The sequence below is a fragment of the Danio rerio genome, chromosome 1 (genome assembly GCF_049306965.1).
Source record: "Danio rerio strain Tuebingen ecotype United States chromosome 1, GRCz12tu, whole genome shotgun sequence".
NCBI classification, from domain to species: Eukaryota; Metazoa; Chordata; class Actinopteri; order Cypriniformes; family Danionidae; genus Danio; species Danio rerio.
The window spans coordinates 61,593,661-61,878,288 of NC_133176.1; the positions used below are offsets into that span (position 1 = coordinate 61,593,661).

The 284,628-nt window shown below is 37.2% G+C and overlaps 22 protein-coding genes, 1 long non-coding RNA gene and 2 other non-coding genes across 64 annotated transcripts in view; 19 read left to right on the forward strand and 6 right to left on the reverse strand.

Moving 5' to 3' along the window:
* The window catches only part of si:dkey-222h21.4, a 7,165-nt gene extending 6,212 nt beyond the window's left edge, over positions 1-953 (forward strand). The window contains exon 7 of the transcript XR_012383188.1: positions 1-953. This exon is cut by the window's left edge and continues 710 nt beyond it. This is a non-coding gene — a transcript (si:dkey-222h21.4).
* A 4,577-nt stretch (positions 954-5,530) lies between these two features.
* On the forward strand, positions 5,531-10,979 carry si:dkey-222h21.3. Its single transcript, XM_001335188.10, has 6 exons — positions 5,531-5,587; positions 6,857-8,665; positions 8,748-8,921; positions 9,007-9,180; positions 9,424-9,470; positions 9,564-10,979. Exons 2-6 carry the CDS (start codon positions 6,912-6,914, stop codon positions 10,091-10,093), a joined length of 2,679 nt encoding a protein of 892 aa, XP_001335224.8. The 5' UTR covers positions 5,531-5,587; positions 6,857-6,911; the 3' UTR covers positions 10,094-10,979.
* Positions 10,980-15,109: 4,130 nt separating this feature from the next.
* Positions 15,110-29,753, forward strand: ggt1l2.1 (gamma-glutamyltransferase 1 like 2.1). The gene is made up of 15 exons (XM_073908291.1): positions 15,110-15,145; positions 15,799-15,906; positions 18,004-18,039; positions 18,148-18,336; positions 18,874-19,004; positions 20,743-20,832; positions 21,393-21,582; positions 22,362-22,522; positions 22,814-22,978; positions 25,847-25,995; positions 26,402-26,589; positions 27,468-27,574; positions 27,662-27,777; positions 27,947-28,054; positions 28,166-29,753. The coding sequence occupies exons 2-15, from the start codon at positions 15,821-15,823 to the stop codon at positions 28,388-28,390; spliced, it is 1,941 nt and encodes a 646-aa protein (XP_073764392.1). The 5' UTR covers positions 15,110-15,145; positions 15,799-15,820; the 3' UTR covers positions 28,391-29,753.
* A 2,420-nt stretch (positions 29,754-32,173) lies between these two features.
* Positions 32,174-42,618, forward strand: si:dkey-222h21.2. 3 transcript variants are annotated; one of them, XR_012383086.1, is made up of 12 exons: positions 32,181-32,246; positions 33,931-34,054; positions 36,310-36,432; positions 36,542-36,664; positions 36,811-36,933; positions 37,078-37,200; positions 37,305-39,122; positions 39,202-39,375; positions 39,453-39,626; positions 40,180-40,226; positions 40,322-41,961; positions 42,110-42,618. It is a non-coding gene; the product is annotated as a si:dkey-222h21.2 (transcript). The 3 variants fall into 3 exon arrangements; XR_012383084.1 differs by having other exon boundaries at positions 40,322-42,618; XR_012383088.1 differs by lacking the exon at positions 36,542-36,664 and having other exon boundaries at positions 32,174-32,246; positions 40,322-42,618.
* Positions 42,619-42,723: 105 nt separating this feature from the next.
* Positions 42,724-51,892, forward strand: si:dkey-222h21.1. 2 transcript variants are annotated; one of them, XM_073908140.1, is made up of 9 exons: positions 42,724-43,090; positions 43,826-43,910; positions 44,575-44,753; positions 45,194-45,307; positions 46,105-47,925; positions 48,004-48,177; positions 48,270-48,443; positions 49,097-49,143; positions 49,227-51,892. In XM_073908140.1, exons 3-9 carry the CDS (start codon positions 44,647-44,649, stop codon positions 49,769-49,771), a joined length of 2,982 nt encoding a protein of 993 aa, XP_073764241.1. In that variant the 5' UTR covers positions 42,724-43,090; positions 43,826-43,910; positions 44,575-44,646; the 3' UTR covers positions 49,772-51,892. The 2 variants fall into 2 exon arrangements, with proteins under 2 accessions (XP_073764241.1, XP_009294058.3); XM_009295783.5 differs by having other exon boundaries at positions 44,643-44,753.
* Positions 51,893-53,163: 1,271 nt separating this feature from the next.
* Positions 53,164-53,910, forward strand: LOC137495365 (NLR family CARD domain-containing protein 3-like). Its single transcript, XM_068220969.1, has 2 exons — positions 53,164-53,193; positions 53,293-53,910. Exons 1-2 carry the CDS (start codon positions 53,164-53,166, stop codon positions 53,899-53,901), a joined length of 639 nt encoding a protein of 212 aa, XP_068077070.1. The 3' UTR covers positions 53,902-53,910.
* On the forward strand, positions 53,733-72,058 carry LOC103909498 (glutathione hydrolase 1 proenzyme-like). Of its 2 annotated transcripts, XM_073908338.1 has the most exons (16): positions 53,733-53,897; positions 53,977-54,150; positions 54,242-54,415; positions 58,306-58,354; positions 58,717-58,845; positions 60,907-61,037; positions 61,922-62,011; positions 63,034-63,223; positions 63,395-63,555; positions 63,642-63,791; positions 65,490-65,626; positions 66,840-67,030; positions 68,622-68,737; positions 68,811-68,932; positions 70,959-71,066; positions 71,168-72,058. In XM_073908338.1, exons 4-16 carry the CDS (start codon positions 58,323-58,325, stop codon positions 71,309-71,311), a joined length of 1,701 nt encoding a protein of 566 aa, XP_073764439.1. In that variant the 5' UTR covers positions 53,733-53,897; positions 53,977-54,150; positions 54,242-54,415; positions 58,306-58,322; the 3' UTR covers positions 71,312-72,058. The 2 variants fall into 2 exon arrangements, with proteins under 2 accessions (XP_073764439.1, XP_021333880.3); XM_021478205.3 differs by lacking the exons at positions 53,733-53,897; positions 53,977-54,150; positions 54,242-54,415 and adding an exon at positions 54,795-54,897.
* A 1,616-nt stretch (positions 72,059-73,674) lies between these two features.
* si:ch73-236c18.2 lies at positions 73,675-82,380 on the forward strand. The gene is made up of 7 exons (XM_068222171.2): positions 73,675-73,795; positions 75,796-75,985; positions 76,557-78,398; positions 78,484-78,657; positions 78,738-78,911; positions 79,528-79,574; positions 79,659-82,380. The coding sequence occupies exons 2-7, from the start codon at positions 75,843-75,845 to the stop codon at positions 80,186-80,188; spliced, it is 2,910 nt and encodes a 969-aa protein (XP_068078272.1). The 5' UTR covers positions 73,675-73,795; positions 75,796-75,842; the 3' UTR covers positions 80,189-82,380.
* A 927-nt stretch (positions 82,381-83,307) lies between these two features.
* si:ch73-59p9.2 lies at positions 83,308-99,329 on the forward strand. The gene is made up of 14 exons (XM_073908323.1): positions 83,308-83,391; positions 83,732-83,838; positions 86,121-86,276; positions 88,169-88,299; positions 90,675-90,764; positions 91,409-91,598; positions 93,704-93,864; positions 93,960-94,124; positions 94,446-94,594; positions 96,253-96,431; positions 98,001-98,101; positions 98,193-98,317; positions 98,503-98,610; positions 98,714-99,329. The coding sequence occupies exons 2-14, from the start codon at positions 83,765-83,767 to the stop codon at positions 98,858-98,860; spliced, it is 1,776 nt and encodes a 591-aa protein (XP_073764424.1). The 5' UTR covers positions 83,308-83,391; positions 83,732-83,764; the 3' UTR covers positions 98,861-99,329.
* A 3,903-nt stretch (positions 99,330-103,232) lies between these two features.
* Positions 103,233-117,042, forward strand: si:ch73-236c18.3. The gene is made up of 15 exons (XM_073908306.1): positions 103,233-103,325; positions 103,728-103,835; positions 105,407-105,496; positions 107,492-107,641; positions 108,573-108,703; positions 111,228-111,317; positions 111,844-112,033; positions 112,508-112,668; positions 112,767-112,931; positions 113,875-114,023; positions 114,839-115,029; positions 115,609-115,703; positions 115,823-115,947; positions 116,145-116,252; positions 116,358-117,042. The coding sequence occupies exons 2-15, from the start codon at positions 103,762-103,764 to the stop codon at positions 116,499-116,501; spliced, it is 1,863 nt and encodes a 620-aa protein (XP_073764407.1). The 5' UTR covers positions 103,233-103,325; positions 103,728-103,761; the 3' UTR covers positions 116,502-117,042.
* Positions 117,043-124,249: 7,207 nt separating this feature from the next.
* On the forward strand, positions 124,250-135,217 carry zgc:194906. Of its 9 annotated transcripts, none has more exons than XM_073947734.1 (9): positions 124,250-124,395; positions 125,655-125,831; positions 126,038-126,151; positions 126,293-126,406; positions 127,842-129,716; positions 129,830-130,003; positions 132,801-132,974; positions 133,156-133,202; positions 133,332-135,217. In XM_073947734.1, the coding sequence occupies exons 2-9, from the start codon at positions 125,680-125,682 to the stop codon at positions 133,859-133,861; spliced, it is 3,180 nt and encodes a 1,059-aa protein (XP_073803835.1). In that variant the 5' UTR covers positions 124,250-124,395; positions 125,655-125,679; the 3' UTR covers positions 133,862-135,217. The 9 variants fall into 9 exon arrangements, with proteins under 9 accessions (XP_073803835.1, XP_073804002.1, XP_073803948.1 ...); XM_073947901.1 differs by having other exon boundaries at positions 124,260-124,395; positions 126,296-126,406; XM_073947847.1 differs by having other exon boundaries at positions 124,260-124,395; positions 126,041-126,151.
* A 1,094-nt stretch (positions 135,218-136,311) lies between these two features.
* Positions 136,312-145,332, forward strand: LOC141375289 (protein NLRC3-like). The gene is made up of 6 exons (XM_073908041.1): positions 136,312-136,429; positions 139,388-141,179; positions 141,259-141,432; positions 141,511-141,684; positions 141,782-141,828; positions 142,239-145,332. The coding sequence occupies exons 2-6, from the start codon at positions 139,432-139,434 to the stop codon at positions 142,775-142,777; spliced, it is 2,682 nt and encodes an 893-aa protein (XP_073764142.1). The 5' UTR covers positions 136,312-136,429; positions 139,388-139,431; the 3' UTR covers positions 142,778-145,332.
* On the forward strand, positions 144,861-149,832 carry LOC100334101 (protein NLRC3). 6 transcript variants are annotated; one of them, XM_073908168.1, is made up of 8 exons: positions 145,416-145,545; positions 145,658-145,726; positions 146,035-146,344; positions 146,533-148,434; positions 148,513-148,686; positions 148,764-148,916; positions 149,034-149,080; positions 149,174-149,832. In XM_073908168.1, exons 3-8 carry the CDS (start codon positions 146,196-146,198, stop codon positions 149,719-149,721), a joined length of 2,973 nt encoding a protein of 990 aa, XP_073764269.1. In that variant the 5' UTR covers positions 145,416-145,545; positions 145,658-145,726; positions 146,035-146,195; the 3' UTR covers positions 149,722-149,832. The 6 variants fall into 6 exon arrangements, with proteins under 6 accessions (XP_073764275.1, XP_073764248.1, XP_073764259.1 ...); XM_073908191.1 differs by having other exon boundaries at positions 146,536-148,434; XM_073908174.1 differs by lacking the exons at positions 145,416-145,545; positions 145,658-145,726 and adding an exon at positions 144,861-144,952 and having other exon boundaries at positions 146,172-146,344; positions 146,536-148,434.
* Positions 149,833-152,702: 2,870 nt separating this feature from the next.
* si:ch73-236c18.7 lies at positions 152,703-159,168 on the forward strand. Of its 2 annotated transcripts, none has more exons than XM_073908088.1 (8): positions 152,703-152,738; positions 153,205-153,466; positions 154,916-155,032; positions 155,168-157,036; positions 157,160-157,333; positions 157,503-157,676; positions 157,952-157,998; positions 158,107-159,168. In XM_073908088.1, exons 2-8 carry the CDS (start codon positions 153,330-153,332, stop codon positions 158,628-158,630), a joined length of 3,042 nt encoding a protein of 1,013 aa, XP_073764189.1. In that variant the 5' UTR covers positions 152,703-152,738; positions 153,205-153,329; the 3' UTR covers positions 158,631-159,168. The 2 variants fall into 2 exon arrangements, with proteins under 2 accessions (XP_073764189.1, XP_073764179.1); XM_073908078.1 differs by having other exon boundaries at positions 153,297-153,466.
* Positions 159,169-159,996: 828 nt separating this feature from the next.
* Positions 159,997-172,670, reverse strand: LOC137495366 (polymeric immunoglobulin receptor-like). Of its 3 annotated transcripts, none has more exons than XM_073908269.1 (11): positions 172,405-172,670; positions 171,886-172,200; positions 170,698-171,030; positions 168,269-168,574; positions 167,154-167,459; positions 166,777-167,076; positions 165,361-165,669; positions 163,285-163,320; positions 163,081-163,176; positions 162,834-162,889; positions 159,997-160,815 (listed from the first exon to the last, which is right to left on the reverse strand). In XM_073908269.1, exons 1-11 carry the CDS (start codon positions 172,448-172,450, stop codon positions 160,621-160,623), a joined length of 2,298 nt encoding a protein of 765 aa, XP_073764370.1. In that variant the 5' UTR covers positions 172,451-172,670; the 3' UTR covers positions 159,997-160,620. The 3 variants fall into 3 exon arrangements, with proteins under 3 accessions (XP_073764370.1, XP_068077072.2, XP_073764375.1); XM_073908274.1 differs by having other exon boundaries at positions 160,425-160,815; positions 162,834-162,880; XM_068220971.2 differs by lacking the exon at positions 163,081-163,176 and having other exon boundaries at positions 160,035-160,815; positions 163,267-163,320.
* Positions 172,671-174,420: 1,750 nt separating this feature from the next.
* Positions 174,421-188,561, reverse strand: si:ch211-233g6.2. Of its 3 annotated transcripts, none has more exons than XR_012383278.1 (15): positions 188,360-188,561; positions 186,415-186,509; positions 185,602-185,762; positions 184,863-184,978; positions 183,758-183,829; positions 183,456-183,487; positions 182,741-182,881; positions 182,319-182,419; positions 182,026-182,134; positions 180,573-180,664; positions 180,298-180,410; positions 178,341-178,477; positions 177,509-178,265; positions 176,349-177,407; positions 174,421-175,065 (listed from the first exon to the last, which is right to left on the reverse strand). XR_012383278.1 is itself a non-coding variant. In XM_009295834.5 (15 exons), exons 1-15 carry the CDS (start codon positions 188,445-188,447, stop codon positions 174,904-174,906), a joined length of 1,617 nt encoding a protein of 538 aa, XP_009294109.1. In that variant the 5' UTR covers positions 188,448-188,561; the 3' UTR covers positions 174,421-174,903. The 3 variants fall into 3 exon arrangements, 2 of the variants coding, with proteins under 2 accessions (XP_009294109.1, XP_068076982.1); XM_009295834.5 differs by having other exon boundaries at positions 176,349-176,453; positions 178,173-178,265; XM_068220881.2 differs by lacking the exon at positions 183,758-183,829 and having other exon boundaries at positions 176,349-176,453; positions 178,173-178,265.
* A 3,098-nt stretch (positions 188,562-191,659) lies between these two features.
* On the forward strand, positions 191,660-209,917 carry LOC793232 (deoxynucleoside triphosphate triphosphohydrolase SAMHD1). 2 transcript variants are annotated; one of them, XM_009295841.3, is made up of 16 exons: positions 191,660-191,792; positions 194,826-194,932; positions 196,736-196,830; positions 197,221-197,381; positions 198,166-198,281; positions 199,208-199,279; positions 199,613-199,644; positions 200,461-200,601; positions 200,923-201,023; positions 201,251-201,359; positions 204,099-204,190; positions 204,351-204,463; positions 206,056-206,192; positions 206,936-207,028; positions 207,679-207,783; positions 209,313-209,917. In XM_009295841.3, exons 2-16 carry the CDS (start codon positions 194,845-194,847, stop codon positions 209,439-209,441), a joined length of 1,584 nt encoding a protein of 527 aa, XP_009294116.1. In that variant the 5' UTR covers positions 191,660-191,792; positions 194,826-194,844; the 3' UTR covers positions 209,442-209,917. The 2 variants fall into 2 exon arrangements, with proteins under 2 accessions (XP_009294116.1, XP_068076983.1); XM_068220882.2 differs by lacking the exon at positions 199,208-199,279 and having other exon boundaries at positions 191,708-191,792.
* An 8,312-nt stretch (positions 209,918-218,229) lies between these two features.
* zgc:172091 lies at positions 218,230-220,282 on the forward strand. The gene is given in 2 exon segments (NM_001114587.1): positions 218,230-218,413; positions 219,236-220,282. Coding segments are annotated over 2 exon segments (804 nt in total). The 5' UTR covers positions 218,230-218,322; the 3' UTR covers positions 219,949-220,282.
* A 1,454-nt stretch (positions 220,283-221,736) lies between these two features.
* On the forward strand, positions 221,737-223,138 carry LOC137495367 (GTPase IMAP family member 9). The gene has a single exon (XM_073909120.1). The coding sequence runs from the start codon at positions 222,623-222,625 to the stop codon at positions 223,136-223,138; it is 516 nt and encodes a 171-aa protein (XP_073765221.1). The 5' UTR covers positions 221,737-222,622.
* Positions 223,139-224,195: 1,057 nt separating this feature from the next.
* Positions 224,196-227,586, forward strand: LOC137495369 (uncharacterized). Its single transcript, XM_073908785.1, has 2 exons — positions 224,196-224,324; positions 225,508-227,586. The coding sequence occupies exons 1-2, from the start codon at positions 224,306-224,308 to the stop codon at positions 226,788-226,790; spliced, it is 1,302 nt and encodes a 433-aa protein (XP_073764886.1). The 5' UTR covers positions 224,196-224,305; the 3' UTR covers positions 226,791-227,586.
* Positions 227,587-228,151: 565 nt separating this feature from the next.
* Positions 228,152-247,660, reverse strand: slc27a1b (solute carrier family 27 member 1b). 2 transcript variants are annotated; one of them, XM_005160200.6, is made up of 13 exons: positions 247,436-247,660; positions 245,450-245,623; positions 244,751-245,145; positions 243,132-243,293; positions 237,594-237,663; positions 237,187-237,278; positions 234,757-234,866; positions 234,231-234,440; positions 233,681-233,807; positions 231,328-231,465; positions 230,641-230,805; positions 230,137-230,283; positions 228,152-228,726 (listed from the first exon to the last, which is right to left on the reverse strand). In XM_005160200.6, the coding sequence occupies exons 2-13, from the start codon at positions 245,620-245,622 to the stop codon at positions 228,569-228,571; spliced, it is 1,947 nt and encodes a 648-aa protein (XP_005160257.1). In that variant the 5' UTR covers position 245,623; positions 247,436-247,660; the 3' UTR covers positions 228,152-228,568. The 2 variants fall into 2 exon arrangements, with proteins under 2 accessions (XP_005160257.1, NP_001070716.1); NM_001077248.1 differs by having other exon boundaries at positions 228,244-228,726; positions 247,440-247,637.
* Positions 247,661-249,233: 1,573 nt separating this feature from the next.
* On the reverse strand, positions 249,234-263,963 carry adgre5b.3 (adhesion G protein-coupled receptor E5b, duplicate 3). 8 transcript variants are annotated; one of them, XR_012383350.1, is made up of 18 exons: positions 263,725-263,963; positions 262,627-262,692; positions 260,320-260,439; positions 260,043-260,168; positions 259,113-259,232; positions 258,794-258,925; positions 258,632-258,687; positions 258,246-258,335; positions 256,670-256,823; positions 256,419-256,535; positions 256,132-256,334; positions 255,431-255,618; positions 255,160-255,354; positions 254,382-254,599; positions 251,709-251,867; positions 251,466-251,637; positions 250,037-250,135; positions 249,234-249,954 (listed from the first exon to the last, which is right to left on the reverse strand). XR_012383350.1 is itself a non-coding variant. In XM_017357117.4 (18 exons), the coding sequence occupies exons 3-18, from the start codon at positions 260,411-260,413 to the stop codon at positions 249,910-249,912; spliced, it is 2,151 nt and encodes a 716-aa protein (XP_017212606.1). In that variant the 5' UTR covers positions 260,414-260,439; positions 262,627-262,692; positions 263,725-263,963; the 3' UTR covers positions 249,234-249,909. The 8 variants fall into 8 exon arrangements, 4 of the variants coding, with proteins under 4 accessions (XP_017212606.1, XP_005160275.1, XP_068076980.1 ...); XR_012383347.1 differs by having other exon boundaries at positions 263,681-263,963; XM_017357117.4 differs by having other exon boundaries at positions 255,448-255,618.
* Positions 261,083-270,622, forward strand: LOC110439689 (uncharacterized). 2 transcript variants are annotated; one of them, XR_012383523.1, is made up of 4 exons: positions 261,083-261,438; positions 263,460-263,578; positions 269,862-269,998; positions 270,154-270,622. It is a non-coding gene; the product is annotated as an uncharacterized lncRNA (long non-coding RNA). The 2 variants fall into 2 exon arrangements; XR_012383524.1 differs by lacking the exon at positions 261,083-261,438 and adding an exon at positions 262,818-262,965.
* Positions 265,845-278,416, reverse strand: adgre5b.2 (adhesion G protein-coupled receptor E5b, duplicate 2). Of its 8 annotated transcripts, none has more exons than XM_073908745.1 (18): positions 276,507-276,628; positions 276,325-276,417; positions 275,961-276,047; positions 275,785-275,841; positions 275,070-275,252; positions 274,413-274,493; positions 273,523-273,578; positions 273,202-273,291; positions 272,963-273,116; positions 271,785-271,901; positions 271,486-271,709; positions 270,160-270,330; positions 269,881-270,075; positions 269,171-269,388; positions 268,736-268,894; positions 268,492-268,663; positions 266,108-266,203; positions 265,845-266,021 (listed from the first exon to the last, which is right to left on the reverse strand). In XM_073908745.1, exons 5-18 carry the CDS (start codon positions 275,125-275,127, stop codon positions 265,977-265,979), a joined length of 1,836 nt encoding a protein of 611 aa, XP_073764846.1. In that variant the 5' UTR covers positions 275,128-275,252; positions 275,785-275,841; positions 275,961-276,047; positions 276,325-276,417; positions 276,507-276,628; the 3' UTR covers positions 265,845-265,976. The 8 variants fall into 8 exon arrangements, with proteins under 8 accessions (XP_073764846.1, XP_073764823.1, XP_073764841.1 ...); XM_073908722.1 differs by having other exon boundaries at positions 275,785-275,845; positions 276,507-276,611; XM_073908740.1 differs by lacking the exons at positions 275,961-276,047; positions 276,507-276,628 and adding an exon at positions 278,183-278,416 and having other exon boundaries at positions 275,785-275,845.
* Positions 278,417-278,750: 334 nt separating this feature from the next.
* LOC572225 (zinc finger protein 501) overlaps positions 278,751-284,628 on the reverse strand; it is an 8,408-nt gene continuing 2,530 nt past the window's right edge. Inside the window, exons 3-4 of the mRNA NM_001386651.1 lie at positions 284,021-284,357; positions 278,751-281,278 (exon numbers count right to left, since the gene is read on the reverse strand). Of these exons, the coding sequence (NP_001373580.1) occupies positions 280,275-281,278; positions 284,021-284,357 (1,341 nt within the window). The 3' untranslated portion in view covers positions 278,751-280,274. The remainder of the gene's footprint in view (positions 281,279-284,020; positions 284,358-284,628) is intronic.

Consider the following 284,628-nt stretch of genomic DNA (forward strand, 5'->3'; position numbering starts at 1 on the left):
TGCAACCCAGCACTGGGAAACACCCATACACTCTTGCATGCACACACATACACTACGACCAACTTTGTTTACTCAATTCCCCTATAGGGTAGTGTATGTGTGTGGACTCTTGGGGGAAACTGGAGCACTCGGAAGAAACCTACGCCAATATGGGGAGAACATACAAACTCCACACAGAAACACCAACCAACTCAGCCGGGACTCGAACCAGCGACCTTCTTGCTGTAAGGCCACAGTGCTAACCACTGCGCCACTGTGTCGCCCCTATGATTTTTTCCTGATTCCATTCCACTATGTTATCAGCTACCATATAAGATATAATTTTTAAACTTTATTTTTATTATTAAAGTTACAAGAAGAAAACAAGGATTTTAACACATATACAGAGGTTGAAAAATGAAGAGTTCACAAAGATATGTTTAAAGGGGTTTAATTGTGAGGTTTATTTATTCATTTTCTTGAAGTCCCTTTATTAATCCAGGGTCACCACAGCGGAATGAACCGCCAACTTATCCAGCACGTTTTTACGCAGCGGATGCTTTTCCAGCAGCAACCCATCTCTGGGAAATTAATTGTGAGGTTGAAAAAGAAAAAGGAATTTGACCAAAATTATATATGTATTTTTAAAGATATAACCAACTATCTAAAAGCATGCCCTCAGTCGAAGAATCACCCTAGCACAAAATGCAAGGGATGCTTTGTAAAATGCATGATGATGTCTTATAAAATTAAGAAGTCTTTTTGAGTAAAAAAAATATATACATATATCTATGAAATAATTTTACTGTGTAATTTTTGTTCTCATTTTAATTAAGTTATACATGTGTTTGCTGTGCAAAAACAATTATAGTGAACATCTGCATAGGCAAGGCAAGTTTATTTTCTATAGCACATTTCATACACAGTGGCAATTCAAAGTGCTTTACATGAACAGGAATAAAAGAGACAAGTGTAAGAAAATAAAAACAAACAATAAAAATGATTAAAAACAGATTTAATGTGTTAAACAGGTTATAAAAGAAGCACAGTGCTCATTCAGTAAAGGCTCAGCTAAACAGATGTGTGTTCAGTCTTGATTTGAATGTGCCTAATGTTGGAGCACATCTGATCATTTCTGGAAGATGATTCCAGCAGCGGGGGTGCTGTTAGTAGCTGAAAGCTGATTCACTCTTGGAGTTTCTAGTTTAAATGATCCAAAAGATTTGAGTGATCTGTAATGTATTAAGGTCCTATGCCATTTAGTGATTTATGGACAAGTAGTAATACTTTAAACTAAAGAATATATAATATATAAAAGATTCCCCCCATGGTTGGGGTATGCACAGAACTTTCTTTGCTAAAATACCACCAGCCTAACACCTTTTCATACATACTTGACAACCTGTAACTGGGAGCCAGTGTAAGACCTGAGGACAGGTGTGATGTGCTCTGATTTCCTGGTTCTGGTCAGAATCCTGGCCGCAGCATTCTGGATGAGCTGCAACTGTCTGACTGTTTCTTGGGAGGGTCAGTGAGGAGTCCATTACAGTAATCCACCCTGCTGCTGATAAAAGCATCAACTAGTTTCTCAAGTCTTCACTGGAAACAAAGCATCTGATTCTTGCAATGTTTTTGAGATGATAGTATGCTGATTTACTGACTGCTTTGACATGACTACTGAAACTGACTCCAGAGTCACACCAAGATTCTTGATCTTATTTTTTGTTGTTTGACCTTTCTCCACCTTGAGAAGCTCATCTCTGTTCCCAAACGCAATGACTGCAGTTTTCTCTTTGTTTAAATGAAGATAATTTTGGCACATCCAACTGTTCATTTCATCAATGCACTGTCAAAGGGTGTCAATGGGGCTGTAGTCATTAGCCAGTAAGGCTAGGTAGATCTGAGTGTCATCAGCATAGCTGTGGTAGGAGATTTGGTCATTATTTGGCTCAGAGGGAGCATGTAAAGGTTGAACAGGAGAAGTGCCAGAATCGAGCCTTGTGGAACTCCACATGTCATGGGTGTCCACCTCGACCTATGGTCACCTATACTGACATAGTAACCTACTTCAAGGTAAGATCTGAGCCATATGAGGACCGTGCCAGACAGCCCAACCCAGTTTTCCAGCCAATTCACAAGTATGCTGTGATCGACAGTGTCAAATGCAGCACTGAGATCCAGCAGTACCACCTGTTAGTTTGCCTGAATCTGTATTTAGGCGTATATCATTGATTATCTTTATAAGAGCGCTCTCTGTACTGTGATGTGCTCTGAAACCAGACTTATAATTGTCTAAACACCCCTTGAAGTTTAAGAACTTGTCAACCTGGTTGAAAACAAATTTTTTAATGATTTTGCCAATGAAAGGGAGATTTGAGATTGGCCTGTAATTGCTCAATAGGGTGTTATCCAGTTTGCTCTTCTTCAAGAGGGGTTTAACAACTGCAGTTTTAAATGAGTTTGGAAAATTCCCTAAGAGAAGTAAAGCATTTACCACTTTAGAAGATCCATTTCTAAACAGGTAAACACAGTAGAGGATAGAGCTTGTTTGTTTTTCACATATCCGGTTTAAAAACAAACACAACACACCTTACAGGTAAGTCAAAGCGAAAGGTTGGAACGACACCATTCTGTGGCTTATAAGAATACGTGGGGTTTATTTATAACCTGATTTCGAGAGGATCGCACACTTATGATTTACCACATAGAGTCCCACATTATCTAATCATATATTATCATATTGTTACTATATACAACCACAGTCTTCAGTCCACATTTATCTTCGTCTGGAAGAATTCCCCCTTCCTCGCTTTTTTTTTCTCATTGATTGGGCGGCACAGCAAGCCAGTGGTTAGTACTGTTGCCCCACAGCAAGAACACTGCAGGCTCTGGTCCTCGCCGGGCCGGTGGGTGTTTCTGTGCAGAGTTTGTTTGTTCTCTCCGTGTCCGCATGGGTTTTCCCTGGATTCTCCAGTTTCCTCCCACCGTCCAAAGATATGCATCATGCGTAACAGATTATGCAAAGCAGGCACTTTATCTAGCTCCCTGCATCAGTATCTTTCCTTCTCAAAGTAGTTCACCTTTACTTCTTCAGCTGGAGAGTTTTTGAGATCTACCTGGGCTCAATCTCTCCTCTTTTATGATAAATCATTAGCTGAGTGTGAAATCTTGAATGGACCTTTTCACAAGACCATTATAAAAGCATCTTCAATTTTCGAAAGTTTTTAATATTTATATATATATTTGTTTAAATGTATGTACATTCATGGTGGGAGAAATAAGTATTCGACATGACGTGTTTTTTTTTTCCTGGGAATAATATTTGTAAAGGAGCTGTTGACATGGAATTGAAGATAGTTTTGGTAAAAACCCAAACAATATAAAGACAAAAATAAAACCTGAAAATGAGTTCTGTACAATAGGAATGGAACGACACAAGGAGAAAGTGCTAAACTACTGAAATGCATTTAATACTTTGTCTAAAAGTGTTTTTTGGTGCTGCACCTTAAAGACGCCTCTCATATGAAGAATGAAGCCTCATGCATTGCTCAGGTGCGAGTTGCTTCTGTGGGTCTCGTCTATCAAATCTGAGCCTTATTCTGTATTCTCTATTGGATTCAGGTTAGGTGATTGGCTGGGCCATTCTGCAGCTTGATTCTCTTTCTCTGAAAGCACTTGAGAGTCTCCTTAGTTCATTGTCTTGCTGGTGTCATCTTCATCCTCCTGCTAATGTAGATGTTGGACTGAAGCAGCTGATGTTCATTTACACAGAGGAAGGGCAGAGGCTTGCTGAAGTACTACTGAGAGATTTCAGCTGCTGTCTGGGCTTTCACTGCCAAACCACACCTCCCTTTTTTCACGTGTTCAATACTTTTCTCTTTGTCATTGCATTTTGTTACACAGAACTTAATTTGTAAACTCATTAGATTTGTTTTCTTTGCATATTTGGCTTTCTTTGGTTGTTACCAACATCTGGTGAAAATTCCATGTCAAAGACACCTTTAGAAATATTTTTCCTGAGAAAAAAGTGACGGGTTCAATTCTTATTCCTCCACTTTATATGTATTTATGTATGTATCATCTTTGCATCAAACAACAAAATTCCTGCTTGTGCGATACAATTGTGGTGCAGCGCCTATGGGGCAGGACAGTAAATTTGACATTATTCTCTCTTCTGGCTGCTGTTGTAAGTCTGACACTAGGTTTGATAACACCATTGACACATTTTTCTTTTGATATTTCATTGAATAGGATTGTTTATTTGTTGTATTCTCACGTTCACTGTACTCTGTGAGAAACCAGGAAATGTGAAAAGGGTCGATTTATGATTATCTCCCATCATCTCTGTCTTTACCACTCAGTATTATGCTTGCATTTTGGTGTAACATTCCCTCTGAGTGTTACCACGTGACCCTGTTTGTTTGTTTCTGTTTATAAAAGTATTGATGATCATTCATGAGTAAAAAAAGCTTCTTTTAAAATAACTTAAAGAAAGTTGGAAATTCTAGCAAGATGGGTCATCATCTCAATATTATGGTTTGTTTCATTTTTAAAAAGAAAAAAAGGAGAGAAAGAGTACTACTGAGAAAAAAGCCTGGTAAGCACTGTCGCCTCACAGCAAGAAGGTGGCTGGTTCGAGTCCCAGCTGGGTCAGTTGGCGTTTTTTGTGTGGAGTTTGCATGTTCTCCCGGTGTTGGCGTGGGTTTCCTTATGGTGCTCCGGTTTCCCCCACAGTCCAAACACGTGCGCTATAGGGGGGTTTCCACAAAAAACTCCCTCTGAGAAAGTGAAGGAAATGCAAAAAGTGTCTCCACTCTCCCCAACACTGAATGAGTTCTTGCATTGAATATGTAATTTTAAGCATTATTTCTCCATGTTAAGTTAAATAGGCTTGCAAATATGATAGAGTATACTGTTATGCCGTTAAACAACATTAAAGAAGAACATAAAATTTGGACTATGTCTCTCGGTTGGCCTGGGAACGCCTCGGGATCCCCCCGGAGATAGGGAAGTCTGGGGTTCTCTCCTAAAACTGCTGCCCCCGCGACCCGGCCCCGGAAAAGCGGCAGAAGATGAATGAATGAATGAATGAATGTATGAATGAAATTTGGCCAAATAATGTTTTATAGACTCACTGTACATAAATGGTTTACTGATATATATTCTGACTGATTACACAGAAAAAAATAAAATCACAAGTGAATTTGAGTTGATGAATATTAAAGAAGTAAAACAGAGTAACATGAATAGATATTGACCCTGGTAGGATGTTAAAACAACATTGCAGAAAAACAACATATAGATCAAGAAGTGTACATTTTGAGTGAATAGTCAGGAAAGATGTATGAAATCATTTCTTCTGCATTTCCTTTTCCTCCCAGTGATTTTTTTTTTAACTAGAGACCTGATAGTGAGCCCTGCAGTGCTGTTGAACCTGTGATGATACTCAGTGCCTTTAGAGGGAGCAGGTTAGATTCTCATGTCCGGTTTAAAAAGAAAGAAGACACACCTCAAACAGGACAGTGTAAGCAAGATAATGAAACGATGCCATTCTGTTTGTACTTCAAACCTTAATGGAGCAGTAAACCTGTCAGACACACATTCTGTGGTAAGTGCAAACAGTTTATTCTTTATTTAATCACGTCATGTACAAATGAGCTGATTTTTAAAATGCATTTATTTATTCCTCTGATTCTTTTCTTTTGATTCTAAATGCGAGTCATTTATTTAGTTAATCCTTAGAGTAAACCAAATAAACTGAGGGAAGTGTTGATGTACACTCTTTATTTTCAATATGCTTTAAATTAAAAGTGAAGTCAAGCTATGAGCAGCTGAATAAAAATAAATGGTAAAATATTCAAAACTGTCAAAATAATCTTTGCTACTGCTGTTGATAATGCTAAATGTGTAGATTTATGTAATAATCTTCTACAACAACACATATTCATTTATTTAGTCTCCGAGTCAAGTTATGATTTAAAACCTCAGTCATGAAACCTTCATGTTTTAATACCAGACATATCATTATTGAAGTATTATTCAGTGACACGTTTATGATGGCCGGTTGTCTTTCAACTTTTATTTTGAGCTTCAAGTTGCTTTAAACACTGATTTTAATCTTTGCCAGATGTGATTATCCAGCCTGATCTCAAGTATTTTACGTTTTGCCAGTTTAGTGGCTAATTCGTATGAATTCGTACGATTTCAGTCATACGAAATGATACGATTTTAAAAAGGAGGCGTGGCACCAAACCCCAACCATCATTGGGGGATGAGCAAATCGTACTAAATTGTACGAATTAGATCGTACGAATTTATACAAATTAGCCACTAAATGAAAAAGTTACGAACTGCCATGAGATTGTGTTGGATTATCGTCTCTCTGGGGTCCTATGGAGGTGATAGTGTGGGGTGGAAAAGGATGGGATTTGACTGATATTGAAGAGTGGGAGCCTATGACCTTGTGTAGTCAGTGTATAGGGCAGATCGGTACTGATATTTACCATAAACATCAGTGTTTGTATCTGAACTATGAACTGTTTTCCCAATACTTCTGTTTTGATTGTTGGTCGCTAATAAATAATACTGGCTAAAAGACTGAATCTCTTTCTTGATCAAACTCAGATTTGTCTGTAATGAATCAAAGGGTTAATAAGCATAGGCAAATGACCCTTATTCAATGCCTGATCTTTTACTCATTAATAGTACAGCTTTACTCTGAATGCATACACTAGCCTTCATTACATATGCCAAACTGTGGGTCATAATCCAAATCAGCTGATTTGTTACATCCCTAACTATGACCAATATTTATGTCATCATGTCAAATTGGCTTGAATGTAGATATTTGAGAAAATGTGTTGTCTGTTTATTCTAGTTTTGAACCAGCAACTTTCGACTTCAGGTAGAAGAGAACAATTGGAGTCAAAGCAATGGATAATATGTTACAGAGAATTAAAAATCAGCACAAAACCAGCCTGAAAAATAAGTATGAGAGATTATTTGAAGGAATCGAAGTAAAAGAGACTGGAACCCACCTGAACCGGATCTACACCCAGCTGTACATCCTAGAGGGAGAGAGTGAAGGAGTGAATGAAGAACATGAGGTTTTACAGATGGAGAAAACAGCCAGAACAAAACACTCCCAACACACTCCAATCTACTGCAATGACATCTTTAAAGAGGAGAAAGAGCAAATCAAGACTGTTCTTACTAAAGGCATCGCTGGAATCGGAAAAACCGTCTCTGTGCAGAAGTTCATTCTGGACTGGGCCGAGGGAAAAGCCAATCAGGATGTAGATTTCATGTTTGTGCTTCCATTTCGAGAGCTGAACTTGATCAGAGATCATCAGTACAGTCTTCACAGACTTCTGCTGGACTTTCATCCTGAACTTGAAGATCTGGAGCCCAAGATTTATGAGGAGTGTAAAGTTGTGTTCATCTTTGATGGTCTGGATGAAAGCAGAATCACACTGATGTTTTCAGACGCTCAGAAAGTTTGTGATGTGACTGAGACTTCATCAGTGGCTGTGTTGATGTCAAAGCTGATGAAAGGAGAGCTGCTTCCCTCTGCTCTCATCTGGATCACCTCCAGACCAGCAGCAGCCAATCAGATCCCCTCCAAATACATCAAGCGTCTGACAGAAATTCAGGGATTCACTGAGCCTCAGAAGGAGGAATATTTCAGGAAGAGAATCAGTGAGCAGCATCAAGCCAGCAGAATCATCTCACACATCAGAAGAGCAAGAAGCCTCCACATCATGTGCCACATACCCGTCTTCTGCTGGATCTCATCCACTGTGCTTCAGAAGCTCCTGGAAGAAGATCTGAGTGCAGAAATCCCTCAAACTCTGACTGAAATGTACATCCACTTCCTGCTGATTCAGATCAACATGAGGAATCAGAAGTATGAAGAGAGAGATCCAGAGAATCTCCTGCAGTCCAACAGAGAAGTGATTGTCAAACTTGCTGAAGTGGCTTTCAGACAGCTGATGAAGGGCAATGTGATGTTCTATGAGGAGGACCTGATTGAGAGCGGCATAGACGTCTCTGACGCCTCAGTGTATTCTGGGATTTGCACTGAGATCTTAAAGGAGGAATCTGTGATTCAGCAGAGGAAAGTCTACAGCTTCATCCATCTGAGCTTCCAGGAGTTCCTCGCTGCTTTCCATGTATTTTACCACCACATAACCTGCTCCACAGAGGCAAGTTTAGATTCACTGCATGATTTGCAGAAAAGAATTATAAATAAATCCACTGAGAGTGAGAATGGGCGTCTGGATCTGTTCCTGCGGTTCCTGCTGGGCGTCTCACTGGAGTCCAATCAGAGACTCTTCCAGGATCTACTGACACACACAGAGAAGAGATCAGAGAGCATCAGGAGAAGCACACAGTACATTAAAGAGAAGATCAGAGATGGACATGGACTCTCCACTGAAAGATCCATCAATCTGTTCCTCTGTCTGCTGGAAGTGAAAGATCAGACTCTGTCCAGAGAGATTCAGGAGTTTGTGAAATCAGACAAACAGTCAGAGAAGAAACTCTCTCCTGCTCACTGCTCAACAATCGCCTACATGCTTCAGATGTCAGAGGAGGTGCTGGATGAGCTGAAGCTCCAGAAATACAACACATCAGATGAGGGCAGAAGAAGACTGATACCAGCCGTCAGCAACTGCACAAGAGCTCTGTGAGGGTTTATTTGTGCTACTCTGTTGTTTCTTGCATATATTTACCTTGTATTAAATTCCCTTGTGCTTCTCTTCTTTCAGTCTTGCTGGCTGTAATCTCTCTGCTCAGGATTGTGAAATTGTGTCGTCAGTTCTTCAATCCTCAAACTGTGTCCTGAGAGAGCTGGACCTGAGTAACAATGACCTGCAGGATTCAGGAGTGAAGCTGCTCTCTGATGGACTGAAGAGTCCAAACTGTCAGCTGGAGATACTGAGGTGAGACTTTCATGTTTAGTAATTATTATTTAAAGTTATGGATTCTATACTATATTATAATTTGCACTCTGGTCTGTGTCTGCAGGTTGTCTGGCTGTATGGTGACAGAGGAAGGCTGTGGTTTTCTATCTTCAGCTCTGAGTTCAAACCCCTCACACCTGAGAGAGCTGAATCTGAGCTACAATCACCCAGGACAATCAGGAGTCCAGCTGCTCCAACACACACTGGAGGATCCACACTACACACTGCAGAAACTCAAGTATGTGGAATATTTATGACTCATTTGTCTGTACATAATGGGTCACATAAGAAGGGTGTTTTTGCATATATAAATTGTAGCGCAAGACTAGTTGCCAACGGAAGCTAGATAGGGTCAAGGATACTAGTTAGATAGTAGTTAAATAGTACTAGATAGATACTAGTTGGATACTAGTTCTACTTTATCTAAAATTTCAGCGTAATATTTATTTATTCATTTACTTATGTTTTTGTCTCTGTATAGTTTGGACCATGGAGGACATTTTAGGATCACACCAGGCCTAAGAAAATGCAAGTTCTCTCTCTCTCTCTCACACACACACTCACACACCTATGTATATTAAATGATGCTATAGATGATGTGATCTGTGCTCTTGTCTTCAGATGCCTGTGTTCTCACTCTGGATCCAAACACAGCACACACTCATCTTGTTCTGTCTGAAAAGAACAGACAGGCCAGAAATGTAACAGATCCTCAGCCGTATCCTGATCATCCAGACAGATTTAAGAACAATGAGCAGGTTCTGTGTAGAGAGACTCTGACTGGACGCTGTTACTGGGAGGTGAAATGGAGCGGCTCTGGTCATATTGGGGTGGCTTATAAAGCAATCGACAGGAAAAGTGGGCTTGACTCTTGGTTTGGACTCAATGAAAACTCTTGGAGTCTGTACAGCTGTGATACGATTTACACAGTCTGGCACAATAATAAGAGCGCTGATATTATTGCTCCTTCAGCTTGTACTAATAGAGTAGGAGTGTATGTGGATGTGCCATCTGGCTCTCTGTCTTTTTACAGTGTCACTGACACACACACACTCACACTCATACACACATTCAACACCACATTCACTGAAGAGCTCTATACAGGATTTGGGATTTATCCTGAAGCTTCAGTGTCTCTGTGTCAGATTTAACAAACACTTCAAAGCAATTCAGAGACATACAACATATAAAAAAAGGTCAATATTTCACCTGTTATTAACATTCTGATATGCACGCAAGGTCCAAAAACACCTTCATTGTCTTATAACATGCTTTTATTGTTATCTAATTATACAGATGACTCTCAGTTGATTTGTTCAGCGATTCATTTCTTTCAAACCTCTTTTTCCCATGATGCTAATCTGTGGTGATTGGTTCATTGACTCAGTCTGTTGTGATTGGTCGACTGCGTTCAGCGCAAGTCAGATATGAAATGCCCACCACAGTTTATCAGCAGGCATATGTGTGAGGCCAATGCAGGAAATCATTAAAGCAATGCTGTTAAACACCAGCATATTGCTCTATTCTTAACATAACCCCAAGTAATGACAATAACATTCATTCAATATTGATCTATACTGCTGCAAATGTTGAACTATTTTGAAAATTGCGCAGCTGAGGTGTGTTCTTGGCAAGGATCAAACCGTTGAAATGAAAGTTAAATCGGTGATTTCTGTGTCTGGTGTTTAAGAACAGTTGATGAAGGACAAAGACAAACGGCAAAGGATCTCGAGCACAGAACCGGGTTTAAACTAGCGGCTACACACTTTGTATGTTTCATGTGGTTTTAGATGTGATATGTGAATAGCCCCTTAAAGAGTTAACTAGAGAGATATAATAACAAAGAGGCAACTGTTAAATTCACATTTACAGGTTGTGATCCAGACGATGAAACGGGTCAATGTAAACTGTGTACTGACAGTGCCATACATTGGTAGTTTTTGGTGCTGATTCTTTTTTTTATAAAAAAGCTTGCTTTATACTGTTGAAGTCATCAATAAAATGACAGGAACACAGCAAAAGGTTGGTTATAATGCAATCCAGGCTTCTGAAAACCTTTATATACATTTCTTGAGAGCACCAAATACGTCCCAGGAGCTAAGTTTTTTTTATTTTTATTTTTTACAGTTTTTTATTTATTTAATTTTTTTTTTTTGCAGTTTTTAAAATTGTTTTATTTTCATACACACGCTACTGTGTATAAATCCAACCAATAGTGTTTTAAAAAGCACCGATTGACAGACTTACCTAAACTCAACCAACAGCTTTATAAAGCAATCCAGAAAAATAAAAGCCCTTGCCTGATTTTTACCACGTTTTTTTAGATTTTACCACAGTCTCACCATGTTATTTACTTGTTTATTTGACCTCCTTTCTGGAACCGTTTTTTGCCAGACTCAAACCTCATTTTTGTGGTCAACTCCTCTCTGCATCTCAAGTCCACCGACAAACACATCGAGCTAACTGGACAAACTGGTAACAGCGGGAAAGCCATCCACACCGAGGTAAGCAGTCAGCTGGTAAATGCGAAAAGGAATGGCATCATACCACCCCATAGCGTTCGTTTTTAAAACAAAATTCAGCCATACGTATTTCGGGCTACATAATTCTCGATCTCCAAAAACGTATATAGGGTTACGTTTTGAGAATGAGCCTATGCTGCTATAAAGAGATATTGTTGTGAAAATGAACTTTATTTAATTTTTATTTTCCTCACAGCCTCATCTTTAGGTATCTCAGTAATCACTCATTTTCACGTCATGATCAGTTCTATCCCCCAGCAATCTGCTATAGTATTTGAGAGTAAGAGGCTTTGAGTTTTCCCAAGTCTGCGCATGTAACTCTTGTTCAGGTGTCACAATGAAATGGCTAAAGAGACAAGATCTTGATAAATCATTCAAATGACTTGGTCTAATCTTTAATTAAGAACTTGAGTACTTGTATACACGTTGTACTATCAGGTTTAACCCTCAGCAGGATGTTTTCACACGGCATGGAAGCATAACAAGGGCTCTTTAAATGAAGTTTCACAAACTAATTTCTAGAGGAGCACGTGGTATGATTGACTGCAGCCGGCCACTCATCTACACTCATTGGCTAGCCAATCAGATTGATCCAAACTCACTATAAGTAACCTAACTAAGATCTACTCCCTTATCTTAGATTCCGAAGAAACCCGCCATCCACCCCTTCTCCTCCTTTCCTCTTTTGCCGAGGGGAGCTCTCGAGAACACCTGACCTCGTACTCCCCTCACATGCTTTATGGATGTGGCGGGAGCCCTGGGCTCAACTATCTCCGAGCTCAGGGCTCTCTCCCGGGACAGCATGCCAAACCTGCTAACTTGCTAACAAGTTGTCAAACAGTATCTAAGTGTGAACTCTTGAATAGGCATCATTTAAATATAATGTGCTTGCATGTGAATTGCTGATGTTAGATTTTCAGGGCAGGGCTGACATTTAATGCATCAGCAAGTTTTCCAAACAATGAAAGGCAACTTGAACAAGAGCAAATAAATGATGACTCTGGTTTCTGTCTTAACTCATGTTTGCAATGTTATTTTAATAACCTGTTTAGTGGTTAATTTGCTCTTGTATTTGAGTGTATTTCGAGTGTTTCAGGCTTGTTTGTGTCTATTTCAAAAGCCAGAATAAAAGAAGATAAGTGAAAACCTGTTACCTGTGTTTGCCCAATCTTGTGTCTACAAAGCAACTAAATCAACAATGCCTGTATGGACATTTCAGAGCAGGAACAAAAAGCAAAAGAGAGGATTTGCATTACAGGATATAGCGTGTATTGTTATAGGATGCACTGTGTATGTTTTGCTAAAGAGATTTGTCTGTAATTTAGTTTTAAACTGAGAGAATGTGTCCCAGCTTCAAAAATAGTGGGAAATGCTAAATTTGTTGCACATTTCCGGTCTGTCGCATTCATATGAATATAATTCTATGGATGAAGAAGTGCAGTGTGACTGCGGCTTTAATCTAAACGTCTGTTTAGTTCAAATGTTTATTACTTACATTATCTCTCAGCCATTGTGTGAATGTTCAATGCAGTCTCAGATGACAGTCTTGATTAAACACGATACTCAACAGTCTACTGATGTTTGCTGCCTCATTACAAACATACGCATTATAAATTGATGAAACATTGATCAATTAACAAGAGATATAAATGATAAAGTTTAAACATAACTTACTACTCTTAGGGGTGGCACTGGATAAATATATAATACATATGTCCTGCGTTTCATTTTCTGCCAGCAACGCTCAGAAAACAATTGGGTTTGGCTGGCTTTGTCTCCGTCTGTTTCCTAGAGTCCCACATATAGCGGCAGCTACACTGCAAAAAATGCTTTTCTTACTTAGATTTTTTTCTCTTGTTTGTAGTCCAAATATCTAAAAATTCCTAAATCAAGAAGAGTTTTCTAGACAAGCAAAACATATTGTCTTGTTTTGAGAAATAATATGCCAATATTAAGTGAGTTTTTCCTTAAAACAAGCAAAATAATCTGCCAATGGGGTAAGCAAAATAATCTTACGTCAAAAGAAAAAACAAGATTATTTTGCTCATGTATTCTGGCTGACGGAAAACGTGACCTAAAGTACATGCAAATGTTGAAGACATGCTGGCGAATAGCCCCATAACAACAGTCTTGTGTTCTGATTGGCCTGTTTTTCACTGCCCAAGTAGCAAATAATTCTGGCCCAGATTTGGCATGAAGCTGGCAAATCAGGCATTCATCCGGCATTGGCATACAGCATGTGGGCCAAACATAAGGTAGTATTTGGTCCAGTTGTTCAAAACTGATATGTGGGCCACCAAAGTTTTCCCTATCTTGACCCACATTTAAAATGCTTTTAAATTATTTTTTGAGTAAAGAACAAAATTTTAGGTCACTTTGGGAAAAAAACACACCCATAAAGCACCATGCTCCCTGGGTTTATCAATTTCATTGCAGTTGGGACACAACAAAATATCTGGCCCAATTATGGGTTATTATCTTGGCTGAGTCTTGGCCCAGATATGGTCCATGTTTGGCCATTGTCTGGAAGCCAGGCTTGGTCCAGTCATGTACCATAATTCACTGCAACAAGTGGGCAAAGCAAAAGCTGATTGTGTGGGCCAGAGCTGGGCCAGAAATATTTTGCTATGTACGTGGCGTTTTTACTCATGGAATTTACATGGGAATGAGGTAACAATGGTGTTTGAGGCCATTTAATGATTTTGTAATATTCAACAAGGCACATTTTAAACTTATTTAGTATTGCAATTATTTTATAAAGCAAAATCTGGTCACCCTATATTTTGATAGTCCATTTAGTTACATTGCATCTACATGCCGCCTAATTCTCATTACATTATAAGTAGACTGTTAGGGTTGGGGTTTGGGTTAGTGTAAGTTGACATGTACTTGCGACGTTTCTTATAGTCAGTTAAATGTCTGTTGAAGGAGCAGAATCAGCAGATATTAAGCAGACAGTCTACTAATACTCAAATGGACCATCAAAATACATTTTTACCCAAAATCTCCATCTATATTTAATATACCTTCTTTAGACCCCTAAATGACCAGCATATCCCCTGAGATACAAATATTTAGATACAGATTATAAAAAAAAGTTCAAAATTATTTATTAATTTGCATAAACGTAATACGTTAACACTTTACAACTTAAAAAAGACACGTTAACTCATTGTAAATATGTTAAATACATCAACTTGTACCTGGATTTGAGTAGTTTCGATTTCAGTGCAGCCTGTTGACTAAACAGAATACATCAACAATGTCACCAAGTTTAAGCATTCACAACAAATAACTTCAAATCGATACCAAGAAATAAGACTCAGTTTCTCAGCCTTACTGGACAGCCTCTAAAAATATACATGGCAGCAAACTTATCTGCGTAAGCCATTTTCACTTTTCAGATAAACATGGTATAGTATGGTTCAGACTGCCTAGCATCCTATGCCTTTACAGGCTGTTTGGATTAAAACTGTGTTGTTTGCATAGAAAACAATGTGACAGAATAAAATCAAACAGTACAGACTGGCTTGGGCAGTTTGTCTTTGACAGATCACTATATATTACAAACACAGACAGCCTCTAGTGGCTAATATAGGACATAAGAAGTTGGTGTCATTTTTTCTTGATTTAAAGTAGGTGGATAGTTCCAGAAAGGAGCACTTGGACTATAAAACACCAGTAAGTATGAGGCTAATTCAGATTTTTTCACTTTCCTATTGACAGGTGTATTTCTTCTTTAAATAATTAAAAGTTGTTTGTGGCGCTGTTACCATTTAGCACAGTTTAATGAGCTGGGTCAATTCAAGGCAGGGTTAAATGCTCAACTGTAATTAATGTAATATCTAATGATCTAACTTATTCATGTATATTTAAAATTTTTACTTTAGCTAATCTACTATATTTAGATATTGTTTGAGTTGTTTGATTACAAGATTTATTGGATATAAAAAAGCATTGGTAAGTTTGAGGCTGTTTTTTTCTTATTGAGAAGTGCAACTTTTCTTTAAATAATGCATCAATTAAAATTTGTTTATGGCACTGTTACTATTTAGCACAATATGTTGAGTGAGCAGGGTAATTTCTAGGCAGTGTTTAATGCCCCAAAGATGCTTAATGCATTATTAATGATCTAACAAATCTGTAATTTTCAACAAATCTTTATGTCTTTTTTGTAGCCATTTGCATCAGCAAGTTTCTGTTAGAAAAGTGTTTCATTCTGCTGTTCCTGTTTTATTTTATTTTACAATCAGAAATGGAGCAATAAAACACTTTTATTTGCTAAAAACTGGATGTTTTGTGTTGATGATACATTGTTGCTCTGTTTCTGACAGATTCTATAAATCCAGTCCAGTCATGTCTATAAACATGAGTAGCAGATTTGGAAATCAGGACGTCTTGCCTCGAGAGATTTTATCTGGTTCCTTGAGTTTCGTTTTACGGTATATATCTGTCTGTTTGTCTGTCTGTCTGTCTGTCTGTCTGTCTGTCTGTCTGACTATCTATCTATCTATCTATCTATCTATCTATCTATCTATCTATCTATCTATCTATCTATCTATCTATCTATCTATCTATCTATCTGACTGTATGATTTGTCTGTCTATCCAGTAAAAAAAAATCAATTGATGCATAAATACATTTATAGACTTTCAGTTGTTAAATGTTAAACAGATAAATATAGTGCGGGTCAACCTTTTTCTGAACCACTGTGACCTAAAACCTAAAGAAGCTTGTTTGTTTTGTTTTTAAATTAATTTAGTGCGAATCGATTCACATCTGCTAGAATAGTTTTTAAGTACATACAAATTCAAGGAACAGGAACATCACACACACAAAAAAAAAACAATCATCACAGGAGGGTGAGATTAACAAAGGGAGGGGCCAGGAGAGGCAGCAGGGTGGAGAAGATGAAGGCTTAGGCTAAGGGTGCACTGAGGGGTTTATTGGAAAAGTTAGGTGTATTGTTGAGTCGGCAGGGCTTGAGGTCTGAAGGGAACCAGCGGGACTGGAGGTCTGAGGGGAAATTGCAGGGCTGGAGGTCTGAATGGAAATGGCAAAGCTGGAGGTCTGAGGGGAACTAGCAGGACTGTAGGTCTGGAGGGAAATAGCAGGCCTGTAGGTCTGAGGGGAACCAACAAGGCTGTAGGTCTGAGGGGAAATGGAAGGGCTGTAGGTCTGAGGGTAGCTGGCAGGGCAAGAGGTCTGAAAGAAAGCAGCAGGGATGGAGGTCTGATGGGAAATTGCAGGGCTGGAGCTCTGAAGAGAAATGGCAGGGCTGAAGGTCTGAGGGAAACCAGCAGGGCTTGTAGGTCTGAGTGGAACCGACAGGGCAGTAGGTCTGAAGGGAACCGGCAGGGCAGTAGGTCTGAGGACAAATGGCAAAGCTGCAGGTCTGAGGGGAACCAGCAGGGCTGTATGTCTGAGGGAAAATAGCAGGGCTGTAGGTCTAAGGGGAAATGGCAGGGCTGGAGGTCTGAGGGGAAATGGCAGGGCTGGAGGTATAAGGGGAACCGGCGGCGCTTCAGGTCTGAGGGGACCCGGCAGGGCTGTATGTCTGAGGGAAAATAGCAGGGCTGGAGGTCTTAGGGGAAATGGCAGGGCTGGAGGTCTGAGGGGAAATGGCAGGGCTGGAGGTATTAGGGGAACCAGCGGCGCTTCAGGTCTGAGGGGACCCGGCAGGGCTGTATGTCTGAGGGAAAATGGCAGGGCTGGAGGTCTTAGGGGAAATGGCAGGGCTGGAGGTCTTAGGGGAAATGGCAGGGCTGGAGGTCTGAGGGGAAATGTCAGGGCTGTAGGTCTGAGGGAAAATGGCAGGGCTGGAGGTCTTAGGGGAAATGGCAGGGCTGGAGGTCTGAGGGGAAATGGCAGGGCTGGAGGTATAAGGGGAACCGGCGGCACTTCAGGTCTGAGGGGACCCGGCAGGGCTGTATGTCTGAGGGAAAATGGCAGGGCTGGAGGTCTTAGGGGAAATGGCAGGGCTGGAGGTCTGAGGGGAAATGTCAGGGCTGTAGGTCTGAGGGAAAATGGCAGGGCTGGAGGTCTGAGGGAAAATGGCAGGGCTGGAGGTCTGAGGGTAAATGTCAGGGCTGTAGGTCTGAGGGAAAATGGCAGGGCTGTAAGTCTGAGGGTGTGGGTGTAAGTCTGAGGGTGTGGGTGTGAGAAGAAATGTGTTTGACAATCCTCACATGACTTTTGGCACAAAATGATGAGCCACAATCCTTTTTCACATGCAAAGACTGAAGCCCTCACCTATCACCAGTTCACCTGTTTATTATGGACTGCTTCAAAAGTTTGCTTTTTGGAGTGTATAGCAAGCATCAGAATATTTTTAACGTGTTTAACAACAGTCAGTTTACAGTGTTCAACAACAGTCGGTGCTGTACATACACATCCAAGGAACAAAAACACAATCATGGGGATGATGAAAGGACCCAACAAAGAACTGAATGTTCTGAATGTTATCTTCCATCATTCTCAAGTTAATTTGTTTTAACATACATTGTTTAACATTTTTGTTGTTTCCTTTGTTGTTGTAGTGCCTTTAATGAGCTATATTCAAGCAGGCCAAAAAGGTAATGTGCACAAACACACCTAGAGCTTCATAGAACGTTAAAAATAATTTACCAAAAATATCAAAGAACATTAGAACAAATTGTCCAACTCTGGTGTCTTTCTTTCAGGTATATATCGATCGCTTTTGTGATTGCAATGGTTTTATTTCTGACACTGACTCAGAGATCTACTGTGACACACACTCGACGCTCTTTACCCTCTGTGAAACTCAATACACCCATTATGACACCCATTGTAAACTGCAATGAAAAAGCAGCAGTGGCAGCAGATGCAGAAATTTGCTCAAAAATTGGAAGGTAGGATTTTAAAGAGCCTCTACATTCATGTTTCCACATGTATCCTATGGTCTTCATTATGTGAGCAGTGATAATTCTGCAACCTTTGACTATGCATTTTGAGGTTAATTATTTTCAAAGATTTTAGAACTATTAGGTTCCTAGTGATGTGTAATAAGCCACCAGGAAGGTATTAGGAGAAATAAGCCTTGGGTAACTGGCCGTATGACTAATTTTCGTAATTTAGTTCTTATAACCAAAGGTGGGTAGTAATATAGCCATTATACACTCCTGGAGAACATACAGTTTGAACATGTTTGAACTATACTGGTTAAAAAAACACACCTTGAAAAATACATTCTTTATTAGAAACCCAGTTATTTACTGCATACTTTATTCTTGCAAGCAGGAAAAATGTATTTGCATAAGCTAAGTATAATTAGTTATGCAGTACTGAAGATGTTTATTAGGCTGCTGCCAGTTTAGCTTTACTCATACTCAGACTGCATCATAAAGGCTGTATCCAGATACTAATGGATCACTCTTCTGTCTTTGCAGGGACATTCTGGGACGCAATGGTTCAGCAGTGGATGCTGCTATCGCTGCTCTGCTGTGTGTGAGTGTGATTAACCCACAGAGTATGGGCATCGGTGGAGGAAGCGTGTTCACCATATACAATGCAATAAACGGTAGTTTTCAGTTGACTCTTTGTTTTAAAGAAAAGACATTAATACTGCACAAAACTAAGAAGCTGTTTCTCTAAAGCACCCATAAAAAAGGGACAGAGATGCGTTGATACAGCCTTCCACCAGCTAATTTTGGTAACTATAGGCTGCGCTTCCCCACTCAACTGATTTTAAATCTGCCCCGAAAACATGTTCAACTTGGACAAGGAGATTTAAGTTCAGGCGTTAATGAGCAACTAATTCAGATGCAAGCAACACCTTGACCAAGTGAATGTGAACATCATCCAGCATTTCTCTGTATGATTTCTAATCATGAATTGTGTTTCTGGGTTAAGGATAGGACTGAAATAGTAGCATGTACACCATTGCAACCAGTAGTGATGGAAGAAATTAAGCTTTTCAAAGATTCAAATCAATTAATCTAATTGCTCAAAAAATATTCACCACATGAAAGAGACACCTGCTGGTCAAAATTATGTTGTTGCAACAAAAACATTCATTAAAATTGGGTTTTACAAACACATTGGAAACAATTAAATGCATAACCTGTTAAATACACTCAGCATATTATCTATTGTCATTAAATGTTAAGAGTTCAAGGCTTATATTTTGAAAATAACTTGATATAAACATGTTTCCAGTGCATGTTGGGCTCTGGGAGGGCTACCCCTTGTCACCAATTCTGTTCATATTTTTTATGAATAGAATTTTAAAGTGCAGCCTTGGGCTGGAGGGGGTCCGCTTAGGGAAGTTTGACATGGCTGGGATGAGAAGCAGCACCTCCAAGTCTGAGGCGGAAAAAGGTGGTTCGGAGGCGGATCGGTACATCTGCAGCAGTAATGTGGTTAATGTAACGGTCCGTTGTGGTAAAGAAGGAGCTGAGCCGAAAGGGAAAGCTCTCGATTTATCGGTTAATCTACGTTCCTACTCTCACCTGTGGTCATGAGAAAGGACAAGATCTTGGATACAAGTGGTTGAATTGAGTTTCCTTCGAAGGGTGGCAGGGCGCACCCTTATTGATAGGATGAGGAGCTCTGACACCCGGGAGGAGCTCAGAGTAGAGCCTCTGCTCCTCCTCATCGAAAGTCAGCTGAGCTGGCTCGGACATCTGTTTCGAATACCTCCTGGACGCCTATCTAGGGAAATATTCCAGGCATGTTCCACCTGGAGTAGGCCTCAGGGAGGACCCAGGACACGCTGGAGGGACTAAGTTTCTCGGCTGGCTTGGGAACACCTCATTAACCCCCAAAGGAGCTGGAGGAAGTGTTTGGGGAGAGGGGAGTCAGGAGTTCTCTCCTAAGACTGCTGCCCCCATGACCCGTCCCCGGATAAGCAGACGAAAATGAGATGAGAGATGAGAACTACTATTTTTCTTTTCATTTATATAATTTTAACATGAAATCATAACAATGTCTACAAATCAGTTAAACTGATCTGAGGTCATGTTAAAAGTTGTACACCATGTCACCACTGGGAGATGATCTGAGTAAACAAATATTTGTAAAGATTTTAGTTTTATGAAACAGTTCTACAAAAGCAGACATCCCAGTTACCAACCTATTGATGTTACAGGTAGGTTATGCCTTGGCTAGATTAGACTTTGCAGCTTTGACAGAAATACTGATCCAGGACATAAAAAGGTGCTGATCCAGTAACCACAACAACCTAGTTGATCTGTGGACTATGACCAGCATCTCATTGTGGTTAATGAAAACTTAAAGTTTGATGTCTTCACCCACAGGAACCGTGGAGATAATTAATGCTCGAGAGACTGCCCCAATGAGTGCTACAGCAAACATGTTTGACAAGGAGCCCCAAAAAGAGAATCCAGGTATCATCCACCATACATAATTATACCTTTACAACACAGATTTAATAAGCACATTACCTGTTAATGATAATTAGGCCCACACAGAATCTATGTGTGCAGAAATGCGCCTTTTTTGTCCATCTAGTTTACTGTAAATATATGTATTTATTTTTATATTAATTGCGGTAATATTATGGACTAACATGCATATGTTTATGAATGATTAAAAATACAGTTTGTAAAGTATTTGTTTCTGTCTTTTAGTAGACATATGAGTTTATGATTTGGTTACCAAACGAATTGATCTAATTGGAATTGGGTTGTAAACCTTAATTAAATAAAAGTTTAAAAGTTATTTTTTTGTTTCACTTTTTAGGTTTTTAGTTATTATACTTTCAAAATTCATTCTGGATAAATCCACAGTTTTAAAAAAAAAAAATCTGCGCAGAAATAACAAAAAAATGTTTGGAGGTTCTGTATGGTTCTAATGATAATCCAAAATAAACAACAAACTGAATATTTCTTCCAGTGTAGGATCATAAATGACTTGATTTTCTCCTTGTTTTTGTCCTGATTGTCAGGATTATTAATAGCTGTACCAGGAGAACTGCGTGGTTATAAAATGGCTCATGATAGGTATGGGAAACTCCCATGGAAAGATCTGTTTGAGCCCAGTATAAAGCTGGCATCGGAGGGATTTAACATTAGCAAAGGCCTGGCCTATGCCATCAATATGGAAGAAAGGAAAATTCGGAAAAATATAGCATTGCGGTGAGAATATTTATGTACCACATAAACCAAGCCAAGCTCGTCCCGAGGACGTTTCTGGAGACCGCAATTTACGAAGCCGGAGGTACATATGGCATTTAAGCGAACGCTATGGGGCGGTGTGATACCGCTCCTCTTCTTCGCGCTCTCCCGCTGACAGCTCACCTCCGTGTGAAAGGCTTTCCTGCCGCAACCAGTTTGTCCGGTTAGCTCGTCATATAAGTCAGCGAAGGGGAGACCGGGAAAGGAGCTGACCACGACGACCAGAAATCAGCTAAGACAAAAACAGAGTACAAAAAATAAAGTGAACAAATTCATAACAGGGTGAGAATGTGATCAAATTGAAAATGTGGTCAAATCAGACAAGGGCTTTTCTTTTTCTAGATGGCTTATGTAAATCGTTGCTTGGGTTTAGGGAAGCAAGCGGGCTGGCGTGCAGGTCAATCGGTAAAACCGGTTGGTTTTAGAGAAGAAGGAGGAGGAGGGTGGGTCAGCCGATTGGCCGGTCACCCAGTCAATCATTCAGTCATTTAGTCAGTTGGACCAATGGTCACTCGACAGCGGCCTCCGGCGGCTTTACGTTTGGGCACGAGTTGCGTGGATTCACGAAAACAAAAACTGCACGATTACTTACCTCCCGGGATGTATTTTGTGGTCTCCATAACGTCTGCGGGACTAAGTTTTTGCCACAAATCAACATAATTCCTAATACTGTCATAATGCAAATTGTATCTGTAATAATTATAACATCATCTTAATTGTGCTCTTGTCTTTCTCTTCAGTGAAGTGTTTTGCGACTCAGACAATAAGCCCTTGAAGGAAAGCAATTTTACCAGATTTCCCAAGCTAGCTAAAACCTACCGGACAATAGCAGAAGAAGGACCAGATGCATTTTACGATGGGTCCCTGACTCAGAGTATACTGGATGAAATCACAGTTGCTGGTTATTTCATACCTTAAACTTTTTCCCATATTTGAGTTTCTACTGAACTCATTTGTTTCAGCCAGGGGTCACCAATCCCAGTTCATTAGGGCCGGTGTGCCCTGCAGGGTTTAGCTCCAACTTGCCTCAACACACCTGCCAGGATGTTTCAAGTGTACCTAGTAAGACTTTGATTAGCTTGTTCAGGTGTGTTGGATTAGGGTTAGAGCTAAAATCAGCAGGACATCGGCCCTCCGGGAACAAGTTTGGTGACCATTGGTTTAAGCTAACAACTTGTTTCTGACAACACAGGAGGAAACATCACACGTGAAGACCTTAAGCGTTATAAGCCAGATCTGCAAAAGTATGCATTGAACTTTACAGTGGGGAAATACATATTTTTTGCTCCTACTGCTCCATTCGGTGGACCTGTGCTCGCTCTGATCATGAAAATACTCCTGGGCAACGGTACAGCAGGTAGTAGCAAATCACATTTACTTCATTGCATTTTGTAAAAGTTACTTTGCTTTAGAAACAACATCTAATTTAGATAAGTTGCTAGTTAGGTTTGAAACCAGTTACATGATGTCTTGTTAGAGAGTTCAACAATGTTTGAAATATGGTAGTAACCTGTTTATTGTCACAACAACTGAGCAATTTTCACAAATTTTTCAAGAGTTCACACTTAGCTGATGATTGATTATAAAGCTTGTTTGCAAGCTGCAAACGATTGATTATAAAGCACACTGTCCCGAGAGAGAGCCTTGAGTTTCTTGAGCCCAGGGCTCTCTCCTGTTTGCAGGGTTAGAGGGGAGTTTGAGCTCAGGTAGCTCTTAAGAACTTAAGAAATAAATTGCTATATAGAGATAAACTGCTGGTTAAGAGCTCATCTATAGTGCTAATTTAGATTGACTTATTCATTTATGATGCATGTTCTTGATTATGACTAATGTTTTATGGAATTAGATTGGCTGGATCCTTTGCAGTCAAATTACTCCATGCTGTTGGAATGTTATAGATCAGAGGACAGACGAGAGGTCTAAGACAGTAATGGCCACTGTGTTCATGTCTTAAAATGGATTAAATCATTCTAGTCACATGAGTCTCTGGGCCTACTTACACTATGCTATCCGAACTGTGCCCAGGCCCGTTTCCCGGATCGTTTGAGAAGTGTGAGTGCGCTGAATCGGGCTCAGGCAAGGTTCACTTGGCCGGCCCTGGCCTGGTTGGAAGAGGTGGGCCTGAGTGCGGTTCACTTGGGCTTTGGCGCAGTACATTTGTAGTGTGAGTGCAAAACGCGCCAAAGCCCGAAACTGAAAGCGAGACGTGACTTTTAAGTGACTGTTTCATATGGATGTATTAATCATTCTTGCTGTTCAGTGAACGCAAACTGCCGTCGTTTATTAAAGATGCAACCCCCTCACTGCACGACAGCTGCACACCTTCAGCAGACCTCCTCGTTCCTGCAGCACGAGGGCTTTATGATTGCTTATGAGCGCCAAAAGTGGTGAATCTGTTCGGCGAAATATTTGACTGCGTGTCACTGCATATAACGACTGAAGCGATATAACTAGAGAAATCTCCACTGTGCTGCTGAGTGAGAGCGCTTCTCACTGAACAGCGCAGCAGCGATGACAGAAGCATGCCGAGGCCCGATTGTGGTGTGAGTGCCGGCCGTCGGGGGAGACGGGAGAGGGGACAATCGTGCTTTGGCCTGGTTCGAGGCAACTGTACCTAGTGTGAGTACGGCCTTAGCTTTTGTTTAGTCTTTGTTGGGGAGTCGTTATTTTCACAAGGTTTCCCTTAAAGCATGCTATGTATAGCGAGTGAAATGGTAAGGGGTGAGATTTCAGATTCCTTGTGATAGCTTGGAGTGTGGATACTGGCCTTTGAGACTTCAAACGGAGTTTGTGGACTGTGATCTTCTTGGAGATTTGGGTTAAAGACATGGCGGATGCATTGAGTGAGGGTGTTTGATAGAAGTGTGAACTTACACTGCCCTCACGGTTTGGTAAGCCTGGAGTGATGGGATTGGGGTCTGCGATGTCAGAGGAAGTATAGCCCAAAGGGTTTTGAGTAGAATCCCTTCACTACCCACTAACAGTTTGTGTTCCTAGAAAGGATACAATGGTGACTGTCAGCGCTGGCTTGAGAGAGCAAATTTCTCCCTCTTAGCAGCCTCTAAAGTTTGTATTTAGGGACTTGAATCGGAATTCAATCTGTTGTTTGGCTAGCTGTGCTTGAAGCCCAGGAGAAAAATCTGCAAAGGCTTCTTTAAGATTATCTCTCTCCTCCTGTAAAATTGGTGCCGTCATCTGATGTATATTCAAAGAGGGTTCTATGACTGGCAGTGAATGGGCCTGTACAGACTGACTTTGTTGACTTATTCTGTTGTTGTGAAACGTTGCAGACAATTTTCTACATAAAAGGACATGTCTCACATCATTCTTAATGTTAACTGTTGTCCAAGACTTGCCTTGAAGAGCATACATACACTGCACAACAGGTGGGACAAGCAGTTCCAAAAGGAAGAACTTGCCACACAATCACTCTGGGTGGTTCTTTTACCTTGAGATTTCAGCTGTGATAATGCAGCATTTGGCGAGGCAGTGGCGCAGTAGGTAGTGCTGTTGCCTTACAGCAAGAAGGTTGCTGGGTCGCTGGTTCGAGCCACTGCTTAGTTGGCATTTCTGTGTGGAGTTTGCATGTTCTCCCTGCGTTTGTGTGGATTTCCTCCGGGTGCTCCGGTTTCCCCCACAGTCCAAACACATGCGGTACAGGTGAATTGTGTAGGCTAAATTGTCAGTAGTATATGAGTGTGTGTGTGGATATTTCCCAGAGAAGGGCATCTGCTGCGTAAAAACTTGCTGGATAAGTTGGCGGTTCATTCCGCTGTGGCGACCCCGGATTAATAAAGGGACTAAGCCGACAAGAAAATGAATGAATGAATAATGCAGCATCGGTTTGTCTTCTGGGAGCAACCGGATCTGTTGGAACATTCCTTATATATTGCCATTGACTGAAAGGAGTAGGTAGTAACAATCATTTGTAACTTAATTTTGTATTTTAAATGTAAAATGTGAGTAACTTTCTTCACAGTTTCATTTTAAATGGGTATTAAACAAATTACAGTTAAATCTGAAAAGTATTTTAAACCAACAAAGCGATTACTTTTAAAGGGACCATAGAATGCACTGATTGGGTATGTTTAAATTGTCTGATATCAACATAATAGGGATGTGTCTTAGGTAAGTGCTAAACATTTAACTAAAATCCAACATTGCATGAATAATAAAACATTAAGTTATTAGTTAATTTAGTTAATGATGAAACATCTGATTTCAGATTCTTCAGGTTTCAACCTCTCAAACAAAAGTGTGTCCACACCAGAGAATATGACTTTGACCTATCATCGCATCATAGAGGCTTTCCGCTTTGCTAATGCTCAGAAGGCAAAACTGGCAGACCCACTTCACGAAAAAAACGTCACTGAGGTCAGTTTAACCATACTGATGGATTTCTTTGTGGTGGGGAGTTATTATGAGATTTAAAGACATTTAGTGTGACTCACAGTGTTTTCACAGTGTATTTAGGAAATGGCCTGGCAAATGGTACAGTCCTCTGCCAATCATGTTCCTTGTTTTTCTCTGATTATGTGATATTATTATTATTATTATTATTATTATTATTATTATTATTATTATTATTATTATTAATATTATTTACTTATAATGCTTCCTAACACACAATTAACCAAGGGTGAAAGGTGCCACATAAGTCTGAAAGATTGACCAGATCTCTCAGAGCCATATCTGATGTGATTTACTCTAATGCTCCTGTTCTGATTTTCTCTGTTTCAATGTTCCTATATTTACATATTTTGCTATTTTTATTTCACAGTTTGTTAAATACATGACCTCAGACAGCTTTGCGGACAACATCAGGAGTAAGATTAAAGATGACATCAAACAAACCAGCTATAATGAGCAGGGCATTAAAATTGTACCTGACGACCACGGTACATCTCATCTATCTGTCATCGCTAAAGATGGCAGTGCAGTGGCGGTGACCAGCAGCATTAATAACTTGTAAGTTATCTAAAACACCCAGTTTAAGCTATTTAGTTAGACCAACAAAGCTCGCTAGAGAGTGTTTAGCATCCCGCTCAGTTTCAAGACAAATCTGAACATGTGAAATACTGTAGGTAACTGTCTTTAGAAATTTTTGTTATTCAATTCAGCTTTATTTGTACAGCACTTTCACAACGTAGATTGTGTCAAAGCAGCTTCACATAAAAGATCATCGTAAATTGAAACAGTGTAGAGCAAATCCATCCAACCATATCTTGTTGCCGAATTAGTTGTGTAGATGGCAGATGAATCAAAACAAGACATGATTGTTGGCTTTGCTCCAGAGGATCTTTGCACACTGAAGTCTGAAATTTTGGTTTGCATTTTTTTTCATGTATTTAAATCAAAAAGAAATCGTCACACATGCAAACCTTGCACACGATGCGTATTACTTAATCGGTTGTAAAAGAAACCACAAAACAACACAAAATAAAGTCTTAGAGTAGTGAAGATTATTTTATTTTGTTGGAAAGAGATCTACCTCCTTATCAAAGAGCTGCGGGATAGACCTGACACATTCAACATTTACTTCAGGGTGTTCATACTTTGCTAGTGATACTGAAAGACATATTAAAAAGAACACCCCTAATTACCGTGAACCAATTGGTCCTGAACAGAGACTGATAGTTTATCTGAGGTATGGAGACAAAGTCAGACACACAAACAGACACGCCTTTTGGATTTTACCTTTTGCTTGATTGGCTTTAGAAGTTATTCCAGTAAACAGGTAAAATTTTCAAGTAGAGTTTATGATGACACCATGGTGGTGGGTTTTTCATGATGCATTGTTCCTTGACTCTTTTTAATTGTGCATGTGTGCATGTGTGTTCTCCCAGTTTCGGTTCAGGTGTGATGTCATGCTTAAGAGGTATTATATTTAATGATCAGATGTCGGATTACACTAGTCCTGAAATGAAAAATGGACCTAATGCAATCAAACCAGGTGAAGAAAAAATACATTTGAGGAGTTTAAATGATTGCAATATTAAAACTGCCGGTATAAATGAATATTTTGGCATATTTTTACCAGGTAAAAGGCCACTTTCATCAATGTGTCCCACAATAATACTGGACAAAGACAGCAGAAAAGTGAGAATGGTAGCTGGAGGTGCAGGAGGGACCAACATCACCACATCTGTTGCTCAGGTGAGACAAATATATCAACAGATTACAACTATTTAAGCATTACTCAACTTTACACCACATGCCTACATCACCACATAATGGAAATCAAATCAGTATAGTCATATTTGATTCATTATATTTGTGTGATTTTTAAAATATATTTATCTTTTATCTATTTCTGTCTTTACAGGTTATCCTGGACCACCTGTACTTTGACTATAACCTGCAGAAGGCTGTTGCAGAACCCAGAGTTCAGGTCCCACCCAATGTGACAAATGTGGAGGAGGGATTTGATTCGGTAGGATCTCCACACTTCATGACAACATTTTATTATGCAAATTAGATTCACTATATCAAAAAAGTGATGATGATGTTACTAAATTTGTCTATGTTGTATTTATGAACGCAGACAGTAATGGGTTGGCTGTCGAGGAAGTATCATAATATTTCTCAGTATACTTCATTAACAATGGTCCAGGTGGTTGAAAAGGAAGGGAGCCAAGTCTGTGCTGTATCTGACACCAGGGATGCTGTATACTACAGGCCGAGCAGTGCTTCTGTGAAAGGGCTGTCCAGTGACAGCTACATAATCATTTGTTTGGGTGTTTTGTGGATGCTATTAAACGGGGCTTAAAATTAACATTTACCATGCACAAATGCGCCATGGCAAGGTGGTAAGATACAACATGATTTTTGTATTATTACTAATTCTGACATTATATAAATCACATATTACCTAATACACTGAAAAAAAATATTCAAAGATGATTCCTTGAATTTACTCAATTTTTTTACGTTAAGTTCTAAACAATTTATTTGTGTTGAATTTAAACAAACAAATTAAGTTGAACATTATTAAACTAAATTTGTTTGTTTAAATTCAACACAAATAAATTGTTTGCAGCAGTTCTGCATGCAACACTTTTTTCAGTGTACTTTAATTTGAACTAATAATGATTTTGAATCATTTTAATTGATATTTCTTGATCATGAATGATTATCCAAATGCTATCAGCGTAATTAATACTAATAGTGGTAAATAGTATAATTAACATTTTATTTTAAATTGATAAGTTACATTAAGGATTAATAATGAAAGGTCAGGGTTCGGATAGTCACCCTGCATTCAGATGATGATGGTGATGGTGATTATGATCATGATGCACTAGTCACGCTAGAGGAAGATGTTTGTTTACCCATAAACACTGAGATACAGACACCTTGTCTGACCAAGAAGTGAAACTGAAGACAGTCAGGAGATATAAAACAAACACTCTCCAACAGTGCATGTAAAACCTGTATGTTTATGCCAGTTCAACCATTCACTTCACTTTACAAAACACACAAGACCAAAGTGCACCTTCACCAGGTCAGTAGAAACAAGGTGAAAGAAGGAAGTGTAAATATTTCAACTCTTTGTTTAATCTATCTCTCGTTTTATGGTAAGATATTTGTGATGTACCACCTGGACTTTTAACATCTGCTTATTAAATGTCTTTATTCTCTTTTACTCAATTGCAATTTATTATGTTGATCTTTGTTAGCTTATATATTGAAAGCAAACTAAAAGACTTCTGTAACATACTGCATTCAGTTTTCATAATTTTATTCTTCTTTAAATGTATGCTATGATGAGTGCAGCGTAGTGACTTCATAATATGCCCCATTATACATCAGTCCCACTGAGGAGCTCCAGAAGGAGAACAGAAGTGAATCCTCATCTTGCTTGGATAAAAGCATGCTAAATAATTAGAGGGAATGTAAATGAGAAGTGAAGGATGAAAGAGAATCAGGATATTTGCATTGCTGTTTTGTTTTATTTTTATTTTTAATTAATTGGATATTTTGATATCATTGTTTTAATATTACCCTGTGCAGGGACTGCAGGTGGAAATTAGCAATCCTGCTACAACCTGGCACAATGCATCTTTCCTCCTTGAGGTTAATGCAATTTTTTGTGTATTGTCCTTGTTAAATAAATAAGTTCCTTCATTCATTCATTCATTCATTCATTCATATATTCATTAATTTGTTCATTTTTGTGTAGCAATCATTTAAAGCAGTGTTTCTCAACCACATTTTTGGAGAAGCACCAGCACTGCATGCGTTGGATGTCTCCTTTGCCTGTCACACTCATTACAGGTCTTTCTGTTTCTACTAATGATGATGATCTCAATCAGGTGTGTTTAGTTAAGGAGACACGGAAAATGTGCAGAGCTGGTGCTCTTCCAGGAACGTGGTTGAGAAACACTAAAGGGTCTTAACTAAATTTGTATGTTGTTTTCATATTTTATGATTAAAGTCTTCATTTTTTCCTCAAATTTGAGCTAAGTAACCTCAGAGGCTTCCACACTACAGACTAATGCACTCTATTCATATGATCCTTTCTCAATACTCAAGGACAATAAGTTATGAAACAAAGCATTAAAACAACAGACACATTATATATGTACAACATATGCAAGCACATTTGCAGTGAGATTGTGAGTGTGAGACTCGACCAATAGGAATTTAATACAATCAGGAGAGAAAAACAAATAAATTTGTTTTAACCTTTTAGGGAACTAAATCTAGTTACAACATCAGTCCAGTGTCTAACCCAGTAAAATGGGACGTATGGTGACGTCTTAGTAGATTGGGTGAATGCATGCCATATCGAACACTATTACAGTGTTTTGTTGACCATTGTTGACCATGTTCCCATTACTAAATCAATAAAAATTGCCTAATCTTTTTGTTAAAAGGATAATTTTGTTTTTTACAATACAAAGCCAAAGTAAATAATGCAACATCACCTCATTAAGATTCTGTACACACTTTATACACTGAGCGATGCATAAATATCACTGAGCATTTTGTTTAGCAAAATCACTCACATTTGTCAACGTTAAATACAATAACAATAAAACGATGACGATAATAATAATAATATTATTAATAATAATAATAATAATAATAATAATAATAATAAATTAAAGATAATCTGTTTTCATGGCACACAAAATAAAAATAAAAATTTAATGTTGAGGCAAATGATCTGTATTTATTTAATTTGTAGTTATTTTTAAAACAAGAAATGTTATATTTAAAAAATCTTATAAATTGATCAGAAGGTACCACCATTTAATCTGACAAATGTACACAATTATAGAAGTTTAGTAGAGCTACAATGGAAGCAATGACATATTTAAAAACAGCTAGCAATAAAAAAAATTATTAGTTTTAAATAAGTTTTACACAGTAGAACCACACAGTTCCACAGTTATAGTGTATTAAGAGTATAATGATGTAGCTTCTCTGCATACCAAGGTTATTTTAGTTTTGGATTTTTAAAATGAGTTTATATTTTGATACTGTTTTAAATTTACTTTACATTTTAGTTGAGTTGTTGTTTGGTTCATTGATAATTTAGTTTGTTTAAGGTCAGTTTTTATTTGGTGATGACATTGCTATTTAGTTTTACTTTTAGTTTTAGTAATTCTAGTTTATCAGAGTAAACGGAGGACATCCAGTGTCAGCCAAAACACAGTGTAATAATTGCAAAGTTTATATTAACACCAGTGCAAACCTCATATTAATAATAAATAAATGAACAAACATTCAATTAAAAACCACACAAATACAACCAAATATTAAAATAATTCAACTTAAAAAAATATATTAGTTTTATAGCTTTTAAATGAAGAAATGAGTATTAAAACTCAGCAAAAGTGCTAAAACTGAACAGACAATTAAATGAGGGATTTGTGTATAATAATGCTAAATTATCAAAAGTCATATATGAAATAGTCACTTATTAGGTTGATTAAAAATTGCTTTCAGTTTATTTAAACAACAATTCCATTTATTTACTTATTTAGACTTTTACTTTATTTTTTTATTAATAATTCTCCCCTGTGTTTCCCAGTGTTGGGTTGCGGCTAGAAGGCCATCCGCTTTGTAAAACATTTTTAGGAAAAGTTGGCGGTTCATTCCGCTCTAGCCACCCCTGATAAATTAGGGACTAAGCCGGAAAAGAAAAAAAAAAAGAAAAAAACTGAATGATTTGTTATTTTTAATATTTATAATTTATTAACAACAAATACAGAATTGTACAGAATTATACAAATATATATGCCAGAGTGCACATAAAAACATTCAGTAATTAAAAATCTTATATCCCTTTAGAATATTACAAGTCTTTTTTGCTTTTTTATTAACAACATTTTCCAAACTTGTAGTAGTCTATAGTCTCATTGCAGGAAGTGAACAAAATTTGGCTCTGATCCAGTCCATTTTTTTATGTATAACAGTCTTTCCCATAATAAAAAGGTTGTACTGGAAAGATGTGTTTTGTACATGTATAGACATAATAAAAACAAATTTCAAGTGAATGAATTTTGAATGTTATGTCTATGTACGTGACGGTGATGACTCTGTGCGCCGCTAGAGGGAGTATAAATAGGCTCGAGTCCAAAAGCGAAACTGAAAGAAGGCGGAAGCGTTAAAAGGTAAGCTATTGTCTTGATTAAATCACGGATTTATTTTCAACAGCCTTATAATTTGTGGCAAGTTCATACCACACATTCATGTAGCCTACCCAGTAGTAGTGAAGTTTGCTGAAACTTGGGGTTTTGGTTCCTCATTTGTTTCCTCATATTTTCTCAACCGCAGCGCTGACAGAAAAAAAGCAGAAATACAGTGTTGAAACCAAAAACACCGTCATGTTTAGCGTTATACTTCAGTTAATATGCTCTGGTGTTTGTTTAAACATACTTCTCTACAGGTGTGTTTTATGAATGAGGTTTTATTGTAGGCGTACAGCAACAATGTGAACACAAGCACAGACTGGAGTGAAGTGATGGAACAGATTCGCCATGTTTGTTTATCTGCGCCATTATTAAAATAACGGTTTTAACCTGTAGCGGAGCACTCGACACAGTACAGAGGAGCTGACCAAAACATGAAGCAGATGTGATTTAAACAGCAGTGAAAGTTTTAGTTTCTGTAACCTCTGCATTGGCTCAGTGATTGAAGTGTCTTTTTCCCTTTGAGTGTAGTAAACCGGACTGCAGACACAATACTGTACGCAATAGTTATATCCTAAATGTACTAAATAATTGTTTCCTAAATCTATAATAGTCGTCATATTATGAAGGGTGAATATAGGCTAACACACATTTCTACAGTTATAGTAAGAGGATACATTGATGTAGCTTCTCTGTATACCAAGGTTATTATAGTTTTCCATTTTTAAAAATAGTGTATATTTTGATACTGTTTTTAAATTTACTGTACATTTCAGTTCAGTTGTTGTTTGGTTCATTAATAATTTAGTTTGTTTAAGTTTAGTTTTTATTTTGTGAAGACATTTTTCTATTTAGTTTTTATACATTTAGTTTCACTTTTAGTTTAAGTAGTTTATCAGAGTGAAGGGAAGACGTCCAGTGTCAGCCAGAACACAGTGTAATGTATGCAAAGTTTATACTAACGCTCGTGCAAACCTCATAGTAATAAATAAATGAACAAACATTCAATAAATCACAAAATACAAACTAATTTTGAAATGATGAATTCAGACTAGTTAACCTAATTAACCTAGTGAAGCCTTTAAATGTCACTTTAAGCTGTATAGAAGTGTCTTGAAGAATATCTAGTCTAATATTATTTACTGTCATCATGACAAAGAGAAAATAAATCAGTTATTAGAGATGAGTTATTAACACTATTATGATTCGAAATGTGTTGAAGAAATCTGCTCTCCGTTAAACAAAAATTGTGGAAAAAATAAACGGGGGGGCGAATAATGCTGACTTCAACTAATATATATATATATATAATTATATATATATATATATATATATATATATATATATATATATATATATATATATATATATATATATATATATATATATATATATAATTATTATTATTATTTTATTTCAGTTATTTTTTCAGCGACTGTTTTTTTTTTTTTTTGTTTGAGTTTATTGTATGGTTGCATTTATTGCATTTCTTTTATTTCAGTTAACTCAAATGTTTTTGACCAAAAATTGTAATCTTATTTCTAGTTGCAGTTTACTGAAACAATTTTGATATGTGGTTTAATGAAAGTATTTTTATAAGCGCAGCTTCTCATTCATTATAGAATATTGTATTACACAAGTGTTATTTCCTGCTTTCACACAACAGGTCTGAAATCAATCGCTCAGCACACTGATGACTGAGAGTTGGAGGACACAGACTCTAATATGAGTGCTCCGTCAAGTCATGATCATCCTTCCACCTGTGATGAAAACATGACCTCTGACCCCAGGTAAGACAACAGACCCTTTCACATTTGTAAATCAGAGACACAGTTTCACTTGCCTTGAAATTGTCCTTCATTGACTGAATCAATTTAATGAAATTATACAAGCCTGATTGGAATCAACAATTAAAATTTTTTGTTCATAAATAAAAACAAAAATGGCTAATCAGAATTCATTCATTCATTTTCTGTTCGGCTTAGTTCCTTTATTAATCAGAGGTTGCCACAGCGGAATGAACCGCCAACTTATCCAGTACATGTTTTACACAGAGGATACCCATCCAGCTGCAACCCAGTACTGGAAAACAACCATACACAGTCATTCACTCACACTCATACACTACAGCCAATTTAGCTTATTCAATTCCCCTATACCGCATGTGTTTGGACTGGGGAAAACCGGAGCACCCGGAGGAAACCCATGCGAACGCAGGGAGAACATGCTAACTCCACACAGAAACGCCAACTGACCCAGCTGAGGCTCGAACCAGCGACGTTCTTGCTGTGAGGTGACAGCACTACCCACTGAATCCACTGCCTAAGCATTTAAAGCAGCATTTCATAGTCGTCTTAAAAAAACCGGCCAATATTTCAAGTTGTCAGGAATTAACAAGAACATCAGAGGATGCACAGATATGGACATTAAAACCTGACATAATAATACACTACAGAACACAGGATGTAAATACAAGGACTAATCAAAGCCAGGTGATAGATTATGCAGAGTTCAGACTGCATGATTTTAGCTCTGATTTTCACTCGCCAACAGGTTTTGAGAAATTGGCAACGAATGCCTGAAATCACAGGCAAATCACTGCTCGTTCACGTGAGTAACGATCACAGTGTGAACTATCAAAGATACAATCTGAGAGAATCACAGACGAGTCGCCGACACCTGTGAGATATTTGGCATGCTAAATATCTGGACATATTGGAGCAACATCCACTAGTGTGGGTATCTGCAGGCCAGCGGGAGGTTGGGGGAGAAGTTAAGGGCTTCTTTTCAGTCTATTTGGACCCAAGAAATGGAGGAAAAACTAGTGTAAATTTGTCGGGTGTAAATTTGTTTGTTTGACGTATCATCTGAGCAAGAAAAAAAAGAAAAAATGAAGAGAAATTGCTAATTCTCCTCGAAACCCAGGTGAGCAAAATATGTACGCGTTCCACCCGACTAAAGGCTTTGCATTATGTAGTTAATAGCAAAAGATAGCTGCTTTGCTGCGTTGTTTCCATGTCATTTTCTCCATGTGTATAATTGTGAGATGCAGTTTGCAGGCCAAGACAAAGTTGTCTGCTATTATTCCTATTGTAAAGTCATGAAGAGTGAAACCCCTTGTCGCCAATCCATCTTGCAGTGTGAACACGGCAGCGATGCCATGCTCCAGATAGTCCTGCAGTGTGAAAACATCTGCTCAATTCATCTTTATTTGTATTGCACTTTTACAATGTAGATTGTGTCAAAGCAGCTTCACATAGAATATTGGAGTCAATTGAAACAGTGTCAGTTCAGTTTTCAGAGTTTAAGTTCACTTCAGTTTAGATTAGTTCAGTGTGTTTTAAAATTCACCGCTGAGTGACCAAACACTGGAGTGCAATCCATTGATGCGCAGCTCTACTAAGTTTCGAATAATGCAAGCCAGTGGTGACCGCGGCGAGGAAAAAACATCACCAATGGGTAAAAGTAAAGGGAAAAAAACCTTGAGAGAAACCAGGCTGAGTTGGGCACAACCATTTCTCATACTGCATGGCCAAACATCTTGTGGAGAGCTGCAGTCTAGGCGCCGGAGGCTGGGGAACACTGGACCTTAGCGAAGACTCGTCTGTCCCTGGGGTCTCACAAGAATCAGAAGCATGCCCTCTACTCCTTCATGACTGCCACAGCAGCTGCTACGGCCTGATCTGGGAATGTGAAACCTTGGGATCATCTCTTCACAGATCTTGGATCGCTTCAGTGGCACTGCATAGTCTCTGGGGGCCTCGGGATGAGTATCCCTAGGTAGAAATAGAGAATAGAGAGAATAATAAGCGTAGCTGCTGTTCATAGGGTATATAAACGAAATGCAAACACTGTGATACCATTACTTTTAAAATCATGCAGTCTGAACTCAGCATTACAGAAACTGTATCTGGGCTTGAATCTACAAGGCCCTTCAGGGCTGTAGTTCTGACTTTCGGGGTTTTCTTTTTGGAATGAGACATTGATGTGATTGTAATGAGTGTAACATTTGGTGAATATTTGCAATGTTTGTTTGTTTTATCAGTGTAACTCTGAGAAAGACACCAAGATCAGAGTCTTCTGGACCCAGTGGGGTGTCTGTGAAGAGTGACTGGTCCATGGAGCGACCTCCTGCATTGAGCAATCAACCAGTGACCTCTGACCCTCGGTTAGTACAGTTGGTACACTTAAATTTCTACAGTTGTTAACATTGGTAAATATTTGAGGACCCAAATGCATTAGACGTGTCTAAAATATTTATTTATCTGTTTTGTCAGTGTAAATCAGAGAAAGACACCAAGGTGGGAGTCTCCAGAACCCAGTGGTGTGTCTATGAAGAGTGACTGGTCCATAGAGCGACCTCCTGCATTCAGCAATCCACCAGTGACCTCTGACCCTCGGTTAGCACTGTTGTTTACTTGCATTTTTACAGTCGTTAACATTTGCATGTGGAGATGGATGTAAATTTCGAACAATTGCTAAATATTTGAGAACCCAAATGCATTAGATGTGTCTAAAATGTTTGTTTATTTATTTGTTTTGTCAGTGTAAATCAGAGAAAGACACCAAGGTTGGAGTCTCCAGAACCCAGTGGTGTGTCTGTGAAGAGTGACTGGTCTAAAGAGCGACCTCCTGCATTCAGTGATGAACCAGTGACCTCTGACCCTCGGTTAGTACAGTTAGTACACTTACATTTCTACAGTTGTTAACATTTGCATGTAGAGATGGATGTGTAATTGAGAACAATTGCTAAATATTTGAGAACCCAAATGCATTAGATGAGTCTAAAATGTTTATTTATTTGTTTTGTCAGTGTAAATCAGAGAAAGACACCAAGGTTGGAGTCTCCAGAACTCAGTGGTGTGTCTGTGAAGAGTGACTGGTCCATTGAGCGACCTCCTGCATTCAGTAATGAACCTGTGACCTCTGACCCTCGGTTAGTACAGTTGTTTACTTGCATATGTACTGCAGGTCATGGTGTCAATATCTCATGATATGCAAATTTCTGAATCTGTTTGGTTTTGTTGACACTTCTATCAGGAGGTGTGATATACATGAGCGATGTGTGAACATTACACAGAGCAACAGTGGATCACAAACACTGAAGACAAGAGACCTACAGAGAGTCAAAGACCAGCTCAAAACCAGCATGAAGAACAAGTATGAGCTGTTATCTGAAGGAATTAAAGTAAAAGAGAATCAAACCCACCTGAAGCGGATCTACACCCAGCTGTACATCATAGAAGGAGAGAGAGAAGGAGTGAATGAAGAACATGAGGTTTTACAGATGGAGAAAACAGCCAGAACAAAACACTCCCAACACACTCCAATCTACTGCAATGACATCTTTAAAGAGGAGAAAGAGCAAATCAAGACTGTTCTTACTAAAGGCATCGCTGGAATCGGAAAAACCGTCTCTGTGCAGAAGTTCATTCTGGACTGGGCCGAGGGAAAAGCCAATCAGGATGTAGATTTCATGTTTGTGCTTCCATTTCGAGAGCTGAACTTGATCAGAGATCATCAGTACAGTCTTCACACACTTCTGCTGGACTTTCATCCTGAACTTGAAGATCTGGAGCCCAAGATTTATGAGGAGTGTAAAGTTGTGTTCATCTTTGATGGTCTGGATGAAAGCAGAATCACACTGATGTTTTCAGACGCTCAGAAAGTTTGTGATGTGACTGAGACTTCATCAGTGGCTGTGTTGATGTCAAAGCTGATGAAAGGAGAGCTGCTTCCCTCTGCTCTCATCTGGATCACCTCCAGACCAGCAGCAGCCAATCAGATCCCCTCCAAATACATCAAGCGTCTGACAGAAATTCAGGGATTCACTGAGCCTCAGAAGGAGGAATATTTCAGGAAGAGAATCAGTGAGCAGCATCAAGCCAGCAGAATCATCTCACACATCAGAAGAGCAAGAAGCCTCCACATCATGTGCCACATACCCGTCTTCTGCTGGATCTCATCCACTGTGCTTCAGAAGCTCCTGGAAGAAGATCTGAGTGCAGAAATCCCTCAAACTCTGACTGAAATGTACATCCACTTCCTGCTGATTCAGATCAACATGAGGAATCAGAAGTATGAAGAGAGAGATCCAGAGAAACTCCTGCAGTCCAACAGAGAAGTGATTGTCAAACTTGCTGAAGTGGCTTTCAGACAGCTGATGAAGGGCAATGTGATGTTCTATGAGGAGGACCTGATTGAGAGCGGCATCGACATCTGTGAGGCCTCAGTGTATTCTGGGATTTGCACTGAGATCTTTAAGGAGGAATCTGTGATTCAGCAGAGGAAAGTCTACAGCTTCATCCATCTGAGTGTTCAGGAGTTTCTGGCTGCTTTCTATGTTTTTTACATTCATGTAAGCAGCACTACAGAAGCATCTTTTGATTCACTAGAAAATCTCCATAAAAGAATCATTAATAAAGCCATTGAGAGTGAGAATGGTCATCTGGATCTGTTCCTGCGGTTCCTGCTGGGCGTCTCACTGGAGTCCAATCAGAGACTCTTCCAGGATCTACTGACACACACAGAGAAGAGCTCAGAGAGCATCAGGAGAAGCACACAGTACATTAAAGAGAAGATCAGAGATGGACATGGACTCTCCACTGAAAGATCCATCAATCTGTTCCTCTGTCTGCTGGAAGTGAAAGATCAGACTCTGTCCAGGGAGATTCAGGAGTTTGTGAAATCAGACAAACAGTCAGAGAAGAAACTCTCTCCTGCTCACTGCTCAACAATCGCCTACATGCTTCAGATGTCAGAGGAGGTGCTGGATGAGCTGGAGCTCCAGAAATACAACACATCAGATGAGGGCAGAAGAAGACTGATACCAGCCGTCAGCAACTGCACAAGAGCTCTGTGAGTGATTAATCCAGTGCTAGTGTTAAAATTAGTTTTGGGAGAAATTTATTTACTGTGTGTTCTCCTCTTCTTTCAGTCTTGCTGGCTGTAATCTCTCTGCTCAGGATTGTGAAATTGTGTCGTCAGTTCTTCAATCCTCAAACTGTGTCCTGAGAGAGCTGGACCTGAGTAACAATGACCTGCAGGATTCAGGAGTGAAGCTGCTCTCTGATGGACTGAAGAGTCCAAACTGTCAGCTGGAGATACTGAGGTATTAAGAATATATAAAAGAGAGAATTATGTCAATATCTGTAGATGATCCATCTGTTTGTGCATTGGTATCTGCAGGTTGTCTGGCTGTATGGTGACAGAGGAAGGCTGTGGTTTTCTATCTTCAGCTCTGAGTTCAAACCCCTCACACCTGAGAGAGCTGGATCTGAGCTACAATCACCCAGGACAATCAGGAGTCCAGCTGCTCCAACACACACTGGAGGATCCACACTACACACTGCAGAAACTCAAGTATGTGGGGGAGATTTGAATTTCCTTAAATGATTGAGGCCACAGAAGATATGATGAAAACATCTATAGTGAAATTAATTTATAGTCTCATTACTTTTTATAAGGCTTTATCTGTTTATCCCCAAACTATTGCAAACTATAAAATAGAAGAACTGTTCATTTATACCAGGGGTGTCAAACTCAATTCCTGGAGGGCCGAAGCCCTGCACAGTTTAGTTCCAACCCTGCTCCAACACACTTACCTGTAGCTTTCAAACAAGCCTGAAGGACTCAATTAGTTTGATCAGGTGTGTTTAATTAGGGTTGAAACTAAACTGTGCAGAGCTGCGGCCCTTTTGGAACTGAGTCTGACACCTGTGATTTATACCTATTACTAATTTCATGAAAAAATGACAAAACTCTATATTTATATAACTCATATTGCTTGAATATGGCACCTTAAGCAAACCTGCCCATGGGCCTCAGGATGTTTGCTCGTATATTGCCCTTAAATAAATCCACAACTGCTCGTGTCAGATAATTTTAGTTCTTTTTGCTTAATTTGTGTTTTTAGTTTGGACCATGGAGGACATTTGAGGATCAAGCAAGGATTTTTGAAATGTAAGTCATCCATTTACACACACACACACACACACACACACTCTCTCTCTCTCCTGTGCATATTTAACAATGGCATTGGTGATTTCTGTGTTCAGATGCCTGCTTTCTCACACTGGATCCAAACACAGCACACAATCAACTTCAAGTGTCTGAGGGAAACAGAAAGGCAGTGCATATGAAAGATCCTCAGCCGTACCCTAATCATCCAGACAGATTTGAGCTACAGGAGCAGGTTCTGTGTAAAGAGACTCTGACTGGACGCTGTTACTGGGAGTCTAAATGGAGTGGATCTGGTTATGTAGCAGTGGCCTATAAAGCGATCGACAGGAAAGGAGGGCTTGAATCTTGGTTTGGACTCAACGAAAGGTCCTGGAGTATTTACTGCTCCAATATAAATTACACTGCCTGGCACAATAACGAGGGCACTGATATTATTGCTCCTTCCTCTCGCAATAATAGAGTAGGAGTGTATGTGGACGTGCCGTCCGGTTCTATGTCCTTCTACAGTGTCTCTGACACAAACACACTCACACACTTACACACATTCAACACCACATTCACCGAAGACATCTATGCAGGATTCAGGATATATCCTAAATCTTCAGTGTCTCTGTGTCAGATTTAACAAACACTTCAGAAGAAACTCAGGGACCAATGTACATTTCCTCTATTCCAGAAGAATCAGATTGAAAAGGTCATCATATAAAAGTATTTATATTTTAATAAATATGCTATTTTTACTATATTTTGAAGGTTAAAAGGGAAGAAACAGAATGTTCTCTAGAGTTACATTATAATGTTTGATGACGTCAGATTGTAATCTAAATGAGCAGAGTAAGATTTAAAGCTGTTGTAGAGAAGTAGCTGTGATTTTGAGATTTAAAGTTAATTGAGGTAAAGTTTGCGTTTATATTCACACATTCAATATAATTAGTATGGAGGCAGCTAGCTCTTTGCAACTCTCACATGGTCGCCCACTGAAGCTAAGCAGGGCTGCGCCCGGTCAGTACCTGGATGGGAGACCACATGGGAAAGCTAGGCTGCTGCTGGAAGTAGTGTTAGTGAGGCCAGCAGGGGGCGCTCAACCTGCATTCTGTATGGGTCCTAATGCCCCAGTATAGTGATGGGGACTCTATACTGGTCAGTGAGTGCTGTCTTTCGGATAAGAAGTTAAACTGAGGTCCTGACTCTCTGTGCTCATTTAAAAAGTCCCAGGATGTCCTTCGAAAAAGAGTAGGGGTTTAATTTAAGGTGACAAATTTGCCCACTGGCCTCTGTCCATTATGGCCTCCCATATCTCAAGAGCGGTGGTATGTGTGCGCGCAACGTATCTGAAGACCGGTTGGGGCGTGTGCGTGCGATGTATCTGAACAGTGGTGGGGTTGAGTCACGCCTGACGTACCTGAAGAGCTGGGAGGGATGCGGTGGAGACTATTTAAGGACCGGACGGAGATTATCATTCGTTTGCGCGCCAGTGGGAGTCTCTATGCATTTGCGGGAGACTCCCGGAACGTCAGGGAGACTTGGGATGTCTGTTTGAGTGTCCAGAAAAGCGCTATATAAATGTAAGGAATTATTATTAATTACAAAAAAGAAGTATTATTTACAAATTCTAAATAGTGAAACCATGTTAGCAACCAATCACTACCCTGCTGAGAAATCCAGCTTAAACCAGTCTATGCTGGTTTTAGCTGGTCGACCAGCCTGGTTTTAGAGGGGTTTTGGCCACTTTCAGGCTGGTTTTCAGCCATTTCCAGCCTGGTTTTAGCTGGCCAGGCTGGGAGCCCAGCTAAAAATAGCTATATCCAGCTTAAACCAGGATGATCAAGCTGGTTTTAGATCGTTTTAGCTGGTCACTTTCCAGCCTGACCAGCTAAAACCAGGCTGGAAACCAGCCTGGAAGTGGCCAAAACCTTTCTAAAACCAGGCTGGTTGACCAGCTAAAACCAGCCAACTATCCAAGGCTGGTTTAAGCTGGATTTTTAGCAGGGTATTAAAGTACAACAACGACGCTAATGATGCTTTGACGTCATACTTGCATGCTAATTCAGACCCATTATTTAAAGTAGTGTGGTAAACAGTGTGGGGACTGTTAATTAACTGAATGTAGTAACTGAATATAAAGCCAGCTTTACCTCAATGTAAAGTTACACTGCACAAGTGACAACTGCCAGAAATGTATTAACAATGATAATTTCATTAAGACGGTCACTTGTGGAAGAAGTCAGCTAAATATAATCTGCTTGCATGTGTATTTCACTGGGCTGTTACACTGAGTGTCATTTAAAGGGACAGTTCACCCAAAAAAATGACTTTCATTTACTCATGCTTTACTTGCTCACTTGCACTTGTCTTGTTTTTGCTGTTGACCACAAAATATGATATTTTGAAGAAGCCTGTATCCTTTCTTCCTTTATATTTGTTTTTTCTACAATCAAAGTCAATAGTTACAGAGTTCTAACAGCTAAATAACTTATTTTGTGTTAAACTCGCAAAGATTTGAAACCACTTGAGGGAGCTATATCCATTTAACTCGTGTTTACAATGTTATTTTAATACCTTTTTAAAAATATGAAAATATATACAAATGTTTTTATATGTATTATATGTCGTAGCACATGGTGAAGCTGTTGCAAACTTTTATTTTTATATCAAAACCAAGAATAAAACAGATAAATGAAAACCTGCTGCCCGTGATTAAACATATGACACACACGCAGAACAAGAGAGAGACTTCACACGCTATTTGCTCTCAATGTCTTGTCTTTTTCGGTTCACCCACCTGTATGTTATTATCGCCAATAGAGGACGCCTACAGGCTGCAGTCAAACAGAAAGTGGAAAGAATCCGGAAGCGTTAAACAGGTAAACAATGGGCTTTATATAATACTGTTTTATTTTAAAAAGCTGCATCATTATGTGGCAGATTCTTATCATATCGTTAATGTAACCAGTCAAGAAGTTAGCTGCTAAAACTGTTAGCTGAAATGTGGGGTTTGGACTTCCTTATTTCTCGACTGTACACTAATGAAGTAAACTAGTTCAAGTAAAGTATAGTGTTTTGCCTTATGCTTGAGTTAATACGTTTGTTCTTAATTTAAAAACCCGTATATAGAAGTGCCATGTGTTTTACGTACGCGGTTTTATTGTATGTACAGAAACAAACCAAGAAAGAAAAATATGAAGACGAACTCCGATTACAGCCGATTAAACAATGAGTGCTCGCCATGTTTGTTTATATGCGCCATTAATAAATTACTGACGCGTAACACTTTGCAGAAGATCCTATACCGAAAACACGAAACAGCTGTCTTAAACTGATGTTCAGTTCATTCGAAAGCTTACAGTTTTACATCTGTATTTGCATATAATCAGTTTCAGTTTTAAGTTTATGTAAATGTACTGCCGCTGTAAAACTCGACATGCACAATCTATAGTTAGTGTAAGGGCAATAAAGGTGATTTATACTACATATATTAAATATGATTATACTTCATAGCTTATATGCATAGTTAATGTTAGACTTTCACTTTCATATATGACTCTATATAACTATAACTCACTTTCACTTCGATGTATATGTATTGCTGTATTCTGTAGTTGAAGCATTAATTTTGACTGCAGCGGCTGGATACGTTTGTGAACATCCTTCAGTCAGTGATGAAAACCTGAGTTTTGACCCCAGGTAACACACTGGACACCTTTATCTTTTACATTTACACACTGCACAAAATCATTTTCAATTCTTTTGTCATATTAAAAAAATATTAAATCAAGAAGCATTTTCCAGATGAGCAAAACATATAGTTTGTTTTCAGCAATATGTCAAAATGTTAAAACTAGCAAACGTATCTGCCTGTGGGGTAAAGCAGAATAATCAAATGTCAAAAAAAAAAAAAAAAAAAAAAAAACGACAGGGAGATTATTTGCATATTTTAAGAAAAAACTTACCTAATTTTGGTATATTATTTCTGAAAACAACACAATATGGTATGCTTGTCTAAAACTTTTAGATGTTTGGACTAGAACCAAGACAAAAAAATCTAAGTAAGAAAATCATTTTTCAGTGCATTTTAACCCACAGGAACTTAAAGGGCACGTCTGTCATGAGTCTGTCACACAGTGAGCCGAACAATCAGTTCCCTGAATTTTTTTCTGTTCCTATTTGGCATTTAAATTAATTAAACTATACCATAAAATTCTGTTTGCATCATGTTATATATTTATAAATTTATACTTTGAATTTTTCCTTTAGTAGTTCAAACATTTAAAGTGATAAAGTGCAGTGTTACATGATTTTTTTTTCCCTTCAGTTTCTTACATTTTTTTTCTCTCTTTCACATCCTGAGGTTTCAGTTCCTTTTGTAGACTAACCCCTAACGTACATCTTAAACTGCCTTTTGTTTGGCATTATCAGCAAGATGAAGAGACCGGAGTCTCCAGAATCCAGCAGTGTGTCTATGAAGAGCGGCAGATCCATGGAGCAACCCATGAGATTCAGTGATGATCCAATGATCTCTGACCCGCGGTACAACCATTTATTATTTTTGTTTTAGGGATCATTATATAAACTATACAAATATGCAGTGTGTACACTGTACAGAAGTGCAGATTGATAAGGGGGGCTAAAATCCAACATCTCTGATAACCAATATGTTTCTCATGGTTTCTCAAAATTTTGTAATCATTGTCATTCAGTACATTTCTATAGACAACAGTATTAACATGATTAACAATAGACCACACTGCAGTACTATACAATATATTCTTAGATATAGACATTATATTGTTATTGCTTCTATCACGTTATCATACATTTACTCAACCAAGTCAAAATTCACTCATCTCATCACTCATCTTTTTTTTTTAAATGAAAGCATTTATAAAAGAAGATGAGAGATTTTAATTCCCTTCTTCTGTGGACTAACCATTGAAGTGTGTATTGTGTTTTGCTTTTGTTTTTTGCAGGATAAACAGACAGAGATTGGAGTCTTCAGAATTCAGCAGTGTGTCTGTGATGAGTGGCAGGTCCATGGAGCAACCCATGAGATTCAGTGATGCACCCGTGACCTCTGACCCTCGGTTAGTACAACCAATTACCTTCTGATTAACTGTACAGTCTCTCTATGATGAGTAGTAATTTTATAAACTGATACAAAGCTATAAACTTTACATTATACTAATAAACTACAATACAAGTTAACATAAACAGAATTCAGACATGTGGAGTAAAAGGGGCAAAGACTGCACCTGGATTAGATAAAGATGCCTCCTTTGACCTGCTGTTGGATGGCTTGCTTCAAGTCAGCGAATACCAGGGGCCAGTTGCACCAGTAGTGCGTAATGTTGCCAGGCATTGCCTCCTGTGATGTAAAAGGACACTAATTTCTAACTTATGCATTACTAGTAGTTTTGTATTGCACGACCGAACTTGGTTTTCACCTGCATTTCTTCAGAGAGGAGGAGAATGCATTTAGCAATTGGTTTTATCCAATGCGACTTACACCTGTGAACACATGCCCTGAGTAGTTTTACTAAAGTGGAAGAGTGCTGTTTTTTCACCCCCGAGGCAATTTATTATGGCCCTCCAAATAATGTGACCAAGACATCAGAAATAAATTTGAAAAAAATCTCTATAGTTATGAAGTGACATTCATGTCTGTTCAATACAGCACAAGCTGCAGTTGAAGGCTGCACAGAGTGAGCAAGTGGCGCAGGCACTCGAATAAGCATGGATCATTTCTGTTGCTAAAAAAATTATTGAGATCAGTGGAGGGAGGTTTTAACTATACACCATCAACTAGCCTTGGTTACTCATGAAACATACCAATTGTCATTTTGGCGCTCTTGTCTTTTTCATTTCACTTTACAACATTCAGTAAATGTCAAAATCAGAGACACATGATCCAGGAGAACACAGAAACAGTCTTACAGAGACAAACATTAGAGACTGGAGACCTGCAGAGAGTCAAAGACCAGCACAAAACCAGCATGAAGAGGAAGTATGAGAGATTATTTGAGGGAATCACTCTTCAAGAGACTGGAACCCACCTGAGCCAGATCTACACCCAGCTGTACATCCTAGAGGGAGAGAGTGAAGGAGTGAATGAAGAACATGAGGTTTTACAGATGGAGAAAACAGCCAGAACAAAACACTCCCAACACACTCCAATCTACTGCAATGACATCTTTAAAGAGGAGAAAGAGCAAATCAAGACTGTTCTTACTAAAGGCATCGCTGGAATCGGAAAAACCGTCTCTGTGCAGAAGTTCATTCTGGACTGGGCCGAGGGAAAAGCCAATCAGGATGTAGATTTCATGTTTGTGCTTCCATTTCGAGAGCTGAACTTGATCAGAGATCATCAGTACAGTCTTCACACACTTCTGCTGGACTTTCATCCTGAACTTGAAGATCTGGAGCCCAAGATTTATGAGGAGTGTAAAGTTGTGTTCATCTTTGATGGTCTGGATGAAAGCAGAATCACACTGATGTTTTCAGACGCTCAGAAAGTTTGTGATGTGACTGAGACTTCATCAGTGGCTGTGTTGATGTCAAAGCTGATGAAAGGAGAGCTGCTTCCCTCTGCTCTCATCTGGATCACCTCCAGACCAGCAGCAGCCAATCAGATCCCCTCCAAATACATCAAGCGTCTGACAGAAATTCAGGGATTCACTGAGCCTCAGAAGGAGGAATATTTCAGGAAGAGAATCAGTGAGCAGCATCAAGCCAGCAGAATCATCTCACACATCAGAAGAGCAAGAAGCCTCCACATCATGTGCCACATACCCGTCTTCTGCTGGATCTCATCCACTGTGCTTCAGAAGCTCCTGGAAGAAGATCTGAGTGCAGAAATCCCTCAAACTCTGACTGAAATGTACATCCACTTCCTGCTGATTCAGATCAACATGAGGAATCAGAAGTATGAAGAGAGAGATCCAGAGAAACTCCTGCAGTCCAACAGAGAAGTGATTGTCAAACTTGCTGAAGTGGCTTTCAGACAGCTGATGAAGGGCAATGTGATGTTCTATGAGGAGGACCTGATTGAGAGCGGCGTAGACGTCTCTGACGCCTCAGTGTATTCTGGGATTTGCACTGAGATCTTTAAGGAGGAATCTGTGATTCAGCAGAGGAAAGTCTACAGCTTCATCCATCTGAGTGTTCAGGAGTTTCTGGCTGCTTTATATGTGTTTTACTACCACATAAGCAACACTGCAGAAGCATCTTTGGATTCTCTGCATAATTTACAGATAAGAGCAGTAGATAAAGCCATTGAGAGTGAGAATGGTCATCTGGATCTGTTTCTGCGGTTCCTGCTGGGCGTCTCACTGGAGTCCAATCAGAGACTCTTCCAGGATCTACTGACACACACAGAGAAGAGCTCAGAGAGCATCAGGAGAAGCACACAGTACATTAAAGAGAAGATCAGAGATGGACATGGACTCTCCACTGAAAGATCCATCAATCTGTTCCTCTGTCTGCTGGAAGTGAAAGATCAGACTCTGTCCAGAGAGATTCAGGAGTTTGTGAAATCAGACAAACAGTCAGAGAAGAAACTCTCTCCTGCTCACTGCTCAACAATCGCCTACATGCTTCAGATGTCAGAGGAGGTGCTGGATGAGCTGGAGCTCCACAAATACAACACATCAGATGAGGGCAGAAGAAGACTGATACCAGCCGTCAGCAACTGCACAAGAGCTCTGTGAGTGTTTATGTTACTGCTTTGTTTCTTGCATATATTTACCTTGTATTAAATTCCCTTGTGCTTCTCTTCTTTCAGTCTTGCTGGCTGTAATCTCTCTGCTCAGGATTGTGAAATTGTGTCGTCAGTTCTTCAATCCTCAAACTGTGTCCTGAGAGAGCTGGACCTGAGTAACAATGACCTGCAGGATTCAGGAGTGAAGCTGCTCTCTGATGGACTGAAGAGTCCAAACTGTCAGCTGGAGATACTGAGGTATGAGTTTCATATTCTGGCATGATCATTTAAAGCTTCAGGTTCAATACTTTCTTTAAAATTGACCCCTGTGTGTGTGTGTGTGTGTGCAGGTTGTCTGGCTGTATGGTGACAGAGGAAGGCTGTGGTTTTCTATCTTCAGCTCTGAGTTCAAACCCCTCACACCTGAGAGAGCTGGATCTGAGCTACAATCACCCAGGACAATCAGGAGTTCAGCTGCTCCAACACACACTGGAGGATCCACACTACACACTGCAGAAACTCAAGTATGTGGGGTAGTTGGGGTATTTATGGTAGTGTGGGGTAGTTTCATGTATTTAACTACTGTTAAGATACATAAAGCACTATTTATTATGTTAGTATATTTGCTACATTGCATTCATTTGGTTTTGTTTGTGCTTAGTTTTTATCTTTTATTTTTATTTGACAGTGTTATTTACTTAACATATTATACCCAAACTGTAACATAATATACCAAACCAAACTGAAACTATGTTTTGAAAACAGAAAAAAACTCTGAGTCTGATTTTTTTGAACCCATGTTATGAATACATTAACTTTTTGTGAGTGGAACGACATCAATGCTTGACAAAGACACAAATACCATCTTATCTTCTATGCTTTTCACACTTTACAATTTTAAATCACCTAAAGGTTCAGATATTTAGCATGCCAAAGTGTTTCTAAGGCCTCACTGGCATGTGATTTCTCTCTGATCTCATTTTTGATAATTCACACTATTCATCGCACTTGTTGGCGATTTCAGAAACCCTGTTGGCAAATGAAAATTAGTGCTAAATTTGTTCATTACACAAAGATAATTTAACTGCTTCCTATCAGAAATCTGCATTTGCCTCCTGTTTTCACTGTTTGAATGCTTCACGTTTAGCAGATGTGGTTCATATCTGTGTCTTTCTAGTTTGGATCACGGAGGACATTTAAGAATCAGACGAGGACTAAGAAAATGTAGGTGTTTTCTCCTTTAGACACACACAGATCTAAAATAATCCTTCGTGTAAAGTTGATCTTATCGTTATTCTTGTGTTCAGATGCTGTTTTTCTCACTCTGGATCCAAACACAGCACACACTCAACTCATCCTGTCTGAGGGAAACAGAAAGGCAGAATTTGTAAAAGAGCATCAGCCGTATCCTGATCATCCAGACAGATTTGAGCACCATGAGCAGGTTCTGTGTAAAGAGACTCTGACTGGACGCTGTTACTGGGAGGCTGAATGGAGCAGTTGGTCTTATATTGCAGTCACCTATAGAGGAATTAACAGGAAAGGAGGGAGTGACTCTTGGTTTGGGTACAATGATAAATCCTGGAGCATGTACTGCACTGATGACAGATTCACAGTCTGGCATAATAATAGGAAAACTGACATCCCCGCTCTATCCAAGTCAAAAAGATTAGGAGTGTATGTGGACGTTCCATCCGGCTCTCTGTCTTTCTACAGTGTCTCTGACACACACACACTCACACTCATACACACACTCAACACCACATTCACTGAACCCCTCTATGCTGGATTCAGAGTGTTTGAAACGACACTGACTCTGTGTCAGATTAAACAACAACACAAAACACAGTGATACAATGAAAGAGCATCACAAAATAACATGCTGAAAGACACCTGCCGTGAAGCTAAAGGAAAATTTGCCTAATACTAATTTCTCAGTTTGCATTTTTATATATTTTTTAAGATTTTTAAATCATCCTGAAATGACTTTGATTTGTTTTGAGTGTTAGTAGCGAAGTGTTAGCCTTTATGTTATCTATAAGCTAGTGTGCTTTGAAGCCGTGTCAAATATCACATGTAGAAAATATTAGCATTAAGATCTTGCATTTTCTCACTTAGTCAGACGTAGCCTCACACTGCAGTTTCTCATCAAATCTTCTGACCAAGCAAATGTTCTCCAGTATCTGAAACATCCAGCCCCCTTCAAGACACTAAAATGAACCTGGGGGAAACCCAAACGGACATGGGGAGAACATGCAAACACCGCACAGAAATACCAGATGACCCAGCGAGGACATTGGTATTCTTGCTGTGAGGCAACAGTGCTAGTCAGTGGGCCACCATGCCGCCAATTCTCTATAAAGGTGGATAAAGCTGCGGTCACACTAGAGTTTGATAACGCGAAATTCTGTCGTGCGGCGATGCAAAAAGGGGCGGGAATAAGCAAGATTATTTGGCATTAAATAAGCAAGCAATTGCTCCTTGTTTTAAATTTCTATCCAGAGAGGTCATGTTTTGATCCTCGATTGGTCTCATGCAGTCAAGAGATGCGATTTGGCAAGTCAGAGTTCACCAAGCTTGAACTTTGCACTGCAGCAACCTGCGAAACTTAACGCATGACCTTGTGTTTCCGATCTGACGCATTCCCGTGCGTATGAATGGAAGTCTATGGGAGGAAAAGCCAAGTGTGACCGCAGCTTAAAGGGGAGGAGGCGGTTTTCTTAAAGATGAAGAACGATGTAGAAAAGAAATGAGGATATGTAAAGTGACTTGGGATCCTTTAATTGGAGGATCATGATTAGCTAATGTGGGCCAGCTGGGTCAGTCATGAGCATGTGCTCCTCTCGAAATGAGTTTAAAATTAAACTTCACTTACTAGAGTTTGTGTGTGTGAAATTCTGTTGTGCGGCGTTGCGAAAATGGGCGGGATTAAACAAGCTTATTAGACATTAAAATAGCGAGCGATTGGTCCATATTTTAATTTTCTGTACAGAGAGGTCATGTTTTGATCTTCAATTGGTCTCACACAGTCTAGTGATGCAAAAAATTTAATAAAATACGAAAAAAAAAGTCAAGTGATGAGATTTCGCAGGTCAGAGTTCACCAAGCTTAACCTTTGCACCGCAGCAAACTTGACGCATGACCCTGCGTTTCCGGTCTGACGCATTTGCGTGCGTATGAATGGAAGTCTATGGGAGGAAAAGCCCAGTGTAACCACAGCTTAAAGGGGAGGAGGGGGGTTTCTTAAATAAGAAGAACGTTGTAGAAAAGAAATGATGTATAGTGACTTGGGATCCTTAAATTGGAGGATTATGATTAGCTAATGTGGGCCAGCTGGGTCAGTCATGAGCACGTGCTCTACTCGAAATGAGTTTAAAATTAAACTTCACTTACTAGAGTTTGTGTGTGCGAAATTCTGTTGTGCGGCGTTGCGAAAATGGGCGGGATTAAACAAGCTTATTAGACATTAAAATAGTGAGCGATTGGTCCATATTTTAATTTTCTGTACAGAGAGGTCATGTTTTGATCCGCGATTGGTCTCACGCAGTCAAGTGATGCAAAAAAAATTTGAGTGTGTATGAATGGAAGTCTATGGGAGAAAAATCCCAATGTGACCGCAGCTCCATTCACATGGGGACTGGATGGTTTGCGGATACATTTGTATGTATAAAAATATGCATCAATCAACAGTATTGATCTGAACTCTACTTTTTAAGCATTAATTTTCTACACGCTGACTCTGATGAAGCAGTGCTTTAAATAATGAACATTCACAATGATGTGTGCCAGGATCAAGCTTTAGGCTAAACTCTAACTACATTAAACCATTCTCAACAGAATAAAACACATGCTCAAATTATATTTCAATACTGTTTTTAGTAGTCTTCTAGCTATTTCTCTTGACATCTGTGTGTATTTACAAGTTTGTGCATGGTTTTGTAAGAAAAATAAAACTTTTTACATTTTTATATTGCACACCAGTGTGCTGTCAGCTTTCATTGGAGTTTCAATGTTGATTCAACATAGTTTTAATATTAAATATCCATCTCAAAATTGCATCAATCTCACCATGATATCTGTGTGTTGATCATCTTTCTGATCCACAAGTTTCTGATTTCTTGCAGAGTTGAATTCTTTGCGCCACTAAAGGAAGTATTGAGTTTGTCCTTATTTGACCCCATGTTGGTTTAAAACAACCCAGTATGTTTTAAGTGTTATACTTAAATGAATCAATGCAAAACAATATACTAGCTGTACTTTTAAAACTCAGAAGAGAAGCTGATTTAAAAAAAAGAAATGTATACATACTAATGGAATTGAGAGATCTGTGTAACAATGTGATTTTAATCATTACTGTAAGTAAATGGTCACTTTACATGGTTGGAAAATTGCTTTCGGTGTATTTGGTCAGCTGTTCAGTTTATTTTACAGTTATTGTTTTTTCATGCTGTGTGTTTACTCATTTTCATTGCGTCTCTGTAAGTGTGATGATGCTGTGCGCCGCTAGAGGGAGTCCTTTTTAAAACGTCGACGGAGTTAAAAACGAAAGTGAAAGAAACATTTTGTGGTAAGTTCGTTTTATGTGCTTCATGGTACTATCTAATCTAGCTGTAAAACCCGTTAGCTAAAATCAGAGCTCGGTGCCAGGCTAGCCTAGCACTCTACAATTTTAACATTTCATATTTTTAAACAATTAAAAATAAAAGATCTAAAGCTTCATATTAGAAACATCCTAAATAGGTTAGATTTGTACACCCTCTGCTGAAAAATCCAGCCTATATGGTTGGCTGGTTTAAGCTGGTTGACCAGCCTGGTTTTAGAGGGGTTTTGGCCACCTCTAGACTGGTTTCCAGCCATTTCCAGCCCGGTCTTAGCTGGTCAGGCTGGAAAAAAGCATCTACAACCAGCTTGACCATCCTGGTTTAAGCTGAACATAGCTAGTTTTGGCTGGGCTCCCAGCCCGACTAGGCTGGTTTTAGCTGGTCATATCCCAACCAGACCAGCTAAGACCAGGCTAGGAATGGCTGGTAACCAGCCTCGGAGTCTAAAACCAGGCTGGTAGACCAGCTAAAACCAGCCAGCCATCCTAGGCTGGTTGAAGCTGGATTTTTCAGCAAGGCCATTTCAGAAGTTTTACTGCTAATGCATGCATGTTAGCACACCACCACCAAAAGCAATGCATGCCTGCTTACAAGTTAGTTAACTACACTGAGAAATGTGAGGAAGCATCAAACCTTTTTAAACATGAGCAATCCTGCAGAAAATGCTTGTAAGGTATGTTTTGATGCTGGCATGCAGGTCTTGCTGGTTTCTATACTGGTCTTGCAAGATTTTATGCTGGTTTTAATGCTGATCATGCTCGTTTTAATGCAGGTCTTTAAGGAGGAATCTGTGATTCATCAGAGGAAAGTCTACAGCTTCATCCATCTGAGCGTTCAGGAGTTTCTTGCTGCTTTTTATTTGTTTCACCTTTATGTGATGCAGAATGTGGACACATCTCGTTTTTTAGATGTAATTTATCTGCATAGGGAAGCAGTAGATAAAGCCATTGAGAGTGAGAATGGGCGTCTGGATCTGTTCCTGCGGTTCCTGCTGGGCGTCTCACTGGAGTCCAATCAGAGACTCTTCCAGGATCTACTGACACACACAGAGAAGAGCTCAGAGAGCATCAGGAGAAGCACACAGTACATTAAAGAGAAGATCAGAGATGGACATGGACTCTCCACTGAAAGATCCATCAATCTGTTCCTCTGTCTGCTGGAAGTGAAAGATCAGACTCTGTCCAGAGAGATTCAGGAGTTTGTGAAATCAGACAAACAGTCAGAGAAGAAACTCTCTCCTGCTCACTGCTCAACAATCGCCTACATGCTTCAGATGTCAGAGGAGGTGCTGGATGAGCTGGAGCTCCAGAAATACAACACATCAGATGAGGGCAGAAGAAGACTGATACCAGCCGTCAGCAACTGCACAAGAGCTCTGTGAGTGTTTGACCAAGTGTTAGTGTTCAAATTAGTTTTGGGAGAAATTTATTTACTGTGTGTTTTCCTCTTCTTCCAGTCTTGCTGGCTGTAATCTCTCTGCTCAGGATTGTGAAATTGTGTTGTCAGTTCTTCAATCCTTAAACTTTGTCCTAAGAGAGCTGGACCTGAGTAACAATGACCTGCAGGATTCAGGAGTGAAGCTGCTCTCTGATGGACTGAAGAGTCCAAGCTGTCAGCTGGAGATACTGAGGTATAAAGAACATATAAAGGATAATGTACAGTCAGCTGGTTATAATGTTGATGTCTGTAGATACTTTATGTATGTTTGTCTGTCTCTGCAGGTTGTCTGGCTGTATGGTGACAGAGGAAGGCTGTGGTTTTCTATCTTCAGCTCTGAGTTCAAACCCCTCACACCTGAGAGAGCTGGATCTGAGCTACAATCACCCAGGACAATCAGGAGTCCAGCTGCTCCAACACACACTGGAGGATCCACACTACACACTGCAGAAACTCAAGTATGTTCACAAGTAAAGCCTTGAATGTGACTTTAAATAATGAGTGTCACCTATGATTGTTTAAATATCTTTCTTTCATCATATACTGTGTCCAAAATATGTTTTATGTGACAGAATACTGCAGCATCCTGTTATTTGTGTCAAATTATTCAATGTCACAAAAATTGGTGGGTCATTTCCCCAGCCGAGGCTTGAACCAGTTGTTGCTGTGAGGTGAACGTGCTACCCACTGCGCCACCACAACGCCCAAATTTATATCATGTTTTATATAAAAATGCAATACAATTTGAATTAAAGCCAAATAGATCTACAAAATCAAAGCTCTTCACAACAGCAGGCATGAGCAGGAAGCAGTATAACAGGAAGTGGCATTTTCAGCAGTGCTGTGGTTGTCGTGTACTGATGAACCGTCTTTTTGCAAGTCAATTATAATTTAGACAGCGATCTGATTTAGCAGCTCTCTTTCACCTCCTCCTGCCACGGTAATATATTTTATATTTTAATTAATTAATTAATTAATTTCATTATTTATGATTTTTTTTAAATAGATAGAGTCAGATTTGTTAATACATTTATATCAATATTTTTATTTCATTAGGTTCAGTTTTAAAAAAGTCAACAATATACATACGGCTCATAAACCATCTACATCAGGGAGCCCAAACTCAGTCCTGGAGGGTCGGTGTCCTGCATAGCTTAACTCCAACTTCCTTCAGCACTCCTGCCTGGACGTTTCGAGTATACCAAGATAGAGCTTGATTAGCTGGTTCAGGTGTGTTTAATTGGGGTTGGAACTAAAATATGCAGGACACCGGCCCTCCAGGACCGAGTTTGGACACCCCTGCTCTAGATGTATACTGTTAACTTTATTTTCCACTTTATTTAATGTCCTTCTGTCTTATTGTGTTGATTTGTGTGATGTGATATTGATTAACATGACTCTGATTCTCATCAAACCCGAGTGGTATAAAACTATAGAGATAGGCAAATGAAAATCAGAGTTTGCTTATTGTTTCTATATACTGTTACACAAATTGATGAGGTAGACGACCTGAAATATTAACTCTCGTTCCTTGTGGTTTTGAATGTGTGTGCTTTTATTTTGTGTGGAATATAAAGTGAACATTTTGGGAAATTGTTTATTTATTAATGCTCATATTTTCCCTAACATCTAGCGCATTCATTTCACCAATTGGAGAAATCCACACCAGTTTGTGTATGACGTTAAATGTTCATTTTTAATTTGGTTTGAACTGTCCACCAGTCCCATCCATCATATCCAAAACAGCTCTCTCTCTATAAGAAATGGGTTTATCACCTGTTGGACATGTACCCTGCTGGAAAATCCAGCTTAAACCAGTCTAGGATGGCTGGCTGGTTTTAGCTGGTCGACCAGCCTGGTTTTAGATGGGTTTTGGCCTGGTTTCCAGCCATTTCCAGCCTGGTTTTAGTTGGACAGGCTGGGAGATGACCAGCCAAAACCAGCTTGAACAGCCTAGCCAAGCTGGGAGTCCAGCCAAAACCAGCTATGTCCAGCTTAAACCAGGCTGGTCAAGCTGGATTTGGCTGGTCATTTTCCAGCCTGACCAGCTAAGACCAAGCTAGAAATGGGCTGGAAACCAGCCTGAAACTGGCCAAAACCTCTCTAAAACCAGCCTGGTCAACCAGCTAAAACCAGCCAACCAGCCTAGGCTGGTTTAAGCTGGATTTTTCAGGAGGAAACAGTACAAACAAAGATAAACACTGACCGGAAACCTGTTTGCATCAGAAAATGTGATTGATTCAATATGATCACTGTCTTTCTACATTTCCTTCTTGCTTAACAATAGACTATAGGCCAAAGAGCAACAGAGCAAACCTCAAGAACAAACAGGCACGCGTGCACAGAAACCTCATCCTTAAAACTCAGACCACAGTAACCATGGCAACCAAACAAAGTCATACTTTATATAATAAACAATCAGTAAGCCAGTGACAAATAACCAATTACCAGGTAACAAAACACACACACACACACACACACACACACACACACACACACACACACACACACACACACACACACACACACACACACACACACACACACACACACACACAATATCAATAAATGCAGCACACTGAGATAAAAAAAATAATAATTATTTGTACGAATCACAGAGTCACTATAATAATCCACCAATTCCCAGAATCAGAGAGCTTTATAGGCAGGTATGTTCGAGGAATTTGTTTTACGTGACAGAGCTTCTACAGTGCAACAGAACTACAGAGACAGGACAATAAACAGATAATAAATATATAAAAAAGCAGCAAGTAGTGAATGCAAACATACAAATTGACAAGTGCACTGCAAAAAATGCTTTTCTTGCTTAGATTTTTTGTCTTGTTTCTACTCTAAATATCTAAAATTTCTTATATCAAGAAGCATTTTTTAGAAAAGCAAAATATATTGCCTTGTTTTGAGAAATAATATGCCAATATTAAGTCAGTTTTTCCTTAAAACAAGCAAAATAATCTGCTAATGGGGTGAGCAAATTAATCTTGTTTTTTCTTTTGACGTAATATTATTTTGCTTACCCCATTGGCAGATTATTTCTCAAAACAAGGCAATATGTTTTGCTTGTTTAGAAAATTCTTCTTGATTTAGGAATTTTTAGATATTTGGACGAGAAACAGGACAAAAAATCTAAGTAAGAAAATTTACTTTTTTGCAGTGTGTATGTAGAGCTATATTAAAACCTAGAGCTGTATTCTGTATTCTGTAGAGCTTTATTCTAAAGCCTTCCTCAGTTTGTCAGACAGCAAAAGGAAAATAGATTACAGAGATGGAGACTTTACTGCTGTTTACACTCTTTGTGTGTGGTAAATAATGGTTTCTGTGATTTTACTGTTGGTGTAAGCATAATAATCTTATTTTAAACTGAATGCAGGTTTATTATGTGTTATTCTGTTTGTTTTAAGCAAAAACTCACTTAATTTTGATTTATTATTTCTGATAATATTGCAATATTTTTTGCTTTTTCTAACAAATTCTTCTTGATGTAAGAATTATTTAAATATTTCGACTACAAACAAGACAAAAACTAGTAAGAAAAGCTTTTTTTTTTCTTAGCTTGAAGAGGCTTATATACTGCACATTTCAGGGTTTGTGATGTCACTAATCCCAGGAAGCATTCACTCATCTAAAGCTACAAAGGTGAAATCCTAATCTATAACCCCTGAGTGACATGTGGTCTGATATATATAGTCCCCAAACATGTGTATGTAACATAACTATTTAATATAGATATTTTCTGCCACACTAATAGGTGCTTAAGAATATATTCGTCTCTATGCAGCGAGCTTTAAATACACTGAAAGTCAGCGATTTGGTATTACAGCTTATACCTTAGCATTTAGCATGTAGCATTTGTTGTGCGATCATTTGAAGTCTTAGGCTGCTTCCGAAACTGTATACTTCCATACTATATAGTACACTAAAATCAGTGTGTGAGCCGAGTAGTATGTCCGAATTCATACATTGGAAAACCAGTATGCGAGAAGTACCCAGATGACTTACTACTTCCGGTGAGATTCTGGAGTGCGCATCTCATGCATGCTGCGCTATCCCATGATGCCCCGCGAGCGAATTCATGAATGGGAGTGAAGCAACGTAACTGACGCAAGTAGGTCATGTGACCATGACAAAATGGCGGATGTAGTACGTCCAAATTCCATTCATACTGTAGAGATTGCACTTTTCTAACGGCCGAGTAGTACGCTTAAATTCAAATGCAGTACCTACTAAGTAGTAAGCGGTTTCGCACGCAGCCTTAGTGTATGCCTGTGAATGTGTGCATGACAGTGTGTGTGTATAATTTCTTTCTCTTTTTTTCTCTTCAAACTTGTAGACAACGACTATTCAATAATGGCTCGTTGTCTCAAAAGCAATTCAGCAAGGTGATGATAGACACACACACACACACACTTTTTTCTATATCTCAGTGGGGACTAATAGACATCATGATGTTTCTACTGTACATTATTATCTCCCTCTATACCCTAAACTCACCTACCCCTTACCACAAAAAATGTTTACTTTTCCTAAATACTTAATTCTGTCTGATTTATAAGCATGTTCGCCAATGAGAACCTTGAATTTGATTCCCACGGTGTGGCACAAGTCCCCATGAGTCTGTGTGCATTCATGTATAAGTCCCCACTGGGATATAAAAACAAGTACACACATGTCCAATAGTTAAATCTCAGACTAATCAATGCTTTTGTACTTCTCAAATCTGACTGCAGTGCTCTTCTTTCAGATGTATGGTTGCTTCCCTTGTGATCATTGTGATAGTGATACTCATTGTTGTGCGCATTGTGTTATCCAATACCTGCTATAATAATGCAGCAGTGGCGGCTGATGCCAGGAAGTGCTCTGAGATCGGAAGGTATGATTTAAAGAGCCATTAAAAAAATGTCTGCATTATTAATATTTAAAGCCAATACAGTAGTACACTTTGCAATTTTAATAATACTTTTACATTTAGGTATTGTAAAGAGCATGCATTATATTTAAAAATTTACTATCAGAGACTGTGCAAACATAATCCCCATGTCACACTGTAACATCTCAATCAAACACGAGATTTATCTGTGAATCTGATGTCATGGATGCATGTTTAGTAACTTCATGCTGAAATGATCCCCCACAACAAATATAAACAATCTGTAGCCTTAGTTTAGCTCATAACATGTTTTGAGGATTAGAAAAAGACAATATTTGGACATTTCCCCCATGTCTTTTAGTTGCTGTGCTGAGTGTATGATCAACTTTGGCGCTATTATTGATTATTGGTTTGACGCTGATAATAGTTGAAGTCAATCTGCAGAGAAGCATCTCAAATCTTTAATCAGAAGGAAAATTTGATCACAAAGACCATAAATCGGCTGTTGTTGAACATGTCAAACCAACAATCAAAGACCAGAGACTAGTTTAATATTATATGCATCTTCGGGATTTCCAAAAATGTGTCTCAGACAACCCAATGATGGCCAAAATTGCACAGTGTGAGTTGGGCTTTAAAGAATTAGTTTACCCAAACCTAAAAAAAAAGATGTTATTAATTATTCACCATTGTGTAGTTTTAATACCAAAACTTTAGTCTGTCTTCGAAACACAAATTTCAATCTTTTAGATGTAATCAGAGAGCTCCCTCATCCTCCATAGACAGCAAGGATCCCACTCAGGGCGTGCTCGCAGTATGTATGGTTGCCTTGAACCGGGCCGAAGCATTCTTGTCTCCGTCTTTCCTGACGGCCCGCACTCACATTGCATTCACACCCTTACGTCATCGATGATACGCTGTTCACTAGAGAAGTGCTCTCGCTCAGCACAGTGGACATTTCTTTAGTTATATCTTTTAGTGGTTTGCGATGTGGTGACATGCAGTCAAATATTTCGCTGAACAGATCAGCCACTTTTGACGCTCATAAACAATCACAAAGTCCTCATGCTGCAGGTATAAGGAGGTCTGCTGAAGGTACAGCTGTGGTGCATTGACGGGTTTGTGTCTTTAATTGAACAGTAAGAAGGATTAATAAACACAGTCACTTAAAAGTCACGTTTCGTCTTCAGTTGTGGGTTCTGATCCCAAGTTATCCGCACTCTGGCACACCTCTTCCGACAAGGCCCGGGCCGGCCAACTGAACCGTGCCTGAACCCAATTCAGAGCACTTAGACTTCTCAAATGATCCGGGAAACAGGCCTGGGCACGGTTTGGACAGCATAGTGTGAACATGCCTTAAAGTCCAAAATAAGAAACAGAAACAGTCAAAACAGTCCATGTGACTTCAACTGAAGCTCCAAGAACTCATTTGTGCACCAAATAAAAAACTTCTTATGCCACAGGTCTGGGTGCACGTTTACTATGAGTAATATGACAGATTTGCCATTATAGTCAGCAGTGAAACATGCCAGTGTTATATTGCCTGTAATAGAAATGTACCCTGACCTGACATGGATGACATAGATTACAGGTGTCAAACTCAATTCTTGGAGGGCCACAGCTCTGCACAGTTTAGCTTTAACCCTCTTTAAACACACCTGATCAAACTACAGTAATTGAGTCCTTCAGGCTTCATTGAACCTCCAGGTAAGTGTGTTGAATGATGGTTTTAACTAAACTGTGCAGAGCTGCGGCTCTCCAGGAACTGAGTTTGACACCTCTGACATAGATAAACACATGCTCGCATGATTCCAGTTGAATCATTGCAGTCACATGGAATATTTTGACACTGCTTTAGGTCTTTTCTGTAATTTGAGCATCTCTGGACTCTTACTGTCTTGGGAGGATGAGATCTAAAATATCTTAATTTGTTTCAAAGATGAACTAAAGTCTTTGGATTGGAACGATACAATGGTGAATGATTATTAGCAGAACTTTCCTTTTTGGGTGAACTAACCATTTAAGATACACCATTGTTTTGATTCTCTCTGTCTGTCTTTGCAGGGATATCCTGCAGCGCAATGGTTCAGCAGTGGATGCTGCTATCGCTGCTCTGCTGTGTGTGAGTCTGGTTAATGCTCAGAGTATGGGCATCGGTGGAGGACTGGTGTTCACCATATACAATGCTTCATCAGGTACAGTATGTGGATTAACCAGACTCACACAACAGTCTGCCACAATGGCAATAATCTGACAATGGGGTAAGCAATAGAATGTTCAAAGCGAAAACAAAATTATTTTGCTTTACCCCATTGGCAGATAATTTTGCTTGTTTTAAGGTAAAACTCACTTCATTTTGACTCATTATTTCTGAAAACAACACAATATTTAGAGCTTGTCTTGAAAATGCTTATCGATTTAAGAATTTTTAGATATTTGGACTAGAAACAAGACAAAAACTCTGAGTAAGAAACACATTTTTGGCAGTAAAGGCATTTGTTTTTATACCCTCTCTTTGTGTTGGTGTAGAATATTTGCTTTAGGTTCATGCACTCTTATTTAGTAATCTCCACCTAGATGTTTTTCTGATTAATAACTGCCACCTAGTTTTTCTGATGCGTTTGTTGCCTGAACAAGTTTGTTTGCAGTTGAAGTACATAGATGTGCAGGCACATTTTATTAAAAATGTTTTCTATATTCAACACTTTCTATATCGCGTTTAACACTATAGATTGTCAAAGCAGCATAAGATAGATAGAACAAAGGAGTGGAACTTCTAGTAAACTAATAGTGCTTCAGTTCATTCAGTCATTAATTTTATTTGGCTTAGTCCCTTTATTAATCTGGGGTCGCCACAGCGGAATGAATGGCCAACTTATTCAGCATATGTTTTATGCAACAGATGCACTTCCAGCTGCAACCCAACACTGTAATACTCTTCAGTTCAGTTGTCACAGTTAAAGTTCAGTGTTGTTCAGTGTAATGCAAATGTTTATATGAATAAGCCAGAAAAGGTTTATAAAAAAATTGAACCTGGAGCATGTTGTGGACTATTAAATGTTCATGTTTTGACCCTCAGGAAAAGTGGAGACCATTAACTCTAGAGAAACTGCTCCGATGAGCGCTTCAGAGAACATGTTTGGTACAAACCCAGAGAAAGCAAAACCAGGTAAACCACAGTAAATCTGCCAATCCAGTTTCCAGAATGGCTTTACAAGAGAGATCCAGTAAACACAGTTCAGAGAGAAGTTCATTTGCGAATAAGATTTATCTAATGATTAACGATTGATGACCAACTAAACTTCTCTGACCACATTTCTAGAACTGCTCGATCGTGCAGATTTGCACTCTATAACATCAGAAAGATCCGACCCTTCTTATCTGAACATGCAGCTCAACTCCTTGTTCAAGCTCTTGTTCTCTCCAAACTGGATTACGGCAACTCTCTACTAGCTGGGCTTCCAGCTAACTCTATCAAGCCTCTTCAACTGCTCCAGAATGCAGCAGCACGAGTGGTCTTTAATGAACCTAAACGAGCACATGTCACTCCACTGCTAGTCCGTTTGCACTGGCTGCCAGTTGCTGCTCGCATCAAATTCAAAACTCTGATGTTTGCCTACAAAGTGACTTCTGGCCTAGCACCTTCTTATCTGCACTCACTTCTGCAGATCTATGTGCCCTCCAGAAACTTGCGTTCTGTGAATGAACGTCGCCTCGTGGTTCCATCCCAAAGAGGGAAAAAATCACTTTCGCGAACGCTCACGCTCAATCTGCCCAGTTGGTGGAATGAACTCCCTAACTGCATCAGAACAGCAGAGTCACTCGCTATTTTCAAGAAACGACTAAAAACTCAACTATTTAGTCTCCACTTCACTTCCTAAGCTGCAATTGCCTCTTTGAATATCACACTAATTGTACACAAAAAAAAAAAAAAAAAAAAAAAAAAAAAAAAAAAAAAAACTACTAACACTTCCCTTCTTAGACTTTACAGACCTGAAACTTGCCTTTAGTACTTATTCATTGTTGCTCTTGGTTGTGTAAATTGCTTCCTTGTCCTCATTTGTAAGTCGCTTTGGATAAAAGCGTCTGCTAAATGACTAAATGTAAATGTAAATGTAAATGTAATGATGCCTGGATGTTTTGGTTCTTGAAGGAGCTGTTCACTCCTCTTTGTTTTGTCCTGATTGGCAGGGTTGTTCATAGCTGTACCAGGAGAACTGCGTGGCTATGCATTGGCACACAAAAGACACGGGAAACTACCATGGAAAGATCTGTTTCAGCCCAGCATTAAGCTGGCATCAGAGGGATTTAAGATTGGCAAGGCCCTGGCCAATGCCATCAATGAAACAAGAGCCACAATTCAGAGAAATGCAACTCTGTGGTAAGTAAAAACCATTAGCAACATTTATTAAAGTAATTATCACTGTGTAATACACAATACAACATTTACAATACAACAAGTACAATTATTGAAGTATCCAAGAGCCAGATTCACTCCCTTCTCTTTAATTATAACATCATCTTGCTTCTGCTCATTCTCTTTGTTTTCCAGTGAAGTGTTTTGCGACTCAAACAACATCGTCTTGAAGGAAAATGATACTATCAGATTTCCCAAACTAGCTGAAACCTACAGGAAGATATCAGAAGAAGGTCCAGATGCATTTTACAATGGGTCCCTGACTCAGAGCATAGTGGATGATATCAAAGCTGCAGGTTGCTTTATTATTCAATTTTAATATATTAAATCTGACCTGATATGATCAAAGTATGCAATTCTGTCCAAATCTTTGCTTCTGCAGGAGGAATCATCACTCGTGAGGACCTGAAGGCTTATGGGCCAGTGTTGACAGAGCATGCGTTGAACTTTACAGTGGGGAAATACATATTTCATGCTCCTGGTGCTCCTTTTGGTGGACCTGTGCTGGCTCTGATCCTTAAAGTAATGAAGGGTGAGTGAATATGTGTTTATGCCACATTCACACATTTCAGATATTTACAGCAGCATATATAAACAAATATAGTATACAATAGGGAGTCACGTTGGCACAGTGGGTAGCACGATTGCCTTAAAGCAAGAAGGTCACTGGTTCGAGCCTTAGCTGGGCCAATTGGTGTTTCTGCTTGGAGTTTTCATGTTCTCCCCGTGTTGGCGTGGGTTTCCTCCGGGTGCTCCGGTTTCCTCCACAGTCCAAACACATGCACTATAAGGCTATAAGGGGAATAGGGTAAACTAAATTGTGTGTAGTGTATGATGAGTGTGTATAGTTATTTCCCAGTACTTGGTTGCAGCTGGAAGGGTATTTGATGTGTAAAACATATGCTGTATAAGTTGGTGGTTCGTTCCATTGTGGCGACCTCAGATAAATAAAGGGACTAAGCTGAAAATAAAATGAATGAATGAATAGTATACAATAGTCATGCATATATTTCAACACAGGCTCATTCTGAAAACGTAGCCCTGTATACTGTACATTTCTGGAGGTCGTAAATTATGTAGCCAGAGCCACATGTGGCAGCCTTTCGTCTTTAAAACGAATGCTACGGCACGGTATGACGCCGTTCCTTTTCCAACTTACCAGCTGACCCCTTACCTTCATATGGATGGCTTTCCCGCTGTTAACAGTTTGTCCGGTAGCTCGATATGTATGTTGGCAAACTTGAGACGCAGAGCGGAGTTGACTGTGACAACCGGGTTCTAATCCTGTAAAAAACAGTTTCAGAAAGAAACATAAACAAGTAAATAACAGGGTAAGAATGTGATAAAATCTGAAAACGTGGTAGAAATCACTGGGCTTTTCTTTTTCTGGATTACTATTTAAAACACTGAAGTTGGGTTTAGGTAAGGGTGAGGGTAAGGGATTGGTCAGTTGGTCAGTCAGTAAATCAGTCACCATTATAATCAGTCAACAGCAGCCTCTGGTGGATTTTAGTGAGAACAGCAGCCATGAATGGCACTCACAAGAGAAATTTGAGATTTGAAAAAAGCATACACAGCGGCCTTTGGTGGACTCGCAAAAACAAAAACTGCAAAAAAAAAAAAAAAAAAAAAGTAGCTCCTGGGATATATTTGGTGCTCTCCAGAAATGTATATAGAGGTACATTTTCAGAATGAGCCTGGGTTGATATATTTCTAAAATGTTAGTGTATATATATACATACAGTAGACACAGATGCATTTTGTAAATCTGAACTTTTATATTAGATGTGAATAATCGTGATCGTTTGACAGCTCTAACTTTATAAAAACCTAACAAACACACTTAAGTCTTTCATTTTTCTTAAAATAAGTGAGGTTTCACTAACTAATTTTGAGAGGAGCACGTGATATGACTGATTGCAGCTGGCCAATCAGATTAATCCAAACTTACTATAAGTATAGCCTGGCTAAAATTACTCACTTACCTTCGAAACCCCCCATCCACCCCAGATCCCCCTTTCCTCCTTTACCAGGGGGAGCTCTCAAGAACTACCTGATCTCGTACTCTCATAACATGTTCTATTGACCAGGCGAAAGCCCTATAGGCTCAATTATCTCCAAACTCAGGGTTCACTCGGGACAGCATGCCAAACCTGCTATTATTACCAAGCAGTATCTAAGTGTGAACTGTTGAAATTGAAATTTAAAATGATTAAACATTTGTTTTCAGGTTACAACATCTCCTGGAAAAGTATGGCCACAACAGGAAATAAGACTTTGACTTATCATCGCCTAATAGAGGCTTTCCGCTTCGCTGATGTCCAGAAGAGCAAACTTGGAGACCCGCTCTTTGAAAACATCACTGAGGTGAATTTAACTATACTTATCCACTTCATGGCTCTTTATCACAGCTACCAGGACATTATTAGAGCTTTGACCCTAAAAATCATTACATTTTGGAATCCTTGGATCACTTTTTCCCCAAACTTGATCAAGAATGTACCACAGATTTTCAAGAAACATTTTTAAAAATCTAATATATGTTTCTTTATTTAACCAGATAAAAACCCATTGAGATCAAGATCTCGTTTACAAGGGTGGCCTGGCCAAGACGTCTGCAACACACCACTTATGAAAAAATAATAATAATAACAAATAGAAAATATAAAAAATACAGTTTAGTTGAACAGCTATACCACATGACAATATAATAAAAAGACATACTTTGAGAAATGGACTCTTCGCTTTATCCTTTTTAACAAACAACAAAAGACGTAATTGGGATGAGCTCAGACATTTTTAGTTCAGACTGAAGAGTATTCCAGGATGAGGGAGCGGCATGATTATAGGCTCGCTTCTTTTTGACTTATGAAGAAAGGAACCTAGGTTTTAAGGCACCAGTCCCAGAAGAGCTTTGCATGATAGCTAAATTTATATCCAAAGACTAGTGCGCAAAACTGCATAAATATTGCATAACACATTTGCGAATAAAGCAGTATTTCCAATCAATGAGAAACAGAAGAGAGCAAAATCATAACTTCTTGATAAACCTGCACACATATGAGCCAGAGAAGTGGAGTCTGCTGCACTGTTGGGATTCTCCACTGTGATGTTTGTTCTCCTCTAATAAATTAGTTGCACCCCAGAAGACCAAGACCAAACGCATTGAATACGGTGGCTTTTGGAGGTGTGAGTTGAGCAGACAGATGCTCAAGACAGTTCTGGAGGGAATAATAATAGAATAATAATGATACTGAAGCGCTATGATGACGAACTGACGGAGGGCTGAAGCCTTTTACAATCAGCACAACAACATTTCACATCTGCAACAATGGAAAGCTGGAAACATGGAGAGCTGCAGCCCAACATTAAAGACGCAAACACCCTCACACACACATTTACTGTATATCTGCAGACCAACATTAATGACGCAAACACCCTCACACACATTTATTTCTGTCAAAATTTTGTCTTCTTCGTTGACTTTCATAACATTCCCTTTCAATGCAAAGAGACTTAACTTTTCTCAAAGCCTTTCGCTGCACTTCTATTTACATATTTTGCTTGTTTTATTTCTCAGCATGTCAAAAACATGGTCTCAGACAGCTTTGCGGACCACATCAGGAGTAAGATTAAAGATGACCTCAAACAGACCAGCTATGATGAGCAGGAGGACATTAATACTGTACCTGAAGACCACGGCACATCTCACGTCTCTGTCCTGGCTAAAGACGGCAGTGCGGTGGCGGTGACCAGCAGCATTAATAACTAGTACGTTTTCCGAAACACCCAGTTTGCATTGGATTTAGCTGTAAATCACAGATTTAGGCTCACAGTTGATTATTTTTAGCTGTCCTTTCAGTCATGAGACAACCGTGCATGTTGTCTATGGTGAATCAGATAGAATTTAAATGATTATATGTGTGTTTAGTAGAGGAATGTTAACGGCACACTCCACCTTTTAAAAATAGACTAATTTCATACACTTAATCCATTCAGCCAAACTGGTGGAGCATTTTTAGCTTAGCTTAGCATAGTCTATTGAATCAGATTAGACCATTAGCATCTCATTCAAAATTTTCAAAAAATGAGTTTAGATAAATTTGTCATTTAAAGCTCGACTCTTTTGTATTTACATTGTTTATTAAGACTGATGGGAAATGTAAAGGTGCTATATTCTAGGCCAGGGGTCACCAATCTCATTCCTGGAGGTCCGGTGCCCTGCAGGGTTTAACTCCAACTTTCCTCAACACACCTGCATGGGTGTTTCAAGTATACCTAGTAAGACCTTGAGTAGCTCATTCAGGTGTGTTTGATTAGGGTTAGAGCTTAAATCTGCAGGACACCAGACCTCCTGGAACAAGTTTGGTGACCCCTGTTCTAAGCTTTTAAATTTTGATTATCACGCCAGAATCAGAGTATAGTTCCTGCTATATAGAAAATAGCAACTTTTATTTTTTCTGTTAGTCTTAATACATGAAGTAACTATATATAGTTTACCTTTAAATAGGAAAATGAGCTAAACGTTTTTTGAGTGTGATGCTAATGGTCTAATCCAATTCAATGATCTATGCTAAGCTAAGCTAAAAGTGACTAGACCCTACTAGACACATAGATCAGCTTAATGTAATAAAAATGGTAAAACTCATCTGTTTACTATAGAAGAGCTGCAACATTGGTCTATTTCCAATAAATAGAATGGAGTACTTTAAGGCCTAGTTTTACAGACTTCTCAAGACAAACCAAAGGCAGTGATGTATTTTAGGATCAGTCAGTGCTAGTTATCTTTAGTTTCAATAGGTCTGAATTACGTTTTAGTCTGGGTCTAGTAAGTAAAGCCAATGGTGTATAATTACAACATGTTGAAAGTGGTCCGGCAGATTTGGCAGAGTCATTAACTCTCGGGCGAATATCAACATGTCCAAATACCTCATGCATATTTGTACGGCGGGGCGAAGCATTGGCGAAGTAGGTAGTGCTTTCACCACACAGCAAGAAGGTCGCTGGTTCAAACCTTGGCTCAGTTAGTGTTTCTGTGTGGAGTTTGCATGTTCTCCTCCGTGTGGGTTTTGGTTGCTTTGGTTTCCCCCACAGTCCAAAGACATGCGGTACAGGGGAATTGGGTGGGCTAAATTGTCCGTAGTGTATGTGGATGTTTCCCAGAGATGGGTTGCGGCTGGATGGGCATCCACTGCGTAAAAACGTGCTGGATAAGTTGGCGATTCATTCTACTGTGGCGACCCCAGATTAATAAAGGGACTAAGCCGACAAGAAAATGAATGAATGAATGAATGAATGAATATTTGTACGGTGATGTTACTGCATGAAGGCCATTTTAATGTTAATGTTCGTGTTCCCCCAGTTTCGGTTCTGGTGTGATGTCACGCTCCACAGGCATTATATTTAATGATCAGATGTGGGATTTCATTGAACCTGAGCTGATGAGTGGACCCAACAAAAACAACAAAATTAAACCAGGTACTGAGACTATTTCAGGAGATTCAAGTACAGTCTCCTATATGAATGCATATGTTGACATGTTTTTGACCAGGTAAAAGGCCACTGTCATCAATGTGTCCCACAATAATATTTGAGAAAGACGACCGCAAAAACAAAGTGAAAATGGTGGTCGGAGGTGCAGGAGGGACCAATATCACCACATCTGTGGCTCAGGTGATACAAATACATCAACAGATTACAATAAGATATGAAATAAACAATGTCTTATTAGACACAAATTGGAAATCAAAATTGATACATCATAAAAATATAATTATATATAATATGATATTTATTTCATTATTCTGAACTTAAAAAGTATTTATTTATTAATGGACTATACTGTTGAAGTCAGAATTATTCACCCTCTTGTTCAATTTTAGTTCTTTTATATTTTTCCCTAAATCAAATTCTGTTTAATGGAGTTAATTTGCTGAATTAGCCAAGTTATGGTAATTATAACAGTGCTGTATTATGAACCACTGTTATACAATGACTTGCCTAATTACCCTAACTGTACCCTAATTACCCTAGTGAAGCCTTCAAATGTCACTTTAAGCTGTATAGAAGTGTCTTGAAGAATATCTAGTCTAATATTATGTATGTGCTGTCATCATGGCACCCTTATGCAACAAAAATATATCTCTCAATACAATATATGATTTTATTCAGTTGAAGTCAGAATTATTTGCCCCTGTTTATTTTTTCCCCAATATCTGTGTAACGGATAGCAGATTGTTTCAACACATACCTAATCATAATAGTGTTAATAACTCATCTCTAATAACTGATTTATTTTCTCTTTGTCATGATGACAGTAAATAATATTAGACTAGATATTCTTCAAGACACTTCTATACAGCTTAAAGTGACATTTAAAGGCTTTACTAGGGTAATTAGGGTACAGTTAGGGTAATTAGGCAAGTCATTGTATAACAGTGGTTCATAATACAGCACTGTTATAATTAGGGTATACTAGGCAGGTTAGGGTAATTAGGCAAGTTATTGTATAATGATGGTTTGTTCTGTAGATAGTCGGAAAATATATGTCGCTCAAAGGGGCCAACAATATTGTCCTTAAAATGCGTTTTACAAAATTAAAAAACTGCTTTTATTCTAGCCGAAATAAAACAAATAAGACTTTCTCCAGAAGAACAAATATTATCAGACATACTGTGAACATTTCCTTGCTCTGTTAAACATCATTTGCAAAATATTTAAAAAATAAAATAAATAAAAGGGGGCTAATAATTTTGACTTCAACTGTATAAATGTGAGTGTAAATATATATGTTAAATTATATTAGGTAATATACCTCAATGTACAAGATAATAAACAGATTTAAATATGTAAAAAAATATATTGATTTATATTATTATAACATTATGTATATATAATTATTATATTATATATTGTATACATGGTAAATATAAAATAATTCAATGTACAATGTCTGTCATATATTTTAAAATATAATAGATTGAATAAGACGTCAATATAGCTCACATTAACTGAATGAGGCAATCTGGTTTTCTAAGAGGGATGTGCCATATATGCCACATAATGATTAATTATATTGCATATATGGCACATATGTTTAATCGAGTTAATTAATTAGGCAAGTTAGGGTAATTAGGCAAGTCATTGTATAACATTGGTTTGTTCTGGAGACAATCCAACACTAATATTGCTGAAGGGGTGAATAATATTGACCTTAAAATGGCTTTAAAACAATTAATAACTGCTTTTATTCTAGCCCAAATAAAACAAATAAGACTTTCTCCAGAAGAACAAATATTAGAGGAAATACTGCTGAATCTGTTCAACATCATTTGGAAAACATTTGGGGAAAAAAAAAACGTAATAATAAATCACAGGACATACAGAGAATGGAAATTGCGTCACTCTCAGACCCTGTCTGCGTAAGAGATAATATTAACACAAAAAAATAAAGTTTTAAAAAGAAAATGCAATAAATACAATTACACATATAATATAATCTAAAAATAGAAGTCAAAATAAATCTTGTAAGCTATGCAATTACAATTAAGGGCTCAGGGCAATGAGTGTAAAGCAGAGTTGCTCACATGCAAAACAGTATAGAGTGCAAAAAGTACAGTATAATGCAAAACAGTGCCAAACACATATAAACATGATTGTGCCATCGTACGTAAAGCTGCTTCTGTTTCTCTTATTCCAGGTGATCTTAAACCACCTGTTCTTTGGCTTTGACCTGCAGAAGTCTGTTAATACATCCAGAGTTCAGATCACGCTGAATGTGACGAACGTGGAGAAAGATTTTGATAAGGTAAAACATCCACTCTTCATATTGTTTTCATGCAAATTAAATGCACAACATCAGAACAGGGAAGATTATATTAATTTTCTGTGTGTGTTTCATGAATGCAGGCAGTAATTGAAGGCTTGAAGCAGAAGAATCATCATATTCTTCATGATACTGCATTATCTGTGGTTCAGGCCATTGGACGAAAAGGGAAGAAAGTCTGTGCTCAATCTGACCCGAGAAATGACGGTTATGCTGCAGGATACTGAACGTGCTTCTGTGTTTAGCGCTAGTTTTATTTAATATACAGTTGAAGTCAGAATTATTCGCCCTCCTGTAAATTTCTGTCAAATATTTTCCAGATGATGTTGAACAGATTCTGGAATTTCTCAAAGTATTTCCTCTAATATTTGTTCTTCTGGAGAAAGTCTTATTTGTTTTATTTCGGCTAGAATAAAAGCAGTTTTTTATTTTTTTTAACGCCATTTTAAGCTCAATATTATTATTCCCTTTAGCATTATTAGTATTGGATTGTCTTAAGAACAAACCACTGTTATACAATGACTTGCCTAATTACCCTAACTTTACCCTAATTACCCTAGTGAAGCCTTTACATGTCACTTTAAGCTGTATAGAAGTGTCTTGAAGAATATCTAGTCTAATATTATTTACTGTCATCATGACAAAGAGAAAATAAATCAGTTATTAGAGATGAGTTACTAAAACTGATTAGAAATGTGTTGAACAAAATCTGCTCTTAGTTAACTATTTTAAAATATAAAACTAGTTTAAAATATAAATTGATAAAAATTAAACAGGAGGTTGAATAATTCTGACTTCGTCTGTATATATAAAATGCTCTATAAAAGGATGAGCACGCATCGGGAAATTGAAGATGCATCAAAATCCACATTTAAAAATATATTTTTCCTTGTGATTTTCTGCTATAAAGCGCTGTACACTGAAGAAAAATTATTCAAATATGATTCCTTGGATTTACTAAAGGTTTTTAATTAAGTGCTTGTAAACTATTTATTTGGGCTGAATTTAAGTAAACGAATAAAGTTGAGCATTGCTAAAATGGGTTTATATGGGTTTAAGTTAAACCCATATAAATTGCATCAGTTTTACAGAACTAACGGCACAACTTTCCAGTGTAGTTTAATAATTAAAAATATATATTTTAATAATTAAAAAAAAAAAAAACATTTGACATAAAAATGCCTTTTTTGTAATCTTACTGCTACTGTATTGAATAATATTAATATTAGTAATTGGAATATAAATGACAATTATTTAGTGAATAGTTTATAGTTCAATAGTAATATGGTGATTTTTTTTTTTTTTTTTTTTTTTTGTGTGTTTTGGTCAAGGTACATTGCAGGCATTAATTTAATTTAAGTTAGGTAAGTTATTTTCTTTTTTCCCTTATTCAACAACAAACTAACTTAAAACAGAAACAAATGTACAAACAAACAAACAAACAAACAAACAAACAAATAAATGAATGAATAAATAAATGAATAAATAAATAAATAAATAAATAAATAAATAAATAAATAAATAAATAAATAAATAAATAAATAAATAAATACAAATAATTAAACTAAATAAATGAATCAAATAAAAATAAATCTATTTGGGGGTGGGGAAGGGGATGTTTTGGGTAAAGTTGTTTTGGATTTGTTTTATTTTAAATAAATAACTATTTCCTAATACTATTATTATTATTATTATTATTATTATTATAACAGTTTCATGGCTGGTAAAAACATATATATATATATATATATAAATATATATATATATATATATATATATATACAGTATATTTTCAATGTTAAAATCACTGGCCATTAGCAGATCCCTGTACATATAATTTCTGTTATGAATTAATGATATTGCAAAACTCGCTCCAGCTTTTTTATTCAGCTTATCTATTTTTAAAATCTATGTAAATTAAAAATGACGCATCATTATACGCTGAGGACAATATTCTGATAGTCGCATTGTAAAAATAAAAATAATAAAATAAAGTGTCCTATTAGCCTATTCAATGTGTGTGGTTTTGTCAAATTTAACACTGGTGAAAACGCAGAATTTGTAAGGTCTCTGTCCTGTGGTGAACATTTCAGCAACCAAGAACATAAATAATAGTATTTTCAGTGCATGCATTTTCTCCATTCTTTTATTTTTATTTTAACAGTTTAACTAGTGTATAAAAACCCAAGATTATTTTAAATAAAGAGTTCATTATTATTAGTTTTATTACTGTATAAAAACCTGAGAGTAAATGCAGTTCATCCTCTAAACCTTGACGGTGCTCATACATATATATCTGATACATGATTTATATATTACTTTAATGTGAACTAATAATTAGTTTAAAGCCTATAAATAACCAAGAACTAGCAAAAACTAATACAGTCACGAGTTATCTGATAGATTCATATTGATCATGAAAGATTATTTAATTGCATTTAGTTGTTATTGGAAGCTATTCAACTCAAAGCTTGAACCAAAGTTTAAAGTGAATTGATCTTGTTTTAAACTGATGGAAGTAAACTGGATGATGAAGATTAATGATGATGATGATGATGATGATGATGATGATGATGATGATGATGATGATGAACACTAGAGGGAGCAATTTGCCTAAACTAAACACTGCGACAAAGAAGTTAAACCGAAGAGAAGACAGTGGCGAGATCTAAAACAAAAACACAGTTTGTGTAAGTCCAGCATGCTCTGTGGTAAGTTCAGAAGCTTTCCTTTACGTTTTTAAAATAAGTTCTTTGCATCTTTCGGTTTCCTTTAAGAGGATTTCAAACCCGTTGAGTTTGATGAGCGCTGTTGGATGAAACCCAATGGAAACATCGTTTGAAGGTGTTTTGAGTTGAATATACTGTAGGCTAGGCCATGTAGCAACTTTTAACCGATCGTTAATAGACCTAAATCTACTGAAGCCTTCAATATTCAGTGTGTGATTATGGAGTCCACTGACTTTTCTTGAGCTTTCAGTTTGGAAAGAACTTTAAGTTTATGTGTTGCAGATGTATTATAACACGTTGTAGTTTCAGATTACGGTTATTATCACGACTGATTGGCAAACTCTCGGTGGTTGTTATTTGATGCTCGTGCACTTTTCTCTTTGTTGCTTGTTTTTTGCACGTTTACTTTTTTACCCCCTGATGTTTGCATGCATTAAAATATAAACATGCACCAGTAAACCTGTTTTTTATGTCACTGTATCTACATATTGCTGTTTTTCTGGTGATTTGGCGTGCTTTTGTTATGCTCATTGGTTTGAGATTCGCCTCTTGCTATAAAAGTGGCGCAGTAAAGTGAAAAGGGCGGCTGCGGTAAAAGCGACAGGTAAAAAAGGGGAAGGAGGAAATAGGACACTTCCTGAATTTCGCCCTTTCGTCGCGTGCAAACTAGTGATTAGAAGTTCGACTTTTTAAAAAAATGTCTCTTTTGACTTTAGAAAAGACGACCCTTACGGCTCACAATTTGTTTTATTCGGTTTTGAAATATTATATGATGGACTGTCCCGCCGCTATATCTCCGGCTGATTCGGATCTTCTTGTTCGTTTATAGAATCGATTCCTTCTGACTCGTTCGCGAATGCATCACTATGCAAATGTAAACAATGGATATTTGTGTGCTTTGTCGTAGAGTAATTGCAACTAAAATAACACTTTTTTACATTAATCACCAGTTCGCAATTGTCACTGTGTCTTTTTATTATTATTAAACACATACATTATTAATAATAAATAGTTTTGTTTACAAATTTTATCAGTTATTATCAGTTAATATCAGTTATTATACAAAAAATGTAAAGTTTTTAAAAAAAAAAAACTGTAATAATAGAATCAGGCGAAAGTGAAAGTGAAAGTGACAAAGTTTGGTGTCCCATACTCTGGATCTGTAGTCTGTGTTTAACTCAAACCAAACACACATGAACAGTAGTAAACACACACACATACGTTAACGTCAGGTTCTAAATGTAGCCATTTTTTAAAGCTCACACTATTGTGTTTTTCTATCTTATTTTTATTTTATTTTTTGCATTTGGTCAACAATTAACATTTTATAATTGTAGTATTTTCCTATTCTAATTGTTTTTCTGATAATATTATAACCCTTCTGTTTCTCTTCATTTATATGTGTGAGAAAATTTGAATTCTTGCAATTTTGGTTCCCAGATATGTGAAAATCAATGGAAAAATTGAGTAGACGATTAAATATATCTGTAGTACAGGGCTGTTGAATGCTTGAGTGAGAAACCAGTCCTACACACAGGAGCAATCAGAGGACAAAATATGACAAATGTCTGAAGCACAACATCTGAACAGTGGATTTAGCTGCTGTGGAGACCAGAAAAGCACAAAAACACACTCCTGTCCATTAAACTGTTGGACAATAATGCACATCCAAGGTGTAAAAATTCATCAGGCTGCCATTAATTATTCCTTACATAATTTTAAAACATCTGTTTAGGAAATAACTACTTGCTGATGAAATTTGGCCTAGCATATATAATAAATTCAATTTAATAATTTTGTATTGCATTAAACTATAATTCCAAATAATTGTCCACCATGTCCACAAGTCAAAGAAATTCTGCTGAATTTAACTGAGCAGGAAGAGTTTGACTAGTAGTGTAAGATTTATTTTCCTTATCAGTCTGAGAAATAAATGTTTGTTGTGGTTTTAACTGCAGATCTGCTGTTATTGTCTTTTAAAGGGAATTAATGCTAAAGGATCTGAATAAGGAAAGGAAACAGCTCTAAAATGCATCACTGTGGGAATGAAGAGGTGGACAGAGAGGAGAAAGAAAAGCATGGAGCAGAACACAGCTGTGTGTCTATGAAGAGCGATCAGTCCATGCGCAATCCCATTGCTTTCACTGATAAAGCAGTGACCTTTGACCTCAGGTACAGTAGTGGTCATGCATGCATCTGACGAAATTGTTTTATTAAAAGTACTGTACATTGCATTCAAGCTACCTCCACAACACTAAATAGAATTTGGGACATTTGTGTGTGTGTGAATTCCTCATATTTAGAGAGGTCTGGCTGCAGAATTGGTGCAGATGCAATCTGAGCTGCATGCAATGCTTTTTAAGAGGCTCACCTAACCTCAACCCTCACAGCGATGCCACTAGCTCCATTGAGTGCATTGTGTCTGACATTGCATCACTGAGATATGCAGTCTCAGCTTGCATCATAAAAGCTGCATCCAGATACTATTGACCATATTGGGCATTTTCCACCAATATCTTGTTGAAGATTAGGGAAATGTAACTATATAGTTAAATGAAATGTAACATGTCTTGCACAGGGCTGGAGCTGGATGGGTTTAATGATTGCATTAAACTTTGCAACACATTATTTGTTTTTGTGATTAAATAAGTCAATGTATTAAACCAGCTATCCGAAAATATACTGATCACTGTGTTGCCCATAACACATGTTAATGCATGTGTGTTTTGTACATTGTGAACAGATCTGTGGCGTCCTCTTCATCCCACTTTGAGACACACACTGTTCAGGAAAAAACAGACAAAGGCCTGCAGACACAAATATTTGAGACTGAAGAACTGCAGAGAGTCAAAGACCAGCACAAAACTAGCATGAGGAAGAAGTATGAGCTGTTATCTGAGGGAATTAAAGTAAAAGAGACTGGAACCCAACTGAACCGGATCTACACCCAGCTGTACATCATAGAGGGAGAGAGTGAAGGAGTGAATGAAGAACATGAGGTTTTACAGATGGAGAAAACAGCCAGAACAAAACACTCCCAACACACTCCAATCTACTGCAATGACATCTTTAAAGAGGAGAAAGAGCAAATCAAGACTGTTCTTACTAAAGGCATCGCTGGAATCGGAAAAACCGTCTCTGTGCAGAAGTTCATTCTGGACTGGGCCGAGGGAAAAGCCAATCAGGATGTAGATTTCATGTTTGTGCTTCCATTTCGAGAGCTGAACTTGATCAGAGATCATCAGTACAGTCTTCACACACTTCTGCTGGACTTTCATCCTGAACTTGAAGATCTGGAGCCCAAGATTTATGAGGAGTGTAAAGTTGTGTTCATCTTTGATGGTCTGGATGAAAGCAGAATCACACTGATGTTTTCAGACGCTCAGAAAGTTTGTGATGTGACTGAGACTTCATCAGTGGCTGTGTTGATGTCAAAGCTGATGAAAGGAGAGCTGCTTCCCTCTGCTCTCATCTGGATCACCTCCAGACCAGCAGCAGCCAATCAGATCCCCTCCAAATACATCAAGCGTCTGACAGAAATTCAGGGATTCACTGAGCCTCAGAAGGAGGAATATTTCAGGAAGAGAATCAGTGAGCAGCATCAAGCCAGCAGAATCATCTCACACATCAGAAGAGCAAGAAGCCTCCACATCATGTGCCACATACCCGTCTTCTGCTGGATCTCATCCACTGTGCTTCAGAAGCTCCTGGAAGAAGATCTGAGTGCAGAAATCCCTCAAACTCTGACTGAAATGTACATCCACTTCCTGCTGATTCAGATCAACATGAGGAATCAGAAGTATGAAGAGAGAGATCCAGAGAAACTCCTGCAGTCCAACAGAGAAGTGATTGTCAAACTTGCTGAAGTGGCTTTCAGACAGCTGATGAAGGGCAATGTGATGTTCTATGAGGAGGACCTGATTGAGAGCGGCGTAGACGTCTCTGATGCCTCAGTGTATTCTGGGATTTGCACTGAGATCTTTAAGGAGGAATCTGTGATTCAGCAGAGGAAAGTCTACAGCTTCATCCATCTGAGTGTTCAGGAGTTCCTCGCTGCTTTCTATGTGTTTTACTACCATGTGAACACAACTATGATGGGTCTGAAGACATTTGCTTCATTGCAAAAATTGCTTAAAGGTGCAGTAGATGATGCCATTGAGAGTAAGAATGGGCGTCTGGATCTGTTCCTGCGGTTCCTGCTGGGCGTCTCACTGGAGTCCAATCAGAGACTCTTCCAGGATCTACTGACACACACAGAGAAGAGCTCAGAGAGCATCAGGAGAAGCACACAGTACATTAAAGAGAAGATCAGAGATGGACATGGACTCTCCACTGAAAGATCCATCAATCTGTTCCTCTGTCTGCTGGAAGTGAAAGATCAGACTCTGTCCAGAGAGATTCAGGAGTTTGTGAAATCAGACAAACAGTCAGAGAAGAAACTCTCTCCTGCTCACTGCTCAACAATCGCCTACATGCTTCAGATGTCAGAGGAGGTGCTGGATGAGCTGGAGCTCCAGAAATACAACACATCAGATGAGGGCAGGAGAAGACTGATACCAGCCGTCAGCAACTGCACAAGAGCCCTGTGAGTGATTAATCCAGTGTTACTTCTTTAGTTTCTTGTGCACATTTAGTTTGTTTTCAATTCTCTTGTTCTCCTCTTCTTTCAGTCTTGCTGGCTGTAATCTCTCTGCTCAGGATTGTGAAATTGTGTCGTCAGTTCTTCAATCCTCAAACTGTGTCCTGAGAGAGCTGGACCTGAGTAACAATGACCTGCAGGATTCAGGAGTGAAGCTGCTCTCTGATGGACTGAAGAGTCCAAACTGTCGGCTGGAGATACTGAGGTGAGACTTTCCTGTCGAGTCATGATTATTTAAAGATACAGATTCTATATTATGATTTGCACTTTGGTCTTTGTCTGCAGGTTGTCTGGCTGTATGGTGACAGAGGAAGGCTGTGGTTTTCTGTCTTCAGCTCTGAGTTCAAACCCCTCACACCTGAGAGAGCTGGATCTGAGCTACAATCACCCAGGACAATCAGGAGTCCAGCTGCTCCAACACACACTGGAGGACCCACACTACACACTGCAGAAACTCAAGTATGTGCTGCAGTAATGACTCATGTGTGTCAGTGTGTGGCTGGACTTTTCTAAGAGGGATTTTATATCATATCCAAATAACTCTACCGCACAAGACAAGACTGATGCCAGGCAGGGTCAGGTCTATTCAGTACCTGGATAGGAGACCACTTGGGAAATCTACTGTAGGTTGCTGTCAGAATGTGGCGTTGGTTAATTCAATTTTTTTATGTTTGAAATTAATTTGCCAAGCATTTTAATGCTATAATTAGCATGTTCTCCCCGTGTTGGCGTGGGTTTCCTTCAGGTGCTCTGGTTTCCCCCACAGTCCAAACAAATGCGCTATAGGGGAATTGATGAACTAAGTTGGCCATAGAGTATGAGTGGCTGAGTGAATGAGTGTGTATGGGTGTTTCCCAGTACAGGGTTGCAGCTGGAAGGGCATCCACTGCGTAAAAGATATGCTGAGTAGGTTGTTGGTTTATTCCGTTGTGGTGATCACTGATAAATAAAGAGACTTAGCCAAAGGAAAATGCATTAATGTAACTTATTAAATGTTTACTGTATATTTGTGTTAATTTTTAATTGATTGGTAATTAATTGAGTGTGTTTTTTGTTTGTTTTTGTCCTTGTATAGTTTGGACCATGGAGGACATTTTAGGATCAAACCTGGACTAAAAAAATGCAAGTTCTCTCTCTCACACACACACATGTGCATATTTACTTATACTGATTTACTTATCCCATCATCTGTGTTCTTGTGTTCAGATGCCTGTTTCCTCACACTGGATCCAAACACAGCACATGTTCAAATCCAACTATCTGAGGGAAACAGAGAGGCCAGAAATGTGAAAGATCCTCAGCCGTATCCTGATCATCCAGACAGATTTGATCAACAGGAGCAGGTTCTGTGTAGAGAGACTCTGACTGGACGCTGTTACTGGGAGGTGAAATGGAGCGGCTCTGGTCATATTGGGGTGGCTTATAAAGCGATCGACAGGAAAAGTGGGCTTGACTCTTGGTTTGGACTCAATGAAAACTCCTGGAGTCTGTACTGCTGTGATACGAATTACACAGTCTGGTACAACAACGAGAGCGCTGATATTATTGCTCCTTCAGCTCGTACCAATAGAGTAGGAGTGTATCTGGACGTTTCATCCGGCTCTCTGTCCTTCTACACCGTCTCTGACGCAAACACACTCACACTCATACACACATTCAACACCACATTCACTGAACCCCTCTACACAGGATTTGGGCTTTATCCTGAGTCTTCAGTGTCTCTGTGTCAGATTTAACAAACACTTCAGAGGACAAAAGTTTCCAGCACATTTCCATCTTGAACACTTCCAGGTCATTGTTTTAAATGTTATTTATATTTCAAGGAAATCTTGACACTATTTTGAACACTAAAAGAGCAAGAAACAGATTTACAAGCTAGAGTCATGTTACATTTGATGATGATGCAATATAAATCAGCAGAGTGAGATGTGCACTTGCAGTAAAGAAAACTAGCTGTAATTTTAAGATTTAAGTCACTACTGGAAGAAATTAAATGAATAAACATCTACCAAGCATTTTTTGTTTTTAAAAGATGTCTAATAGATGTCTAAACATAGTTGTCTTTGCTAACACGAGGCTAAATTTGGGCTGTCAGTGAAAATCGAATAGGTGACTAAGAATAGGCCACTACTAGACTAGTCATCAAATAAACAGAAATGAATGACGACACGTATCTAATTCAATTGACCTGACACAAATCATTGCTTAGCAACCGTAGCTACGCACAGGAACTCGGTCAAGCTTTTGAGTGCATAAGGATTGTGCAAATCTGATACCCCGTATCCTAAAAGTTTGGCCAGCGTGGTGGAATGTTTTCCCTTTCATTAATTCATTTTCTTGTTGGCTTAGTCCCTTTATTAATCTGGGGTCGCCACAGCGGAATGAACCGCCAACTTATCCAGCAAGTTTTTACGCAGCAGATGCCCTTCCAGCCGCAACCCATCTCTGGGTTCAAACATCAAACATTCACACACTCATTCACTCATACACTACAGACAATTTAGCCTACCCAAATCACCTGTACCATATATCTTTGGACTGTGGGGGAAACCTGAGCACCTGGAGGAAACCCACGCGAACGCAGGGAGAACATGCAAACTCCACACAGAAACGCCAACTGAGCCGAGGTTCGAACCTGCGACCCAGCAGGTGCTACCCACTGCGCCCCCCTGTTTTCCCTTTTTAAAACCTAAAACCCAACTGGAGAAGAGCCAGCATGGATTAAGCTATGTGAGCTATTATAACTGTGAGTTAAGTTGGTTTTGTTTCAGATATATACACATTCAGTGATAGACGGCAAAACACCTCTTACCCTAAACAGATCTAAATGGTGTTTCCTACAAAAATGCAATTTTTTTTGTTTCACAGCGGTCTTTTACTTTTTTCCCGCTCGATATTATGCGCACTGCTCTGTTTAAGCCCTCGCCATAGTAGTCATATTAATAGCAGTCATATTTCCATCTGTTTCAAGCTACGAATATTTTAATGGCATATAAACAGAACAAAACCGAGAGGTGATCACAATCTAAGCACTTGCGATCAATATACTTCACCCGCAGCTGTTTATCAGTCATTTATATCCCTCATGTCCATGTCAGAGCTACAGTTCACTGATGTTTTCGTCTGTCTTTTGGAAATTTAGTCATTGGTGACGATGTTATAGCAGGTTAATTTTTGCTGGTAGGGTAAATCTGTTTGTTCACTTCTGCTATTTATACTTTGATTTGCATTACATATGATTTATTTTATCCGCTTAACTGCAAATTAGAATGGAAACTGGATAAAGAGCACACAAACATACTGACAGATATAGGTGCTGTATGTTGTTATGGGTCAGTGATGCTAATATTCAGCACAAATCAGTCAGTCTTCCCTTTCTGGCTGCTCTTTATGAATGAATGGTGTGGAAGCACTGTCCTCGAGTGGTTCCTCGTCGGTTAGTAAGGCTATATTTCATTGCATAACATTTATCCAACTACTTATTGACGACTAGTCTATCTTTTGACTATTATTAGTTGTCTATTAGATTTTCACTGACAGCCCAAGTTTAGCTTTGTTTTCGCCAAGCTGTCTACGTTTAGACATCTATTAAACACAAAGTTGTTTGCTGGGTACAAGCTGCTCATATTCACCAGCTAAATATAAAGGACTTGCATGTGAATATTCAGATGTTAGACTTTCTGGGCTGGCATTTAATGCATCAACAAGTTTTCCTATCAGAGCAATGAAAGGAAACTGTACAGGTGCAAATAAATGATGTGCCTGGTCAGATCTTCTGTCTTAGCTCATGTTTATAATGCTATTTTTTATTTGAAGTGTATAGTTCATTGTTAATTAACTCTTGAATCTCTTATATTTTAATGATATACTTTGGCTCAATGAGAGCACATGGTGCGGAATAAAACACTCATGGTGAGAGAAATGAAAACCTGCTGTCCATGTTTGTCCAATGCAATAGTGTCCGGCTGCAGACTTGCACTCTCACACACATGCAAATCATCTGCAAGTGACATCACTGTGTGGTTAGAGGCAGGGGTTAAGTGTACATATACGCATATACCTGATAGTCCATGTCTGACAGTGCACATGGACTCTTCTCAACCAATGACAAACAGTCGTCTCAATTTTAAATCTTATTTGTTTTCACAGGAACTGGATCAGCTAGATTACATTAGAGAAAAAAAGCAAAAGTAAGAGAATTAGCATATCCAGCCGCACAAACACAAACTCTACCATCCACACTAGAAATTGGATAGTCTCAAATGTGTGGGGCAATAAAAGTGTGGGGCTTATTTGGGTTCAATATATTTTATCTTAATTTAGTGAAATAAATACTGCACTCACTCTTGCATTATTAGCAGTTTTTTAGTCACCTCTAATTGTTACTTTAGCTAATCTACAAGATTTTTCATTTATGCATGCAGTGATTTAGACTTAAATATACAACACAAATCAGAAAACTATTAAATAGATAGCTGACTATCTGGCTTTGCTATGATTTGGAGGACGTGAGGACACCCTTTGCTTTGTACACAGGCCAAAATAACAACAACAATATGACAGCTGTCATGTAAACCCAAGACTACCTGAAGGAGATGGTCTAATAGCAGACCATACATATGTCCAATGTAAAACCCCCTGCTGGTTATTATACAAACAATGAGTAGATTGTTTGATTTAATTTAAAAGATTTTCCTTACTTTTATTCCTAGTTGTTTTCTTGGAAGGCTAAACATTAAACTATTTGTAATATTTCCATTGCATGACCTTTTAAAAATAGTTTTAGCAGATCAGACAGTACTAACAGGCTTGGGCAGTTTGTCTTAATCTGATAACTTATCTCTTACAAACACAGATGCACCTCTGGAGAATCACAGACGTCTAAAATCCTCTAGGTTTCAGCTGTGGTTACGAGATCTCTTGGACTATAAAAACACTGGTAAGTTTGAGACAATTACTATTTAGCACAATGAGCTGAGTTCAACACAGAGATTAATGTCACACAGATGCTGTATTTAATCAAAACAAACATCACAATTTTCAGGTAATCTTGATGTCTTGTTTTTGTAGTCTTCTTTATTTCCACATTAATAATATGACATGTTTTTTTTTTGTTAGAAGTGTGTTTCATTCTGATAATTCTACATAGTTCTCCTTTACAATAACAATTAGAGCAGCGAGTACACCATTATGTGTAGACAGGATGTTTTTTCTTTGTGTGTAAGAAATGACAGCCAATATGTTGTTGGTTTAAACATTGAAGTTTTTGTTTTTGACAGATTAACAAGCCCAGTTCAGTTTTGTATGTAAACATGAAAAGCAGATTTGGATATCAGGAAATTAAGCCTTATGGGACTTTACCGGGTCGCTTGGATGGTTTTAGAAGGTATCTATCTGTCTGTCTGTCAGTCTGTCTGTTTGTCTGTCCGTCTATCTGTCTATCTGTCTATCTATATATCTCCATCTACCTGTCTGTGTCTGTCTGTCTGTCTGTCTGTCTGTCTGTCTGTCTGTCTGTCCGTCCATCTGTCTATCTATATATCTCCATCTACCTGTCTGTCTGTCTGTCTGTCTGTTCGCTCACCTGTATATATATATATATATATATATATATATATATATATATATATATATATATATATATATATATATATATATATACCTATCTACCTGTCTGTCTATCTATCTATCTGTCTGTCTGTCCGTCCGACTGTCTATCTATATATCTACATCTACCTGTCTGTCTGTCCGTCTATCTATCTACCTACCTATCTGTCCGTCTGTCTGTCAGTCTATCTGTCTATCTATATATCTACATCTTTCTGTCTGTCCGTCTGTCTGTCTATCTATATATCTACCTATCTACCTGTCAGTTTGTCTGTCTATTTGTCTATCTATCTATCTATCTGTCTGTCTATCTATCTATCTGTCTGTCTGTGTATCCATCTATCTATCAACTGTATATCTGTCTATCTGTCTATTTCACAATGATGCTTCGAATATTAAACAAATAAATCTTGTGCTGGTATACTATTTCTGACCTAAAACAAAAAGTAGCTTTTTTGAAATAAATCATTTGTGAATTCATCTGAAACTGCAGTCAACTCTTGAATCTTTATTTCTGAATCTTCATCCAGCTGTGTGTCTCTCACAAAATAAATGAACACAAGCTGTCACTGGAGAAGCAGCCTTTCAAATGGCACTGTACAGTTTTTAACAAAAGGACAGTTCATCCAAAAATTATCATTTACTCACTATTTACTCCTTCAAGTGGTTATGAACCTATGTGGATGAAAGCTTTCTTCAAAATATCTTCTTTATTGTTCGACAGAAGGAAGGAACCCACATAGGTTCATAACCACTTGAAGGAGAGTAAATAGTGAGTACATTTGTATTTTTGGGTGAACTGTCTCTTTTAAGGGTTCATACAATATTAGAAAAGTGTAAACCTAAAAATTACAGCTATATCTTTTGCAAAGACATGACCCCCGTAACAGTTTTTGTACCTTAATTTTATTTTAACTAGGAGTATATAACGTCAAATGATTAAGGTCAAAGAAAAAAGTTTTAACATAATAATAATAATAATAGTATTAACAAATGGGACGACGCAGTGGTGCAGTAGGTAGTGCTGTGGCCTCACAGCAAGAAGGTCACTGGTTTGAGCCTCGGCTGGGTCAGTTGGCATTTCTGTGTGGAGTTTGCATGTTCTCCCTGAGTTAGCGTGGGTTTCGTTACGTGCACTTAAGGGGAATTGATTAACTAAATTGGCCGTAGTGTTTGAGTGTCGGTGTATGTGTGTGAATGTGAGTGTGTATGGGTGTTTTCCAGTACTGGGTTGCACCTATAAAGGCATCCGCTGTGTAAAACATCCTGAAATAGTTGGCAATTCATTTGGCTGTGGTGACCCCTGATAAATAGAGACTAAGCTGAAGGAAAATGAACTGGTCATCAGAAATTGTAAAACACCAACAACAAAAATACTTTGAGAACAGTAAAGTGAATATTTTTAGTAAAAAAAAAAAAAAAAAAAAAAAATATATATATATATATATATATATATATATATATATATATATATATATATATATATATATATATTCATTTTCTTGTCGGCTTAGTAGCTTTATTAATCCAGAGTTGCCACAGCGGAATGAACCGCCAACTTATCCAGCAAGTTTTTATGCAGTGGATGCCCTTCCAGCCGCAACCCATCTCTGGGAATATATATATATATATATATATATATATATATATATATATATATATATATATATATATATATATATATATATATATATATATAAAAACATTATATATAAATATATCTGTACAAAATGTTTCACATATTTAGAACATTTTGATATAATCTTGTCAGAACATTGGCCAAAGTTCACATTCCACTGTACAAGGGAAGAGTGTTCCTCTGAATGGGATCTTTCATAATTATGAAGACAAAAATGGCATCAAAAAACTTTTATAAATATTAACTTCTTTTGCTAAAATCTTAAGAACATCATTAAATACCACATAACTTAATACAATAATATATTAATATAATAATAATGTTGAATTAAAGTTAGCAGAAGAACATTTGGTTATAACTTCAAGAGGACCTTGACAGAAAGTTGACAGAAAACATCTCAAACTCTGCTGTTCTTCTTTCAGGTACATGGTCATTGCTTTTTTAATTGCAGTAGTTTTGTTTTTGACGCTGACTCAGAGATCTGCTGTGACACACATTCCACGTCCTGCACCCATTGGTTATTGCTATTGTAAAGCAGCAGTGGTAACAGATGCAGAAACTTGCTCAGTGATCGGAAGGTATGATTATAAAGAGCCGCCACATTAATGTTTTCAAATGTGCTGCATTGGATTCATCATGTGAGCAGTGATAATTCTGCAACCATCGACTATGCATTTACAGGGGCTTCATTTTCAATGTGATCAGTACTCAAGTACTTGATGCTAAATTTCCTTAGTTCTTATAATCAGAAGTGGGTAGTAACATAGACGTGTGAACTGTGGGTGCTAAGATTGCTGCAGGACCTCCTAGTTTTGCTAGTTCAATTAAGATCAAATCAAATCAGGCCTTTATTTTAAATTGAATTTGTTTGTTAATTAATGCATTAATTAATTAAGGATACATTCACAGTCAGGGCTTGACATTAACTTTTTTGATCACCAGCCTCTGTGGCTAGTAGATTTCCAACATTACTAGCCACTTGCCATTTTCACTAGCCACACTTTTGTTGTTTGGAAAATATATTTTATATAAATAAATGTGACTTTGACATGCTAAAATGACTTGATTTAGATGTTGTGTTGTCCACATGCCTCCTCATTCATTTCACTGTTTGTGTGTGTTGTGTATGAGTTTGCTCCCTGTGCATGATCAAATGGGTTGTGTCGCATTGCAATTGATTTTTATTTCACATGACTTTTTAGGGCTCAGAATAAAGGTTTTACCAAATTCATCTCTGACCACACCAAAAAGAAATAATTATTTTTTAGACACATATTTAAATGTGTCAAAACAAACAAATATATAGCTGTATACATGCACTTTTTATTCAATAAAACTTTTTTTTTTTTAATTAACATTTAAAAAGATCTATTGTCATGCATCTAAAATATGCACAGTAATCTGTCCTGGTTAAAGGGCACAGATCACAAATGGGGGGTTAATCTCATATTAAAAAAATGTTATTGTAATTAAACTACATTAAAAAAAAACTAACTGTAAGCAAAAGAAAGCAGGTAAAACATACCACGAGTGATAATGAAAGGATGATCACGTGCCTGAGAATAATTAAAACGAAAGCAGTGACTGCTGCTGCTTACAAATATATATATATATATATATATATATATATATATATATATATATATATATATATATATATATATATATATATATATATATATATATCTTAAGCTCTGGAAAGCAGCAGGTCTGTGGGTACACGAGCATCGTTTTTTTGACTAGTCTTTTTCAAAGAGAACCGATCGCAAGAGAATGGAAAAAAAGTGCAAGTAAACGGGAGCGTGCACGCTTTTTAACAGTCGCGCGCATCACATCACCTGTGCGCGCGAGTGATCATCCTGTCATACGGTATTCACCTGCTTTGTCTCGTGCGAACACAGTTATTTTTGTCTTAGAATGTTCTCGATTCTAAGATCACATTTGCACGCATAGTGGGCCATCCTTATTGTCGAACCCTGCTTTAAGAAAACTACAACGTAAAAATTATTTCCAACCTGCCAAAGTGGCTAGTGGGAGAGGCTGTCCAACCAGCCAAAGCTGAAATCTACCCGCATTTGGCAGGTGTTATTGTAAAGCCCTGTTCACAGGTACTGAATTATTAGCTAAAATGAATTTGTTAATTATTACATTAATATTAATACATGTACTCGCAAGTTATTAAGATTGCTTTATTCATTATTCACACGTCAGCCATTATTCACTTATGTTGTAGGTAAAGTAGGTTCATGAATAGCACATGCCATAAATCATAATTAGTCCATGATAAATTAAGGATTAGTTTACATATTAGTAGGTCATTATTCATTTACTTTTGTTGTAAAGTGTTACCTGCAAATGTGCATCAGCTTTTTGTTGTTCTTCTAACCTCTGCTTATTACTAACCTATTATTAATATTTATTATTAACTGGAAAAGCCTCTATTGTTGTCAATCACTCTCTGTCCTTGCAGGGATATCCTGAAGCGCGGGGGTTCAGCAGTGGATGCTGCCATTGCAGCTCTGCTGTGTGTGAGTGTGATTAACCCTCAGAGTATGGGCATCGGTGGAGGACTGGTGTTTACCATATACAATGCTTCGAATGGTAGGAAGACTTTAAAAAACCTAACCAGAACTCCACTACAGTGGCATTAAGTCTTGATTTAGTGAAATGAACACCCTATTAATGATTATCTTTATAAAGCACATTTTGCACCGACGAAATTGTCCTGTGTAATATATAACAATTATCCGGTCTGTTGCGATTGGTCAACTGCATTCAGCACGAAAATGGAAAGAAATGTCCACCATGGCTTATCAACATTAGCCCCTTTCACACAGTCATACCGGTAAATATCCAGAAAATTTCCGGAACTACTTTACCGGTATATTAAAAAAAGCGCTGTTCACACAGGCGAGGACGTTACGGAATTTTTCCGGAAAAGAGCATTCACACATCCATTCCAAAATACCGGTAAATTCTGACATCATTAACCAGAAATGTCCTCTAAACGGCTGCGCTTGTGTTTGTAAACATTTGACTACATTACAAACTCTTCGGATGGATCAGTTGAGTACAACTCTAATGAAAACATAGGGAAACACTTTGATATGTGTGTGTGCTGGCTCTATGGGCGCTCACGGGCACACGCAAAGCTTGAAGGTAAACAAACAACGGATTATCATAAACATTTTATCGATAATTATTTACACAGCATTAATAAGGAACATAGAAACATTATCTGACTAACATCTAGCAGCTAAAGGTGTCTGGAAAAAATATTCAAAGGCTTTTATTCTCATAAACCGCGCGGACGTAAATGCGTCTGACTGTTGTGATTGGCTAAAGCAGACGTCTCACGTCAGCCCGTTCTAGACGTGGACGCGCTTATTACGGCAATCTTCCTTCTGCATTCACACAGCGCAGCATTCCGGCAAATTACCGGTAATGTTACAATTTCTCTTTCCGGAAAATAGCCAGAACGAATTTACCGGTATTTTCAAAAAGGGCCTGTTCACACATACAACCTTTCCGGAAAATTGCCGGTAATTTTCCGGAAAGGTCTGTATGTGTGAAAGGGGCTATTGTTACAGTAGCAGGAATATCTAAAGCAATGCAGTTAACACCTGCATATGCCCTATTCTCAACCACAACCCCAAGTAATAACGATGACACACATATTAATTAACATAATAATGGCGGAGTTGAACTATTTAGAAAATTGACCACGCCATTTATGTGTAATCATGAAAACAACGATGCAACAGACTTTAGGATTATCAACTGCAGCGAGATGACACAAACATGAAGCTTAATATGTGTGCTTCTTTTGAGCACAAATTCATTCATTCATTTTCATCCGCTTTTCCGGGGCTGGGTCAGGGGGGGCAGCAATCTTAGGACAGAACCCCAAACTTCCCTCTCCCCAGACACTTCTTCCAGCTCCTCTGGGGGATATCCCGAGGCATTGCCAGGCCAGCCGAGAGACATAGTCTCTCCAGTGTGTCCTGGGTCCTCCCTAAGGCCTCCTCCCGGTGGGACATGCCTGGAACACCTCTCTAGGTAGTCGTCCAGGAGGCATCCGAAACGGATGCCTGAGCCACCTCAGCTGACTTCTCTCAATGTGGAGGAGCAGCGGCTCTACTCTGAGCTCCACCCAGATGACAGAGCTCCTCACGCTATCCATAAGAGTGCGCCCTGCCACCCTGAGGAGTAAACTCATTTCGGTCTCTTGTATCCAGGATCTTGTCGTTTAGGTCATGACCCAAATCTCATGAGCATAGGTGAGAGTAGGAACGTAGATTGACCGGTAAATTGAGAGCTTTGCCTTTCGGCTCAGCTCCTTCTTCACCACAACAGACCAATACATTGAACGCATTACTGCTGCCACTGCACCAATGACCTCACTCGTGAGTCATGAACAAAACCCCAAGAAACTTAAACTCCTCAAGTATGGACATGGCAAACCACCGTTTTCTAGTGGAGCACCATCGACTCGGACTTGTCACACTCAGCAGCAAACCGCCCCAGAGCATGCTGAAGATCCATGTTTGATGAAGCCAACATAACAATATCATCTGCGAATAAGAGAGAAGAAGTCCTGTGGTCCCCGAAAAGGACCCCCTCCAGTCCAATGCTGCACCTTGAAATTCTTATCACAAAAAATACATTAATCTTCATCATGATGTGGGCCAGAAAATTAATCCAGATTGGCCGGATGTAGCTGGTATAGATTTTATGATTTTACACAGATAACCTCACAATGAAGAGAAACATTGCATATTCAAAACATTTCAGTAATGACGTATCAAAGTCCCATTTACTGAAGTCACATGAGCTTGCCGATTTGATAAGTGCTCTGAACCACTAAATCAAAAAAATAGTCAAAGTATTTAAAGCCTCATGAAGCAGTGCATGAGCTATAACCAGCTCCTCACGGTCTTAAATGAAATTGTAAAGTTTATTGTGTTCATCCACAGGAAAGGTGGAGACAATCAATGCTCGAGAGACTGCCCCAATGAGTGCTACAGCAAACATGTTTGACAATGATCCTCAAAAAAAGTATCCAGGTACAAACGATCATAAATAATTACACATTTAAAACAGATTTAATAACCACATAAATCCACACAGAAGATGTTGATGATAATTAGGTCCACACAGAATCTGTGCATGCAGAAATATGCCAATATTTTGTCCATTTAATTTTCTGAAAATACATGTATTTGTTTTTTTTGTTTTTTTTATTAATTGGAGTTATATTCTGGATTTTGGATGTTTTATGATTTATTTATAATACAGTTTGTAAAGTATTTTTTCTGTATTTTAGTAGACTTTTATTATATGTTTATTACTTGTTTACAAAACAAATAGATCTAACTGGATTTTCATTGTATTGTAAACCTTAAAGGAAAAAATCTATAATTTTTTCTATTGCATGCTTTAATTTTTAGTTATGATATTCCCAAATTCATTCTGGATAAATCCACAGATCTTTGAAAATTATGCGCAGAAATAACAAAAAACATATATATATATATATATATATATATATATATATATATATATATATATATATATATATATATATATATATATATATATGAAGAGAGAGAGAGAGAGAGAGAGAGAGAGATAAATATATATGAATATTTCTTCCAGTGTAGGATCATTAATGACTTAATCTTCTCCTTGTTTTTATCCTGATTATCAGGATTATTAATAGCTGTACCAGGAGAACTGCGTGGTTATGAAATGGCACACAAAAGGTATGGGAAACTGCCATGGAAAGATCTGTTTGTGCCCAGTATAAAGCTGGCATCGGAGGGATTTAAGATTGGCAAAGCCCTGGCCAATGCCATCAATGATGAAAAAGAGAAAATTCTGAAAAATGCAGCATTGCGGTGAGAATATTAATGTACCTCACAAACATATGAGTATGGCAGAATAGAAACTAAATATATTTTGGACACAGATTAACATAACAAATGCCCAAAGGTCTTCGGTTCTGATCATACCCGTAACACTAAGTGCCCTATCATACAATCAGCGCAAAATGTTTCCACAACGTGTTGCTCTTTTCAGACCAAATGCAACCTTAATTTTCTCTGCCATGTTGTTTAAATAGCAAATCCATTTGCACCACCTTGTGGACTCATAAGTGCTCTGGTCTAGAAAGGAGGTGTGGTAAGGCTCATTGTTGGTGAGTTACTATTTTAAGGAACTAAAATAGACTGCACAACAGACTAGCTGAAAGCAGATCTAGGGCTCTATTTGACGATCCATGTGCAAAGTCCAAAGTGCAGGGCGCAAAAGCATTATGGTCATGTCAGAATCCACTTTTGCTATTTTAAGGACAGAAAAATCTGCTTTGCGCCATGGCGCATGGTCTAAAAAGGCTGAGCTTATTCTCTTAATGAGTTATAGGTGTGTTTTGAGAATAAACCAATCAGAGTCTCATCTCCCATTCCCTTTAAGAGTCAGTTGCGTCTCGCCATTGTGCATTTGCTATTTACATGATGACTTTGTAAGTGCTCTCAAGAAAAGTTAAACAGAGCATCTGCAGTGTGAGAATGAGAATTGAGCCTCCTTATTCTTTACTTTCACTTTCACTCTCGTGGATAGGAAAACATTGTAAGCACAGACATCAATTAGCCTATAAATAAGTAATTTTGTTTGTTAAGCACAAAGATTTATTTCAAAACTATTTCTAAATTCAGTTCTAATCTCCAGCAAATGAATAAATGAACAATAATAATGAAGTGTGCTCAAAAACCTGAGTTATATCCTAAAACACATGCTGTGCCCCATATGGTCTAAAACCTGACAGGTGGACAAATCTAAGCTTGTTTATAATAAAACAAATATAAATATGGATATAATAAATAATACTGCTAATAATAATAATAACATTATACAAAAGCAAATTGTCATGAATAAACTGAAAAAGCCTCCCGAGATGAAGAAGGCATGGAGGCAGAGGTGTTTATATTTATGTAGAAAATAATCATAATTGAAAAATTTTTATCCTTTAATTCTTTTTATTTGTGAAGATATTTGCATATTGCTGGACATCCTGTGTGTAATAAGCAATGTATAAGCGAGACACACAACTAGCGCGCTCTACGCTGGGCTCATTTTATTGTTTATTTATTTCTTTGCTGGAGATTAGAACGGAATTTAGAAATAGTTTTTACATAAATTAATTATGTAGGCTAATGGATGTCTGTGTGTACAACATGTTTCCTTATCCACGAGAAAGTGAAAGGCCGATTGGAAGAGGCTCATTCACGTGCTGCAGATGCTCTGTTTAACTGTTTTCGCTCTAGTGTAGTGTTCAGTTTTTCCACTTATGAAGTCTTCATGTAAATAGAAAATACACTTATGGCGCGACGCAACTGACTCTTAAAGGGAATGGGAGATGAGACTCTGATTGGTTTATTCTCAAAACACATCCAGAGCTCATTAAGAGAATAAGCTCTCAACTCTGTTAGACCATGCGACATGTCGCAAAGCGGATTTTTCCATCCTTAAAATAGCAAAAGTGGATTCTGACACGCCCTTAATGCTTTTGCGCCCTGCGCTTTGGACTTTGTGATTAGATGGTTAAAATAAAGTCCTGTGTGTCTGCATTACAGTTTTTCTTAATTGCTAAAGAGTATTTACCAATAATTAAAATTACTTTTTCCAAACAAAATAATCTAGTTTTTCCCTTTGACACATGATTATGTTATGTTTACCCGGCTGGTAGATTATCTTGCTTGTTTTAAAGAAAAACTCATTTAATTTTGAATCATTATTTCTGAAAACAAGACTATATTTTTTTGCTTTTCTATAAAATGCTTTTTGATTTAAGAGTTTTTAGATATTTGTACTAGAAATGAGACAAAAACCCTAAAAAAAAAGAGCATGTTTGCAGTGTGTGATTGCAGATTGGAAAAATGCATATTTAAAAACCTGTAATGATAACATCCTCTTGATTTTACTCTTGTCTTTCTCGTCTTTTCAGTGAAGTGTTTTGTGACTCACACAATACCACCTTGAAGGAAAATGATACTATAAGTTTTCCCCAACTTGCTGCCACCTACTGGAAGATAGCAAAAAATGGAGCAAATGCATTTTACAATGGGTCCCTGGCTCAGACTCTAGTGAATGACATCAATGCTGCAGGTTATTTTTTTGCATACATCATATTACATAGTTGAGATTCTGCTGGTCTTTTGTCTTTGGCAAATTTGTCTGACAGTTTGTTTCTCCAAACACAGGGGGAAATATCACACTTCAAGACCTAAAGGATTATAAACCAGAGTTGATAGAGTCTGCATTGAACTTTACAGTGGGGAAATACACATTCTATGCTCCTACTGCTCCATTCGGTGGACCTGTGCTCGCTCTGATAATGAAAATACTCCTGGGCAAGGGTACAAAAGGTAGAAGCAAATTACATTTAGTTTGTTTTTTAAGTTCACATTTTTATACACTTTTAGAGTGTGTTATTGAGCAAAGACAGCAACAATACATTTCAACTGCATACCAGAGTGATTATCAGAGACAGAAAAATAAAAATGTTTATGGAAGTGTAAGAGAAGGTGATTTGACATTTATTAAGAAACAAATATTTACCTTAGCAAAGAAATAGGTGTGATCTTAAACGCAAAAAAAATGTTCTGTAAATGTGTGTGTGTGTGTGCGCATATGTAATATACTGCAGAACTACGGTTCAATTCAGGTACTTAAACATTTGATTTCAGGTTCTTCAGGTTTTGGCTTCTCAAAGAAAAGTGTGTCCACACCAGAGAATATGACTTTGACCTATCATCGCATCATAGAGGCTTTCTGCTTATCTACTGCCTTGAAGAATAATCTGTCTGACCCACGTTATGATAAAAGTGTCACTGAGGTGTGTTCAACTAGTTATGAATTCCTTGGGCCATTATAATAAATTCCTGGACCTGTATTCACAAAACATTTGATCCCACTACTAAGTACTTCTCTTATATAAAAAGCTTTTTTTTAATTATTCACAATGCCACTGAGACAAACTTTTAATATGAATAGAAAGATATCTTATATGTAGCCTATATGACATATATTGCATTGGTTAAGTGCACTAAAAGTGAAAAAACGTGAAAAGTGACAATTTTAAAGTGAAACTTTGGCTAAAGTATAATTGTGCTCGACACAAGAGGCAGACAAAGATATATTTACCGTCGTATTTTGTGGGTGTTCATAAATATTAAATACTTTACTTTTCCTTCAACATGATTTCTGCAGGATGTAATGAAGACCACAACTCCCATGATTCCACGCTCGGTCATGTCCTCATCCAAATACACCTTTGTTTGTTTTGAATATGTGCCCTCTAGTGGCCAAAAATTCAGGCTGTGCCTTTAAGGTTGTGTAGAGGCTGTCTGGACAACCACTGAATAAAATGTACTCCCTGAAGTTTAATAAGCACCACCCAACAAATCCCGCAACTAGCAAAAATCGTGTTATCTTACCAAAATAAATTATATTATATTATATTATATTATATTATATTATATTATATTATATTATATTATAAATATACTATTTAAAATATAAGGATATACAGTAGTCAACATTTGAAGTGGATTTTTTTATTGTCTTGATTGTAATAAATTTGTTGTTGAATAAATTTAGGTAAAAAAAATTAAAAATAATAAAATAAATAAATAAATAAATCAATCAATCAATTAAATAATCCACTTCAAATGTTTATCACTGTTTAATATTCATTCTTTTATTTTCCTTTAGCTGAGTCCCATTATTCAACAGGGGTCACCACCTTGGTATGAACCACCAACAAGCAACCCAGTACTGGGAAACACCCATAAACTCTCACATTCACGCACATAAACTACGGCCAATTTAGTTCATCAGTTCACCTGTACCACATGTCTTTGGACTGTGGAGCACCCGGAGGAAACCCACGCCAACACAGGGAGAACATGCAAACTCCACACAGAAATGCCAATTGTCAACCAGTGACCATCTTGCTGTGAGGCGACAAGGCTAATCACAGAGCCACAGTGTTTAATATATACAGCTATACTGTATTTTTCCACTACTGGTACATCAGACATTCCTAAAGCCAAATCACATCTCAAGTATAGAATTTCTCCACTTTATTAACTTTTGGCGCTTTTGACCTAACAAGAAGGTGACATGGTGGCGCAGTAGGTAGTGCTGTCGCCTTACAGAAAGAAGGTTGTTAATTCGAGCCTCGGCTGGGTCAGTTGGCCCTGTGTGGAGTTTGAATGTTCTCCTTGTGTACGAGTGGGTTCCCTCCGAGTGCTCCGGTATCCCCCACAAGTCCAAACACATGTGGTATAACACATATGCTGGATAAAACATACGCTGGATAAGTTGGCGGTTCATTCCGCTGTGGCGACCCCAGACTAAGGGACTAAGCCGTAAAGAAAATGAATGAATGAATGATTTAACAGAAAGATTAAACATAATCTCAGCAGTCTTTGATGTTCTCAAAGCCTGTCACTGTTCCTGTTTACACTATTTCCTAATTTGGTTTTACAGTTAATCAAAAACATGACTTCAGACAGCTTTGCGGACGACGCCAGGAGGAAGATTAAAGATAACATTGCAACCGCCTGCAACAAGCTGCTGGATGACAATGATGACAATGGCACATCTCACGTGTCTGTCCTTGATAAAGACGGCTATGCAGTGGCGGTGACCAGCAGCATCAATAACTAGTACGTTATTAGAAACACCCAGTTTAATATATTTACATCCAAACACTACATACTTAAGACAGGCTTCACTGTACATGATGGATAAGAGACCGCTGAAAAAGTGTGTGTTTGCGTATGGAAATGTATTATCCTCCCTCCCTGTTAAATTTCTCCTATCTAGTGTATATATCTATGGATATTTGCAAGTGTCGTAACTAATTGCAGGGCATTTCTTCAGTTGTGTTGTCAAACTGATGAAGATCATTTTTTAATTTGCTGGTGTTTTTGTAATTGCATGTGCTTTCTTAAATTGCAGCGCGATAAGCTCTCTCGGTCAACATAATCTATACAGTATGTGTGTATATATATATATATATATATATGTATGTGTGTATATATACAGTATATATATATATATATATATATATATATATATATATATATATATATATATATTAGGGGTGTCAAATTTAATTACTAACGTCATATATCTCCTATGCACGACGTCGCAGTACAATATTATGGCAAAGGAGGCGAAAGCGAGTAAATAAACACCCCTAATACTTAAAAGGTAGGTAATTATGCACAGTTTAACTGCTTGTGAGTTTGCTGGAAAATCTTTCGATGACGCTGAAGAAGGCACAGCACACGAGCCGCTATTTTACTACTATGGAGAAATGCTGTATAACTCCATCTTTATCTCTCTCTCTCTCTCTCTCTTTCTCTCTCTCTCTCTCTCACACTTTGGACATTTGATCTGATGGTTTGTTTGCGAGGTAACTTTTCCTCTCCTCTTGGCCGTTAAAGCGATACCTGTGGATCCAGACACGAGCGTGCCTGAGGTGCGAGTTTTCTCCACTGTGTCTATTATGGATTACCTGTGATAACGTATTATGCACATATAGACTGTAACCACAGCTGGTCTTCCTGCGTCACTCTTCGGTGAACAGCGCTTTCGTTTCTAAAGCCAATTGCAGCCCTTTCTGTTGAGCTGGTGAAGACAATGACCAATCATTGGGGTGTACGACCTAGCTTGACAGTGCTCAAAAAGCAAGCGGGATCATATTTACATTAGTTTGTTTGCTGTAAATGCTCATGCTGTTTTCTGTGCACGTGTTGCAGTTTTGTTTGATACATTCAGAAAGAGTCATTTCTTTGAGCAGGTCAAATGAAAGGTACATATCATATATCATATATCCTACTGCTGTATTAAAGAACAAAATTGTATTACAAATAATATATAAATATATTTATATATTTTAATTTAAAAATCTTGTTTTGTGAAGAAAAAATCTAATTATGTATTGAAAGCATCGTCAATGCACCGAGATATCGAATTGAACTGAATCAATGGCATGATAATCATAACCGAACCGAACCAGTGTAGGTTCACACCTCTAATATATATATATATATATTTGTTTGTGTGTGTTTAAGTTGATGTTAAAATGAAGCATTGTTTTTTTTGTGGTTGTTTTTTATTTTATTTTGTGTTCTCTCTTTCTCTTTCTCTCTCTCTCTCTCTCTCTCACTCTCTCTCTCTCTCTCTCTCTCTCTCTCTCTCTCTCTCTCTCGCTCATGTTCTCACAGTTTCGGTTCTGGTGTGATGTCAGGCTGTTCAGGCATCATATTTAATGACCAGATGTCAGATTTCATTCAGATGAAGAGTGAACGCAACAAAATTGAAGGAGGTAAAGGAAAAATAATCATTTGAGTAGTTTGAGTTCCAATATTAAGTAAAAGCACCTACATAAATGTAAATGTTAATGTTTTTATGACCAGGTAAGAGACCACTGTCATCAATGTGTCCCACAATAATACTGGGCAAATCCAAAGGAAAAGGGGGGAAAGTGAGAATGGTGGTTGGAGCTGAAGGAGGGACGAACATCACCACATCTGTTGTTCAGGTGATTTAAAACACACATCTGGAGATTTCAACAATTTAACATTTGATCAGTTTTACACAATCAATACATTGACATTTAATTTATTCATCTGAACCCGAGAAAGCATCTATTTTTATGTGCTTAAATAAAGAGTTTTGTGTGTGATTTTTAATGTATTTGTTCTTTATCTGTTTCTCTCATCTCAGGTGATCCTGAACTACCTGTACTTTGGCTATTATCTGAAGACAGCTGTTGATCAACCCAGATTTCACATCACACCAAATGGGACATATGTGGATGATAACTTTGATGAGGTAGTGCTTCTGCACTTCACTACAAGTCTGTGATGCAAATTAGATACACAATGTTAGAAAAACAAATGATTATACCATTTTCCTCTTTGTTTTATGAATGCAGAGAGTGATTAAAGGCTTGGAGGAGAAGAATCATACTATTATACGTAACGATACTGAAGATTCAGTGGTTCAGGCGATTGGACGAGAATGCACCAAAATCTGTGCTGCATCTGACTTCAGGAAATATGGCAAACCTGCTGGATACTGACCGCTGCTTCTGCGTTCATGCTGCAGTTTTCAATTATGTTTATATGTGAAGTAGCTGTAGAGTGACAGCTTTAGTTTGTTTTCAATGACATGTACTTTTTATGAAATGACCAAGAACCAAAATGCAAAAAACATTTCAAAATACGGAAGTGAGAAAACATACAGTTCCATGGCATGTAAAAATATCACATGGTCAATTTTTACAGGTCAGAATACTGGCCATTGGCGGGTGCAGTAAAATGTTTGTTTTAGACCCAGCTAAATAAAAACAAGAGCAGGTAATACACCATGTGTTATATTACAAAATTCCTTTTAAATGTTTCTAATTTCACAGTAATATTTCAGCTGTTTTTATTTAGCTTATCTAAAAATCTGCTTAGAAATTGCAGAAATTTATAAGCTCAAAACAAGAGTTTAATAGATATATTGGTGGAAAAAAAATCAATAAAGTTTCCTTTTAGTCTATTCAATAAGTGTTTTTTTTTTTTTTTTCTATTTAAACACTTTATACTAAAAAACACTGATATGCACATATGAGTTACTGAGAACCAACGAAAAAAATGTGGCAAAATGTGGGATAAACACAATCAAAGTGCTGTATAAAAACAAAATTAGTATATCATATAAGACGGATAAAACAAAGCACAGTTTAATAATACATCAGATAGTAGTTCAACCTCTCAGAAAACTAATTAGAAGATGCATATGGGGTGCTGTTGAACATGCAATGACTCTCTGCATGACTAAAGGAGTTTTAGTTTATTAGTTGAAAGAAAATGGATTTGGTAAAGCATGTGAGACTGTTGATCTGTTTGGTTTAAAGTAAAATTACTGATGGTTATTAAAATTTGTGAAGACTAGAAGATTGATAGTAAATGACAGTCAGTTTCTCACAAACAGCAGTGTGCGTGTTGTCAGTGCTCGTCAGGTCTGCATGTGTGCATCATGCTTCTGTCAGTCTATGTGGCTCCTGTCGCTGTTCATCTAGAACTCCACATCTATAATCCTCTTAGTCTATGCTGACATCATCTTCAGCAGCTCAAACACTCTAATGGCTAATGGACAGACGGCTGCTTCTCACTCAGGGCTGCTGGAGATGCTAATGAAATTGAGAGATGGGCACTAGTGGGCGGGGCTTTCCCCCTCTGATGACACGTACAAGAGAGAATGTCAATCACAGTGTTTCTGCATCAAGTCTAATTAGAACAAACACAACTCATTACTGTTGACCACTAGAGGTGCTGGAGATACACACACACACACACACACACACACACACACACACACACACACACACACACACACACACACACACACACACACACACACACACACACACACACACCCACTATCGGGGTTAAACCCCACATAAAAACCAGTTTTGCATAACAGGTGCCTTTAAAAATGTGCATGTTTACTCACTCTGGAGCCAGAAAGTGATGTCACTATGAGGGGTGTGGTCAGGGGCGGACTGGCCATCTGGCAAACCGGGCACTTTCCAGGTGAGCCAACGTACTTTTTGGGCCGGGCTGATCATCGTCTTATAATCTGATTGGCCCATAAAAGGCTTAGCAGCCTATCGTTTTTTCTGCTTTATTAATTGACGCTCCTGTGGTGACTATTTGAAAGTAGATGCTTTTTTTTCCCAGACAGACAGACTGGGTCGGCCCATGTGACACTCTGCAGTCCATTGGTTCTTTTCTTTATTGACATTGAGCTGGCCCAATCACAAACTCCTATTTTGGGCTCTGTATGAGCGTGCGATGTCTGTGTGTATTTGTCAAAATAGTCGAGAGTCAGAGAGAAGAAACGCAAGGGAGGCGCAGAGAAATTGCAGGAAATACACCGCCGCTTCATTTAGCGATTCTGAAAAGTTCTCTGTTCATTCTAGCACACGGCTAAAAACGCAAATCACGTGACCACACACTCACTGCCAAGACCTTCAGCCAGTAGATCAGCGGGTGAGCATAAACCCCAGGTGAGAGTATAGTGCATGTCAGACAGTTCATCTGCTGGATCTGATCTCACTATAGTTGTTAAACGTGATATTCAACTTGTTGTCTCTATCTAACAACTCATGTCTTTTGAATCACTTGTTCTCAGTTAACCGTTTTGGCTGAGTGCAAAGATAAGCTGATATATTCATTTATGTAACCACATACACTGATTCTGCACATTGACTTGCTTACCTTTATCATTTAAATTTAATGTACGTTATACTGTTATAATGGCCATTATTAAAACTGATATTCTGCAAAAGAGACAGGGTAAAGTTCATTATTTTCAATGGAAATGAAAGGAGGCAGTTATATTTAAGCCCTGTTTTGTTATAAATATGCAAAGTGAAGATGACGCTCATATAAATATGCAGCTACACGAGGCTGTTTGGTGTCTGTTAATCATAATATCAAAATGAAACAAATTTGACTTATATTATGTTTTAATTGTTTAGATAGTGAAACAGCAAGCAGGATGAGGTGAAAGAGGTTATAAAGTACACTGTTCTCTTTGAAGATTTACCCATGCATTAGCAGGCAGTTTTTGTGATGTTTATTATTGAATATAGGCTGAGAGAATAGTGTATTGAATAAGCTAAATTGGCTGTAGTGTACGAGTGTGTTTGAATGAGTGTGTATGGGTGATTTCCAATATTGGGTTGTGGCTGGAAAGGCATCTGCTGCATAAAACATGCTGGAATAGTTGGCAGTTCATTCCACTGCGGCAACCCCTGATAAATAAGGGACTTATGCGAAGAAAAATAAATGAATAAATAGTGTATTTTTTAGAACTCAACAAATATCTTTATGGACAGTAAACAGAAATTAAATTGAGATTAAAGTTTGTATTTAATTATTTATTTCATATATATATGGCTTTTGTGTTTTATAGAATATGAGTTGATAAAAATATTGGAAATGCATAGATAGATAGCATTTTGATTGAATTTAGTGGACCGCTCTGGCCCAAAATGCCAGGGCCGATTTTTTGCCCCAGTCCAGCCCTGGGTGTGGTTGAGTGCTCGTTAAAATTTCTGACAGTCCACATGGACGACATCCATCGACCAATGACAGACGGACACTACTACACTTTTCATTCTCACGTGTCTTCATAGGAACTGGATCAACTGGAGCTGCATAATCTCTGGATGACTCAGGATGCTTATAATATTTGTCAACAAGAGATGTTTTATACGGCTTTAATAGTCCTGCTGCACAAACACAAACTACCATCCACACTGTGAATTGAATAGATTCAATTATATGGGGCATTTAAGTGTGCACTGTAAAAAATATATATATCCTTCAATTAACAATTTTACTTATTTTGTGATTGATGTTTTTATTTTTCCTTATTTATTTCTGCTTTTGAGTTGCATTATGGGATCTTGATCTTGCTTTCAGCAACTTTTAACATTCAATAGTGTAAAAAAAGTGACTTTTGTAAAAATGTTTAATAGTGTGCAGTGCTGTATTGTCTGTGTTGGTGTTGTATATTACACTACAGAAAGCCTTGTAATTATCAGCAGCACATTTCCTGTTATTTTACAGGCTCTATATATTATTTCTTATCCATTACATTTCAAATTACTGAAAGGTCAATAAAAGTCACTTTGTTGTAGTTGAATTATCAACATCAAAAGTGGAGAGAGCAGAGATCAACATCCCATAATGCAATTTACAGCCCCAAATAAACTTGTGAATAAAAAAAACATGAAAACTGTTCATTAACAGATTTTTTTATTTATTTATTTTTTTTATTTTTATTTTTTTGGTGGATCACTAGTATATTTAATCTTAATTCAATGAGATGAATTACTCTTTTTTTTTTTTTTTTTACTTTCATGTTGCTGAACAGAACATACCAACTTTTATCTAAATTTTGAATCAAGGCATGCAGCAGATTTACTGTACGTATGTAGCAGAAGATTATTAGGAAGACAGATGACAAAAATGCTTTGCTATTGTTCAGATTGCCTACCATGAGAATACCATGTGTTTTCACACATTATTTTTAGATGAAAGCGTGTGGTTGGCATAAATACACAGCAACAATGTGACTGCTGTCATGTGACCCCAAGACTACCTGAAGGAGATCCTTTAATCCTAGACTACAGATATACTGTATGTCCAGAGTAAAAGCCCCTCACATGTAAACACTGAACAGATTGTTTTATGTTATTTTAATAATAATTTTAATATCCTTTACTTTGGTTCCTGTTTAAAGTTTATTGGAAGGTTAATTCTGAAAACTATTTGTAAAATTTCCATTGAATGACCTTACAAAACTGTAGAACCAGATCAGTCAGTACCAACAGGTTTGTGCGGTTTCTCATTCTGACGATTTTACAAAAACAGATTTGCCTGAGGAGGATCACAGACATCTGAGTCATTGTCTTGTTTATTCCCTATCTAGGTGGATTGTTCTAGTTGTTTGATTACCAGATCTCTAGGACTATAAAAACACTGGTAAGATTGATGCTGAATCAGCTAATTATTTATTATTTGCTTTTCTTTAAACAATGCAACACTTAAAAGTTGTTAATTAAACAGTATCTAATTAGCACAATAAGCCAACTGAGTAAGATCAGTTCAAGGCAGAGATTAATGTCACACCGAAACTTAGTATGAACTAACAAATTTGAATTATCAGTTAATCTTAATGTCTTGTTTTTTTAGCCATCTGCACTACCAAGTTAATAATATGTTTGTTTCTTTTTTGTTAGAAGATGTGGCATTATATGTTATTTCAATTTGTTCTCTTTTACAATCACAAATGGAGCAGCGATTTCACTGCTGTGTTTATGTGTTGTATATGTTGGCACCCAATCATTTCTTTAAACATTGACCATTGCCATTTGTTTCTGACAGATTCTAAAAGCCCAGTCCAGTTTTGTCTGCAAACATGAGTTGCAGATTTGACTATGAGGAAATTAGGCCTTATGTGATTTTATCGGGTCCCTTGGATTGCTTTAGATGGTATCTATCTATCTATCTATCTATCTATCTATCTATCTATCTATCTATCTATCTATCTATCTATCTATCTATCTATCTATCTATCTATCTATCTATCTATCTATCTATCTATCTATCTATCTATCTATCTATCTATCTATCTATCTATCTATCTATCTATCTATCTATCTATCTATCTATCTATCTATCTATCTATCTATCTATCTATCTATCTATCTATCTATCTAGCCTAATTACTCTAACCTGCCCAGTTACCCTAATTACCCTAGTGAAGCCTTTAAATGTCACTTTAAGCTGTATAGAAGTGTCTTGAAGAATATCTACTCTAATATTATTTACTGTCATCATGACAAAGAGAAAATAAATCAGTTATTAGAGATGAGTTATTAACACTATTATGATTAGAAATGTGCTAAAGAAATCTGCTCTCCGTTAAACAGAAACTGGGGAAAAAATAAACAAGCGGTCTGATAGCTCAGAGGGGCTAATAATTCTGACTTCAACTTTGTGTGTGTCTCGGAAATAAATATGCACAAGCTGTCACTAGGGTATACAGCCTTTCAAAAGGTACACATTTGGAATTTAGTACCCTAAGGGGTACATTGTTATCCAAAAAGTACAAGTGTATCTTTTAAAAGGATATGTGACAACTTTTGTACATTTACTTCTGAATGTACAACTTCAAATGATCAAATGAAAAAAGTAATTAGTTAATTGCCGCATAACTGTAGAAACATATTTAAAATGTATATATTTTTGAGCGAGAGAGAGAGAGAGAGAGAGAGAGAAAGAGAAGCTTGACACAACAATCAAAAGCTCAATATGCACATACACTTTTAGCAGTTAATCCAACACAATCTCACGGCAATTCGTAACTTTTTCATTTAGTGGCTAATTCGTATGTATTCGTACGATCTAATTTGTACAATTTAGTACGATTTGCTCATCCCCAAATGACAGTTGGGGTTAGGGGTGGGGTCAGGTGCCACGCCTCCTTTTTAAAATCATACCATTTCTTACGACTGAACTCGTACGAATTCGTACAAATTAGCCACTAAACTGGCAAAACATAAAAATACTTACATTTTCTCATGAGATCAGGCTGGTTAATCATACTTTATATAGTCATACTTACAATGTATCTGTTTTTTACTTTATTTGGATGGTTCATTTTATGTTACATTGCATCTATGCCAACTAATTTTTATTAGATTTTAAGTAGACTGTAAGGTTAGAGTTGGGGTTAGTGTAAGTTTACATGTACATGCCAAGTATCTTTTAGTCAGTTAAATATATGTTGGAGCAGAATCAGCAGATATTAAGCAGACAGTCTACTAATACTCTGATACTAGAACATCAAAATAAAATTTTACCTATGTTGTTGTGTTTGTTAGTTTTTGCTAATATTTTGAGAACATCATTAAAGACCACATACTTTTGAACAAGCATTATATTCAAGTTAACTGAAAACCTTGACAGAATGTTAGTGGTCTGAGAGCTAGTTAAAGAAATACAGAACCAGGTTTACAGAATTCTGGAGACAGTGTTGATGTTTTATAATTGTTTTACAGGATCCTTACACTGGTGGTCAGTGGCTGTTCCAAGTTATGTTCTTCCACCAGATGTTTAATTTCTAAAATATTTAAAACCAAGAAAAGCAGGTAATGAAGAATGTACACAAACAGACATAGAGGCTCATAAAAAATACTTTTTAACCCCTGCTGAATTTGAGAAAGTAATACATGCATTTATATCTTCATGTTCAGACTGCAACTCATTTTATATTGGTCATACATATAAATCGCCTACAAGTGGTCTGAAATGCAGCAGCTAGATTTCTTACTGTCACTTGTAAATTTGAGCACATTACCCCATCTTACTCTCTGCACTGGTTGCCGATATGTATTAGAATAGTTTCTAATTTTACTCTTTGTTTTTAAGATTTTGAATGATCTGGTAACTTCTTATCTATCCGAACAAGTGACTGTTAACATTTCTGCTTGATGTTTAAGGTCATTAAGTCAGAAATTGTTAAAAATTCCCAGATCAAAATGAAAGACAAAGGGAAACCAGGCCTTTTTCATTGTGGGCCCCAAATTGTGAAACATAGTACCTCTCTCTATTAGAATAATTTCTACTGAATCTGTGTTCAAGGTGTAGGGATTGTATACCGTTTTAACCCAAAGAATAAGCAGTCTGTCTTGGTGAAGAAGAGCCGGAGTCAGATATTCAAATAAATAAATCAAGTTTACTAAAGATAGTTTGCAGTTTCATCGGCAGAAGCCAGCTTCAACACTTACAACGAGATCCCAGACCGCTCTGACTTACAATCACAAGTCAATAACAATTATACTCTCAAATAACGTCCTTAACTGCGTCATACAAATAGATGATCTAACCTGATTGGTTAAAACACAGATAGACTAGGAAAGTTTCCACGAGGGTGCATACGTATATTCTGAACAATATCTTAAGGAAATAAACATCAGATATCCACTAGACTGTTTAGAGCTGAAAATAGACTTGTAAAACGAATCCATAAACAAATAGAACACACACACTTAAAGTACAATCCGTTTCTTACCCAAGGCTGAGTGTACCCTCAGCTGTCTTTATCAAAACTAGTTAAAAACCGATATAATCCACAGGGTGGGCCATTTATATGAATACACCTTGATAAAATGGGAATGGTTGGTGATATTAACGTTCTGTTTGTGGCACATTAGTATATGTGAGGGGGCAAACTTTTCAAGATGGGTGGTGACTATGGTGGCCATTTTGAAGTCGGCCATCTTGGATCCAACTTTTGTTTATTTTAATAGGAAGAGGGTCATATGACGCATCAAACTGATTGGGAATTTCACAAGAAAACAATGCCGACAAGAAAATTAATGAATGAATGAGTTATTTACAAGTTTCTGACCACTTATAAAAAGTGTTCAGTGTGCTGCCCATTGTGTTAGATTGTCAATGCAACCCTCTTCTCCCACTCCTGACACACTGATAGCAACACCGCAGGAAAAATGCCAGCACAGGCTTCCAGTATGTGTAGTTTCAGGTGCTGCACATCTTGTGTCTTCTCAGCATTGGATTTTATAAGTGGTCAGAAACTTGTATATAACTCATGAAAGAATAAAGTTACCTTAAAACCAAGCACACCATTGTTGTTCTTGTGAAATTCCCAATAAGTTTGATGTGTCATATGACCCTCCTTCTATTGAAAACTTAAGTTAGTCACCACCCATCTAAAGTGGATGATGAGAAAAGGATAAACGTTGATCCATGCTGAGATGGAGTGTAAGGTAGAAATCCAAACCCTTCAAAGGGGAAACTGAAACTTCACCTTTCAGAAAAGGTTTTTATACAGGAGTTAGCTGAATTTGCTGGTTTTTGTTGAATGTCTTGTATGTTATTTTTTCCTTTGATCTTAATTTAGAATTTTTTACACAATTTGTGTACAGCACAATGGTCAACATAATAAAATTCTGCTTTATAAATAAAGTAAGTCTAAGATTAAATGACATATTTATCAAATGATACATTTAAATTTGATTTCTAAAACAGGTTTAAATCTGATTAAAAATATATAAATATCAAAAATATCAAATCATATCAAACCAAAAAATTAATCGCAAACTCTGGTGTTTTTCTTTCAGATTGGTCTGTCTTATCATTGCTTCAGTGATTGCAGTGGCTTTGTTATTGTTAATGCGTGTGATTTGGTGTCACAAATGCATGTTTAATGGTAATTGCTATGGTAAAGCAGCAGTGGCAACAGATGCAGAAACTTGCTCAGACATTGGAAGGTACCATTATAATGAGCCTTTACGTTCAAGTTTCCACATGTATTATTTAAGATTAATTATGTGAACAACATGCTTCTGCAACCCTCTGCTTTTACAGGGGCATTATTTTCAATGTTATTAGTATTTGAATGTCTGGCAAATTTTTATAGCTCAGTTCTTATGTGGTAGTTGGTCGTAAAAATGTGAATTATGAGTGCTGAGATTGCTGCAGCACCTCTCTCTGTCTGCTAGTTTAATTAAGATAATAAATAACAAAAGTTTTTTGTGTGTGTTTAAATTGTCCTCTTCTTTTTTTGTTTAAATTATTTAGTTTTTTCTTTGGTGTCAAATTTGCTTTGCGACTTGAAATTTTTTTTTTTTACATTTCTGTCTATATCTTTAAGATCTTTTTCATTCATGGTGTTAAAAATTAGGTTCAAACTAGTTACAAGTGTCCAAGTGGCTATTAGTAGCCACACATTATGACACACATTATTTTTGCAGCAGAAATAAAAAAAATAATGCGTAAATTAGTCTCAAACAGGAGGAGTGAAAAGTTACAATTGTTACAAAGATTTCCACTGGGCTCAGATGTAACAGTATGAAATAAGGATAATGACCGAAAAAATTATTTGAAAGCTTTTTATTGATCTAACTTTTCAGCACAACTGGTGTGTGTGTGTGTGTGTGTGTGTGTGTGTGTGTGTGTGTGTGTGTGTGTGTGTGTGTGTGTGTGTGTGTGTGTGTGTGTGTGTTTGTGTGTGTGTGTGTGTGTGTGTGTGTGTGTGTGTGTGTGTGTGTGTGTTTGTGTGTGTGTGTGTGTAACAAAGCTGAATTAAATGTTAATGCAAATGTGCATCTAATTTTTGTTATTATATCATTCTTTTCTTATAAACTCTACTTATCACTAATTTGTAAAAGTCCCTATTTTTCTCAAACAATGTCTTTGCAGGGATATCCTGCAACGTGGGGGTTCAGCAGTGGATGCTGCTATCGCCGCTCTGCTGTGTGTGAGTGTGATTAACCCACAGAGTATAGGTATTGGAGGAGGAGTGGTGTTCACCATATACAATGCATCAACAGGTATGAAGACTTTGAGAAACATAATGATCAATTCTTGTTTTAGCTAAAATAAATAAATAAATAAATAAATAAATAAATAAATAAATAAATAAATAAATAAATAAATAAATAACTGAACATTCTATTAATGTTTATTTTTATAAAGCACCTTTAGCTTGATTAAAATTGATTGATTAAAATTTCCTGTGTGACATGATAAAAGTCTGAAGTTAAAGAAAAGAATGAGAGTTTCACTGTATGCAGACTTGATTTTCTGTTGATGCTGTTAAAGAAAAGTCATTAATAGTTTCTCTGGAGCATGCTGAGGTATGTATTATAAAAAGTCATATATTGGTTTTTGGGGTCTTTAACAACAGGCTGATCTGCATGCAATGTCAAAAAACACTTTCATTGTCTTATAACATGCATTTATTTTGACCTAATTTTCTCAATGACTTCCATATGATTTGTTCAGTGATTAATTTTTTACAAAGCCCTCCATTACACGACATTACAGTTTTTTTTACAATGGCTATGACAGTTTTTTCAATACATTTAACAAGTTTCCTAAACGTTAAACATGATTAGCCCAACATCCATCTTTGTTGGCTATACAATTAACACATTTTTTGTTGCTTTGACAAACCCTTTAGTATGAGGAACTACTTTCTTCCACATTGAATTCAAATCATAATCTGACAGTTAAACAGTTGAGCGTGGATCTTTTAAACTTTAGATCTGTAGTGTCTGCTTTTTGCTGGCTGTATGTGGGCGGAGTAATACACAAAGGGTAAAGAGGCTGTACGGGTGCTGATATTACAGAATATCACACGGCAATCAGCCAATCATATATATATATATATATATATATATATATATATATATATATATATATATATATATATATATATATGTATGTATATAGATTATATCAGCTCATTTCCATCTAGAAAGCACAATTATGTGTTGAGGTTTTTCCAATCACATGATCATATGTTCTAATAGATGACTCTTGAGGTTTTTGAAAGGGACAGTGAGCACATCAAAGAACTCTGTCACAAAATACATCCAGATTATGCAATACAGTCATTACTGAACTATACACAGTGTTTTGCAGTAAACTAATCTATAAACCTGGAGTAAACCTTAATTTGTATATACAGTAGATATGCAGTACAGTACAGCATTTGCATACACCGTGTCTAATTACTTTCAGAGAGTCATGTTGGAGTTGGAGGTCAATAAACTCCCACATTAAATTATCTATGTTGATGAGACTGGAGATGTCACTGTGGGAGTAACATAATAGGCCAAAGGGCCACAGTTACCGTGCCGGGCCATAGAAGATATCAAGTGTAATGTGGATGAGAACATGTGGCCATATGCTGATGACCAGGCAGAATAAAAGATTACTTATTTATTTTTATTTTTTTATTTCTTTATAATTGCGGTGCTTTTTCTGTTTGTATATCTTGCAGTGATATCCGTTTGCAAATAAAGTCTCTACTGCAGCAATTCTGTGTCTGCACATTTGTCTTAACATAAACGGTACATTTTAAAATGCAATTTGTTTTCTTCATTTCTGTATTGAATTTTTGCAGTAAAAGAAAGAAAATGCAAAACTGAAAAACAAAAAGACAAAACTGTAGAGAGTCTTCAAATATAAGGGCAGTGCTGACACAAACTAATGTAGTTTCTGTAATTTTAGCTAATGAGTGTGTTTTTATTTTCAGTGTGTTATGACGGACTAAATGTTTTTGTTGGAAGAGAACACGTGTTAGTGTTTTAAACAATTATTTGATTTTGAAACGTTTGCAGTGTTTTGTTAGACATTGTGTAGTGTGTTAGTTTATTATTATATTTTGATTATTAGTTTAGAGGTTTAGTTCACAATGTGTGAGAGTTTAGCAAACTTGTTAAATGTATTGAAAAAACTGTCATACCCATTGTAAAAACTGTAATCTCTGCTAATTGGTCCAATGATCCAATCTGTTGTGATTGGTCAACGTCGGAATTAAATGGCCACCAGAGCTTATTAACATAGTTGACGCAGCCCAATGCAGGGATGGACTAAACTAATGCAGTTAAACACCAGTATATTACTCTATTCTTAACCCTTACCCCAAGTAATAACATCAACAACACACACTCAGTATTATTGACAAAGGGGAAAAGGTTTGTAAATTGACCGCGCAACGCATGTGTATAATCAAGAACCACTGCGCAACAGGCTTTAGGATTATCAACTACCAAATACAGCCAGCAAAAAGCAGATACTACAGATCTTAAGCAAAATAAAGCTTACCTTCATATAGATTTTATTAATTTAAACAGATCACCTTCCAGTGGAAAACCGCTGCATATTCAAAACAATTCAACATTTTAGTAATGACATATCAATGTCCTATTTTATAAAGTATGATGATTTGCTCATGAAGCAATGGTTAAAAATATACATCTTTAGTTAGCAACCTTTTATTTGTTTGGTCTATGACTAATACCTCATTATAAATGAAAATGTAAAGTTTATTGTCTTCACTCACAGGAAAGGTGGAGACAATTAATGCTCGAGAAACTGCGCCAATGAGTGCTACAGCAGACATGTTTGACAATAACAACAATAATACAAAACCAGGTATAAACCACCATAATTTATTACAGCTTTACTACACAGATTTAATAAGCAAATTAATCTAGACAGAACATGTTGGTGATAAAAAGGCCCACACAGAGTCCATGCATGCAGAAACATGCCAATATTTTAGCCCGTCTATAGTTTACAGGAGGTATATATGTATTGTACTCATTTTTATATTAATTTTAGTAACATTTGAGACTAAAATGAAAATGTTTTATGATTTATTTATAATACAGTTTGTAAAGTAATATTTATTATTATTCTGTCTATTAGATGATACGTATGTTGTACGAGTTTATGACTCATTTATAAAACAAGTAGATCTAATTGGATTTGCATTATAAACCATACAATTCTCCCAAAATCATTCTGATTGAATCCACAGATTTTTTTCAGAATTCTGCACAGAAATAACAAAAACATGGCCCTGATGATAAACCATGTAAACAGCAAACTAAATATTTCTTCCAATGTATGATAATAAATGATTTCGTTTTTTCTTTGTTTTTGTCCTGAATGTCAGGATTATTAATAGCTGTACCAGGAGAATTGCGTGGTTATAAACTGGCACACGACAGGCATGGTAGACTGGAATGGAAAGAGCTGTTTAAGCCCAGTATAAAGCTGGCACGGAAGGGATTTAAGATTGGCAAAGCCCTGGCTGACGCCATCAAAGAGGAAGAAGATAAATTTCAGAAAAATACAACACTGTGGTGAGAATATATATATATATATATATATATATATATATATATATATATATATATATATATATATATATATATATATATATATATATATATATATATATACACACACACACACACACACACACAGGGAAATAAGGGGAGAACATGCAAATTCCACACAGAAATGCCAACTGACCAGCCGAGGCTTGAACCAGCGGCCTTCTTACTGTGAGATGGCAGTGCTACTCACTGCGCAACCGCACCACCCTGTGTGTGTGTGTGTTTGTGTGTGTGTGTGCATGTGTGCGTGTGTGTGTTTGTGTGTGTCTGTGTGTACAAAGCAAACATTGAGAAAATAGCAGAATAGAAAAGGCATAGCTTTTGGTCACACATAAACATTAAATAAGGCCAAAGGTTTTGGACTCGTATCATATGCATATTATGTCTGTATTAAGTCTAAACCCATCTTTCTTCCACTCTCATCTTTCTTTTATCCAGTGAAGTGTTTTGTGATGCAGACTATAACCTTCCGAAGATAAATGACTATATAAGATTTTCCCAACTTGCTGCCACCTACAGGAAGATATCAGAAGAAGGACCTGATGCATTTTACAATGGGTCCCTGACTCAGAGCATAGTGGATGATATCAGAGCTGCAGGTTATTTCATGCAGAAATCTTATTACATATTTAGGATTTGATAGATTATTAGTTTAAAGTATACACATATTACTGATGGATTGTTTCTGGGAATAAAGGAGGAAACATCACACGTAAGGACCTAACGGATTATGAGCCAGTGCTGACAGAGTCTGCAATAAACTTTAATGTCGGGAAATACATATTTCATGCTCCTGGTGCTCCATTCGGTGGACCCGTGCTCACTCTTATAATGAAAATTCTCCTGGGCAACGGTACAAAAGGTAGTCACAAATTACATTTACTTTGTTGTCTTTTTTTAAGTTTGCCCTTTTAAGTAGATTTAGAGTGTTATTGAGTACACAGAGATTATTAAAGTCAGTGACAGGCAGCACTCAGTCAATGCACTTATTTTTTGATGAAAATAAATAAATTATTTACTTACGCAAAGAAGTAGATTTGTAATACAAAAATAACACAAAAATATTATTTATACAGTAAACAATCTTGCGTGCGTGTGTGTGTGTGCGTGCAAACAGGGAGCTTTGTATTTGGTTTATTCAATACGCAAATGTTTTATCCTAATCTCTTGTAACATGGACATCCTTGACATTCTTCCCAAATTTACTTTAGTTCCCCTCATCTCTAACCTGCGGCGTTTTACATCATATAAACAGAGATGTATTTCATTATAGATTTTCCCTTTATTTCAGTCAGATCTAATATAACCTAATTAGTAACTTGATACTTAAGTAGACTTAACACTAAATGCTTTTATACTTTTTACTTATAATTGAAGTTTTTAATATTACCATTACTTGAGAAATTATTTGTACAAGTAGTACAAGCTTTTGTTTTTGTGTGACTGTGTGTTGTTTTTATCTATTTATTTATTTTTTCATTTATTTATTTATTTTTTTTTTTTTTTTCCTTTTTTTTTGTATTTATTTATTTTTGTCTACATTTTTTGCTTCTGCTCATGGTGTTTTGGGGCACTTCCAAAGAGCAACAAAAGCAAATTTTCATCCTGTATAGTCCAATAAGTCCTAAACATGGTTATATTCACACACCTCAGACAGGAGTGTTGACTGGATACCATCTTCAGTAACACCCATAAATGTTGAGGATTCACAAACTTTGTAATTTATACTCAAAATTTTGGTCTTCATTTCTGACATATACTGTATAAATAAGGTTTATTTCAGGCAATTAAACATATAATTTCAGGTTTTTCAGGTTTCAACCTCTCAAAGAAAAGTGTGTCCACAACCAAAAATAAGACTTTGACCTACCACCGCATAATAGAGACTTTATGCATAGCTGATGTAGAGAAGACTAAACTGGGAGACCCACTTAAACAACCAATTGTCAATGAGGTGAGTTCAACTCTACTTATGGATTCATTGGGCCTCAAATTTACTTCCAAACCTGTATTCACAAAACATTTTATCTCACCACTACTTAAGTAAATAACAGTACATTTTTAAGCTATGAGTTTTCTCGTCAAATCTATACACAAAGCAGCTAAGGTGAACTTTTAAAAGGAAAATAGAAAGAAGTCTCAAGCTGAGAGTGGGCGGAGCTTACTTTATCACTATGGATGATGCCAGCACGCTTATTAAATATGCACACAGTGATTGGCTGATGAAGAAAGGGAGGAGTCATGTAACTGTGAGATATTGGTATATGAGTGTTATGGGCATTGAACATACATCTCTAAATTATAAATGTGTTTGGAATTTGGAATGGAGAGATGAAAGAGAGGAGAAAATTAAATAAGAAATGACAAAAAACAATAGTTGGACAGAGAGGTAAAATTACAATGTGAAAAGAAGAAGGGAGAAGGAATGAGAGAGTAAATAATAAATGAAACCATAAGTAATTGGGATTGTGTGTGTGCGCAATCAGCAGAATCCCGAACAGGTGAGTGCGAGTGCACGACTGAACTTTTAGTCCATATACCAGTGGATTTGTAGTTCTATATCGATCTGCTTGCTTATCGATCTTCCAAGATTAGATCACTGGTGATCTTGACATATAAAGGAAAGTTGACTTCTGGAGTTGAATTTCTCTGCTTTCTTAGCTTTTGCCATGCTTGATCAAACTGATTGGACAAGGATCCAGCACACGTTGATTTTCTCAAAGTCTTCAATTTTCCTATTTACATGATTCACTAATTTTGTTTTTATAGGTTGTCAAAAACATGATCTCAGACAGCTTTGCGGACCACAACAGGAGTGAGATTGATGACAGCATTGCAACAGCCTGCAACAAGTCTAACAATGTCTCTAAATCTGTACCTGATGACAGCGGCACATCTCATGTGTCTGTCATCGATGCAGAAGGCAATGCAGTGGCGGTGACCAGCAGCATTAATAACTAGTAAGAAAACTGAAGCATTTTGTTTAAGCTATTTACATCCACACACTGCATATTTCAGACAGGCGTCAATATCAATGTTTTTAAATGTCCATTTAGTTATAAGACAAGTCTGTACAGTTTTTGTTTGCAGTGGGGGAACTTTAATACAACCAGGAAATAAATTCAAATAGAAATATAGCATACATGTTTATATATGCCCTACTGATATATTAATCTCTTTATGAAAATGAAACAATTCCATATAAGCTACATGTGCCTATATGGGGGGGGGGGGGGGGGTGTTGATCTTAAAAATTAAAAACTGTTTTATTCTAGCCCAAATAAAACATACAAGAAAAAAATATTGAAAATGTTCTTGCTCTGTTAATCATCATTTGGAAAATATTCAAAAAATAAATATATAAATAAAAGGGGGGCGAATAATTCTGACTTCAACTGTATGTGTACTTTTGCTGTTGTTCTTTTTTTTTTTTTTTTGGTGATCTCTCTCTCTTTTCCTCTCTCTCCCTCTGTGTTTGTGTGTGTGTGTGTGTGTGTGTGTGTGTGTGTGTGTGTGTGTACATGCATTTTATCTCACAGTTTCGGTTCTGGTGTGATGTCAGAGTGTACAGGCATTATATTTAATGACCAGATGAAGGATTTCACGGACAATGAACATAACAGAATTGAAAAAGGTAAAGAAAAAAACGTATTTGAGTATTTTACTACAATATACTGAAGAGAAGTAGTTACAGTATATGGTAAAAACAACTACATAAATGTTGATTTAAAATGTCTGTTGTTTTTTGACCAGGTAAAAGACCACTGTCATCAATGTGTCCCACAATAATACTGGATGAAGAGAAAGAAAATAGTGAAAAAGTCACAATGGTGGTTGGAGCTGAAGGAGGGACGAACATCACTACAGCTGTTGCTCAGGTGATACAAATATCTATTTCAACTATTTAATTTGATTGCACACAAAACAACATGAAAAATCAATACATTAAATCTTGATGCATCTTTCTTAATGTTTTTTTAATTATTATTATTATTTATTTCTTAGAATAGGCCAATGTGTCTTAATAAATTAATGTCCAAATAAACTTGTCTTTTACCTTTTTTTCTCATATCAGGTGATCCTGAACTACCTGTACTTTGATTATGACCTAAAGGATGCTGTTAATGCTTCCAGAGTTCAAATCAAGAACAATGTGACAAATGTGGAGCCAGGATTTGATAAGGTAGCATTTCTTCACTTCTCTACAAGATTGTCCTGCAAATTAAATTAATAATATCAGAAAATTTCAAAATTACATTCATTTCCTTTTTGTGATTTATGAATGCAGGATGTGATTAAAGGTTTGGAGCAGAAGTATCATGTTATAGGCAACAAAACTGAAGTTTCAGTGGTTCAGGTGATTGATCGAGAAAAGGACAAAGTCTGTGCTGTGTCTGACCACAGGAAATATGGCAATCCTGCTGGATACTGACCACTGCTGATGTGGTCAACAGTGTTTTTATGTCAAATGATCATCAAGTAAGAGCTCCAGAATAGTTTGTTTGGGTGTTTTAGATGCTATTAAAAAGGGTCTAAAATTAACACTCATCAAGCAACAAATTTTCTTGGCAATCTAGTTAAATACTAGTTTATTTTGTACAGAAAAATATATATATTATTATTACCACTATTATTATTTACTCTCTTCACAGTAAATATTCTGCCCCAACCCAACATCATTATCGCTTTCAGAATGAAGATGAAATAATACACATACAGTTTAATGGCATGTTAAAATATCCATATGGTACATTTTTTTACAGAGCAAATCAGTGGCCATTGGCACGTGCAGCAAAATGTTAGTTTTAGGCCCAGCTAATAAAACTGGAGCAGTTAATCCACCTTATATTATATCACAAATATTCTATAAATGTTTCTGATTTTTGTAGTATACTAATCTAGCTGTTTTATTATGTTGTAAGTCTGATAGTAGGCATTGCAAAAATATATAAATAAAGTTTTCTGTTAGTCTATTCAGTGTGTTGTTTTGTCAATTAAACATTGGTGAATAAATACAGAAATTAGTTAATAAACAATTCTTTACCGCACATATGAGAAACACTGAACTAAGAACATGAAAACAGCAATTTCAATAATTATGAGTCTGCATGAAAGCATCTGCATCTGAGTGGAAGTATACACTTTTTTCTTGGGCTTTATTTTATTTGGTCAGTCAAGGTGTGTTTCAAAAGTCTAAGACAAATAAAGCACATCCTATACACCCTGCCAAGTGTACAAAAATATATTTGGCAACAACCATGCTGTAATACCTTACTTATTATTAATCTTGAATAATGTATGTTTAAATATTGTAACGCTCTTCTTTAAATCTACAGTATGCACAAGAAAAAAGAAAAAAATATGGTTCAATTCTCTTGTCTCAGTTTTCAAATTTTATCATGGATTGATGAATATCTTATGTATCGGAATCACAAATTTCTCTGAAAATGTCTTAACAATAAAACACAAACAACATTTATACAATAACACAATACAACAATGTGGTGTGTATGAAGTCCAAAAGTCTGCGAATGAGTGTACATACTAAATGGTAGTGATGTGACGTTGTGCGCCGAGGCTTCGAAGCATGTATCAAAAAAACGATACATCTCGCAGTGAAGCAGTGTACCGGAGCTTGATTCGTTTTGCCATCATCACGTGATCAGTGACGTCCGAAGCTTCATTTTCGCCTTTACCCACGTGACTGCTTTGAATTTTGATTCAAAGGTTTAAACACCCTCATAGTAAAGTGTATAGCGAGAGAACTGGCGTCTATTACATACATTTGTTTCAAAGCACTGCACCAGTCCCACACACCAGTAATTAAACTAAACTACAATAGTATTTTTTTGTAAAAAGGTTTTGAACAATACTAAAGTGTATTAGCGTATTTTTTTATGACTATCTTTAAAGAAAACCACCGCATATCGTAGTATTGTGTTTAACAAAGACCATCGGGTGAATGTGACTCTGAAGCATTGTTTACATAGTGTCCTCCTAAAACACTCGCCTTTCAACCAGGAATCGCTGGTTCGATCCCCGCTTGGAGCGGGACTCATTGTGTTATGATAAACTTTTGAATACCTTGGATTTTACTACAATCATCAGTTGTGTAATGTAATATATCTTGTGTAAAAACTACAGTAATTGAGTAATTTGTTTATATTGCTGTTGTTGTATTACTACATGAATGAGTTGGTCAGTTGTGAACATTTGACATTATTGCAGCACAGTGCTTTCCCACACTTTTACCAGAAGAGGTCCTCATTGAGCTCTGATTTAGAAAGCTTCGAGTAACGAACCTTTTTCCGATACAATTGAGTCGAGCACTTCACTGGTTCAGAAAGCTTCATTTCACCATCACTACTAAATGGATCATGCTCACCACACAGTTTGAGTCCAGATAATTGGAACCATGTCAAGTTGCAGTACATCAAATGTCCTCCTAGGATAGTCTTTACTGTGGTCCAAAAAGGCAAAAAAAATCCACACAAAACAATTGTCCTTCGCACACGAAACAAGAAAAAAAGGTAGACTTAGCAAACACCTGCTCCATGTGCTCCTCTGGCTTCTTCAGATGACACAGTGAGTAGTGTCCAGGTGCCCTCTATCTCCCCCTTGTGGTGTGTATCTTCTTCTTCTTCGTTTTATGGCGAGTTGCGAACCAACTTTAAAGGTGCATATCGCCACCTACTGTGATGGAGTGTGAAGAGGTTGAACTGGTTTCCTAAATTCTATTGTATAATCCACTATTTTTAATGAACCTTTTTACTGCCTTTATTTGTCTTACTGAATCTAAACCATCTTTTAATAAACCCTTTATTGTGAAATCCTGGTATCCTAAACTATGCAATTCCTCTTTAAGGTTTCTTCTTTCATTTTTATATGCTTTGCATCTTTTTAAAACATGTTCTACTGTCTCATCTGTTATTGTGGTGTGTGTGTTGTGTAAATGTGTATATATGGAAAAAGAGCAACAGAACAGGAAATAGAACACCGACACATTCACCTGACCTCATCCCTTCAAAATAAAGAACCTAAAATAAAAGTCTATTACTCATTTTGGTATATTTGGAGCTACAAAAACCGTAAGTATGCTCTACTGCCAGGCCTATTCACACATTTAACGAATACAACAGAAAGCATAAACTCAGTAATGTGGCAACGCTACATACTTATGTTTTCTCGTGAGATCAGGCTGGTATAACTGTTGTTTGTTTGTGTGTTATAAAGCTGAAAAAATGTAAACTCAATGTGGATCAGTTTTATTTTGGCTATAAACATTTTTTTTTTGATAGCCTACTTTTCCAACCCTTTGTTCATAAGTGACTTGTGCAAAAGCCCCAGTTGTTTCCAATCACTCTCTGTCTTTGCAGGAATATCCTGCAGCATGGGGGTTCAGCAGTGGATGCTGCTATCGCAGCTCAACTGTGTGTGAGTGTGATTTACTCACAGAGTATAGGCATTGGAGGAGGTGTGGTGTTCACCATATACAATGCTTCAACAGGTATGAAGACTTTGAGAAACATAATCAGTAAACTGGCATCAATTCTTGTTTTAGCTTGAAGAAACAATTACCTCAACACCCTATTAATGCACATGTTTATGAAGCCCATTTTGCACTGAAAAAATATTCCTGTCTACCATATGATAATAGTCTGGGGTTGAAAAAAAGTGAGAGAGCTTGTATGAAGAGTTTGTTTCCAAATTATACTTTTAAAGAAAAAGCTAATAATAGTGCACAAAACACAGAAACTGTTTTTGAAGTGCATTATGGGATGTTGATCTCTGCTCTGTCCAATTTTGATGTTGATAATTCAACTCTACAGTTTAACAAAGTGACTTTTATTGACATTTTAGCTGTTTGAAATAATAATATAATGTATAAGAAATAATATCTAGACAAATAAGTCAGAACAGAACAGTAAAGGTGCTGCAGTTTAATACAAGGTTTCTGTAGTGTAATATACAACACAAATCAAGACAATACAGCACTGCAGACTATTACACATGCAGAAAAGTCACTTTATACTACTTTCCAAGGTTAAAAGTTGTTAGAAGAATGATCAACCTCCCATAATACAGTTTAAAAGCAGAAATAAACAGGGGGAAAAATACATCAATAACAAAATATGGAAAACTGCACATTTACTGCTATTTTATGAAGTGTGGTCTTGAACAAGCTGATCTCAGTTCAGGTGTTACTTGGGAGTAAACGAGCAACTTGTCCAGAAGCAGCAACATGTTTAATCAAAAGTGGATGTGAACATCACCTCTGTGTCTCTGGATAATTTGTAATCATAATCACATTTTAGTGTTTCAGTTTTGTCTGAATTAGGACTGTGTGTACCATTGTTACCAATACTAATGGCCTAGTTAACATGTTGCTTAACAACATGGGACAGAACAAGATTCCAGCAGCAAGCATTTTGATGAGAGCTGCATGCGGATGGACTGTATTTTATGAAATATAATTTAAATTTGTAAAACACAATACGTTTATTTGATAAAAGCACTAGAGTTTTTTTCAAACTGAAATTTGTTTGTTTGTTTGTTTGGTTTCTGTTTGTTTGCGAGTCAGCTATTTCTTTGCAAAGCAGATGTGTTTTAATGCAAAATGCTGGATTTGTTTGTAAAATACAGGCTGTTGTTGTTGTCCTAATCACTTTACCAAAACACTAAACAGTGGAGACAATTAATGCTAGAGAAACTGTCCCAAAGAGTGCTTCAGAGAACATGCTTGTCAATAAATCCTGTAAGAAAAATGCAGGGATGAACCACCATAAACTATTACAGCTTTACAACACATATAGATTAAGCACATGAGTCCACACACAAGCTGTTGATGAGTCCATGTACACAGCAAACTCAATATTTCTTCTCCTTGTTTTTGTCCTGAAATCCAGGGTTGTTCATAGCTGTACCAGGAGAACTGTGAGGTTATGAAATGGCACACAGAAGGCACGGGAGACTACCATGGGAAGATCTGTTTCAGCCCAGTATAAAGCTGGCATCAGATGGGTTTAAGATTGGCAAAGCCTTGGCCAATGCCATCAATGATGAAAAAGAAAAATATTGTGACTTTACAGCATTGCAGTGAGAATATTGATGTACCACGCAAACATAGAGAGAATGACAGATACAGTAGAAATGGAAAATATTTTAGGCACAGAAAGACATAACAAATGGCCAAAAGTATTTGGCTCTGATATAACACTATGTGCATATCATGTCTGCATTATAACTTCATCTTGCTAATCCTTTTGTCTTTCTCTTTTTCTTTAGTGAAATGTTTTGCAACTCAAACAAAAACCTCTCCAAGAAAAATTATACTATAACATTTCCCAAACTGGCTGAAACCTACAAGACAATAGCAGAAGATGGAGCAGATGCATTTTACAATGGGTCCCTGACTGATGACATAGTTGATACCATCAGAAAAAAAAGGTTATTACATGCTTAAATCTTATAACACATTTGAGATTTTGCTGACCCTAAGTATGCAAATCTTTCTGACAGTTTGTTTCTGAAAACACAGGTGAACACATGAGGACCTTATGGGTTATAAGGCAGTGCTGAATGAGAGTGCATTGAGCTTTAACGTGAGCAATTACACATTTCATGCTCCAACTGCTCCATTTGGTGGACCTGTGCTCACTCTGATAATGAAAATACTCCTGGGCAAGGGTACAGCAGGTAGTTAGCAAGTTACATTTAATTCATTACATTTTTTTTTAATATTAAAAAGAATATGAAAAAATTCAATTTAAATGTTAATTTAGAGTATTTTAAACTGCCCTTACTTTACTAATATCTCCAGGTGGTTGCACAGCAAGGAGACAAGATCTGTGCTGTTACTGACCCGAGGAATGGTGGATATCAGATGCTGAGCACTGCTTCTGTGTTTCTGCTGCTGTTGTCAACCATATTTTCCCATGAAATCACAGTCTAACAGCAGCTCCAGATTTCAGAATTGTTTTTTTTTTTGTTTTTTTTTTATGTTGTATAGACGCTAATAAACAGGGCCTAAAATTAACATTTGCTGAGCACCAAATTGCCGGTTGGTTAGTTACACATATTTTTTTAATTTGTCTGTAATTACAAAAATATGTAAAGTGAAGAAAACCTTGTTATATGTTAATGTGTGCAGCTCTTAATAACAGTGTTTCCAGTCATAATAATACTTTAACAGACAATTATTTTTATTGTTATTATTATTATTATCATTAATAGTAGTAGCAGTAGTAGAAACAGTAGTAGTAGCAGTAGTAGTAGTAATAGCATTAGTAATAGTAGTAGTAGTATTTACTCTCTTTACCCAAATAATCTGCCTTAACTCCAAATCAGTAATGTTTTTTATTGACATATACTTTTGACAATTGAACATGAACCAAAATGCATCAATTATTTCAAAATAGAAGAAGTGAGATAATGCACATACAGTTTAAAGGCATGTAAAATATCCTCATAGTGCATTTCAAAATCAAATCAGTGGCCATTAGCATGTGTGGAAAAATGTTAGTTTTAGGCCCAGCTAATAAAACTGGAGAGGGTAAAACCATATAGTAGTATTCAAGCCGTTTTTTCTTTGCTATTATTACGCTTTCCTAATGCTGTTGCTTTAAAATTTGCTTAAATTTTACAGACTAACATATATATCCTCAAGAAAAAGTTGATAGTTGCATTGCAAAAAATAGAAATACAGTTGAAGTCAGAATTATCAGCTCCCCTTTTAATTAGTTTATATATATATATATATATATATATATATATATATATATATATATATATATATATATATATATATATATATATATATTTGGTTAATGATGTTTAACAGAGCAAGGACATTTTCACAGTATGTCTGATAATATTTTTTTTTTCTGGAGAAAGTCTTATTTGTTTTATTTTGGTCAGAATAAAAGCAATTCTAAATTTTTTAAAAGCCATTTTAAGGTCAATATTATTAGCCCCTTTAAGCTATTTTTATTTTCGATAATCTACAAAAAACCATCGTTATACAATAACTTGCCTAATTACCCTAACCTGCCCAGTTACCCTAATTACCCTAGTTAATCCTTTAAATGTCACTTTAAGCTGTATAGAAGTGTCTTGAAGAATATCTAGTCTAATGTTATTCACTGTCATCATGACAAAGAGAAAATAAATTCGTTATTAGAAATGTAGAGAGTTAACAAAAATTGAAAAAAAACAGGGGGGCTAATAATTCAGTGGGGCTAATAATTCTGACTTCAACTGTATATGAGTTGTGTTCTATAAGCCTTTTCATTGTTTGTCAATTTGACATTGGTGAATAAATACTGAAATAAGTAAATACCCTGGTCTTTGCAGCTTAAGCAACTGATAAACAAGAACATAAAAAAGAGCAATTTCAGTGATTAAGAAACTTTGTGGAAGGGGAAACTCTGTTTTCATTGGTTTTAACTGTAAATGGTTCATGTGTGTTTAAAAAAATTAAAGGGTAAATAAACGATTACATGTAAACCCTGACAGTGCACAAAAATATCTGGCAACAATCATGCTCACATGCAGAAAATGTCAAACCAATCATGCTCAGACATTTACTGTATGTTTTATGCTGATTAATTCACTTTACAACTACACATTAAGACCTGTAAAATAAAAACAAAATAAGAATAACAAATAAGGTGCATAAAACAAAGCACAATATGATAATAAGTCAGATAATAGCAACCTCTCAAAGGCTAACAAGGAGAAAAAGACATTACCCCTTCTTATATATGATTTAGAAATGTGTTGAAAAAATCTTCTTTGCATTAAACGAAATGTATATATATAAGCATGTATGACAGTGGTTTGTTCTGGAGACAATCCAACACAAACATTGCTTAATAACAATATTGACCAAAAATACTTTTTAAAAATAAACAACATAAAACAAATAACCTTTCCCAAAAGAAAATATATTAACAGAAATACTGTAAATATTTCATTGCTCCATTGATGTGGGAAATATTTAAAGAATAATAAATATTGCGCAGGAGGGCTAATAATTTTGTCCTCAATTGTATATGTATATATAGTGTTGGAGAAAAAAAAGGTAATATTAGAACCTTCACTTTTTATCTAACTTTGTTTTTATGTATGAGCACTGCAGTACCGTTGAGCCTGTAATGACGCTCTGCGCCACTAGGGGAAGTTTCTGTTTGTGCTAGTGGAGGTAAAGAAAAGACGAAACGACGCACCTTCAGCAGGTAGAACCGAAAGTGAAAGAAGGAAATAAACATACGCCATTTCGAGACTTTAGACCTTTACTCTCTGTTTAATCGGTTGTTCATTTTATGGTAAGTTCAAATATATCTGAAATACCATGTGATCACAATAAAGCGGCGTATTAAATATGTTTATTCTCGTTTTACCCAAATGATAGCCTGTTAGCCTATATTAGCATGTTTACAAAAAAAAGGCGCGTTGGCGTTAGCATGTTTAGCTTAACTTATTCTTATATCCAGTTGTCTTTTTCAGTCCAAATACTGAAACCAGACCTAAAGACACAGTATTCAAACTTAATATAAAATATGTATTCATTCAGTGTTCATGTGACAAGTCTAGGCTAACTTGTCAGACTTGTTTACTGCTTTAGTAAGTCGAGTGAACAGCAAGAACTGAAAACAGTAAACCCAAAGTTGAATTGAACTTCAGCTCTAATGCCTTAAATAAAAGCAGACTTTAAAAGTTGTGTTAAATTTAGTTTATGCCATATAGTTTTTAACCCTTATTTATTATAAAGGTTTTATCCGTCACCACAGTAATGTGTAGCCTATGTTGATTGAGTAATAGTTTATTAAAGTTTGATGAATCATGTCACACTGTTTATCTGTTTGGATTGAAGTAAAACTACTGATAGTCATTAATGTAAATGAAAAAGACTGGAAACATAATGAATGACAGTCTGTGACTCACAGTTGTATAAGGGAAGTTCAAATTCTAAACATATGGTTTAACGATTTTGTGTCTGGACATGTTTATCGATAAATCCACTAATTAGCCAAACTAAGTATAAAAAATTCAATATTTATGTTATTCACTTGAAGAAGAGGAGAATGTGTTCAATAATATATATATATATATATATATATATATATATATATATATATATATATATATATATATATATATATATATATATATATAAAGGCAAAACAGCAGTATTACTAATTTGAACTGGTTATAAAATTAAAGTAAACTTAATATTTCTGTAGACATTTTCAATTCTAGGATTTTAAATTAAATGTGTCATGCTTTAATAGCTTTACAAAACAGTCGCTGTACATTATTATTTACACAGAGGAACATTTTTACTTTATTATTTTGGCACTTTGGTCAGTGCCAAACGGAAGGTAATTGTGCTTTATAAATAAACTTTATTTACTGTTATACTACATGAAATGTTACTTGTTTAATGCAAATAAATCCAGAATAAATCTGTACATTGGCTTCATGTATATACTCCCAAACTTAATTTATACTTAATTATGCATACTTTTGGTTATTTATTTGAGTGTTTCTGCATGAATTGTCTAAAATCAGTGTACTCTTTTAGTAAATGAGAGCAAGTAAACACTAAAATGAGTCTTCAAAATGAGACAGAAGATGAGGAGTCTACCTGTAAAATGAGTTCTGCATCTCCTGGACCAAGCTGTGTGTCTATGAAGAGTGATCAGTCCATGATAATAATACCTCCTGAGCTCAGCAATGCACCAGTGACCTCTGACCTCAGGTAAGACACTGGTCATTTCAACATTGACAGAGGAGTTTGTCTGAAACTGAAGTCACCTTTCACAGAGAGTCAAAAGACCAATTTCTAATAATGCTAATCTCTTGTTCTTTCTAATGTTATTATTAATTAACATCTGTACTTTTACCTGCTACTACTTTAGATTCTTATAAGAAACTTTTTATTTTAATCCCTTGCCTCTCTATCAGCAGGAGACAGAGATCAGAGTCTCCAGAACACAGCTGTGTGTCTCTGAAAAGTGATCAGTCCAAGGGGAAAAATCCTCCTGAGCTCAGTAATGCACCAGTGACCTCTGACCTCAGGTAAGACACAGGTCAATTTCTAATAATGCTAATCTCTTGTTCTTTCTAATGTTATTATTAATAAATACCTGTATTTTTACCTGCAACTCCTTAAAATTCTTATATGATTATTGATATTTAAATCCTTTGTCTCTCTATCAGCAGGAGACAGAGATCAAAGTCTCTAGAACACAGCCATGTGTCTGTAAAAAGAGATCGAATCAAGAGGAAGAATCCTCCTGGCTTCAGTGATGCAACTGAGACCTCTGACCTCCGGTAAGACACTGGCATAAGATATTATTGTGCAGATATGATTTTCCAGCTGCCTGCAGTGAGTGAGGGGAAAAGAAAACACAAACACCTCCCTGCATTTATACAGATTACATAAACCCAGAATATTTGTTTTACATCTGACAAGCATCATTTAAAAGCAAACTTGCTCATGTCTCATGTTTGTGTGAGAATTATTTGCTAAGTTACTGTTAATTCTGTTCCAGTTCAGATTGGACTTCACTGACAGTCAACATTTCAGTTTAATTGTGGGTCCACAAACGTAAAAATAAAAATTAAACGATTTATAAAGACGTATAACACTGTATAACATCTGAATGACTACATTTGACAGTAAATTTTGTTTATTTTTCACTGGTTTGACAATAAATACTTTTATCATATGTCATCGAGTAGTAAAGTGAAGAGAGTATTGTCAAGTATAGTTAACCATATGAAAACTATAAGCTTTTGTACAGCAGTGGTTAGCACTGTGGCCTCTCAGCAAGAAGGTTCCTGGTTCGAGCCTCGGCTTGGTCAGTTGGTGTTTCTGTGTGGAGTTTGCATGTTCTCCCCGTGTCGGCATGGGTTTCCTCCAGGTGCTCCGGTTTCCCCCACAGTCCAAACACATGCGCTATAGGGGAATTGAGTAAGCTAAATTGCCCGTAGATTTAAATGGTTTGGGATTAATCTACTTTCTAAATGATTTCTATAGTGCCTCTAACTTATAGTTATCGCCTAGTGGTGTGTCTGTAAATGGCAGCAGATTCATGGAGAAACGTTTAAGATTTAATGAACTAGTGGCCTGTCACTACATTAAAACAAACATGTGATTACTGATATGCTGTAGTGTAAGCTGGAATTGCCAGTTCGAGCCCCCATAGGAACAGTTCATGGAGCCATGTAAACCCTAATCCCCTGACATCAAGAGGTGTTCTAGCAACAGATGCATTAAAAGCATTACATGAATCCTAAAAAGAGAATCTAACATTGTCATTCATTCATTTTCTGTTCAGCTTAGTCCCTTTATTAATCTGGGGTCGCCACAGCGGAATGAACCGCCAACTTATCCAGCATGTGTTTTATGCAGCAGATGGTCTTTCAGCCGCAACCCATTACTGGGAAACACCCATACACACTCATTCACACACATACACTACGGTCAATTTAGTTTACCCAATTCACCTGTACCGCATGTGTTTGGACTGTGGGGGAAACCGGAACACCTAGAGGAAACCCACGCCGACACAGGGAGAACATGCAAACTCCACACAGAAATGCCAACTGACCCAGTCGAGGATTGAACCAGCAATTTTCTTGCTGTGAAGCAATTGTGCTACCTACTGTGCCACCGTTCTGCCCCTGCAACATTTCTGTAGGAACAAATGTATTTTTTCAGGATATTTCACTTTATAATGGGTAACATTTTTCCTGTTTTTAGTTTTAGCAGTCAAAAGAAACCTAAGGTGGTCGGATCTGTCCAGTCTTCTACATCCAAAAATCAGACTCGTGTCATTCAGGAAAATACAGAAACACCCCTGCAGAGACAAACACTAGAGACTGGAGACCTGCAGAGAGTCAAAGATCAGCACAAATCCAGCATGAAGAATAAATATGAGAGATTACTTGAGGGAAACAAACCCAATCAGAATGAAACCCTCCTGAACCGGATCTACACCCAGCTGTACATCCTAGAGGGAGAGAGTGAAGGAGTGAATGAAGAACATGAGGTTTTACAGATGGAGAAAACAGCCAGAACAAAACACTCCCAACACACTCCAATCTACTGCAATGACATCTTTAAAGAGGAGAAAGAGCAAATCAAGACTGTTCTTACTAAAGGCATCGCTGGAATCGGAAAAACCGTCTCTGTGCAGAAGTTCATTCTGGACTGGGCCGAGGGAAAAGCCAATCAGGATGTAGATTTCATGTTTGTGCTTCCATTTCGAGAGCTGAACTTGATCAGAGATCATCAGTACAGTCTTCACACACTTCTGCTGGACTTTCATCCTGAACTTGAAGATCTGGAGCCCAAGATTTATGAGGAGTGTAAAGTTGTGTTCATCTTTGATGGTCTGGATGAAAGCAGAATCACACTGATGTTTTCAGACGCTCCGCAAGTTTGTGATGTGACTGAGACTTCATCAGTGGCTGTGTTGATGTCAAAGCTGATGAAAGGAGAGCTGCTTCCCTCTGCTCTCATCTGGATCACCTCCAGACCAGCAGCAGCCAATCAGATCCCCTCCAAATACATCAAGCGTCTGACAGAAATTCAGGGATTCACTGAGCCTCAGAAGGAGGAATATTTCAGGAAGAGAATCAGTGAGCAGCATCAAGCCAGCAGAATCATCTCACACATCAGAAGAGCAAGAAGCCTCCACATCATGTGCCACATACCCGTCTTCTGCTGGATCTCATCCACTGTGCTTCAGAAGCTCCTGGAAGAAGATCTGAGTGCAGAAATCCCTCAAACTCTGACTGAAATGTACATCCACTTCCTGCTGATTCAGATCAACATGAGGAATCAGAAGTATGAAGAGAGAGATCCAGAGAAACTCCTGCAGTCCAACAGAGAAGTGATTGTCAAACTTGCTGAAGTGGCTTTCAGACAGCTGATGAAGGGCAATGTGATGTTCTATGAGGAGGACCTGATTGAGAGCGGCGTAGACGTCTCTGAAGCCTCAGTGTATTCTGGGATTTGCTCTGAGATCTTTAAGGAGGAATCTGTGATTCAGCAGAGGAAAGTCTACAGCTTCATCCATCTGAGTGTTCAGGAGTTCCTGGCTGCTTTCTATGTGTTTTACTACCATTTGAACACAACCATGGTGGTACTGAAGAAATTTGCTTCATTGCACAACCTACTTAAAGGTGCAGTAGATGAAGCCACTGAGAGTGAGAATGGGCATCTGGATCTGTTCCTGCGGTTCCTGCTGGGCGTCTCACTGGAGTCCAATCAGAGACTCTTCCAGGATCTACTGACACACACAGAGAAGAGCTCAGAGAGCATCAGGAGAACCACACAGTACATTAAAGAGAAGATCAGAGATGGACATGGACTCTCCACTGAAAGATCCATCAATCTGTTTCTCTGTCTGCTGGAAGTGAAAGATCAGACTCTGTCCAGAGAGATTCAGGAGTTTATGAAATCAGACAAACAGTCAGAGAAGAAACTCTCTCCTGCTCACTGCTCAACAATCGCCTACATGCTTCAGATGTCAGAGGAGGTGCTGGATGAGCTGGAGCTCCAGAAATACAACACATCAGATGAGGGCAGAAGAAGACTGATACCAGCCGTCAGCAACTGCACAAGAGCTCTGTGAGTGTTTAATCAAATTGACATTTAATGTCAATTTTAACTTATTTATTCAACTAATTTTTAGTTAAAAAATTTGAGATTCATAAAATAATTTTAATTTCCTCTTCTTTCAGTCTTGCTGGCTGTAATCTCTCTGCTCAGGATTGTGAAATTGTGTCGTCAGTTCTTCAATCCTCAAACTGTGTCCTGAGAGAGCTGGACCTGAGTAACAATGACCTGCAGGATTCAGGAGTGAAGCTGCTCTCTGATGGACTGAAGAATCCAAACTGTCAGCTGGAGATACTGAGGTATTACATTTTCATTTTATCATTTTGCAGATATGATTCAAGATGAAGGGTCAATATACAGTATATACTGTGCTAGGTATAAAAAGATCCTGATACTTAGAGAAACAAGAGCTAGACTAAGAAGGTGGAAAAGTGCTTTTAAGTGATGTTTATTTATAAACTAAAGAGGATCACGTGCTTATGATTGCTTGAGGCTGGTCCCTCATTATTCAATTTGTGATTCACCAATCAGACGATTTCTAAGCAACTATAAATACCCTAACTGACCAATCCAAATCAGCACCATTGACGTGCTTCTAGTCAGTAGTTATCTCGTAAGAGCGATCACTATCTGTTCAATAGCTACTACAGCAGGGCAGTTTTCGAGATCTACCTGAGCTCAATCTCTCCTCTCGCTTTGCAAACAGAAGGGAACCCCGGGCTCAAGGATCTTGTAAGCTCAGGGCTCTCTCCCAGAACAGCATGCCAAACAAGCTTTACAATCAATCATCAGTTAAGTGTGAACTCTTGAGTCAAGTGCTCAAGACAATACCAGCCGTTTGAACGAAACCAGTGAATCAGCATTCCATGTGGGATTGGGAAGATTGTTCCACCAGTTAGGAACGGTGAATGAAAATGTTTTGGAAGGTATTTTAGAGCCTCTCTGTGATGGTACCATGAGAAAGTGTTCACTTAGTGAAGGAACTGTATGATCGATCTCTGTTTTGTTATGTACTCTTTAATGGACAGATGGTCATCAACGTTAACCCCAAGATTCCTTACTGAATTAGATGGGATAATAGTAAATGATCCTAGCTGGATGGAGAAATTATGGGAAGATGAAGTTCAGTTTTTCTTAAATAAATGTGATATTTTATCTAGTCCAAAATATCCTCCTGTGTGTTGTTGAATGTAGAAGGGGGCAAGAACAGATCATGGATTAAAGGAAAATGTGCATGCTGGCCTAGTGGAAAGAAGACAGATCTCTTCTAGGCAGGAGGTTAAAGTATAGCAGAAGGTATTCACTGCACTTTTAATGCCAGGAATCAGAATTGCTCAACCCAGGCTTATTCTGAAAATGTAGTCCCGCAGACATTTCTGGAGACCGCGAATCATGTAGGCGTAGCTATGTATGGCTGCATTTCATTTTTTAAGTGAACGCTAAGGGGCGGTATGACGCCATTCCTGTTACTGGCTGACCCCTTACCTTTACCGTGTGGAGGGCTTTTGTGCCGCCACCAGTTTGTCCAGTTAGCTCGTCATGTATGTCAGCGGACTTGAGATGCAGAGAGGAGTTGACCACAACGACGAACGGGTTCAAGTCTGGAGAAGAGTAGTTCCATAAATCAGGTAAGGCAAAAAACAGAATCCAAAAAATAAAAATTAACAAGTGAATAGCAGGGTGAGAATGTGGTAAAATGTGGTAAAATCTGAAAATGTGGTAAAAATCAGACGAGGGCTTTTCTTTTTCTGGACGGCTTTTGTAAACCGTCGGTTGAGTTTATTGAAGTAAGTGGGTGGGTGGGTCAATCATTAAAATTGGTTGGGTTTAGGAAAGGACAACCCGGGCTCATTGTGGAAACGTAGTCCCGCGGACCTCTGGAGACAGCGGAATACGTCTCGGCGGGTACGTACGGCTGCAGTTTTTGTTTTCGCGAATCCGCGAGAGGCCGCTGTTGCGTGCTTTTTCGCACCTCAGACGCCTCTCGCGAGTGCGGTTCACGCCCGCTCTGTTCTCACGTGAACCCGCTGAAGGCCACTGACCGGATGATTGACTGCGCGACCGGCCAATCGGCCGACTCGCCCTCCTCCTTCCCTGAACCCAACCAATTTTACCGATCGACCCACCCGCCCGCTCGCCCGCTCGCTTCCCTAAACCCGAGCAACAGTTCACAAGAGCCGTCCAAAAAAATAAAAGCCCTGATTTTTTTTTTTATTCCACCGCGTTTTCGGATTTCGCCACGTTCTCACCCTGTCATGAAACTCGTTCACTTAAATTTTGGGATTCTGTTTTTGTCTTACCTGATTGCTTTAACTGCTCTTCCCCGGACTCGAAACCGGTTGCCGTGGTCGACCCCTCTCCGCATCTCAAGCCTGCCGATGTACACGCTGAGCTGAGTGGACAAACGGGTTGCAGCGGGGAAGCCCTCCACAAGGAGGTAAGGTAAGCCCGAAAGGGAACGGCATCACACCGCCCCGCAGCATTCGCTTGAAAAAAATAAACGCTGCCGTACGTACCCCCCGAAACGTCCGCGGGACTATGTTTTCAGAATGAGCTTGGGTTGGGAAAGTAGGAGGGTGGATCAGTTGATTGGCCGGTCACCCAGTCAATCATTCAGTTGGTCGACATCGGCCTCTGGTGGGTCTACGCGAGAACAGCGCAGGTGTTAATGGCACTTGTGAGAGACATTTGAGATGCGAAAAAGCACACACAGCGGCCTCTCATGGAATTGCAAAAATACATACCTTCCGGAACGTATTTCGCAGTCTGCAGGAACGTCCACAGGACTACGTTTTCAGAATGAGCCTGGGTTGGAATTGGTTGTGTAAGGGGAGAGAGGGTGTAACTCTGGTGTGTTGATGACAGAGAAAGCAGATTGCATGTTGACTAATTGGGAGGTTGGCAGTACTTCATGTGTACTTGTGGTGGTAAGCCGTCTGAGGTTGAGTGATGTATTGAGAGAATAAAAGTTAGTACAATAAGGTTTCTCAAGATGAAGGTTGAATTATTAAAAAATATATACATAAAAGATAATGTACAGTCAGCTGTTGATTCTGTGTGTCTGTAGATGATCTGTTTGTCTGTGTGTCTCTGCAGGTTGTCTGGCTGTATGGTGACAGAGGAAGGCTGTGGTTTTCTATCTTCAGCTCTGAGTTCAAACCCCTCACACCTGAGAGAGCTGGATCTGAGCTACAATCACCCAGGACAATCAGGAGTCCAGCTGCTCCAACACACACTGGAGGATCCACACTACACACTGCAGAAACTCAAGTATGTGCGGCAGTAATGATAATGTGTCTCTGTGTGTATGTGAGTGGGGTTGCCTAAGAAGGATCTTATGGCACTGCCATATCACACAGAGGCTTTAATATAAATGGATAACAATATTAATTGATCAAATATGTTCTGCTAATTTTTGTTGTTAAGTTTTTTGCATGTTGTCTCTGTATAGTTTGGACCATGGAGGACTTTCATATATGACACCTGGACTGAGAAAATGCAAGTTCCCTCCCACTCACACTCACACACACACACACACACACACACACACACACACACACACACACACATATACCTGTGCATATTTAATGATACCATAGATGATGTGATTTGTGCTCTTGTGTTCAGATGCCGTTAATCTCACACTGGATCCAAACACAGCACACACTCAACTCATCCTGTCTGATGAAAACAAAACAGTAAGATGTGTGGCAGATTCTCAGCCGTATCCTGATCATCCAGACAGATTTAAGACCAATGAGCAGGTTCTGTGTAGAGAGCCTCTGACTGGACGCTGTTACTGGGAGGTGAAATGGAGCGGCTCTGGTCATATTGGAGTAGCTTATTTTGGCATCGACAGGGAAAATGGGCTTGAATCTTGGTTTGGACTCAATGAAAACTCATGGAGTCTGTACTGCAGTGATAGAAATTACACAGTCTGGCACAGAAATAAGAGCGCTGATATTATTGCTCCTTCATCTAGTACTAATAGAGTAGGAGTGTATGTGGACGTGCCAACCGGCTCTCTGTCTTTCTACAGCGTCTCTGACACAAACACACCCACACTCATACACACATTCAACACCACATTCTCTGAACCCCTCTATACAGGATTTAGCATTTATCCTGAATCTTCAGTGACTCTGTGTCAGATTTAACAATAACGGAAGCACATCTTCACCATCTCAGAGCAAAAAGACTAAAAAGGTCATTGTACTTTGTTATTTATAGTTCAACAAGTTTGCAATTGTGACATTTTAAAAGTTACAGAATTATTAGCATGAGCTTTAGTTGCAAATAAAGTCACAATGCACAAAATACAGTGACAACTGCCAGAAATAAATCCACTTATAAAAGTACTTCAAGAGTTCACACTTAGCTGATGATTGATTATAAAGCGTGTTTGGCATGCTCTCCCGGAAAAGAGCTCTGAGCTCAGCAGATCCTCAAGCCTCCCATTTGAAGGGAGTTTGAGCTCAGGTAGACCCTGAGACCTCCGCCACTTATTAAGGTTATTGATGAGTTAGGAGTTCTACACAATTCGTTCATGGTGTCCCAACACAAATTGATTAAGTTAACTAAACACTTTTAACATATTTATGTGGATTGAACATACAAAATTAAGTTGCCCCAATGAAATCTCAGAAATTGTGTTTTTTCAGCTCATTATAAATAAGTAATTTGAATGAGCACAAAAAAAATTGAGTGTATTAGAGATATAAGCTGCCTAAGAGTTTGTCTTATGGTGATACTTTGGATTAGTCAATTTCCTTATATTATCTTTGGATGGTTGAAGGAAACTGGGGAACCCGGGGAAAACCTACGTAAGCATGGGTAGAACATGCAGACTTTGCACAGAAATGCTGGCTGGCCCGGGAAGGGCTCGAACCAGTGGTGTTCTTGCTGTGAGGCAACAGTGCTAACCCCTGGGCCGCCATGCCGCCCTATCTGGAGAAGGGCGAGGAGTAGGGGTGACTTCAAGACGATGACTAAAGTGAAAAATAACTCTGGTTATAGTGAGTTAGGATTCGTCTGAGTGGCGCGATATGTGTAGCTGATGCGGGACCAGCCGTGATCAATCATAAGCACTTGATTCTCTCAAAATTAGTTAATAAATAAACCTCACAAAGTCATTATTACAAGAAAATGCCTCATTAAAATCTTACAAGCTATTCATAAAAATATGAATAGCTGTAAATTGAACGAAGTATTGACATATGAATTTTAGTTTTAAGGCTTTCTGTGCTGTTAAATAAGTTTTCCTATGAAGTAATGAACATCAGCTCACACAAGTGCAAATAAAGGATGTGACCACTACTGGTTAATTTTCCACTTTAACTCAGGTTTATAATATTATTTTAACTACCTTTTTTTTTTTGTGAGTCTGTTCAAGTATTATATTTTTGCAATATAATACTTTCTGTCGAGCACATAGCTAGCACATGGAAAGGCTGTTTCAAACTTGTTTGTGTTTATATCAAAAGCAAGAATAAAACAGATCAATGTAAACCGGCTGCCCGTGATGTTCCAATGACTCTGTTGCATAGAAGAGAGAGAGGACTTCACACACAAACACACACAAACACACACACACACACACACTCTGCTCTGCTCAATCACATGTCTTTCTGAGTTCTCCTATCATCAGTCAGTCAGTTTTCATTCTCTGCATATTTTTCTTGTTTTCGCATTGAGTTTTATTTTGATCCATACTCTATGTTAGAGGACTGCATTTCCCGGTTGGAGGATAGCCCTTACCCCAGGTGGAGGAGTTCAAGTATCTTGGGGTTTTGTCAGAAGTGAGGAAAGGATGGAGTGTGAGATTGTCAGGCGGATTGGTGCAGTGGCAGCAGTAATGCAGTCGATCTACCGGTCCATTTTGGTAAAGAAGGAGCTGAGCCGAAAGCCAAAGCTCTCGATTTACCAGACAATCTACGTTCCTACTCTCACCTATGGTCATGAGCTTTGGGTCATGACCGAAAGGACAAGATCTCAGATACAAGCAGCCGAAATGAGTTTCCTTTGCAGGAGAGCAGGGCACACCCTTATAGACAGGGTGAGGAGCTCTGTCACCCAGGAGAAGCTCGGAGTAGAGCCGCTGCTCCTCCACATCGAGAGAAGTCAGCTGAGGTGGCTCAGGAATCTGTTCCAGATGCCTCCTGGATGACTACCTAGGGAGATTTTCCAGGCATGACCTCTGGGAAGACCCAGGACATGCTGGAGGGTCTATGTCTCTTGGCTGGTCTGGGAGTGCCTCGTGATCCCCCTGGAGGAGCTGGAAGAAGTGTCTGGGGAGAGGAAAATCTGGGTTTCGCTCCTGAGACTGCTGGCCCCATGACCTGGCCCCGGAAAAGCGGATGAAAATGAATGAATCAATGAAAGAATGTATGCTAAAGGTCACCTAATAAATTTCAAAGTGCAACTGCTCCACAGAAATGCATAATTTTAACCACTGTAGGGAGGGCGACTGATAGAAAGTAAGATGTAATTGAGAAAGCTTGCTCACGGCAGAACCAATGGGTGGAGTTTGACATCACAGTTGCTGAACAAAACCCCACCCATCAGTTCAACAGAAGTATAGATCAGCTCAGGCTCCACCCACAGAGGAGGATCTGGGTATTATTTGACTCTACGGTGAGCTGCTTTTGGAGGGTGAAAACATTAAACCTGTGCGTCAATCCTGGGTCTATTTTAAATACTGTTTTATTTAAACAGCAGGTTTTGTGGTAAGTTCTTTACTTTTTTATTTAATTATGTGGTCATAGTTGCAGGTTGAGTCTTTGGTCATTGTTTTAATTTTGACAGTGAACCGTTTTAATTGAGTGTTGACGTTATTTGTGCAAGATTGTGAATTCCTATTTAGCTAACCTTTCTGAATATTCTAATATTCTGGCAGTTTTTACAATAGTTTTTGCTATGTTTGATGTTTATTTTACAACTTTTCCCCCTCTCCCCCACCTCCTCCAGGTAATATACCAGATGCTTTTACATTTTGCACATTCTTTCAAAGCACAATGACTTACAGTGTGATTCTGTCACAAAGGCAACAGATCAACTTCCCTTAATATTCACTGTTCCTCTTTATTGACTAAATACTGTAACTATGGTACAAAGTAATGTCTGTTCACCTCAGGAGCTATATCTATAATTATTATAACTAATAATCTTATGGTACTTCCTAATTCTTTGAGAATAGTGAAGTCCACACCACAGCTACTTTGAATTAACTATAGTTCCCCACTGAGCTCAAACATTTGGAGAAGACCAAGCTCCAGCACATGATCAGAATAAACCTTATTGTTTGCTGATGATCTCTAATGTTGTTAATATAGTTTCAGTGAGCAGGATTTAAATGAACCGTTTACTTAAATTTAACATCTCATCATTTACTCGCCTTCAAATTGGTCAGAATCAATGAGAGTTTTGTTCATAAGTTAAAAGGTTTGAAGTTTCTGTTCCTCGGTTGGAAGTTTAGTCAAGTGTTATAAAAGCGTTGTTAAACTAACCTTGAGAAGAGATATGATTGCTTTATTTGATGAGCATATTTTATTTATTGGTCTAAAGACATTTGATATTCACAAATTTGATCATGTGGATTTTAACAAGTAAAGCCATTCTGTTCAAGTTGAGCACCATGGCTTCAGACTTGTAGATTGCTCATTCTGTTCTATGCTGGTTCACTCTTGACTGCAAACCATCCCAGTGCTCACAGAAAGTCCAAGACTAATAAAGCTGATAGGGCAATATTATCTGCAAATAGCAGAGATCAAATCCTGTGATCCTCTCCAACCCGAAGCGGTGCCTGGAAATTCTGTTTATAAAAATGTTGAACAGAACCATTGACAAAGGGCTAACATTCATTCATTCATTTTCTTGTCGGCTTAGTCCCTTTATTAATCCGGGGTCGCCACAGCGGAATGAACTGCCAACTTATCCAGCAAGTTCTTATGCAGCGGATGCCCTTCCAGCCGCCACTCATCTTTGGGAAACATTCACACACACACTCACACACTACGGACAATGTAGCCTACCCAATTTACCTGTACCGCATGTCTTTGGACTGTGGGGGAAACCGGAACACCCGGAGGAAACCCACGCAAATGCAGGGAGAACATGCAAACTCCACACAGAAACACCAACTGAGCCTAGGCTTGAACCAGCGACCTACTTGCTGTGAGGCGACAGCACTACCTACTGCGCCACTGCTTGGCCCAGAGGGGGTAGGGTCAGGAAATGTCCTCAAGCCGGGATTCGAAACTCGGGGACGCCCTGAAGTGCTACTGCAACATATGTCAGCATGCTAACCACTAGGCTATTGCACTGACTGACTTGTTCAACATGCACTTTGAACAAGTCAGACTTACCTTTAACAAAGCATCCTGGACCCCAAACTCCTATTACACTGCCCACAGAACGCCACATGGGACACAACCAAATGCCTTTTCCAGGTCTATGAAGCACATGTAGACTGTTGGGTAGTGAGGGGATAAAACTGGTTTGGTGTTTTCTGTGATCCAGACCAATTTTACATTGATTTTCCTGATTCTGAGGCTCTACTATCAATCAGATTCTCCTCTTGAGTCCCATGGCATAGACTTTCATGTAGAGGCTGTGGTTGGAGCACACCCTTAGGACCCCCTTTTTAAAAAGAGGAGCCACTACCTCAGTTGCCCCTCCAGAAGCATTGTATGTAAAATCCAAGACAACCCTACCACATCCAGAGACGTGAGGTACTTGTGGTAGATCTCATTCACCCCAATGCCTGGCCACTGCTTCACTTGCAAACATCAGTGACTTCAGCCAGAAGAAACTTTTCAGTGGGATTGAGGAGAACATATTCCTTCCACCATTTGTTTACATCCCCAATCAAGGTAACAGCTACCCACCTCTACTATAAACAGTGTTGGTGAAGAACTGCTTCTCCATCCTAAGACAGTCGTCTTCCATGGTCTCGTGGACCTCATCCTGGGCCAGAGATTTTGCTTACACAACAATACAAGTACCCACAGCTTACTTGGTCTGCTTCTACCAAAAACAGTCTAGGGAGTCCCTTATGCCAAACAGGCAACATAGGACTCCTTCAGTTTGACAGCAACTCTTACTTCATGTGTCTTCACTGGAATTATGGGTTGCTGCCATGACAGGAATAGGAGGCCTTAGAGTGACATATCCTAATGGCCACATTGAAAATGAAGGAAGACAACTTGGTCCTCTTGGATTCAATGTCTTCAACCTCCCTCCAGATCCAATCAGATCTCTCTCAGAGGTTGGAGTTGAAAATCCCTCTATACCAAGACATGCCTACACCAGCCTGCCATCTCTCAGCATGGCCACAGGCAACTCTAGAGTAGGTGAGAGTCCAGATCTTCTTGAGAACTTGGGTGCCAGAGCTATGGAGGTGAGGCCTGCTACTGCTACGCCTCCTCCCTGGCCTTCAACCACTGCCCAATCTGCATTTCACCATCCCCATACAAATCCTCCTGCAGGTAGAGTGTCAAATGAGAGATGTCACGTGCATTCGAGCCCTGACCACAGGTCTGGCTCCAGTGTCCCTGGATGCACCATGAAGTGCATCACTTTTCTCATAAGGGTTTTTAGAGAAACAAAAAAAAAAACTTACTGTGTTTAAAAAATTCTGCAGCAGTGGACTGATCAGACCTGTCATCTATTTTCCCTTACATTAGGCAAAAGAACACAGTAACTGTCCAGCAAACACAAGATTGAAAACATGCAGAGAGTCAAAGACAAGCACAAAGCCATCATGAGGAACAAGTATGATAGATTATATGAAGGAATCAAACTACAAGAGACCGAAACCCTCCTAAACCGTATCTACACCCAGCTGTACATCATAGAGGGAGAGAGTGAAGGAGTGAATGAAGAACATGAGGTTTTACAGATGGAGAAAACAGCCAGAACAAAACACTCCCAACACACTCCAATCTACTGCAATGACATCTTTAAAGAGGAGAAAGAGCAAATCAAGACTGTTCTTACTAAAGGCATCGCTGGAATCGGAAAAACCGTCTCTGTGCAGAAGTTCATTCTGGACTGGGCCGAGGGAAAAGCCAATCAGGATGTAGATTTCATGTTTGTGCTTCCATTTCGAGAGCTGAACTTGATCAGAGATCATCAGTACAGTCTTCACACACTTCTGCTGGACTTTCATCCTGAACTTGAAGATCTGGAGCCCAAGATTTATGAGGAGTGTAAAGTTGTGTTCATCTTTGATGGTCTGGATGAAAGCAGAATCACACTGATGTTTTCAGACGCTCAGAAAGTTTGTGATGTGACTGAGACTTCATCAGTGGCTGTGTTGATGTCAAAGCTGATGAAAGGAGAGCTGCTTCCCTCTGCTCTCATCTGGATCACCTCCAGACCAGCAGCAGCCAATCAGATCCCCTCCAAATACATCAAGCGTCTGACAGAAATTCAGGGATTCACTGAGCCTCAGAAGGAGGAATATTTCAGGAAGAGAATCAGTGAGCAGCATCAAGCCAGCAGAATCATCTCACACATCAGAAGAGCAAGAAGCCTCCACATCATGTGCCACATACCCGTCTTCTGCTGGATCTCATCCACTGTGCTTCAGAAGCTCCTGGAAGAAGATCTGAGTGCAGAAATCCCTCAAACTCTGACTGAAATGTACATCCACTTCCTGCTGATTCAGATCAACATGAGGAATCAGAAGTATGAAGAGAGAGATCCAGAGAAACTCCTGCAGTCCAACAGAGAAGTGATTGTCAAACTTGCTGAAGTGGCTTTCAGACAGCTGATGAAGGGCAATGTGATGTTCTATGAGGAGGACCTGATTGAGAGCGGTGTAGATGCAGCTCACACCTCAATATATTCTGGGATTTGCACTGAGATCTTTAAGGAGGAATCTGTGATTCAGCAGAGGAAAGTCTACAGCTTCATCCATCTGAGCGTTCAGGAGTTTCTGGCTGCATTTTTTGCCTTTTACTATTATTTAAGTACAATTAGAGAAGGACTGAAAAACTTACTTTCAGTACAAAGTTTGCTTGAAGGTGCAGTTGATAAAGCCATTGAGAGTGAGAGTGGTCATCTGGATCTGTTCCTGCGGTTCCTGCTGGGCGTCTCACTGGAGTCCAATCAGAGACTCTTCCAGGATCTACTGACACACACAGAGAAGAGCTCAGAGAGCATCAGGAGAAGCACACAGTACATTAAAGAGAAGATCAGAGATGGACATGGACTCTCCACTGAAAGATCCATCAATCTGTTCCTCTGTCTGCTGGAAGTGAAAGATCAGACTCTGTCCAGAGAGATTCAGGAGTTTGTGAAATCAGACAAACAGTCAGAGAAAAAACTCTCTCCTGCTCACTGCTCAACAATCGCCTACATGCTTCAGATGTCAGAGGAGGTGCTGGATGAGCTGGAGCTCCAGAAATACAACACATCAGATGAGGGCAGGAGAAGACTGATACCAGCCGTCAGCAACTGCACAAGAGCTCTGTGAGTGTTTAGTTGTTACTTTTTTGTTTCTTCTGTATTTGTAGCTTGTTTTAATGCCCTTGATCTGCTTCTTTTCCAGTCTTACTGGCTGTAATCTCTCTGCTCAGGATTGTGAAATTGTGTCGTCAGTTCTTCAGTCCTCAAACTGTGTCCTGAGAGAGCTGGACCTGAGTAACAATGACCTGCAGGATTCAGGAGTGAAGCTGCTCTCTGATGGACTGAAGAGTCCAAACTGTCGACTGAAGATACTGAGGTTTTAAGAATATATAAAGGATAATGTACAGATGGTCATATGTTGATGTGTCTCTAGATGATCTGTCTTTGTCTGCAGGTTGTCTGGTTGTATGGTGACAGAGGAAGGCTGTGGTTTTCTATCTTCAGCTCTGAGATCAAACCCCTCACACCTTAGAGAGCTGGATCTGAGCTACAATCACCCAGGACAATCAGGAGTCCAGCTGCTCCAACACACACTGGAGGATCCACACTACACACTGAAGCAACTAAAGTATGTAGTTTCCCCTATCATAACAGTCATTGAGTTTTAAAGGCTTATTTACAGTTAATCGTACCATTATTTAAGTAATGTTTACCTTAATTTCTAGTTTGGATCATGGGGGCCTATTTAGAATGACACCAGGAATGAGAAAATGTAGGTTGTTTTCTTGGTTACACACAAAACAAATGTTGAGTTTTCATGTCTTGTGGGCTCTTCTCATAGCTGTAATGATGTTTCTACTGTACAGACTGTGTATACCAGGGATCACCAAACTTGTTCCTGGAGCGCCGGTGTCCTGCAGATTTTAGCTCCAACCCTAATCAAACACACCTAAACAAGCTAATCAAGGTCTTACTAGGTATACTTGAAACACCCAGGCAGGTGTGTTGAGGCAAGTTGGAGCTAAACCCTGCAGGGCACCGGACCTCCAGGAACAAGATTGGTGACCCCTGGTGTATATGGTACTTTTGCCAAACACTACCCCTAAACAAAAACATTTGCTAAATAAATAAATGTATATGCTAAATCTGTCCAATAAATAAAATCTCTCTTTCTGTGTTCAGATGCCTGTTTTCTCACACTGGATCCAAACAGCGCTCACACTCGTCTGATTCTGTCTGAGGAGAACAGGACAGTGGCTCACGTGGAGGATCATCAGCCGTATCCTGATCATCCAGACAGATTTGAGAACTATGAGCAGGTTCTGTGTAGAGAGACTCTGACTGGACGCTGTTACTGGGAGGCTGAATGGAGGGGCAAGGGGGCTGGAATTGCAGTGTCATATAAAGGAATCAGCAGGAAAGGAGGGAATGACTGTTGGTTTGGATATAGTGACAAATCCTGGAGTCTGTACTGCACTTCAAGTGGATTCACTGTTTGGCACAATAATGTGAGCTCTAACATATTGATCTCTGTGCCCCAGTCTAATAGAGTAGGAGTGTATGTGGACGTGCCGTCCGGCTCTCTGTCCTTCTACAGTGTCTCTGACACACACACACTCACACACTTACACACATTCAACACCACATTCACTGAAGACCTCTATGCTGGATTCAGAGTTTATGAATCCTCCGTGTCTCAGTGCAACATTCAGCAATCATAATTTGAGACATGACAAATAGTCTCTTTTTAGGCAATCAAGTTTTTTTTTTTCCTTTTTATGATGATGATGTTGATGATGAAAGTCTTTATTTGTCACATAAACTCTTACATGTAGTGAAATTGGACCCCTCCGACCACACACAAATATCTGACATTCCAGGGGAAGACAGGTCTGATGAGAGGTAGCTCTTAGAAAGAGGAAATAAGATACATTAAGGCAAAGGAAGGTGAAAAAATATAAGCCCCTCTCAGACTATCCTTGAAGAAAGGCAGTGTGAGATGTGAAGGGGGGAAGCGCCAGCAACAAGCATATAAACACATACACATGACATTGCAACAGGTAATGGGAACAGGGAATGTGGAGATAGTCCAATATAGGCAACAGCTATCTAGTTCTGCCACTAGAAAGCCACACCCACACTGGGGGTGATGAGCATACCCCGCATGGGGTGCGGGGCAGGCAGTGATTGTTTGTCAGTAGCTGTGTACGTGTGTGTGTAAGCCTGTGAGGTCTCAACAGCCCTAGTAGCAAAGAATTCTGGCCCAGATTTGGCAAAAAGCTGGCACAGCAGGCATTCATCCGGCACTGGCATACAGCATGTGGGCCAAACATGGCCTGGGTTTGGCAGAGGTGGCACCGTTTTTAAGGCGGCACACAAGATTTGGGCCAGATGAAAAACGTAGTATTTGGCCCAGATTACAAAATTTGATAAGTGGGCCATGTGAGTTTGGCCAGTCTTGACCCACATTTAAAATACACTAAAATCATTTTTGAGTAAAGAAAAAAAATTCTACCAATCACTTCACTTTGAGAAAAAGCGTGCCCATAGTGTGCCTAAAGCGCATCACTCCATGGGTTTATCAATTTCATTGCAATCGTGACACACCAACCTATCTGGCCCAGTTCAGGCCCAGTTATGAGTTATTAACTTGGCTGAGACTTGGCCCAGATATGGTCTGTGTTTGGCCCTTATCTGGAAGCCAGATTTGGTCCAGTCATGTACCGTAATTCACTGCGGCATGTGGGCCAAGCAAAACCTGATTGTGTGGGCCAGAGCTGGGCTAGAGAAATTTTGCTATGTGGGAGTTGTCCTTGGAATAAGGAGGAGGAATTCAGAGGATCTCCTTATCTTGTTTTCCGGGGGAAGTTGTTTGTCTCCAGCTGAGGCATTCTGGCAGGAGAGTCACAGAGAACCCAAAAGAGAAAAGGGAAAAAAGTTTCCAGATTTGGGTCAATATCTGCCAATTTCACAGATAAATAATATCCATCATTTGTCTCCAGGTGTCCAAAATCTTGTGACAAAGCCGCTAGTTTCTCCACAATGTTTCCAATTTGTGATCCATAACCACAATCTTGAGTGCTAATAACTCTGCTTAACACTGTGTCAAGCCACCCGGCCTGCGTGGTTGGGTTTTGGGCTGCACTGACCACTTTTATCAACTGTCGATACCCTAGGGCTCTGCCTAAGCCTATCAGCAGAAATCATGTTATTAAAGTTACAAATAGATGGATATCTTCAATATCCTACAGGGACAGAGCGGCCAGGCACTCGACGCACCACTTTTCTCACTCGTCCAAAAGGTATCATGCTGCAATCGTACCTGCAGGACAGTTTGGTTCCCCTGAACCCAGACTTCTCTTCGAGACGATGGTGTCAATTGCGTTTAGAGACCAGTTGATCAAATCCATAATTCTTTTTTTTTAATTTTTTTTTTTTAGAGCAGGACAAGGAGAGCCCCAGAGATAGAATAAGACAAGACAAGAGGACCCAGCCAGGAGAGATATGGGAGGGAGAGAAAAATATTGTGACCTTCTTTGCCAAGAGCCAAAGAAATAGTCTTGTTATAGTATATGCCATGTTGGGAATTAATGTGTTTATAGTAAAACCTTACAGTAATATTAGCACTCATCTCATTAACAATACATTTACAAAAAAAAAAAGTAAATGATATAATGTCAGTAATAATAGAGTTAGTATACATAACATGGCTCCATGCAATAGTGATTAAAATGCTCTTACATCAAGACTACTCTTAGAAAATGATGATGTTTTTCACCACAAAAGGAAGTGTAATCATGTTTCATATAACTGTAAGCAAAAGTCAAAGATGAAAGTACACAATGCAGAGCTTTTATGCTGTCGACACTGGATTTTCAGTGGCTGCATATTCTCTGGTAAGTTACCTTATTTTTGTTCTACAAAAATTATTTATGATTAGACCTGAATACTGATTATTTCATTATGTATTATTTTAATTTAAGCCATTTTAGTGTCATTTTTATATCAATAAAACAGGAATATTGCTTCAGAATGTGTAGTATTTACTGTGATTTCACTGTAAATTTATTATGTATCACACTGTTAAAAATGTAGACTAAAATCTGTTGTGTAACGTTGACTTGAGGCCTGTATTGAATGATTTTAACTTTTAAAAATTGTTAATCAATTTGCTACAAATGCAGTGCTATAGAGTGTATGAAGGCTGAGAAAAGAAAAATAACAATAAATGATTAAATAAATAAAATAAAATGATTAAAAACATTTCTAAAATTATGAAAAAAATTACATTTACATATTTATTTTTCCATGTAATTAGGCTTTTGTGTTAATAAAAGAAGCTAGCAAGTTAAGAATATCACTCTAAAAAAAGATTAATCAGTGGTACTTTTGCTATTAATTCTAGGAGAATTAATGCTTTAAAGAACCTACAAATATTCTGAAATGGTTCTTCAGCAGTTCTTTAGAGTGGACAGGCTGCTATTTTCAGGTGAAAGTGTTTCCACTGTGATTATAGCCAAAGAACCACTTTAAGTGCTATTCAGCAACTTATGGAGTAATATTCATGTTGTCGTATGTATATGTTCACTCATTAATTACAGAAAGAAAGATATATTGTTCAGTTTTGTAAAATGGAGGATCTTTTGAGCTCTCAGCCGGTCATAAAGCATGTGAGTATCAGTTCCTCTCAGCAGATGATGTGGTTTTGACATGTGATTCTTTCTGTCTGGATATATTATTTTAATGCCACAGTCTCTTTCTTGTAAGTAACACACATAAATCACATGTCAAAACCACACATGTTTGACAAACAGAATCATTTCTGCAAATAAAGAGGATATTATACTACACTGATATTTTGAATAAACATCTTTGTTTATAATAGAGAAACAACAACCAAAGCTATAAAATTAGTCATATTATGGGTAGAATATTGCAGTGTTGTTTAACTAAGGATTTTTATTTGGTTGTACTATAGGTCATAAATAATACTACAGACTACTTTATACAGCACTTCTGTTATTGAGAACACCTTTAACTCCAGTCTTTAAAAAAAAATGTCTGAAGTACTCATATATGTGTAAAGTCTGAAGTTTCTCAACATACCTAACACAGTAAAAGGAGGACAGAGACTTTACCATGAGTCTTAGTGTCAAGACAGAAGAGGACTCTGCCATTAAAATGAGTCCTGCATCTCCTGGATCAAGCTGTGTGTGTGTGAAGAGTGATCATTCAGTGTCACATCTGTCTCCAGGATTAAGTGATGCAACAGTGACCTCTGAACTCAGGTAAGACACTTTCATTAACATGTAAACAATAGGATTCATCTAAAGTACGGCTGGAGTCAAAGACTTGGCTAAATTCTGTTAACCATGCTCTTGTCTAGCTTTAACAATTAGACAATCTCGACTTGTCTTTTTTAACTTTACGGTTTCATATTCAAACTGCTTCTTCATTTGCCTTCTGTACGCATCAGCAGTAGAAACAGATCAGAGCCTCCAGAACCCAGTGGTATGTCTGTGAAGAGTAACACATCCATGATTGCAGGAGTCAGCTTCAGTGATAAACACTTGATCTCTGACTTTAGGCTGAATGACACAAAGAGACAAACTAGAGACAAACCAAAGGTTAATAAACTACAGAGAATTAAAGACCAACACAAAGCCATCATGAAGAGCAAATATGAGAGTTTATTCGAGGGGATCAAACTCCTGAAGAACCAAACCCTCCTGAACCAGATCTACACCCAGCTGTACATCATAGAGGGAGAGAGTGAAGGAGTGAATGAAGAACATGAGGTTTTACAGATGGAGAAAACAGCCAGAACAAAACACTCCCAACACACTCCAATCTACTGCAATGACATCTTTAAAGAGGAGAAAGAGCAAATCAAGACTGTTCTTACTAAAGGCATCGCTGGAATCGGAAAAACCCTCTCTGTGCAGAAGTTCATTCTGGACTGGGCCGAGGGAAAAACCAATCAGGATGTAGATTTCATGTTTGTGCTTCCATTTCGAGAGCTGAACTTGATCAGAGATCATCAGTACAGTCTTCACACACTTCTGCTGGACTTTCATCCTGAACTTGAAGATCTGGAGCCCAAGATTTATGAGGAGTGTAAAGTTGTGTTCATCTTTGATGGTCTGGATGAAAGCAGAATCACACTGATGTTTTCAGACGCTCAGAAAGTTTGTGATGTGACTGAGACTTCATCAGTGGCTGTGTTGATGTCAAAGCTGATGAAAGGAGAGCTGCTTCCCTCTGCTCTCATCTGGATCACCTCCAGACCAGCAGCAGCCAATCAGATCCCCTCCAAATACATCAAGCGTCTGACAGAAATTCAGGGATTCACTGAGCCTCAGAAGGAGGAATATTTCAGGAAGAGAATCAGTGAGCAGCATCAAGCCAGCAGAATCATCTCACACATCAGAAGAGCAAGAAGCCTCCACATCATGTGCCACATACCCGTCTTCTGCTGGATCTCATCCACTGTGCTTCAGAAGCTCCTGGAAGAAGATCTGAGTGCAGAAATCCCTCAAACTCTGACTGAAATGTACATCCACTTCCTGCTGATTCAGATCAACATGAGGAATCAGAAGTATGAAGAGAGAGATCCAGAGAAACTCCTGCAGTCCAACAGAGAAGTGATTGTCAAACTTGCTGAAGTGGCTTTCAGACAGCTGATGAAGGGCAATGTGATGTTCTATGAGGAGGACCTGACTGAGAGCGGCGTAGACGTCTCTGAAGCCTCAGTGTATTCTGGGATTTGCACTGAGATCTTTAAGGAGGAATCTGTGATTCAGCAGAGGAAAGTCTACAGCTTCATCCATCTGAGTGTTCAGGAGTTCCTCGCTGCTTTCTATGTGTTTTATTATTTCATAAGCCACACCACAGAGCCATTTTTAGATTCATTGCATAATTTACATAAGAGAGCAGTAGATAAATCCATTGAGAGTGAGAATGGGCGTCTGGATCTGTTCCTGCGGTTCCTGCTGGGCGTCTCACTGGAGTCCAATCAGAGACTCTTCCAGGATCTACTGACACACACAGAGAAGAGCTCAGAGAGCATCAGGAGAAGCACACAGTACATTAAAGAGAAGATCAGAGATGGACATGGACTCTCCACTGAAAGATCCATCAATCTGTTCCTCTGTCTGCTGGAAGTGAAAGATCAGACTCTGTCCAGAGAGATTCAGGAGTTTGTGAAATCAGACAAACAGTCAGAGAAGAAACTCTCTCCTGCTCACTGCTCAACAATCGCCTACATGCTTCAGATGTCAGAGGAGGTGCTGGATGAGCTGGAGCTCCAGAAATACAACACATCAGATGAGGGCAGAAGAAGACTGATACCAGCCGTCAGCAACTGCACAAGAGCTCTGTGAGTGTTTATGTTACTGCTTTGTTTCTTGCATATATTTACCTCGTATTAAATTCCCTTGTGCTTTTCTTCTTTCAGTCTTGCTGGCTGTAATCTCTCTGCTCAGGATTGTGAAATTGTGTCGTCAGTTCTTCAATCCTCAAACTGTGTCCTGAGAGAGCTGGACCTGAGTAACAATGACCTGCAGGATTCAGGAGTGAAGCTGCTCTCTGCTGGACTGAAGAGTCCAAACTGTCAGCTGGAGATACTGAGGTATTAAGAATAAATAAAAGAGAGAATTATGTCAATATCTGAAGATGATCCATCTGTTTGTGCATTGGTGTGTGCAGGTTGTCTGGCTGTATGGTGACAGAGGAAGGCTGTGGTTTTCTATCTTCAGCTCTGAGTTCAAACCCCTCACACCTGAGAGAGCTGGATCTGAGCTACAATCACCCAGGACAATCAGGAGTCCAGCTGCTCCAACACACAATAGAGAAACTCAAGTAAGTGTGACAAAATCATTCATTGATTCATTTGTGAGCGTTTACGTGAGTTTTCAAACATTCATTATTATGCTTTGGAAGAATAATTTCTTCTTCTGAATAATGTGTATTTTCTAGTGTGGACAATGGAGGTGCTTTAAGAATCACACCAGGACTGAATAAATGTGGGTCCTCTCATACTTTGCATGGCTCTTACAGTTCTGAACAGCGCTGTGAAATGTTTTTAATATGTTTTTGATCTCTCCTCTTGTGTTCAGATGCAGTAGATCTCACTCTGGATCCAAACACTGCAAACACTAACATCATCCTGTCTGAGGACAACAGAAAGGCAACATACACAGAAGAGCCACAGCCGTATCCTGATCACCCAGAGAGATTTGTTGGTGGTGAACGGGTTCTGTGCCAAGAGAAACTAACTGGGCGCTGTTACTGGGAGGTGAAATGGAGTGGATGGGGTCATGCAGCGGTGACGTATAGAGGAATCAGGAGGAAGGGAGGCAGCTACTGCAGGTTTGGGTACAATGACAAATCCTGGAGTCTGGATTACTCTGATGACAGATTCACTGTCTGGCACAATAAAAAGAGAATCGACATACCAGCCCTGTCACCCCAGTCCAATAGAGTAGGAGTGTATGTGGACGTGCCGTCAGGCTCTCTGTCCTTCTACAGCATCTCTGACACACACACACTCACACACTTACACACATTCAACACCACATTCACTGAAGACCTCTATGCTGGGTTCAGAGTTTATGAGTCTGAACTGTCTTTGTGCCAGAGTACACCACACAGAGACAAATTTTAATTTAGCCTGTGATCATTTTTTTCTACAGAACTTTTGTAGGACTTTTCTGTTCTGAAAAAAAAAATTCATAGACGCCTTGTTCTTAAAATAAACATATGTCTGTGAAAGATCCATCTTCTGCTGTTGTCTTTTCTTAGTAATCTATCTAGAACAAGGAAACCAAACTTGTTCCTGGAGGGCCGGTGTCCTGCAGATTTTAGCTCCAACCCTAATCAAACACACCTAAACAAGCTAATCAAGGGGTTACTAGGTATACTTAAAACATCCAGGCAGGTGTGTTAAGGCAAGTTGGAGCTAAACCCTGCATGACCTCTGGAAACGAGATCGGTGACCCCTGGTGTAAAATATTGGTTGAATATTGACAACCGGACAACATTACATGCTTTTATTCACAGTATTCATTACCTTAATTAAATTGTTAAAAATAAGTTTGTCTGGCTTTGAAACTTACACTTTTGAATGTGTTATAATGACAGTAAGTAACAGGCTTTCAATGCTATTATGTTCCTTCATGCTAGAGTGCAGTCAGACAGTACGTTCCAAATGAAATATACTGTATCACACTGTGAAGGGAACTTCGAAGTGACAAAACAGTCATGACCACCACATTGAAGTGTTTTTCCAAACCAAAGTGCTTAAAACTGACCACTTAGAAGACCACTTTCTGTCCCTAGAAGTGCTCTTCAGAAGCATGTCAAAGGGTACAACTGATTGACACATCAGACCTCATTAATTCTTTTCACATGGAAGCTATCTGGTGTTGTACAGCATGTTCCAATTTTAAGGGCTCTTCCCTATGCCCTAATTCCTCCAAGGCTTTCCTCAGAGGGTGATCCTTTTGAATGGTAGGGAATAGGGACAAGACAAACGGAATGTGCTGAGTGATTTCATCCCCTTCTTCTATAAACACATGAAAGTTGCTATTGATCTTTCAGAAGTCCAGCAGAAACATTTATGCACGTACCAACACTTGTTTGTCACTATTTCCATTTTCAGAGTTAATTTAATTGCAGAATGTGATTGTGTATATCAGATTCATGTGGGCAGGGTCATAATGTCCACTGTGGGTCCAGACCCTCAACTACTTACCAAGACCCACACCGGAACCAAGCCAAGAGTCTGGTTGTGTTGATGCGCACTTCCGTGACCAGAAACGTTGCATGCACACTTCTTTGGCTCAATCAATACATATCCTAAACATAGCTCAAACATGGCTGGGGACTTTAACACAGCTCGACTCTTGGCTTGGATTTGCTCCTAGATGTGTAGTTGTGAGCTAATGGCCAAGTGAGTTGAACTTGTAAACAAAAGCTTGCTGGTGCAATTCCTGCAGGAATGCAGATGTGCAATGAAACACACTTTCTCTATCTTCAATACCCACACGTTATGGTTTTGCCAGGTACAATGTGATCCTGGATTAATATCTATGTTCGTCCTGGACCATAATTTTTTGTTGGAAAATGTAATCTGTACCTATTACCTCCCGCTAAACCCAACTAAAACTGTACATTATTCCCAAATGATCAACTGTGAATGCTAAATCATATTTTGTACAATCAACTACAGATAGACAGCAGCAAAATTGTAATACATTTTTTTTTGTCATTATTTAATAGGCTACATTAACCATTTAGTTAACAGTCTGAACTTACCTAACAACAGTGTATATTAACTTAACGGGATACTTCACCCATAAAAGAAGATTTACTGCTAATTTACTCACCCACAGGTCATCAAAGATGAAAGATGTAGGTGTCTTTCTTTCTTCAGTAGAACATAAAAAAAGATGTTTTGCAAAACTGTGGTCCCTGGTGATTCTTATAATGGCAGTTAATGGTTGCTGTGTTCATAGATGGAAAATAAACACATGCAAACATGCAAAGAAAATGTCTTGTAAAGGTCAGGCAGATCTCGAGGACATCTCTGCACAGAAACATCAACTGGCCTGGTAAGGATTATCATTAGCCATTGATAAATGTTCAGTGCAACGTGCTTTATATTACACTTTGTGATAAATTAGTTTGAAACAAAAGTTTAACAGTGGAAATTGGTTAGAATTAATATTTACATTTTATTCACACTTAAAACACAATTTTCTCGACTCAATGAAATAGTTCCTTGAGGTCTTGATGATCTGCCCCTATTAAAAGAAATCGTTTCCAATTAAATTGAGGTCATTTTTATTTCTCTAGTACTTTTACAATGTAGATTGTGTCAAAGCAGCTGAACACAGAAGTTCTAGTAAATATAAACTGTGTAAGTTCAGTTCATTCATTCATTTTCTTTTCGGTTTAGTCCCTTTATTAACCCGGGGTCACCACAGTGGAATGAACTGCCAACTTATCCAGCACGTTTTTACACAGCGAATGTCCTTCCAGCTGCAACCCATCACTGGGAAACAACCATACACACTCATACACTACAATCAATTTAGCTTACCCAATTCACCTGTGCTACATGTGTTTGGACTGTGGGGTAAACCGGAGCACCCGGAGGAAACCCACGCGAACGCAGGGAGAACATGCAAACTCCACACAGAAACACCAACTGACACGGCCAAGGCTCAAACCAGCAACCTTCTTGCTGTGAGGTGACAGCACTACCTACTGCTCTACTGTGTCGCCCCCAGTCCAGTTGAGTGTGGTTTAATTTCCCTGCTGAAAGTCCAAACCCTGAAGAGCAAATCCATTGATGCGCAGCTCAACAAGTCCCAAACCAAGTAAGCCAGCTTCACCTTTTTTTCTTTTACCGTCATTTATCTTTACAATTAGCTTAATTATATATTGGATTTTGTATCACCTAGTCCCTAAAAGTATGTGAATGCAAGATATTTGCATGTATTTACATACATATCTGCAAATAAATACAGAAACCAAAAAAAAAATGTGAGAGCTCTGTTAAAAATAAAGGAAGTGTAACTGATGTTCACATGACAGAAACAGAAAAAGAGGTAGAAATACAAGACACCAAGCTATAAACCTGTCAGAACTGGATTTGCAATGGTCACATGTTTTCTGGTAAGAACTTATTCTTAATGTAATCGTGTCGTCTTTTTAAAAATTGCCTCTTTTTGCATGAAGATTCAAACCTCCGTGTAGTGTGTTATTTATGCATAATAACAGATTTTTGTTATAATATATATTTAAATATTATCTATATTTTAGTTATATTATATATTGGTCATAAAAACAGCAATATCACTGTTAACAAATGTGATTGTTGTTATAAACACTTACAAAAAGTGCTTAATTTAATCTAACTTAATTGAATCCTTATTTTTTTATGGTTTCATTTTAGTCTGACATAAACTGAGCAAACTAAATACAATGATGTACAAAATCATTTTAATGATGTTAAAAAATGAGTTTTTAAAGAAGATAAACAACTCAAAGTTTCTATAATAAATACATTAAGCTCAACAGGACAATTAAATTCTTTTTTTTTTTAAATGGAGTGTCAGTAAATGAATTGTTTTCTTTACAGAATCATCATCATTACCTCTAAACTCAAAATGAGACTTTATTATGGGCTTCTACATAAATATGTTTAAATTTAACCACTCAGAGTTTATTTAGGAAGTATCAGTGAGAGACGTCTGTGACCTTAAAATGAGTCTCAGCAAGAGAAAGGGCTCTAAAATGAGTTCTGCATCTCCTGGATCAACCTGCGTGTCTATGAAGAGTGATCAATCCAAGAATTTTGTTTCTCCACAAATCAATGATGGAACAGTGACCTCTGACCTCAGGTAAGACAAGTATATTTTTAGTTAGCTTAAAGAGATAGTTCACCTTAAAATAATTATACTTTCTGTTGGACACAAAAATATTTGGAAGAATGTTGGAAACTGGTAGCCATCGTCATACGCTGTAAATTATTCTCCCACCATGGATGTCAATGGCTACCAGTTTCTAGCATTCTTCAAAATATTTGTATGGTGTTAATTGAAGAAAAAAAAATTGGAACCACTACAGTGTGCAACCCAGGCTCATTCTGGAAACGTGGCCCCGCAGACGTTTCTGAAGACCGCAAAATACGTCCCGGGAGGTACGTATTTGTGCAGTTTTTGTTTTCGCGAATCCGCGAGAGGCCGCTGCGCTGCGCTTTTTCGCGTTTTGAACGCCTCTCAGGAGCGCTGCCATTTACGTCCGCACTGTTCTCGCGCGAAAAGCCGCCGGAGGTCGCTGTCGAGCGACCGTCGGTCTGACCAATCGGCTGACCCAGCCGCCCTCCTCCTCCTTCACTAAACTCAAGCGACAATTTACAAAAGCCGTCCAGAAAAGAAAAGCAAAATCCCTTGTCCGCGTTTTCGGATTTTGCTGCATTCTCGCCCCGTCACAAACTCGTTCGCTTCAAAATTTTTTGGATTCTGTTTTTCATCTTACCTGATTTCTGGAACCGCTCTTCTCCGGACTCGAAGCCGGTCGTCGCCGTGGGTAGCCCCTCCTCCTCCGTGCCTCTGCTCTGCCGATGTAACACCACGAGCTGGTGAGTGAGCCGTCAGCCCAGCCGGCGAGTGCGAAGAAGAGGAGCGGCTTCACACCGCCCTGTAGCGTTCGCTCGAAGAAAAACAAATGCGGCCATACGTACCTCCAGCCAGGTAAATCCCGGTCTCCAGAAACATCCGCGAGGCTACGTTTTCAGAATGAGCTTGGGTTGACAGTGTGAGTAAATATTGAGAAAATTTAGAGAGACACAAAATCACTTTCCAGAACCTTCACTATCACTGTTCTTCACTGGTAGACTGATCCTTGCAAATATTTGAAACGTCTTAATAAGAGATGGACATATGTGGTCATAAATACACCTTGCAGGTCCTGCTAAATGTTAATAATTAAAAATCGTCGCCATTGTTCATGAGTTTCATGTTTGTCCTAAGCAGTGAAACTGACATGCTCTTTGTAATTAAAGATTATTTTTAAACAATTAAACATATGGTTCACCCAGATAAGAAAATATATTATGCATTCAGCCTCTGGTTGTTCTAATCCTGCTGGTATTTTTTGTCTTTTTTTATTTTATTTTTTTATAAATGTCCTACTTGCACGCGCATCAATTCTTGTCTCACTGGTACTTTGTTTTACTCCTCATTTGAAAATTATTTTATTTAAAAATTATCCAAACTGAATGAATGTAAATCTAATGACCTCTAACAGTATTTGTAGAGCAGTAAATGATGCATTGTTTATCATTTCAGCATCAGTAGAAAGCAAATTTCAGAGTCTCCAGAACCCAGTGGTGTGTCTGTGAAGAGTAGCAGATCCATGGAGCAACGTCATACATTCAGTGATGGACCAACAACCTCAAAACGACCGTTAGTACTGCACATGCATGTATAGAACATCTCACTTGAATGCATTTAAATACAATTAATCCATTCCCAAAATTGGATTTTCTGACAGTCTTCCATGAGGATTAAATCACACTTATTTCTTCATTTTAACTTCAGCAACAGAGAAATCCATGAACAGACCAAATTGGTGTCGTCAATTAAATTCAACTTACAAACTCACAAAAAACAGGAGAATCAAGAAACAGTTCTTAAGACACAAGCACAGGAAACTGGAGACCTGCAGAGAGTCAAAGACAAACTCAAAACCAGTTTGAAGAAAAAATATGAGAGATTATTTGAGGGAAACACACTCCAAGAGAACCAAACCCTCCTGAACCGGATCTACACCCAGCTGTACATCATAGAGGGAGAGAGTGAAGGAGTGAATGAAGAACATGAGGTTTTACAGATGGAGAAAACAGCCAGAACAAAACACTCCCAACACACTCCAATCTACTGCAATGACATCTTTAAAGAGGAGAAAGAGCAAATCAAGACTGTTCTTACTAAAGGCATCGCTGGAATCGGAAAAACCGTCTCTGTGCAGAAGTTCATTCTGGACTGGGCCGAGGGAAAAGCCAATCAGGATGTAGATTTCATGTTTGTGCTTCCATTTCGAGAGCTGAACTTGATCAGAGATCATCAGTACAGTCTTCACACACTTCTGCTGGACTTTCATCCTGAACTTGAAGATCTGGAGCCCAAGATTTATGAGGAGTGTAAAGTTGTGTTCATCTTTGATGGTCTGGATGAAAGCAGAATCACACTGATGTTTTCAGACGCTCAGAAAGTTTGTGATGTGACTGAGACTTCATCAGTGGCTGTGTTGATGTCAAAGCTGATGAAAGGAGAGCTGCTTCCCTCTGCTCTCATCTGGATCACCTCCAGACCAGCAGCAGCCAATCAGATCCCCTCCAAATACATCAAGCGTCTGACAGAAATTCAGGGATTCACTGAGCCTCAGAAGGAGGAATATTTCAGGAAGAGAATCAGTGAGCAGCATCAAGCCAGCAGAATCATCTCACACATCAGAAGAGCAAGAAGCCTCCACATCATGTGCCACATACCCGTCTTCTGCTGGATCTCATCCACTGTGCTTCAGAAGCTCCTGGAAGAAGATCTGAGTGCAGAAATCCCTCAAACTCTGACTGAAATGTACATCCACTTCCTGCTGATTCAGATCAACATGAGGAATCAGAAGTATGAAGAGAGAGATCCAGAGAAACTCCTGCAGTCCAACAGAGAAGTGATTGTCAAACTTGCTGAAGTGGCTTTCAGACAGCTGATGAAGGGCAATGTGATGTTCTATGAGGAGGACCTGATTGAGAGCGGCGTAGACGTCTCTGACGCCTCAGTGTATTCTGGGATTTGCACTGAGATCTTTAAGGAGGAATCTGTGATTCAGCAGAGGAAAGTCTACAGCTTCATCCATCTGAGTGTTCAGGAGTTCCTCGCTGCTTTCTATGTGTTTTACTACCATGTGAACACAACTATGGATGGACTGAGGAATTTTGCCTCGGTCGAAAACCTGCTTAAAGGTGCTGTAGATAAAACCATTGAGAGTGAGAATGGTTATCTGGATCTGTTCCTGCGGTTCCTGCTGGGCGTCTCACTGGAGTCCAATCAGAGACTCTTCCAGGATCTACTGACACACACAGAGAAGAGCTCAAAGAGCATCAGGAGAAGCACACAGTACATTAAAGAGAAGATCAGAGATGGACATGGACTCTCCACTGAAAGATCCATCAATCTGTTCCTCTGTCTGCTGGAAGTGAAAGATCAGACTCTGTCCAGAGAGATTCAGGAGTTTGTGAAATCAGACAAACAGTCAGAGAAGAAACTCTCTCCTGCTCACTGCTCAACAATCGCCTACATGCTTCAGATGTCAGAGGAGGTGCTGGATGAGCTGGAGCTCCAGAAATACAACACATCAGATGAGGGCAGGAGAAGACTGATACCAGCCGTCAGCAACTGCACAAGAGCTCTGTTAGTGTTTAATCTGGTGAAGAGACATTGCTGAATGAAATTTGCATTTCTGGTATTGAATTAATAAATGTTGAGTATTTTTTAGGTAAAACTGAATTCTCGTTTGTTCTGCTCTTCTTTCAGTCTTGCTGGCTGTAATCTCTCTGCTCAGGATTGTGAAATTGTGTCGTCAGTTCTTCAATCCTCAAACTGTGTGCTGAGAGAGCTGGACCTGAGTAACAATGACCTGCAGGATTCAGGAGTGAAGCTGCTCTCTGATGGACTGAAGAGTCCAAACTGTCAGCTGGAGATACTGAGGTATGTTTGTTTACATCAGGTGTAAAACATATGGCAGAGTAATGTGTGGTTCATTCCACTGTGGTGACCCCTGATAAAAGCAAGGAATAAACTAAATGAAAATGTAATGTAAAGTCAGCTGATTATGCTGATATCTGTCTGTAGATGATCTGTTTGTCTGTCTCTGCAGGTTGTCTGGCTGTATGGTGACAGAGGAAGGCTGTGGTTTTCTATCTTCAGCTCTAAGTTCAAACCCCTCACACCTGAGAGAGCTGGATCTGAGCTACAATCACCCAGGACAATCAGGAGTCCAGCTGCTCCAACACACACTGGAGGATCCACACTACACACTGCAGAAACTCAAGTATGTGGGGCATTACTTGCATTTAAGGTTTTACACTAGTGTACTAATACTAGTACTCTTAGTTTTAATGTTAGTTAAACACTGCACATGTTGAATATGTTAATTTATCATTACAGTTTAAAGTTACATGTAGATAAGCACAAGAGTAAAATTCTTGCTGATTTCTCATTTGAATAATATTTTGTAAAAAATATCCTATAGTATTGTAAAACTGTTTCTCACTATACTTCAGTTCAATAAACAGCCTGCATGGCTTGTGTTTTGGTTTTATTTAGTTTGGATTATGAAGGACATTTCAGGATCATATCTGGACTGAGGAAATGTAGGTCCACACACACACACACACAAACACACACACACACACACACACACACACACACACACACACACACAACTGTGCATATTTAATGTTATGCCTTTATGTGTTCAGATGCAGTTAATATCACACTGGATCCAAACACAGCACACAATCAACTCATCCTGTCTGATGGAAACAAAACAGCAACACATGTGACAGATCCTCAGCCGTATCCTGATCATCCAGACAGATTTGATCAACAGGAGCAGGTTCTGTGTAGAGAGACTCTGACTGGACGCTGTTACTGGGAGGTGAAATGGAGCGGCTCTGGTCATGTAGGTGTTGCTTATAAAGCGATCGAGAGAAAAAGTGGGAGTAATTGTCGATTTGGACGCAATGAACACTCTTGGAGTCTGTACTGCTGTGATGAGGTTTACTGTTCCTGGCACAATAACAAGAGTGATGATATTACTGCTCCTTCATCTAAGACTAATAGAGTAGGAGTGTATGTGGATGTGCCGGCCGGTTCTCTGTCCTTCTACAGTGTCTCTGACACACTCACACTCATACACACATTCAACACCACATTCACTGAAGACATCTATGCTGGATTTGTGGTTTATCCTGCATCTTCAGTGTCTCTTTTGGATATTTAACAACCTTTTTGGGGAAACCCCTCACAGTGGAACAAATGTCAGACAATTTCCTTATTAATTGTTAATTAACTCAATTTAACTAATGAAAAAGTCATTGAGACTCAGTCTTTTGTAATTAACTTTCTCAAAACTGCAACTAAAGCACATTTTAGCACATGATTGTGAATAGTGACAACAATGTAGCGTGTAATATTGTATTTGCATTGTGACAATCAGCAATATGCTTTATATATATACTGTAGGACATGTAAGAACGAGGCTTCAGTCAATGTTCTGGATCTGAAAATGCGACCTCGTCAAACAAACCCTTAAATCCGCTGATGAGCATGTATCAAACTGCTCCCAAATCAGTCCATACATCACACATCACTTCATTACTAATCAAAATGAGAAAGAGTCTGATGGATAAGATTGAGTGTATTTCCAGAAAAATCAGAGCAGGGCAACACGGTGGCTCAGTGGTGTTGCACTGTGGCCTCACAGCTCACAGCAAGAAGGTCGCTGTTTGATAATTGAATAAAATAAATTGGCCATGGAATGTGTGTGTGTGGGGGGGCACGGAAATAATAATCAGAGCACGGAAACTTACGATGATCATTTTTCACTATGTAAAATAAAGGATTTTCTGAAATCAAAAAGATGTCATGGACCGTGAAACCTTTTTAGATGTAGATAATTGATTTAGCGAGAATTAAATTTAATGTTGAAGATCATCAATCATCATATACGGGGCTGAGAATACATTGGGCTTCTAGGCAAAATCACACCCAAGGGCCTTATTTATTTTTTTATTTTCCACAAAATTATAAATGTTTCTGCTTTATTACTTTTTAATGTGCTAATTAATTTTATTATTTCTCTATTTAGTTTATACTTGATTATTATATTTTATAAAATTATTATTAATATATAAATTGTTGATTATATTTTACAAAAGCTTTGAGCTTGTAACAGTAATCTTTAATGATCTTTAACGAAATCTCGCATTACAACATTTTCTGATGCTTATGTAACCCCACTGGTCCTACACCACCCAACCCACTTGGAGCTGCTATCGAATCGATGATTTTCCACATGGGAATTGGTTGCTCTACCAAGGAGGCTAAAAACCATGGCTTCTAGCTAAGAGTGAAGTTTACCTGCACATCACTTCACTAGCTGGTCTCCGCTACACTCACCCATTAACTTTAATTTCGGTACATTATTCTTTAATTCAATATATTTTCTATCTAAAAAATAATATATATATATATATATATATATATATATATATATATATATATATATATATATATATATATATATATATATATATATGCATAGAAAAAATAAGCTAGTCACAAAAAACATTTAGTGCGTTGAAATATGTTGATCTACTTTGCGTTGATTTAAGGACTTCATAATGATGATATCCAAAAAGTCAAATCTTATTCAGACAGCATACCAATACATTTTCCAAACATTCAGTTATCTGGACAATAAGGAAGTCTCTAGGCTGAGCTTAAAATGCAGTTTCCCAACTAGGACTTCACAATACAAACAGTTTCCTCCGGGTGCTCCGCTTTCCCCCACTTTCCAAAAAAAATGTGGTACAGGTGAATTAGGTAGGCTAAATTGTCTGTAGTGTACTAGTGTGAATGAGTGTGTGTGGATGTTTCCCAGAGTTGGGTTGCGGCTGGAAGGGCATCCGCTGCGTAAAAACGTGCTGGATAAGTTGGTGGTTCATTCTGCTGTGGCGACCCTGGATTAATAAAGGGATGATGAATGAATGAATAAATGAATGAATGAATGAATACTTAAAAAATATTTATAGTAAAACAGCAACTCTGAAAAGACACATAGCAACAAACTGTAATGCAGAACATAGCTTTTGGCCCAATTTGGGGCGTGTAGCATTAAAGCCTAGGAGGAGAAGATGAAATAATAATAACAATAATAATAATAATGATGATATGTTTAAATAGAATAACAGTATGTTGGCTTGGGAAAGTTAGTTATGTGTGAGTCTGTGGTTGACAGATGCATAGTCACAGTGAGTCTCGTCTTTATTGAAGGCAACTGCAGCTTCAACGAGAGACTCTCCATGCTTCTGAAAACTGACGGATGCATACAGAAGCCCATCAGAGGGGATTGTGGGTAACTGGACTGAATAGAGTGGAGATGAGTCTTGAATCTCTTCTTGATCCTGTAGGAAATAAATCACCCAACATGAACTCTAGCTTTTATTCAAGTTCACCAGTTTCATCTATTTTTGTTGTTGTTGTACAAAGTTTAACTTAAAATTTTAAATCCATTTGACTGATGCAATTAGAGTTGATTAAAAATTAAGCAGATTAAAAAAAACCTTCACGATAAAGAAATGGCAGCTGTGGTTGCTGGTATTTCATCATTAAAAATAATACAAACCATAAAAGGGATTTCAAATTTTTACAGTAAACTTCCATATTTCATTAATTTAGTGTTTAATATAGCAGTGTTTTGAAGTATAACATCTACACATCATATCCTTTGTTAACCAGACACGCATGTTAACACAACTATTAACATATAGAGATGAGAATGTCATGTGATAAACCAATGCTCACCTCAAACAATTTTACCCACAAGCAGAGAAGCACATTGTTTTCACACAACTACTAAACACCATCATGGTAGCACACATAAAATTAAAGTAATGGAGTAAACATGATCTACAGTAGGTGTAACATAACACTTGGTAACACGTTATAATAGCTACACACTATGACCATTTGTTAAGCATTAGCAAATCGTGAATTCATTATCTGTGAAGCATTAACTAACTTAATACATTAATAAGTTAGTAAGAAGTTTAAAACTGCAATTACAAATGCTGTACTCTTGAGTTAAAACCACAGTTATAATGTGCTTAATAAATGTAGTTTCATATCTTGTTAATTATTTATTTTTCATTACTAAATTAAGTATTGCATTTTTACAGAGCAGTTATTTAAGCATAGTTGGTGTTTTTTTTTTTTTTTTTTGAGATCTTTCAGAATGAGTTAGTAAGTGATTATCAAACTATTCAAATTAACATGTATAATTTGTATTATTCAGGCATGTATTAATAGTAAATTTGTATGATAATAAATGCTTTATTAACTTAACTTGTATCGTATGTTAACTTAACATCCAGTTGTGTGAGCTAATCTAAAGTGAGGACTATTTATGCTTTATAAATCCCTGATAAATGACTATTCATGGCTCAATTCTTTTCTAAACAGGAAAAAAGAAAATATACAACTTTATTCATTTACATTCATTTGAAGATACACCAATGAAATCAATCTTTGCAACCTTATCTAAAATAAAACTACTGCACAGTTTAAACATTGCATCCTATTATATTGTAAATTATTATATTGTTGTTTTATCCAGTTTTATGTTGTATTTTGACACTATTGGTATTCAGCAATGTTTAAACTTTACAGTAATTAAACTTTTCAGATAAGATTGCAAAGATTATTGTTTGATACTGAACCTTTAATTGTCATTTTTAAGGATTTATAAAGCATAACTAGTTCTAGATTAGCTCACACGACTAGATGAAATTGTGTTAATAAAGCATTTATTAAAATACAAAGTAACTATTAGTATATGCCTGAATAATAATATATAAATGTTGATTTCAATACTTTATTAATCATTTACCTACGCATTCTGAATTATCTTAAAAAATAACCAGCTACTATTAAATACAAATGATTTGGTAATAATGCAACGCTTAATTAAGTAATGAAAAATCAACCAGTCACAAAATATCAAAGTACAATTATTAAGCAGATTATAAATGTGGCTGTAAGTCAAAAATAAAGCATTTGTAGATGCACTTATAAACGGCTTACTAACGTTTATTAATGTAGAGTTAATGCTTATCAAATTCACTATGCTAATGCTTAATACATGATTCATAGTGTGTAGTTATTATAAAGTGTTACCTAAAACTCTTATGCACATCACTGATGAGAAGGAAAATCTAAAAAGAACCAGAGTAATGCCAACAAATAAAAAAAAGCAAATAAAAACCAAGGTACAGTAAAAAGCAAAGTGTCATGTTGGAAACTCATTCACTTATATTAAAGAAACTTGCTGTTAACCAGGTTACATATTTCTATACTATTGACATTTTTTATCGTGCAACTTATTTCACATTGTAATACTCTATGATATAGATTATCAACTCACAGTTTCATGATCTGCAGTCTGTCTTCTGTCTGCTGATGAAGTGATGCCTGTACGAACTAGACAAACATACGAGATTCAGAAAATACATACTTCTGGCCACCAGAGGGCATCAAACACAAATTTACAAAATGTGTGTGTGTGTGCGTGTGTGTGTGTGTGTGTGTGTGTGTGTGTGTGTGTGTGTGTGTGTGTGTGTGTGTGTGTGTGTGTGTGTGTGTGTGTGTGTGTGTGTGTGAGAGTTTCTCACCTTGTTTACTGTAGTATTTCTTTTTGAAAAACAAAAGCAGTAAACACCCAGCGATCAGGATCAAACACACAGAAACCACAACTATCACAGAAAACTCTGAAATCACACAGTTATGGATTATATATTGTGAATATGTATACACAATAAACCCCACTTATCTTCAAGTCAATTAATTTAAAATGACACTGAGTTGATGGATCTTACCAGAGTTTGCACTGTTGGGGTCTGGCATGTTTGTTTCTGAAAATAAACAATAATACATAATGACAGCAGCAGTCAAAGCACTAAAAATGATGCAACAATATTATAAAATTATCTTTGTCAGAGTACTTTCATGTCCCTGTTATGGTATATGGTGCTTTTAGACTTTTTTTGTGGTTTCAAAACAGCTTTCCAGGTTTATAACCATACAGTACTGCACATTAGTAGTAATATTGCACAACTATTATAATAATGCACACATCTGAGCAGCACTGCAATGTGCTTTTTTGAATTGTCGCACAAAACACAGAATTAATAAACGATCATAGTTGAGAATCAGAATGCATGTGTTTAATGGCAGAGTTTAGTTTGGGGAATAAATTCTCATTTGCATGTGTTTTAATGGGCGACACGGTAGCTCAGTGGTTAACACTTTCACCTCACAGCAAGAAGGTCGCTGGTTCGAGTCTCGGCTGGGTCAGTAGTCATTTCTATGTGGAGTTTGCATGTTCTCCTTGAGTTGGCGTGGGTTTCCTCCGGGTGCTCCTGTTTCCCCCACAGTCCAAACACATGCGCTATAGGGGAACTGATCAACTAAATTGGTCGTAGTGTGTGTGTGTGTGTGTGTGTGTGTGTGTGTGTGTGTGTGTGTGTGTGGGTGTGAGTGTGTGTGAGTGAATGAGTGTGTGGGTTTTTCCCAGTACTGGGTTGCAGCTGGAAATGCATCTGCTGTGTAAAACATGCTCGAATAGTTGGTGGTTCATTCTGCTGTGGCGACCTCTGATGAATAAAGGGACTAAGCTGAAGGAAAATCAATGAATGAATGAATGTGTTTTAATGCCCGTGTCTGTGTGAGAATTTCAAGAGCGTTTAAACAATTTGGTCACAAGATATGATAACAGGGTACTAAAATTATATGGGTTTTATTTTAACCCTTGTGCACCCTTATGTTCGGGATGAAAACATCCAATGAATTGAACTGCTGTAAAAATGCATCAGATAAATATTTTTTTCATAATTATTTTTTAAATATAATTTATATAATATTTTTTAAATCTTGTTTTGCATAAATCTGTAAATCATCCTTAGTCCTTGATTAGAAAAGTTACAGGATTTTAACTCTTTAATTGCCAAATTCAAAAATTACATCACTAATTTGGTCAAAAAAAAAACACAAAATGACGTTAGATTTTAATTTTTTTCTCCCAAATTTACTGTTGTTGGCTGTTTTTGTCTCATTGACTTCCATTATAAGCACATTTGATGGTGCATAAATACACAGTCTTTGTATTTGTTTACTCCATGTAGTTCTGAGAGCTGAGATGCATAATTAGATTTTCTCATACACATCAAGGTAAGTGCATAAAGGTCACTCTCACACTCTCACACATGCTTTAATTTGCTGTTATAGTCTATATAGAATCCAGAAACTAAGTTTTTTTTTGCACAGGCCTATCTAAAGGGTTAATAGTGCCAACTGGTCCATGGGGAAGTCAAGGGGGCAAAAACAGCCACCAACAGTGAATTAGGGAGAAAAAAATGAAACTCTAACAATGCATCAAAGGCAATGTTGTTTTACATGTTCAAGATTAAAAAAAAATCTAAAAATCCAGTCCATAATTACTTTTTATGTTGAAAATGCATCATTTTGTGTTTTTTTCACCATATCAGTGACATCATTTATAATTTTGCCAATTAAAGAGTTAAAATTCGGTGATTTTTAAAAACATTTAGCAGTTTTGATCAGTAATGAGGTCGATTAACAGATTTATGCAAAAAAAAAAAATTTTTAAATGTATCTGATGCATTTTTAACAGCAGTTTAATTCAGTTTGTACATAACGAAAGGGTAGTAAATTTGCGGAGCGTATCAAGTTAATAGTTAAAATATGTGTCAAAATAAGATTTGTCAGCAGAAATCATTCTGCTAAATGAAACACAGAAAAAGTTATGGCCAAATTAAACTCAAACTCAAAATCACCCCAGAGTGGATGAAAACCTCCACAACAGCACATGAGGGATAACAAAGTTATTATTAAACAAATGACCACCTCAGTAGCTAAGTTGAAAAGTGTTTTACCTGTGTTGACATTTAGATGGACTTCAGTGAACAGGAATGAGCCAGAACTCTCCTCTCCACACCAGTATTTCCCAGAATCCTCCTCTGTCAGCTGGCTGATGTTCACTGTGAAAACTCCAGCAGAGCATTCGTCAGTCAGAGAGAATCGGCTATTTGCTGGCTTATTAAATGAAACAAGAACTCCAGCATGGACACAGATATTCGGCTGGTTTCCCTTGCAGAAAAACCTCTGGTGTTGTGTGTGTTTCCTGATGCATTTACAGCTGATGGACGCAGATCCTCTGACAGATGCTTTATGAATGACAGGCACTGAAGAGCAGAAAATTAAAACATTTCAAGAATGAGCATTTCCTGATAATTTATTTACACTCTTGTTATCCAAGATGTTCATAAACGTTCTCTTTCAGTCATAAATAGATGCATGTTTTTGTAGGAAAACATGCAGGATTTTTTTCAAGGTTCAGCATAATATCTTTGAAACAGTTCCTCCTCTGTCATCCAAAGCCACACCTCCTGAAATGACAGTTCTTCCCCTTTCAAAACCAAACGACTGACATGTCTTGTTTATTGATTGGTTAGTGGGGTGGCAGATTGGCTGGTGGGGTGGCAGATTGGCTGGTGGGGTGGCAGATTGGCTGGTGGGGTGGCAGATTGGTTGGTCAGGGGGCAGATTGGTTGGTGGGGTTGCAGATTAGTTGGTGGGGTTGAAGATTGGTTGGTGGGCTTGCAGATTGGTTGGTGGGGTTGAAGATTGGTTGGTGGGCTTGCAGATTGGTTGGTGGGGTTGAAGATTGGTTGGTGGGCTTGCAGATTGGCTGGTGGGGTGGCAGATTGGCTGGTGGGCTTGCAGATTGGTTGCATGAACTGAGGTGCACAGAAGTCCAAATCTGCATTTGTTGACAAAGTATCCCGTTGATTTAAAGACGAGTGTTACAAGTTTGAGCTACTTATCAGATTTATGGGAATTGTTGACCCAACAAATTTTAATTGGATGAACATTTTTTTGTTTTATGCCTCACCCAGAATAAAAAAATACATATAAAAACATTTAGATCATTAACTTTAATCATTACTATTGGAATGTAAAGAGACTTTTAACCAGAACAATAAAACATGTTTCTGAAGATAATCACCTACTGCACCTTTCAAAAACTCTTTAAAAATAACCACAGCTATTTATATTGCACAAGTTTAGGATGCTTTGTGGTTGAAAAAAGCATATCATTTTCTCTAGTTCCTCTAGATATGACTTTTAACTCATTCCTTCTTTATGACTGAAGAAAGAAAGAAATACATTGAATGACAAAGAGGCTAGTAAATGATCAGAAAATGCATATCCTGAAAGTGAACGAATGCTTTAAATATGATAACAGGACAATCACAAACAATGAGATTATCCCCACAAATCAAGCTCACCTTCTTTCATGATGATCATCAGCTCAGTTGAAATGATAAACATGTCTCTCACCACACAGCAGTAAATCCCAGCATCCTCTGCTCTCAGGCTGCTGATGTTCACAGTGAAGACGTTGAGTTCAGTGTTGTCCTTCATTGAAATATGTGGTCTTTTGATATGACCTTCATCTGATCGAATGATAGGCACTTCTTGAGTAAAGCACTTTCCTTTGTAGAAATATTTTATTTCACTTAAGTTGTGATCTTCGTTAGGGCATCTGATCTCAGCTGAATCTCCTTCACGTCCCATCACTGGCTGCACTAATGATGAATGCAAACTATTAATATGCTATGTACATGCATTGTTCTATTACATGGCTTATGCATTCTCGACTCACTAGTTAAGGTTAGTTCCAGTTTAGTGGTCAGGGAGATGAAGGTCAGATGTGTGTCTCTGGTTTTTGCTCCACACCAGTAAACTCCAGCATCTCTGACACTCACATTACTGATGCTCACTGTGAAAACTCCATCTGTGCTGTCAGAAATCTGAACGCGTCCCTTGTTAGATGAAACAATGTTCTGACATATCTTGTCATGGTTTTCTTTGCAGATGTGGTTGACGGTGTTCTTTTCACGGTGAATACAGGTGAGTTTCACACTTTCGCCAATGAAAGCCGCTTCGCTTGATGAATGAAAATCACCAGCTGTACACAAAAACAATGAAAGAATATGCAATAACAAACATTTTACCCAACTAAAAAAATCTCCAGAATCAAAACAGTATTACACATTTTGAGAATTGGAGAAACTTTGTAAGTTGTCAAATCTAATGAACTTGTGATATTTCATGAGCCTATAATTTAGATATTATAATTTCGTGAAAGCTACGGAAATTCTGCATGTACTTTCAGGTAATGCTTGAATTCACTTTGATATTCATTCATATTGGCTGGCTCATTGTGGACTTGATACCAATGTGCTATATAAGAATGTCTGCGGTTCTCAAAAAGCGTTTCAGTAAATATTTGCCTCCATGGTCTCACAATGATCAATGTTGGTTAGGGTTGGCATTTTTAATTTAACAACTCATTCAAGCTCATACTACATGAGTTTGAGTGAGTTGTTTATAAAGTAAAATTGCAGTTTGATTCAGTTGAATACCTTGTCGCAATAAAGAGACTGTATTACCGACTCCAACATTAATGTGGGTAATGTTCAGTTTGCCTGTTATATGTGTGCCAAATTTCACAACTGTCCTATGACTTAAGTACAGCAAATGGAGGATGAATTTCTTTAAAGGCACAGTTGACACAAAAGTGAAAGTTTACTCATCATTTACTCTCCCTCATATGGTTTCAAACATTTACAACTTTCTTCTGTTGAACACAAAAGAAGATATTTTTAGGAATGTTAAAAAATGATAGCCATTGACTTATATAACTGAGTTTTGGAATTGAGGTTTGGAACCAGTTGAGCTGAGGAAATGTCTGTTTTTGGATGACCTGTGTTTTACCTTTATTGACATTCAGCTTGACCTCAGTGTACAGATCATCCTGATCAATGTTTACTCCACATCTGTACGTCCCTTCATTTGCCGCTGATAAATCACTGATAAAAACCTTTAGATGTCCTTCAGTGGTGTTGTCATACATGTGCACGTTATCATGATGGATCCACTGATTCTGTTCATCCAACATGATCTTCTGTGATTCAGCTCTCATGAAGAATTTCTTGTTTTCTTTGATTTTTTGGGGAAATTTACACTTGATGAAGACTATTCTACCGATGTAGGCTTGAACCTGGACTGAAGTTATTTTATCTGCAGAATCAGATTTTATTTGTTAATTTATTACTTTATTAGAAGATTTTTTTATTTCTTTTTTAAAGAATGATTTCTCATATATAACCCTGGACCACAAAACCCACCATAAGTGTATATTTTTGGAAATTGAAGCGTTCCCTTCATAGTTTAGACTGATCATAAGAATTTATAATATATTCTGTTCACCAAACAGACCGATTGGCATTTCGATTTTCACAATTCGTATCGCCCAGAGTCCAAGATTGGTCAGGCCAACATCCTCTCACATGTCTGTGAAGTAGACCCCAGATCCACTCTTCCAGCCATCATTCTCCCACCTGAATGTGTGGTGGCAGCGGTCACCTGAGGAGTGGAATCTGAAGTCTGTTAGGCTCATACTGTTCTCATGCATGTCAAGTGCCCTAGGAGTCTGCTATTCCGAATTGGTCCAAACTTAGATACTTCAGTGGTGTCACTCATGTGAACTAGCCTGTCACTGTAAGTACCTATAGGTTAAATAAGCAATGGTTCTGGTGGCCATCCATGGTGTGGGACACTGATGAATTTGTGTTGGCTTGTCTGATCCGTGCAGTGGCTAAAGGCTTCAATTAAACCCCTGCAGGGCTACTCTAGCAGCTGTCTGTCCCTATGCAACTCTGATCCCATATAGGGACAGAATTTGAGACTGGACTACCCCCGTCTGGTGACAATGCTGTTGTCCTGGACAGGTTCTTAAAGGTGGCACATTTCATTCACCCTCCAAAAATTACAGAGAAGACTGTTGTCCTGGACCACGTCTTCCATATCCATGGCCTCCAAAGGACATGGTTTCAGAGCAGGGTGCCCAATTTATATTCTATATTAATATATTTTGCTCAGCTGGGGGCAACTGCAAACCTATCCATACATTTGTTTGTTCAGAGATGATTCCACACTTCAAGAATTGCAAGAGAAGCCCTCCTTTACTGGTGATCAGAACAAGGCATCTGCGGATGATCACTGTTCTGTGCCACCTCTATATGTGTGTATAATCCTTAGGTTTGGTTGTCTACCCAGGACATTCCTCTCAGACTTCCCTCATGCAAATTGGGACCCACATTTATTGGATTGTTTTCCATCACATTGCTCAGCTTGATGTTGGTTCGACTCAAATTAAGTTCCCAGTTTAAGAACATCCACTCTGTTTTCCTTGTTTCTAAAAATCAAACTTGTCATTCACCCTCGTCTTCAACCCTAGACCTCTGCTCCTTTGACTACAAGACTCATAGAGAGGTCTGTAACGTGCACTGTGTGTAAACTCCTGGATGTTAGGAGTTGAGGTAGAGATAATCAATACCTGGTAGACTGGAAGGGCTATAGTCCAGAGGAGAGATGTTGGATTATGGCTTGGGACATTCTGGACTTCTCTTTCATTAATCACTTTCACCAAGGTCATGGTGAGTCTTCTTGGATCTTCAGGGGGCATTCCTGAGGGAGGTGGGACTGTCACCACACTAGACTCACCTTCTGTTTCCCTCTTCCTTTGAGTTACAGCTCACTACCCATCATCAGTTTTAATCTGTTTTCACTTATTAGCTTAATGTTTGCTACCTGTTGCTTATTTGCACTTTCCTTTGAAACTTGCTCCGTGTCTCTACTTCATGCCATGTTTGTGTTGCTTGTTTTACTTGCTCGTTTTCACTTGTGTCCGTGGTCCTGTTTATTCTGGCTCGGCACATTTTTAAATCTGACTGGGAGTCTTCGAGGAAATAATTTCTCACTGACTTTCTCTTATAGATTATCTAAATAAACAGATTTGTTCTAACTGCAATTCAGTTTGAGATATTTTCTTAATATTCAAATGCTTTTTTGTCAATATATGTCAATATATATACATATGTTTGTGTGTGTAATGGAGGCCAGCTAGTAAGTGCTGTGCAGGTAAACCTCACTCCTGTGACCTCTAAAGGTGCTCTAGTGACGGACGCTAGACGTCATGGTCTTTAACCTCCTTGTTAGAGCAACAGACTCCCAAGCGAAAGGTCGCCGTTTCGATCTTAGCTCAGAGAGAGTTGGGTGTAGGACCGGCGGGGTTTTATATATATATGCAATGCAAGACTGGTTTTGTGCTCCAGGGTCACATTATAATAAGGTAAACTCACTAGTAACATTCAGATGAATCTTTTGAATGAAGGTAATGTGAGTGATTGATGATGAACGCTGATCATCTGATCTCTCCACTCCACATAAATAATCTCCATCATCTTCTGCAGAAACGCTGCTAATGGTGACATTAAAATGATCTTTATGACTGTCAGACAGACTGAACCTCTTCACAGATGATTGTGAGCTGCTGTTCAGCATGTGGACTGGATCTCCATTCAGCGTGTAGAAGACTTTGGTGCTTTTTTTAAACTTGTCTTGATATTTACAGATGATAGTAGTCTCTTGTCCAGCATACGAAGCTTGAATAACAGATGTCCCACAACTAGACTCTAAAAATAGTTTCAACAAAACTTTAAAATGTGCACAGAATATTGAAATGTTACAGATTCTCTCTGGAGAATGATGGATTTATTTTTGTCTGTTCAGGCTTTTCTAGGGTTATAGTTAGAGCTGCAGTTCTGCCATCAACACATGCTGATGCAAAAACACACATAAAGTGATAAGCATGCAAAGAAAAATGACATTAAGCTCACACTGTAATGTGTAATTTGATCTAATGACTTTGAGTTATATTTTTATTAGCTTATAATTATGAACTGGATAAAGGCAGAGAGTTTTTCCAAATATTTCTGAATGTTTTTTTTAATGAAGTACTTATTTAACTTATTTAAAATTTAACAAGGGGCTCATTTATGCTCGGTAATTAATTTGTTTTTTTGTTTTATACTTTAAACTTAAAAAGCACATAACTGACAGGCTTGCAAAAATATGCTCCAAAAATGTAAAATATGTTACAATTAATGTTTCTTTTTTCTTTTCATTCAAGCGTAACATCTTAACTTAGTATGTAGACAAAACATATATATATATATATATATATATATATATATATATATATATATATATATATATATATATATATATATATATATATATAAAATTCAAATTAAAAACTTTACAAATTACATAATTTAAACAATAAGCAACATATATTCCAAAAAGCAGATAAGCAGACAGTTTTATAACACTCAATGAGAGTCATTAATCACTCCAACCATTAGCTGCTATGTAACTGATAATAAACTAAATTTGTTAAAGGGCCCATCTAAATAAAGGGATACCTAAATATGCTATAATAAATATGATGATATGATTAATTATTGTAAGAAAAGTACAGTACATACCGCTCTTCACCACTAATTCTACATTATGATTCCATTTATGATCGTGTCCACATGTATATGTGCCATCATCCTCTCTGCTGAGGTTCTTGATGAGCACCAAGATGAATTTCCTGATTTCATCATCATACACAGCGAATCTGCCATTATGACTCCAGCAACTCTGAATCTTTGTATTGATCACCATCTTATAGGGATTATCTCTGCTAAAGTATGCCCCATCATTCTCCACATCAGATGACTTCTGGTTCGAGTACATGCACTTGAAGAGTAAACTCCCTCCAGTACATCCGTGCACTTTAAAGCAAAGTCCCTGACCTGCCAAACACAAGTCTAATAACTCAGGGCTATTGTATTCAATCAATCGGCTCATATTAAATAATATATTAGGTTTATATATATATATATATATATATATATATATATATATATATATATATATATATATATATATATATATATATATATATATACATATATATATATATATTAGTTGATCAGACTAACCATTGAAAAACTGACCTGAGATCAGAAAGAGAGTGATGAAGATGGTGAATGCAGACCTCATTCCAGATTCACTTTTGTCTTGTGGATATTCAGAGAATAAAACAAATCCAAGAATGGATGAAAAGTTTTCTTTAAAAACAATGCAAATGACTTCAGATGGAAGGATTAGTCAAATGCATGAAATACGCACATCATCCGTTGGTCAGCTTCACATTTACACTTCCCCTTTCTCACGATTCTACTTTCTGATTCTCTATAACGGTTTCACCCATTTGTACTGTGAGCATGTGCTGTGAAATGTGTCAAAGACTTGCAGAGAAACATTGCATGCAAATACAGATGACGCGTTACAGTTTTTCTCGATTGTTAAAACTAAATTTCTGAACCCTTGCTCCATTTTCTTAAATCATTAAACACAAAAGCTTATGCTCAAGCCCTATTCCTATATCCAAAAACATTATTAATTTTAAAAATTTATTAATATTACTGTATTTTTATCCATAACATCCAGAAGATAAAAAAAATGTGTTATCTTAAAAATACAACATGCTCATAAAAAGCCATCAGTTTTTTTTTTTTTTTTTTTTCTTCATTGGATTGCAACTCGGGCGAGGCAGTGGCGCAGTAGGTAGTGTTGTCACCTCACAGCAAGAAGGTCGCTGGTTCGAACCTCGGCTCAGTTGGCGTTTCTGTGTGGAGTTTGCATGTTCTCCCTGCCTTCGCGTGGGTTTCCTCTGGGTGCTCCGGTTTCCCTCACAGTCCAAACACATGCGGTACAGGTGAATTGGGTAGGCTAAATTGTGTATGAGTGTGTGTGAATGTGTGTGTGGATGTTTCCCAGAGGTGGGTTGCGGCTGGAAGGGCATCCACTGTGTAAAAAACTTGCTGGAAAAGTTGGCAGTTCATTCCGCTGTGGCGACCCTGGATTATTAAAGGGACTAAGCCGACAAGAAAATAAATGAATGAATGGATTGCAACTCGGGCTTTAGATTATCCCCACAGCAATAGCGTTATTTGCACCAGATTGATTTTACAGCACCAGTCAAAACTTTCTGACATCTTTATGGCACTCAATTGCATTAAAAATAAATACAGGCGACTGAACTTGGAGGATGATCTCCAAGTGGTGGTCTCCAACATTAAACCAAGAATAGACTTTTGCTGTGAACATTGTGTTCACAGCCCACTGAAGCTAAGCAGGGCTGCGCCTGGTCAGTACCTGGATGGAAGACCACATGGGAAAGCTAGGTTGCTGCCGGAAGTGGTGTTAGTGAGGCCAGCAGGGGGCGCTCAACCTGCGGTCTGTGTGGGTCCTAATGCCCCAGTATAGTGACGGGGACTCTATACTGCTCAGTGAGCGCCGTCTTTCAGATGAGACATTAAACCGAGGTCCTGACTCTCTGTGCTCATTAAGAATCCCAGGACTCCTTCAAAAAAGAGTAGGGGTTTAACCCCGGCATCCTGGCCAAATTTGCCCACTGGCCTCTGTCCATAATGTCCTCCTAACCCTCCCCATATCATAATTGGCTTTATAACTCTCTGTCCTCTCCACCAATCAGCTGGTGTGTGGTGTGAATCTGGCGCAAAATGGCTGCTGTCACGTCATCCAGGTGGATGCTGCACACTGGTGCTGGATGAGGAGATTCCCGCCCATTGTGTGTAAAACGCTTTGAGTGCCCAAAAAAAGCACTACATAAATGTAAGAAATTATTATAATTATTGTTAATATTAATGACTATAAACATTATAAAGTTACAGTGCTGCACTTTGTTTGTGTTTTCAGTATGCTCATGTTTATATTGGCTTATTGACGTGTGTCAGCTGTTGCAATTAACATTTGTATGTTTATAACCACGCCTGAAAATGGTGGGGGTCGTGAGTCCCTGGCGTTGTTATTTTGGGGGTCATGGACTGAAAAGTTTGGGAACCCCTGATCTAAACTGCTTATTCTCATTCATAATTAATCTCAGTCTGGTTAAAATTAGTAAGTAAACGAACTGTGCTTAATTATAACGAGTAAGCAAAGACATCTTAACTGTTCCAATGGGTTTATTCACTAGTCTTGTTTTGCAGTGCATAATATAAGACATCTTTTATAGCTGAGACAGGCAGAAAATAAAGACAACTTTTTTCTCTCTTCTTCATATAAGGGATACACTTTATCAATAATAAGTATGCTGATAAAATTGTTACGATCATAATTAACTGGTTAATATTTATATATATATATATATATATATATATATATACACACTGTTAACAATGACCTGTAGAAACTACAGTAACTTACTGTAATTTGATTGCAGCAAAAATACTGTTTACATTTACAGCACCGTTTATCTGGCTGTATATGTATTTACAGTATTGTATATCTTTAGTGTAAAATATAGTCATTTTCACAATGCAATTTTAAAATACAGTAACATACCGCATAACTGTATGTTATAAGTTAAATACTCTGTCATTTACTAAATTTGTTAACAGTGTGTATATATACACACACATACGTGTTAATTACTGCGCTGCCTGGAGGTTTAGACTTGATCTACACCAGGTCTGGAAGCACTTCTCGGCCTCCTCCATCTTCTTCTTCTCCTCCTCTTTGACAGGACCAGATCCTCTGTAATAAACTCTGACCAGCTCTTCATTAAACTTCTTTGGCAGGAAACTGGACAGCTGTCAATACAAGACAAACGCAATGCTTTTTTACCCCCATTTTGCTCCTGAAGTGAATGACCAAATGATTGACCAAGGCAAAGTAACAAGCCTCAGTTTACCAAAAGACTAAGTAAGAGATAAAGTACATCCCGTCGGTTGTTATCGCAGAATAAAGCCTGACCGATTGATCAGCAACTGTTGTACAACACTGAAAGGTCTTGATCACACCAAACTCGCTTTTTGTGTTCATACAGTTTTTTGGGGGGTTTTGTGTGCTGCTTATGTGCCTTGAGTCCTTGCCGTTGCATTCTGTGCATCTGCAATTAAAAAAAATGGACAGGCGCGCTTTCCAATCAAATGAAAGCAGAGGCGGAGTTTCCACTGAAAAACAGCAGTGTTTGTGTTGTCAAGATCACTACGCAGACTTTTAAAGATGGAGGAGAGACTAGTGGTTGCTGTTTTGAGTTATCTAGAGCTTTATGACTTCACAAATCTTGAATTTCACAATATTATTTAATATTGCAATTATAGCAATATCAACAGCAGAGCTCACGCACATGCAGCTCATGCAGCTGATTCAGTGGCTGCCAAGCAAAATAAAAGTCGCAGTGCACTTCATTTTTTCTTATCAACAAAAGGCAGTGTGGTGTGCCTCGCATTCTCTGTTAATAACCGGCTGGATGTACATTATGCTGATTATTACATGAATACTCTTCACAAAACTAAACTATAAGACACAAAACATTGATCTGAATCAAGAATTAATTATTCATATAAAAGTAGTCGCTAATTAATAATGAGTTATTAATTTTTATTCTGCTATAGAAATCAGCTGGGTGTAAATTATGCTGATTATTACACTGTACAAAATATGTTATTAAACAGTTTCTGTATTTGTGTTTAATTGCAGTCATGAACTGCATTATGGGATGTTGAAAATTCGACTCTCCAGTTTGACAAAGTGACATTTATTAGCAGTTTAATAGTTTTAAAATAATATAATGTATAGGAAATGTTACAGAAATAAGTGTGTAAAATAACAGAAAATGAACATGTTTATTAAAGTCACTGTTTAGAACTTTTCAAGGTTAAAAATTGTTGGAAGATCAAAATCCCATAATACAGTTCAGAAGCAGACATAAGTTCATAAGATGATTGCAAACAATTGTATAGTGTACTTTCCATATATAGTGTATATATAGTATTCATAATATTCAAGCTATGTGACTGATAAATGTACCTAATAAATGATCACGTATACATTTCTGTAATATAAATCGGCTAAAAAGTGTCGATGTTACCTGATAATCCTCAATGGTTGAAGCTTCATTGGGTTTTCTCTTGCTGTAGAAATAAACACGTTCAATTGGGTTTTTGTCCTTCATGCCATGATCCAGATCAACCACCTACCATAATAGGAGATTAAATACTTTGTAAAGATTTAAGGGTACGAAGGTAGAGATTAAGTGTTTGGTATAGACATTATTTATATAGAGCAATATAATATATAGAGATTATTTCCCCTCCTGTGAATTTTTTAAAATATTTTTCAAATATTTTCAAGTGCAGTTTAACAGAGCACTTACAACTCGTCACCTTAGAATTATAAGACATTTTTGTCAAAATTGAGTTATTCACATAAATGACAACTTATTCACATTATGTGATTTTTTATAAGTTATTTACATTTTATGACTTTTTATTTAAAAAACAAAAATGGTTTATCTACACACTTGCTCTCGCTTTGCTCTATAAGGTTTTTTCTGTTAGCCAATCAGCATTTTTAATGCACGCATGAGGACCAATCAGGATTAGCTTACTTTGTTGTTTCGCCGGACTAGTCGACTAAAAATTATTTTAGTCGACTAAATAATGGCGCACCACACAAAATTACGAATAAACCTGAAACTGAAAAGATATGTGTAAATGTGATAATTTAGAAGCATTTTTAACATTGAGATGAAATGTTATATTTTACATTGTTGAAAAAGAAAAAAAAAGTCATATATTGAATGTAAAATATTTTTATTTGTGTATATATGGTAAGTGAAACATTTTTCAGTATTTATTAAACTCATTTGCTCGTTGTTTGTTTTCTTTTAAAGTCTTCAAAATTTATATTAAGCCTTACAGGGCAAATACTTAATTAAATGCTTAAGGCAAATAATCCAATAAATATAATTCAATAATTAATATAAGGCATAAAATTTAATAGATATTAACATATTAGTTAGACAAAATTAACATCTGCACTGGACAAATTACTAGTACCTTGTACAGCCTTGTATGATTAATTTGAACAAGAAAAAACAATTTCATCCTAAAACATGAAATAAATGTTATAGAAAGCATAAATGTAACTTTCTCAAGCATCAGCATATTGTTACAACACCAAATTATATATATTTTTATTGTTTTTGTTGGAAAGAAATGCTTCAATGAATGATCTGCCAGATATAACCTTATAATTCCAAGTGGAAAATGACTTTTCAGAATTAGAAGCTTCTCTCTGCATTTACCATGGTTTATTTACTCCAGTTTGCAAATGTAAGAAAACTTTGAAAATTTACAATAATGGTACATTTAGGGTCTCTATCATGTTATTGTATGAAAGAGAACTGTTACACACATGTTGTTTGCTATATGGAATGTAAACACTTTAAAGTTTTTCATTGATTTAAAAATTATTCAGAATGCAGAGAGAACCTTATAATCCCAAGGTGACGAACTATTTCCTATTATATTTTTCTCCTGGAAAAGTTTCATTTCTTTTAGTTTGGCTAGAATTATTATTTTTTTAATCTTTCAAAATGTAATGTATGTGTGGTCAAAATTATTAGCTCTCTTAAGCAATATTACTTTTGGATTGTCAACAGAACTGATATACAATGACTTGCCTAATTACCCTAACTTTAACCTAATTAACCTAGTTAATCCTTTAAATGTCACTTTAAGCTGTATAGAAGTGTCTTGAAGAATATCTAGACTAATATTATTTACTGTCATCATGACAAAGAGAAAATAAATCAGTTATTAAAACTATTATGTTTAGAGATGTGTTGAACAAAATCTTGATTAAAAAATGTACAGGAGAGTGAATATTTTTGTCTTTAACTTTAACTCACATAAACCGGCAGCTCTTCAGCCGTCAGGGTAACAGTTGGGTCTGTTGGTTTGTATGTCTTTACTGCTGCCTTCCAGCTATTTTTAAGCTCTTCCTGAAAAAAAGATTTCACTCAGTTTTAGAAGTTTAATGAAACTATATGATGTATGTTTTTCAGTTTCTGTCCAACCTTTGACATGTTTTTCACAGTCAGACGAACTTCTCTGATAAACTTTGGCAGTTTTCTTCTCATGATCTTGTCCAGGATGTCTTTGGATTCCTTTAGATTAGGAGAGGTGGAGGACAAGATCTGCTCAAAGATCTCATCTGGCAAAATAATGGAAAGGTAAATATTTTCATAACAATAAAAGATCAGCGTGTGCATTTAATATGGGCTATAATATTCTGCTAAGTTTGAACTGTTTTGGCATGTTTTGACATGTTTTGGCAATGTTTTTGGTCTTTTTCTTTTGTCATTGAGCTTCGCGGGACCCTTGCTGTCTATGGAGGATAAGAGAGCTCCAGGATTTCATCTAAAATATCTGAATTTGTGATTTAAAGGTGAACAAATGTCTCTGGGGATTGAACAAGACTAGGGTGAGTTATTAATAACAAAATTGGAAACAAAATTTAAACAACATGTAAATACACAGGGGGGTGAATAGCAATAAAGAAACAAGAGTGGGGGTAAATAAAGGTGGGAAAAAAGAACAAAAGTGGGGGACAGCGATGACCAGCGTTGCAGGTTATTCAGAGTAATATCCTGTAAATTTCCTACTTATACTCCCTTGTGTAGTTTTAATTGTCAATTTTGTCGTGCTACAGTCTTGGCTGTCCTCTGATTTATAATTGAAAATAACAAAATGAGATTTCTTTTGTTGTTGTTAAGTGCCTTGATTATTCTGTAAAACACTGTTCCTCAATGGTCGACAACTTCAAATGAAAATGTTTTTTACGTCACCATTATACCCAAGTAAATATTCAGAGTATCTGTACTTTATCATAGTCTTTTATTTTTTATTTTAGTACACTTTTACTTCGATAAATCCCAAAACAAAATATGGTACCTTTATTGTATTTTTTACTCCACATTTTTTGATTGAAAATAGTGATATTTAATTCATGAACAAGCCTTATTTAATGGGTTCACAATTTACGCTGAGCAATTAATTAGTGAATTGCACTGACATCTGTTCACGAGTCAACAACTCACTGATTCAAGTGATTTGATTAGACAGAGTGAGGCTCCAGTTAATGATTCACTGATTCAAATGATCTGTTTAGAGTGAAGCTGCGTCCCAAATGGCACACTATACACTATGCACTCATGTACTATGTACTTATGCACATACACACTCAACAGGATAGTATATGTATGTAGTGTCGTCCCAAATGGCACACTAATGTTTTTTTACTAAGCGGAAATTCAAAGCATTTCCCTGATGACGTTTGACGGTCGTCAAATCAGTGAAATAAACGACCAAATTATCAAATAATACCTGCTGTGAGTATAACCGCATTCACCATCGGGAGGCGCTATAATCACTCTCGTAGGAGAATTTTGCTTTCACCATCCAAAATAAATAAAGTTATCCAACATGTGCGCCCAATAGCTCCGCCCCTTCCGCTTCGTGAGCAAACCTGCGGTCCTTGAGTGCGTGAAGTGTCCAAGTGTTATTTTTAGAGTTTTCAGTGTGAACACACTACTTACACTATTTATACTACAAAATGACGTAGAATAGTGCATAAGTATGCGATTTGGGACACAGCTTGAGTCTCTAGTAAATGATTCACTGATTCAAATGATCCGTTCAGATTGACTCTGCAGTAAAAGAATCACAGATTTTGCCAAACTAAATGGGGTTTATAATGTGTATCAGGATCACTTGCATTTTCATGAATTATCAGTGTGGTTTTTGAACATGAGAGGTTTCAGTAATTCAACTTTCTTGCAAATTAAACATTGATCAGTCAGTACGTTTACTCCTAATAAGTAAGTAAATTAAAAATCAAGTACTTTGACTCAAATAATATTCATAAGAATGACTTTATACTTTCACTGGGGTAAAATTTTATCAGGGCATCTACAAGTGACTGGTTTGTTTTCATAATTGGCTCTATTTTTATGCTCAGTGTTTTGAGCTGACCTGTAAGTTTGCTGTAATCCTCCACTGACTTTATGGCTTCAGAGATTTTCAGCATATCTGCAGGTTTTTTTTCATGAAGGTCACGATCAGCAAGTAGAAGTGCTTCAGCAAACCTGATGCATAAAAAAGAACATTGTTATAATCATAATAATACTGAAGGATTTAATTCAAACACCAGTAAAATGCTGAATTTGTGAAACACTCTGTAAAAGAGGAATGGTGATTGAGGGGGAAATATGGTGTCAAAGACCTTGAGTACAGACAGAAAAACTCACATGTCTTCAATGATATTTGCAATCTTGTGTTGATAGGCCTGGCGATGGAGTGTGTATCGAGTGCGAAACATGTCATAGACATTATCAGCCTCCTGTTAGACATAAAAACACAAAGCCTCAAGATTTTATAAAGCCAAATTCAGGAGTATCTGATTTAATAGATTTATATTTTGTCATTTAGCAGGTGCTTTTGTCCAACTGAGGAGGCATTCAGATATTCAACGAGAAGACGCACAAGAAGAGACTATTATACAAAGAAACTGTCCGTGCTCAGAGAAAATAGTCCTAGAGTTAGGAGGGGGGTGTTTTTAGAGAAAGAGGAGTGTTTCTACAGGTGGTTTGTCAAGCTCACTCACCTGTGTGAGGCTTACTACACTTCAAGAGTTGACACTTAGCTGATGATTAATAATAAAGCTTGTTTGGCACGCTGTCCCGGGAGAGAGCCCTGAACTCATTAGATTCTCGAGCCCGGGCTCCCTCCCGATTGCAAGGTGAGAGGGGAGTCTGAGCTCAGGTAGATCTCGAGAACTTCCCTGCTGTAGTAGCTAAGGAACAGATAGCGATTGTTATGAGGATATAACTACTTGAGCACTTCTATAGAGCTGATTTGTGTCAGGAACTCGGGGGATGCCACGTGAGCATGGGGAGTACGTGTAAACTCCACAAAGAAATGTCGGCTGGCTTGGTAAGGACGACTAGAAGCAGTGACGTTCTCGCTGTGAGGCAACAGTGCTAACCACTGGGCCGCTGTGCCACCCATCTAGGAAAGGAGGAGGAGTAGAGGAGGAAGCGGGGATACTTTAAAATGAAGATGACTGTAGTATTGAACCAAGGGTATTTATGGGGACTTAAGCATTGTCTGATAAACCGTATAATGCAGGACATGCTGTGGTCAATCATAAGCATGTGATCCTCTCGAAATTAGATTCTAAATAAACTTCACAAATGTAAAATGCTTTATAAGGAGTGATTTAAAAGAAAGTGAATGGTGCAAATGTGCAGAACCCGTGTTGGTTAAAGTGTCGTATAGGTGAGAAAGTATGTTCTACAGGTGGTTTGTCAAGCCCTCTATCCAGTGTGAGGCACACTCAGAATTGCAAAATGTTTTGTAGCTAATATGTGGTGAGGGTAATGTATAAAATAATGTATAATAAATAGTATCTAGAGAAATAAGTCTGTAGCACAACAGAAAATGTGCTGCAGTTTATGACAAGGTTTCTGTAGCGCAATATAAAACACCAACACAGACAATACAGCACTGCACAGTATTACACTTGCTCATTAAAGTCACTGTTTAGAACTTTTCAAGGTTAAATGTTGTAGGAAGAAAGATCAAGATTCCACAATGCAACTCAAAAGCAGAAATAATATAGGGTAAAATAATACTTTGAAATGAAGAGTAGCTAGAAAGCATGTTAATCTACATTATTAACGAAAGCGATGTCTCCTGTACCTTGTCTCTGAAGCAGATGTGCTTTCTTCCATTCACTACACAAACTCGAGCAAATTTCAGCAGTCGGAGATGGTCGAAGCTGTTTCGAATGCCAAGGTGATGACAGTCTCTGGAAAATTTGATTATTATGTATGACTATTTGGCTCTGGCTACATTTGTTTATGGTTGTCTTTATTAGCATAACAAAATGAGAAAAGCCTGTCGGGCTGTCGAGTATCTAAAACACTAGAATGAATTTGTTATATTATATATTTTCTTGCTGTTAGAGTTACTATTATAATTATTCTGTTTACCGTGCAAAATAGTCCCATTTGTCCACATCAATGCCGTTTTGTTTATTTGCCACAATCTCGTAGAGGAAGGATTTCTCGACATTTCTGCCCTGGTACGGCCACTGAAAAGAAAACAAAACCAAATGTCTGTTTCACTTCAGCTTTTTACACTAACGGCTGATTCATTTTAATGGTCACACTTTATCTGAATGTACACTATTAACAAACCATTAACTATGACTATTAGCTTATTAAACCACTAATTAGCTGCTTATTAATAGTTAAGGTAGTAGTCAGGTTTATGTATTGGGCTGGATTAGGAAATGTAAAATGAGATTATATTTTATAAGTGTTAATAAACAGTTAATATCTTCATATTAAACAACTAGTAAATGGCGTGAATATACTAAAGTGTTACCATTTTTAATGATATCGTTATATACCTCATTATCTGAGGCTTTTGCCCCTTCGATTAACTCTTTAATGAAGATGACGTCGTTATCAGTGAGTCCATGTTCCCTCAACACCTCCTCATTTAGACTCTTCACAATGCTGTCAAACATCAGCACTGACATCTGCTCATGCTGCAGAGACCGAAAGACAAATCATACATCATAACAACATTATATAGGACAGACATTGGTTATATTGTGAACAATATCTGTTAATGAGCAGTTTTTGTATAAAGTAGTTCTAAATTGTTTTGAGGTTTTTTGCGGTTGTGAATTGCATTATGGGACGTTGACTATGGTTTGATGTTGAAAGTTCATCTCTACAGTTTTAACAAAGTGACTTTTATTGAATTTTTTGTGGTTTGAAATAATATAATGTCCAAAAAATAATAATATAGAGAGAAATAAGTGTGTAAAATAACAGGTAATGTGCTGCAGTTTATTACAAGGTATCTGTAGCGTAATATACAACACCAACCCACACAATATAGCACTGCACACTATTACACATGTTCAGAAAAGTCACTTTTTTACAACCACACAAGGTTCAAAGTTGGAAAGAATGATCAAGATCCCATAATGCAATTCAAAAGCAGAAATAAATGAGGAAAGATAAAAACATGAATCACAAAATATGGAAAACTGCACATTTTTAACAGTGCCTGAACTATTGTCTACGGACTACGCTAACTGTGTTTATTCTCACCTTCCAGCTTTCAGGGATATCATCAGGCAAACCTGAGAAACAGAAGCAGGTGGTTTGTAAAACAAATTATGCACTTAAAATATTTTAGGTTGGTTTATAAAATATAAATTTATTCATTTTGGTCTGAATGTATCAACAAACAAAAAAATCTTACATCAATCAAACTGACTCAAAATATTAAGTTAAACTCTGTATAACTTTAAAACATTGATTCACCTATTAAAATAAGTTTAGGTAACATAAATAAATTGTTATCTTGAATGTTTGCCATTGGAATGACTAAAGTTGCCAATTAAAAGTACCTTTTAATTTCTTTATTTTTTTGACTTCAGGAATAACCAGGACATCAAATACATGTGAAAGTGGGCCATGACCTACAAAATAAACACACCTTTTTTTGTAAAATATTTACACCATTAGAAAGTCATTTCATGTATATCTTGTATCCTGTACATTAGAACTATCTAGCATGCACCTTGATGTCAAACGACATAAAAAAAAAAAAACTTGTCAAAAATGCAAATCACTTCAGTCCACTTGAAATCCACACATCGATTTTTTGACCACATTTTTTGACCACCAAAGTAATGACACAAAAATGTATATTATTATTGCTATAAAATATTCATTTAAAAACTTTGATTACAAATAAGTTTAGACTGGATTTTGTTTCATACAATATATATAAACTACCTTGATCATATTGAAAACAAACTTTGCCGTCAAAAATCAATTACTGGACTGTCCTGTGATAAGTTTTTGACGTGTTTTTGATGCAAGTGTTAGATGTCAATTTAATTTGCATTCAGTCATGTTTTTTATGTCTATTTGACATCAAGGTGCCAACTGGGCTAAAGAGATGATAGATTTAAATTTTACTACAGTAACTACATTTTTTTCTAGTTTATATACAAAAATAAATGTTATTCTGGCTTTTGGCCAATATATCTGATTCAATCACATTTATGGCTTCACAATGAACAAAAATATAAATAACAAAATATTTACATCTGTAGTATATTTAGTAAAATCTGCACTCTCAGATATAAAGGTACGTGAGCTGTCACTGGGGTGGTACCTTTTGAAATGGTACTAATTTGTACCTAAAAGTCCATATTAATACCACAAGGGTATAGATTAGTATCTAAAAAGTACAAAAGTGTTCCTCTTAACATTTGTAGGTACTAATATATACTTTTGAGGTATACCAATGGACCCTTCAAGTACAAATGCATACCTTTTGAAAAGGTAGCACACCCCAGTGACAGCTCGCGTACCTTTATTTCTGAGAGTGTGAGTCCGAATTGACTTGAAACTGTTTTACAGAAATGTTGCAGCAATTTAAATCTTCCAGGCATCGTTTGCATAAATTTCCATGATTTTCACTTTTGAATTCTTACTCCTCACCCAAATCATGGCACAGACCAGCGATCTGAACACACAGAAAATCCTGTTTGGTGATTTTGAGCTCCGGCTGATTGTCATGAAGACTCTTGACCAGGCGTCCGGCTAAATACGCCACACTGAAATACACAAACAAGACGTCAGTTCATGATCAAAATGACCCAATCCTGCAAACTACTCAAACGATTCATAAAGAAACACTACGCTTTTATTCTTAAATTGCCTCATTTTCAAGTTAACCAGGTGAGTTTTGCCCTTTTTTAACTCATTCAGCTGATCTCCAGGTCTGGCAGAGCACTTTTAGCTTAGCTTAGCTTAGCATAGACCATTGAATCAGTTTAGACCATTAGCATGTTGTTAAAAAAATTCAAAAAAAGAGTTTGGATAATTTTCCTATTTAAAGCTTGACTCTTATGTACTTACATTGTGTGCTAAGCTTAGAAAAGTTAAAGTTGCTATTTTTTTAGGCTGATATGTCTAGAGGAACTATACTCTCATTTTGGCATAATAGTTAAGGATTTTTGCTGCCGTACTATGGCTGTAGTAGGAACAATGATATTACGCAGCACCTGAAAATAGTCCCCAGCTGGACATCTAGGCAACATCGGTGCTTCATATTCATTTAAAACTCATCTGCATGGCTGTAAAATGAGCCTATACTACTAAATAAAGTGAAGTGTTCCTTCAACATCATTGATTTTGTTAAAATACCTAAAAATGTAGCATTGTATATCTGTCTCACCCAATGGAGTGCTCGAATCGGTTGTGTGAAGCTCCGGGATACACCAGATATGTTCCTCCGAGCTGTTTGAGGTGTCTGAGTCTCTGAAACTGAGGAGTGTCTGTGATTTTCACCAGCAGGGGGTGCAGAGCAATGTGGCCATGAATAGGGTCATTGAAGATCTACGAAAACACAAAACACACCGGCTCATCCAGCCTGATCTCACGCGAAAACGTAAGTATTTTACGTTTTGCCAGTTTAGTGGCTAATTCGTACGAATTCGTACGAGTTCAGTCGTACGAAATGGTACGATTTTTAAAAGGAGGCGTGGCACCTGACCCCACCCCTAACCCCAACTGTCATTGGGGGATAAGCAAATCGTACTAAATTGTACGAATTAGATCGTACGAATTCATACAAATTAGCCACTAAATAAAAAAGTTACGAATTGCCGTGAGATTGTGTTGGCTCATCAAACAAACATACAATAATATTTGTGACTGGACCATCGCCTGACTCCAAAAATGTCTTTGGCAGATGAACCCGCAGAGCATTTCATTTGTGAAATGTAAACGAGTTGAACAGTAGCAGCAACTGAATCATTTACTCAACTGATTCAGTTAGAGCATTGACTTGTTGACTCATTCAGGAGTGTATTTTACATGAGTTTATTTTGCTGCAAGGTTCAACCAGTTTCCCTGTGACGGTTGGTATTTTGTTTATTGGCCAAAATCAAAAGTCATATTTTTGTCACATCACTGTAATGCAGGAAAACAGCACAGAGAATGCATCGTGTTTAAGTTAAAAATAAATGATCCACCATGTGTGCTTTACCTTCATTTGTTCTTTTGAGAAGTCTAAGGTGTATTTCTTCAGGATGTCTTGCAGTTCATCCGTGATCATTTCCCATAACTGCTGTTTATCTGGCTCTGAAAAGCATCACATTTTGTATCCTTCATGAGTTCACACTTAACTGATGATTGATTATAAAGCTTGGCATGCTGTCCCTTTGATCCTCGAGCTCCTCCCGTTTGCAAGGAGAGAGGGGAGTTTGAGCTCAGGTAGATCTGGAGAACTGCCCTGCTGTAGTAGCTAATAAACAGATAGTGATTGCTCTAAGACAGTGGTTCTCAAACTGTGGTACGTGTACCACTAGTGGTACGTGGGCTTCCTTCTAGTGGTACGCAGAGGAATGACATATGTCATGTACATGCTACATATATTTCAAAATTTATCAAAAATTATGTATATAATATGCTGTATATGACATAAAGCTTATATTTCTGAGGTAAACTGCCACGTTTTTTTTAACTGTGCAGAGTTGTAGCTGCTTTACTGGGCCTACTACACTACTGTAATTCAATACTGCTAATTTTGGTGGGACTTGGAGAGACAATTTTTTTCTGAGGTGGGACTTGATGAAAAAAGTTTGAGAACCACTGCTCTAAGAGATAACTACTGATAGGAGCATGTCTATGGTGCTGATTTGGATTAGTCAATTAACTTAAGTTTTTGAATGGTGAGCGGAAACGGGTGGACGTAGGGGAAACCCACGTGAGCATGGGGAGAACGTGTAAACTCCATTCTGAAATGTTGGCTGGCTTGGTAAAGACTAGAAGCAGTGACGTTCTTGCTGTGAGTTAACAGTGCTAACCACTGGGCCATTGTGCCACCCATCTAGGAAAGAAGGAGGAGTAGAGGAGGAAGGGGGGATTCTTCAAAATGAAGATGGCTGTGATATGGAACTGAGGGTGTTTATAGTGGCTTAGGAATCGTCTGATTGGTCAATTATAAATTGAATAATGTAGCACCGACTGCAATCAATCATAAGCACAAGATCCTCTCGACATTAGTTTATAAATAAACTTCACTTTATGTGAAATATATTGTATTTTAGGATGTGTTTTTCCATTTCCTCAGTTTGTAAATTAAGTAAACACATGCAATTGCACAAGCAAATAATGATCGTATAGTAGATGTGTACGTATCAAACAAGACAATCAGATTACATCAGTGTGTGTTTTAATGCTAAATCAATTTTACAATAATTAAGCCGTAAGGGTTAAATAATTTGATGTTTTATTGGTGGACATAGTTTTAAAGCAGTAGTTTTGGAAAATGAAGTTTTGGCTAGGCCCTTTTGTCATAGTTTTCATTGTTAAATCTATGAGGATTTCTGGCTTGACAGCTAATGTAATGACTTGAGTAATAAGCTGTTTCATTTTTAACATATCTAATGCATTGTGTTTAAAAAAAAACAAAACAAAAACACTGTCTTTTTCCAACTTGACATTGGTTGTACATTTTACATCAACTAGCAGATCAATGAACCAACAATTAATTTCTATGCATTATGCTAATGGAATGCCTTAGACTTTAGAAAGATTTAAACAAAGTGAAAAAAAAATGCATGAGAGTTAATTTATACCACAAACAGCAGTAAATAGACTACAGCAAACCTTAGTAAATCACCTTGTGGGATTCATTTAATTACTCTCCTCCCAAAATGTATGCATGTGAAAAGGGAAACTCCAAAAAATAACACACATATTCAATCAGTTAAATACGCTCAAGTTGTTTCAGCTCTAAGGTTTCAGTGCATTCAGTCTGCAGTACATCCTGACAGCATTTTCTTTTCCAGCCAAACGAAAGTTGATGTTAGAAAATCTTGCCCTTGAACAGGAATTCAGGAATTTATAAAATAAACTTATTTTTTGCATGATTTGTAAATCTATCCATCTATATATATATATATATATATATATATATATATCCTTACCTTCACTTGCATCATAAGACTTTTTCAGGTCCTGAAGACTTTTCCTGTGCTCAAAGAGATGTTTTCTGCTTTGTTCTGCTTGGGGCATCTTCTCTCTCTTACTCTCTCTCTGTCTCTCTCTCTCTTTTATCTTTTAAAAATGGAGAGAATGGAGATGTGTTGAACTGCTTAAAGATTTGACAGACTCACAGCTCTAGTCACTGAAACACTTGAGGAAAGTTTCACCCTTCACATATGAGGGTGTGTTTCAGACTCAGAGATGCTGCTTCTGCAAACACTGCATAACGAGCAGCTGATCACACACCCACATGTACTGAATGGTTCTGGTAAATGGATTTGTCAATCAACTACCTTAGTTAGGCGAGCCTGTTTGGCAAGTATAGGTATATTAAAATGCAATGCATTTAGTACTACTAGATGCAATATAAATGTTAAAAAAACATAATAGTTTTAATAACTCATCTCTAATAACTGATTTATTTTCTCTTTGTCATGATGACAGTAAATAATATTAGACTAGATATTCTTTAAGACACTTCTATACAGCTTAAAGTGACATTTAAAGGCTTCACTAGGGTAATTAGGTTAACTAGGCAGGTTAGGGTAATTAGGCAAGTTATTGTATAATGATGGTTTGTTCTGTAGAATATAAAAAAAAAAGCTTAAAGGGGCTAATAATATTGACCTTATAATGGTTCATAAAAAAAACTAAAACTGATTTTATTCTAGCCGGAAAAAAAAAAAGACTTTCTCCAGAAGAACAAATATTATCAGACAAACTGTGAACATTTTATTGCTCTGTTAAACATCAATTGGGAAATATTAAAACAAACAAACAAAAAAACTATATATATATATATATATATATATATATATATATATATATATATATATATATATATATATATATATATATATAAAATTTTGCATATATGTTTTGTTCTATAACCACTAAAATTTCTCAAACCTTTTTTTCATCATTACACTGACTTTAACTGTTTTAACTGTGTGCTATGGCAAGAAAAAAAAGTGTGAGACTAAAATAAATAATATTAGCAGACCTTTAATTTGGATTAGCAACAAACACACCATACATGAAACATTTTGAACATCTTTAAACACACAGAGATCAAAAATCATGTATCTAAAGAGTGATGACGTGCTTCATGCTGCACTTAACAATGCTGGGTTTGTACACATTTAACCCAGCACGTCATCATTTTGCCAAGTATGCAATCCTGCATTAACATCTCTGTTAACAACTAAATTAACTATCTATCATTTTATTGAAAAATATAATCCATACATATTACCCTAAACACAAACATAACTATAAATTATTCCCAAAATCACAGGGGAATAAAAGTTGGATAACGCTCGTGTAGAAGTGCATACAATAACCATAAGCCTAAACTCAACATATAAAACAGCAATTTTACTCCTTAATTCTGACTAAAATGTTGTTCCATGAGCAACATAGGCGTCAATCAAAGAACATGTCCTACTTGGTGAAATCAGGTTGGCGGTTTGACCCAACAATGGGTTACGACAACCCCGCATTTTTAGAGTGTTAAAAAAGTGATTAATAAAAATGGTTTATAACAATTAATAGTGTCTTTCGGTGACATATTAAACTGAATCGGGTTTAATCTAGATCTACATTAGCCTGAGATGCTGAATATTTTTCTTTGTGTAAAGTGGCTTTGGCATAATGTATATTGATTAAAGCTGTGGCATTAAAGCTAGGTGACCTGAATAGTAAACGCTCATTATGGAATCCGCAGTTGGTTCGTGTTCTTGTCTTTACTTAATGAAGCCACATAATTATTTATTTCTGTGAAACGTTCCATATCTTTTTATAACCTACTAAGCTGCGTGTTTTATATAGGTGTTGCTGTTTTTCAGGACATTATGTCCCACAACAATAAAAATAGTCAGCTGTCGTGAACACGCAAGAGATCCTTAAAAGGAGAACTATGAAACTTCACTGTTAATAACAGGCGTGTTTGATGTGACAGATGATGAAGTCCTAAATACAACAAAACAACACCTATCAAAAATACGCACCTGAGCAGGTTCAGTTTCTAAAGTGGGGATCAACGACTCTGTTGATTACTGTATGTCAAACAGGTTCAGTGTAAAAGCACATTTGGGTTTCCATTATGAACCTTCGCTTTGTTGTAGCTATTTGTTTGCAAATAATTCAAATAATCTATGTTGCGTGACAAGATAATTTATATAGACCTTGAATAATAAAAAAAAAATAATAATAATAATAATAATACAATTGTTTACATTTACATTTTTGCATTTATTCACTGACTAGTTTGTTTGACAGACAAAATGCAAACACATGTAATTCTTGGAAACTAAAATAAACAGAGGCAGGGATATTTTGCACAATGTATTTAAATCTTAATTGGAAAAATAAAAATAACCAAATAACAAGTAAACTGACAGAACACGAAACAGATATCCGTATGCTGTGAATATTAAAGTTTGCACAAATGTAAATAAAAGTAGGCTACAGAGCTTCTGTTCCTTTGTTAAACAAGAGCTTGATGCTCATGCATTATTATATCAGACATGATACACTAATTTCTAATCGCGTCCCGCCTTGTTAACATCTCTGTTTAAGTGTTTAACTCTCTTTATAATAACTTGCGTTGTATTTGAACGTGACGAGCTCAAAGCGAAAATAATAAATAAATAAAAATAAGTCGCTATTCATTATTTAATCAAGCAATGTCTGAAGACTCTTACGCTTAATTTAGATTAATCATTTTCTTTTAATTCGTACGTGATCCTGGAGCACAATGTCTGCTATTAATACTGAGAAAAAAGATTTTTTGTATACAGTAATTTAGACTCATACAATTTATTTTGCCAATAATTACACAAGTATACATGCGAAGCGTATTGTATGCTCCTCAATCAGAAGATTTAAGGATAAAATATAGCTTAAGGCATTATTTGTGGTCTAGGCCTACAATTATGAAATAATAAAGCAGATTTTGCATGGCTTTTTTCTGTTAAATTATATATTATAGCCAATTCTTTAGCCAATAGTTCATTTTAAGCACCGGTATTAGTTAGCAACTGATATTATTTACCTCCTCAGTTCGTGTATGTTACATTTACAATCAATAATGATAAAATGATTCAGTAATTTAAGCTTTTTTATATTGAAACAAACACAAACACGGGAGAAAAAAATAAAGTGGTATAAGTGCTTTATTTTTTTTAAGTGATGGTGACATCGCTTAGAAGGAAAAAAAAACGTCATATAACATATAGTGGGTTGAGTCTCTGCATCTATAAAACCTCTGCACACTTCTTCAGCTCTTCACTAACACCATTCTCATTTGCAAGGACGCAAGAAAAAAAAGACGATATAGCTTCTTAAGAAAAACTATATCTGCACCGACGACAGGTGAGAAAATTCTGTCATGTAAAAAAATGGTATAAGAAATGTCAAGGCGATTATTTCAATTAAAAATGCACCAATATATTTTGCATTATAATGGGAAAAAGGGTCTGTTTATTATAATAATAGTATGAATAGTAATTATTTATATACATTTGCATCTTTATGAATAGGAAGATGCATTGTCAAACTAATAAATTAATAGCTCAAACTGTTAAACAAAGATGACAACAGAGGTTAAAAACATATTTTAGTTCATCATTTTTCTATTTAAATATGGTTAGATCGTGTCAGTTCAAGCAAAGGTGATACTGAAAGTAAAACTGTTCATATATATATTTTTTTTTCCAATAGCAGCCCATGTTATAGAGTTGAAGTCAGAATTATTGGGCGCACTTTAATTTTATTTTATTTTTAATATTTCTCAAATGATGTTGAACAGAGCAAGGACATTTTCACAGTATGTCTGATAATATTTTTTCTTCTAAAAAAAGTTATTTGTTTTATTTTGACTAGAATAAAAGCAGTTTTTAGCTTTTTAAAAAACATTTTAAGGTCAAAATTATTAGCCCCCTTAAGCTATATTTTTTCTGATAGTCTACAGAACAAACCATCATTATACAATAACTTGCCTAATTACCCTAACCTGCCTGGTTAACCTAATTAACCTAGTGAAGCCTTTTAATGTCACTTTAAGCTGTATAGAAGTGTCTTGAAGAATATATAGTCTAATATTATTTACTGTCATCATGGCAATGAGAAAATAAATCAGTTATTAGAAATAAGTTATGGGGGGAGGGTGTGCTAAAAATTCTGCCTTCAACTGTATATGTCGTAATTAATTTTGGAAAACAGTAAAATGGAAAAAAAAATTTAAATAATAAAAAGGAATATAATTTTAATCAGTCTAATATACACTGCGAAATAAAGGCAGCCTTTGATCTTGCCACAATAATGTAGGCTATGACACACTTACAGGATCCCTGTCCATAAACAGAAAAAAATATTAACAAAAAATACAAATATTAAACAAATATTCATAATATTGTAACTGATCTTACTAAATAGGCTAAATGAACAAAGCTCTTCAGATTGTTTCGGTTCACTTTCTCGCTTAAGCGCTTGTTCTCCCATCAATAACTTTCCTTGACACTGAAATATATTTTGAGGGATTTATTTTTAGTTGCACAAAGTACAGCAGCTTAAACAACAGAACATCGTAATTTCATTTGCAGCGATTCTGTAAGAGAAATACATTCATATACAATAAACAAATACGACCATGTTTCACCAAACAAGTAAATAAATAACACCGGCATACAGCCATATCGTTTTGCGACTCGCTCTATAATTTTAAGATGATGATATTAAGGACAGTATACGCTTTTAAAAATTTACATAAGACATGTCAACACAATCTCACGGCAGTTCGTAACTTTTTCATTTAGTGGCTAATTCGTATGAATTCGTACGATCTAATTCGTACAATTTAGTACGATTTGCTTATCCCCCAATGACGGTTGGGGTTAGGGGTGGGGTTTGGTGCCACGCCTCCTTTTTAAAATCGTACCATTTCGTACGACTAAACTCGTACGAATTAGCCACCCAGCCGGCATTTCAACAGTGATTCAACGTTGAATCAACTTCAGGTCTATGGTTGGATCAACGTTGAATTACCTTTCGATTTTGCAAATTGGACCATTGTTGGGACAAATCACCAACCTGATTTCACCAAGTAGGACATGCTCTTGGAGGAACACCTATGTTGCTCATGGAACGACATTCCAGTCAGAATTAAGGAGTAAATTTGCTGTTTATGTTAAGGCTTATGGTTAGTGTATGCACTTCTACACGAGCGTTATCCAACTATTATTCCTCTGTGATTTTGGGAATAATTTACAGTTATGTTTGGGTTTAGGGCAATAGGTATGGATTATATTTTCAAACAAAATGATAGATAGTTAATTTAGTTGTTAACAGAGATGTTAATGCAGGATTGCATACTTTTTCATGATTGCAAAATAATGACGTGCTGGGTTAAATGTGTACAAACCCAGCATTGTTAAGTGCAGCATGAAGCACATCATCACTGTTTAGATACATGATTTTTTATCTCTGTGTGTTTAAAGATGTTCAAAATGTTTCATGTATGGTGTGTTTGTTGCTAATCCAAATTAAAGGTCTGCTAATATTATTTATTTTAGTCTCACACTTTTTTTTCTTGTCATAGCACACAGTTAAAACAGTTAAAGTCAGTGTAATGATGAAAAAAAGGTTTGAGAAATTTTAGTGGTTATAGAACAAAACATATATGCAAAATTATATATATATATAGTTTTTTTTTTTAATTGATGTTTAACAGAGCAATAAAATGTTCACAGTTTGTCTGATAATATTTGTTCTTCTGGAGAAAGTCTTATTTTTTTTTTTCGGCTAGAATAAAAGCAGTTTTAATTTTTTTAATGAACCATTATAAGGTCAATATTATTAGCCCCTTTAAGCTTTTTTTTTTTATATTCTACAGAACAAACCATCATTATACAATAACTTGCCTAATTCCCCTAACCTGCCTAGTTAACCTAATTACCCTAGTGAAGCCTTTAAACGTCACTTTAAGCTGTATAGAAGTGTCTTGAAGAATATCTAGTCTAATATTATTTACTGTCATCATGACAAAGAGAAAATAAATCAGTTATTAGAGATGAGTTATTACAACTATTATGTTTTTTAACATTTATATTGCATCTAGTAGTACTAAATGCATTGCATTTTAATATACCTATACTTGCCAAACAGGCTCGCCTAACTAAGGTAGTTGATTGACAAATCCATTTACCAGAACCACTCAGTAAATGTGGGTGTGTGATCAGCTGCTCGTTATGCAGTGTTTGCAGCAGCAGCATCTCTGAGTCTGAAACACACCCTCATATGTGAAAGGCGAAACTTTCCTCAAGTGTTTCAGTGACTAGAGCTGTGAATCTGTCAAAACTGAAAGCAGTTCTACACATCTCTATTCTCTCCATTTTTAACAACCCACAGAAACAAGCCAAAAGAGAAGATGTCACAAGCTGAACAAAGCAGAAAGCTCTATGAGCACAGGAAAAGTCTCCTGCAGGAACTGAAAAGGTCATATGATGCAAGTGAAGGTAAGGAAGTATATATAGATTTACAAACCATACAAATATAGGTTTATTTTATAAGTTTGAATTGTTGATCAAGGGCTAGATTTTCTAGCATCAATGCAAACATTCTTTTGGTTTAAAAAAAGAAAATGCTGTCAGGATTTACTTAAAACTGAATTCATTTAAACTTTAGAGCTGAAATAACTTGAGCGTATTGAACTGATTAAATATGTGTATTATTTGTAGGAGTTTCCCTTTTCACATGCATACATTTTGGGAGAAGAGTAATTAAATGAATCACAAAAGGTGATTTAAGGTCTATTTACATGCTGTTTGTGCTATAAATGAACTTTCATGCCTTTTTGTCCTTTTATTTAAATCTTTCTGAAGTCTAAGGCAATTCATTAGCATAATGCATAGAAATTAGTTTTTGGTTCTTTGATCTACTATTTGATGTAAATACTACAAAAAATGTCAGTTGGAATAAGACAGTGTTTTTGTTTTGTTTTTTAGATACAGTGCATTAGACACGTTGAAAATAAAACAGCAACTTACTCAAGTCATTACATTAGCTGTCATTCATTCATTCATTCATTTTCTTTTCGGCCTAGTCCCTTTATTAATCCGGGGTCGCCACAGCAGAATGAACCGCCAACCCATCCAGCACGCTTTTACGCAGCGAATGCCCTTCCAGCAGTAACCCTTCACTGGGAAGCATCCACATACACACACACACACTCATTCACTGCAGACAATTAAACCTACCCAATTCACCTGTACCACATGTGTTTGGACTGTGGGGGAAACTGCAGCCCAACTTCACACAGAAACACCAACTGAGCCGAGGTTCGAACCAGCGACCTTCTTGCTGTGAGGCGACACCACTACTGCACCACATCATCGCCTACATTAGCTGTCAAGCCAGAAATCCTGATAGATGTAACTATGACAAAAGAGCCTAGCCAAAACTTCATTTTCCAAATCTACCGCTTTAAAACTATGTCCACCAAAAAACATCAAATTATTAAACCCTTACGGCTTGATTATTGTAAAATTGATTTATTAGCATTAAAACACACACTGATGTAATCTGATTGTCTTGTTTGATACATACACAACCATTATAAGTTCATTATTTGCTTGTGCAAATGCAAGTGTTTACTTAATTTACAAACCGAGGAAATGGAAAAAATTACAAAATATTTCACACAAAGTGTAGCTTATTTATAAACTAATGTCAAGAGGATCACATGCTCATGATTGATTGCAGTCGGTGCTACGTTATTTAATTTATGATTGACCAATCAGACGATTCCTAAGCCACTATAAACACCCTCAGTTCCATATCACAGCCATCTTCATTTTGAAGAATCCCCCCTTCCACCTCTACTCCTCCTCCCTTCCTAGATGGGTGGCACGATGGCCCAGTGGTTAGCACTGTTAACTCACAGCAAGAACGTCACTGGTTCTAGTCTTTACCAAGCCAGCCAACATTTCAGAATGGAGTTTACACGTTCTCCCCGTGCTCACGTGGGTTTCCCCCATGTCCACTGGTTTCCTCTCACCATCCAAAAAATTAAGTTAATAAACTAATCCAAATCAGCACTATAGACATGCTCCTAGTCAGTAGTTATCTCTTAGAGCAATCACTATCTGTTCATTAGCTACTACAGCAGGGGAGTTCTCCAGATCTACCTGAGCTCAAACTCCCCTCTCTCCTTGCAAACGGGAGGAGCTCGAGGATCAAAGGGACAGCATGCCAAGCTTTATAATCAATCATCAGTTAAGTGTGAACTCATGAAGGATACAAAATGTGATGCTTTTCAGAGCCTGATAAACAGCAGTTATGGGAAATGATCACGAATGAACTGCAAGACATCCTGAAGAAATACACCTTAGACTTCTCAAAAGAACAAATGAAGGTAAAGCACACATGGTGGATCATTTATTTTTAACTTAAACACGATGCATTCTCTGTGCTGTTTTCCTGCATTACAGTGATGTGACAAAAATATGACTTTTGATTTTGGCCAATAAACAAAATACCAACCGTCACAGGGAAACTGGTTGAACTTTGCAGCAAAATAAACTCATGTAAAATACACTCCTGAATGAGTCAACAAGTCAATGCTCTAACTGAATCAGTTGAGTAAATGATTCAGTTGCTGCTACTGTTCAACTCGTTTACATTTCACAAATGAAATGCTCTGCGGGTTCATCTGCCAAAGACATTTTTGGAGTCAGGCGATGGTCCAGTCACAAATATTATTGTATGTTTGTTTGATGAGCCGGTGTGTTTTGTGTTTTCGTAGATCTTCAATGACCCTATTCATGGCCACATTGCTCTGCACCCCCTGCTGGTGAAAATCACAGACACTCCTCAGTTTCAGAGACTCAGACACCTCAAACAGCTCGGAGGAACGTATCTGGTGTATCCCGGAGCTTCACACAACCGATTCGAGCACTCCATTGGGTGAGACAGATATACAATGCTACATTTTTAGGTATTTTAACAAAATAAATGATGTTGAAGGAACACTTCACTTTATTTAGTACTATAGGCTCATTTTACAGCCATGCAGATGAGTTTTAGCATTTTTTAAATTCATTCAGCCAGTCTCTGGGTGTGGCGGGAGCACTTTTAGCTTAGCTTAGCATAAATTATTGAATCAGATTAGACCGTTAGCATCTCACTCAAAAAACTTCACATTCTGCCCTAATAATCAGAGCACTTTGCTGCTGTAACAATGGCTGCAGCAGCAGAATAATATTAAGCACCACTGTTGTCCAGCTGGGGACTATTTTCAGGTGCTGCGTAATATCATTGTTCCTACTACAACCATGGTACGGCAGCAAAAATCCTTAACTATTATGCCAAAATGAGAGTATAGTTCCTTTAGACATATCAGCCTAGAAAAATAGCAACTTTAACATTTTTATTAAGCTTATAACACAATGTAAAAACATAAGAGTCAAGCTTTAAATAGGAAAATTATCCAAACTCTTTTTTTTAACAACATGCTAATGGTCTAAACTGATTCAATGGTCTATGCTAAGCTAAGCTAAGCTGAGCTAAAAGTGCCCTGCCAGACCTTGGGATCGGCTGAATGAGTTAAAAAAGGGCAAAACTCGCCTTTTTAACATGAAAATGAGGCTATTTAAGAATAAAAGCGCAGTGTTTCTTTATGAATCGTTTGAGTAGTTTGCAGGATTGGGTCATTTTGATCATGAACTGACGTCTTGTTTGTGTATTTCAGTGTGGCGTATTTAGCCGGACGCCTGGTCAAGAGTCTTCATGACAATCAGCCGGAGCTCAAAATCACCAAACAGGATTTTCTGTGTGTTCAGATCGCTGGTCTGTGCCATGATTTGGGTGAGGAGTAAGAATTCAAAAGTGAAAATCATGGAAATTTATGCAAATGATGACTGGAAGATTTAAATTGTAAAACAGTTTCAAGTAAACTTACTTGAGGGACTCACACTCACAGAAATAACGATACACGAGTTGTCACTGGGGTGTGCTACCTTTACAAAAGGTACACATTTGTACTTAAAGGGTCCATGTTGGTACCTCAAAGCATTTATTAGTGTCTACTAAATTTTAAGAGGAACACTTTTGTACTTTTTAGATACTAATATATACTCTTGAGGTAAAAAATATGGACCTTTTAGGTACAAATTTGTACCATTTCAAAAGGTACCACCCCAGTGACAGCTCGCATACCTTTATATCTGAGAGTGCAGATTTTACTAAATATACTACAGATTTTGCTGTTAATATTTTTTTTTTCTTTATATTTTTGTTCCCTGTGAAGCCATAAATGTGATTGAATCAGATATATATTGGCCAAAAGCCATGTTTACCAAAACCATAACATTTATTTATGTGTATAAAGTAGAAAAAATTAAGTTACTTTAGTATTTAATCCGTAGTATAAATCACAGTCCAGTAATTGATTTTTGACCACAAAGTTTGATATCAATATGATCAAGGTAGTTTATATACATTGTATGTAACAAAATCCAGTCTAAACTTGTTATTTGTAATCAAAGATTTTAAATGAATATTTTATAGCAATAATAGTAATATAATACTTTTTTGTGTCATTACTTAGTGGTTAAATGAGCATCGATGTGTGCATGTCAAATGGACTGAAATGATTTGCATTTGAGTTGTTTTTCTTTTTGTCATTTGACATCAAGGTGCTTGCTAGGTAGTGTACATGATAAAAAATATATACATGAAATGACTTTCTAATGGTGTAAATATTTTACAAAAAAGGTGTGTGTATTTTGTAGGTCATGGCCCACTTTCACATGTATTTGATGCCCTGGTTATTCCTGAAGCCAAGAAAATAAAGACAAGAAAAGGTAATGGCAACTTCAGTCATTCCAATGGCAAAAAAATCAAGATACCAAAATTTTTGTTGCTTTAACTTATTTTAATAAGTGAATCGATGTTTTAAAGTTATACAAAGTTTAACTTAATATTTTGAGTCAGTTTGACTGATGTAAGTTGAGGTGACTAGACAAGTTCATTTGATTCAACTAAAAAAAAAATAGGGCAAGATTTTTTTTTTTTTTTTTTTTATTGACAAACCTGCATTTAAACCTGCATTACTTATAAATGTATATCTGGTTAACTAACATAAAATATATTAAGTGCATAATATGTTTTACAAACCACCAGCTTCTGTTTCTCAGGTTTGCCTGATGATATCCCTGAAAGCTGGAAGGTGAGAATGAACACTTAGTTCAGGCACTGTTAAAAATGTAGCCTGATCTCACGAGAAAACATAAGTATTTTACGTTTTGCCAGTTTAGTGGCTAATTCGTACGAATTCGTACGAGTTCAGTCGTACGAAATGGTACGATTTTAAAAAGGAGGTCTGGCACCTGACCCCACCCCTAACCCCAACCGTCATTGGGGGATAAGCAAATCGTACTAAATTGTACGAATTAGACCGTACGAATTCATACGAATTAGCCACTAAATGAAAAAGTTACGAATTGCCGTGAGATTGTGTTGGTTTTCCATATTTTGTGATTCATGTTTTTATTTTTCCTCATTTATTTCTGCTTTTGAATCGCATTATGGGACCTTGATCTTTCTTTCCAACAACTTTTAACCTTGAATAGTTTTCTGCACATGTGTAATAATGTGCAGTGCTATATTGTCTGTGTTGGCGTTGTATATTACAACCTTCAGAAATATTCAGAAACCTTGAAATAAACTGTCAGCACATTTTCTGTTATTTTACACACTTATTTCTTTAGATATTATTATTTCTTGGACATAATATTATTTCAAACTACTTAAAAAGTCAATAAAAGTCACTTTGTTAAACTGTAGAGCAGAATTGTCAACATCAAAAGTGGACAGAGCAGAGATCAACATCCCATAATGCAATTCACCTTCGCAAATAAACACAAAACAATTGTGAACCACTTTATACAAAAACTGTTCATTAACAGATATTGTTCACAATATAACCAATGTCTGTCCTATATAATGTTGTTATGATGTATGATTTGTCTTTCGGTCTCTGCAGCATGAGCAGATGTCAGTGCTGATGTTTGACAGCATTGTGAAGAGTCTAAATGAGGAGGTGTTGAGGGAACATGGACTCACTGATAACGACGTCATCTTCATTAAAGAGTTAATCGAAGGGGCAAAAGCCTCAGATAATGAGGTATATAATGATATCATTAAAAATGGTAACACTTAAGTATATTCACGCCATTTTACTACTGGCTTATTATTAAGATATTAACTGTTTATTAACACTTAAAAACTATAATCTCATTTTGCATTCCTAATCCTGCCCAATACATAAACCTGACTACAACCTTAACTATTAATAAGCAGCTAATTTGTGTTTTATCAAGCTAAAAGTCTTAGTTAATGGTTTGTTAATAGTGTACATTCAGATAAAGTGTGACCATAAAAATGAATCAGCCGTTAGTGTAAAAAGCTGAAGTGAAACAGACATTTGGTTTTGTTTTCTTTTCAGTGGCCGTACAAGGGCAGAAATGTTGAGAAATCCTTCCTCTACGAGATTGTGGCAAATAAACAAAACGGCATTGATGTGGACAAATGGGACTATTTTGCACGGTAAATAGTTTAATTATAATAGTCATTGTAATACTATAGGACATATATAATATAATAAATTCATTCTAGTGTTTTCGATACTCTCAGATTTACAGCGCAACACGACAGCTTTTCCTCATTTTGTTATGTTAATAAAGACAGCTATAAACAAATGCAGGCGGAGCCAAATAGACATATATATTATTTATCCATTATTTGTTTGTTATATTTAATATCTGTTTTTCCAGAGACTGTCATCACCTTGGCATTCGAAACAGCTTCGACCATCTCCGACTGCTGAAATTTGCTCGAGTTTGTGTAGTGAATGGAAGAAAGCACATCTGCTTCAGAGACAAGGTGCAGGATACATCGCTTTCATTCTTAATGTAGATCAACATGCTATCTAGCTACACTTCATTTCAAAGATGAATTGAATTAAAAGTATGGAAAAAGTGGAGGCAGCAAAGTGTCAGCTTCATGCTGTATGGGATTTTAATCTTTCTACCAACAACTTTTAACATTGAAAAGTGACTTTTCTGAACATTTGTTTAAAGTCTGCAGCGCTTTATTGTCTGGGTTGGTGTTGTATATTACACTTGTTGTATATTATACATAATATAATTTCAAAGCAATAAAATGTCAATAAAAGTCACTTTGTTAGACTGTAGAGTTGAAACTTCAACATCAGAAGTGAACAGAGCAGATATCAACATCCCATAATTCAATTCACAACCGCAAATAAACACAAAACCCCTGAAAAGGTCAAGCTCCCTTTGGAAAAGTGTAAATAAACAGAAAACCAGCAATAAATCACAATCTATGAGCAACTTGTGTTCACATTCACATAACCTTTTACAGATGAATTCCCACAGCATAAAAGTGAAACCATTACCATTATTTAGACACTTTACTATTGATTTTTACTGAACTTTAGACACTTTATTTAGACATAATCAGGGCTTAATTTGTGCCGGAACACGCAAGATCCGGATCCGGCACCTCTGAAATCCAACACAGGCTCATTCTGAAAACGTAGTCCCATGGATGTTTCTGAAGACCGTGAATTACCAGCCTGATCTCACGAGAAAACGTAAGTATTTTACGTTTTGGCAGTTTAGTGGCTAATTCGTACGAATTCGTACGAGTTCAGTCGTAAGAAAATGTACGATTTTAAAAAGGAGGTGTGGCACCTGACCCAACCCCTAAACCCAACCGTCATTGGGGGATACGCAAATCGTACTAAAATGTACGAATTAGATCGTACGAATTTGTACGAATTAGCCACTAAATGAAAAAGTTACAAATTGCCGTGAGATTGTGTTGGAATTACATAGCTGGAGATACGTATGGCTGCATTTAATTTTTTACGCGAATGCTGCGGGGCGGTATGACGCCGTTCCTTTGGGCGCTTATAGCAGCTGACCGCTTACCTCGGTGTGGAGGGCTTTCCTGCCGCAATTAGTTTGTCCAGTTAGCTCGTCATGTATGTGGGCAAACTTGAAACACAGAGAGGAGTTGACCACAACGATGACCAGGTTCGAGTCCAGTGAAGAGCGGTTCCAGAAATCAGGTAAGACAAAAACAGAATCCAAAAAATAAAATGAATGAGTGAATAGCAGGGTGGGCGAAGAAGTGGCACAGTAGGTAGTGCTGTCGCCTCACAGCAAGAAGGTCGCTGGTTCGAGCCTCAGCTCAGTTGGCGTTTCTGTGTGGAGTTTGCATGTTCTCCCTGCGTTTGCGTGGGTTTCCTCCGGGTGCTCCGGTTTCCCCCACAGTCCAAAGACATGCGGTACAGGTGAATTGGGTAGGCTAAATTGTCCGTAGTGTATGAGTGTGTGTGTGTGTGTGGATGTTTCCCACAGATGGGTTGCGACTGGAAGGGCATGCATAAAAACTTGCTGGATAAGTTGGCGGTTCATTCTGCTGTTGCGACCCTGGATTAATAAAAGGGACTAAGCCTAAAAGAAAATGAATAAATGAATGAATAGCAGGGTGAGAATGTGGTAAAATCTGAAAACTTGGTAAAAATAAGATGCGGGCCTTTTCTGGACGGCTTTTTAAAATCGTTGGTTGGGTTTAGGGAAGTAAGCGCGTGGGCGGGTCAATCGGTAAAACTGGTTGGGTTTAGGGAGGGAGGAGGGTGGGTCAGTCGATTGGCCGGTCGCACAGTCAATCATTCTGTTAGTCAGACAGACGGTCGTTCGACAGCAGCCTCTGGTGGGACGTATTTCGCTGTCTCCAGAAATGTCCACGGGACCACGTTTTCAGAATGAGCCTGGGTTGCTGAAATCTGATCCAGCACCTCATTTTACTGATCCCCCTCCTCGACCGCCCTCCTCCCCCATCCGCTGTTTACTTTCACTTTCTTCCGCGATTCTCCAACCCTCTTCACTTTCGTCCACGACAACCCTGGCCAGCTCACTTTTGTCCGCGACACCCCTCCCCTTTCCACCGCACCGACCACCAACCCACCCACCCGCTCTCCACTTTCGTGTGCCATACCTCTCCATACTCGGGTAACATGTTGAATCCGTTGACCTGATCTGTTCTTGCAATTCAAAAATTAAGCACTGGACATTTATTTTAATCTTCTGTGTTCACCTGAACCCTTTTGAAAATCCCCCACCACATATCAACCACAAAACATTAACAATTCTGAGTGTGCCTCACACAGGTGAGTGGACTTTACAAACCACCTGTAGAAAACACTCTTTTTCATCTCTCTGACACTTTAACCAACACCAGTTCTGCCCATTTGCATAAGAGACTTTCTTACAAATTACTCCTTATTAAAACAACATTATGTCACATTTATGACGTGTGCTTCACGTAGGTGAGTGGGCTTGACAATCCACCTGTAGAAACACTCTATACCCCCCCCCCCACACCTCCTCTTTCCTAACCCTAGCACTTAACTCTATGAGCACTAACAGTTCCTTTGTATAATCAGCACTTGTTGTGTATATTGCCTCCTCTTGTTGAATCACTAAATGTCTCCTCAATTGGACAAAAGCACCTGCTAAATGACTAAATACATCAGATACTCCTGAATTTGGCTTTATAAAATCTGAAGCTTTGTGTTTTTATGTCTAACAGGAGGCTGATAATGTCTATGACATGTTTCGCACCCGATACACACTCCATCGCCAGGCCTATCAACACAAGATCGGGAATATCATTGAAGACATGTGAGTTTCTCTGTCTGTACTCAAGGTCTTTAACACCACACCTCCACCCTCCATCACTGATCCACTTTTACAGAGTGTTTCTCAAAAAATCAGAGGTTTACTGACATTTAAATAAAATCCTTCAGTTCAGTGATAATAATGCTCTTTTTTTATGCATCAGGTTTGCTGAAGCACTTCTACTTGCTGATCGTGACCTTCACGAAGATAGACCTGCAGATATGCTGAAAATCTCTGAAGCCATAAAGTCAGTGGAGGATTACAGCAAACTTACAGGTCAGCTCAAAACACTGATGAGCATATAAAAGCTATATATTGTGTTTAAACTACACTTTCAGAAATAAAGGTATGTGAGTTGTCACTGGGGTGGTTCCTTTTCAAAAGGTACACATTTGTACTTAAAGGGTCCATATTGGTACCTCAAAGCATTTATTAGTGTCTACAAATTTTAAGAGGAACACTTTTGTACTTTTTAGGTACTAATATATACTCTTGAGGTATTAATATGGACCTTTTAGGTTCACATTTGTACTTTTTGAAAAGGAACCACCCCAGTGACAGCTCTCGTACCTTTATTTCTGAGAGTGTACACTATAGAAGCAGATATGGTACAAATTAGTCACTTGTAGATACCCTAATACAATATCATCCCAGTAGAAGTATAAAGTAATCCTTAGTAATATTATTTGAGTCAAAGTACTTGATTTTTAATTTACTTGCTTATTAGAAGTAAATATACTTACTGATCAATGTTTAATTTGCAAGAAAGTTGAATTACTGAAAATTGTCATGGTCAGAAACCACACTGATAATTCATGAAAACCCAAGTGAAAGCATGTGAACCCCATTTAGCTCAGTAAAATCAGTGAATCTTTTACTGCAGAGTCAATCTTAACGGATCGTTTGAATCATTTAGTCATTTACTGAAGACTTACTCTGAACAGATCAATTGAATCAGTGAATCATTTAATGGGGACTCACTTTGCAAAGTCATTTGAATTAGTGTGTCATTTACTAGAGACTCACTTTGAAAAGATCATTTGAATCAGAGAATAATTTACTGGAGACTCAGGCTGCGTCCGAAACCGCCTACTACTCAGTAGGTGCTGCATTTGAATTTAAGCGTACCACTCGGCTGTTTGAAAAGTGCATTCTATACAGTATAAATGTGAAAAGTATGAATGGAATTCGGACGTACTACATCCGTCATTTCGTCATGGTCACGTGACCTATCTGTGTCAGTTGCGTTTCTTCACTCCCATTCATGAATTCGCTCGCAGGGCATCATGGGATAGCGCAGCATGCCTGGGATGCACACTCCAGAATCTCACCGGTAGCAGTAAGTCATCCGGGTACTTCTCGAATACTGATTTTCGAATTGAATTCAGACATACTACTCGGCTCACATACTGATTTTAGCATACTGTATAGTATAGAAGTATGCTGTTTCGGACGCAGTCTCACTCTAAACAGATAATTTGAATCAGTGAATTGTTTACTGGAAACCTTCATTTACACCCACATTGTTTCTTTATTGCTATTCACTGCCCTATGTATTGAAAGGGTTAGCTCATCAAAAAAGTATACAATTTTATTATTAATAACTCACCCTAGTGTTGTTCAATCCCCAGAAACTTTTGTTCATATTGAAATCACAAATTCCGATATTTTAGATGAAATCCTGGAGCTCTCTCATCATTCATAGACAGCAAGGGTACCGCGATGCTCAGAGACAAAAGAAAAAGACCAAAAACATTGTCAAAACATTCAGAGGTTCAAACTCAGCAGAGTACTGTTGCCCATAGTAAATGCACATGCTGATCTGTTATTGTTATAAAAATAATTACATTTTTTCATTATTTTGCCAGATGAGATCTTTGAGCAGATCTTGTCCTCCACCTCTCCTAATCTGAAGGAATCCAGAGACATCCTGGACAAGATCATGAGAAGAAAACTGCCAAAGTTTATCGGAGAAACTCGTCTGACTAAGAAAATCAAGTCAATGGTGGGACAGAAACTGAAAAACATACATTATATACAGGACTTGATGTTAACATTTTTGATCAGCAGCCACTGTGGCTAGTAGATTTCCAACATTACTAGCTACTCGCCATTTTCACTAGCCACAATTTTGTTGTTGGGAAAACATATTTTATATGCATAAATTTGACTTTGCCGAGCTAATATTACTTGATTAAGATTTTGTGTTATTTCTACATGCCTCCTCTATCATTTAACTTTTTTGTGGTTGTGACCTTGCTCAATGAGCATGAGCAAATGTGTTGTGGTTTCACAGTGCAATTAGTTTTAATTGACTTTTAGGGCTCAACACTAAGGATTTACATTTTTTTTTCTCTGGCCACACCAACTAATTATTTCCTTGCAATAAATGTTAAATAATGGGTCAAAATAAGCTAAATATAACTTTTTATTCAACAGAAATGTTCTTAAAAACAATTGGCATTCAAAAAAATTATTCTCATGTATCTAGAACTAGACAGCAGTCTGTTCAGGCTGAAGGTCCCCGATCACCAGTTACTAGTAAATGGAGGGTTAATCTCCCAATGTTACTGTAAAGGATGATAATTAAACCACATAAAGCAAAAGAAACCAGTCAAAGTGGCTAGTGGGGTTGTCTGTCTGACCTGCCACAGGTGAAATCTACCCGCATTTGGCAGGTGTTAATGTCATGCCCTGATTATATAGTATAAATAAACTTCTAAAACTGCGTGAAATCTTTTATTTCAGGAAGAGCTTAAAAATAGCTGGAAGGCAGCAATAGAGAAGTACAAACCAACAGACCCTAATGTTAACCTGACGACTGAAGAGCTGCCGGTTTATGTGAGTTATACATTTAAAGACAAAATTATTCACCCTCCTGTAAATTTTTTTTCAAAATATATTATAAGTGTTTTTGGTAGAGAAGTTTTATCAACACATTTCTAATCATACTAGTGTTAATAACTCATCTCTAATAACTGATTTATTTTCTCTTTGTCATGATGACAGTAAATAATATTAGACTAGATATTCTTCAAGACACTTCTATACAGCTTAAAGTCACATTTAAAGGCTTCACTAGGGTAATTAGGGTAAAGTTAGGGTAATTAGGCAAGTCATTGTATAACAGTGATTTGTTCTGTAGACAATCTAAAACAAATATTGCTTAAGGATAATAATATAATAATAATAATAATAATAATAATAATAATATTCACCACACATACATAAAATTTTGTAAGATTGAAAAAATAATAATTCTAGCCAAACTAAAAGAAATGAAACTTTTCCAGGAGAAAAATATAATAGTGAATAGTTGTAAGTGCTCTGTTAAACTGCACTTGAAAAATAATTGAAAAATAATTACAATTTCACAGGAGGGCAACTAATCTTTGTATATTATATCTATAAATAATGTCTATACCAAACACTTAATCTCTACCTTCGTACCTTTAAATCTTTACAAAGTATTTAATCTCCTATTATGGTAGGTGGTTGATCTGGATCACGGCATGAAGGACAAAAACCCCATTGAACATGTTTATTTCTACAGCAAGAGAAAACCCAATGAAGCTTCAACCATTGAGGATTATCAGGTAACATCGACACTTTTTGGCCGATTTATATCCAGGGAATTACAAAAATGTATACATGGTCATTTATTAGTTACATTAGATACATTTATTAGTCACATAGCTTGAATATTATGAATACTATATATATACACCATATATATATATATATATATATATATATATATATATATATATATATATATATATATATATATATATATATATATATATATGGAAAGTATACTGTATGAAATTATTTGATATCATCGCATGCAGTGATTTATGTATTTTTTTTTCTAATTTATTTCTGCTTTTGAAATGCATTATGGGATTTTGATCTTTCTTCCCACAACTTTTAACCTTGAAAAGTTGTAAACAGTGACGTTAATGAACCTGTAATAGTGTGTAGTGCTGTATTGTCTGGGTTGGTGTTGTATATTACACTACAGAAACCTTGTAATGAACTGCAGCACACTTTCTGTTATTCACTATTCACTTCTGTTATTTCTAACTTATTTCTCTAGATATTATTTCTTATACATTATATTGTTTCAAGTGACTAAAATGTCAGTAAAAGTCATTTTGTTAAACTGTATAGTTGAATTATCAACATCCCATAATGTAATTCACAACTGCAAATAAACACAAAATACAAAAACTGTTTATTAACATATTTTGTACAGTGTATTAATCAGCATAATGTACATCCAGCTGGTTCTTATAGCAGAATAAAAATTAATAACTCATCATTAATTAGTGACTACTTTTACATGAATAATTGATTATTGATTCAGATCAATGTTTTGTGTCTAATAGTTTAGTTTTGTGAAGAGTATTCATGTAATAATCAGCATAATGTACATCCAGCCGGTTATTAACAGAGAATGCGAGGCACACCAACCTGCCTTTTGTTGATAAGAAAAAATGAAGTGCACTGCGATTTTTATTTTGCTAGGCATCCACTGAATCAGCTGCATGAGCTGCATGTGCGTGAGCTCTGCTGTTGATATTGCTATATTTAATAATATTGTGATATTCAGGATTTGTGAAGTCATACAGCTCTGGATAACTTAAAACAGTAGCTACTAGACACTCCTCCATCTTTAAAAGTCTGCGTAGTCATCTTGACAACACTGCTGTTCGTCAGTGGAAACTCCGCCTTTGCTTTTATAATTAGATTGGAAAACTGAAAAAAAAAGATGCGACTGATGTAGCGCACTTTATCCGCTCCGTTTTTTTTTTCAACTGCAGATGCACAGAATGCAACGGCAAGGACTCAAGGCGCATAAGCAACATGCAAAACCAAATGAAAAACTGTATCAACACAAAAAGCGAGTTTGGTGTGATCAAGACCTTTCAGTGTTGTACAACAGTTGCTGATCAATCGGTCAGGCTTTATTCTGCGATAACAACCGACTGGATGTACTTTATCTCTTACTTAGTCTTTTGGTAAACAGAGGCTTGTTACTTTGCCTTGGTCAATCCTTTGGTCATTCACTTCAGGAGCAAAATGTGGGGAAAAAAGCATTGCGTTTGTCTTGTATTGACAGCTGTCCAGTTTCCTGCCAAACAAGTTTAATGAAGAGCTGGTCAGAGTTTATTACAGAGGATCTGGTCCTGTCAAAGAGGAGGAGAAGAAGATGGAGGAGGCCGAGAAGTGTTTCCAGACCTGGTGTTGATCCAGTCTAAGCCTCCAGGCAGCGCAGTAATTAACACGTATGTGTGTGTATATATACACACACTGTTAACGAATTTAGTAAATGACAGAGTATTTAACTTATAACATACAGTTATGCGGTATGTTACTGTATTTTAAAGTTGCATTGTGAAAATGACTATATTTTACACTAAAGATATACAATACTGTAAATACATATACAGCCAGATAAACGGTGCTGTAAATGTAAACAGTATTTTTGCTGCAATCAAATTACAATAAGTTACTGTAGTTTCTACAGGTCATTGTTAACAGTGTGTATATATATATATAAATATAAATCAGTTAATTATGATCGTAACAATTTTATCAGCATACTTATTATTGATAAAGTGTATCCCTTATATGAAGGAGAGAGAAAAAAGTTGTCTCAGCTATAAAAGATGTCTTATATTATGCACTGCAAAACAAGACTAGTGAATAAACCCATTGGAACAGTTAAGATGTCTTTGCTTACTCGTTATAATTAAGCACAGTTCGTTTACTTACTAATTTTAACCAGACTGAGATTAATTATGAATGAGAATAAGCAGTTTAGATCAGGGGTTCCCAAACTTTTCAGTCCATGACCCCCAAAATAACAACGCCAGGGACTCACGACCCCCACCATTTTCAGGCGAGGTTATAAACATACAAATGTTAATTGCAACTGCTGACACACGTCAATAAGCCAATATAAACATGAGCATACTGAAAACACAAACAAAGTGCAGCACTGTAACTTTATAATGTTTATAGTCATTAATATTAACAATAATTATAATAATTTCTTACATTTATGTAGTGCTTTTTTTGGGCACTCAAAGCGTTTTACACACAATGGCCGGGAATCTCCTCATTCACCACCAGTGTGATGAAGCAAATTATGATATGGGGAGGGTTAGGAGGACATGATGGACAGAGGCCAGTGGGCAGATTCTTAATGAGCACAGAGAGTCAGGACCTCAGTTTAACATCTCATCCGAAAGACGGCGCTCACTGAGCAGTATAGAGTCCCCATCGCTATACTGGGGCATTAGGACCCACACAGGCCGCAGGTTGGGCGCCCCCTGCTGGCCTCACTAACTCCATTTCTGGCAGCAACCTAGCTTTTCCATGTGGTCTCCCATCCAGGTACTGACCGGGCGCAGCCCTGCTTAGCTTCAGTGGGCCTCACCTCACGTAATGAGCCTGTGAACACAATGTTCACAGCAAAAGTCTATTCTTGCTTTAACTTTGAAGACCACCACTTGGAGATCATCCTCCATGTTCAGTCGCCTCTATTTATTATTAATGTAATTGAGTGTCATAAAGATGTCAGAAAGTTTTGGCTGGTGCTGTAAAATCAATCTGGTTCAAATGACGATATCTCTCCACACCACCACAAGTGTGCAGATCCACTTGGATGATGCTCCAGCAGCCACAGGACAACAGCGCCAGTGCTTCACCACACGCCAGCAATAGGTGGAGTGGAGAGACTGTGATGGAGCCAATTCAGTGGATGGATATGATTGGAAGGCCATCATGGGTATGGCAAAGAGGGAATTTGGCCAGGCCACCAGGGTTACACCCCTACTCCTTACAAGAGCCTACTGCACCACTGCTTTGCCTAGGTTTTATATATGTGACATAAAAATGGCCAATTCCCTATATTATATGTAAATATAATATAGAAAAAACAGCAAAGGCTCTCACTTATTTGCCATAGTTAAATTCCATAACATGCCAATTACATGTGATACCAATTTCAAGTGTTCGCACATATGTTTCTTGCAAATTGTTTTGTTTCTAGTTATTGCCTTGATAATAGAGAATATGAGCTAGGCATCATTTGTGGCTGTTGCCAAAGTGAGATATGCGCTATATAGGAGACAAATCGTGTACAGTATGTACATATAGGGCTTATATGTTGATATGGCCTGTATATGACCATATATATGCACCTCAATTTTGCCTATATGTTTCATATATACTCATATATGCAGTGTATATATGATCATGTATGTGCATATATACTGCATATAGGTTTCATATGCGCATATATCCTCATATAGGTTCTTTCCATGTGGGCTGTAAAAACCCAATATGTTAAGGTGATTCAAATCATTTGAGGAAATCGCTAGCAACAAACCATTTGAGTTAAAAAAAAATAATAATAATCTATGTGAGTACTGTGAACCCCGTTTTAATTTACTCATTACATTCAAGACAAAAGTTCAAAACTCTTTTCAAACGAGTAGAATTGACTTTCAGTCCATTTTGAGTTAACTACACTCTTTTAATTGGATGAAGTCGACTGTTGGGTTTTACAGTGTAGTATGAATCAAATTTAATGAGATTATATCAGATTTCTGGATGATATCCTTGACTCCATTCGAGGCATTCACTCCACTATTTGCAAAAATTTAAATAAAATCATCAACACAGAGTATTTATGGCAGTAAATAAAGCAGATTTACACCCACTTCTGTTTTACTGAACCCCCCGGATGCACATAGCAGAGCAAAAACACATCTACAAAACAACAAAACACAAACTCTAATAGAAAAATGACTTCTGTAAGCATGATTTGTTGTTCTAAATAAAGCCGAGGATGTTTAGATTTAAAGTTTGAAGATGACTAAAGTTGTGTTTGACTACATAGATAAGACCTTAAGACCAATGTCTGAAATTTTCAGAAAAGTTACCACTATTATATACTGTACATCTGTCTTGCTTTCTTTATTCTCTTTTACTTTCGCTTTCAGTTTTCGCTGTCTGATGTACTCCTTCTAGTGGAGCAGAGCGTTATTACATTCTCAAAACAGATGCGAATTAAAATCCATAGAATAAACTCAAACTAAAAACAATCACTAAAACAAAGTATAATGAACGGAGTTGTTCAAAAGAAACTATGTGATTTTGTTATAAGACATTATTTGACGATAAAAATGTGCGTGGATGAACAAACCAGCATTAAAGTGTGTGAGTAAGCGACACTCATGGGAAAGCACTCACCAAAAACAGTTCTAGTCATGGCACACACTCACCACTAGATGGACTCACCGAGCCGTATATCAGCACTGTCCTTGCAGTGGACTGATGCTTTATTTCACCTACAAAAAAACTGTCAGTTGTTGTAGAGACTAGAGAATATGTGCACCTTGCATTAAAAATCCATGTCTGGAAATAAGAGATTATTTAAGTTTACTCTTTTCGTCAACAGTAACAGCGTAAACTAGCTAAAAACTAATAATATGAATAATATACAAATAAAAAAGCCTTAAAATCACAAAACAAGAGACTATCCTGAGCTCTGATGTCTGAAACAGCTTTTAAAAACAGATTAAAAAAACAAGAATAATAACAAATAAGAATAAGAACTGACGAGGGAAATGAGCTCAACAACATTTACAGTTTATACAAACACCATATTGCATTTAAAACACAGTATACTGACTATAGAATAAGAAAATCAGGAAGAATTCACTGCCAAAACTATTTTTTAATTCCACACACACACAACAATCAAAAACAGGTCTGGATTAAATCTAATTATTAAAAGCAAAATGAAAAAAAAAAATTAACAGTAAACCCCTCAAAACAGCATCAAGTTGCAGAAAAGCTAAGAATATGAACATCAAAAATAAAATAAACCCTGAAAATCTTCAACTGGTGACTATATTGATGTCTAAAATAGCAGAAAGACAAGCAACCTAAAATAAAGGACAGACAATCGAAGCCATTTCAACAACATTCACGTTATGCAAACACCACAATGCATTTTAAATATATATTGTTGTGCATAATAAACATATTATTAGGTAACACTTTACTTGAAGGGGTGTTCATAAGACAAGAAACCTTTATAATCATGACACGTGATGAATGTTAATGAGATTTTATGCATGCTTTTGACAACAGTCATTAAGTGTAATTTGCTCTGTTATGACATTTTAAATGTTAAGATCATATCGTTTCAATGTCAACTTGAAATAAACAAATACATCACAACCTGTTTTTGTCTTTGTCATGACAACTTAATGTTACCATTGCAACAATACTTGTCATAAATCTATCATAAACATAAACATTTGGTCATTTTGTAATAACCATTTTAAGTGTTTAGCATGCATAAACCCATACATGGAATAAAATTTATAAAATGTTTTTGTTAAAGAAGAGACTTAGTTCTATGTTTTGAAATTTATATGGTCATATATTCTTATCCATTTAATATACAGTTGTAGTCAGAATTATTGCCCCCCATTGAATTATTATTAATATTTTTTAAATATTTCCCAAATGATGTTGAACAGATTCAGGAAATGCTCACAGTATGTCTGATAATATTTGTTCTTCTGGAGAAAGTCTTATTTGTTTTATTTTGACTAGCATATATGCAGTTTAAATTTTTTTTTAAAAAATATTTTAGGATCAAAATTATTAGCTCCTTTAAGCTTTATTTTTGTTTTTGATAGTCAACAAAACAAACCATCATTATACAATGACTTGCCTAATTACCCTAACCTGCCTAGTTACCCTAATTACCCTAGTGAAGCCTTTAAATGTCACTTTAAGCTGTATAGAAGTGTCTTGAAGAGTATCTAGTCTAATATTATTTACTGTCATCATGACAAAGAGAAAATAAATCAGTTATTAGAGATGAGTTATTAAAACTATATGATTAGAAATGTGTTATAGAAATCTGCTCTCTGTTACACAGAAAATGGGGAAAAAAATAAACAGGGGAGCGAATAATTCTGACTTTAACTGTTTTCTGAGGGCCATCGAATTAAGGTGAAAATGTTGAAAAATTGAGACTTTTTAAAAAAATTGTTTTCAAGGAAAGAGTTAAACTTTTAGACAGAAACTTCTATTGCAGTGATGTATAAAACTGTGAAGGCCCATGGTGGAATCAGATTAAAAAAAAAAAAAAAAAAAATCTTAATCTTAGCAGACGTTTCAGTTTGAACCTGTTCAGCTACATATTCTTTAGTTGTTGTTTTTTTTTTTTATTAGTTTTTTTTTTTTTTGGGGGGGGGGGGTGGCAAGTCTATAAACTGAACAAAAAGCAGAAATGTAAAAGGAAAGCTATGAGACATCTCAAAGCAAAAATTACAAAAATCTTTGAATTCTCAAAAAAACGAGTTGGTAAAGAAAAAGATAGTAAAGTAACGCTTGTCTGCCCTAAAAGATCCGAACTAGAGAATCTTAAAGAGAAAAAAAAAAAAATTTATTCATGACACACATTTAGATTTAAAAAGTAGTCTCTAATTTTTTGTTTAACTTGTTTGCATTCATTTCTTTTTAGAAAATATATAGAAATATATATATATATATATATATATATATATATATATATATATATATATATATATATATATATATATATATATATATATATATATTTCAGCATTTGTAAGTCAAATAAATTCATGCATTTTTTCAAATCATCCCATGTGTTGACCAGGAGGTCATGGTTCAGCTGGTAAACAAGGTATCTTGTATCTTATTTAGCATATTATTAGCATTAACTGTTTTACAATGTAAATTGTGTCAAAGCAGCTTAACATAGATGAAGAAAAGAGAGCAAAAGTCATATTATTTTAAATTGTGGAACATTCCAGCACATCGGGAAGGCAGGAGAGTAGAGTTGAATACTAGTGTTATTCTAGTTCAATTAAAACTGATTAATTCAGTTTAGTTCAGTTAAATGTAATGCTTATGTCACTGCAAAGAAATCAACACTGAAGAGCAAATCCACCAATGTGCAGCTCCACAAGTCACAATCCAAGTGAGCCAGTTGCGAGGAAGAAACTGCACTCACGGTCTATATGCACAGCTAGTGTTTTTCAGCCATCGAATAACTTCTAGTGAAAGGATTATGTGAATATTTTTAAATTCATAAGGTTCTTTTTACAGCATCACTGATTTATTGCAAAAAAATATAATCAGTTAAATGGACTTAAGCATTCATTTAGTTGTTGAAGCGTAAAACGAAATGAAAAGCCGCTTATACACAAGCACCGTCAGGAGTAAAATACATTTCCATATGCAGAACAATAGAATTGATTTTAGTGTTTCTTGTCCAGTTTTTATATCATATGTAAGGCAGTGAAGATGAGTGATTTTTAAAGAAATCAGATCTTAAATGTGGTGATTTCATAACGCCATGAGAAGCTTACTGAAAATTAAAAGTGCCTGTGCGGATATCACATTGATAAAAATGTGATAAAAGAAAAAACCTTGAGAAAAACAAGGCACTGCCAGTTCTCCTCTGGCCTAATGTCTTGTGCAGAGCTGCAGTCTGGATGTCTGAAAAATTCTAGAAATAACTAAATATACATTAATTAAATTAAAAATATAAAAATATACACTTTTAAAATTTTATTTATCCCCATTCAAGTGTTGATAAAACATAAAACAAAATTAGTAAAAAATTTGATTTATCTTTTTGATAAATTATTAAAATAAAATAAATTATTATAATAAAAAAACATTCTTAGCAGAAAATGTTTTGAGGGCCGTCAAATTTAGGTAAAAATCATCAAAATAGCGGGCGATGGCTGGATACTATTAAAAGAAATGCTTTCAGGGAAAGAGTTAAACTTGACAGAAACTTCTATTGCAGTGATGTGTAAAAGTGTGAAGGAAAACAGATCTTAACACAGAACCTGTCTGACTTTACTTCAGTGAAGTAAACCAGAGATTGCTTTATTTTTGTGAGTTCTTGCAAGAAACATTCTTTATCTTTAATTTGAACCAGCTCAGCTGCATATTTTTTTATAGGTGTTGCTGTTTTTCAGGACACATGTCTCACGATAACTGACAAAAACCCAGATAGCAAAATCTGTAAGGCCCATCTCTGGAACATAACCTGACATATGTCCCACCTTCATCACAGTGAAAAAACACAGTTGCTGCTGGAGATCATTTAAACCATCAATGTCTCACATGATGCAATTAGATATCCTAACAGTACAGAGAATACAACAATATTATGTAGAGAAAAGACAATTTCAGTATAAATAAAGATAATAAACAGTGGAGCTCATTCTGATTTTGATTTGATTCTGTACTTAATATAAATTTCACCAAAGTTGGTAATGAAAGAGATAATAAAGATAATTTAGGTATGTTTATGTAAAAAAAAAAAAAAAGAAAGAAAAAAAACGGACTGCATCTGCAGTCATGGTATGTCAGCAAAGTTCCTTTATTATTAGGCCAGAATGAGAGTATAGTTTCTCTAGCCATATCAACCAAGAAAATGACAACTTACTTCTATCTAGTATACGATGCAATTACAGAAAAATCAAAAGAGAAAAATCTTAAATAAATTTAATGTGAATGTCAAGCTCGCTTCATCAATCTGCACAAGGTTTAGGATGGAAAAGCGCAAGTGTTTTATGTGTGTATGTACGTATTATACACTATATTTGTTGAAAATGCACTATTACTATTTTTGTCAAAAATGCTGCATTTATTTTATAAATGCTGGAAGAGAAAGAGATTTTTTTTGTTTTTACAATTTTGTTAACTCAACATTGCAACTACATGCTAACTGATTTTCATCAGAGGATTGATTGGCATGTAGCATTAGGCTTTCTGCTTAAAGTTACAATTTACCCAAAGACATAAAATATTCTGTCATCATTTACTCATCCTACACTTGTTTCAAACCTGATTGACTTACTTTCTTCAGCAATTAAAATCTTCAATACTCAATGTAAAATCACGATTTCTGAAAACTACTAAAATCTCGTTTTAGTCATTTCCATAAATCATGGTTTTGTTTTTTAAATTATTACATTTTTTAATTAATTTTTATTTTTATTTTTTGCAACTGTCCTCTTCAATACACAACATAAAATATAATATAAAAAATAGCTATCTGTTTTTGCTGTCTTAAAACCTGAGTTGGCAGTTTTGACTGGTCTGTAAATATTTTTGTCTCATATTGATTAACTATGTCAAAGTTACTAATTAGTCAAATGAAGCCAATGAAGTATAGGTATTGAAAAAACTATCGAAAAAGTAAATATAGCTTAAACGGGCTAATAATATTGACCTTAAAATGGTGTTTAGAAAATTTAAAACTGCTTTTATTCTAGCTGAAATAAAACAAATCAGACTTTCTTCAGAAGAACAAATATTATCAGACATGCTGTAAACATTTCCTTGCTCCGTTAAACATCATTTGGGAAATATTAAAAAAAAAAATCTAAAAATAGGGGGGCTAATATTTCTGACTATACACACACACACACACACACACACACACACATACATACATACATACAAGCACAGTTTTGTGCATAGATAATTTTGGGATACTTGCAATAGTGATTTGAAGATGGAAATAAAAGCTAGATTATAAACGCTAGGTTATAAAATATAAAAGCTAGGTTATAGGTTGTAAACCATGCAAGTTCATTAGAACACAAGAGCTTCTCGGTCCCGCAGTTTCACTGAAAAAAGTGTTGCATGCAGAACTGTTGCAAACAATTTATTTGTGTTGAATTTAAACAAACAAATTAAATTATGTTCAACTTAAACAATTTGTTTGTTTAAATTCAACACAATTAAATTGTTTACAAACAATTGAGGTAAAAAAAATTAAGTAAATCCAAGGAATCATCTTTGAATATTTTTTCAGTGTGTGTGTGTGTGTGTGTGTGTGTGTGTGTGTGTGTGTGTGTGTGTGTGTGCGCGCATATGTATTTATTTAATGGGATGGACCCAATACTTCCTCTTTCTTTTTCTATTTTAAGCAAAGCAAAGACGACAAAATCATCTTCACTAATCGAACACAAAATATTTTGTATTCTTTGGTCATTTTTTTCGCAAAAGTTCATCAACTTGCATCGGTTTCGCTTTTTCGGATGCTAATACTAAAAAACGCATACAAAAAGAGAGAAAAAGAAAGAGCACTGCAAGTAAAAGAGACTTCTAAAATGGCACCAAAAATTACAGGTCAGTGAACTCTATTACATCCACTGTAATTAATCCATAAGAAAAGTAATCTCATTATGGACACACTAATAGGCTACAATGTGTTTACCTAAACACAAAATAATAATAATTCAATGTTTTAAAAGCAGGAAGCATAAAAGAGATCGCATAATAAGCTATACTTAATATTCGGCTATACTCAATATTCAATAATTACATATTAGAAGGATATGATTAATTATGAGCACATACTTTTTAAGAGGCTTATTAATCATAAAGAATGAGGGTTTTTTATTCTTCAGAAAGTGAAAAAAGCACACATTTTCCTGTAAGGGGTATAGCTAGGTAGGGTGGGGTATGGCAATAGAAAATACAGTTTGTACAGTTAAAAATCTATAGAATGTTAAGAAGAATATGGAATGTCGCCACAATTCACAAAAAGACGTGAGAAAGAGAAATAGTGCTCCGGTTTCCCTCACAGTCCAAAGACATGAAGGTGAATTGGGTAGGCGTAGTGTGTGTGTGTGTGTGTGTGTGTGTGTGTGTGTGTGTGTGTGTGTGTGTGTGTGTGTGTGTGTGTGTGTGTGTGTGTGTGTGTGTGTGTGTGCGTGTGTGTGTGTGTGTGAGTGAGTGAGTGAGTGAGTGAGTGTGTGTGTGTGTGGATGTTTCCCAGCGATGGGTTGCGGCTGAAAGGGCATCCGCTGCGTAAAAACTTGCTGGATAAGTTGGCGGTTTATTCTGCTGTGGCGACCCCGGATTAATAAATGCCGAAAATAAAATGAATGAATGAATTAAGAAAGCTTGTTTGCTATCAATGTGAAACTTTGTGTCTATGTATTGTAGGAGATCTGAGGATTGTCATGTTAGGAATGACTGGAGCTGGAAAGAGTGCAACTGGAAACACCATCCTAGGCATGGATGTGTTCGAAGAGGACCTGAGTCCAGGGTCAGTTACTCGTCAATCCGTGAAAAAAATGGCAAGAAAAGGAAGCCGGATGGTCTCGGTCATCGACACTCCAGGTCTCCAAGACTCATCCGCAAATGAAAGGGAAGTAAAGGATGAAATAAAGACGTGTTTGGAACTGTCTACTCCAGGTCCTCATGTGTTTCTGCTGGTCATCAGAGCAGATGTAAGGCTGACAGATGAGGTGAAGAAAACCGTCCGATGGATTCAAGACAACTTTGGGGAAAAAAGTGCACGTTACACAATTGTTGTGTTCACTCATGTTGATTCGCTTACCAAAAGCCTGAAAGATCATATTGAAGAGAGTTTAGAAATGCGAGAGATTGTTATGACCTTTAGTGGCAGATATCACGCATTCAACAACAAAGACAAAAGTAATAAACTTCAAGTAGATGAGCTGCTGGATGAGATGGATGACTTAGTGATCGGAAATAGAGGGAATCACTATACTACTGAGATGTTTAATGAGGCCCAATGGAGGCCTAACAATAAAGAAAACAATAACTATAGCAAAGTTGGAATTGCTTTTGGATTGGGAATAGCAGTGACAGCAGCAGCTGTAGTTGTAGTAATGAAGAAAGGCAGTGACTAAAATGGAAACCAAACATTTTTACTTTTTCACAAGTAGACTGTAGATTTCCTGCAGTTTTATTTCAGGGTTTTGGGTATTAAAGATTCGCTCCACTTCATAAACCAGAACAGTTCGCAAAAACTTTAACTCACTTTAAGTGTTTGAGAGTTGTGGTAGTAGCTTATACCCATTGACATTTACTTCTAGAGGAGGGGAGGATAGGAAGGGGTAATATTATTATCATTTGCAGCGATTGTTGTATTCTTTTTGTTTCTTTGTTTTTTTTTTTTCAACTTGATTTTTGGTTGAAATAAAGGCATTAATTTAGAAAATAAATATGAACATTTTAAACTGATGCTTGAGTTTGTATTAACTACTAGCGTGAGGGTGCACAAAACTGGTATAATTGCATGATTAAAATATGTGAAGTTACACCTAAAGAAAGAACAATTTTCTGACTGGCACTTTTAGTTTAGGCTGAAACTAGGCCATGGGACATATGAACTGATAAATCACCAAATGAATTGGTCAGTTTTATGTTTAATCACTCATGTTTTAACACGCAAAAATAACGCGCTATACAAGCAGATATAATTTCCGCAAAGCCTCAGACTCTCTTCTCGTTCATTTCAACTTTTACACTACATTCATGATTAATATACAAAGTGTTAGCATGCAGAAAATAAAACAATATTTCCAAAGTTCAAAATAAGTGAAGTCTCGGCTAAGAGCCAGGCAGTCGAAATCAGCTCGCACGTTCCAACATAGAAATCTGAGGTAGAGCAGTATGCAATCTTAAAATATAGGCCTATGTCTTATGTTATATGCAGTAACATTCACTCACACACTCACTTTTATTCAGCTTATTTTCTGTTTTTTCAGGGGTCAAATGAACCGCTCTGTAATTTAGTGGCGCGATAGCCGACTTAATTTCCCGTTTGGCGTCAACCCAGCATTAGTTTTATTGTGGGAAACAGACTACACTCTGTATTTTGCACATTTTTTTGACCTACTTCTGTTTGTTCTTCTTCTTTTTTTCTTAAAAATACCTGACACTTAAATTCACAAAAAATACCTTAGATTGCCTCACAAATAGGAATCAATATTTTTTATCTAACAATCAATGAAAATGTAAATTTCCGTCAGTCCACCAGTTTCATTTTCATATGTTCCAACATATCACGCGGCAAAAAATTACCGAAAAAGCAAATTTCACTGCAAAAGAAACCAAGGCCTGGCCCTGTTGGCACAGGGCTATGCTCCATAATGATAGAAGTGTTGCGAACTTGCAATAAAGTTAATTGTGAAAAAACAGAAGAAGGATGTTGGCTAAAACTAAAATGACAGATGAGTTTGCTATAATTTAGCATAGGCCTATATTTTTACAGTTTCAGCTGTTCTTTAGCACAAATGTTGTTAATAAAGATATGTTGAGCCATTAAATTTTTTGAAAGATGTCTGAAAATGAGAAATTGAATTGTGCTTTTATTAATTTTTATGAGCATGAAAGTTTTAAATTGCACTGTATATACTATAATGAATAATGTGTTAAACAGGTTTCGGTTATTTTTTACGTAAATGCTGCAATGTTAGAATATAACATAGAATATAGAATATATTAGAATATAGAATATATAATATAACATTTATTAATTATAAATAATTAATAAAAACAAAACATGCAGTAAAACTTAGGCTACTATAAGCCTTTTAATGTACGTAATGCGTTTCAGCAGACTAGATCGATAATTGTGTTTTTCTGTATTATAATTACCCAATTTTTTTTTTAAAACACAGTGATTTATGTATGAAAATATTAATTGATTTTCCATTCAGATATGCAACTGTGGCACCGTGTTAACATGTCTAACCGCGTTTTTCAAGTCAGTTAAACACCCGTAATCTGCATACCAGAAAATAACAAGATCACAGTTTCACTTTGCTTCACCAGAACAACACTTTGCTCTTTCAGTTTGTTTCTTCTCTGACTTCTTATTCACTAGTATTCCTACACAGGTAAGGTTAAAGATTTTTACAAAAATGTAATGCTATTACTTGAAACTCAAGAACAGGATTCATTACCGATCTTCTTAATCTATTCAGGTGTTTTAGAAACGACAGACCGCGAAATGTCAGATAAAAGTTCAAGTGAGTTACACCATTTTGTACTCTATTAGTTCTGCTTGTATATTAAAATGTATCATTGATTAAAGCCAGATGGCAAACATTTGTTTAAAAAATGTAAACATAATATTTAGTGTGCATTACCCACCAAGTAATTTTGTATATAATAATCATCTTGGCTAAACAGAGCTCATTTCAGTCTGTCAGTAAATAAATAATAATAGTAGCTACAAAACAGTAAAATCTAATAGTAACTTAACTTATTAAAGGCAAAATACATAAGTAAATGGTTGCTGATTGAATGTTTATGAAACTGAATTTAATCTATACAACTGCAAGATATAGGATATTGAAGGATTTTTTTTTTTTGTGGTATACATTTCAATATGAATACGCTATCACCAGCTTACTTCAATAGAATTGAAAACAGCAACAATAATAAAAACTCTTTCACAATGTGTCAGATGTGAGGATTGTTCTGCTGGGTAAGACGGGATCAGGAAAGAGCGCTGCAGGAAACACAATCCTGAACAGAGATGCGTTTACTGAGAAAAACTCTCTAGTACCTTCAATGACCTGTCACAAACAAGAAGCTGTGGTGAATGGAAAAACCATATCAGTCACTGACTGTCCTGGACTGCTTGACACTTCCATAGATACTACAAAATTGAAGCTTTTAATGGAGGAGTGCATCTATCTGTCAGCTCCCGGTCCTCATGTCTTCCTGGTGGTTTTAAGATTAGGAGTAAAATTCACAGAGGACGAGAAAAATGCAGTCAAATGGATTCATAAGAACTTTGGAGAAGATGCTGTGAATTACACCATCATTCTTTTTACTCACGCTGATGTCCTGAAGGGTAAATCTCTAGAGGTGTACATCAGCCAAAGCAAAGATCTACACGAGTTAATTAAAACGTGCTATGGCAGGTATCACTCTTTCAACAATAAGAACAGAAATAATCGAGATCAAGTCACCGAACTGCTGAAGATGATAGAAAAGATGGACCTGTTTAATGGAATGAAGCACTACACCAATGACATGTATAAAGCAGCCGAAGAAAAGATTAAGAAAGGGGCAGATGCTTAAAGATGTTGCAACGGGAGGTCTAGTCGCGGCAGGATCTGTAGAATCAGCGGCTACTTTTAAAGCAGTGGGAGAAGCAACAAAGAAGTATCTGTGTGTGCTCAAATTTTGTCTGTACTTTGAGTCTACTTATTTTATCATCCTATTAGTCCTTCTGTAATAAAATCTTTACATTTTTTAAATCTTCAAATTAAATCTTGTAATATCTGTTTTTGTTTTACTCTTAAACTTTTCTCATAGTATTTATATTGTTTTAGTAATTTAACAAATCTCATTTCTGTTTCTGATGAATGTACACATCTAATGGTATTTTCTCACCAAAACTAACATCTCCACCTTATAATTGTGCATGGGACCAACACTCGAATAATAAGAAATTTACTTGTTGGGCAGATGAGGTCAAAGTTATTCTTTAACACAAATTTGTGTCATTCAGATCACTATTTTAGTTAGCTATATTATATATGTTTGTTACTCAAAGTACATAAGGATAGTATTAGTGATACTCGATTGTTTGATACATTGGCTTTATCTGAGATGTAGGGATACACATGTTTGTAATACATTTTGTATGGCCTTTTTTGGATATTTTTTTTATAGTTTTAAGCCCAACAATAAACGTAAAAATCTTAAGGTTTGTAAGGTACATTAAAAGTTCATTTTAATCAGTGTCCTTTCTCAATAATGAACGTAAAAAAAAGAAAATGTAAAAAGAAAAGTGAGTGCACATCATAATATACTATTTCATATACTGTAGCTTACTAAAACAATGTGTAATTGAGCATGCAAGAACTCGACCTGCCAGTTTTTATAGGCTATGTTTATAGCGCCCTCTAGTGACAGTTTAGGTGTATATAAAGCTTGTGAGTAAAGAATAAATTTCTTTCCAAATGAAAATAAACTCAGAAATGTCACGTTCGAGTAACATCATCTAAATAAGAAGTATTTAAAAAAATCGCAGGTCAATTTTATGTGTTTGAGAAATGAAGGAATAGTAAATATGAGCACAACTGAGCAAGTTTTAAGACAAAACAACTAAAGGTGTCAGGTAGGCAAGGTCACGTGATCACAGTGAGATTTTCAGAAAAATGATTTGCCCGCCATCGGCACTTTCACTCAGTGCGTTCAGATAGAAGAAGCGGAGAACATCGGGAAATTGCAGGCAACACAATGACTTCAACAAATGAAGGTCTGTATGAGCCTCTAAAAACATTAATATTTTTTAATTCAGTTTTTTTTAAATAACAATTAGAATAAAAATTATTTTTTTAGTAATAGTTATAATGTTCAGGGTTGATAACCTGTTTTACTTTAGTATTTTAAAGCTAATTTTATGAAATGAAAATGGTTGCTTGTTTTGTTGCAATGTATACACCAGTGTCAAGATCAAGTTGCGTATAACCCAATAGATTAAACTAGCACAGATAATGTATTTAAAGTAATCCAAAGAATAAATGGTAAATTTCTAAACATCCACTAATTTGTAAATTCTAATAGAGTGTAGGCCTATATAAGAAAGATAGTCTAGTGGAGTTTATTTTCATTTATTGCTGTTTAACAGATGCCAATACAGACTCTTGATACGGACAGACTAAATAAGAGTATGGGGAGGTCGGATTCTTTTCTTCGAGCTAATCACTAAACTGAATAGTGATGGGTTGATTTGTTCATTTTGAACAAACCATTAAACGATGAGTCATTTATTCGCGCATGCGCAAGTGGGCGTGTTATTTTTTTTGGAGTCTGCCTGTTGCAGGTACGGCTGTTACTTGCGGTGAACGAACTATAGCGCAACTTTGCCTTATGTGATGTGTAAAATATACACATATAAAAGGACCTACCTTGTAAATAATTTTTGCATAACAGAAGCATACATATAGAGAGAACCCAACACTACATTTTAAACATCCCAAAAACAAAAGAACAAAAAAGAAAATAGAAATCAGCCCTATAGGCATTTATTAAAATAAATAAACTTAATCAGGAATCGTTTTGGTTGTGTTGTGGCTTGAATGTTTGTAATGCTTCATCTGCAAAGTGTAAATTAACCATTAGAACTTTGGATTATCCCACAGACTAGTTAAATAATTTTAGATATTCCATTTTTTATAATGTAAATAAAAGCTGAGACATATTTTTTCCACAGTGATGCCTCTTGTACATCGTGCTATTCTATTATCTTTCATCATTTAGTGTCATTTCTGGTGTCATGTGTGTACTTATATGTTATACGTATATATATATATATATATATATATATATATATATATATATATATATATATATATATATATATATATATATATTTTTTTTTTTTTTTTTTTTTTTTTGGTTTACCTACTGACGCTTTTGTATTATTATTTCTTTTATAGTGAGTGATCTGAGGATTGTTCTTTTGGGCAAAACTGGATCTGGAAAAAGTGCAACAGGAAACACAATCCTGGACCGAAAGGCTTTTGAAGTCGGTGAATTTATAAAATCTAAAAGTAAACAGTGTGAGAAAAAGGAAGGGGAGTTTGGTGGAAGAACCATCACGATAATCGACACTCCAGGTCTGTTTAACACAGATGTGCCCAAACAGCAGCTGAAAGCTGAATTACAGAAGTGTGTGCATCTGTGTGCTCCTGGTCCTCATGTGTTTCTGCTGGTGCTCAAACTGGGTGTGAGATTCACACAAGAGGAGAGAGAGACGGTGAAATGGATTCAGGAGAACTTCGGGGAACAAGCTTTGTGTCGTATGATCATTCTGTTCACTCACGCTGACCAGTTGAAGGGAAAACCTTTAGAAGACTACATCAGCCAAAGCAGCGATTTACAGAAAGTCATTGACATATGTGATGGCAGATATCACTCATTCAACAACCAGGAGAAAAACAATCAAAGTCAGGTCACAGAGCTGCTGAAGAAGATCGATGCAATGCTGGAGGAGAATGAAATGAGGCATTACACTATTGACATGTTTAAAAAAGCTCCAATTAGTAAAACAGGGAAAAGGGTAACGATTGCTTTTGGAGTTGCAGTGTTAGGAATTGGAGTTCTAGGAGGAGCAACACTAGTAATGATTACAGCAATGGCAACTGGAGGAAGAGGGGCTGAAGAAAGCACAGCAGTAGCCACTGAAAAAACAGCAGAAAAAGCTTTAGCTAGAGTAGAAACAATAATTGTTGCTGCAGCAGAAGCAGCCACAGAAAGAGCAGTAGCAGCATTAGAAAAAACAGTTAAAACTGCAAGAAAAGCAGCTGAAGAAAAAGCGATAGTGATGATAGAAAAATCAGTGGAAAATGTAAGAAAAGCAGCAGAAGAAAAAACGGCAGCAGCAATAGAACAATCAGTTGAAACGGTTAGAAAAGCAGCTGAAGAGAAAGCGGTAGCGATGATCGAAAAGGCATTAGGAACTGCAGGAGTAGCAGCTGTAGAAACTGCCTCAGCCGCTATTGAAAAAGCAGCCGAGACGGTTGGAGATAAGGGTGTAGCAGGAGCACAAGTAGCTGTAAAATGTGTAGCTACAGGATCAGCCGCAATAATAGCAGCAGCAGCAGCGAGATCCGCAACCGCTGCAGGAAAAGTGGCTTCATTAGGGAGAATATCTGCAGTAGCTGCTCTGGCAACAGCGTTTGGAGGAGGAGTTGTGGCACTAATATCAGCCCTGAAATGATAAACTTTAAGCAATCAATCTTACAATTGTTTCCTTATTTGAAAAGATTTCTCCAGACAAAATACAAAAGCCGTACCCATTACTGCTTATTCTAGATAACAATTCAAATGCATAAAGAGATTAGATGCATAAAAATATAGTGTAATGTTGTGTGCAATTGTATAAAAGCTAAATCTACTTTACTTCTGCTATGCTTGTAACTTTGGACTCTGATGCACAGATTATGTGAATGTATTCATAAATAACATCAGTAGTCATTGCAATTTTTCAACAGTATCTGGATGCAGCCTTTATGATGTAAGCTGAGATTGCATCAATCAAATGGAGCGAGTGACATCACTGTGTGGGGTAGGGTTAGGGGTGGGCTTAGGTGAGCTCATTAAAAGATGCAGCTCAGATTGCACTGCACCAGGTCTGCATCCAGACCCCTCAATTATTTGGCATTCAGTGTGAAAAATTTATATTAACATTTTGTGTGTGTGTGTTGGTGTTCATTTTAGCTTTTTGATTTCTCAGTTTTCTGGCATGTTTTCTTCACCCTTTTCGTAATATTGCCAATTAATTGAACTTTGTCAATATAAGTATGCACAGCATATTTTTTGCTAAAGAAGTTATTTGTAACTCTACAAATCAATTCATTTGTAAAAAAAAAAAAAAAAAAAAAAGTTTTGTGATGTTGAACATTTTGCTCAGTTCGTGGTTGTAGCTTGAGTTGACTCTATAAAACCTTGATTTTTCATTCAACATTAATTAGCTTTTTAACTTTATGAAATAAAATGAGAACCACTTTGACTTTTTCAGTGTCATGTCTTTTCTTATTAATTTCTTATTCAGTGAGTAATCAAACAAAAGAGTGCTTTTGCATCAACAAAGATTATACCAAAATATTCAATAATTAAAAAGGTGATTAAAATAATGTGTCAGAGCAGCAAGGATGTGCAAAGAAACTTTTTTAACCACTACATTAGCTAGTAGCAACATTATTCAGCTGCATCTGGATATATCAGGCTTATTTATTTGTTATAATATTTACTGGAGGAAATATTTATACCTACTGTATGTTGTATACATAATAATACAATACTAGGTTTGTTTTCAATAATATTCAGCAAAAAGAATGGAATAAATGTAAGCTGTTGGAATATCAGTTGTTGGAAAGTGTGTATAAGGTGTCATTTATAGGTTCTGTGTTAAAGCTTACAATACTGCAACACTAATAAATCAACACAAACAACTAAATTATTCATTATAAGGAAAGTTCTAAATTTGACATTTCTAAGTTAGATCAAGTGTTGGATGTTGTTGTCAAATGGCAACATATCATAAAGCACCTTAAAAAAGTCCAAAAGCACTGCCTAAAGTAAATGATCTAAATGTGTTTATATGTATTTTTATATTCTCGGTGAGCCATAAAAACAAAAACAAACAGAAGAAACAAGACAGAAATCTGCAGTGCAGCTGCATTAATGCATTGGTATTAATAAAACAACATTACTTAAAAATCTTACCTTGTTTCTAACCAAAACATTCAATAAACATGTTACACAGAATAAAAAAAGTAATTAATTTGCTGCAACTGATGTCCTCAAATAAAGACATGGACTTATCTCCAATAAAACAGAGTAAAAAACACAAAGACATTCATTTCTTAGCTAGTAGTTTCAAGCACTAACTCAGTAGTTTAGTTTTGAGCTTGGTTTTAGGGCAGTTATTTGAGATTTTGTAAAACAAAGACACTTGCATTAGGACATTTGCACATTAAAGACTCTCTGTAGTTCTTATAGAGATACTTTTCCCTGCATGATGGCGCTGTGGAGCTCCTCTGTCAGACTCTCATATCGACCCTGACGACTGTTGAGGAAGAAGAGCCGGTCTGCGGTCTGATGAGGGTCAAATCCCTCCTTCTGTAAGCGGGTTTTCTGGATTTTAAATGTGCCTGTGGATGAGGAATATACAGTAAAGTGTGTGTTTGAGGAACACAACTCTTTTGGAATCAATTCTGTTTGAAATAAAATGTTGGAATCAGTTCTGTTTTTGGAATCAATTCTTTTTGAAATCAACTCTTATGGAATTAATTAATTTTGGAATCAAATCTTTTTTCTTCAATCGACTCTTTTGGAATTAATTCCTTTTGGAATCAATAATTTTTTTTTCAATCGACTGTTTTGGAATGAATTCTTTTTGGAATAAACTTCTTTGAAATCAATTATTTTTTAATCAACTCTATTGTAATCAACTTTTTATATCAATTCTTTTTGGAGTCAATTCTTTTTTTTTAGTCGACTCTTCAGAACCAATTCTTTTTGGAATAGACTCTTTTGGAATACATTTTTTTAATCAACTCTATTAGAATCAGTTACTTTTTGAGTAGACTTCTTTAGTATTAGTTCTTTTTTAATCAACTCTATTGGGATCAACTTTTTTAATCAATTCATTTTTAATAATTTTTTTTTTTACATTTTTGGGGGAATCGACTGTTTTGAAATCAATTATTTTTTCAATCGACTCTTGGAATCAATTTTTTTTTCAATTGACTCTTTTGGAATCAATTCTTTTTATTAATCAACTCTTTTGGAATCAATTATTATTGGAATAGACTCTTTTTGGAATCAATTCTTTTTTCAATCGACTCTTGGAATCAATTATTTTTTTCAATTGACTCTTTTGGAATCAATTTTTTTTATTAATCAACTCTTGGAATCAATTATTTGTGGAATAAACTCTTTTTGGAATCTTTTTTTTTATGAACTCTTGGAATCAAATTTGTTTTCAATTGACTCTTTTGGAATCAATTTTTTTAATCCACTCTCTTGGAATCAATTTTTTATCAACTCTTTTGGAATTAATTAATTTTGGAATCGACTCTTTTTGGGAATCAGTTCTTTTTTGAAATTTACACTTCTGGAATCAATAACTTTTGGAATCGACTCTTGGAATCAATTGTTTTTGGAAATGACTCTTTTGGAATCAATTACTTCTTGAGTAGACTACGTTGGAATCAGTTCTTTTTTTAATCAACTCTATTGGGATCAACTTTTTGAATACATTTTTTTGGAATCGTCTCTTTTGGAATAAATACTTTTTTTAATAGACTCCTGTGAAATCGACTTTTTTTGAATCAATTCTTTTTTGAAGCAACATTTTTTTTATAAATTATTTTGATTTTTTTTTTTTTTTTGGAATCGACTCTTTTGTAATCCAGTATTATTTTCAATCAACTGATTGGGAATCAGTTCTATTTAAAATTGACTCTCCCAGCTCTAATGCCATTATATTACATAGTGTTACAGTGTGAAAGGGGCTAATAATGGAGGATATGGACAGAATCTGAGATTGAAACCATTACCTGTTTTGTCCACTTCAGGTGAAAGTCTTAAGAAAACAGGTCGAGCGTATGAAGGAAGAGCGTTCTGGACGTCCCGCAGAAACGTCTCACAGTCGAAGACATTCTCTGGATCTGCAATAGCAGCCATTCCTGCCTTCCCCTCCACACCTGACAGAGAAAACACTGTTAGGTTTTAATAACTCTCCCCAAACCTTTTCTCCATTTTTCTGAATTAAATGCTTAATTTACTACATCCAATCAGCTCACAGTAGAAAGAAACTAGCTACGCCCACTGTTTTCTCATTTAATATTGCATTTCTCTAGGAACTGCGTCACAATAGAGAAAAACAACCGGTTGCAGCTTCTGGTTCAGGCAGACTTTAAGATCTGATTCATTCACACTCTATTGTTTATGTTAGAGATGTAGTGAAAGCTGGTCATTTTGACCCGAATGATGTAATCGTGTATACAGAATAATAGACCCCATGAGGGATAAACATCTGCAGACCACAGGTGTGCTCTGACCTGGCACTGAGACTCCATACACAGCCACATCCGTCTGCTTCAGCAGTGCACTCAGGACTCCCTCTACTTCTGTGGTGGAGACGTTTTCCCCCCGCCAGCGAAATGTGTCTCCGCCTCGATCCCGGAAATACACATAACCCAACTCATCCATCACCATCAGATCACCTGAGTCAGAAAAACACACACAGAAACACATGCATGAGCTCAGACAAAATTAATACAACACTGAAAAACACTTCACACTGCTTAAAGGGCAGAAAGCTCCGCCCACTAGCACCCATCTCTCCATCTCATTAGCATCTCCAGCAGCCCTGAGTGAGAAGCAGCCGTCTGTCCTTTAGCCATTAGAGTGTCTGAGCTGCTGGAGATGATGTCAGCATAGACTAAGAGGATTATAGATGCGGAGTTTCAGATGAACAGAGACAGGAGCCACATAGACTGACAGAAGCATCAAGCACACTGACGCATCTCATTTCAATTTAAAGTGACAGTGTCACCAAAACACCACAATTAGGGTCAAAGACAAAAGACAAGACAGATAAAGCTCCCATAATGCAATTCAAAAGCAGAAATAAAAGGGGAAAAATAAAACATGAATGAAAAATACAGGAAAATGTTAAATTACGGATATTTTTTTACAGTGCAGCAGATGAGCTTTTGCTTCTAAAGTGATTTACAGTGATTTACCTGACACATACGCCGAATCTCCCTTTCTGAAGACGTTGTGGCTGATCTTCTTACTGGTGGCCTCTTCATTCGCATAGCCATCGAATCGTCGCAGAGGATCTTGAGGATTTATTCTGCCCACAATAATCCCGGGTTCTCCTAAAGTGCAAACAAAATCACCCAAAATATTAATGAACACTACAATAGAATATGGACGGTGTGGTGGTGCAGTGGTTAGCACTGTCGCCTCACAGCAAGAAGGCCCTGGTTCGAGTCCCGGCTGGGTCAGTTGGTGTTTCTGTGTGGAGTTTGCATGTTCTCCCCTTGTTGGCGTGGGTTTCCTCCGGGTGCTCCGGTTTTCCCCACAGTCCAAACACATGCGCTATAGGGGAATTGGGTAAACTAAATTGCCCATAGTGTATGTGTGTGAATGAGAGTGTATGGATGTTTCCCAGTACTGGGTTACAGCTGGAAGGGCATCAGCTGCATAAAACATATGCGGTTCATTCCGCTGTGGCGACCCCTGATTAATAAAGGGGCTAAGCCAAAAAGAAAGTTAATGAAATTAATTATTTATTTAAATGTTAAGAGCAAACACGTACTCTGAGTATATGCATTGTTTAGTTTTCTGTTAGCAGTAAGTCAAAGACGACTTTTACCCCATTTTCCTATGAAACCAATGAAGACCTTTAGAAACACTTTTGAAATCCTCTTGTTTCTCTGTCACAGTGCGGGACATAACAGTCTGTTTCTAGGCAGGGGTGCATTTCCAAAAATGATCACTAGCCAACTAAGGTTGCACGTTCCGTCATTACAAACATAATTCCTTTATTTGGTGTTTCCCTAATCCATCGTTCCACAAACATGCGCAAACTGCATCTCAAACTTCTAAGTTTGCAACTACTCCTCTAGAGCTGTACTTAGAAGAAGAATTCCTGGCTGTGTTCTATTCCCAGTTATCATCCCTATGCTCTATTAATTTTCAACGTTCCAAGATTTAAATTTGGAATGATTTATAAAAACTTTTAGTAAATATATATATATATATATATATATATATATATATATATATATATATATATATATATATATATATATATATATATATATTTATAAATATATATATATATATATATATATATATATATATACATATATATATATATACACACACATATATATATATATATATATATATATATATATATACTTTTTTTTTTATAAATATATATATATATTTTTTTTAAATATATATATATATATATATATATAAATATATATATATTTATAAATATATATAAATATATATATATATATTTATAAATATATATAAATATATATATATATATATATAAATATATATATATACATATATATATATATATTTATATATATATATATATATATATATATATATATATATATATATATATATATATATATATATATATGTATATTTATATGTATATATGTAAATAAATATATTTATATATTTATTATATATTTATAATAAATATGGCTCATGACGAAAGCTGTAGGTGACCTATGATTTAAAAGCAGAATCTACGTTACGTCTCCAAAGCTAGGGAAAACAAAACTACATAGCATATGTTAATGGATTTAATTTATAGTAGGCTATTTATTAATAAATGTATCTGCACTGTGTGTGACATGGACCTGTTGGCTGGAACATTTCTGCAGTGGTTTAAACGTGTCAAATTTGTAAAAGTAGACTATTTCAAAAAATAAACACTACTTAACTACTTAACACACTACTTAATAATAATAATAGTAATAATAATAATAATAATAATAATAATAGTAATAATAGTGGGCTGCACGGTAGCGCAGTGGGTAGCACACCAAGAAGGTCACTGTTTCGAGTCTCGGCTGGGTCAGTTGGTGTTTCTGTGTGGAGTTTGCATGTTTTGTTGGCGTGGGTTTCCTCCGGGTGCACAAGTCCAAACACATGTGGTACAGTTGATTTGGGTCAGCTAAATTGTCCATAGTGTACAGTATGTGTGTGAATGAGAGTGTATGGATGTTTCCTAGTAATGGGTTGCAGCTGGAAGGGCATCCGCAGCGTAAAACATGCTGGATAAGTTGGCGGTTCATTCCGCTGTGGTGACCCCAGATTAATAAAGGGACTAAGCCGAAAAGGAAATGAATAAATGTATGAGTAATAATAGTAATTATAATAATAATAATGATAATAATAATAGTAGTAGTAGTAGTAGTAATAATAATGACAATAATAACAGTAATAACAATAATAATAATAATGATGATAATAATAGTAGTAATAATAATAATATATTATTATTATAGGCTTTTTTTTTAAGTAAAGTACAGTACGTGTGTGTGTGCGTCTCACCAGGTTTGCATGGCACACACAGTCCTCTACTGTCTCGAATTAACTCCATAGTGTCCTCGTCTGCCCTCAGCAGTCTGATAGGGTAAACACTGGGCAGAACCACACTGTTGAAGCCACACGCACCCACCTGCACACAGATGACATAACACATCATTATATGATGCTTTATTGGGGAACACTTTACCTGAAGGAGTGTTCATCAGACTGTCATCAAACCTTTATAATCATGGCATGTGATGAATGAGAATGAGACATTATGCATGTCAATGTCAACTGTTATTAAGTGTCAATCGCTCAGTTATGTCATTTTAAATGCAAAGATGACATTGTTTATGACAACGTGACATAAGCAAATACATCACCACCTGGTTTTGTTTTTGTCACGACACTTAAAAACCCATGACACTTAATAACAGCTGTCGTAAGCATGCATAGTCACATCACGTGTCATAATTATGGCGTGTGCAGTCTTATGAACACCCCTTCCAGTGAAGTGTCCCCCTTAGGCATTGTGTCTCTGTCTCAGGTAACCCCTCAGGTAAGTGTGTACCTTGTTGTCCATGTTGGCGAGGCTGCAGTTGCACTCTGTGGCTCCGTAAAACTCACCGATGCGCTTGACACTGAAGCGTTTCATGAACGATTCCCAAACGTTAGGCCGCAAACCATTGCCCATGGCAACACGCACCCGGTGCAGAGACTCCGACGGACGCACCGGCTGAGAGAGGAGATAACGGCAGATTTCACCAATATACTGAACAACCTGAAAACACACACACAAACCACAGCTAAATTACCCAATCAACAATTAACAATGAATAACAGGCTATGCTGAATAATCTGACATATCAACAGTGATGATGTAAGGACTAGTTGACGATGAGCTGGTGAATTATTGGAAAATAATGCACACACAAGATGGTGATGTGGCCACAACGCAAAGCAGATTAATGCTTAATAATTCAATAGTCTGGAGTCAATTATTCCACCTATGCTGTGCATTATTTTCTAATAATTCAATGGACCAAGTAAAAACAGTATTTTCTGCAGTGTGTGTGTGTGTGTGTGTGCGCTCTTACCGTACAGTTGTATTTCACACAGTCATCCCAGAAACGACTGGCAGAAAACTTCCTCCGGATGACCACCGTCAGGCCGTGCAGCAAACACTGACCAACACCAATGATGTTCCCTGACAAACACACACACACACACACACACACACACACACACACACACACACACACACACACACACACACACACACAGAAGATCAGACACCATCAGCAGAGTGATGCAGAGCTGTGATGCACTCAAAACCTGCCGGAACTACTTCAGCTGTGCGTTTATCTGACAATAACAGCAGTATTCGGCACCGCTAGACCAATTTTAGGAGTTTCTTTACAGTTTTCGCATTTCTCACACCACAGCTGTTTCCTCCAAGCTTAATAAAGACAAAACATTAGAATGTACGCAGCTTTAAGCTTTGAATTGCCGTGAAATTAGCTAATGAATCTGTACTGTAAAGCCTGACCTCCTTATCTGACAAAATATTTACTCAAAACGAGAACACAATGTTTGTAGATGTAGAGCGGACACACGGTGAACTATTGCAGCGTTATCAGATATTGCCAAAGCCAAATAAACCCAATATAGGAGGATTACTCAACAGGGTCGACATCACTGGAATGAAGGTATTCAGCAGGACACACTGACCTGGAGATCAATAGGCAGTGTTGGGGAAATGACTTTAGTATACTAATTAAATTCATATATTACATTTTTTAAGACTCTTATAAAGAAGTAACTAAAGGTGAAAGTGTGTGTTTGTGTCTATCTGTGTGTGCGTACATGTGTGTGTGTGTGTATATGTGTGAGTCTGTCTGTGTTATTCTGTGTGTGCGTACATGTGTGTGTGTGTATGTGTGAGTCTGTCTGTGTTATTCTGTGTGTGCGTACATGTGTGTGTGTGTGTGTTTGTGTATGTGTGAGTCTGTCAGTATTATTTTGTGTTATTCTGTGTGTGCGTACATGTGTGTGTGTGTGTGTGTATGTGTGAGTCTGTCTGTGTTATTCTGTGTGTGCGTACATGTGTGTGTGTGTGTTTGTATGTGTGAGTCTGTCTGTGTTATTCTGTGTGTGCGTACATGTGTGTGAGTGTGTGTTTGTGTATGTGTGAGTCTGTCAGTATTATTTTGTGTTATTCTGTGTGTGCGTACATGTGTGTGTGTGTGTTTGTGTATGTGTGAGTCTGTCAGTATTATTTTGTGTTATTCTGTGTGTGCGTACATGTGTGTGTGTGTGTTTGTATGTGTGAGTCTGTCTGTGTTATTCTGTGTGTGCGTACATGTGTGTGAGTGTGTGTTTGTGTATGTGTGAGTCTGTCAGTATTATTTTGTGTTATTCTGTGTGTGCGTACATGTGTGTGTGTGTGTGTGTATGTGTGAGTCTGTCTGTGTTATTCTGTGTGTGCGTACATGTGTGTGTGTGTGTGTGTATGTGTGAGTCTGTCTGTGTTATTCTGTGTGTGCGTACATGTGTGTGAGTGTGTGTTTGTGTATGTGTGAGTCTGTCAGTATTATTTTGTGTTATTCTGTGTGTGCGTACATGTGTGTGTGTGTGTTTGTATGTGTGAGTCTGTCTGTGTTATTCTGTGTGTGCGTACATGTGTGTGAGTGTGTGTTTGTGTATGTGTGAGTCTGTCAGTATTATTTTGTGTTATTCTGTGTGTGCGTACATGTGTGTGTGTGTGTTTGTATGTGTGAGTCTGTCTGTGTTATTCTGTGTGTGCGTACATGTGTGTGAGTGTGTGTTTGTGTATGTGTGAGTCTGTCAGTATTATTTTGTGTTATTCTGTGTGTGCGTACATGTGTGTGTGTGTGAGTCTGTCTGTCTGTGTTATTCTGTGTGTGCGTACGTGTGTGTGTGTGTGTGTTTGTGTATGTGTGAGTCTGTCTGTTTTATTCTGTTTTTATTCTGTGTGTGTGTCTGTGTGTGTGTGTGTGTGTGTGTGTGTGTGTGTGTGTGTGTGTGTGTGTGTGTGTGTGCATGTGTGTGTGTGTGTGTGCATGTATGTGTGAGTCTGTCTGTGTTATTCTGTGTGTGTGTGTGTGTGTGTGTGTGTGTGTGTGTCTGTCTGTGTGTGCGTAAATGTGTGTGTGTGTGTGTGTATGTGTGAGTCTGTCTGTGTTATTCTGTGTGTGTGTGTCTGTCTGTGTGTGCGCGTGTGTGTGTGTGTGTGTGTGTGTGTGTGTATGTATGTGTGAGTCTGTCTGTCTGTATTATTCTGTGTGTGTGTGTGTGTGTGTGTTTGTGTGTGTCTGTCTGTGTGTGCGTACATGTGTGTGTGTGTGTGTGTGTGTATGTGTGAGTCTGTCTCTCTGTCTGTGTGTGTATGTGTGTGTGTGTCTGGCTGTGTGCGTACATGTGTGTGTGTGTGTGAGTATGTGTGAGTCTGTCTGTCTGTGTTATTCTGTATGTGTGTGTGTGTGTGTGTGTGTGTGTACACAGACCTGCTGAGTGATAGAGCGGCAGACAGCAGTACACCACATCATCCGGCTGCAGACCGAAGGAGTAATAACTGAACGCAGCAATACGGTAATACCTGTACAACACACACACACACACACACACACACACACAATGGTCGGCTCAGAGATGAACACACACACACATGCTCACACACACACTCACACATGCAAGCCTGCACTCATTCACTGAACACACACATTGAATACACATGAACATGTGCACACAAATGCACTCACACACACACACACACATTCACACACTTAAACTATCAAACACTCGCACACTCTCACAAACACACCATCACACACTTACACACATACGTTCACTCATGCACTCATACGCACACACTTACACTCACACTTTCACACACACACTCTGCTGCACAAACCTGCTGTGCACCACGATGGCAGCTTTAGGTAAACCCGTCGTTCCTGAGGTGTAGATGTAAAATAACCTGTCTGAGAGCAGAAACACACACAAACACACACACAACAATACCGTTGGATTGATTCTCGTGATATTTTCTTCAGTGTAATACAGCAATTTGCACACACACACAGACACACACTGAAACACACCAACTGAAAACACACACACTAAAACACACAATGAAAACACACACACTGAAACACACACACACTGAAACACACCGACTGAAAAAACACACACTGAAACAAACACACACTGAAAACACACACACTGAAACACACACACACTGAAACAAACACACACTGAAAACACACACACTGAAACAAACACACACTGAAAACACACACACTGAAACACACACACACTGAAAAAAACACACACTGAAAACACACACACTGAAACAAACACACACTGAAAACACACACACTGAAACACACACACACTGAAAACACACACACTGAAAACACACACACTGAAACAAACACACACTGAAAACACACACACTGAAACAAACACACACTGAAAACACACACACTGAAACACACACACACTGAAAACACACACACTGAAACACACACACACTGAAAACACACACACTGAAACACACACACACTGAAACACACACACACTGAAACACGCACACACTGAAACACGCACACACTGAAACACGCACACACTGAAAACACACACACTGAAACACACACACACTGAAACAAACACACACTGAAAACACACACACTGAAACAAACACACACTGAAAACACACACACTGAAACACACACACACTGAAACAAACACACACTGAAAACACACACACTGAAACACACACACACTGAAACACACACACACTGAAAACACACACACTGAAAACACACACACTGAAACACACACACACTGAAACACACCGACTGAAAACACACACACTGAAACACACACACACTGAAACAAACACACACTGAAACACACACACACTGAAACAAACACACACTGAAAACACACACACTGAAACAAACACACACTGAAAACACACACACTGAAACACACCGACTGAAAACACACACACTGAAACACACACACACTGAAACAAACACACACTGAAAACACACACACTGAAACAAACACACACTGAAAACACACACACTGAAACACACACACACTGAAAACACACACACTGAAACACACACACACTGAAAACACACACACTGAAACACACACACACTGAAACACACACACACTGAAACACACACACACTGAAACACGCACACACTGAAACACGCACACACTGAAACACACACACACTGAAAACACACACACTGAAACACACACACACTGAAACAAACACACACTGAAAACACACACACTGAAACAAACACACACTGAAAACACACACACTGAAACACACACACACTGAAACAAACACACACTGAAAACACACACACTGAAACACACACACACTGAAACACACCGACTGAAAACACACACACTGAAACACACACACACTGAAACAAACACACACTGAAACACACACACACTGAAAACACACACACTGAAACACGCACACACTGAAAACACACACACTGAAAAACACACACACTGAAAACACACACACTGAAACACACACACACTGAAAACACACACACTGAAACACGCACACACTGAAACACGCACACACTGAAACAAACACACACTGAAAACACACACACTGAAACACACACACACTGAAAACACACACACTGAAACACACACACACTGAAACACACCGACTGAAAACACACACACTGAAACACACACACACTGAAAACACACACACTGAAAAACACACACACTGAAAACACACACACTGAAACACACACACACTGAAAACACACACACTGAAACACGCACACACTGAAACAAGCACACACTGAAAACACACACACTGAAACACACACACACTGAAAACACACACACTGAAAACACACACACTGAAACACACACACACTGACACACACACACACTGAAACAAACACACACTGAAAACACACACACTGAAACACACACACACTGAAAACACACACACTGAAAACACACACACTGAAACACACACACACTGACACACACACACACTGAAACAAACACACACTGAAAACACACACACTGAAACAAACACACACTGAAACACACCGACTGAAAACACACAGTGAACACAGATACACGCACACCATGATCACACACACTGAACATTCATACATACATACATAAAGCACCCACACTGAACACAAGTGCAAGTGCACACACACACACACACACACACACAGCTGAGTGGGTCAGAGGTGGATAAAGCAGCGACTCCAGACTCATCGACACTCCTCTGCTCATCTGTGTTTCTCCTCACAGCAGATGTGTTTCTCCTGTACTGAGTTTCTCACACACTCTCTGCTGCTGTAGCTCAGACTCTACTGCTGTCCTCTCTCTTCCTCTCTCTCTCTCTCTTTCTCAATTCAAACTTGCTTTTGCAGTTTAGAGTCTCCTCTATTGAACAGAGCTTTATTGGCGTGACTTATCGAGAATTGAAAAATCATTGCAGATTACATAAACAATAAATATAATTATAAAGTTATAATATATAAGGAGTTCAGATGCAAAAACCTCTGAATGCCGTCTGAAATTTTCCTCTAAATTGAGCATTTCTATCAGGCTCCTGTGTGCATGTTCAGTAATATCACAGTTATGGCAAATAATAAGTCTTTTCCCTGGTCTTTAAAGTGAAATAACTCAACATAAACAAAGGAGGCTGAGAAAAATGTTGATTTTCGATGGAAATTTCAGACGGCACTCTCAGCTTTTTGCATCTGAACTCTTCATATATGCATACAGAAAAAGAAGAACAGATTTAAATTCTGATAAAAAGACAAATACGGAAGAAAATAGACTCATAAGAGGATTAAAAAGATGACGAATAAATATTGTTGTTAAAATTTAAGAAAATAAAATACAAGACACACCTCTACAGTCCTTCAGATGGTCTGCAATAGTATTTCTAACTAGCTCTCTCTCCCTCTCTCTCTGGGCAGGAATGTAACCTTTTCCCCACTTTAACCAATGGCTAAACACACATAAACCCCAGTGAAGGGGGAATCACACACACACACACACACACACACACACACACACACACACACACACACACACACACACACACACACATAGCCAAAACAGGCTCACACACACACACCAAACTCAACGGAAGAAACAGAATCACCCGGAGCTCACAGACAGTCATTAGCCTTTACATTTTGGGAGATTTTTGCATAATATTTGAAACAACTGAGCAGAGATGAGCACATCTCTCCTAAAATAATGAATCGTATTTTATTTTAATATTCAGATTAACTAATGTAACAATAATAATAATAATAGTGTGGAGAGGTAAGCGTGATCGAACACCCAATCAGGGGGGAGAGCATGCTAGGAGCCCGGCGGCTAATCAGCGGGTCAATCAGAAATGATAAATAACACCTGTCTTTCTAGTGATTGGGCCGGAGAGACTCCCTTCTTAAGGAGAACGGGAGGAGCAGTCGGGAGAGGAGAGAGCACACACACACACACGCACACAGTTTGCTAGTGCTGTGGAAAAGCAAAATAAAATATATTGCTTACCTGATATCGCCGACCCTGTCTTCTTCTTCCCACACAACAACGAACTATACTACAAATAGTATTTTAAGATATGTTGCATTTTATGTTACACGTTATAACACAATTTATTTATTAAATATTAATCATCAAGTTTGTGTTAATTCATTCTCGTAAATATAAATAATGCAATTTTAATACATGTTAAAGAGAACAAAACTATTAAGATTTGTATATTTATTGCAGCATTGATATATGATATATAAGAATTAAGATTAAATGTAATATATGTTATACACCGAATCAAGGTTTAATAAATTAATTTATTTAATTAAATCATTATATTTTATTACTCATTGTTTTATTTATTTTCTCGGCTTAGTCCCTTTATTAATCAGGGGTCGCCACAGCGGAATGAACCACCAACTTATCCAGCATATGTTTCACACAGCGGAAATCCTTCCAGCCACAACCCAACACTGGGAAACACCCAAGCACACTCATTTACACACATACTACAGACAATTTAGCTTACCCAATTCACATATACCGCATGTTTTTGGATTTATGGGGAAACTGGAGCACCCAGAGGAAACCCACGCCAACATGGGGAGAACATGCAAACTCCACACAAAAACACCAACTGACCGGGACTCGAACCAAGTGACCTTCTTGCTGTGAGGCGATCGTGCTACCCACTCTACCATCGTAACGCCTATATTATATTATATTAAATTATACTATATTAAATTAAATTATATTATATTATATATATTAAATTATATTATATTATATTATATTATACTATATTAAATTATATTATATTAATTATATTATATTATATTACATTACATTACATTATATTATATTATATTATATTATATTATATTATATTATATTATATTATATTATTATATTATATTATATTATATTATCTTAAATTCTATATTAATATGCCTTATATACAATAGCTGTAATTTGATAGATATATATGATGTAGTAATTAAAATGATAAATAACAGGGTAAACCTGTTCTATTAAAAAAAGAAAAAGAGAAATTTCACAAAATAAAAACAAAAAATCCCCAAGTTTGTGATGTGGATTTGCCTTTATACATGAACCACAACACCAGAAACAACAAACAGTTGTGGCATCTGAAATATGTATTCAGACATGTAGAGACGCTTACCTGTCATTAAAAACTGACTCACGCACACAGCAATATGCAGAGAATATTCCATAAACATACACACTCACCACTCTCTCTCACACACACACACACACACACACACACACAGAAGTAACGTACGTAGACAAACGTTATGGTAGCTTGAGAAAGTTTTAATAACTGAAGCAGTTTTCAAGAAGCCTGAAGTTTTAACCCGTTAGCATACAGTAGACGGATGGATGGATGGATGGATGGATAGACAGACAGACAGACAGACAGACAGACAGACAGACAGACAGATATAGATAGATAGATAGATAGATAGATAGATAGATAGATAGATAGATAGATAGATAGATAGATAGATAGATAGATAGATAGATAGATAGATAGATAGATAGATAGATAGAAAGATAGATTTAGTACAAATTAGCATGCTAATGTAACCCCGCCGGTCCTACGCCACCCAACCCGCTCCGAGCTGGTATCAAACCGGCGACCTTCCGCATGGGAGTCGCTTGCTCTACCAAGGAGGTTAAAGACCATGACCTCTAGCATCTGCCGCTAGAGCACCTTTAATAGTCAGAGGAGTGAGGTTTACCAGCACAGCACTCCACTAGCTGACCTCCATTACACTAACATGACTCACAAACAAGACATATGCAGAGTATCTTCCACAAACACACAAATAGGATGAGAAGTATGAATACACACCGTTGAAGCCCTTGTTGTGTGCGACAGCGGGTGGTGTTTCAGGAGATTTGGAAAGAAGAGCGTCCAGATCTGCAGCCGACAGCGAGTCCAGCATCTCTGCAGGAGCAGAACCACAGGAGAAGAGCGAGAGACTGCGCAGAGACTCCCTCACCTCCAGCACCACTGCAGAAACAGCAGATCCAGCAACATGTTAGACATCTATGGATGGATGGATGGATGGATGATTGGATAGATAGATAGATAGATAGATAGATAGATAGATAGATAGATAGATGGATGGATGGATGGATGGATGGATGGATGGATGGATGGATGGATGGATGGATGGATGGATGGATGGATGGATGGATGGATGGATGGATGGATGGATGGATGGATGGATGGATGGATGGATGGATGGATGGATGGATGGATGGATGGATGGATGGATGGATGGATGGATGGATGGATGGACAGACGGATAGATAAACGGACGGATGGATGGATAGACGGATGGATTGACAGATAGACCGATGGATGGATGGATGGACGAATAGATAGACGAACGGACGGACAGATAGATAGATAGATAGATAGATAGATAGATAGATAGATAGATAGATAGATAGATAGATAGATAGATAGATAGATAGATAGATAGATAGATAGATAGATGGACGGATGGAGGGACAGACAGATAGATAAACGGACGGATGGATGGATAGACGGACGGATGGACTGACAGACAGACCGATGGATGGATGGATGGACGAATAGATAGACGAACGGACGGACAGATAGATAGATAGATAGATAGATAGATAGATAGATAGATAGATAGATAGATAGATAGATAGATAGATAGATAGATGGACGGATGGAGGGACAGACAGATAGATAAACAGACGGATGGATAGACGGATGGACGGACTGACAGACAGACCGATGGATGGATGGATGGATGGATGGATGGACGAATAGATAGACGAACGGACGGACGGACGGACGGACGGACAGATAGACAGACAGACAGACAGACAGACAGACAGATAGATAGATAGATAGATAGATAGATAGATAGATAGATAGATAGATAGATAGATAGATAGATAGATAGATAGATAGATAGATAGATAGATAGATAGATAGACGGATGGATTGACAGATAGATAGATATAGATGGATAAATGGGCAGATGGATAGATGAATGGATGTACGGACGGACAGACAGACATATCGTTGATAACGTGCAGAATGCTGATTTCTGATTGGCTGTTGAGCTTTCTAAGGGGCTGTTTACATGACAATGTTTTCAGCTTTTTCTGAACATTTTTAAAAAATTTTTACAATAATGTTGATTTGAATCAATATATATAATTTGTATTAGATATGCATATTTAATTTATAAATGTAAATAAAACATTTTTTATTAAATATATACAGGCAAAATAAACATGCACAGTCCACATACATGTATTACGCAAATACAAGCTTTTATTTCGGATGCAAATAATAAAGCAAATATTACCAGGATGCAACTGGATTTATTTAATGAATTCATCACGATTAATCATTTGAAAAGCACTGACAAATAATTATAATAATTATAATGAGTATGATAATAACAAAGCACTTCTCACCATCCAAAAGCTCCGCCCCGAACACCATCCCACACGCCCCAGACACGCCCATGCAGTGTATCAGCGAATCACGGCGCAGGTTAAAGTTGATGAGCGCCGGCTCCACTCCTACTTTAGCCATCCCGAGCCACAGCGCCACCATCTGGGGGCGACTCTCCATGAAGATGGCCACCACATCACCCGACCGCCAGCCCTGCGCCAGCACCCACTGCGCCACTGCGTTGGAGCGCCGGTCCAGCTCTGAGAAGCTCCACACCTCACCTGACGACTCGTCCACCAGCGCCGCTTTCTCCGGGTGCAGCGCCACCCGCTGGGCGAATAGAGACGGGATGGTGCTGCGATTGCGGATGTACTGACGCATGTAGAACTTGACGCGCAGTAACACTTGCAGACCACTAGAGGACAGACGGACAGAGTTAAATACATTGTAAATGTTTATTAATTCATTTATTTATTCAACCCTTGTGTGCTATTGGGTAACATTTAGGCTTAATTTGGCCACAGCTACAGCAAATGTAATGATTTTTGATGACAAACCTTATTTTTACACATATTTTAGAAAAAAAAATTGCATAATGCACAATTTTACTCCCCTTTCATTTTGTTTGGGACTGTTTTTGTCCCATTGACTTGCATTAAAATCACATTTTTTGATACCGAAAGCCATGACAGAGACTTGGTAGAGTGTGCAATACTCACATGAGGTCTCTCTTCGCAGTGCGCACGGCCACATAAACAAACCTCCATCCCCCAGAACATAAATAAACTCCTAGAAGAGACACCAAACTCCAGAACCACGGGACGCCCAGAGCACTCAATAACCCGGCAATGATCAGAGCGACTGGGGCACGAAAACCATCTCCAGCACCCATCCTGGAGGAGGAATTCATTATTTATTTAGATTTTCTACTCATAATTTAAAATGAACACAAAACTCAACTGAAAAGGCAAAAAAAATAAATAATCAAAATGAAAGACGGAAAACTTGAATAAAATATGTATTGTTTTTTATATTTATTATCATATGTTATATTATTTTTTTCTATAATTTTTGAAATCAGTTATATAAAAAAGAAGCTACTGGAATTAAATATATTTTATTTACTTTGTTTATATAGTTTCGTGCTTACATTTTATAGAAAAATATCCAATTAATTTGGTTTAAATTTTATACATTTATAAGTTTTTTTTTTTTTATAAAAGTGTTGTTTTTCTTTACAACATGCCTTAAAATTAAAGACCTCAATTGTTTCTGTTAGGTCTGTCTGTAAAGTCACCCTTACATGTTATTTCAATCAATTTATTTAAATAAAATTTAATTAAATACTATATAAAAAAGCTTGGTGAGATGGAAATGACAGCAGTGTTTTATTACAAAATTCCGAATTGTGGTTCAATAAAAAAAAACTACAAATATGGTAATTTTAACACATTTTATTAATTTTTGAAGAGAATAAATAAGTGACACATGACAGAAATGTTCATTTAAAAAACTATAATTTTAATCTAATGTTAAAAGCTGAAATAAATGAGAGGAATATTAAAAAAAAATTTCAAAGGTTTCCCAAGAACGACAACAAATTAATAAAATATTTATAATATCTAACTAAAGGACAAAGTATGACAGAAAAATGTGACTAAAAAGGCTATAATTTGAATAACATTTTAGTTCTACAACAAAAATATTTTTATTTATAATATCTAAAATACATTTCAGCACATTTTTTAAACATATTAAAGTGTAACTACAGACACATTATGATAAAAGTTCAATTAAAGGGCTGGATTTTAAAATAATACTCATAAGACATGTATAAATAATACATTTTGAACATATACATTAAAGAATTACAAATGTGTTAATTTGAGCACATTTCATTAATATTTAAGAGAGTAAATAAGTGACATATGACAGAAATGCACATTTAAAAACTATCATTTTAATCTAATCTTAAGCTGTAATGAATGAGAGGAATATTAATATTTTTTTCCAAAGGTTTCCCAAGAACAACAACAAAATTATTAAATATTTATAATATCTAAAAAGTAGTTCAGATAAAAAGTAAATAAAAAAACTAATTTTGATAAAAAAATGTGATTGAAGTTCTCTGACAAAAATATCATTTATTATATAATTATTATGTATTTATAATATCATCTAAACTTCTTTATCTAAATATCTTTCAGCACATTTTAAACAAAACAGTAGCAACAAAAAACAAATTATAACAGAAAATGTGATTAAAAAGGTTATGCTTTTAATAAAATTTTAGTTCTACAAAAATATATTCATTTATAATATCTAAAATGCATTTCAGCACATTTCAAACATATTAAAGTGTAATGCAGACACATTATGATAGAAGTTCAATTAAAAAGGTTATATTTTAAAATAATACTCATAATAAATGTATATATTTAATACATTTTAAACAAATAAATTAAAAAGAGCAACTAAAAAACACAGAACAAGTCTAAAATGCAAATTAAAGGCGTAAGGTATATTGTCTTTTCGATAAAGCTAAAATTAATGTAAAAGAGCATTTTAATTTATTTATTTCTAACATGTATTTCATAACAGACGAATAATATAAATTATCCTACATCCTAAACTCGTTATTTAGCGTGATTACTCATTATAACAGTGAAAGTGTGCTAACGGATAAGTTTATTTGCTAAACGCACTTGCCTTTGCTCCTCCCGATCAGCCCGTTCACTTGTGACCGCTTTTCAAACCCTCTGACCGAATAAAATCCTCCAGAAACGCTCAGAGTTGCACCAGATGACGAGAACTTATTGGGAAATCAGAATGATCGATAAACTCAACAGAAAAATGACACACAATGATTTATTTACCCTCGTGAACTCTCTCATCACTCAGCTCACGTCCCCCCTCAGAAAGAAAGCCCCGCCCCCGAGCTCACGCGCCGCGCTCTGAGTGGTGGAGGCAGCAGTCAATCAAGGGTCTGCCGGTTCTGCAGGATTTGCATGCAAGTCTGAACTGGCTGTTTTGGGGGTCTGTCAGAACCAAACCCTCAGGGAAATGACGCAACGAAGACGAGACTGATTTCACAACAAACCTAAACTGCAACAGAGTTTAATAACTGACAACTGAAGGTCTCATATTCTGTAGTATTTATCACCAAGGTGTTTATTTTTTACCAAAATCAACAAATTCAGCATTTGACACTGAAATAAACCAATAAAATCCACTGCACACTGTAAAAAAGAGCAGATTTAAAGGAGCAGTCTTCCGTATTTTGTGATTCATGATTTTATTGTAGATTTTCCCTGTTTATTTATGCGTTTGAATTGCATTATGGGAGATTTTTAAACTTGTTTAACCTTAATAAGGTGTAAAAAGTGACTTTTATGAGCATGTTTAATAGTCTGCAGTACTATATTGTCTGGGTTAGTGTTGTGTATTACGCTACAGAAACCTTTTTATTATTATAACTATTATTATTATTATTATTAACTATGCTTGAACAGTAACAGAAAGGCATACATACCTTTTAGAATTAAACAAAAGACTGAGATACCAAACAATTTGCATACAATCCTAATCTTTCCATCCACATTTATAATGCAACATAAATAAATAAATAAAATAACAAAAATTAACAAAAAAAAAAATGCTAAAGAAAATGAAGCAGCAGGGGAGTTAAAGTTCTCAAAATGTGACACCAAAATCCTCTAATGATGAATATAAATATCTCTCTTAATGTCTTCAAATATATCACAAAATCCTCTTTAATCACCACTAGTGTTGGGGGACTTTTGGAAAATTTACATTAATAAATATAGAATTTTAATAATAACATCAAATTATTCATTATCATTTATGCTTAAGTATTCGGCCAAACTTAATAATCTCCCATGACAAGACAAGTCTTATAGATATTTTCTGTTGTTTGCTACAGAAATCTTGTAATAAACTGCAGCACAATTTCTGTTTTTTAACAGACTAATTTTTCTAGATTTATTTCTTATACATTATATTATTTCACTAAAACGTCAATAAAAGTCACTTTGATAAACTATAGAGATGAATTTACAGCATCAGATGTGGGGAGCAGATATCAACATCCCATAATGCAATTCACTAACGCAAATCAACTCAATCAAAATACAGAATATACAGATATTTTGTTACAGTATATATATATATATTTTTTCAATGTGGCTATGTCACTGGCCCATGAACATTTCCTGCCTCTTACCAAACTATTTCATACCTGTAACAAGAGGCAAGTTCATTATATCTTAATGTTAAAACAGCTGCCATAACATTATTGATCAATATGTGGACATTTCAGGATTCTTGAAAGCAATGGAATTTAAAAATGTAATACAGGAAATACATTAGGACCAGTGTTATCGTTTACATCTCTCAAAATGGTTCATTAAAGGTTAGTAATATTTGTGTTTTTTAAAAGTTTTGTTTGCTTTGGTTTGATTATTAGCACAAAACGACAAAATGTTTGTTTATAAAACTATATTTTTAATAAATGTAAACATACAGTCGACAAATCTTAGTACACAAAAATACATCACTTTTTATACAAGGTCTTATAAAAAAGTTTTTTCTTCTTGAGTCTTTCTAACTAAATCATTTGTATTGTAAAACCCACACAATAAACTCAGAACTATATTATTAATTTCATTTTTTTGTTTCTATTATTATTACTATTATTATTACTACATTTTTGTGACAATTTTTCAACACAATAATATAATATTAATATTAACAATAAACTCTGTTTGAACTCAACAATACTTTCACTTTCATTTTACTTTTAATTAATTTTTTTTTTACATATTTTGCAACAATCAAATCAACACAACCACAATATTATTAAAAATAATCATTTTAAATATTCAGAATTTAAAAAAGCTGCCTACAATGAGCTGCACAACATTAAAAATGATCTAAACTTTCTGTTAATTAAATGGCGTAAGAAATGGCATGAATTTCAACCAAACGCATGATGATTTTACATTTACAATATTGCATCTCTAGTTTACATATGCAACTTCACACAGAAAATAATAAACCACATCTACAGTATCTTTACACATTAAAAGTACATATTAGATCCTGAAATTCAATAAACTGGACAAAAATGCTGAAGTTTTTGTATAAATCGCTCACAGCTTCAGATTGTCGACTCTCCTGTGCTCTGGTCGATTTGTAGAGGCTTCTGTAATGTAATGAATGAACTTAAACCACAAACTGATTATTGATTATTGATATGCAACCTGCTCAAACACACACTGCCATACCTGACTGCTGTGAGACGGCTCTGTACTACTGACACTGTAGTCTCCTTTCTTCTTGTTCGAACACATTCGCATAAACAGACTGCGATACTCCACTCTCACCTGAAGGGGGCGACACAACAGCAAATAATACAAATCATTTCACCAAAACTAAACTTTATTAGGTACACCTTACTAGTACACCCTTTTGCCATCAGAGCTGCCTTAATCCTTCATGGCAGAGATTCAATAAGCTACTGTAAATATTCCTCAGAGATTTTGCCCCATATTGTCATGATAGCATCACACAGTTGCTGCAGATTTGTCGGCTGCACATCCATGATGCCAATCTCCCGTTCCACCACATCCCAAATCTGCTCTATTGGATTGAGCTCTGGTGACTGTGGAGGCCATTTGAGTACAGTGAACTCATCGTCATGTTCACCAGTCTGAGATGATTGAGCTTTATGACATGCTGCGTTATCCTGCTGGAAGTAGCCATCAGAAGATGGAGACACTGTGCTCATAAAGGGATGGACATGGTCAGCAGCAATACTCAGGTAGGCTGTGGCGTTGATGCTCAATTGGTACTAATGGACCCAAAGAAAATCTCCCCCACACCATTACACCACCACCACCAGCCTGAACCGCTGATACAAGGCAGGATGATCCATGCTTTCATGTTGTTGAGGGCAGATTGTGAGCCGAGCATCCGAATGTGTCAGCAGAAATGGAGACTCATCAGAGCAGCAACGTTTCTCCAATCTTCTATTGTCCAGTTTTGGTGAGTCTGTGTGAATTGTAGCCTCAGTTTCCTGTTCTTAGCTGACAGGAGCGGCACCCGGTGTGCTCTTCTGCTGCTGTAGCCCATCCGCCTCAAGGTTGGCCGTGTTGTGTGTTCAGAGATGCTCTTCTGCAGAGCTCAGTTGTAACGAGTGCTTATTTGAGTTACTGTCCCCTTTCTATTAGCTGAAACCAGTCTGGCCATTCTCCTCTGACCTCTGACCTCATCAACAAGGCATTTGCGCCCACAGAGCTGCCGCTAACTGGATATTTCCTCTTTGTCGGAGCATTCTCTGTAAACCCTAGAGATGGTTGTGCATGAAAATCCCAGTAGATCAGCAGTTTCTGAAATACTCAGAGCAGCCCGTCTGGCAGCAACAACCATGCCACGTTCAAAGTCTCTTAAATCCCCTTTCTTCCCTACATGTCTACATGCCTAAATGCATTGACCTGCTGCCATGTGATTGGCTGATAAGAAATTTGCATTAATGATCAGTTGTAAAAATGTACCTAATAAACTGTTTTGCTGTGATTACTGATTACAAGGTCTGAGTTAAAATTTTTGTGTCACTTTAAATAATTGAAATCCTGCAGGATGTCAGTGAAGCCTAAAACAAGCCACTGCTACCATGTGGTATCATCACAGATGTGTATTATTGTGCGTCTTTACCTGTTTGGACAGCAGGCAGTGCATGATGAAGATCAGCGCCCCCTGGAGGCTGTTGAGGATGATGAAGAGGTACAACATGACCTCAGTGCCGTTTTTCTGGAAGAGGAAGAAGCCGAAAACCCAAGATCCTCCAAGAACACACAGCTGAGCCACTGCGGTCGCCAAAAAACTCCTGAAAACACAACAGAGTTCATCAAAACTGCTGATAAAAGCACCAGGAATCACACAAACACACACACACACCTGATCTTGTGGAGTTTGGAGAGGTCTGGGTTGAGGCTGGAGAACTTTAGGGCCAGTTTCCACACGGTGATGATGAAGACTGTAATGTTGAGGATGACGATGATGCAGACGGGTATAAAGAAACTCAAGATTAAATAACCCTCCAGAGAAAGCCAACAGCTGGAAAACAACACACACCATTCACAAAAGGGTAATCAGGAGACTTTCTCTTCATTTTCCTGTTAACTATATACAACTCAGTGTTAAATAATGAAAAACTGCATAATACTATAATTATTATATAAAAACATGGCTTTTTATGAACATTTTAAGTTAATTTGAGAATATTCATTATTTATTTTTTATGTTTTTGGTTTTTATAGCTTTTATTAAATTTACTTCACAATTTTTTGTTATTTTCATACTTCTAGTTATAAACTTAATGTTGAAAGAAATATAAAAATAAAATAAATATTATTACTTTAACTTTTACTTATCTGTTTTATTTATTTATTATTAATAATTTATATAATTATCATTTTAATTTTATTATAATTTTAGTTTCTAAAATAATGCGCAGGTTAGTGTATACTCCATCAGCTGTTTTAGTTTCAGTCTAGTGTCGGAATAATGCGCAGGTTAGTGTATACTCCATCAGCTGTTTTAGTTTCAGTCTAGTGTCTACATAATGCACAGGTTAGTGTATACTCCATCAGCTGTTTTAGTTTCAGTCTAGTGTCTGAATAATGCGCAGGTTAGTGTATACTCCATCAGCTGTTTTAGTTTCAGTCTAGTGTCTGAATAATGCGCAGGTTAGTGTATACTCCATCAGCTGTTTTAGTTTCAGTCTAGTGTCTGAATAATGCGCAGGTTAGTGTATACTCCATCAGCTGTTTTAGTTTCAGTCTAGTGTCTGAATAATGCGCAGGTTAGTGTATACTCCATCAGCTGTTTTAGTTTCTGTCTAGTGTCTGAATAATGCGCAGGTTAGTGTATACTCCATCAGCTGTTTTAGTTTCTGTCTAGTGTCTGAATAATGCGCAGGTTAGTGTATACTCCATCAGCTGTTTTAGTTTCAGTCTAGTGTCTGAATAATGCGCAGGTTAGTGTATACTCCATCAGCTGTTTTAGTTTCAGTCTAGTGTCGATATAATGCACAGGTTAGTGTATACACCATCAGCTGTTTTAGTTTCTGTCTAGTTTCTGAATAATGCGCAGGTTAGTGTATACTCCATCAGCTGTTTTAGTTTCAGTCTAGTGTCTGAATAATGCACAGGTTAGTGTATACTCCATCAGCTGTTTTAGTTTCTGTCTAGTGTCTGAATAATGCGCAGGTTAGTGTATACTCCATCAGCTGTTTTAGTTTCAGTCTAGTGTCGGAATAATGCGCAGGTTAGTGTATACTCCATCAGCTGTTTTAGTTTCTGTCTAGTGTCTGAATAATGTGCAGGTTAGTGTATACTCCATCAGCTGTTTTAGTTTCTGTCTAGTGTCTGAATAATGCGCAGGTTAGTGTATACGCCATCAGCTGTTTTAGTTTCTGTCTAGTGTCTGAATAATGCGCAGGTTAGTGTATACTCCATCAGCTGTTTTAGTTTCTGTCTAGTGTCGGAATAATGCGCAGGTTAGTGTATACTCCATCAGCTGTTTTAGTTTCTGTCTAGTGTCTGAATAATGCGCAGGTTAGTGTATACTCCATCAGCTGTTTTAGTTTCAGTCTAGTGTCTGAATAATGCGCAGGTTAGTGTATACTCCATCAGCTGTTTTAGTTTCAGTCTAGTGTCTGAATAATGCGCAGGTTAGTGTATACTCCATCAGCTGTTTTAGTTTCAGTCTAGTGTCTGAATAATGCACAGGTTAGTGTATACTCCATCAGCTGTTTTAGTATCTGTCTAGTGTCTGAATAATGCGCAGGTTAGTGTATACTCCATCAGCTGTTTTAGTTTCAGTCTAGTGTCTGAATAATGCGCAGGTTAGTGTATACTCCATCAGCTGTTTTAGTTTCAGTCTAGTGTCTGAATAATGCGCAGGTTAGTGTATACTCCATCAGCTGTTTTAGTTTCTGTCTAGTGTCGGAATAATGTGCAGGTTTTTGTATACTCCATCAGCTGTTTTAGTTTTTGTCAACTTTGCGTATAACTTTATTAATTAATAAACTAATATGGCTCAGAACGATGTTTTTTGTCTAATTTTTGTTTTGTCATGAGCCTTTGGATATGAAAAATTACATCCAGGACGATTGTTTCCTCAGAATAAACCTTTCAGTCTTAAACAACTGTGCTCCGCATTGGGCCACTGATAAAACTTTTGGATTTTATTCTGCGATAACTTCCTGGATGTACTTTATCACTAGCTTAATGTCCAGCATCAGAGACTCTGTGAATGATTGAACCACATTTACAGCTTCTGAGTTGATGTTTAACCATTTAAAGAGTGTTTCACTGATAACGACTGATGAAAATGTTTTCCTGTCGATGCTAATCTTCTGTGTTCTGACTCTAGCACACCTGCACTCCTGTTTCAGAATAATTTATACTGTATTACTTTAGAAAATTCGAATTGGGGGTATCTTTACTGTGTTGACATATTTACATATCAGATAACAAATTATCAAAAAACATGAACATGCTAGCATAACTTGTGTTTAGAAAACCTTTCACTATTAAATTGATGTGCTTCTGCATGCACACTCACTGTCTGTCTGTGCCGTATCCCTTTGGAACGGCGATGGCAGAGATAGAGACGATGACTAGAGGGACTCCGTATCCCACCGCGTACATGTACAGGTGTTTTAATGTGGTGTGAAAAACCAGAACAACCATCCGGTAGAGCTGAACCCCCTCCAGCAACATCCAGCAGAACGCAGACAAGAAGAAAAAGTGGAGCAGACCGGCCACAATCGCACACGCCACCTGACAGGATCAATACAGTCAAGAATTACAGTCAGTATTTCTGTCAACAAAGTTTACTAGTTCTTTATATCTGTCAAAATAGCACAAGATTATCCATTTTAATTTACAGTATGTTTCATCAAATAAGGTTCAGCACAAATGTAATCTAAATGTAATCCAAAAGTAGTCTGATTACAGCGAGGGTGGAGTTAGGTTTGCTGGATGTTTGTCATCTGCATAACAGTAGAAAAAAGATGCCTAAACGAAAGGTACTACGAAGAGAAAGAAGGTAAACGATGAAAAGAAGGGGCCCGATACAGAGCCCTGAGGCACACCAGTGTTAACAGGGGAATATTGGGAACTAAATGATTGAGCTGTGATGTTCATAAGTGTGGTTTCTATACTGTGAAAGATGCAGGAACCAGATTGAAATGTTTTTACAGGTTGGAGTTGAGTAGCAGCTATTGTTTCAAGGGTTTTGTAAAGGAGGAGTAAATTAGAAATGGAAATTATTCATGATGATTGACATCACTGTTGATTCTCCATCTCCTATAACCTCTACATATGAGAGCCACACACACCTGATTGTGAGTGCTGGAGATCCCGCAGAGGAAGACGAGGTCTGCGATGAAGAGGCAGACGCTCAGATGGAGGTGGATGCTGTTCCGGGTGCCTTGGATTGAGCGGCAGAAGCGGAAGGTCAGGATACAGAGAATTAAACAGATCAGAGACAGAACTAAACCCACACGTGTGATCACCACCAACTCAAACGTGTCCTGCAGGAGGGAAACAGAAAAAAATATACATAAATCCTGCTGAAATCTCAAATAGATACGCTAAATGCTCATTTACCTAAATTGCAGATGTACCTCGACAGGATAGAGCGCCATTAGCACAGCGAAACTGCTCAGGTGAGAGCAGGAACATGCTGTATGAGTGCTGTTAGACCACGCCAACTCACAGCCCCGCCCAGACCACCCCCTCTCAGACTCACTCCAGTACACACAGGAGTAAGCCACACCCTCAGACTCCGCCCTCTTCTGAAAAACACAGAGCAAGAGTTTGAATTTGGGAACACACAAACGCTGCACATATAAATTATATTAGATTGTTGTTTAAAATATTCGTTTAAAAAAAATATCCCTACTTTGGCCTTCAGATGAATCAAACATATCTTTTTGAAACCCTTTAGAAAGTGGTTAAATAGGAAATAAATGTGGTCTATGAAAACAATGATGCATTTTAGTCTTGTTCTGTGGTGAAAGAGGTGAGAAAATAAAGGAATGGTAGATGGAAATGACACAGGCTGGACCATCTAATGTTTACTTGTGGGCAGTATAGAGACTTTTAAGGGATGATTTCAGATGTTTATTTATCCGGCTTAGTGTAGACATAGATTAATGCAAAACAGCAAAGTCTGTGTGTCTATAAATGAAGGCATCTGCATCTCTGCAGGAGACACTGGCAGTTTTTTATTAGTAAATAATTTGTTTACTAATTTTAATCGTTTACCCACTCCATTGATCTGTTATGCTAGACTGTGGATTCTTCACCTCCTCATGTGTAAAGATGAGCGTCACTGGTTTTGACAGATGTTTGGTGTCTGGGTTACTGACGACGGCCGTCACCACCTTTGAGTTGAGTTTGTAAGTTATTTGTTTCTCCTTCACATCCGATTTCTCTCTTGCCATACTGTTGAACAGATCACTGGACGAGTTCATGTCTTTATAACTGACCAGCGCCACAAACGCAAAACCTATAAGACAGCATTTGTACCTCGTCATGAATGTGAATATGATTACATGAGGATTTATTTGTGCATATTTGCTAGTATTAGTACCTGGATATGATTTGCCAACAACCGTTTCCCAGCTGGTATTGAAGTGGGCGGAGCCTGTGCTCAGAGTGACACTCCCACTGGGCGGAGTTTGATTCCGTGTGACCGCAACCTCAGCATCTGTGAGTCACATGATCATACAAAACAACTCATTACAAATTTGCATAAAAATGTAACAATATTTTTTAAAGTGTTTCTATTAGGTATATTTTCAATTCGAGCAATTTTAGGGCTAATGTAAAAACGGCTCGTACAGGTATTTTGCGTCTCCATCTTGGTCACAGGATCTTTCAGCTGAGGACCAATCAGACGCATGCTGTTCTCCACCGCATCCAGAAAAACACTCAAAGTTTCACCGTCTGCAACATTTCCCTCCGACAGCAGATCATCCGTGGAATTGCACAAGTTCTGTCAAATGAATCAGTTCATTCAGCACCATGTAGGTGCATGTTCCTTTCCATGTAATGAGTTACAAGTAATCCAATCATTCAGTTACAAGTAATCAACTCAATCAGTTAAATGTAATCAGTTACAAGCAATCTATTAAATCTTTTACAAGTAATCTGTTACAAGTAATCAGTTACAAGTAATCCACCCAAACCGTTACAAGTAATTAACCCAATCAGTAACAAGTAATCAGTTACATGTAATCCACCCGAACAAGTATAAGTAATCAGTTACAAGTAATCTACCAAATCTGTTACAAGTAATCCACCCAAACAGTTACATGTAATCCACCTAATTAGTTACAAATAATTAACTCGATCAGTTACAGATAATCAGTTAAAAGTAATCCACCCAGTCAGCTACAAGTAATCAGTTACAAGTAATTCACCTAATCAGTTACAAGTAATCAACTCAATCAGTTACAAGTAATCAACTTAATCAGTTACAGGTAATCAACTCAATTAGTTACAAGTAATCAACCATTTCAGTTACATGTAATCCACCTAATTACTTACAAATAATCAACTCGATCAGTTACAGATAATCAGTTAAAAGTAATCCACCCAATCAGCTACAAGTAATCAGTTAAAAGTAATTCACCTTATCAGTTACAAGTAATCAACCAATTCAGTTACACGTAATCCACCTAATTAGTTACAAATAATCAACTTAATCAGTTACAGATAATCAGTTAAAGGTAATCCACACAATCAGCTACAAGTAATCAGTTACAAGTAATCAACTCAATCAGTTACAGCTAATCAGTTACGAGTAATTCACCCAATCAGTTACACTTAATCAATCAAATCAGTGACAAGTAATCAGTTTTAAGTAATCCACCCAAATAGTTACACATAATTCATTACAAGTAATCCACCCAATCAGTTACAGGTAATTCACTCAATCAGTTACAAAGAATTCACCCAATCAGTATCAGATTATCAGTTAAAAGTAATCCACTTAATCAGCTACAAGTAATCAACTCAATCAGTTACAGATCATCAGTTAAAAGTAATTCACCCAATCAGCTACAAGTAATCAGTTACAAGTAATCCACCCAATCAGTTACAAGTAATCAACTCAATCAGTTACAAGTAATTAACTCAGTTACAAGTAATCAATTACTAGTAATTAACCCAATCAGTTACAAGTAATCAACCAAATCAGTTACAAGTAATCCACCTAATTAGTTACAAATAATCAACTTAATCAGTTACAGATAATCACTTAAAGGTAATCCACCCAATCAGCTACAAGTAATCAGTAACAAGTAATTCACCCAATCAGCTAAAAGTAATCAGTTACAAGTAATTCACCCAATCAGTTACAAATAATCAGTTGCAAGTAATCCACCCAGTTTTATCGCCACAGTGTGTGTTTTACCTCCAGTAACTTCTCTGCAGTGAAATGTTCTCCATGTGGATCATTCAGAGACTTGCAGCTGTTCATCAACAGTGACATCAAATGCTTCAACTACAAGGAAACACACAGAAATTGAAGCATGAGTCTGGTAGTGTTACACATTTTTCTTCTTAATAGAGCTGCACATAATATCGAAAATTTATCAACAAATAATTATAGTCCTCACAAAATAAAGTCAAGTAGTCTAAATATATGTTTCCTTAACTTTTAGGTTTTTTTTTTTTTTTGCTCAGACGATACTATTTCCTAAAACTTGTCAAAAATAAGGTACATTCATTCCTAATTGAAATTAATCAAGTAAAAGTAAATGAATCAAGTTGATTTTCTTGGCAGTCTACATTTTCTACCTTCTCCGGTGTGTTTCCTGCATCAGGCTCAGGCTTAAACTGATCACAGCTCATTTCTATACACAGAAAAGATCAAAAGTAGATTGACCTATTCTGATTAACTGAACAGAGGGACCAAAAATGCATGAATAGTTTGCTTTGCTATGCTGTTTTAAGGCTCACCGATGCATTTGGACTGGTTGTTTCCGTAGTTTGTGAAGCCCTGATGGCATCTGCAGCTGAAGCCGCCTGGATTATTGATGCAGTCTCCGTTTGTGCCGCAAACATCTGGAGATTCTGAACACTCATTAATATCTGTGAGAGAAATGATGAGTTAGAAAAAATTCTCAGTGCCGTTATAGAGTAGTATAAAGGAGATCAAAATCTGTCATCAAAATTGCCCTAAAAACCAAAAACGATACCCATCACTGTCTTGACACCACTTTCATTTTTAATGTTAATATTATTATTATTTTTAACAGCAGCACATACTGATGCTCACCTGCACACATGCCGCCCTCAAGTTCACGAAATCCTGGAGAACATTTGCAGACGAAACTTCCAGGGGTGTTAAAACAACTTCTGTGAAGTCCACATGGTGAAGATAAACACTCATCCTCATCTACACACACACACACAATCAATCAATGGCAACTCCAAGATCAAAGAGGGTCCTAAAGAACTAATTCAATACAAAGAAATTGAAGAACATGTAAATATGTAATTAGCAAAATTAGTCAGTCAGTCACTTTATAATCCTTAACAGTTAAATGAAGTCTGTGGATTAATTAAGTGTAATCGCCTGGAGTCTGTTATTTACTATATAAAAACAGAGAGGCAAAGAACTATTACACTTATTAAGGCAGTTAGTCGAAACATTTGTCTATTTGAAGTGTCGAAAGATGCAACAAATCAGCAAATAAGCATGACCAAACTGTTCTTTTCACTTATATACATTCAATTTAATATATCAAACAATTATTAAACGTGTTCTATCAAGGGGAGACTATAGTGGAATAATTATTGTTACCATTTCATCACCCAACCTTAAATGAAATTAATCTATTGTTTATAATATATTTATTAATCTAACTAATTATACAGGGTGTAGTATCAGTTATCTTCAGAATCAGTCAGACAAATAATTGTTTACTGGATGCTTTTTTTGAACTGCAATGAAAAAACTGCATTGATTTCACTTTAACTTCTAGCCCCTTAAAATAAACTTAAAACAGTCCAATAATAAGCGGAGCAAACCATTACAAACAGAGGGAAAGACATACCACAAATGTAAACAAACTTTACATAAATATAATATACATGTATTTGAGCACTCAATGAATACATTTTAATCTATTAAAAATTACGTCTCTCTTACACAACGGTTGTGAATAGTCTACAAAATGAAAATGTAAGCAGGACAAAATCTCACCTTCACATTCAGCTTCGTTCTTCCACTGATGTCCTGTGGGACACACACACACGTAGGAGCCGAAGGTGTTCTCACACCTCATTTGGGCTGGGCAGATTAATTCATCCTCCAGACACTCATTTATATCTGAAAGTCATTAGTCGGCTTGTTTTAGTACAGATTATAGCTGCACGATATATACAGCATGTGCTGTGCATTACACCATAAAAAAATCAATGGCATTATTTTGCACATGTAAGTAAGGCAGACTCCTCCATCTCACAGTTCTCTATCATACCTTTACATGGTCCTGTTTGACTCATTTTGAAGCCTGCAGCGCAAGTACAGTAGTAACTTCCATCTGTATTCACACACTGAGCATCACCACACATACCCGGAGTTTCACACTCATCTTCATCTGTAAAAGCGGCAGAGGGATAAGTGGAATTCAAGATGAAGTAATAACACCAATTGTATTGTACATTAGGGCAAGACACTGCAGGTAAAGACAATATTTTTTCATCAACTGGTCAATTCCCTTTATTTATCAGGGGTCAGCACTGCAGAATGAACCGCCAACTTATCTAGTATGTTTTACGCAGCAGATGACCGTCCAGCTGCAACCCAGTACTGAGAAACACCTATACACTCCCACACACACACACACACTATGGCTAAATTAGTGTATTCAATTCCCCTATAGTGCATGTGTTTGGACTGAAGCACCCAGAGGAAACCCATGCCAACATGCAAACTCTATAGAGAAACGCCAACTTGCCCAGGATTTAAAGGGGTGGTCCAGAATGTTATTTTTAAGGCTTGGTTGTGTTAATAAGATGCAAAGCAATGTGTGCTCATGTTTAACTTGAAGGAAATCGTGTTATTTTTTCATAAATCTCACTTTGATTATACACAGCTACTCAGCTAACATGAAAACGACTGTCATATTTCCTAGTTCCTCTAAAAGGCCCACCCTCAAGTGACTCTGATTGGTCATCATCATAATATGCTGTGATACGCCGATCGGCTTCACGTCACGCCCTGACAAGCACGCGCGTTTTGTGTAAACAGTCAGTCAGTCAGTCAGTCAACACGTGTCTGTAACGAGTGAAAATGGGATGCGGCTCCTTTAACTGTTTCTGTGCCTTTTAGTGTGTTTATGCGTGTATACGATGAAGCATCTGTAACACGAGAAGCGCATGTGCGCGGGAGAGATTTTTATTGTTCTTTTTCTCTCATGCTCGGATTAAGTTATTTTCTGTGGTGACAGAATAAAGCACAAGATGTGAGATGAGACCTTTGTGAGCCTGGATTGATTTGTTTTTGATGTTACACTCCAGTTGGGAAATCATTGCTGTATTTTTTTTAAATCAACGCGTTACAGGACGTCTTTCATGCATATGCGGAATATGCCTGTGTAAGTAACATGAATCGTTCACATATCTTTTGCGACTTTATTGTCCGAGTTGTAAAACGCATAGCATAGCTGCCTATAGAGAGAAACTCTGCCGTCTCACACAGAGAGACGCAGGTGCTGGCCAAGAGTGCGTGTATGTGTATGTGTGTGTGTGCGTTTACAGCCGTTTGATAAATATGGATTTGTAACGTTAGCTAAGTCGTTAGCGGTTACCATAATTTCCCGTTGTTTACATCTTTGCTACAACACACCGTTAAAGTTAGACACTGTACATGTCATGATCAATTTTAACAAATAAAAACACTTACAGGTCATGACTCAGAGTTCACAGCGTCTCCTTGCTCCATCTTTGAGGAGATTTTAACTGAATCCAGCACTGAACTGGGAGAGATTCTGGAAGCTGTGTTTTGTCAAATCATGCTTGCTATGTATTTTATAGTTCTCTGGAACATAATTAATATTGAACTGTAAGCATTTCTGTGTTTGGGTCGTGTCATTTGGAAGCCCAACAACAGAAACAGAACAGCTCTGTGGAAACAGCAGGATGGCATTTCTCCCTCTGCAGTAACGTTACAGCGCCTCTGGCCACGGCCTTTACCTGCGCAGTGTGGGATGCGCAATAACGAACTTTTGTGATCTCACAGGGGGCGGAAGTATTTTTTGTAGTCCCCAAAATTCGTTAATTGTAGGCGTTGCTAAGCTAACTCTGTACAAATCAAGGTCTCCCTTTGCATTAAACTTTGAATATTTTACATTCAGAGATGCTGTTTATGTTCACACAGCTACATTACACATCAACTGAAGTTTAAAATATAATATCGTAGTGGACCACCCCTTTAAACCAGCAACCTTCTTACTGTGAGGCAACAGTAATAACCACTGAGCCACCATGTTGCTCCACAACATTTCATTGTACAAAAAGGATTTTGTTTCTGTGTTTTTACAGTATTTTCTGAATTAAAAATAGGCAAAATTCCCTCAAATGTCTTAATACGAATTCTGAAACTGGCTTTGCATAGAAGAAATGTCAGTGCATACTTTATTAAATATTTGTACATTAAACATTGTAGAAGAGCTGTAATAAACACTAAAAGAACGGTAATATCCATTAGTAGTAGTCTTTTTCTATTTACCTGCAGTGTCATGTCTTAGAACTATGACTGTCACTTATTCAAACCACATAATTACCAACGCATTTCCTTTTAACAAATTTATACCCCAAGGCACATCCGCTACATGACGGCAAAAAGAGACCTGGAAAAAGAAATACCACTGTATCATCATTTGTAACGTAAATAGTGCTTCAAACAATGTAGAAAAACTATAAAATAGACTATACAGTCAAGCCAGAATCCCCGGGAAGCAATTCGCGCGTTCCCACAAATTTAAAAGTTAACGGCTATTTTCGCTAACCGTCTTACTCGTCCATTCGTTTCTACTGACTATAGTTTTAGATAGTTTTTTAACCGATACTGCTCTTGAAGAGAGCAGCTACTACACAGTGAACCGGATATCCAGACTCTAATGGTAATGCTGTTTCCATTGTAATTTTAAGGTTCAGAAAACATTTATCTGCAAACATCGTTTAAAGAAATACGAGGATGTTCTGCTGTTAGTATTTGCTGCAGTGTAATATAGAGGTAACGTTGGTTTTATATTCCCACATTCGTTTATTTAGAAGTCTCTATATTGTTTACCATGTTACTTTGAATATTCAATGGGAATTAGCATGCAATTGTGACTTTAAAACAATAATAACACTGTTTATTTGACTGTGAACAATGTTGTAATTTGATAGTCATTGGCTGCTAATTTTTTGGAGTTTGCAAATAATACTTTAAAGAAATTATATTATTAAGGGGAAAGTCCGAATGTGTGAATATAAAACCAACTTTACCTCTATCAGTGTAATCTGAAAAGCAGTCAATGTAAAAAGTGACTCAAAGAGTCAGCAGTCAATTAATTGTTTTCCAAAACAACTGATATAGCTAGTATTGACTATACTTTCGTGTTGGTTACAGACCCCAGACGGATGACTATACAGTAGGTTGATTACAAGTTTGCTCTGGCCGACATGATGAAATATTAAACGTCATAAGCATGAGGGGAAAGGTCTGAAGAAACAGAGGAAATAATACAGGTATGTACAAGATAGGTGTGTCCAGATTCGCAAATTTATGTGCTGGAGTCGTGTTGCTGGTGGTGTTTTAGCTCTTTCAAACAAGAAACAGAATCTACTCACCCAAAATAAATGCCCATTTTAGCTCCATTTAAGAAAACTTCTACCTTTTCAGTCACTGTTTATCTGTTTGAAGGTTCGCGATATACAAGTCTCCAGTCGCCACTTGTTCCTTCACGTCCGTAAAGCGTTTACCTCTGTCTCACCAGTCATTTGTTCCACCTACAGTTGTTCAGAGGAATCTCAAAAATCTTGGTTATCACTGCTGAAATCTAGAAACCCCTTTCAGCATGTGCTGTTGTACTCCTCTTTCTCGTGGTGATCTGGCTTGGCTGCTTTTCTGACTGAGTGAATGAGATAAAATCTGATATATCATCTAACCACAAGATGTCCCCCCTTCCCGAGAACATGATTCATTTTCAGCTGATTTCACAATGAGCAATATAAACCTAAAAATAATAAACAGCATGACATTTGAAATATTGTACATCCCTTTTATGTTGTACGTGTTCTTTCCAAACACACAAGTTCTTAAAAAAAATAAATAAGTAAAATGAGCATTTTAGTATATCAAGGACAAATCCTTTGGAGACTTTAAAAAAATGCTTAATGCAATTTCTTCTTTAACCTCATACTGCCTGAGTGTCCACATACGTGGACAGCACATTTTAGCTCTTAAGTGGCTATTTAACATACTTTAAACGTTTTATATTTTGTTACAGACATAAAGTGTCATCATGAAGCTGTTTTGCAGCATAAGAAATGTCCCAAATCCTACTTTTAACTGTCTAAAATGGGGGAAAGGTTGTTTTTATTCTCTGATAGTCAAAGCAAGTAAAAAAAAAAAACTTTATATAATAAATATGCACAAAAATTTCGGGGAAAAGTGTTTTATGTAAATTTGGACAACAAGTCCACATAAATGGACATACTTTTTCATTTTCATCATATCAAAAGATGAAACTTGGGTTTTTATTCTAATTAGGTTCCAATAAGCCCAAATAACAAAGAGAAATAAAAAAAATGCATGTAAAAAAACACATTGGCCCAAGAGGATAAAACTTCTCCAGTTTATTGGGAAGTTGTATATCAGTGAGTGCCAATGCACAAAAATTTAAGTATTTAAGCAAAACTGTCCTGTGAAATCTCCCTCCTTACTGTACTCCGCATTGGTTTTATTCATTTTCACTGGAAATTATTTGAAAGAAAATCAGTTCATGTGTTAATGCCATGTTAATATACCAAAGTAGGAAATAGGTTCAATGTTAAAATATATAAAATAATAATATTAATAATATATATATATATATATATATATATATATATATATATATATATATATATATATATATATATATATATATATAAAAGTTACTAGTTCATTAATAAATGTGTCAATGCATCATCACAATATGTGAAATAAGCCCATTATTGGCAGTTACTCTAAAAATGCATACTTTTACTCAACCCAAGTCAAAAGTTGGGTTAAAAAAGTAATTTAAATTACTAAAAACATACTAGAACCACACTGGGTTTGTGCATTTTTGCTTAAATGTTGGGTTAATACAACCTAGTGTTTTTAGAGTGTAGAACATATTTAAACTAAATAATGCTATAAGGTAAGCAAGTAACATAGACTTTTAACATCATATATTACAACATTTTTAATAACCATAATATCTCTGATTAGATATACGTTGCAAAGCTCTCACTAGTGAATTCTGAACCCTGTTTCAGGAGTTCACACTTAGCTGATGATTGATTATAAAGCTTGTTCGGCATGCTGCTAAGGGACTAGAACCAGTGACGTTTTTGCTGTGAGGCAACAGTGCTAACCACTGGTCCACCGTGCCACCCATCTAGGAAAGGAGGAGGAGTAGAGGTGGAAGTGGGTATTCTTCAAAATGAAGATGGCTGTGATATGGAAATTATAGGGTGTTAATAGTGGCTTAGGAATCTTCTGATTGGTGAATCATAAATTGAATAACGCGGGACTGGCTACAAGCAATCATAAGTACATGATCCTCTCGACATTAGTTTAACTACACTTAAAATCCAACTTCAGTTTCACTTTCATTTTCCATAGTTGAAGAGATTTAAAGGTTTTAAATAAGACCTGCCCCATTGCAATACAACATCATTTCAAAGAAGAGGCTTTGTGCATAATCTAAAATATCATATAAATTCAGACTGGTTTAAATTCATATGAACCAAGCAAAGCCAAAGACACCAAAACACGCATGTTTTAATGTGGATGATGAACCACTTCTGCAGTATTCCTGTTAAACTCTTCATTTGTCACAGCAAGACTTCATGTGTTCAATAGTCAATAAAAATCCACCAGGACTTGAAAAGCGCTTCACAACTGTGACTCTCCTGTGCTCTGATCACTCTGTAGACGTTTCTGTAGGAATCAGAGGATGAATGAAGGAACTACAGGCACAAACTCTGAATATTCTGACACACACACTCAAACACACACTGCTGTACCTGACTGCTGTGAGACGGCTCTGTACTGACACTGTAGTCTCCTTTCTTTTTATATGGACACATTCGCACAAACAGACTGTGATACTCCACTCTCACCTGAAGAGGGCGACAGAAGATATCACATAAGTTAGATAAAATGTAACATAATAATACAGTGTCTAGTGCCAGTTTTACAAAAAAAATTTAAAATCATAATAGAGGTTATGCATTTTTATTATGATGCCAATATAATTATCTTAAACACCAGAATAGCTGATATACACCCAATTTCCTCCTTTTTTTCTACATCTTTTGGGTTAAAAAACATTTTACATTTACATTTTGTTTTTATTTTTAATTTTAGAGCATGTCCACTGTAGTGGACCACTGGACCATTTTAGTTCCAAACGACCACCACTCAGACAACAAAACTGTAGAGGATATGGCTGTAAAGGAATAATAATCCAATATTAATGTACCAAAAACAAAACAAAACCTTTTTTTTTTCTTTTGTATTGAAATTCCTGAAATTGTTTAGTCTGAAAAAAAAACTTTAAAAAAACTAAACAAAAACAAAAAAGTGATGTTAATCCAAAACAAATTTAACATAAAAGTGATTTAAAACTGATCGTCATTTTTTAATTGTCTCTAATTCTCTCATTGTCAGACTCTAAATCAGAGTCTCCCTCAACTATCTTATAAATAATCCTCTCTGCTTCAGTTCTGCCTCCTACAACATGCAGTTATTAATTACATTAAGATGGTCCTGGTGTCCACTATAGTGGACATTTAAAAAAGGATGATATTTTGAAAAACAAACAAGTTAACAGCTTTGAAAGCTAAATGTATTGTTCCTGACACTTTAATAAACAAACATATATGTAATAATAATAGTAAAATATATGTATGTATATATATATATATATATATATATATATATATATATATATATATATATATATATATATATATATATATTTAAAAAGCTCAATTTTACATGCTTTTTTGTATTTCTGCCATTTTGGAGGCAGTGTAAGAAGTGGTTCCTAGCATGCCAGCCAATCAACTGACATATCACTAAAAAACCCAGGATGTCCTCTGAACAGTACAATGGACTTGACAGAGTAGCTCAAAACTTCCAAGAAAATTCATTAAACCGCAATGTCCACAACAGAGGACACAAGTCAATGGGCGGGGTCTTAGGAGGATATATACTATATTATTAATCTTAACTGAATGCTTGATTCTGATTGGCTGATGAGCATTCTAAAGTGTGTATTTATTTTGAGATAAACGCTCAGCAAAAGTAGTTCCAGGCAGGAACCAATGATGTGTTTTTAACATTGTTATTTCAGCTTATTATCTCTGTCATTACTTTACATTACAGCATAGGAGTCAAACTCAGTTCCTGGAGGGCCGCTGCTCTGCACATTTCAGTTCCAACCCTAATTAAACACACCGGATCAAACTAATTGAGTCCTTTAGGCTTTTTATGAAACCTACAGGTAAGTGTGTTGAAGAAGGACTGAAACTAAACTGTGCAGGGCTACGGCCCTCCAGGAAGTTTGACACTGCTGCATTAGAGGATGTTTGAGTATAATGAAACCAGACTCTCCTCTTTTGTTATTATTTTTTCTAGGCTACTTTTTTTACTTTTACTCAAGTATATTTTGGCATCTTTCACAGGTCATTTTTGACGTCAAACTCCACTTTTCGCCCTATAGACTTCCATTCATACACATGACACTGCACCAAACCGATGCGTTCCAAAGTTCAAGGTCAAGTGTAGTCAACTCTAACCCCCAAATTTACATCACCGGATTGCAAGCGACCAATTGTAAAATTGTACATGACCTCTATGTACAGAAATTTAAATTATGGAGCAATCACTTATTTTATTAGTGTCGTATCATCTTGTTTTTTCCCGCCACTTTTCGCACGCTCCAACTCTAATGTGACTGCAGATTACACAATCATCAGTTCATCACAGATGTGTATTTATTCATTCATTCATTCATTCATTTTCTTTTCAGCTTAGTCCCTTTGATAATCTGGGGTCACCACAGCGGAATGAACCGCCAATTTATCCAGCACGTTTTTACATAGCGGATGCCCTTCCAGGCGCAACCCATCTCTGGGAAACATCCACACACACTCGTTCACACTCAAACACTACGGACAATTAAGCCTACCCAATTCACCTATACCGCATGTTTTATGACTGTGGGGGAAACCGGAGCACCCTGAGGAAACCCACATGCAGGGAGAACATGCAAACTCTACACAGTAACCCCAACTGACCCAGCCGAGGCTCGAACCAGCGACCTTCTTGCTGTAAGGCGACAGCACTACCTACTGCGCCACTGCGTTGCCCCACATGAGTATTATTGCATGTATTAAAGTACCTGTTTGGACAGCAGGCAGTGCATGATGAAGATCAGCGCCCCCTGGAGGCTGTTGAGGATGATGAAGAGGTACAACATGACCTCAGTGCCGTTTTTCTGGAAGAGGAAAAAACCGAAAACCCAAGATCCTCCAAGAACACACAGCTGAGCCACTGCGGTCGCCAAAAAACTCCTGAAAACACAACAGAGTTCATCAAAACTGCTGATAAACCACAAAGAATCACACACACACACACACACACACCTGATCTTGTGGAGTTTGGAGAGGTCTGGGTTGAGGCTGGAGAACTTTAGGGCCAGTTTCCACACGGTGATGATGAAGACAATAATGTTGAGGATGACGATGATGCAGACAGGTGCGAAGAAACTCAAGATTAAATAACCCTCCAAAGACAGCCAACAGCTGGAAAACAACACGCACCATTCACAACATTACAACAAAAATTCAGCCCTCTTTGTCTTCATAGTCCCTAATATCGCTGATATACTGTTATAGATTTTACTAACTGTGTTTCTTTTTTATATCCTAATATTATAATTGAACAAGATTGCAGTGGTGATTTTAAATGTGCCTGGAGAAACAATGACTTTCATGCGCTGTATACAGATATAGATGTGCTACTGTAAAGAGCATCTATAGCATTCAGCTCTATACTTCTGCTTTTTGTCTCACACTCACTGTTTATTTGTGCCGTATCCCTTTGGGAAGGTGATGGCAGAGATGGAGACGATGACTAGAGGGACTCCGTATCCCACCGCGTACAAGTAGAGGTGTTTTAATGTGGTGTGAAAAACCAGAACAACCATCCGGTAGAGCTGAACCCCCTCCAGCAGCATCCAGCAGAACGCAGACAAGAAGAAGAAGTGGAGCAGACCGGCCACAATCGCACAAGCCACCTGACAGGATCAATACAGTCAAGAATTAGAGTCAATATTTCTGTCCAGAAAGCTTACTAGTTCTATATATCTGTCAAAATAGCACAAGATTATCCTGCTTCAATGTACAGTATGTGTCATCAAATAAAGTTCAGCACAAAAGTAATCTAAATGTAATCCAAAAGTAGTTAGATTACATCAAGCGTGGATTTAGGTTTGCTGGATGTTTGTCATCAACCGAAGAAAAGATGCATAACGAGGCACACCAGTGTTAATGCGGGGAATATTGGGAACTAAATGATTGAGCTGTGATGTTCATAAGTGTGGTTTCTATAATGTGAAAGATGCAGGAACCAGATTGAAATGTTCTTACAGGTTGGAGTTGAGTAGGAACTATTGTTTCAAGGGTTTTGTAAAGGAGGAGTAAATTAGAAATGGAAATGATTCATGATGATTGACATCACTGTTGATTCTCCATCTCCTATAAACTCTAGATATGAGATCGACACACACCTGATTGTGAGTGCTGGAGATCCCGCAGAGGAAGACGAGGTCTGCGATGAAGAGGCAGACGCTCAGATGGAGGTGGATGCTGTTCCGGGTGCCTTGGATTGAGCGGCAGAAGCGGAAGGTCAGGATACAGAGGAATAAACACAGCAGAGACAGAACTAAACCCACACGCGTGATCAGCACCGATGCAAAAGTGTCCTGCAGGAGAGGAACGGGAAAATACAAACTGATTTTACTGCAAAGATTTGATCTAAATTCTGAAATTCTGAATCACAGGTGTACCTGGACAGGATAGAGCGCCATCAGCACAGCGAAACTACTGAGGTGAGACCAGTGACACACTGTATGAGTGCTGTTAGACCACTCCTTTACACAGCCCCGCCCAGACCACACCTTCTCAGACTCATTCCAGTACACACAGGTGTAAGCCACACCCCCAGACTCCGCCCTCTCCTGAACGATAGAAAACGAGATATTGTGAAAGATGGATAACAGAGAGTAACTTTTACAAGGTGCAGCACAGAGAATAGCATCTGGTGAATCTGGTAGAGCACACACCTCACTTTAAGACAGGTGAGTATTACTGAAATACTGGGCTTTACTAAAACTCACAAGTGAATGCTGGACATTGGTGCTGGGGACTGTGAGAGATACAGGGAGATCAATGAAGATTCATTTGATACTTGACAATTCAAGTATTATCTTTGTCAATAACTTTAAATAAAGTTATTAGTTATCATGTAAAGTTGCTTTTCCACGACTTTGCCCAACGGTTCTTGGAATATTTGTTTACAGTTCCAGTTGTATTTCCATGTGATCTTGGTACAGCATGGTGCAATTACAAACCATCCTAGAATTCTAGGCACGGATACACAATAGAACATGTGGAATTTGTCTGTCCACACCAGACTTAACACGACTTGACATTAAAGACTCGACAATTCAGAAGATTAACTACCTTAAGCAATTAAATTAACCATTCAGAAGATTAACCATCTTCAAAAGTGAAAACTTTTAGCAAGACAACACTGTTCAGAACAAAAGTGGAAAGGAGGCTAAACAGTCTTCAAACCCTAATTAAAAACCAAGTTCAAGTTTGGTCGAGGGTTTCCTGCTGGTCTAACCTGGTCTTTAGTGTGTGCCAACTGGTGAACCATCTTGGACAGGCAACCAACCAGTTAGTCAAACCAGCTTATGAAGTTCAATCTGTTAAACATGGTAGCTAATCAAACAATTAGCTTAAAATACAATTTGAAAAGAGGGAATACACAGATACGTGATTTTTTTTTGGTGCAGTCATGACCTACATTTTGTAACCTGAAGGTTGCAGGTTCCAGTCTTAGTACTGGTAGGGATTATAGAGAATGGGATTAAATACCTAGTGCTCCCTTCCACCATCATCATCATGATTTGGATGAGACCCTTGAGCAAAAAATGGCTGCCCATTGCTCCTGGTGTTTGTTGACAACTCAAGAACACAAAGTCTGTGAATGGGTAACTATATGTGGCCACAAATCTCTTCACTTTTAGTATCAGTTTTTACAATTCATATAAACAATGTGATGTTGTGCTAGTTTGTGTTGTAAGTGGATGTGCCAGTTTTTTTACCTCCTCATGCGTAAATGTGAGCATCATCAGATCAGACAGCTTTTTGGTGTCTGGATTACTGACGACAGCCGTCACCACCTTTGAGTTGAGCTGGTAAGTGATTTTTTTCTCATCCACATGCAGTCTCTTTCTGCTATCCTCTTGTAATGTTCTGCTCGTCTTGTGAGACAGATCACTGGACGAGTTCATATCTTTATAACTGAACAGCGCCACAAATGCGAAACCTAATGGACAACAGCGTTTACATCTAATCAATAATTTGATGATGCTTTCATAAGCACGAATCTGTGTGTTTGTACCTGAATATGCTTTGCCTACAACAGTTTCCCAGCTTGTGCTGAAGAGGGCGGAGTCTGTGCTCAGAGTGACACTCCCACTGGGCGGAGTCTGATTTCGTGTGAGCGCAACCTCAGCATCTGTAAGACGTGATCATACAGAACTGCTTTCACCACTGTTACAGCATTAAACACAGCATGTCTTATACACCGATGCAATCTCCTTTGCATTATAACCTTTTGAATTAGAGGCTACTTTGTATTAATTTGTATGATCTTATTCAAAAATGTATTACGACTTGCTCATCCTCCAATGACAGAAAGGTCTATGGAATGGGGTTTGGATAGGATGCCTCCTTTTAAAAATCATAATTTTTTTTTAACAAATTAAATTGCATTAATTAGCGCAAATTAGCCACTTTACTGACAATTTGTAAAATAGTTGTTTCTTCGTGAGATCAAGCTGGTTGGAAACTGACTGAACTCTAATGGCTAGTTTATACTTCAGCATCAAGTGTGAGCGGATGGTCCGCCGGTGCCTTTCTGCAGTCACATACATGTCAGACATGCACCTTTGGTAAATATTCCAATGCATATTGCAAGAGCTGTGATTGGTTGGCTTGGTATCAGTGAGGAATATGGGCGGGGCTGATAGCAGAGCCCAGCCAGTGGACCGAGTGTTTAGAAGTGTCAAGTACTGTGGAGGAGCTCCATATAGATCACTTGGTTTTGGGGTTACTTTAGAGCACAGGTGTCAAACTCAGTTCCAAAAGGGCCGCAGCTCTGCACAGTTTAGTTCCAACCTGATATAAACACACCTGATCAAACTAATTGAGTCCTTCAGGCTTGTTTGAAACCTACAGGTAAGTGTGTTGGAGCAGGGTTGGAACTAAACTGTGCAGGGCTTCGGCCCTCCAGGAAATAAGTTTGACACCCCTGCTTTAGAGTTAAAGTTGTTGAACGTCTGCCGGTTCCCGCCTTTTTCTTCCTTGAATGATTAAGTGTGAGCTACTTGAGGTACAGTATGTTAGCATTTCCGGTGTATAAAAAACACCCATTAAGAAACTCAAGAGAGGAACTGACAAACCAACACTGCCTGCTAGCATTTCGGATGTGTTTTTACCGTGCAACACAAACAGAATGCAGAAGTATAAATGCACAAGCCAATCACTCGGTGTAAAAGTATAATCCAGGAGTCTTACAGGTATTTTGTGTCTCCATCTTGGTCACAGGATCTTTCAGCTGAGGACCAATCAGACGCATGCTGTTCTCCACCATGTCCAGAAATACACTCAGATTCTCGCCGTCAGCGACTTTTCCCTCCAGCAGCAGATCATCAGTGGAGTTGCACAAGTTCTGTCAAATTTATAATTGACGTTTGTTTGTAAGTGCACGTTCACAAACCGCTAAATGAATTTCTCAGGCAGTGTGTGTGTTTCACCTCCAGTAGCTCCTCTGCATTGAAATGTTTTTCTACTGGATCATTCAGAGACTCGCAGCTGTCCTTCAGCAGAGACATCATCTGATTCAACTACAAGAAAACACAGAAATCAAAGTCTATAGGAGAGTCAAAGAAGAGGCGGTGCAGTTTTGCTTTTAAAAATAAACATTTTTTTATGTTCAACACACACATAATAATTCAAAGGTTTATAACCACTTAAGGGAGAGTAAATCGTGAGAAGGTTTTGGGTGAACTATCTCTTTAAACATTATTTTACTAATATCATATTTACAAAACTAATAATATTAAGTGGGTTTTTACCTTCTCTGGTGTGTGGTCTTCATCAGGCTTAGATTTAAACTGATCACATTCGATTTCTGTGCACATCAAAATAATCAATCACACTATATTGCACTGATTAACCTTCATATTATTCTATTCACATTCTCATTTGCAGATGTAACCCGTGTTCACTGAAGGAGAGGGATTGCTCTGCATGAAAGACTCGTGAATGGCAGATTAACCTGCTGCTGCTGAAGCTACAATAAGGTAAATAAATAAATATAACAGAAATGTGGATGATGTGTGGAGATGATTGACAGGGCCCGAAAATAAGCAACAGAACAGTCCATTAATGAGGAAGTAGTTTGTTTCAAAGCTTGCATACTATTCTGCTACACACTCAAATGTATGTGCTTTTTTTCACAAACAAAGTACACACTTTTAGGACGTAGTATAAGTAGGTATATTAGGACAGTGGTTCTCAAAGTGGGGGTCGGGACCCCTTGAGGTGTCGCGGAACAATGTAGGGGGGGTCGCCTGGTGATTTCCAAAAATCTACTTATTATTATTAGGCCATAAGAATTACCATATTTTATCCATAACCAACTGAAGAGAAAAACGTTTATAGTTACTATAGTAGCTTATTTACTTGTTCTATTGGATTGCGACCCCTGGGGTAAAGATGCAGCAGATTGATTTTATAACACCAGGTTAAACTTTCTGGCCCATTTACAGCACTGACATACATAAAAGAAATTAACGAAGAATAGACTTTGGTCTATTGGTGTGTGTGTGCGCGCCATTGCATGCAAGTTTTCTGTATTTATAACCACCTCAGAGGATATTGGGGGTCGCGAGTCATTGGCATTGTTATTTTAGGGGTCGCGTGCTGAAAAGTTTGGGAACCCCTGTATTAGGACACTGAATACCTGTTTGCTCTGCTGCTCCTTTAGGGCTTACGAATGCATTTTGACTGGTTGTTTCCGAAGTTTGTGTAGCCCTGATGACATCTGCAGATGAAGCCACATGAATAATTGATGCAGTGTGAAAGAAAGAAAAGACGAGTTAGAGAGCATCCTACTTTATTAAAGTCTTGATTAATTTTGTTATTAAACGTCCTGTGAAGTGCTTTGAATTGTGCATTTTTGGTCAGTGTGTGACGATTTCAACTGAAACATTACGACAGGGCGAGATGTAGAATAGCTCCTCCCCTTTGAAAAAATAGCCAATAGCATTTTTTGTTTTTGTAAATCTCGCGCATAAAGCAATATCCTCCTGAAGGAGGCGGGGCATGTCAGATAGTAGAGAGCATATGAGTGGTCAGAAGATCTGATGAGAAACTGCAGTATGAGGGGATGTCAAAACAAGTTTGTTGATCCAAACTGCAAACTTTGGATGCTTTTATCATTTTATTGCACATTTTGACTCTGTTTTGGAGCACACTAGCTTAGAGTCTAACATAAAGATAATAATATCTAAGAAACAATCATTTATTTACACAGGGACTTTAAATATACAGCCCAAACTTGTAGATTGTCTCACAAATCAAATTAACTTTATAAAAAAAAAATGTAAACAAAAGGTACCTTGACGGTGAGCCGGAAATGAAGATGCAGTGATATCTAAACTTGCTTGAGTAGACATCGTTAAATATGGTTGACTAGAGATCTCTAAATCTGAATCACCAGAGATCTCTGAATCTGTATCACCAGAGATCTCCAAATCTGGATCAGCAGATGCAGTAGTAGGTCCATTATTACACTGTACACCTGACAGGAGGGAAAGAAAGTTGTTTTAGTAGGAATCACAGTGCATTCTGAAAGTGTTCACAGTGCTCCACCTTTTCCACATTTTGTTATGTGACAGCATAACACCATGTCCTACACATGATGCGATGCTGCGATCTTTCCATGTTAAAATGATTTTGTTGTCCTGAACATCTGTGACAATAATGCACAAAATATGTTGTTTCTATTTCTGTGACATCACAGCTGAACAACATCATAATCTACTAAGACAATGATCACCTCAGGTACTGATAATCTGCTTTATGCAGTGTTAAATGCACCCAATGTGAGTTTTAATACCAATATGTATGACATTTAAAAATATACCGAAAGCTGCTGCAGGAAATTTACCCAATATCTTAAAAATAAACATAATTTTTTTAATTATTTGATGCAATAATGCAGTCTCTGCTTTATTGGAAAAAAAGGTATGAGACCTAAAAAGAGGAAAACTCCACCCTGTGTTTGACTCTTTTAATGCTTTTCCTTTCCAGCACATTGTCCATTAACTGACCTTAAACCTCCACTGTTCCTGTTATGATTTCCATGCACTGGGAACAGCGTAGATGTTCTAGCTTGAGATAGTTCATAAACAAATTTAGGATCACAGGATTAGAGTTGACACAAACAAACCAACACAATCAGGCTTTGTTGGGATCATGACATTGGTCTACAACTTTCTCTGCTTACTCAAACTTTGATCCCAAGCTCATGAAAGCATGCAGAAGGCGGCGGAAAAACAGCAGCAATGCAGCCAATCACAGGCCTTGAAACATACTTTTTTAAATGGACAAAAAATATATTAAAATAATAAAAATGTAATGTATTTTTTTTCTCACTGACAGCCTCGAAACTATGGTGCCAAACAATAGTACAAATTTAGTTTTTTTACTTATTTATTAAAGCTAATTCTGCCTAAAAAAATCAAAAGAACGCACATGGGTTAAACTTTGTGCTACATCAATAACAAAATAGTCATTTGAAATTTGTAAGTCGCTATGTATAACGCATCTGCTAAATAACTGAAATGTACAAAATGGATTCAGTCCAATACCGTGACATACTGCGGGAATCACACTCGATAATCCTTTATCGCTAGTATAGGAACTTCCTTCTGTAGTAAAACTTCTAAAGGACAGAATGAAACCTGAAAGAGACAGAAAATACACAAACATACTTGTGATGCTTCACTTACTGATATCAGGCATATGTTGAACGTCATTAAATATAGTTTACCGGTTTGACTGGATGAACGTTATAAACTCGATTAAGCGTAAATGATATTCAAATAACACAGAAACTCGCGCGCTCTCGGAATTCAAAAATCAACGGTTATTTCTCACCTTCACAGTTGACTCAGGTTCGTTTTGATATCTTTAACTTATACTTGATTTGTAGGTGAAAATGTATGTACATCGATTTATTTATTATTATTTTTTTAATTGAAGAAAACAGATAAGAAAAATATTACATTTTACAGTCTATGGAAAAATCACAGGTGCTTAACCAAATTTGTTTAATTGTTCATTTTATTGAACGTGATGCTTCACTGCTAAATCACATAGGCCATATAAAAACCTTTAGAAATCGACCTTAAAGGCAGATTTTATAAATAATATTTGGTAACACTTTATATTAACATAATGACTCGTTTATTAAGCATAGTGAATTTATTATTTGGTAGCATTAACTAACCATTAATAAACTTTAGTAAGCAGTTTATAACTGCAGCTACAAATGCTCTGTTCTTGATTTATAATGTGCTTAATAATTGTATTTTCATAATTTGTGAGTGCTTGATGTTTCAAATGAATAGAAATTAATTAAGTCATTTAATTTATTTCCTGTTTAGAATATAACGGAGCCTTTAATTGTCATTTATTAGGGATTTATAGTCCTTTAGATTAGGTCACAAAACTGCATGAAGCTGTGTTAATAAAGCATTTATTAACATACAAATTAACTGTTATTATATGCCTGAATAATAAAATATAGGCCTATACATGTTCATTTGAAGTTTATTAATCATGAAAACGACCAACAATTCTTAAATAACTGGTTTGTAAATAATGCAAGTTAATTTAGTAATGAAGAATTTATCATTAAAGTATGAAAACAATCATTAATCATATTATAGATGTGCTTATACAAGTCAAGAATACAGCATGTGTAGCTGCTTACTAACGTAGAGTTAATGCTTAACAAAAAATGAATTATATGCTAATGCTTAATACATGATTTATAGTGTAGTTATTATAAAGTGTTACCAAATACTTTTAAATATCTGTCACCGGTCATGATTGTCAGCTGAGCTAACTTATTTAATGATGTCCGACTGTGGGCAGAAGTGAAAGAATGCGAAATGAAACAAATGTTGGAAAATGCGAGCACTTTTTAACTATGCACGACTGTGTAGAATAGATGTGAACACCATCTGTATGGTTTCATATTTCGTACAATGGAATGTTTGAAACTGAAACTGTTCGTGTTACTGACACATAACCAGCAGCAACTACAGAGCAACACTGCTGAACACTAAGACGGGCTGCTGTCCCAAAAGAAGAGCCCAATTAAGCTCCATGTTAGAAACAACACAACATCTGTAATAGAATGTACGATCGATATATGTCAAATTCCTAAAATCTGACAGGTACAGAAAGCCGTATGCTACTTTTCTTACGGGCTGTGTTATTTTGAGCTCTGACTCCCGGTGCTTTATGTAAACGCACGCCGAGCGCCTTTACACGTACATTGTAAAAACGCTGGCACTTTCACTGACGGCAGAAACGTCGTGAACCATACAATCTTTACAACAGAAACCGTTATGTCTTTTGGTTGCAGACACATTAGCTGCAGAATAATCCAACTTTAATAATCACAACATCTGTGAACATGCAGGAAAAGCTACTCACCCAAAAGCAGTGCCCATTTTGGCTCCATGCTGCAAGTATCTTATTTTAAGCTCAAGTATTTACATACAAGTCTGTGTTATTAAATGACTAGAAAGCCTTATGCTCTTCTTGAGTTGTTATTAAGGACACTGAAAATGTTTCTTGTTAAGTTCTGCAACATGCATGGCATTTCAGAGATGATCTCTCTGCTGTTCCCCACTGCATTACTACTTGCATTAGATTCCTCAAACCACAGAGTCCCTCCTTCCCGAATACAAAAGATTCATTTTCAACTAATTGACAAAAAAAAAGCTGTGTGGGTGTAAAGCTAAAAATAGTAAATAGCATGAAAGCTGCTTTGATTGATATGGAATTTTGAACATTTATGCATCGAATTTAATGTGTGTGTAAATATATATATATATATATATATATATATATATATATATATATATATATATATATATATATATATATATATAATTTATTTTATTTTTTTTTTCCATTAAATTTGCATTTTAAAAAACTACATACTAATAGGTCAAACTGCTGTCAGGATGCAAAAACATATTACTCCACTTAATATTTGTTCTCTCTCAATGTTTCTATTGTATTTATTTATTTATTCCACGTCTGAGAGTTTTAAATACAGGAAACATGCACTTATTTTCCATTATTACTGTTATTTACATTTCGTAATCAATGCAAAAGGTATCAGAGCTGACGTGTCATCAAGACTATCGATGTGACAAAAGGTTTAGAAATAAATCAAAATAATTATGCATGATATATTATAAAAGAACAGGAGGAAATCAAACAAATCTGTCTTTATCCACTGTGGAAATACAAACACGTTGGTGTAATGACCACCAATGAAGCAAAGAGAGTAATGGAAACATTTTCAGCTGTAAATACAGATGAAATAATACAATTTAAAAAAATAAGTCCTTTAAAAAGCGCTTAAAGTTATCGACTGCTCCTTTACCACGGTTTCTAAAACAATATGAAATAATATAATGATTTCCCGATGCTGATTTTGACAAGTGATTTTTAAAACATTTCCGTGTATTTTGGAAATCTTTGTATGAGTCTTCAAATGCTATTAATAGTTCCTTACAGAAGTAAACAGGTAAAACACTTGAAATGTTCCAAAATAATACATTTCATATGCATTTCATCCTGTTTTTTGCTGTCATAGTTGATGACAAAATGCCTCATTACAGGCATGCGCAATCCAGTATTATAGGAGGTAAACCATTTAAAATCAGAATATCTTCCTTTGTGTTTAACAGAAAACAGAAACTTAAATTAGTTTGGAGCAAGGGAAGGGAGAGTGAACGATGACAGAACTTTCAGGTGAACTATCCCTTTAAATATGCACAGCTTCATGATCAACCAATGCACTGAATGCTGAAAAGACTCTACGATGATTCAGTATTCATTATTTTGAGGAAAGCTCAGTGTTACTACTGCCTCTCCTACTGGAGTTAACCCTTGTATATTGTTCAGATTGACTCCCCTTTGGTTATGTTGGGGCCTGTTTTTACCCCATTGACTTCCATTATAACCATGTTTTTTAATTGTAAAGGCATGACAGCATATAGTCATGCATTCTTGATTGTTGCTGGTTTGCCTTGTTGGGAAGAAGTAAAATGTGTCATTTTTACTGTTGATCATCAGTTGGCAGCATTAACTCTTTAGATAGGCCTATGCAAATATAAGTTTCTGGCTGATCGTTGAACTGCAACAGTAAAAACGTCCCTCTTCCCAACAGGGAAAACCACTAACCATGAAGAATGCATGCAATATACGTTGTCATAGCTTTTGCAATCAGAAGTGTCATTATATTGGAAGTCAATGGGGTAAAACAGCCACAACATAACTAAAAGGGGAGTCAATTTGTGTATTGAGAAAACTTTTTTCCATTTCTCAAAGCATTTTTTCAAAATATGTTTCCAAATAAGATTTGTGGCCAAAAATCATTCCATTTGTTGTGGAAAGTCATGGCCAAATCATCACTCAAAATCAAACAAGACTGGATGAAAACATCCCCAACAGCACACAAGGGTCAAACATGCACAGTTTCATGATCAACCGATGCACTGAACTGCCTCTATGTTGATTCCGCAGCCGGCTGTTCTTTCACATGTTTATTCTGGTGCGTCTGGAATCCTCCTAAATACGCGAACCTCTCTCCGCAGATGGAGCAGTGGTACGGTTTCTCTCCGGTGTGAACTCGTTCGTGGATCTTCAGCACGTCCGACCGCGCGAACATCTTGTCGCAGTGTGAACACTTAAAAGGTCTTTCTCCGGTGTGAATCCTCTTGTGCTTCAGTAGATTGGTGTGTTGGCGGAAGCTCCTCCCGCAGACGCTGCAGTGGTACGGCCGTTCTCCAGTATGGACTCTCTGGTGGACCCTGAAATGCGCCGGATCTGAAAAACTCTTCCCGCAGTGGAAACACAAATACGGCTTCTCTCCAGAATGCATTCGCTCGTGGCGCTTCAAGTGCGCGATCTGCCGGAACCGCTTGTCGCATTGTAGACACTGATGCATTTTTTCTGAATGTATTTTCTGGTGTGAAATTAAACAAATGGGTTGCTTGAAGGTTTTTCCGCACTCGCTGCACTGATACGGCCGCTCGCTGGCATGCGATCGCATGTGCGTTTTAAAATGCGAGCCGTCTCTGAAGGTCTTGACGCAGTGAGGGCATTTATACGGCCTTTCGCCGGTGTGGATTCTCTTGTGCACCATCATGGACTGTTTGGTGCTGAAGTGCTTGTCGCATTCGCTGCAGTGGAACGGCTTCTCTTTGGTGTGTGTTTTCATGTGTGTTTTCAGATTGCCGGAGGAGAAAGAAACCTTCCCGCATAGCTCGCAGTGAAACTCTTTCTTCACCGTGTGCACTTTTGAGTGAACTCGACGCTCTTTTAAGGTGGGAAAGCTGATGTCGCATCTCTTGCAGAAGAAAACCTTCTGCCCGGAGTGCTTTTGCTCGTGTTTCAATAGATTTCCGAGCTTTCTGAATGTTTTTTTGCATTGTTTGCAGGGGAAAGTGGTCTTCGGCTTCTGTTTTGAAGTTGATGCGGTTTCTTCATCAGATGAATCTTTGTTTTCATCTGAAGGGATACAAAAAGCTTAGCTTTAATGTGCGTGTCGCTGGAGTTAAACAGAAAAACATGAATGCAGATAAATTAAAATGGTTGTTCAGAGCTAAATAATAACAACATCAACTCACTTGGCAAAATGCACATTTTTTAAAGAGCCGCTATAATGGGTTTTCGAAAAGGACCTTCCATGTAGTGTGTAACACAGATCTAGTGAAGTGAAATATCCAGCTAAAGCTTAAATCTGAAAGTGGACAGATTTTAAAACTATTGATTCATCTTAAAAAAAAAAAAAAAGTCAACTCACAGTTATCCTCTTCATAATTAGTCTTTAGCTGTTTCGGCGTGACGTGACTACGAAACATAATTGTTGCGCGCGCAAACTCAGGAAATTTTAAACCTGCGGCCCGCCCACTAACATAGCAGCAAAGACTTACAGATCCTGAATTCGATATTACTGGAAAAGTGAGAGGAAAGAAGTGATTCAGCAGTCTACACACTTACAGTGGGCGATTCATTCGTTTGTTAAAGGAAGGATCAGAAAAGACTGTTGTATTAGACTTGTGAGAATGGGCAGACAGTACACTAGGGGTGCGTGCAAAATAAGGCCAGTTTATTAGGCACAAAGGCAACCTGCTGCACGCTGAGGAGGAGCACTGGTGAGCGCTACAACCCCCTGACTAGGGATGTGATCTTTGGGCAAAGCAAAGTACAGGTAAGCCCTGAGAACATATAACACTTCACGCAAGAGGTGCCACAGCAATAAGTGCAAATAGAAATGATCTTACAGCTGAGAAGGGAGAAAAAGCTCCAAAATAAAAGATAATTAATGAAATCAGTCCTGGCCTAAGGCACCTTTTTAAAAGGCTGTCTCCTTGTTTTCTCTGGCTTGATGTATTTAATTGTGTTTTGTTACTTGTAACCACTTGTACTGTATCAAGTTAACTCTTTATATTCTCATATCGCGTCTAATGCCACATTGAAACGCTACGCGGGCTGCTTTGTGAGCTCTAATTGCACTGTCGTTTGTCGTTGCTGGTGTTTGACTATACTACTTTTGGTGGTAAGGTGTCTGAATAACACTGTTGAGTAAGTTTTACTATGAAGCGTGTTTCGGGCGTCCGCTGCGATCAGATGCTATACCAATGTTGGGGACCTGGGGGCTTGACAAAACACGCTGGGCATTTGTCTCACGCTGAACGCTGTCGACCAAGCACAACAGGCTGTTATTGGTCCAATCAGCGCATATTAGCTTTGCGCTAAGGAGGGGTTTGGGAACAAATAAATATATAATTTATAACTATATAATGATTCATATGGGGGGGGGGGGGTCGCTGGGATAACTAGGTAAAAATAAATGCATCTTAAAAGACCATGAAAGTGTTTTTTGACCTTGCATGCATATCAGTATGTTGTTGGAGATTCATATACCCGAGATATGACCCTTTTTCATGTATAATATGAGCTCTTTAAATTATTATTTTTAGTATTTGTACTAAATTCCTTATTGAGTGTAAACAGACTTATTAAAGGGTCATGCCAATGACACACAGTCAAATATTTGAACAGATCCGCCACTGCTGACGCTCATAAACAATCATAAAGCCCAAACCCCAAGTGAACCGCGCCTAAGCCCGATTCAGAGCACTCACACTTCTCAAACGATCCAGGAAACGGGCCTGGGCACGGTTCGGATAGTAGGGGTGTTTCGATCAAAATTTATGCTCAATTTCGATTATCAAATCAAAAAATAGAATCGTCGATGCTGCCACGCCCCCATGTCACGTTAGCTTGGCTTGCCAAGCGGGAAAAAACAGGCTTGTTAAACTCCAGAAGCAGGAGACCCGTAGACAGAGCTTAAACCCTCTCCTCTTTCAATGAAGTCGCGGGTGTGTAAGCATTTTGGATTTCCAGTGAGTTATGTTGACAACGTTCGTGTTGTCGACAAAAAAACACAGTTTTGCAAGCTCTGCTATGTACGTATTACGGACGGTTCGTCCGATAGACAGCACCGGCATCGCGATCCTCCGCCCCGCACCCGTTGCAAATCTGCTCACGAAAAGTACACACTCAGGCCCTGTTTACACTGTCTTTGTTTTTAAATGGCATTTTAGAACGACAACGATTTGACATCCACAGTGGCGTGTAGCATTTCTGAGCAGCCCTCCTTCCTCTCTGCCTCTGAAAATGCACATCACGTGACCACACAGACACAGACGCACACACAGCCATGCGCTCCAGACAGCGAACACCTCAGATACTGTTGGCTGGTTCCTGTTGGTTGTGCGTCTCTTTTACCGACGCCATTATAACGACACAGATCACTGCCTATTCACGAGTCCCGCAGAAAAAGTGATTGACAGGTGGTAATTATGTGTGAATCTTGCCTTTATTCATTTACTGTATGATTTGTTCATGGGTAAAACAAAGACCATGCAGGTCAGGTAGTTTAAACGGTAGGCTACAAATAATTAATTGGTCATTAATTAATTAATTAGTCATAATCGAAAATCGAATAGAATCGTGCCTTTAGAATCGAAAATGTAATCGAATCGAAGATTTGGAGGATCGTGACACCCTTATCGGATAGCATAGTGTGAGTCCGCCCTCAATGTCAATCAATAAATGAGAAAAAGTAACCAATAAGTTAAAAATAAACCAAAGAAATCAATAAATAGTTGTACTTTGCCATTAACTGACGTTCCATGTAATGCATCACTCCAACACTGTAAACCCTTTACAAAGCAAACAAACCTGAAGGAATGAAGTCATCATCATCACAGTGATCATCCTTCCCATCTTCCTCACTCTCTTCATCATAGTCGCTCTGCACTTTCTCCGCAGTGTTTTCTTCCGCCGTCTCTTCTAAGCTCCCGCAGTCCTGCGCTTTGTCGGAGCTGGTTTTCTCCGCCGTCTGCTCTTCTCCAGTGTTACCGTCAGACTCCACAGGAGATTTATCCACAGAGCCGTGGCTGTCGCACACACTCTGCTGAGAGTCAGTAAAACACAGCAAACTGAGGCTGAGCTCCGAGTGCTGCGTGCGTCTGGACTTCTGTTTGGAAAGATCATCCTTGACGGTCCAGGCGGAAGCCTGAGAAAGCAAAACATAGCATGACTGTTCAGCCGGGCTGTGGATGAACTTCTTTAAGGTGCTGTAAGTAAGTTTTTGATTCTTCCATGTTTGCTGTGATTTGAGAAATATGCTAAGTAGGGCTGCATGATTCTGGGAAAAATCATAATCACGATTACTTTGGTCAAAATTTTTATTACGATTATTCAAAACGATAACTGTTGAAATCAAAATTATTCACCCTCCTGTAAAGGATTTCCATGTTTTCACACTACAGCATTCAATCTTTTTC

What these genes read in the sequence shown, in the direction of transcription:
- LOC137495365 (XM_068220969.1), top strand. Translation starts at nt 53,164, where the DNA reads ATGAGCAATCCTGCAGAAAATGCTTGTAAG. An exon ending in CTGCAGAAAATGCTTGTAAG is followed by an intron (nt 53,194 to 53,292) that starts GTATGTTTTGAT and finishes GTTTTAATGCAG; the next exon opens with GTCTTTAAGGAGGAATCTGT.
- si:ch73-236c18.3 (XM_073908306.1), top strand. Translation starts at nt 103,762, where the DNA reads ATGAGTTGCAGATTTGACTATGAGGAAATTAGGCCTTATGTGATTTTA. An exon ending in CAGAAAAATACAACACTGTG is followed by an intron (nt 112,034 to 112,507) that starts GTGAGAATATAT and finishes TCTTTTATCCAG; the next exon opens with TGAAGTGTTTTGTGATGCAG. An exon ending in ACCAGCAGCATTAATAACTA is followed by an intron (nt 115,030 to 115,608) that starts GTAAGAAAACTG and finishes TTTATCTCACAG; the next exon opens with TTTCGGTTCTGGTGTGATGT.
- si:ch73-236c18.7 (XM_073908078.1), top strand. An exon ending in AGCAACTGCACAAGAGCTCT is followed by an intron (nt 157,037 to 157,159) that starts GTTAGTGTTTAA and finishes CTCTTCTTTCAG; the next exon opens with TCTTGCTGGCTGTAATCTCT. An exon ending in TACACACTGCAGAAACTCAA is followed by an intron (nt 157,677 to 157,951) that starts GTATGTGGGGCA and finishes GGTTTTATTTAG; the next exon opens with TTTGGATTATGAAGGACATT.
- adgre5b.2 (XM_005160221.6), bottom strand. Translation starts at nt 278,210, where the DNA reads ATGGAGCCAAAATGGGCACTGCTTTTGG. An exon ending in ATTTCCGGCTCACCGTCAAG is followed by an intron (nt 274,494 to 275,069) that starts GTACCTTTTGTT and finishes CTTCATCTGCAG; the next exon opens with ATGTCATCAGGGCTACACAA. An exon ending in TCACATTTACGCATGAGGAG is followed by an intron (nt 270,331 to 271,485) that starts GTAAAAAAACTG and finishes TCTATCGTTCAG; the next exon opens with GAGAGGGCGGAGTCTGGGGG.
- si:ch73-59p9.2 (XM_073908323.1), top strand. Translation starts at nt 83,765, where the DNA reads ATGAAAAGCAGATTTGGATATCAGGAAATTAAGCCTTATGGGACTTTA. An exon ending in ACCAGCAGCATCAATAACTA is followed by an intron (nt 96,432 to 98,000) that starts GTACGTTATTAG and finishes ATGTTCTCACAG; the next exon opens with TTTCGGTTCTGGTGTGATGT. An exon ending in TGGATGATAACTTTGATGAG is followed by an intron (nt 98,611 to 98,713) that starts GTAGTGCTTCTG and finishes TTATGAATGCAG; the next exon opens with AGAGTGATTAAAGGCTTGGA.
- si:ch73-236c18.2 (XM_068222171.2), top strand. Translation starts at nt 75,843, where the DNA reads ATGCATCACTGTGGGAATGAAGAGGTGGACAGAGAGGAGAAAGAAAAG. An exon ending in AGCAACTGCACAAGAGCCCT is followed by an intron (nt 78,399 to 78,483) that starts GTGAGTGATTAA and finishes CTCTTCTTTCAG; the next exon opens with TCTTGCTGGCTGTAATCTCT. An exon ending in CAAACCTGGACTAAAAAAAT is followed by an intron (nt 79,575 to 79,658) that starts GCAAGTTCTCTC and finishes TCTTGTGTTCAG; the next exon opens with ATGCCTGTTTCCTCACACTG.
- LOC137495367 (XM_073909120.1), top strand. Translation starts at nt 222,623, where the DNA reads ATGACCTGTCACAAACAAGAAGCTGTGGTGAATGGAAAAACCATATCA.
- si:ch211-233g6.2 (XM_009295834.5), bottom strand. Translation starts at nt 188,447, where the DNA reads ATGCCCCAAGCAGAACAAAGCAGAAAACATCTCTTTGAGCACAGGAAA. An exon ending in AAAAATAAAGAAATTAAAAG is followed by an intron (nt 183,488 to 183,757) that starts GTACTTTTAATT and finishes TCTGTTTCTCAG; the next exon opens with GTTTGCCTGATGATATCCCT. An exon ending in CAACCATTGAGGATTATCAG is followed by an intron (nt 175,066 to 176,348) that starts GTAACATCGACA and finishes TTGTATTGACAG; the next exon opens with CTGTCCAGTTTCCTGCCAAA.
- zgc:194906 (XM_073947789.1), top strand. An exon ending in CCAGTGACCTCTGACCTCAG is followed by an intron (nt 125,832 to 126,037) that starts GTAAGACACTGG and finishes CCTCTCTATCAG; the next exon opens with CAGGAGACAGAGATCAGAGT. An exon ending in TACACACTGCAGAAACTCAA is followed by an intron (nt 132,975 to 133,155) that starts GTATGTGCGGCA and finishes GTCTCTGTATAG; the next exon opens with TTTGGACCATGGAGGACTTT.
- LOC793232 (XM_009295841.3), top strand. Translation starts at nt 194,845, where the DNA reads ATGTCACAAGCTGAACAAAGCAGAAAGCTCTATGAGCACAGGAAAAGT. An exon ending in TGGTCTGTGCCATGATTTGG is followed by an intron (nt 198,282 to 199,207) that starts GTGAGGAGTAAG and finishes TGTATTTTGTAG; the next exon opens with GTCATGGCCCACTTTCACAT. An exon ending in CTGAAGAGCTGCCGGTTTAT is followed by an intron (nt 207,029 to 207,678) that starts GTGAGTTATACA and finishes CTATTATGGTAG; the next exon opens with GTGGTTGATCTGGATCACGG.
- slc27a1b (XM_005160200.6), bottom strand. Translation starts at nt 245,622, where the DNA reads ATGGGTGCTGGAGATGGTTTTCGTGCCCCAGTCGCTCTGATCATTGCC. An exon ending in GTGTGAAATACAACTGTACG is followed by an intron (nt 234,441 to 234,756) that starts GTAAGAGCGCAC and finishes GTGTGTTTTCAG; the next exon opens with GTTGTTCAGTATATTGGTGA. An exon ending in GTATGGAGTCTCAGTGCCAG is followed by an intron (nt 230,284 to 230,640) that starts GTCAGAGCACAC and finishes TTTCTCTGTCAG; the next exon opens with GTGTGGAGGGGAAGGCAGGA.
- si:dkey-222h21.3 (XM_001335188.10), top strand. Translation starts at nt 6,912, where the DNA reads ATGGATAATATGTTACAGAGAATTAAAAATCAGCACAAAACCAGCCTG. An exon ending in TGTCAGCTGGAGATACTGAG is followed by an intron (nt 8,922 to 9,006) that starts GTGAGACTTTCA and finishes CTGTGTCTGCAG; the next exon opens with GTTGTCTGGCTGTATGGTGA. An exon ending in TACACACTGCAGAAACTCAA is followed by an intron (nt 9,181 to 9,423) that starts GTATGTGGAATA and finishes GTCTCTGTATAG; the next exon opens with TTTGGACCATGGAGGACATT.
- LOC141375289 (XM_073908041.1), top strand. Translation starts at nt 139,432, where the DNA reads ATGCAGAGAGTCAAAGACAAGCACAAAGCCATCATGAGGAACAAGTAT. An exon ending in AGCAACTGCACAAGAGCTCT is followed by an intron (nt 141,180 to 141,258) that starts GTGAGTGTTTAG and finishes CTTCTTTTCCAG; the next exon opens with TCTTACTGGCTGTAATCTCT. An exon ending in TACACACTGAAGCAACTAAA is followed by an intron (nt 141,685 to 141,781) that starts GTATGTAGTTTC and finishes CTTAATTTCTAG; the next exon opens with TTTGGATCATGGGGGCCTAT.
- LOC137495366 (XM_073908269.1), bottom strand. Translation starts at nt 172,450, where the DNA reads ATGAGGTCTGCATTCACCATCTTCATCACTCTCTTTCTGATCTCAG. An exon ending in GATGATCATCATGAAAGAAG is followed by an intron (nt 165,670 to 166,776) that starts GTGAGCTTGATT and finishes TCTGCTCTTCAG; the next exon opens with TGCCTGTCATTCATAAAGCA. An exon ending in CCCCAACAGTGCAAACTCTG is followed by an intron (nt 163,177 to 163,284) that starts GTAAGATCCATC and finishes GTGTGATTTCAG; the next exon opens with AGTTTTCTGTGATAGTTGTG.
- adgre5b.3 (XM_005160218.6), bottom strand. Translation starts at nt 263,708, where the DNA reads ATGGAGCTAAAATGGGCATTTATTTTGG. An exon ending in TCATCTTTACACATGAGGAG is followed by an intron (nt 255,619 to 256,131) that starts GTGAAGAATCCA and finishes TGTGTTTTTCAG; the next exon opens with AAGAGGGCGGAGTCTGAGGG. An exon ending in TCTCCAGCACTCACAATCAG is followed by an intron (nt 254,600 to 255,159) that starts GTGTGTGTGGCT and finishes TGATCCTGTCAG; the next exon opens with GTGGCGTGTGCGATTGTGGC.
- si:dkey-222h21.1 (XM_073908140.1), top strand. Translation starts at nt 44,647, where the DNA reads ATGAAGAGACCGGAGTCTCCAGAATCCAGCAGTGTGTCTATGAAGAGC. An exon ending in CCAATGATCTCTGACCCGCG is followed by an intron (nt 44,754 to 45,193) that starts GTACAACCATTT and finishes TGTTTTTTGCAG; the next exon opens with GATAAACAGACAGAGATTGG. An exon ending in TACACACTGCAGAAACTCAA is followed by an intron (nt 48,444 to 49,096) that starts GTATGTGGGGTA and finishes GTGTCTTTCTAG; the next exon opens with TTTGGATCACGGAGGACATT.
- ggt1l2.1 (XM_073908291.1), top strand. Translation starts at nt 15,821, where the DNA reads ATGTCTATAAACATGAGTAGCAGATTTGGAAATCAGGACGTCTTGCCT. An exon ending in CATATACAATGCAATAAACG is followed by an intron (nt 19,005 to 20,742) that starts GTAGTTTTCAGT and finishes CTTCACCCACAG; the next exon opens with GAACCGTGGAGATAATTAAT. An exon ending in TCACCACATCTGTTGCTCAG is followed by an intron (nt 27,778 to 27,946) that starts GTGAGACAAATA and finishes CTGTCTTTACAG; the next exon opens with GTTATCCTGGACCACCTGTA.
- LOC100334101 (XM_073908147.1), top strand. Translation starts at nt 146,196, where the DNA reads ATGAGTCTTAGTGTCAAGACAGAAGAGGACTCTGCCATTAAAATGAGT. An exon ending in ACAGTGACCTCTGAACTCAG is followed by an intron (nt 146,345 to 146,532) that starts GTAAGACACTTT and finishes TGTACGCATCAG; the next exon opens with CAGTAGAAACAGATCAGAGC. An exon ending in TGTCAGCTGGAGATACTGAG is followed by an intron (nt 148,687 to 148,763) that starts GTATTAAGAATA and finishes TGGTGTGTGCAG; the next exon opens with GTTGTCTGGCTGTATGGTGA.
- LOC103909498 (XM_073908338.1), top strand. Translation starts at nt 58,323, where the DNA reads ATGGCTCGTTGTCTCAAAAGCAATTCAGCAAG. An exon ending in GGATGATATCAAAGCTGCAG is followed by an intron (nt 63,556 to 63,641) that starts GTTGCTTTATTA and finishes TTGCTTCTGCAG; the next exon opens with GAGGAATCATCACTCGTGAG. An exon ending in ACCAGCAGCATTAATAACTA is followed by an intron (nt 67,031 to 68,621) that starts GTACGTTTTCCG and finishes GTGTTCCCCCAG; the next exon opens with TTTCGGTTCTGGTGTGATGT.